General features: G+C 37.4%; 1 protein-coding gene across 1 annotated transcript; it reads left to right on the top strand.

Moving 5' to 3' along the window:
• Nucleotides 1-151354: 151354 nt before the first annotated feature.
• Nucleotides 151355-271141, top strand: LOC114111559 (plastin-2-like). The gene is made up of 2 exons (XM_042241993.1): nt 151355-151575; nt 269153-271141. Exons 1-2 carry the CDS (start codon nt 151355-151357, stop codon nt 270990-270992), a joined length of 2061 nt encoding a protein of 686 aa, XP_042097927.1. The 3' UTR covers nt 270993-271141.
• Nucleotides 271142-288358: the final 17217 nt, after the last annotated feature.

Below are 288358 nucleotides of genomic sequence, written 5' to 3'. Positions count from 1 at the left end.
TGGGCTTCCTTTGTGGCTCAGCTGGTAAGGAATCTGCCTGCAATGAGGGAGACCTGGGTTCGATCCCTGGGTTGGGAAGATCCCCTGGAGGAAGGAAAGGCTATCCACTCCAGTATTCTGGCCTGGAGAATTCCATGGACTGTATACTCCATGGGGTCTCAAAGAGTCAGACACAACTGAGAGACTTTCACTTTAACTCTATCGAAATTGGTTTTACATAAAGCTAATATAGATAAGATTATGGAACACAAATCAATCACTTTGACTCTTTTACTGCGCTTAACTGTCCCAAAGCAACTATCCTAGAGGGAAAATACCTTTACCAGTTTTCTAATCAAATAACAATCAACCAAAGATTTATAATCTAATTAATAATAATAGCAAAGCTACAAATAATGTATTTACTCACCTTAATGAAAGTAAGTTGCTAAGTATTAACTGGTGCTATAATTTTTTCACATTTTCCAACTAAGACACCTTAAAATAGTTTTAGTTTTAAGTAAACATAGTATATTATTAATTTTAAGTGAATATATAACATTTCCAAGTACTTTATTAACAATGTATCAACATTTTAAGTCACTTTACACTCTGTACTAGGTTACATATATAAGAAAATCAGAGTTGTGTAACAGAGAAGAAAGTAGCTTTGCTGCATATTATGAATTTTCTAAAATTCTACTTTTCAAACATTTTTGAAACTTCTTTTGGATCCCACATCTATGTCCAAAAAGTCATATTATGCATTACTCCTCTTCTCTGCAGTTTTTCTTCAATTGGCTCCATTAATTTAGATTTATGCTTAGAATTGGTATTCAGCTGGTATTAGCCTATATGATCACACAGGTATCCATAATGACTGATTATTGCCTGTGTCGCACTGGCTGTTAAATATTTTGAATATCACTGTTCTTCAGCTTGTATAATAAATACACAAAAACTGATTATGTGTTAGGCAGAATAATGTTCCCCAAAGACAACCAAATCCTAATCTCTGGAACCTATTAAATGTGACCTTAAATGGCAAGAGGGATTTTGGTGCATCCATCCTTGGTGCATTCATTCTTGCATTGTAGAAATAAGGAGAGTCCAAAATGTTGGGTTTAATACTTGATTGAACAAGGCGAGATACTGTGAATTATTATCACATTTGGGTAGTGACTTGACCCCAACCAAGGCAAAGAATGTCTCAGTTTGCTTCTCAAATCCAGGGTACGGGAATCATATTAATTGCAATGATGAAATGAAGCATACCACAATTCTGCTATTCTCTAAAACTGTCAAAAAAAAAAGCAACTAGGACCTGCAGAATATATCATCCTCAGCTACTCCAGCTATGGGATGTTGCATTAGCAATAGTTGTTATTCTTATCAGGTTGAGCTAGTTCATGGGGAAAATTGTACAGAAACAGAACTATGCAATGTTTGGGGGGTAAAACTGGGGGGATGAGGTCACACTATTGTATAACTGGACCATGAGAAGCAATAACAGTGGTTTACATTTTTGTTTATGTACAGCAAACTGACATCCCTCAATTTCCCTAAAACTTATTTACAAAATTATGCTGATGTTTAGAGTTGTCAAAGGTTTGTAAGTAGCACATCATATAGATGTAAAAATGAAACTACAGTGAATTCACTAGAGTGATAATGTTTTTTTGTTGTTGTTGGGGTATAGTTGCTTTACAATGTTCTGTTGGTTTCTGCTGCGCAATTAAATGAATCACCTGTAAGCATACATGTAGCTCCTCCCTCTTGAGCCTTCTTTCCACCCTCCTCCCACCCCCACCCCTCTGGGTCATCACAGAGCACCAAGCTGAGCTCCCTATGCTTTATAGCAGCTTCCCACTAGCTATTTGTTTTGCACATGGTAGTGTATATCTCTGAATCCCATTCTTTATTTGTACCCTGATGAAGGGAAACGAGCCTGAGTCGTTTAGCCCAAAATGTCTATTCAACATAGCAAAATGAAATGGGTTTCTTAGAGTTCAGTGAAATGTGACATGTCAAAATATTCTCACTAAAGTAGAGAATAAACTTAGGCATTTTGCTTCTTTGATCAAAGTCAGCAAATGAAGCACAAGGCTGGTGGGACATTCTAAATTATGGCATCAACATAACCCTACCTGAGACTATTGGTTGGCCTACATCTAAAGACTTTGAAGGTGTTGCTATCCTTCTTGGTGTCTGGCCTGGGCACAGGTCTTCCAACAATTGCAAGAAACCCTTCCTTTAGTCCCATAAGCCCTAATAGAACTAGAGGTCCTTCTACTAGTTCAAGAAGTGATTTGTGACCTTTCTGAAATTAACACAGGGTTGTTATAATCTTTTGAACATTTTGAATGTCTGAGTTAAAATGATTATTATTGGTGTGTCATTGTGTATTGGCGTCTGGCAGAGATCATCAATTAAATTTGAAGTAAGAGGGTAGTGGCCTACCACTACAGTTGCCAGAAAGTGATAAGCTGATTATGAGAAGCAATAATTAAAACTCAGTGGTACAAAATGTGGCATTATAAAGAAATTTTATTTCCTTTGTAATGACAAAGGAAAATCACATAAAATATGCACAACCTTTCCACAAACTATCATGAAAAGCAATAATTATAACCCAGTGGAAAAAAGAGTTTAATGTCTCTGATGATGCTGAAAGAAGAAATTTGACAGAGAGCATACCAAAGATAGTTTCAAAATAAATTTCCAATTATTTTACCAATAAAGTTTTATAGGAATCTTATTTTTAAATGTTGGCCTAAATGCAGGTTACCAATCCAAAATTTTGTTTCCCTGCAGTTTTATATGACTATCTATTAAAGTCTTCATTAGAGGTTCAGAGTTTATATAGCATTTGACTGGCTGTGAATAGTATCTGATTCTTTTCAGATGAGAAAACCTACTGAGCCTCTTTGAAATGCTTAGTAAGGAGTGCACGTGACATACATTCCTCTCTCCTCTGTAGACAGACACACGCATCACTGATGCACATACAGAGACACATGCACAGACTCACAGTAAAGCTTAGTGTTTGTTCTTATAAATTCTTAAGATGTAACATATAATACATTTCGTCAACTGAAGGAAAGGTGTTACTTTTCCTTTTTTGAAAAGAGTTATTAGAGAAAAGTATCAGTTCAGTTCAGTTCAGTCGCCCAGTCATGTCCAACTCTTTGTGACCCCATGGACTGCAGCACACCAGGCTTCCCTGTCCACCACCAACTCCTGGAGCTTCCTCAGACTCATGTCCATCAAGTCAGTGATGCCATCCAACCATCTCATCCTGTCGTCCCCTTCTCCTCCCGCCATCAACCTTTCCCAGCATCAGGGTCTTTTCTAGTGAGTCAGTTCTTCGCATCAGGTGGCCAAAGTATTGTAGTGTCAGATTCAGCATTAGTCCTTCCAATGACTATTCAGGACTGATTTCCTTTAGGATGGACTGCTTGGATCTCCTTGCAGTCCAAGGGACTCTCAAGAGACTTCTCCAACACCACAGTTCAAAAGCGTTAGTTCTTTGGCGCTCAGCTTTTTTTATAGTCCAACTCTCACATCCATACCTGACTACTGGAAAAACCAGAGCTTTGACTAGATGGACCTTTCTTGGAAAAGTAATGTGTCAGCTTTTTAATATCTGTCTAGGTTGATCATAGATTTTCTTCCAAGGAGCAAGTGTCTTTTCATTTCATGGCTGCAATTACAAAATGAAGTGATTTGGGACCCCCCAAAAATAAAGTTGCTGTTTCCATTGTTTCACCATCTGTTTGCCATGAAGTGATGGGACTGGATGCCATGATCTTAGTTTTCTGGATGTTGAGTTTTAAGCACTTTTGCACTCTCCTCTTTCACTTTCATCAAGAAGCCCTTTAGTTTTTCTTCACTTTCTGCCATAAGTGTGGTGTCATTGCATATCTGAGGTTATTGATATTTCTCTCGGCAATCTTGTTTCCAGCTTGTGCTTCATACAGCCCTGCATTTTGCATGATGTACTCTCCATATAAGTTAAATGAGGAGGGTGACAATATGCATCCATGATGTACTCCTTTCCCAATCTGGAACCAGTCTGTTTTTCCATGTCCAGTTCTAACTGTTGCTTCTTAACCTGCATACAGATTTCTCAGGAGGCAGGTCATATGATCTGGTATTCCCATCTTTCAGAATTTTCCATGGTTGGTGATCCAGAGTTAAAGGCTTTGGCATAGTCAATGATGCAGATTTGGCCTTGGAGTACAGAATGAAGCAGGGCAAAGGCTAATAGAGTTTTGCCAAGAAAACCCACTGGTCATAGCAAACACCCTCTTCCAACAACACAAGAGACAACTCTGCACATGGACATCACCAGATAGTCAATACCGAAATCAGATTGATTATATTCTTTGCAGCCAAAGATGGAGAGGCTCTATACAGTCAGCAAAACCAAGACTGGCAGCTGACTGTGGCTCAGATAATGAACCCCTTATTGCCAAATTCAGACTTAAATTGAAGAAAGTAGGGAAAACCACTAGACCATTTAGGTATGACCTAAATCAAATCCCTTATGATTATACATTGAAAGTGAGAAATAGATTCAAGGGATTAGATCTGATAGAGTGCCTGAAGAACTATGGACAGCCTCACAATGAACAAAGTTAGCAGAGGTGATGGAATTCCAGTTGAGCTATTTCAAATCCTAAAAGATGATGCTGTGAAAGTGCTGTACTCAATATGCCAGCAAATGTGGAAAGTACAGAAGCGGTCACAGGGCTGGATAAGTCAGTTTTCATTCCAATCCCAAAGAAAGGCAATGCCAAAGAATGTTCAAACTACTGCACAATTGCAGTCATCTCACACGCTAGTAAAGTAATGCTCAAAATTCTTCAAGCCAGGTTTCAACAGTACATGAACCGTGAACTTCCAACATTCAAGCTGGATTTAGAAAAGGCAGCAGAACCAGAGATCAAATTGCCAAAATCCACTGGATCATTGAAAAAGCAAGAGAGTTCCAGAAAAACATCTATTTCTGCTTATTGGCTATGCCAAAGCCTTTGACTGTGTGGATCACAACAAACTGTGGAAAATTCTTCAAGAGATGGGAATACCAGACCACCTGATCTGCCTCTTGAGAGATCTGTATGTAGGTCAGGCAGCAACGTTTAGAAATGGACATGTAGCAAAAGACTGATTCCAAATAGGGAATGGAGTATGTCAAGGCTATATTGTGACCCTGTCTATTTAACTTATATGCAGAGTACATCATGAGAAACACTGGGCTGGATAAATCACAAGCTAGAATCAAGGTTCTTGGGGGAAATATCAATAACCTAGATATGCAGATGACACAACCCTTATGGCAGAAAGGGATGAAGAACTAAAGAGCCTCTTGATGAAAGTGAAAGAGGAGAGTGCAAAAGTTGGCTTAAAGCTCAACATTCAGAAAACTAAGATCGTAGCATCCAGTCCCATCACTTCATCACAAATAGATGGGGAAACAACGGAGACAGTGACCAACTTTATCTTTCTGGGCTCCAAAATCACTTCAGATTGTAACTGCAGCCATGAAATGAAAAGATGCTTTCTCCTTGGAAGAAAAGCTATGATCAACCTAGACAGCATATTAAAAAGCAGACACATTACTTTTCCAAGAAAGGCCCATCTAGTCAAAGCTCTGGTTTTTCCAGTAGTCATGTATAGATGCGAGAGTTGGACTATAAAGAAAGCTGAGCGCCATAGAATTGATGCTTTTGAACTGTGGTATTGGAAAAGACTCTTGAGAGTCCCTTGGACTGCAGATCCAACCAGTCCATCCTAAAGGAAATCAGTCCTTGGACTGATAGTCCAAGGTCATTCCAATAGTCATTGGAAGGACTGATGCTGAATCTGAAACTCCAATACTTTGGCCACCTGATGCGAAGAACTGACTCATTTGAAAAGATTCTGATGCTGGAAAAGATTGAAGGCAGGAGGAGAAGGGGATGACAGAGGATAAGATGGTTGGATGGCATCATCAACTCAATGGACATGAGTTTGAGTAAACTCTGGGAGTTGGTGGTGGACAGGGAGGCCTGGCATGCTACAGTCTATGGGTTGCAAAGAGTAGGACATGATTGAGTGACTGAACTGAACTGAGCTGAGATGTTTTACTGGAACTCTCTTGCTTTTTTGAAGATATAAGAGATGTTGGCATTTTGATCTCTGGTTCCTCTGGTTTTTCCAAATCCAGCTTGAACATCTAGAATTTCAAGGTTCAGGTACTGTTGACACCTGACTTGGAGAATTTTGAGCATTACTTTGTTAGCATGTGAGATGAGTGCAGTTGTGTAGTAGTTTGAAAATTCTTTGGAATTGCCAAAGAGATAAGTATCAGTTAATGATAAATTACTGGATTTTATTGTTCTCTTCTACTATACTCGTTTTAGTCTAAATTCCCTTTTATCTTGTGGAATACAACATGGATCAAATAAAAAAAAAATAGACCCAAAATGTAACTGACATTAAATTATCAGTATCAAAATGTTGACACATGAACATTTTCCCGAAGTGGAATACAAGTGTTCACAGACTGTTTTTCAGTCAACCCCACCACCAAAGTTCAGATTCATTCAGTTGCTTTGCTACTGTTTATTCCCCAGGAGACCACTAGAAAACTTGTTAATTAAAGAAACAAGCTTGATTGGATTTACTTCAGTGAAGGAGGACACTACTTTGACAGAGTCTTAACATTACATCAGAATAGGGTGTCGGGAGAGAATATTTATAGACCCATGGGGTCTGGAATCAAGTGGTTCAAGATGGGTCTTCCAAGACCCAAAACTGATGGAGACTGGCAAATGTGCCTATAATAAGTTACAGTTGATGAACACTGCTGGGTAGGCATCTTGACATGAATCTTGATGAGTCAGCTCTTATTTGATAGGTGAGCTATTGGCTGATGTGATTAAGATTCCTTATCCTCAAAGGAGATCTGTTTGCCCTCATGAATAAACTGTCTGTCTGGCCAAATTGGCTTGTAAAAATTTCTTGAAGCAAAAAATGCTGCTATGTATTGATTTAAAAGTTTTATCTTCTAAGGCAAGAAGTTCCAGAGAACAGGTTGTTCTCATGTTGACAAAGTTGGCCTTGGTTCTCAGTCTTAATTGTTGAACTATGTTGATGCAGGTGGTCCCAATTCTTACTAAAATTTCATCATAGCAAATATCTACAGTCTCCTGTTGTGCAATACCAGTGTCCCAGGACTAAGCAAAGCTTTCCAGCACTGCTAAGAATCTCATTCTGGGCCATTTAATAGGTAAGTACTGATTGAAATCAGAGCAAATTTGTCTTTGGAAGGAGGCAGAGATCAACACACTTGAGAACGTGGTAAGAATTTTTATTCAAGGAAAGAATCAGTGATTCACAGGTGAAGAATTAGCTTCTACATAGGTATTATTTATTAAACTTTGCTCCATGAGATAGTCCATTTATTTCTACTCGTTCATATCTTCTCAGAGAATCCCATTGCCTTTTCTGTAGCTTTCACAGAATCAACAACTGACTCAACTGAGGTTCTCTGAATAATAATTTTCAAAAGAGAATCATAGGCAATATAACTACAATGCCCACATTCTGATACACTATGACTAGATTCTATTAGTTTGATATATTACTTCTTCATGAATCTTCAATTAGTTTTATTCTGAATATAGTAAACTTTGAAAAAAATCTTGATTCTCCATGTATCATAAATTTATGTGACAGGTCGAGAAATTTCCTGTTGAAACAATGAGTCTAAATTTATTGAAGGTAATCCATTTTATTGACATTTTACAGGGAAGTTGAGCAGAAGAAATATTGATACTCATTCTTAACAATCTATAATAGACCATAGCTATTCACTTGAATTAGACAAAATAATAGATCTGAAAATATTATTTGTGATCCTAAAAAAAATTGCAGTGGATGACCTTTACTAAACCATGGCAATTCTACCTTCTAAGTGGTTCTCACTCCTCACTGTGAGATGATAAGAGTATATACATTTATTTCCCCACCCACCTCGAGCTCTGGTTCCTATCAAGTTCTAGAACTAAATCAAGCTATTTCCTACTATATTAGTTTTCTGCTGTTGCAAAACAGATTACCACAAAGACAGTGGCTTAAATCAGCACACTTTTATTATCTCACAGTTTCTGTGGGCCAAGTGTCTGGGCATGACTTGGCAGAGTCCTCTACCCAGGCTGCAGTCAAATATTGGCTGACTAGAGTCTTATTGGACGCTTGACTAGAGAAGAAGCTGCTTTCGAGCTTATTCAGGCTGTTGACAGAATTAATTCTCTTATGGCTGTCTGACTGAGGTCCCTGGCTGCCTACAGGCTGTTGGCTGGAGGACAGCCACAGTTCCCTGCCACATGGCCCCATTCACAGGCAGTTCACAGCATGGCTCTGTGCTTCTTCAAAGCCACCAGGAGAATCTCTGTCTCTGTCTGTCTGTCTCTCATCTGCTGGACAGATTCATATGTAACAAAACACTATCATGGGAGTGACATCCTGTTACCTTTGTCATATTCTGTCAGTCAGAATCAAGTCACAGGTTCTACCTGTACTCGGGAGGCTGATGTATGTGTGTCACTCACCGGGGCTTACCTCAAAGTGTGTCGGCCATATGTCTCATCCCAAAAATCAACACTAAAGACACTGTAGAGATGAAAAGGTCTCATTGATTCAAGGAAAAATAACAATAACAAAAAATGGGAACCCCCTGGGGAGTCATAGGCCCCCTTGAATGGCCTGTGCATTTACCAGATGTGCTGTAGCTTGGGGCAGAGAGCAGCCTGAGACAGCAATACAAGCAAATAATGGAAGGAACATGTTAACTTTCATTTTCACCTCTCTCTTTTACCTTGAGACAACAGCCACCAGCCTTTCAGCAAAGAATTCTGCAGCAACAGAATAGACTGCCAGTGTAGAAAATAAGAATGTAGAACAAAAGTCCTGTAAGGATGAGTTCAAAGCAACAGATGTGGGCTAACCAGACACTTGAGAGAGTTCTTTCTCTGTGACTTCACGCTCCAAACCTAAAGGCCAGTTAATGATAATATAGAGAGACCATCTCCAGCCAGGGCTGCTTTTTCTGCAGAGCGTTAAGTGAAATCCTGGCCAGAGGGGTTATTTTGTTGAGTGGCAGCAATTGGGAATGACATGCGGTGCATCTGGGGTTACCAGATATTCTGCCTCTCTTTTAATTCACCCTGAGGAACTGTCCCAGACCTTGACTTTGACTTTATTCCAATACCAAACAGAATGGCTGACACTACCAGGGAACATACACTCTCAGACCAGTTACATCAGACACTCAAAATACAGTCATCTCAAAAGCAAAGCAACAAACTAAACAGATACTATATGTAACAGAACAGGAGTACCAAAATTTTAAGCCTAGTTAAATAGTTGAGATGATGTAAGTAATAAAAATAATTAATCATGAGCCTTCAGTTAGAACCAAGTAGAAATATTTGATAAAGAATTTACAATATTTAGGGCTCCCCTGGTAGCTCAGCTGGTAAAGAATCTGCCTGCAATGCAGGAGACCCTGGTTCAATTCCTGGGTTGGGAAGATCCTCTGGAGAAGGGATAGGCTACCCACTCCAGTATTCTTGGGCTTCCCTGGTGGCTCAACTGATAAAGAATCTGCCCGCAATGTGGGAGACCTGGGTTCAATCCCTGGGTTAGGAAGATTCCCTAGAGAAAGGAATGGCTACCCACTCCACTATTCTGGCCTGAAGTATTCCATGGACTGTATAGTCCATAGGGTCAAAAAGTTGGACACAACTGAACGACTTTCACTTTACTTCCACTTTTTTACAATAGTTAAAATAAGAGTATAATAGTTGAATAAATAGTAGGATAGACATATCCGAAAAATTTCTTAGTGAGTTGAAAGATGAGGTTGATAACACTTAGATGGCAACCTGAAAGGGAAAATAAATCAAAATATAAAAACTAAAGCTAAGAGTGAAGTAGGATAATATTGTGAGTCTCAAAAGAAAACTAAAAGAAAAAGAGGAAAGTTAATTTTTGAAGGAATAATGTTAAAAAATGTCCCAGAATTAAAAAAAAAAAAAAAGAACAGAGACCAGAACTTTAGATTTATAGTATTTCTTGAAAGCTAAGGGGGGGGGGGGAATCCACACCTAGACACATAATAACATTCACTAACACCAATAACAGACACCAATTTTAAATTATCATAGAGTAAGAAGAAAATAATCTACAAGAGAATAAGGATGAACCATTATATCAGAATTATCAGCAGCAAAATTGAGCACAAAAATGAAAGAATATTATAAATTAAATAAAAATATATTTAGATCAAGAATGTAATATTGAGCCTCATTCTCATTCAAATGTGAGGGCATAATAAAAAATAATTTTCAAAATGATGTCAGAATGTTTGCCAAAAAAGAAAGACACTACACACTTGGAAGCATTATAGGAGAAACAAACCCAGTAATACACTTTAATATGTAAGTGATGTAAGAATGTTATAATCCTTTAGTAGACTTTGTATTCTTAAAAATAAAATCTAATTCCTCAAAGGGATAAAAATGATGTCTATAATATCAACCTAGAAATAAGAATCCAGACATATAACAGAAAATTTCCAGGGCAAGTCTACAAGGGATATATTTAAATACCTGCCTGTTAAATACCTGATTGTTAATGGATAAAAAATTATAGGTTTAAAACTTCAAAATGAAAAGGCTTTCATTTTGATTCAAGTTTTGGGTGTAGAAAGCCACACAAGAGTATTGCCCTTACCCTAAGAACCAGAAACTAAAATGAACTTAAGAAACTTATATGAGCCAAGTTCCAGAGAATGAAAAGCTTTTCTTAGCTGAAAAGAGACTCATGGCTGTTCTCATACCTGGGGGAAAGGAGGAAGAGGTGTGGTGAGGAGAAAACTAAGTGAATTTTAATGTTGGGTGATCAGACAAATTTGAGTATGAAGATTCCTCAGCCATAGAGCAACTCTTTCTCTGAGGTGTTCCCTGATTGCTCAGTGGTAGTGCACTATACACTAATGCAATCTAGAAAATATAAATTGATCAATTTCTAGAAAAACATATACTCAGAGATTGATTGCTTGATCTCTACTGTACAGCTTTGGAAAGTGAAACTGATTGATTTTTTTGTAATCCCAGTGATCTGAATCAGAGAATATAATCAGCGTTTTTAAATACCCCTGCGGATCCTTCCTCTCTGGAAAAAACTACTATCCAAAATTATCCATGGGTCATTTGTTTTATGTCACAATTTTATAAGATGTCCTGATTTTTCCAAGTTTTTAACCTTTATTCGGATGGAGTCCTGTAATTCATTTTCTGTAAGCTTCTTTTAAATTCAATAATATATTCACTGTTTTTAATTCATTAGTGTTTCTCATTCATTTTCACATAGTATTCAAGCCAGTGAATATACAACAGCATGCTTATCCATTCTCCTGGTGTTGATCATCTGGACTGTTGTAGGTTGCCTGCTATTACAAACTATGCTACTATGAACATGTTTACTTTTTCCTTTGTGCAAATGGGCAAACATTTATCTAGGTTACAGATGTAGAAAATTGGAATAGCAGATATTTAAACAGTTTCAAAGGCATGTATACCAATTGGTGAGAGTTTCTGATGAACAATATTTTTGACAATGCAAGATACTGCCAAATTTTTATTAAGGCTTTACAGTCTTGTAAGATTGTATCTTATAGTAGTTTTTTAGAAGGTTTCATTACTTGATTACTAACAGCATTGAACATATTTTCATATACTTACTGGTCATGTTTTCTAGGAAATTTCTGCTAAAACTTTTTGTTACATTTTTCCTAGAGATGCATTGTTTTAATTCTTATTGTTTGGCAGGAATTCATCAAATGTCCTGGATTAAAATGATATTTCTTTATGTGTGTTAGGATTATCTTTTCCCATTTTAGCCTTGTTTTTAAACTTTTCAGACTTATTCTTTTAATTATCATGCTAAAAAACATATAACATTAAATTTACAATCTTAGTCATTTTTAAGCATTTATTTCAGTAGTGTTCAGTTCAGTACAGTCACTCAGTCATGTCCAACTCTTTGTGACTCCATGGACTGCAGCACGCCAGGCCTTCAGCTCAGTCACTCAGTCATGTCTGACTCTTTGTGACCCCATGGACTGCAGCACGCCAGGCCTCCCTGTCCATCACCAACTCCCAGAGTTTACTCAAACTCATGTCCATTGAGTTGATGATGCCATCCAACTATCTCATCCTCTGTTGTCCCCTTCTCCTGCCTTCAATCTTTCCCAGCATCAGGGTCTTTTCAAATGAGTCAGTTCTTCGCATCAGGTGGCCAGAGTATTGGAGTTTCAGCTTCAGCATCAGTCCTTCCAATGACTATTCAGGACTGATTTCCTTTAGGATGGACTGGTAATATTAAGTATATTCAAAATGTTATACAGTAGATTCCTAGAACTTTTTCATCTTTCAAAACTGAAACTTTATACCTACCCATCAAACATTAACTTCCTGTTCCCTCAGCTCTAGGTGACCACCTTTCTACTTTCTTTTTTGTATGATTTAGCTACTTTAGACAATGTGATTAGAATCATGTAATATCTGTCCTTTTGTGACTGGCTTATTTATCTTAGCATAGTATCCTTGGAGTTCATCCGTATTTTAGAATATAACAGAATTTCCTTTTTAAGGCCACATAATATTCCATTATATATATATATATATATTTCAGAGATACATTGACATGATATATACATATCACATTATCCATTCTTCTTTTAATGGGCATTTGTGTTGTTTTCATCTCTTGATTATTGTGAATAATCCTGCATTGAATGTTGTTGTACAAATAATTGAGATACTACTTTGAGTTCTTTTAAATAAATATCAAAAGTAGAATTGCTGGATCACATAGTAATTCTATTATTAATATTTTGAGGACCCCCCATTGTGGTTTTCACAATGGCTGCAGCATTTTACACTCACATCAACAGTATACAAAGATTCCAACTACTCTGCATCCTTGTCAACATTATGTTCTGTTCTTTTGATAGTGGCCATCCTACTGTGTATGAATAGATACCTCATAGTGATTCTGATTGGCATTTCTTTTGTAATTAGTGATGTTGAACATTTTTAATATGTTTTTGACCATTATATATATCTTCTTTGGAGAGCTTTGACATATTTTAAAATCATGTTTTTTTTTTGTTTGTTTGTTTGTTATTATTGTTGAATTGTTTTAGTTTCTTATATATTCTGGATATTTATCACTTATCAGATCTGTGATTAAAGCCAGGATTTTTCTCCCAATATGCAAGTTGCCTTTTTACCCTGTTAATCATTTTCTTCGAATAATAGAAGTTTTTAAGTTTGATTTAGTCCCACTTGTCTGTTTTTGCTTTCGTAGCACCTGCTTTGGTGTCATATCTAAGAAATCATTACCAATCCAGTGTTCTGAAGTTTTTCCTTATATTCTCTCCTAGAAACTTTATATATTTGTCTGTATGCCTATATGACATTGATTTGGGTATTGTAGTTTTGTAATGTATTTTAAAAATTAGGAAGTGTAAGGCCTTCAACTTTAGTTTTCTTTCTCAAGATTTTTTTAACTAATCAGAAAACCTTGGGATTCCACATGAATTTTAGGATTTTTTTATTTCTTTTACTGTTTCTGCAAAAAATATGATTGGCATTTTGATACAGATTACATTGAATCAGTAGCTTGCCTTGGGCAGCTTGAATAATATGGATTTTTAACAATATTATCTTATAACTGATAAATATGGGATATTTGCTCATTTATTCATATGTTCTTTGATTTCATTTAGCAAAGCTTTATAGTTGTCATATAGTTATCATTTCATACAAATCCTCTGCCTCCTTAGTTAAATTTGTTTCTAAGATTATTTTGATTCTCTTTGATGCTATTGTAAATTATAAATGAAACTGTTTATTTTTTTCAGCTTGTTCATTCTTAGTCATGTATAGACATGAGACTAGTTTTTATGTTGATTTTGTTTCCGTAAACTACTGAAAATATTTATTAGTTAAATAGTTTTCTGGTGCAATCTTTCTAGGGCTTTTTAGATATAAGATCATGTCATCTGCAAACAGAGATCAATTTACTTCTTTTCCAAGCTTTGGGTGCTTTTTTCTTTTCTTTTCTAATTGCTCTGACTAGGATTAGATGTAATGAGAGTGGATATCCTTGTCTTTTTCCTAATCTAGAACAAAAGTTTTCACCACTGAATATGATGTTAATTGCAGGCTATTCTTGTATAGCTTTTATTATTTTGATATAGTTTATTTCTGCCCTGCTTTGTTAAGAGGTTTTATGATGAAAAGGTATTGAATTTTGTTGAGTTCTTTTCTGCATCAGTTGAGATGACCATGTTTATTTTGTCCTTGACTTTGTTAATATGGTATATTACATTGGTTGACTCACATATATTGAACTAATCTAGTGTCTCAGATATAGACCCCACTTAACCATAGTGTATGATTCTCTTAATGTGTTTCTGAATTTGGTTTGCTGGATTTTGTTTGTTTGTTTTGAGGATTTTTGAGTCAGTATTAATCAGGGATATTAGTCTGTGTTTTTCCTTTCTTAGTGTGTCTTTGATTTTCATATCAGGGTAATGCTAGTCTTATAGAACAAGTTCAGTTCAATTCTTTGGAAGGGTTTGAGGAGAATTAGTGTTAATTCTTCCTTAAATGTTAGTAGAATTCTCCAGTGAAGCCATGTGACCCTGGGCTTTTCTTTGTTGGATGTTTTGATTACTAGTTCAGTCGTCTTAGTAGTTATAGATTTGTTCAGATTTTTTATTTTTTGTCATTCAGTCTTGGTATATTCTATGTTTCTAGGAATTTGTCCATTTCTTCCAGGTTATCCAAATTTTGGTATTTAAATATTCATTGTATCTTAGTCTCCATTGTATTTCTGTGGTATCTGATGTAATTTCCCCTCTTTCAGTTCTAATTTTACTTATTTGTCTTTTTGTCTTTTTTTCTTTGTTGTTCTGTTTAAGGCTTAGCCAGAATAAGATCAATTGTATTGATATTTAAAAAAAGATCATTCAGTTTTTTTATTATGTTCATAGATTCTATTTTACCTCTACTGTAATATTTATTATTTCCTTCCTTCTGCTAACTTTGGAAACTTTTTCTGCTTTTGCGAGATATAGATTTAGGTTGTTGACTTGGAATTTTTCTTTTATTTTTCTTTTTGGTAAGCATTTTTAGCTATAAACTTCCCTCATCAGTTCAGTCGTTCAGTCATGTCTGACTCTTTGCAACCCCATGGACTGCAGCATGCCAGGCATCCCTGTCCATCATCAATTCCCGGAGCTTACTCAAACTCATGTCCATCAAGTCGGTGATGCCATCCAACCATCTCATCCTCTGTCATCCTCTTCTCCTCATGCCTTCAATCTTTCCCAGCATTAGGGTCTTTTTCAATGAATCAGTTTTTCACATCAGGTTACCAAATTATTGGAGTTTCAGCTTCAACATCAGTCCTTCCAATGAATATTCAGGACAGATTTCCATTAGGATTGACTAGTTTGATCTCCCTGCAGTCCAAGGGATTCTCAAGAGTCTTATCCAACACCACATTCAAAAACATCAATTCTTCAACGCTCAGCTTTATGGTCCAACTTTCACATGCATACATGACTACTGGAAAAAACCATAGCTTTGACTGGACAGATCTTTGTCCGCAAAGTAATATCTCTACTTTTTAATATGCTGTCTAGGTTTGCCACAGCTTTTCTTCCAAGGAGCAAGCATCTTTTAATTTCATGGCTGCAGTCACCATCTGCAGTGATTCTGGAGCCCCCCAAAATGAAGTCTGTCACTGTTTCCACTACTTCCCCATCTATTTGCCATGAAGTGATGGAACTGGATGCCATGAACTTAGTTTTTTGAATGTTGAGTTTTAATCCAACTTTTTCACTCTCCTCTTTCACTTTCATCAAGAGGCTCTTCAGTTCTTCACTTCCTGCCATAAGGGTAGTGTCATCTGCATAGCTGAAATTATTGGTATTTCTCCCAGCAATCTTGATTCCAGCTTGTGCTTCATCCAGCCCAGCATTTCGCATGATGTACTCTGCATATAAGTTAAATAACCAGGGTGACAGTATACAGCCTTGATGTAATCCTTTCCCAATTTGGAACCAGTCTGTTGTTCCTTGTCCAGTTCTAACTGTTGCTTCTTGACCTGCATACAGATTTCTCAGGAGGCAGATAAGGTGGTCTGGTATTCCCATCTCTTGAAGAATTTTCCACAGTTTGTTGTGATCCACACAGTTAAAGGCTTTGGTGTAGTCAATAAAGCAAAAGTAGATGTTTTTCTGGAACTTTCTTGCTTTTTTCATGATGCAGTAGATGTTGGTAATTTGATCTTCCCTCATAGTACTTCCTCATTAAACTTCCCTCATAGTACTGCTTTTGTTGCACCCCATAAGCTTTGTTTTGTTTTCATTTGTCTCAAGACATCTTGGGAATGTTCCATGTGCACATGCTAAGAATGCCTGTTTTGCTGTTGTTAGATGGAATATTCTGTTCATGTTTGTTAGGTTCAGTTGGTTTATGGTGTTTTTCAAACCTCTATTACCTTATTGATTTTCTGTATGGTTGTTCTGTCCATACATAAAACTGGGATATGAAATTCTGTCTGTTTTGTGTTGTTGTCTCTATCTTTTGTATTTCATTGATTTTTATAGTGATAAGTTTTAATTCTCTTCTCATTTGCCTTTGTGTATATAGACATTTTCTTTTTTTGATTAACATTAAAGTTACATAGAACATCTTAAGTTATAACAGTGTTTTAAGAGGACAACATCTTAATTTAAATCACATGTAAAACTCAACTCATTTAAATATCCATACCCCTTTCCCCCAATTTATGTTATTGATGACACAAATTACCTGTTTTATGTCATGTATCCATTAACATGGGTTTCCCACATGGCACAGTGGTTAAATAATCCATCTGCCAATACACAAAATACAAGAGATGCAGGTTCAATCCCTGGGTTGGAAAGATCCCCTGGAGTAGGAAATGACAACCTGCTCCAGTATTCTTCCCTGGAAAATTCTATGGACAGAGGACCCTGGTAGGCTACAGTGTATAGGGTCACAAAGAGTCAAACATGACTAAGTGGCTGAACACACATATGCACACACTTCCATTAACAGATTCATAGTTACTTTTTGCATTTGTTTTCAGTTTTTTTATACTGAATTTTCAAGTGATTTATAAAACTATATTATAATACTACAGGATTCTATAGTTATCTATTTATTTACCTTTACTGGGGAATTTTACATTTTCATGTGTTTTGTGCTACTGGTTGGCCACTTTTCATTTCAGTTTGAAAGTCTCCTTTCATCAGAAAAAAACAAGTTAAAAACACAGTACATTATCATTACACACACATTAAGATGACTGGAATTTTTAAGTCTGATATTAGTAAGTTTTGGTGAAGATATACAGTAACTGGGAGCTTTCTGGGCTCACATGGTAAAGAATCCACCTGTAATGTGGGATAATTGGGTTCAATCCCTGAGTTGGGAAGATCCCTTGGAGTAGGAAATAGTAACCTGCTCCAGTATTCTTTCCTGGAAAATTCCATGGATACAGGAACCTGGTGGGCAATCCATGAGATTGCAAAAAGTATACAGTAACTGGTAGTACTTTGCTGATGTGAATGTAAAATTGTACAACAACTTTAGAAAACAGTTTAACAGTTTCATATAAAGTTAAATATAAATTTAACAATGAGTCAGCAGTCCTACTCCTAAGTATTTACTTAAGAGAAATGAAAACATGTCTACCTAAAGACTTGTAGTTGAATGTTCATGGCAACTTTATTCTTAACAGTCAAAAAATGTATAAAAACACTTTGATACTTTCAATTTGGTGTTTCATCTGGTCCCATCACTTCATGGGAAATAGATGGGAAACAGTAGAAACAGTGTCAGACTTTATTTTGGGGGGCTCCAGAATCACTGCAGATGGTGACTGCAACCATGAAATTAAAAGACGCTTACTCCTTGGAAGAAAAGTTATGACCAACCAAGATAGCATATTGAAAAGCAGAGACATTACTTTGCCAACAAAGGTCCATCTAGTCAAGCTATGGTTTTTCCAGTGGTCATGATGGATGTGAGAGTTGGACTGTAAAGAAAGCTGAGCACTGGAGAATTGATGCTTTTGAACTGTGGTGTTGGAGAAGACTCTCGAGAGTCCCTTGGACTACAAGGAGATCCAACCAGTCCATTCTGAAGGAGATCAACCCTGGGTGTTCTTTGGAAGGAATGATGCTAAAGCTGAAACTCCAGTATTTTGGCCACCTCATGCAAAGAGTTGACTCATTCCAAAAGACCTTGATGCTGGGAGGGATTGGGGGCAGGAGGAAAAGGGGATAACAGAGGATGAGATGGCTATATGGCATCACTGACTCGATGGACGTGAGTCTGAGTGAACTCCGGGAGTTGGTGATGGACAGGGAGGCCTGGCGTGCTGCGATTCATGGGGTTGCAAACAGTTGGACACAACTGAACAACTGAACTGAACTGAACTGAAACTATTGAACAATAAAATGTAACGAACTGTTATGTACAACAAAATGAATAAAAGTTTGGCACATGCTGTTTGATTCCATATATATGAAATTCTAGAAAAGACAAAATTATAGTTTCAGAAAGTGTTTCAGTAGGTACCAGAGACAACTGGTTTGAGGATGGGTTTGACTTCTCATGGTCGCAATAGAACATGTTGGGCTGATGGAGATAGACTATACCATGATTTTGATGGTCATCTCACAACTAGATACATGTCAAAACTCTCATGAAATTTATGAATTGTATTACATGTAAACTGAATCTCCATAGACTTAGTTTCACATTTAATTATAAGAAATGACAAAATTTGAATTTTAAAAAATCTCAAAAAGTTACCTTGAAATTTTAAAAAGGAAGAAAGAAGCATTTACATATATAAATGTCTGGCATACTCTAGATTCATTTACCAAATCCATGCCTTTAAGTAGTGGTTAGTGGAAAATAGCTTACTAGTGTCCTGTGCACTTTAGAAACTTTGAAAGTTAATGAAGAGTTAATTTTTTTAATTAATTTATTTTAATTGGACGCAAATTACTTTACAATATTGTAGTGGTTTTTGCCATACATTGACATGAATCAGCAATGGGTGTACATGTGCTCCCCATCCTGAACCCCCTATTTTTGATAGTACAATTGGAGTGCTTAGATTGAATTTATAACTTTTGTTATGTTAGTATGTTATGTTAGTATGTTTGTATGTTATGCTAGTAACAAGTAGAAACTCATCAATTAAGTGCTAATGTTCAATTTGGTTTAGACAGTTATGCTGTATAGTTATCTAACCAGCAATTCAAAGTTAATATGTACCAAATACAATTCTAACTTCTTGACATACAAATTTGTCAGTATGTATCTTCCTGGTTATGCAGGAGTAATACTTATTTTGAAAGTCCTCCTTAATTTCTCTTTATTCCTTACCTACTGCATAGAATTCATCAACATATTTGTCTAGGTCTACTTTAAAATTTCCTCTGAATTTGGTCACTTCCTATAAGCTGTATTTCAACAATCATAGTTTCAATTCCAATTAGCTCTTGTCTGAACAATTGCAGTAGCTTTTTAACTTGTCTCCTTGCACTTAATTCTTGCCCCTCTATAGGCCACTCTCTAAAAAAATCACCACACTGACTTTTTAAAAACTTAAATCTTAGATGACTCCTGTTCTTTACATATAATCCACTGATGGCTTTCCACAATATTTAAATAATACCCAAGAAGTTTCTCAAGATTCTGATGGCCTTTTTAATTGCAAAATAAATAAAATTCAATGAGTTTGTTTTATGAAAAGATTTTAGATTTTAGAAATACAAACTTGGGCTTAAATTGTTTTATGTGTGTTCTCTTTCTTTAATTCACTTAGTATATGTACTGTACTTACAATAGTACCTGGCATAAATTACATACAAAATGAATATGAATTAAATAAAGGAATGAATTAACAAATGAAAATGTCATTACATATAAGTCTGAATTTTGGTAAGTTTCTCTCTTATTTAGTGAACAACAAATTACTTAACACAATTAATTTAACTTGTCCTAGTATTTATGCCATAGCATAATATAAGATAATTCTATATGTATAGGAGTATAAACACATCATCATCACCATCATCCCAGAGTACTTCTCCATAAGGATTTTATAGACACAGTGAAATAAGAGTAACAGTGTAAGCCAGATGACAGATTCCTGAATTGTATACACGTTATACATAAAATCACAAATGTAGTTTTTCCCATCCTACCTAGTCCTTATTAACAAGCCCTCATATCATTCCTGATTCCAGGCAGTAATCAGACAACAGAATTATAGTGGGACCTAAGGTTTAGGGTAGGGAAATTTTAGGAATCCATTCACATGAAAACATGAAGCTGAGAATGATTCATTATCTAATCTGTTCAGCTAGCAGTTTCCATGTTTACTATGGGAAACTGAGGCCTCCTAAGACCCTTTCAGGTATCTTTGAGGTGAAACTATTTTCATAGTAGTATTAAGATGTTATTTGCCTTTTTACCCTTGTTCTCTCAGGAGTGTACTGTAGAGCTTTCCAAAGGCTACATAAAATGAGCTGTTGCAACAAACTGGACACGGAAGCAGATATGAGAACTCAGCTCTCCTATATTAAACTGGTCATTCAAAAGATTTGCAGTAATGTAAAGAAAAAATTGCCTTTCTTTTTACTAAATTCTTTGTGAAAGTATATGTAATTTGAGAGTTAATATGTAAAGTGCTACTTAGTACCATTTTAAATGAAGTAACAAGTATGTATTTAATTATATTTATTTGATTGCTGTTTGGAATCAGGAATAATATACGGGCTTGTTAATGAGGACTAGGTAGGATGAAAAAACTATTTGTGATTTTATGTATAATTAGTTTTAATTTCTAATATGATAAATATGGATATAACTCATATAAACAAAAGCTCTTTGGGGTCCTCAATAACTTTAGATTTATAAAGCATCCCTGAGACAATGTATTGAATTGGCCAAAAAGTTTACTTGGGCTTTTCTGTCTTAAGCTGAATGAACTTTTGGGCCAACCCAACAGATTGAAAAGTGCTTAGTTAAGAGAACCCTTAAAAATTCTTCATTTTTCCACTGCTTACTCTCCTTCCACCTCTACTTCCATCAGCACAGAGAAATAACACCAGATTTGGTTATTAAGTGAAAATAAGATAAAGAATGAAAAATCTATTAGCATAATGCTCAAGAAAAGTTAGCTGTTGTTGTTAGAAGAATCATGATTTAGAATAAGAAACCATATTTTAAAATCATAGTTAAGATATGTGCCTATATAGTTTGACTAAAAGCAGACCCAAAATGGTATTTAACCATCTACTCTTTTTTTGCATGCTATTAAGTGACTTTTTTTTTACTGTTTTTCATTTCAAGCAATTTTGATCAAGTAGCATGCATGCTCAGTTGTGTCCAACTCTTTGCAACCTGATGGGCTGTAGCCCACCATGCTCCTCTGTCCATGCAATTTTTATGGCAAGAATATTGAAGTGGGTTGCCATTTCCTTCTCCAGGGGATCTTCTGGACCCAGGGATCGAACCTGTGTGTCTTGTGTCCCCTGCATTGGCAGACAGATTCTTTACCACTGCATGACCTGATCTCAAAATGCTTTCTTTCTATTTCAAGTTTTTCTTTAAAATAATTATGCATTGTCTTTTTAGAGCTGGTGATGGACAAGGAAGCCTGGTGTGTTGCAGCCTGTGGGGTTGCAAAGAGTTGGACAAGACTGAGCGATTGAACTGAACTGATCTGTCATTTTGGAGAAGAGAATTGTATTTCAGGCACAAATGTAAATTTGTATGAGAACTATTGGCAAAACTTCTGATGAAATTTATTGGTTAAAAAAAAAATCATTCTGTGATAGGCTGTTTAACAAATCACATCCCCAAACCACATTGCCTGGCAGTGATTATTTGCAGTCATCTGTAAATATGTGACTTGATTTTAGTTTTTGCACCTAGAGGGAAACCAGAGAAAAATGATACTGCAACATGGTCCCATGAAACACTGAAAAATGAGGTAGAGAAATGAGAATGTGGATTGCTTTCTTCTCTAGGTCTTTCAACCTGTCCACCCCAGAATCAAAACTAGACTTTCTGAAAGAATGAAAAATCACAAAATTGCTTAAATCATATATACATGATTTATTGGTGATATAGAATTAATGGACTACCTGCCAGCACACATCACTGAGGTCAAGTCTACTCTAGAATTATTTGATGAACTCTGACTTCATATGAAATGATAAAGTTCAGTAAAGTCCCTCTGTGTTACATGAAAAAGTAAACTTGAACTGATTCAGGGAGTAGTGCAGCAGATACTAATTACCACAAAAATACAAGAGAGAAAAGTGTTTTTAACATCATCTAAAAGAAAATTGGTATTCAAGGTAAGACTAAAGTCCTCTTGATAAGAAAGTGAAGGAAAGTCCATTAATGTATAATAATAGTGGATTGCTATAGTAGTAATAGAAAATATATAGGAATTAAAATTAGATGAATATTGAAACCCAGACAGAATATTTATTGCAGCATTCCAGGTAGGATGAACTTTGGCTGTGTAAAAATACATCACATACCTAGAGAAAGAACATGTTAATAAAAGGAAGTTGGTTTGTACTGAATGTACAGAAAAGCAAAAGTAACATAAGAAATACTGGTAGAACTCATCAAAGTGATAACCAGGGGAGGGGAGTCTTGACCAGTACATTTTAAACATTTATTTATTTGGCTGTGCTGGGTCTTTGTTGCTATGCAGGCTTTTCTCTAGTTGTGGCAAGTGGGGGCTACTCTCTAGTTGCAGTGCACGGGCTTATCATGGCCGTGGCTTCTCTTGTTGCAGAGCACAGGCTCTAGGGCACACAGGCTTCAGCTGCTGTGGTGCACAGGCTTAGGTGCTCAGTAGCAGGGGAGATCTTCCCAGATTAGGGATCAAACTCATGTTTTTTGCATTGGCAGGCAGATTCTTTACACTGAGCCACCAGGGAACCCACACCAGCACATTTTGAGTGGTAGAATCCCAAGGGAAAGCTATCCTTTCTAATTTCATTATATCATTGTTTTAAGATGATGAAATTAACCATTTTCTGAATGGGAGAAAATAATAGCAAATGAAGCAACTGACAAACAACTAATCTCAAAAATATACAAGCAACTTATGCAGCTCAATTCCAGAAAAATAAACGACCCAATCAAAAAATGGGCCAAAGAACTAAATAGACATTTCTCCAAAGAAGACATACGGATGGCTAACAAACACATGAAAAGATGCTCAACATCACTCATTATTAGAGAAATGCAAATCAAAACCACAATGAAGTACCACTTCACACCAGTCAGAATGTCTGAGATCCAAAAATCTGCAAGCAATAAATGCTGGAGAGGGTGTGGAGAAAAGGGAACCCTCCTACACTGTTGGTGGGAATGCAAACTAGTACAGCCACTATGGAGAACAGTGTGGAGATTCCTTAAAAACTGCAAATAGAACTACCTTATGACCCAGCAATCCCACTGCTGGGCATACACACCAAGGAAACCAGAATGGAAAGAGACACATGTACCCCAATGTTCATCGCAGCACTGTTTATAATAGCCAGGACATGGAAACAACCTAGATGTCCATCAGCAGATGAATGGATAAGAAAGCTGTGGTACATATACACAATGGAGTATTACTCAGCCGTTAAAAGGAATTCATTTGAATCAGTTCTGATGAGATGGATGAAACTGGAGCCGATTATACAGAGTGAAGTAAGTCAGAAAGAAAAACACCAATACAGTATACTAACACATATATATGGAATTCAGGAAGATGGCAATGACGACCCTGTATGCAAGACAGGAAAAAAGACACAGATGTGTATAACGGACTTTTGGACTCAGAGGGAGAGGGAGAGGGTGGGATGATTTGGGAGAATGGCATTCTAACATGTATACTATCATGTAAGAATTGATTCGCCAGTCTATGTCTGACGCAGGATGCAGCATGCTTGGGGCTGGTGCATGGGGATGACCCAGAGAGATGTTATGGGGAGGGAGGTGGGAGGGGGGTTCATGTTTGGGAATGCATATAAGAATTAAAGATTTTTAAAAAATAAATAAATAAAGACAAAATAAGCAAACTTAAAAAAATAATAAATAAATAAACTCAAAAAAATAAATAAATAAAAAGAATTTTGAAATCCTTTTTCCTTTAGTTTCTGCAGACCAAGCAAACTTTTGAGAATAGGTGATATTGAGCACAAATCTTTCTACATGGAAGCACATTGCTGGTCATGGGAATACAGTTTATGCCATGAAAATTCAACTCTTTTCCAACTCAGACCACTGTAATAGAAGGAATAACTATTCTTTCTTGTATATACATCCAGACATTTTCTATATCCACATGTGTCAAAGATTATGTTTAAAAATTTCATGACCAGCATTCTGTGACATGGCTCCAACTTATCATGTCTACTCCCTATTGATGTGGTGGTGGTTTAGTCGCTAAGTTGTGTCTGACTCTTTGTGCCCCCATGGACTGTAGCCCACCAAGCTCCTCTGTCCATGGAATTTTCCAGGCAAGAATACTGGGGTTGCCATTTCCTTCTCCAGGTGATTTTCCCCACTCAGGGATCAAACCTGGGTTTCCTCCATTGCAGGCAGATTCTTTACCAACTGAACTACCAGGGCATAAATTATTTTAAGTTTTGTTATAGGCAGGGTTTCTAATTTTAAAATAATAAACTGCCTTCCATATTTAATGGCCTCTCTCTCAAAAAAAAAAAAAAGGTTAATATATGACTGTTCCCTAAAACATGTATCTATTTTCAGTGTGATTACTAAGAGCTGGTGGTTTTTTTTTTTAATTTGAAGAAAAGTCCCAAATCAAGATAAATTTACCAAGATAGTGTCCATATGAAAGTTCAGGATGAATCCTACATACTAGAGAGGGGCTGAGCCTGCAGATGAGGAAGTATATCAAATCTCAGGAACATTGCTGGGATTAACTCAATTGATGTTAAAAATGATGGTTAATCACCGAGACTAACTCACAAATGTTAATGTCGTTAATGATGTAACTGAGTTATATAACTTAATATTTATGTATGACGTGAACACCAAAGGGAATGACAGATCTCCCATTTGGGATTCCAAATGTATCTCTTTGCCTATTGACAACTCTAAATAGGTTTACAGGGACTCTTATGGCTCTAACTTGTCAGGACACAGAATGCCACTGGAGCGAAGACTAAAGGGACCTTAGTAGAATGATGCTAAGATGCTGTTCATATGAATCTAACCAAATAATTTGTGTTATTAAATCTATAACATGTTGCTAAATTTTCTTTTTATATTAATTCTAATCTACATGTAGTAAAAAGGTACATTTTGATTATAGAACTATTTGGGGATAATGTCCCAAATCAGACATCTCTATATAGTCTTACAAGTAGAATTGCAAGCATTTTTCACAAATACTCATATATACTGGTAAAATAGGCTGTCAGTGTTCGGCTGGTTTCAAAATCTCCTAAATTGCTTTGGTGAAATTTCCAGCTTGCACTAAACTCCATGCTTGGAGGGCTAATACTGACCCTGCACCTGTCAGTGAGGCTGCAGATGGTGCACGTAACACACACGATTGCCTTCAAAACAGGAAGGAGGAGGAGATGAAGGAACAGATTGCTCCGTGAAATGAACACACACTTCCAAAAGGCTAATTATTTGTTCCCTAAAACTATTTCCAGCGTGTTGCATCCTTAAACACTGAGGCTCATTTCTGCGCATTGTTAAAAAGCCAAAGAAAATTTACCACAGCAAATGCAATACATAAATATATTGTGATATCATTCATCAAAATGCATACTTTATATTCTTTTGGAATTATTGGAGGTTGTGATAGAGAAATGTAGATTATAGATTAAACTTGCACACTTACATTATGGATAGATGAAATAATATAATAAATATATAATAGATTTCTCTTCTTTTGTAAACTGAAAAATTGGTATTAGTTTCAGTGTACCTCTTCTTGATGACCAAATTACACCAGACTATTGATTTAATTAAATGATATTTTGAAAGGAAATGGCTACCAAAAAAAACTTTGGCACTGATCTTAAAAAAAAAAAGTTAAGAAGCATTATCACAAATGATCTAAGGTAGAACTTGTTCTAAAGTAAATGGAAAATTAGTAATATATACATAACAAATAAATATATTTAATCAATAGTGACTGTATTAAAGTAGGAAATGGCAACCCACTACAGTATTCTTGCCTGGAGTATCCCATGAACTGAAGAACCTGACAGGCTATAGTCCATAGGGTCACAAAGAGTTGGACAAACCTGATGTGACTGAGCACAGCATGAAGTGATTGTATATATAATTATATAGAATATGTATCACTGGTATGTAGTATATTATTATATAATATATATTACATATATTTTTTAATGATTATTTTTTTTCTCATGCCACGTGGCTTCAGGGATTTTATTTAGTTCTGCAATCAGGGGCTGAACTCATGCCCTCAGCAGTGAAAATACAGAGTCCTAACCCCTGGACAGCCAGGACATTTGCTGTGATATATTCTTATTACAAATGAAGATTATAGGGAATTCCATGATGGTCCAGTGATTAGGACTGAAGTCATGTATATATACACATGAGGATAAGAAGTACCATGACAAACTCAAAGATTCCAATTGTATATCACAGACCCCAGAACTTTCCCAAGAATCTGTTTGCTTATCTGCATTCATTTCCTAATCCCATCCCTGATCCTTCAGTGTCTGTTCCTAATCACCCCTCTGGTGGGCTTCTAATTCTCAAGGGATAACCTAGTTGACATGTATACCATTGAGAAAACTGCTCCAATCATTTTGTTCCCAAACTTGAAAACACCTGCATCCACCTTTTCTTACTGCATTGAATCTTCTCATTTCATCTGTAACTTTGACACTCTCCTTCCTTGGTATCTTATTTCACTGATGATCACAATTCGCTGGTCTCTTCAGTCTCTTCACTTGTTTTTCATCCTCGCCACCACACATGCTGAGATTTCTAGCAACTTAAATCTATTTCTTGAACTTTGATCCCATCTAGTCGCCATATAATCCTTCCTCATACAAACTTCCTAAAAGACTTGTCTAATTTTTCTATTTCTACTTAACTCTCAAAATTTTCAACCCATCAGAATCTGGCTTCTACCCTTTCTTTTTATTCTGAAACTAGTAATGTGACCCTTAATGTCACCCCAGACATTCACATTTATAAAACTTGGACTATTTTAAAAATATATACTCTTGTGGTTCAGCTGAATTTGACACTGTTGAGCACACCTTGTTTTGTATTTTATGCACATAATCCATATTTATTATAAAAGAGCAGATAAAATATAAATATTTCAGTATACATTTCTCAATTTTATGTTTTATGAATTATTAATATGTATATATAATAGGTAAGCAAAAATGGGTTTATGATATATATTTAGATATATTTAGAACATAATTTTTACTTAAGAATTTATTGAGAATATAGGTCAATGATAAGTATTATTTTAGAATATAATCATAATGTGGCCATTGTATTTTTCTTAATCTATTAATCAGTTCTTAAGTTGATTTATAGGCTATCCAGTTTCACTACTTTTAGAAATAATGCAACAAATGATATTTCACATGGATCTTTTAAAATTTTAGCCAGTAATCTGTTAGGATGGATACATAACCAGATTTGAAATTTTGAGGCTGAAGTGAAAACACATTTTTTAAAGTTTTTGTTATATATTTTAAATATTCTTCCAAAAAAATTATCACAATTTACAGAAATAGTAGATCCTATTGTAGCTCTTCAAAGTAATGAATGTATATGTTTTATTCAATTTGATTGACAAAGAATATAGCTTATTTAAGTTGGTTTGTCTTTGAATACTAATGAGATACATATTTCTTCATATATATATCATACTTTACTCATTTTGGTGATTTTGAAATTCTTATCAATTGCCTTTGTTCAAATAGACATTTTGTAGGTGAGATTTGATGAATATGTACACTTCTTAAACTACTACAGAGAATTGTCACTTTGTAGAGAGTACAAGCCTACCTCTACTCCCAGAGGCATTAGCTATTCTGACCTTTATAATTATCATTTTTCCTCATCTGTTTTTTTTAACTTTTTTGCTTTTGTTTAATTACAGTTTTACTAAGAATTAATCCACATACTATACAGATCACCTATTTAAGGTGTATAAGTCAGTATTTTTAGTATATTCACAGATCTGTGTAGCCATCATATCACATGGACACAATTTTAGAATATTTTAATAACTTGGAAGTTACCCCTATACCCTTTAGCTCTCAGCCCCTATCACCCTACTATTAAGAACTAGGTTTTCCTATCTGAATGTTTCATAAAAATTGAATTATACATGTGACTTTTTATAACTTGTTTGTTTCACTTAACATAATGTTTCTAAGGTTCATGTCATAGCATGTCTCAGATTTTCATTGCATTTTGTGGTTGAATACTATTCCATTGTATAGATATACTACATTTTTTAAAATCCATTTGTCATTTAATTGATACTGAGTTGCTTCCACCATTTGACATCATTAATGTGCTAAGTCGCTTCAGTTGTGTCCGACTCTTTGTAACCCCATGGACTATAGCCCGCTAGCCTCCTCTGTCCATGGGATTCTCCAGGCAAGAATACTGGAGTGGGTTGCCATTCCCTTCTTCAGAGAATTCTTCCGAACTTAGGGATCAAACCCACGTCTTTTATGTCTCCCGTATTGTCAGGCGGGTTCTTTACCACTAGCACTGCTTGGGAAGCCCTTGTTATTAGTAATACTGTTATAAACATTGTGTACAAGTTTTTGTTTGAACACTTTATTTGGGGTATATATCAAAACTATATAGGAATGGAATTTCTGGGTCATGTGGTAATTCTATTTTTACCTTTCTGAGGAACTACAATAATGTTTTCCACAGAAGCTGTATCATTTTATATTCCCACTAGGAAAGCTTGAGGGTTTCAAGTTCTCCATATCTTCCACCAACACTTGTTATTTTCTGTTTACTATAGCCATCTTCAGGCACTCTATTTATCAGATCTAGACCCTTAAATCCATTTCTCACTTCCACTGTATAATCATAAGGAATTTGATTTAGGTCATACCTGAATGGTCTAGCGGTTTTCCCTGCTTTCTTCAATTTAAGTCTGAATTTGGCAATAAGGAGTTCATGATCTGAGCCACAGTCAGCTCCTGGTCTTGTTTTTGTTGACTGTATAGAGCTTCTCCATCTTTGGCTGCAAAGAATATAATCAATCTGATTTTGGTGTTGACTATCTGGTGATGTCCATGTATAGAGTCTTCTCTTGTGTTGTTGGAAGAGGGTGTTTGCTATGACCAGTGCATTTTCTTGGCTTCCTACTTTTGCATTCCAGTCCCCTATAAAGAAAAGGACATCTTTTTGGGTGTTAGTTCTAAAAGATCTTGTAGGTCTTCATAAAACCGTTCAACTTCAGTTTCTTCAGCGTTACTGGTTGGGGCATAGACTTGGATAACTCTGATATTGAATGGTTTGCCTAGTCAAGGCTATGGTTTTTCCTGTGATCATATACGGATGTGAGAGTTGGACTGTGAAGAAGGCTGAGTGCTGAAGAATTGATGCGTTTGAACTGTGGTATTGGAGAAGACTCTTGAGGGTCCCTTGGACTGCAAGGAGATCCAACCAGTCCATTCTGAAGGAGATCAGCCCTGGGATTTCTTTGGAAGGAATGATGCTAAAGCTGAAGCTCCAGTACTTTGGCCACCTCATGCGAAGAGTTAACTCATTGGAAAAGACTCTGATGCTGGGAGGGATTGGGGGCAGAAGGAGAAGGGCACAACCGAGGATGGGATGGCTGGAGGGCATCATGGACTCGATGGATGTGAGTCTGAGTGAACTCCAGGAGATGGTGATGGACAGGGAGGCCTGGCGTGCTGCGATTCATGGGGTCGCAAAGAGTCGGACACGACTGAGCGACTGGACTGAACTGAACTGAACTGATAGCCATCTTCTCAGGTGGCACTAGTGATAAAAAAATCTGCCTGCCAATGCAGGAGACATAAGAGATGCAGGTTTGATCCCTGTGTAGGGAAGATCCCTGGAGGAGTAAATGGCAACCCACTCCAGTATTCTTGCCTGGGAAATCCAATGGACAGAGGAGCCTGGCAGACTTACAGTCCATGGGGTCACAAAGAATCAGACACCACTGAAGTGACTTAGCACACACACAAAGCCATCTTAGAGGATGTGAAGTGATTTCTCATTGTGATCATATGATAAGCATATGTTTGGGAATTGCCATCATAGAATTGGTATTTAAAACAGAGACAGTGGCTGAGATAATCACTTGGTTAACTGTCGATAGAGAATATAAGAGGGATATGGATTGAACCCAGAGGTAGTTTGAATTAGAGAGGGAGATGAAAGTTATCAGTAAAATAATATAGAGGGAAACATCTGTTATGAAACTGAAATGTATCGCATGTTGAAGACCTAGCCTGCATGCAGTATGACCATATTTCGAGATAGGACTTTACAGGAGATCAATCAGTCCAGTTGCTCAGTCATGTGCAACTCTTTGCAACCCCATGGACTGCAGCATGCCAGGCTTCCCTCTCATTATATGCTAATTGATGATATTAATTATAATTATATAATTAGCATATAAATGAGGTCATAAGGGTAGAGTCCAAATGTGATAGGATTGATGATCTTAAGAAGAGATGAAAGCGATTTCTCTCTCAGCATGCACATAAGTCAGAGAGGCCTCATAGGAAATCAACCCTGACAGCCCCTTGATTGGGACTTTTTGCCTCCAAAACTGCAAAAATAAGTTGTTGTTGGCTTTTTCTAACATATATATTTATCTGCGTATTTCTTTGGCTCTGCTTAGTCTTAGTTGCAGCATGTGGAATCTTTAGTTGTGTCACATGGGATCTAGTTCCCTGACCATGGATCAAACTCAGGCTCCCTGCATTTGGGAGTGCAGAGTCTTAGCCACTAGATGACCAGTGAAGTCCCAAGTTTTTTGTTTTTTAAGCCCCTTCATCTGTGACATTTCTTTATGACGGCCTGAGTGCACTAATGTAGCATCCAGTGATTTAGTGGATTACTGAACCCCAGTGAAGAAAGGAGCAGAGAGTAATTACATCACTTGATATCAGATGTCAAGCAATGTAAGGACTGAGAACTGACCGTTTCATCCAGTAACATGGATCTCATCAATGCCCTTGAGTGGTGGTAGGTTGAATAGTCTGATTAGAGTGGGTTTAAGAGAACATGTGAGGAGAGAAATAGGAGACAGCAACTCTTTCAATGAGTCTCATTTTGCTGTTAAGTCACTTCAGTTGTGTCCAACTCTGTGTGACCCCATAGATGGCAGCCCACCAGGCTCCCCTGACCCTGGGGTTCTCCAGGCAAGAACACTGGAGTGGGCTGCCATTTCCTTCTCCAATGCATGAAAGTGAAAAGTGAAAGTGAAGTCACTCAGTCGTGTCCGACCCTTAGCATGGACTGCAGCCTACCAGGCTCCTCTGTGCATGGGGTTTTCCAGGCAAGAGTACTGGAGTGGGGTGCCATTGCCTTCTCCGGAGTCTCATTGTAGAGGTAACCAAAAAAAAAAAAAAGGTAGAACTTGTAACTAAAGGGAAATTGAATTAAAAGGACTTTATTTAAGATGGTAGCTATAACATGATGCTGTTGGGACAGTGGACATTATGATATCAGGAGGAAGGGGAAATAATGACACAGAAAGTGAAAGTGAAAGTCGCTCAGTCGTGTCCAACTCTTTGCGACCCCATGGACTATACAGTCCATGGAATTCTCCAGGCCAGAATACTGGAGTGGGTAGCCTTTCCCTTCTCCAGGGCATCTTCCCAACCCAGGGATCAAACCCAAGTCTCCCGCATTACAGGTGGGTTCTTTAAAAGGTTAGCCACAATGGAAGCCCCATGACAGAGAAGGAAAATTTATTTGAGTGAAGCCCTTAAGTGGGTAAAAGTAAACAGATTCTAGTGCATAAATTGCCTTTATGTAGGAGTCTTTGAAATTTATCTACATCAACAGGAAGGAAAGCAAAAGATACAGGTATGGAAGCTAGTAGGTGGGTGATCAGGTTGTAGAAGCCTGTGGATATTCTCTGTGTCTATAAACATGAGGCAAAAATCTGACTAGATTTTTCTAAATATGTATAAATTCTCTTTTATTAAAGATCCCAACTTTTTCCCATTGAACATGTCACATGTTTAATGCAAATTTCATTATTTATTCTTAGTCTTGCAGTGATTCCTCTTTACTTACTTGAGTTTATTGGCCCCTCTAGTACTTGATTGTATATTATATCTATATAGAATATTGTAACGTATGTATCAGTGAAAGTATACTCTCACTTTATTTCAAATATTTTATTTTCCATTCTTATATATTTTTAATTTTAAATGAACTTTATGAAGTTCCAAAACATCCCTTGAAGAGTTTTATTTGAATTATACTAAAATCCCAACCTAGGGATTGAATCTGCGTCTCCTGCAATTCCTGTGTTGCAGGCAGATACTTTAACCACTGAGCCATGGAGGAAGCCCAACTAAAAGCAGAGATCATTATAAAAAATTGGTGTTAAAATGTTACTTTTTTCCTATCAAAATATTCTTGGTACTCTTAAGACATTTTTATTCAGTGCACCAGCTCCAAGCATCCAGTATCAACACGTGTATACCTGTGGCTGATTCATGTTGATGTATGGCAAAACCAATACAATACAGTAAAGTAATTAACCTCCAATTAAAATAAATAAATTTATACTTAAAAAAGAATTTTTATTCAATAAAATGCTATTACTTTGTTCATAGATAACTTATGTATTTATTATAATTAGTATGTATAGCTATTGGTAAAATGGTGACTGACTATACAATTATAATTGCTGATTTGTAGAAAAACATTCATGAAATCAATATACACATTATTGAGTAGTTTGATAATTAGATATTAGATCATGATCAGTCTCCTATGAAGCTATCATATAACAAAAATTATGATGATTATACCCCTACATTCCTAATGACCATAATTGTTCTCCCTTGTCAAATTTAACTGTGATTTACTTGCATTTCTGGAAAAGAAAGAGTTAATAAGAGTGAGAATCATTTTTCTCCTTATAAAATGAAAATTACTATAATATATCTACACTAATTAAATTTGAGTAATAACTTGGCAATTTGGATAACTTGGATAATTTTTACCATAATAAAGAAAAAGTAAGTTTGGAATGTCTCTGTTGGACTTAAGCAAATAAATTTTCAGCATATTTTGAGAGAAATATTTTCTCTTCTTTATAGTAATATATCAAATCCTTTAACATAGTTATGATGTTTGAATTACATAAATGATATAGTTAAATAATATTTTCATGAATTAAGATATTATTTAGACAATCTAAACAGGGCTTCCCTGGTAACTCAGTTGGTAAAGAATCTGCCTGCAATACAGGAGACACTGGTTTGATTCCTGAGTTGGGAAGATCCCCTGGAGAAGGGATAGGCTACCCACTCCAGTATTCTTGGGCTTCCTGGTGGCTCAGCTGCTAAAGAATCCATCTGCAATGTGGGAGACTGGGGTTCAGTCCCTGGGCTGGGAAGATCCCCTGGAGAAGGGAATGGCTATGCACTCCAGTATTCTGGCCTGGAGAATTCCATGGACTGTGTAGTCCATGTATAAAAGAGTCAGACACAACTAAGTGGCTTTCACTTTTAGATATCAAAACTGTATTAAGGTAATATTTTGGTATTATTAAGGTAATATTAAGGTATTATTTTAGAAGAGAAATAAGTTTCAAAAGATATAAAAAATATTTGTAATTCAAGAAATGACCTATACTTGATGAAAATGACCTTCAATATATGCTGTTTTTCATGTCTTAGGACTATTAGTACTTTGAGAATTTCTACATTATTATCTCTACATGATATTTGTTCACATTTTACTATTCTGAATTATCTTGTACAGAATTTGTTGTAAGGATTTTATATGCTTTGTAGAACAAAATGGGATGTTTTAGGAATTTTTAAATTCCTGGAGAGTTTATATAGAATAGAGTATTACTAGGTCTTTTAAACAATAAAAACATTCTCATGAGTTTAATATTTACTTCTCATATTTTGATTGCATTGGGTTGAAAATCATGTGATTACATTTTCTTGCCAGTACTTCATTATTTTCTTGAATATGTTATTGTCTTGTTTTCTATCTTAAATTGAAAAGTAACATAAGTTTAGTACCAACTCAGAAATCCAAGAACAGGGCTCATTTTTTGATTTATTTATCTCTTTAGCATTTCAGTTACCCAACAAGGCCACAACAACATGGCATGCATAATCATATAAAGAAAAAAGAACCTAGTATGGAATCTCAATAGCTGTGAGATCGTAAATATGTTAATCTTTCTGAATCTTATCTTCTTCCTTTCAGGCAAGAATGATAGTAAAAGTAGATCATGATATCATTAAAAGCTTCTAATGACATACTGAATACAAGTCTTCTGTATAATGTCTAGAGTTCAGGAAATACTGGGAATGACAGGTACTATTCTTGATTATTAGTTTATAAAATTATGAAGAGTAAGTTGATAAATGAATGAAGCATAAAATAGATGAAATTGCACTGTGTTACATTATTTTGCTATTCTGAAAGAACACTTATATTATGTTTGCAGACCTCATCAAGTAAAAATGATTTTGCTTTCACAAATAAAATAACAATCCAATGATGGTGAGATTATAAAAAAACATTAAATAATTTAAAGCAACATAAATTTAGGGTGCTAGATATGTACTCTGTTCTGTGAGATGAGTATAAAAGATTTGCATGTGTTTTCAAATTGTAAACTGATTGGTACTCTGAAATAGGGCATTCAAAGCCAATGCACTGGGACGATCCAGAGGAATGGGATGGGGAGAGGGGTTCGGGATGGGGGACACATGTACACCCGTGGCTGATTCATGTCAATGTATGGCAAAAACCACCGCAATATTGTAAAGTAATTAGCCTCTAATTAATATAAATTAATTTTTTATACTTTACATGATAGAGTTGACATTTGCAGTGACTAAGTCATAAAAAATACTATACTAAAACTCAGCCCAGAATGTAGACATAAAGTTGTGATTTACTGGCTTTTTCATGTATTCTTACTATAATGATAATCATAGGCTCAATGAATAAAAAATTTGGGATATGAGAGCAAGTGGAAAGTATCTTTGTGTACTACTTTGCCCAATTAGGTACTCATGGTGGAATTCAATTGATTTTTTTAACCTTTAATTAGACACAGTGAGGACTGTTACAGCCTTCTTGAAGGCAGCACATGTGCCTGCCCTTATTTTATTTTTTCCTTTTGAATATCTCATTGAGTTCCTTGTGCATGATAAGTGCTCAGTTGTTCAAAAATACAGGATTAAGTCCCCATAAAATACTTTTTCTCCGTCTTTAAAACCTCAAGTTGGAAAGCCATTACTGAAAATTGATGAAAGACATGACCGCTGAGACTGGACCACATGAGTCTTACAGAGATTGTTTGGATACCATGGCAACCACCGTGAAACTTGTCACCATTTCCCAAGGATGGAGGAAGCAGCCGCTAGGAGCCAAAGAGGACAGGTTTGAGGTGACAGAGCTCTGACAAAGGCCATGACAGGATGGGGCTGCTGCTCTGCTTAGACAGTTGTCTACAAGAGGCACTTGCTCCCTTTGCGAATCACTAAAGACATGTGGGAATAACCAGAGCCACAGAAAGGTTAGCTATTACATTGATACATCAAAGTTTCTTCTTACCTCCCTCATTTCTTTCTTCATCCCTTTCTTCCTTAACTCATTCCCATAGAGAAAAAAGAAACATGCCTACCTCTCCCATCCTCCACTTCCATCTTAATTATTCAATTATTTTTCAAATATCAGAGTCTATATAAATGATATTTATATTGCCCTATAATTAATTAAGTATTCTTCATGGAAGATAGAGGTGGGGGTGGGAGAGATGGTGATTTTATTGAGACAGTCATTACCTCCACTTATGTAATTGAGTATCAACAGTTGTCAAAAATTTGTGTAACAAAGAAAATGAGATTTTAGTATAATGTTGAAAATTATAGTGATTTCAAATTCTGGTTTGAAGGTGTTGGTGTAAAACCAGGATTCCTTCTTATCCTTTGAAATCATCCATAAGATGGCACAGTGGTAAGGAATCCACCTGCGAATGCAGGAGACACAAGAGATGCGAGTTCAATCCCTGGGTTGGGAAGATGCCCTGGAGGAGGAAATGGCAACACACTCCAGTATTCTTTCCTGGGAAATCCAATGGACAGAGGAGACTGGTGGGTTACAGTTCATGGGGTCTCAAAGAGTTGAACATGACTGAGCATGCGCGCATATAAGCAACAAGGGGAACTAGAAATGAAAATGCAAACTCCATTTCTGTTTTTATTTTTAGTGGATCAATAACACAACTAAAGGAAGAATTTAATTTTTCCTCCTTCATTTTGGAGTAAATTGAAACTTTCAAAAACTGAGTTACAGGGTGGTCTTACTTAGGAGTTTCCTGGTAGTAACACACACACACACACACACACACACTCAACTGAGAACATCAAGAGTTCAAAGTAATAAGCCCTAGGAGCGAGACAGTTATTTTCTGCCAATTATATTTCCTCTCACCACTGAATAAGAGTCTAAAAGTCTGTAATTTATAACTCTTATAGATGCACAACCTCAAAGTCCATGTAGATTTTTTAAAAACATTTAGTGCTTCTTCCAAGTTATTCCTAGCTAAGCAATCAAAGCTTCTGAGAAGTAAATCCCATTAGCTGTTTAAAAGTTTAATCTAAATATATCTCTTTATAAAATTACCAAGTTGAATATAGAAAGTCTAACTCTCCTTGGACGAAGTAACATTTGTCAGCTCAGATCTTGATGCTGAGAGCCTAAGAAGCTTTTTGACCAGGTAGGGATACTCAAAGGCAGAGATGACTAAAAGTTAAAAATTGCTATGAGTAAATTTGAATAGAGTACTGAATGATAAATTTCTGAGAATCTAAATTTCACTAGTATGAAATTGGGCACAAAAGCACTCTCTCTCTGAAACTGGGAGTGTTGTGGGCAAGGTATATGGGCAGGACAAAGAAAGTGCTGTTTCTTGTTGTGAGAGAAATAAATCACTCACAAACTTATAGTACACTGGTTCTCAACCCTTGGTATACATTGGAATCACCCAATGAGCTTTTTAAAAATATGGATTCCAAGACAACAGCTTCAGAAACTAACGTATTTGGTCAGGGTCCCTGTCATGGTATTGTTAGATTTTTAAATTTCTCTGAGTGATTCTAGTGTGCAGCTTGTTGTACACTATCATGTTAAAGCAGTCAGTTCAGTTCAGTTCAGTTCAGTCGCTCAGTCATGTCCGACTCTTTGAGACCCCATGAATCGCAGCACGCCAGGCCTCCCTGTCCATCACCATCTCCCGGAGTTCACTCAGACTCATGTCCATCGAGTCCGTGATGCCCTCCAGCCATCCCATCCTCGGTCGTCCCCTTCTCCTTCTGCCCCCAATCCCTCTCAACATCAGAGTCTTTTCCAATCAGTCAACTCTTCACATGAGGTGGCCAAAGGACTGGAGTTTAAGCTTCAGCATCATTCCTTCCAAGGAAATCCCAGGGCTGATCTCCTTCAGAATGGACTGGTTGGATCTCCTTGCAGTCCAAGGGACTCTCAAGAGTCTTCTCCAACACCACAGTTCAAAAGCATCAATTCTTTGGCGCTCAGCCTTCTTCACAGTCCAACTCTCACATCCATACATGACCACAGGAAAAACCATAGCCTAGTCCCCCAAATTTGGTCATATTTGAATCATCTGGAAAGCTTTTAAATATTCTGATGTCCTGGTCTTATCCAAGATTGACTAGATTGGAAAGTCTCAGTATGGGAGTCAAGAGTCAGTACATATATATATATATATATATATATATATATATACACATATTTACAATCTAAAGGTGATTCCAGTTTGAGAACCACTGGTTAGACAAGTAAAGAAATGAGGATGACATTAGAAATGCAACCCACCTGAGCTACACAGCTCTGATAACAGCTACCTGTGTGATGTTGGTCATTAGCTTCTCCATCCACTAAATAAGTCCAGTGATTCTCTTCCAAGATTGCTAGGGGGTGAAAGTAGAATATAGGATACAATAAACTATTGACAATTTAATTCTAATGTGAAGACTTCCATAATACTTTTTTTATAAGAACTATTTTATTTCAACATAATCATAGTCATATTTCACATTTCTCCAGTTGTCTCCTAAGTCTGTCTACAGTAACAAGTCCCCTTTCTCCAATTATTTTCTAAAAAATACATATTTTTATGGTTGGTTGGTTTGTATCAGAAAACAAAGTCTCATGTTACATTTAGTTGACTTTTCAGTCTTCTAAAATCTGGAACAATTCCTCCTTAATTATTTATTTGTTTGTTTAAGAAACCAGCTCATCTGTTCTGCTGAATTTCCCACACTTTTCTTTTTGCTTCCCTATGATATGATTAAACTTAACATTTTCATCCAGCCCCTGCCCTGTAGACTGGTTATTAGATTTAGAGCCATGATAAATATAAAGCATAATTTATAGGTGATGTTGTGCACTTCCTGTTGCATCAAGGCACATATGTCTGCTTATCTCTCTTTTAATACTGATAAAATGGATCAGTCTGTTCAAGTGCTGTAAGTCAAATTCATCTGTCACATAGTTTCCCACTGTGTGCATGTGTGCTAAGTCACTTCAGTCATGTCCAACTTTTTGTGGCCCCCATGGACTGTATCCTGCCAGGCTCCTCTATCCATGGGATTCTCCAGGCAAGAATACTGGAGTCAGTTGCCATGCCCTCCTCCAGGGGTCTTTGCGACCCAGGGATGGAACCTGCGTGTCTCCTCCATTGGCAAGTGGGTAAGTGGGTTCTTTACCACTAGGGCCACCTGGGAAGCCCAGTTTCCATTAGGTCTTTTAAAACTCTATAAAGCTCTTTTAAAAAAGTATAAATTTATTTTATTATTTTTATCTATGCTGGTCTTCCTTGCTGCACTCAAGCTTTCCTCTAGTTGTGGCAAGCAGGGGCTACTCTCTAGCTGTGGTGCATGGGCTTCTCATTGCAGTGGCTTTACTTGTGCTTTTGCAGCGGCAAAGCACAGGCTCTAGGCACCCAGGTTCAGTAGTTGTAGCACGTGGGCTTAGTCGCTCTACAGCATGTAGAATCTTCCCTGTGGTCCAGTGGTTAAGAATCTGCCGGCTAATGCAGGGGACTTTGATTTGATCCATGATCTGGGAAGATTCCACATCCCATTCTAAAGGAGATCAACCCTGGGTTTTCTTTGGAAGGAATGATGCTGGGGCTGAAACTCCAGTACTTTGGCCACCTCATGCGAAGAGTTGACTGATTGGAAAAGACTCTGATGCTGGGAGGGATTGGGGGCAGGAGGAGAAGGGGACGACCGAGGATGAGATGGCTGGATTGCATCACTGACTCGATGGACGTGAGTCTGAGTGAACTCTGGGAGATGGTGATGGAGAGGGAGGCCTGGTGTGCTGCGATTCATGGGGTCTCAAAGAGTTGGACATGACTGAGCGACTGAACTGAACTGAACTGAACTGAATTAGGCTTGTACTTGAATAATTTTAGCAGCCAAGGATGGTGTTTGTTTAGGATCATGTTTCATCAGGATTTGTGTCTTGTAATTCTATCATTCCTTTAGCATTTATTAGCTAAAATTCTTCTATAAAAGACTTTGCCTCATCAACTATTTGTTACCCTGAATTGAGACAAATTCTATTTATTGTCCTTTAATTACCTATTTTCAAATAATTAGTTGATGTCTTGGCACACCCAATGAGTTTCTTTGTTGTTATCTTTATAAATTGCAGGTTATCTATATAATATTTATTAACCGTGCCACATGATTTGTCGTACCATTCTTTTCACTCTTTTTTGGGGGGGTGGGAGTCAAAGTATATTCCAAGCTACAGTGACCATTATTCTAATTTTACCAGGACTGAGGACTTCCTGGGACATGGGACTTTAAATTTTAAAACTAGGACAGTTCTGGTCCATCCTGTGCCAAAGCTTTGTTGAACTGAATGCAATTTGTTTCTTTAACTCTAGTTGCTATATTAAAACAAAAGACTTCAAAAGACTTAAGTTTTTCATTTGATGATTGAATCAACAGAATTTTACAGATCATTAAATGGTGAAGTGAGATCTGAGGCAACTCAGAAGGAAAACCAAAAATAAAAGACAAGAAAGGTGAATATGAAGTTAAAGGATTGCCTCAAACTTGAACAGATGGCAAAAGTCCACCCCTAATTCTGCCCTGTTTTGCTCAATATTGGTATAGGGAATTACTTTTCATTTACCTTCCCACCTATTATATTTCCCACCCATCTCTTTCTCTCTACCATTCTACCTACAGCCGTGCTGTGCTGAGTTGCTTCAGTCATGTCCAACTCTTTGCGACCCTATGGACTATAGCCTGCCAGGCTCCTCTGTCCATGGGATTCTCCTGGCAAGAATACTGGAGTGAGTTGCCATGCCCTCCTCCAGGGGATCTTCCTGGCCCAGGGATCAAACCCATGTCTCCAGCAGCTCCCGCATGGTAAGCAGATTCTTTACCACTGAACCACCAAGTAAACTCATCTATACCGAGCAGAGATTACTATATCCTGTTGTACTCACTCCTAGCCTCTCGGTTGAAGAAAACTGCAGCTTCTGAAATGTTTTCCTTCATTCTACTGCTTTATCAACTCTCACAAAACAGTGATTGAATACTTATAGTGCTCTTTTGTAAAGAGATCATTGTTTCTATCGTTTTTTATTTTCTTTGATGAGTGTTATTTAAACTGGTATGATACTTTAGGATATTATTATTATTCAACACTTAGAATAAGATTCAGAATACAAAATCATTGGTGATTAATATAACAAGATTAGGGGTAATATAGAATATCAGATTGGGCTTTTAGAAACTTTCTGTTTTCAGTTACTTCATAGTACTTTCAAAAGACTGTGGCAGCCATAACTCAATATATCTGTATCTGAAACAAAAAATGACCATAAAACCAGTAGATTTAATAGTCACTGTAAATAAAAACACAAAATATAGTGTTTCTGTAAATGCCAAGGAAAATCTTTAAGGATCAAACAGTAAAGAGATGATGTTATAATTAGCTCCATAATTTCATAAGCCTGCTCTGTATAATCAGATACATAGTACAGAAAATAATTGTGACAACATGGTAAAGATAATTTAAAATCACTTGAATTGATCTTTATAATTAGTGCAAAAGACATTTAAAATATAATGTCCAGCAAAGTTAAGGGTTTAAAATGATAATTTCCTTCTATTTGAAGTACATTAGGTAATTAAAACTTTACTCCTTAGTCAATTAATTTGATATTAAGTCTCTCCCTCTGACCCTTCTCTTATGGCTATCATTCTCCCAATTAGGAAACATGAAAGTTATTTTCCAGAAAAATGATGAGAAGAGTCTCCTGATTCAAGGTTAAAAGTCATTCCCGTCTGGCAGAATTGGGTAAGGAGAGATAGGAAGCTGAACATAGTGGCAGTCAATGGCAATCTATAGAGTGAAGGTCAAATCTCCATTACCTTCCCCCTTTCCAGCTTTGTAAGCCTTTTAAAGTAGGAACTCCAGGCAAGATTATGAAGAATTATATTCTAAGAATACTCACTGACCATGGAGATAAGACTTGTAGCTTCTAAACTTTTGAGGATTCTCCAATTGAAAACTCATCACGCAATCACTACACTGTGAAGTCTATCTGTAAATAAACCTCTTTATGCACACACACAGAGTTCTGTTTTCAACCTCAGATGATTACACATTTGAAAAAAGCCTCTAAGGTTAAAGACTAGCATCTAAAAAACAGCAAAAAAAAAAAGTTAAATTAGTAAAAATAGAAATGATGTACAGACTATAAAATAAGTTCACATTTGTCATAATTAGCAGCCTCATTGTAATATTATAAGTGAAAGTATAAAACATTTTAATAAAATAACAAGAAAGGGATTTTGGAAATTGAATATACGTTAACTGACAGTAGAACTAAATGTGTGTGCTAGTCGCTCAGTCATGTCTGACTCTTTGCAAACCCATGGACTCTAGGCCACCAGACTCCTCTGTCCATGAAATTTTCCAGGTAAGAATACTGGAGTGGATAGCCATTCCCTTCTCCAGGGGATGGTCCCAACCCAGGGATCCAACCCGAGTCTCTTGCAGGCAGATTCTTTACCATCTGAGCCAAACTAAATGCAGAGCTAAAAAATAAAGCTGAGAACATTTCTCCAAAAGTAAAGGGAAAAGAAAAAAAGATGGGAATTAGAAGATAAAATAAATGAATATCTAATTGTGAATGACAATCTAATAGGAGTTTTAGCAGTGGAAGAGGGGAATGGAGGAAAGATAATGTAACAAAATTTTTCAGAATGAACAACATCAGTTTTTATGTGAAAGAGCCCATTTAGTGCCCAAGACAGTGAGAGTAGTAATGAATAGCATCCTTATATCATGTCCATTATGTCAATCGCAATGGCATAAATATAAAGAAGAATATTCCGTCAGTGAGGATAGGCAAGTGCAAGTTATACAAAGTAGCATCTGGATTGATCATTGCTGAATTCCCATATCTACATGGTAACACCTTCCTTCCTTAATCTACTTTTAATTGTAAGCTTGAAGTTTATGTCTTCATATAAGTATCTCTCCTGAAAAAAGCATGCATTTTCATAGAACCCTGATCAAAACATCTTAATCTGTGTAAGAGTCAAACATCTTTTGCAGAGATGAACTTGCCATGGTCTTTCTGGATATAGTTCTAAAATAGGATGTTGACTGTGACATGGAAGCACTTTTAAGGCTTCTGATCCCTTATTCATTTGATCAACCCACTACATCTGACCTAACAAACCTAATCAGCATTTGCTGCTGCTGCTGCTAAGTCACTTCAGTCGTGTCCGACTCTGTGCGACCCCGTAGACAGCAGCCCATGAGGCTCCCCGGTCCCTGGGATTCTCTAGGAAAGAACACTGGAGTGGGTTGCCATTTCCTTCTCCAATGCATGAAAGTGAAAAGTGAAAGTGAAGTTGCTCAGTCGTGTCTGACTCTTAGCGACCCCATGGACTGTGGCCCACCAGGCTCCTCCGTCCATGGGATTTTCCAGGCAAGAGTGCTGGAGTGGGGTGCCATTGCCTTCTCCGAATCAGCATTTAGAGAGACCTATTATTGATAAGTCTTAGTCCCTGGTAGCTCAGACGGTAAAGCGTCTGCCTACAGTGCAGGAGATCCAGGTTTGATCCCTGGGTTGGGAAGATCCTCTGGAGAAGAAAGACTGGTGGGCTACAGTCCATGGGGTCACAAAGAGTTGGACACGACTGAACGACTTACTGTACTGTACTATTATTGAGTTATTGCATCCCTTGAACATTTTAGTTTATGGTTCCCCCAAGCCTCCATCCTCCTTAAAATGGACTTTGTGGATTCTGCAGAAACTATGTATTTTCTTCCATTTTAATCCATGGGTTATCTGTATGTATAATTGGACTGATAAAACTATAAAATTTATCATATTGAGATGGAGTGAAAAAGTCCCAAATCGCTTAGTGTTTAATATTCATTAATTCTTGCTTCTGTATTTTTATGTGTTGAAAATATGATGTTATTGTTCTATTTTTTACTGAGGTTTGTTGATATACAATATTATATGTTTCAGGTATACAAATTGATTCACAATTTTTAAAGGTTATATAGCAATTATGATTATTATAAAATATTAGCTATATTCCTTGTGCTGCACAGTTTATTTTTATAACTTATTAATTTTATACATAGTTTGTGCCTCTTGTTCCCCTACCCCTATCTTGCCCCTTCTTCCTTCCCTCTCCCCTCTCTCCACTGGCAACCACTGCTTTGTTCTTTCTAGATCTGTGAGTCTTTCTTTTTTGCTGTATTCACTAGTTGTATTTTTTAGATTCTACATATAACTTATACAATATTTGTATTTCTCTGACTTATTTCACTATGTGTGATACTGTCCATGTCCATCCACATTGTTGCAAATGGCAAATTTTCATTCTTTTTTATGACTCAGTGTATGTATATGTATATATATATGTATATACACACACACATATATGCATATACCCATTCATCTGTTGATGAAGACTTAGCTTGCTTTTATATCTTGGCAATTGTCAGTAATGCTGCTATGAGCAAATGAACATTTGGGTGCATGTATTTTTTCTAATTAACTTTTTTTTTTTTTAATATAAACCCAGGACTGAAATTGCTGGGTCATATATGGTAGTTCCGTTTTTGGTTTTCTGAGGAACTTCCATACTGGTTCCCACAGCGGTGGTACCAACTTACATCTCTTCCAACAGTGTACAAGTTTCCCTTTCTCTACAACCTCATCAACATTTGTTATTTGTTGTTTTTTTGATGATAGCCATTCTGACAGATGTGAGGTGGTATTTCATTGTGGTTTTGGTTTGCATTTCTCCGATGATTAGCAATGATGAGCATCTTTTCATGTGCCTGTTAACCGTCTGTATGTCTTCTTTGAAAATATATCTTTTCAGGTCTTCTGCCTATTCTTTAATCAAATTGTTTTTGATTTGAGTGTATGGCTATTTATGCATTTTGGATATTAACTCCTTATTGGTCATAGCAGTTGCAAATATCTTCTATTTCAGTAGTTTGTCCTTTCATTTTGTCAATGGTTTCCTTTGCTTTGTGAAATCTTTTAAGTTTAATTGGATCCCATTTGTTTATTTTTGCTTTGATTTCCTTTGCTTTCGGATACAGATCCAAAAAATAGTGACAATTTATGTCAAAGAATGTTCTGTCCATGTTTTCTTCTAGGGGTTTTGTGGCTTCTGGTCTTATGTTTAGGTCTTTAATCCATTATGAATTTATTTTTGCTTATGGTATGAGAAAATGTTCTAATGTCAGTGTTTTATATTTTTTGAAAGTTCTTGAACTCTTATCACTTATGTTAGTGTTTCATATTCATTAATTCCTGCTTTTATATTTTTAAAATGCTGAAAATATGATTTTGCTATTCTATTCTACTAATAAGGTATATTGTCTATACTAGGGATCAGCAAACTCTGTTCAGAGTCTGGGTATGACTATCTCAGGTTTTGCGGACTGTGTGATCTTTGTTACAGCTACTCAGCTCTACCTTTGTATCTCATGAAAGCATCCATAGACAGTATAGAAAAGGATGATGCAGAATGTGTCCCAATAAAACTTTATTTACCAAATTAAAAAAATCAACAGCAGACTGGATTTGGCCTGGGGGCCTTTGACCACTAGTTTGTACTCTCATTACTTAAAGTATGTTCCATGGACCAGTCAAATCATCATTACACAGGAGTTTATTAGAAATGTATATTCCAAATCCGAGCTGGAGAATCACAATCTGCAGCTTCACAAGATCTCCAGGTGAGGTTTGAGAAGGACTGGTCTATACTGTAAATTATTTAGATTCTTTTTTTAATATAAATTTATTTATTTTAATTGGAGGTTAATTACTTTACAATATTAGATTCTTTATGTTTGCTTATGTACATACTCTTAGGTAACAAAAATTCTAAGAATGAAAGTGGCTTTTCTAGTACAAGGATTAAGGAATTATTAACTACCTCCCCAAGTACTTGTGCTAATTCAGTGTGTAAGAATAAATACTAGATAAGACTTTTCAGGGAACTATTCTGTGAGAAGCATTGTTAACACATTTGTGATCTATATAACAAATCTCTAAGGTATGTGTTACTAATCTGATTTACATATGAGGAAATTGAAAAAAAAATAATTTGCTCAAGGTCACAGATCCCAGAAATGATGAAAATGAGAAATATTATACAGATTGTAAATATTGTAACATCTAATTCATATTCTGTTATATCAGTCTATCCATATTGAGCTGTTTTTCTGTTGAAGTACAGTTGAGTTTGTGTTTGTGTGTATATACGCCTGCAACTCCTATTATTTATTTAGGATACAATCTAAGAAGAGAAATGATGTTACTAAATGGTAGTTAATTTAATTAAAGCTCTTCTTTTATAAATTTAGTTTAGTTTTGGTTGTGCTAGGGCTTCATTGCTGTTCACAGGCCTTCTCTAGTTGTGGCATGTGGGGACTACTCTCTCATTGAAGTGCGTGGGCTTCTCGTTGTGGTGGCCTCTCTCACTGCAGAACACGGGCTCTAGAGCCTGGACTCAGTAGCTGAGTGTGGATTTAGCTGCCCTGCGGCATGTGGAATCTTCCCAGACCAGGGATCAAATTCGTGTTCCCTGTACTGGTAGGCAGGTTCTTAACCACTGGACCACCAGGGAAATTCAAATTAAAGCTCTTGATGCATTAAAAATGGTTAAGGCACATTCTGTGTAGTTCCATAACCACTGACAGTAAAGAGAAATACTTCTGTAACTCTATCCACATCACCCCATAGTATTATTTATTCTTAGAATTTTATAATCCACACATTTAAAAAGATAATATATTTAATTTTATAGTCTTATGATTTCTAATAAACTTGAATTGTGTTCTCTTAATAAGCATATATATATTTTTTGAGAAATTGTGATTTTATGCCCTCTTACACATTTTCTACAGATGTTAATAGAATTATTCAATGCTTAACATTTTTTGTTGCAGGCATACAATTTTTCACATTGTTTGCTTTTAAAACAAAATGACAGGTTACATTTAAAATAAAGTTGTTTTTGATTTTTTGTGTATAGAGGTATTAAATTTTTATGCACAAACATTGGCCTCCAGATATAACTGAGTAATTTACATTATACAAACTTTCTGCTCCTCAGTATATACGTGTATAAATACACAATTCAATAAACAAAGCTGATACTTGAAGACTTTGGGACAACAAAGGTTTGAAAAGTTTCTGCTTTCTGTAAGTGGCCCATGGTCAAAACAATGGTGAAAAAATAAATAAATGAATAAAGCATAGCAAATTTTATCCTGGAGTCACCTCAGCTGGTTCCATGTGCCAAGATAGGGTCATAAGCCCAAATGTGAATCATGAGTAATGAAAGAAAAAGAGTCTACAATAATTTGCTTTCTGCAGTAAACCCTAGCGTCTAAAGCCAGACTTGTGGTCCTGAAAACTGTAGCTACCTGTGCCTTTAAAAACAAACACAAACAAACAAAAAACTGGGATTGTGTAAACCAGAAGGGAAAAAAAGATGACTATCAGGAAACACACCAGAGGATCTGCACGGTCTTTTCCTTTTGGGATCAAACATCAAGCACCCCTTTGTCCAACAGTGTGAGAAAGGATAGCAACCAGAAGATTGGAAGTAATACCTTGAATCAAAGTGAAATGTAAGGTGAATTTTTGTTGTCATGAATATGGCAAGTATACTTCATCTGTTATTCTCCAAAGAATTGATGTGCTTAAAATAAAACATTATGAAAAATATATGTAAATGATCATTTATAAAAACGAAGTTTGGGTATTTATAATTTAGAGAGTCTCTGTATCCTGAGTAAAATATAAAAAAATCAATTGACAAACTGTAACATATATAATCCATTGGGTTGCAAAGAGTCGGACACGACTGAGCGACTGAACTGAACTGAATATACCATCAGTGGATTGATAAGTTTCCTTTACAAAGCAAGAACTAACAAATTAACTGTCATCTTATAGATTGGTAAAAATCATTTTAAGAAGTTATAGCAAAAAAAGAACGTATTTAAAAATTACCAAAGAATAATAAAATATTGTAATTAATAGGAATGCAAGACCTTCCCTGGCCGTCTAGTGGTTAGAACTGCCATGGGCCAGAGTTCAATCCCTGGTTGGGGAACTAAGATCCTGCAAGCCATGAGCCATAACTAAAAAAAAAAAAAAAAAGGCAATATATTTTAGGAGAAAGCAATGAAAGATTACTGAAGAATGTACAGGAAGACCTTCAAAATAAAAAGCTATATTTCTTTTCCTGCTGGAAAAATTGAATGAGTCATAAACCCAAATATCATAAAAAGGGCAGATTTTCTCAAAGTATTTCTCCCATTAAGAAAGGAGGGCCAGAAATATGAGATAGAAGAACAAGGAGAAGAGATTTGAAGGGTGATGGGATGTGCACACCATTGCTGGCTTTGAAAACAAAAGGAAGGGACCACAAGACAAGGAAAGTTGCATCTCCAGCAGCTAGGAACAGCCCTCAGCTGCCAGCCAGCCTGGAAACGAGACTTCAGTCCTACAAATGCCAGGAACTGAATTCAGCCAAGAACTCAAAGAAGAGGATTGTCCCCTGGAGCTACAGGGAGGAATGTAGCCCTGCTGTCACCCTAATTTCAGCCCAGTAAGACGCAGGTCAGACTTCTGATCTCCAGACCTGTCAGAACATAAATTTGTGGTACATGAAGCTGTGGTAATTTGTTAAGACAGTATAAGAAACTGAAACTGAAGGCTATAGTGTGATGCTGGCATAGGAAGACAAAGTAATACATGGAGCCAAATAGAATCTGGAAATAGATCCATGTATATAATCATTATTATATGAGAAAAAGTGACATTTTCAATTATGAGAAAAAGCATAGGTGATTTTACAGAGTTTAGACCAGTTGACTATTCTGATAAAAATGTTTGATACTTTTCCCTTCAGAAAAATTAATTCATAAACACAGAGGTTAATAGAAAACATAAATGAATATGTTTATAATCTTATGTTACAAACTGTAGTTTTAAACAGACACAGACAGAAAAAACTTGATGAAAAAAGACTGAGAAATGTGACTTCATTAAAATTAATCATATACATGGAAAGGTTTAGTCACTCAGTCGTGTCCAACTCTATGACCCCATGGACTGTAGCCTACCAGGCTCCAGGTTTTTGTTTGTTTGTGTTTGTCTTTGTCCATGGGATTCCCCAAGACAAGAATACTGGAGTGGATTGCCATTTCCTTCTCCATGGGATCTTCCAGACCCAGAGATTGAACCTGGGTCTCCTACAGACTCTTTACCAACTGAGCCACCAGGGAAGCCCCATTCATACATGAAAAAAGAAAATCTAAACAATTTTGAATAATTCAAGATAAAGAGAGAAAGCACACACATATATATATATATATAAATAATATATTCTATATTATTTAAGTAATTATTGGAAATTAAAAAGGAAAACAGAAGCCAATGAATGGAAATGGAAATACAGGCAAAAAGAGAATGAGAATCAAAGAAAGAGTGATTTGAGTTATAAAAAAAGATATGTGAAACAAGAGTCAATTCTGTTAGTCATCACAAAAGGGCAAATTAAAAGTAACAATAAGGGACTTCCCTGTAGTCCAGTGGTTAGTACTCCAAGGTTTCATTGCAGTGGGCAGGTATGGGTTTGATCTCTGGTTGGGGAACTAAGATCCTTAGTGCTGTGCAGTGTGGCCAAAAAATGAAAGTGACAATGAGGTTATTCTCAACCATTAGATTGGCGATCATTCAGACCTTGGAAAATAAATGTGTTGATAAGGGTTCAATATACAGATTCCAGGGAAAGGGTACTCCTACAATCCTGTTGTGTGTGAACCTAGGTTCAAACAATTTGAAAGGTAATTTGACATATATATTAGAAATAAAATCATGCAGAAATTCTGTTTCTGTACTGGGGGGAAAATGCACCTGAACATGAAGATTCTATACATGGATGTTCATTTCAATATTATTCATAATAAAAACTACTTGCCAGACCATCAAAAATAGTATAGCTCAGTTCACTGGGGTATATCCATTTTACAGAGTGCCATGCAATAATTAGAATAAATGACCAAAATGTATGACACAGACAGAACTTCAAGAAATATTGCTTGGAGACAAACCATGTTGAAAAAGGATGTGATGTATGGAAGATATATACAAAAATGCTATGAACTTCCATGAGTATATAAATAAATGTTTGTGCAACTATATGACTCAAGTTCCAATATGTTAGATGTCAATTTATAATACCAACTCCAGGAAGGAAGAATGGGCATGCAGAAGAGTAAGGAAAATTGTCCATAAAAAATAGTCACAGGGGACTTTAGCCTTCTTTGGGAGATTTAAACTATTTACCAAGAATATATGTTCAAAGACTATGTACATGTGTGTTTGCTAAGTTGTTTCAGTCGTGTCCAACTCTAGCCCACCAGGCTCCTCTGTCCATGGGGATTCTCCAGGCAAGAATACTCAAGTGGGTTGCCATGCCCTCTTCTAGGGGATCTTCCCAATATGTACAATTATAAATTAAACAAAAATACTCCTTTCACTATTACTATATATTTACATATGCTGACAGCATTATTCTGTACCACCTACAGAATGAGACATGTAAAACTTTTTTCTTCCTAGAAATAAGAAAAGTATTTATTCACGTAAGTAACCTAATGATTATGTTTTCCTTTCTTTCACAAGAGTAAACTAACTTTTCATCACATTTTTCTACAAGTTCTAGGAATTTGGAGTCATATTCCTTGCTTAAAATTCAGTATTTGAATTGTCCAGATATCTAAAATTCCACAATATCTGCTATCTGATATTTAACTTTGTCATGACCTTCTTTTAGATAGAGAATGGCTCTTATTTTGAAATTTTTTAACACTTCCCCCGCCCCCACATCCTTTACCATGGGCTATCTCTTAGGGGAGGAGAGTTAAATTTTAAAAAATTATTTTTGAATACTGTAATACATAAATTGACCAACAAATGTATCATTCTGAAATTTGCTAGGAAGTAATCGAATTTGTAGACATGATAAGTAGTGTTCATATAGTTGAAGAGATTGTCGTTTTGAAAATAGAGTGGGTAAGAAAGCATCTGGGCTTTCCTGGTGGCTCAAAGTAAAGAATCCACCTGCATTGCGGGAGACCTAGGTTCGATCCCTGGGTAGGGAAGATCCCCTGGCGGAAGGCATGGCAACCCACTCCAGTATTCTGCCTGGAAAATCCCCATGGACAGAGGAGCTTTGACGGGCTAAGGCTCGCATAGGGTCGCAAAGAGTTGGATACGACTGAGTCACTAAGCACAGCAAAAAGGCATCTGTTTTGAGGAAAACTGAGATTCAGTGAGTTGAAGATATAAGGACGCGGATTTCATCTTTTAATTGTTTTCCCCCCAGACAGAATCAGGCCAACTCTCTCCCTCTTTCACATCTATGTTCTATCCATTGTCACCTCTAACCAGCCTATTTACAGTGCTAAGCTCCCTTTGAACCACCTCTGTATTGCACTCCCTTTATCCTGTTATTATTTCATTTTCTTCTTTCTTCATAAAACTTACCAACTTTAGTATTCTGCATGGTTCAATATAGTTCCACTAACCACATGTGACCATTAAAATATCAATTTTAATGAATTAAGCATAAATAAAATTTCTAAAATATTTACTTACCAACACTAGCCATGTCCTGAGTGCTCAGTAGCCACATGTGGCTACTGTCTACCATATTGTACAATGCAGATATTCCAGGACAGTTTAATAATTGCAGAAAGTTCTATAGCTCAGCATTGTACTATATAATTTATCTATCATTTTTACAGCCGTTCAGTTAGAATGCTGGCTCCATTAAGATATGCCCTGGAAATCGTAGACTTTCAATAATATTTGTTTAATGAATGAAGGAAGGAACATAATGAGAAGTTATGATAAGAATTAAGCAGTCTGGATCTAACACAGTACATACCCAATAGTACTCAGTAGGCACGCAGGAAAACTAGAAGATTTAGAATGAATGATTATAGATACTGAAAAGAAAAACTGTTTCTCTAAGGTCATTGTAATGGAATGAATATTGAAGAGTCTGATTTATGTCTCCCTGAAATAAATGTTTTTATAAACCAGCCAGGTGGGTATCAAGTTTGATTCAGAATTCTTAGCGGTGAGTTTGGAGATAGCTAGGTTTGGAAATCATGGCAGAGATTTGATTTGAGTACCTTGAGGATATGAGCTTTATCAAATGAGTCTACGCCAATGGAAAGCAGAAAAAAGTTGAAAACAGAATGTTGGGAACACACCAAATCTTAATCAAGAAGGCATTTTTCCTTGTTGTTGAAAGCCTTTTGGAATAAAGACCATTCTATTTATTCTATTAACAAAATTGCATTATATAAAAGTGACCACAGTGAAAAATTAAATGGCATTATGTTTCCATCACAGGTATTACATGAGTGTGTCTCTAATTGGCTTTGTCTCTTATTGTTAACAACTTTGTAGAGATATTTATAAGCACCAGTAAGGAAACCTTATTTATTCTTTTTTGTTGTTAATTATTTTGTAGTTAATTATTTTAATGGTACATTTTCATTCTGTTTATTCTTTAGTAATCTTGTTCCTACAGTATATTAAGCATATTTTTCTTTAACAAACTGGCAATACTTCATTTCAAATCTGTGAAAAATATAGGATATTTTGATAAATGAATATAAGATTTACCCCAGCAACAATCTGAGAAGCACTTGTTAGTGTATAATTGTATATGTGTTTGTATATATGTATGTATGTATCTTTATTGAGTTATAATTAGCATATAACATTTGTAAGTTTAAGGTGTACATCCTGTTGATTTGATACATTTGTATATTGCAGTATGATTATCATGTAGCATTTAGCTAACATTTCCATCCTATCCCATAATTATAATTTATGTTATATTGTGAGAACAATTACGATCTAGTCTCTTAGCAATTTTGAAGTTTATATTATAGTATCATTGACCATAATCACTGTGCTGATTATTAAGATCCTCAGGACTTACTTATCTGCTAGTTGCAAGTTTGTATCCTTAAATATTATCCCCCCAATTTTCCCCAGTCCTTGGTAACCATTATTCTGCTCTCTGTTTTTATGAATTCACTTTTTTTTAGATTCTACATAAATGATATCATACAGTATTTGTCTTTCTCTGACATCTCACTTAGCATAATACCCTCAAGGTCTATCCATGTTGTCACAAATGACAGGACTTCTTTCTTTTTTAAGCCTGAATAATATTCCACCATATATATATATCTTCATTACTCTTTCATCCATTGAGGTATGCCTAAATTGTTTCCCTATCTTGGCTGCTATGAATAGTGCTGCAATGAAATGTGAGTGCACATGTTTTTTGATATTCTGTTTTCATTTCCTTTGGATATATACCCAGAAGTGGGATTTCTGAAGCCATGTATTGGATAAGGGATTGATATTCAAAATGTATAAAGACCTCACAAAACTCAATAGAGGAACTGAATAGACATTTTTCCAAAGAAGACATCAAAATGACCAATGGATACATGAAAAGATTCTCAACATCACTAATAATCAGGAAAATGTAAACCAAAACCACAATGAGATGTCACCTCACACCTGTTAGAATGGCCATCATTAAGACAAGAGATTGAACTTGGAGAGTATTATGCTAAGTGAGATAAGTCAAAGCCAAATACTGTATGTTATCACTTGTAAGTGAAATCTAAAAAATAAAATGAACTATTGAATATAATCAAAAAAAGCAAATTCCCTGATAGTCCAGTAGTTAGGACTGCACACTTGAACTGCTGAGGGCCTGGGTTTAATCCCTGGTTGGGGAACTAAGATCCCGTAAACCACGGGCATGGCCAAAAATACAACAGAAGGAAAACATGCTGGATGAATAAAACAAAAAAGAAACAGACTCACAGATGCAGAATACAAACTAGTGGTTATGATCTGGAAGGCAGAAGGAGAAGGGGCAAGATGGGGTAATCTTAAGAGGTACAAACTACTACTAAAATAAGCCACAAGGATATATTATACAGCACAGGGAACATAGCCAGTATTTTATAACAACTATAAGTGGAGTATAATCCTTAAAAATTGTGAGTCACTATGTTGTATTCCTGAAAGTTCTATAATACTGTAAGTCAAGTACACCTCAGTAAAAAAGGAAAAAATGAATGAAAACAAGACAAGGTAAATGTTGGCAAAGACATGGAGAAGAGAGTTCTTGTGCATTGTTGGTGGACATGTAAACTGGTTCAGCAAGTTTGGAAAACAGGATGGAGGATTCTCTAAAAATTAGATATATTATATGATTTTATTAACATTTGAGGGAATTCTCTGGTACTAAAAGTAAGAAAACTTTCATGTGTACACTCTGTATACTCTGAATACCAATGCTTTGTCACACATGCAATTTGCAGATAATTTCTCCTGGAGTGTGGTTTACCAATTAATTTTCTTAATTGTATTTAGATGAACAAACTTTGCAGTTTTGTTGAAAGCTAAAGTATATTTTTAAAATCTATTGTGGGGTTTTGTTTTTCTGTGTCTTCGCTAAGAAAGCTTTGCCTACTCCAAGTTAGTGAAGATAATGCTCCTATGTTTTATGTGTGTGCGTGCTCAATCACTAAGTTGTGTCCAACATTTTGTGACCCCATAGACTGTAGCCCGCCAGGCTCCTCTGACCATGAAATTTTCCAGGTAAGAATACTGGAGTGGGTTGACATTTCCTGCTCCAGAAGATCTTCCCAACCCAGGGACTGAACCCTTATCTCCTGCATCGGCAAGCGATTCTTTACCACTGAGCCACCTGGGAAGCCATTTTATTTATGAAGTTTTATTTAACTTTTTTATAGTTAGGTCTGTGCTCTATCTTATGTTAATTTTTATAGAGATTGTTAGGTAAAGATCAGGGTGTATGTAGTTTCCTTATGGATGTTATTCCAACATTGTTTGTTGGAAAGACTTTCCTTTTTGTATTGATATGTATGTATGTGTGTGCATGCACACACGCACGTGTGTACATATGAGTGCCTTGGTCATATATCATTTATCTATATAAGTGAGCGTCTATTTCCGCACTCTCCATTCTATTGCACTGAAGTATTGTCTTTCATTATGCAATGATTACCCTAAGTTTATACTGGTCAGTAAGTCAGGTAGTAAAAGTCCTCCAGTGTAGTTTTACTTTTGAAAGTTTATATTAATCCTCTATATCTTCATATACATTTTAGATTCAATACATTAACTTACGTAAAATGTCCTGCTTGGATTATTATTCAGATTAAATTTAATCTATATGTCAATTGGGAGAGAATTGACAAATTGACAATATCAAGTCTCTTCAAATCCCATAGACAAGGTATTTCATCATTTATTCTAATCTTCATTATGTTTTCTTCTCAATGTTTTGTTGTTTTTATGGTTAAGATCCTAAACATCTTTTATTACATTCCTTTATCAGGATATTAAGTATTTCCAGGTATTAAAAATGTTGTTTTTCTTTTTTATTGCTAGTGTATAAAAGTACAAATTATATTTGTATATCAATCTTCTATCCCATGACCTTGTTAAAATCACTTATATTTTGAAGTTTTTAAATGAATTCCTTAAGGTTTTTTACATGTCATCTGTGAATAAATTCAATTTTACTTCTTTTCTAGTCTTAATGTTATTTCTTTTTTTATTTTCTTCCAGTAACTAATAACTTCAGTTCAGATTGCATAGAGAGTAGACTGTCTTCTTCTCAATCTTAGGGAAAAAACATTCCATACTTCCTAAATAAGTATCTGTTAGCTGTCGGGTTTTGGTACATTTTGGACTTTTTCTCTTGAGTCCTATTTCTCACATAATGAGCAAAATTTTGTTATATAGTGTATATTGTGGATGAGATACCGTAGAGATTCTGATCACTCTCTCTTATTCTTGTTCTAGCTAAAAGTTAATTTGAATCATTTGAATCCCAAGTCTGTACCTGCCAGCACCTCACCATAACCCTTAACTCCATGATGGGCAGAAGTTGAAACTGCTTAGTTTGTTCAACCTTTCTGCTATTTCATACTTTCCAACTTATGCCACATTCAGGGACTATCCACGAGTATAAGCAAAATTTATCTGCGTATTTGAGAACTGTCCCTTCTTTGGCTCCCTCCTTCCAGACTTGCCCATCACTTTTCAGCTGTTTCAGTACACGAGAAACTCTTCCTATAGCCAGTACCACTCCTTTCCTTCTGGCAGCCTCAGAGAAACTGGGAAGTGCCCTCAGGCAAGTCTTATTATTCAGGAATTTTACTCAAAGCACTTCCCTTTCCTCCAGGTTTTATTTAATTCTGGCCCTTCTCACATGCTAGTAAAGTAATGCTCAAAATTCTCCAAGCCAGACTTCAGCAATACATGAACTGTGAACTCCCTGATGTTCAAGCCGGTTTTAGAAAAGGCAGAGGAACCAGAGATTAAATTGCCAACATCTGCTGGATCATGGAAAAGCAAGAGAGTTCCAGAAAAATATCTATTTCTGCTTTATTGACTACACCAAAGCCTTTGACTGTGTGGATCACAATAAACTGTGGAGAATCCTGAAAGAGATGGGAATACCAGACCACCTAACCTGCCTCTTGAAAAATCTGTATGCAGGTCAGGAAGCAACAGTTAGAGCTGGACATGGAACAACAGACTGGTTCCAAATAGGAAAAGGAGTACGTCAAGGCTGTATATTGTCACCCTGCTTATTTAACTTATATGCAGAGTACATCATGAGAAACGCTGGGCTGGAAGAAACACAAGCTGTAACCAAGATTGCCAGGAGAAATATCAATAACCTCAGATATGCAGATGACACCACCCTTATGGCAGAAACTGAAGAGGAGCTAAAAAGCCTCTTGAAAGTGAAAGAGGAGAGGGAAAAAGTTGGCTTAAAGCTCAACATTCAGAAAATGAAGATCATGGCATCTGGTCCCATCACTTCATGGGAAATAGATGGGGAAAAAGTGGAAACAGTGTCAGACTTTATTTTTGGGGGCTCCAAAATCACTGCAGATGGTGACTGCAGCCATGAAATTAAAAGACGCTTACTCCTTGGAAGAAAAGTTATGACCAACCTAGATAGTATATTCAAAAGCAGAGACATTACTTTGCTGACTAAGGTCCGTCTAGTCAAGGCTATGGTTTTTCCTGTGGTCATGTATGGATGTGAGAGTTGGACTGTGAAGAAGGCTGAGCGCCGAAGAATTGATGCTTTTGAACTGTGGTGTTGGAAAAGACTCTTGAGAGTCCCTTGGACTGCAAGGAGATCCAACCAGTCCATTCTGAAGGAGATCAACCCTGGGATTTCTTTGTAAGGAATGATGCTAAAGCTGAAGCTCCAGTACTTTGGCCACCTCATGCGAAGAGTTAACTCATTGGAAAAGACTCTGATGCTGGGAGAGATTGGGGGCAGGAGGAGAAGGGAACGACTGAGGTTGAGATGGCTGGATGGCATCACAGACTCGATGGACATGAGTCTGAGTGAACTCTGGGAGATGGTGATGGACAGGCAGGCCTGGCGTGCTGCGATTCATGGGGTCGCAAAGAGTTGGACACGACAGAGCGACTGAACTGAACTGAACTGAACTGGCCCTTCTTTAGTGCCTTCAGGTAGTTTTTACACCAGAGTTGATAATGGTTTTCTGCAGGAAAGTGATTCTGAAAAGAAGCTACTCAAACATTATTACCTGAAATGAAACAATAGTGAGTAGTATTTGTTTATTTATTTTAACATTTTATAAAATTTTATGTATTATTTATGGCTGTACTAGGTCTTCGTTGCTGTGCATGGGCTTTCTCTAGTTGCAGGGAACTGGGGCTACTTTCTAGTTGTGATGCATGGGATTCTCATTGCAGGGCTTCTCTTGTTGCAGAGCACGAGTGTAGGGGCACAGGCTTCAAGTTGTGATGCACAAGCTTCGGTAGTTGTGGTGCTTGGGCTTCAGTAGTGGTGGAGCCTGGGCATAGTTGCCCAGTTCCATGTGGAATCTTCCCGGAGCAGGAATCAAACCTGTGACCCCTGCATTGGCAGGTGGATTCTTAAACACTGGGACACCAGGGAAATCCTAATATTTATTTCTATGTAGTTAAATCTATCTTTAAATCTAGCTGAATATATTGTTTATTCATTTATTACATAATATTTTGCCTGTTCAAGTGTTCTGCATTTTCCATTATAATTACCTTGAAGTATTTATATCTCTTATACGAACAACTAGCTCAGAACTTATTTAAAACAGGAACTATTATATGTTTTAGTGTCACTTGTTCCATGCTTAGATGATCACTTTACACATTATATACATGTTCTTTAAATAAATGTTAATTGGTTTGTTTCTAAAATTTGGATGCTTTCTAAGTGACCAATTTCTGATTTTCTTTTAACCTATCAGAACCATATTTTGTAAGAGGTGGGTGCATCAGAAATAAAAGAGACTCATTTTAAGTACATTATTTATTTATTCTTTATTATATGACTTTTACTATAGAATTCATAGAATAATACTTTGTGTTTGATGTCAATAATAAAGGTAATCTATTTCAACCATCTCAGGCTTTTAAAATCCAATCTCCTTTAGAGAAACTATTTCATCTACAAATAAATCATTGTCATCCAAATGTTCTCTCTACATGTGTATTATAATGCAAATACAGAAATTCAAATTGCCAGTTGCCTTCTTGTGGTTTGATAATCATAACATTTTTATTTCCAGGTCAAATGCCATTGACTTCAACTCATGAAATTATGAAATGAATTAATTTAGAATGTGTGCCAGAATGAAAGGGAGGGTGGTAATGGATCAAGCTAAGTGAAGCTATAAAAAGAAAATCATGCCAGAGTGAAAAAGAGTTAAAATATGCTGAATTTCTTTCCATTTTGGGTTTAATATTAGTTCAGCTCATTAGGTAGAGAATGGATTAGGCTAATCCCAACTGTAATTATACATTCTATTGGGCATATAAAGGTAAATGAGAGAGCCTGTCTGTATTGCCATGAAATTCAGGTTTGAGATAATCATCACAACAGAATTAAGCTGTCACTAAATGACATTCATTATGCGGCAAAAGCCTAAAGCAGATGGAACTCACTCATAGTTGGCTTTATACTAGATGTCAAGAAACAAATATATTTAGCCAGGTTCTCAGATTTTAGGAAAATACTTACATGGTAACTGTACTGACACTATTTCATATAATACACTTGAAACCAGTTAGAATTGAAACCAGTATTTTCTTACCCTTGGGGGGAAGCAAGTAGAAATCAAAATGATTATAATACCGTGTTCCTCAACAGTGTACATTGGAGACTAAATTTAGGTTTCTATCCTTGACTTGGTGACTCTTGGAAATGTGTTTGTATTTCTCAAGTTACTCACCATAAAAAGAAATAACTTTTAAGTTTAACATGTACATTAAATTATATATGACAGAATTTAAAAATATTTTAGAGAGCTGGGTCTTCTCTGTGTTTGATTTTTTTAAACCCATCTCAAGTACTATTTCCCAATCACTGTAGCAGTTGAGTCAGGTATTGTGGTGCTGTAATCATAACTCATCTACTTATTTTAGTGATAACTTCCAGTCCATTCCAAACCCCCATTAACATTATCGTATTTCAGGTCCTACCTCCAAGCTGTTTCAACTCAAGATTTCAGGCAAGTATAATTGGGAGTGGAGGGGAAGTCAGAAAGGATTAAATTGAGGGGGCATGTAGAGCACTTATCATAAGATTTTATTGTGGAATCTAAACTGGATAAGGTTGAAAGCAAGGTTATTATAGTTGACTTAGAGGAGTGGGAAGCATGTAAAATATGGTAACATTAATATATTTTGGTTCTCACAAGTTCAAGAAAATGATGCAGTCAGGGTACTGGAAGAAGTAATCTTTAGAGAGTGAGATGTCCGAAGCTCATATTATTGAAGGATGAGCAAGCATATATTAGTAATGACTATGTTAGTGTGTGATTGTGGATTGGTGGCTTAGGAAATACTCATGGAAGGAAGATCCTGAAACTGAGAAGCAAGATTTGTTTAAGAATTATCTTCATTGCTGTTAGAGTCATTGATAATTGTGAAAGATTTTATTGGGAGAGTCACACATATGGTTAATGAGTGAACAGAGTTGTATATGTATGAGTGAATTAATGTGAGTATATGGGTATGTATATATTAGAGGGCTTAGTTCAATTATAGTATTGCTTCAGTTTAGTCTTAGCTAGTATATTTAATAAGTAAAAATTGATAATAAACAGCATAACCACTATCCTGGTGTCAATCAAATACTGTTTTGTAAACAGAAATAGACTCACAGACATAGAAAACAAACTGACAGTTTTGTGTTTTTCCTTAGAGGAAAGAGGGGTTCAGTTCAGTCAATTCAGTCGCTCCGTTGTGTCCGACTCTTTGTGACCCCATGAACCGCAGCACGCCAGGCCTCCCTGTCCATCACCAACTCCCGGAGTCTACTCAAACCCATGTCCATTGACTCAGTGATGCCACCCAACCATCTCATCTTCTGTCATCCACTTCTCCTCCTGCCCTCAATCTTTCCCAGCATCAGGGTCTTTTCCAATGAGTCAGCTCTTCACATCAGGTGGCCAAAGTATTGGAGTTTCAGCTTCCACATCAGTCCTTCCAGCGAACACCCAGGACTGATCTCCTTTAAGATGGACTGATTGGATCTCCTTGCAGTCCAAGGGACTCTCAAGAGTCTTCTCCAACACCACAGTTCAAAAGCATCAATTCTTCGGCACTCAGCCTTCTTTACAGTCCAACTCTCACATCCATACATGACCACAGGAAAAACCATAGCCTTGACTAGATGGACCTCTGTTGACAAAGTGATGTCTCTGCTTTTTATGGGGGAGGGAAAATTAGGATGTTGGGATTAACTTATACACAATGATATATATATCAAATAGATAATCAACAGGGACCTACTGTATAGCACAGGGACGTCTACTCAATATTTTGTAATAACCAATAAGGGAAAAGAACTTGAAAAGGAATATATATAGAGATATGATATATATAGATATAGATATATATCTCACATTGTGGTACATCTGAAACTAACATGATATTGTAAATCTACTATATTTCAATTGCAATTTTTTTTAGAAAAAGAAACAATATATACAGTTTTGTATTATAGTTAACTGAAGACATGTATTGCTTTCTCTCCAAGACAATCACAGTGGCTAATTCTTTATTTGTCCTACAGCTATGGTTTATAAGAAACACATTTATAAGGAGTAATTACACAGAGACAAAGTCAGCTTTGAAGAACAGACATTTGTTTTCATCATATCTTGACATTTAGTGGCAAAGTTGGTGTACACATATGAACAGTGGAATTGTTTTTAAAAAATACCTTTAGCCAAGGTTTAATGACCTTTTTACTCTATACCTGATGCTTTACATGCATTGCATTACTCTCATTATTTTTCCCCTAACTTCAATTTTTCATATTTTCAGTAATTTTCAGTAACTTTACTGAATGATGCGACCATCACCACAAACAAGTTTTAGAACAATTTAATCCTTCAAATAAGATTCCCTCATGCCCATTTATAGTTAATCTTCATTATCATGTCTAGACCCAGGTGACTACTAATCTACTTTCTGTTTCTATAAATCTGCCTCCTCTGGACATGTCATATAAATGGAATCTTACAATATATAGTCTCTTATGTTTGGATTTTTTTGACTTTGCGTACTGTTTTTGAACTTCAGCCACGTTGTTGCATGTATCAAAATTTCATTCCCTTTTCTTGCTGGAAAGTACCTTGTCATATTGATATGCCACTTTTGTTTTGATTCACCAGTTGATGGCCATTTAATCGTTCCCAGTTTGGGGCCATTAGAAATAAAGCTTCTGTGAAAATTATTGTACAAATTTTTGTGTGGAATATGCTTTCATTTACCTTAGACGTATGCCTAGGGATAGCATTGCTGGGTGGTATGGTAACAGAAGTGTTCTTAAGAATAGATTCTGTTTTCAGAAGCAGGAGAGATGCTGATTGCTGTCTACTTAAATAATCCACATTCATCTTGATGTACTGTCCCAGCTATAGGGCTCCTATCTGAAAATTTTAGATATCTGGAAAATTTAAAATCCATACACACATATCATATTTAATGGAAGCTTAATCATTTTTTTTTGTTTTGTTTCTTAAAATATTTATTTATTTAGCCACATGCCAGATCTTAGTTGCAGTGTGTGGGATCTAGTTCCCTGACTAGGGATTGAGCCTGGGCCCCCTGCATTGGATGCATGGAGTGTTAGCCACTGGATCAGCAGGGAAATTCCAGACCTAATTGTTATGTCTTTTTCGGTGAAGAAAAGGAATGTGATCCTGTGAGAGGGAAAAGTTCTGGACTTGAGTGTAGTATATGATCTGTGATAGATTCACTGGGGGAAATAGTCAGTATCAGATGAATATGAGTGAGCTAAATGAGGAGAAACTTAGAAGAGTATTTCAATTAGAGGGAATAGCATGAGAAAAAATCATTATGGCAGCAGGGAGCGTGAAGATTTTTGAGGAATGGAAAGAAGTACATACAATATGGCTGGCCTCTTGTCAGTGAGAAGACAAGTAGAGTGTTGGCCTCAAGGTTTTGCTCCTGTCCCTAAAATCAGTAAGAACCACTGAAGGGGTAGAAATAGGTAGGTGACAAAATCTGATAATCTTGTCTGCATTGGAAAATAGTGATTAGTCAGGATTTGTAGTGAATGTTGGGAGACCACTTACAGTCTACCTGGGTTTTTTCTCTCTTGTTCATTTTTTGGGTGAGAGGGAAGGGAGGTTATTTGACACCTGCCACACTGATGTGAACAGGAAAAGACTCAACAATGACTGATGGTTTGTTACATCCTGTGCCCTGTGCCCGAGGGGGGCAGTGTTAGAAGCTGGGTTCAGTTCAGTTCAGTCACTCAGTCATGTCCAAGTCTTTGCGACCTATGGACTGCAGCATGCCAGGCTTCCCTGTCCATCACCAACTCCTGGAGCTTGCTAAAACTCATGCCCATCAAGTCGACAATGCCATCCAATCATCTCATCCAATGTTGTCCCCTTCTCCTCCTGCCTTCAATCTTTTCCAGCATCAGTATGCCTTCCAATGAGTTAGTTCTTCGCATCAGGTGGCCAAAGTATTGGAGTTTCAGCTTCAGCATCAGTCCTTCCAATGAACATTCAGGACTGATTTCCTTTAGGATGGCCTGGTTTGATCTCTTTGCAGTCCAAGGGACTCTCAAGAGTCTTCTCCAACACCACAGTTCAAAAGCATCAATTCTTCAGCGCTCAACTTTCTTCATAGTTCAACTCTCACATCCATACATGACCATTGGAATAACCATAATTTTGACTAGACAGACCTTTGTTGGCAAAGTAATGTCTCTGCTTTTCAGTATGCTGTCTAGGTTGGTCATAGCTTTTCTTCCAAGGAACAAGCATCTTTTAATTTCATGGCTGCAGTCACCATCTGCAGTGATTTTGGAGCCCCCCAGAAGAAAATCTCTCACTGTTTCCCCAACTATTTGCCATGAAGTGATGGGATCAGATGCCATAATCTTAGTTTTCTGAATGTTGAGTTTTAAGCCAATCTTTTTACTCTCCTCTTTCACTTTCATCAAGAGGCTCTTCAGTTCTTCTTTGCTTTCTTCCATAAAGATGGTGTCATTTGTGTATCTGAGGTTATTGATATATTTCTCCCAGCAATCTTGATTCCAGCTTGTGCTTCATCCAACCCAGCATTTTGCGTGATGTATTCTACATAGCAGTTAAATAGAAACTGGGAGTGTTCCCTAAACATATGGTAATTGGTAAATTATAAAAAATGGTTATGTAGATATAAAATCAATCACAAAGCATAATGGGCTTCCCTGGTAGCTCAGCTGGTAAATAATCCACCTGCAATGCAGGATACCCCAACTCAATTCCTGGGTCGGGAAGTTCTCCTGGAGAAAGGATAGGCTACTCACTCCAGTTTTCTTGGGGTTCCCGATGACTCAGGTAGTAAAGAGTCCATCTGCATTGTGGGAGATCTGGGTTCCATCCCTAGGTCTTAAATATCTCCTGGAGAAGGGAATGGCTACCCACTCCAGTATTCTTGCCTGGGAAATCCCATGGACAGAGGAGCCTGGTGGGCTACAGTCCCTGGAGTCACAAAGAGTTGGACACAACTGAGTGACTAAGAACAGCACAGCACAAAGCATAAATATGAATATGTGCTTCATTGCTCAGTTGTATCTGACTCTTTGTGACCCCATGGACTGTAGCCTGCCAAGTTCCCCTGTCCGTGGAATTTTCCAGGCAAGAATACTGGACTGGGTAGCCATTCCCTTCTCCAGGGGATCTTCCCTACCCAGGGAGTGAACCCAGGTCTCCTGCATTGCAGGCAGATTCTTTACCTTCTAAGCCACCAGGAAAGCCCAACGATGAATATACTGTATATAAACTCTTCTTATAGTTCATAAAAATAAGCTTCATAACAAAGAGAACAAAACTAAATACAAACTGTTGAATATATACAATATTATCCATTGGATAACTGCAATTTTTCTGAACACACAATATTTATATCACTAGTAATAATATTATTAGCTACCAATTATTTAGTGCCAACTGTGTGAGCTACTCTAAGTACTTAATATAGCTTATCCTCAAGATAACATTACTGAGTAATAATTTTTAACCCCTTTTTAGATTAGAATATGAGGGTTCATGAATATGAAATGTCTTGCCCCAAATCTCACAGGTAATGAATAATGGAACAGATTTCCCAGTAATGTTCCATGTGGAACCCTAGAAAAGATGCTTACTAGTCGTGCTATTTTGTCTCCCTCCAAGCTCTTTGTAAAATAAAAGTTAAACGTTTCAAAACCATTTGTCGAACAAATGGAATCTGAGTCATGGGGTTTTTAAGTGGCATTTTGAAAGCCTGCCTTTCATCCCATTTCTGTCTGCCAGGCTCTCCACCTTGGGTGAAGTAATTCATACACAGAAAATATAGTAACCTACCCTGTCATTAATAAGTAAGTAGAACTTTAGCAGTGAGCAATATTTCCCCCTTCCTGCCTATCAGTTTGACAAGACCAACTGTTTAACAGATAATTGGTTATATTTCTAAAATTTATCTTAAGTATATAAAATTGGGAGAAGATGAATAGAATGAAAGGCAAAAGACTTCCAAATGAAAAAGGATAGAAGTGCTCAGGGCAAAGAAATGAACCATTTTGGATCCTGTAATTAAAAAAAAAATTTTTGAATATTTTGTAGACATCCTAAACATTCTCTTTTCTATGTTCAAGTTAAGGTTGTATTTATGATCATATATTCCCCCTTTCTCTAGTTGCTAGTATTCTTCCTAAAATAGAATAGTTCTTGTTGGTACTATATCCTGAAATGATACACACAGAGTTTACTCAGATTTAGTGATGGATTTTAGAAGCTGCACATGGTTAAACTTATTGACTTGTCATCTACTAGTATTCATGGTCATAAACTAGGCAATATTCCCAAAGAGAAAAAAACTACTTTTGGTAGCTCTTGCTTCCTTTTTTTTATTAAAAGAAATTCAAATAGTGCATGAAATAAAATCTAATTTTAAAATTTTGTTAGACTTATGCCAGTGGGCTTTTATGCAAATGGCCAATTGTAGACATAATGACTAAACAAGAGTGAGAAATGCTAAGAGTTCACTTAAGCAATGTCAACTAATGTTCCTTTCAACAATAAATAATGACAGATGGCTACCTTCTTAGTGACAGCTTCTAACTATAATGGTTTGACACTTAGAAAGAGCGTTTCCCTAATGACACAAGAATGCCCTTCACTGAAAATTATTTGTACATCATCCTTTTTATAATATGACTATTAATGTGATGCTAAATTAGTTACTTTCAAAACAAGTGTTTCAATGTAAGCTCACAGTCATAGGCGATCTATAAGGACTGTTGCAATACATGTGTGTTCTGCCTTGCAAAGTTGTCAATGCCTGTGTATGATTTTTCTTTTTTTCTTCTTTTAGTTTTATTGAGATATAATTGGCATATAGCACTGTGTAAGTTTAAGGTATATAGCATAGTGATTTAACTTGTGTATATTATGAAAAGATTACCACAATAAGTTTAGTGAACATCCATCTCATATAGATAGAAAATAACAAGAAATTTTCCTTATGATGAGGACCCTAAGGATTTACTCTCTTAGCAGCTCTTATATGAAACATACAGCAATGTTAATTGTATTTATCATGTTGTATATCATGTCCCTCATATTTATTTATCTTATAGTAGGAGTTTGTACCTTTTGACCAATTTCATCCAATTCCCCCACCCCCTACCACCCTGCCGCTGGAAGCCACAAATCTCATCTCTTTTCCTATGAGTTTGGTTGTTTTGAAGTATAAATTCACCTACAACACTATGTTAGTTCCTGTTACACCCAACATGGTGATTCAATACTTCTATACATTTCAAAATGATTACCACTAAAAATATAGTTAAAATATGTCAGTATACTGAGATATTACATAGTTACTGACTATATTCCCCATGCTGTACATTTCATACCCTTAACTCATTCATTTTGCAACTGGAAGTTTGTATCTCTTAATCCCTCTCGTCTATTTCTTTCAAGCCCCTCAACCTCCAACCCCTCTGGCAACCACCTGATTGTTCTCCGTATCTATACTCTGTTTCTTTTTGGATATATTTGTTCATTTGCTTTATGTTTTAGATTCTGCATGCAAGTGAAAGCATACAGTATTTGTCTTTCTCTGTCTGGCTTATTTCACTACATAACATCCTCTGGGTCCACCCATGTTGTTGCAAATGGGAAGATTTGATTCTTCTTTATGGCTGAGTAAAGTATGCGACCCCATGGACTGTAGCCCGCCAGGCACCTCTGTCCATGGGGTTCTCCAGGCAAGAATACTGGAGTGAGTAGCCATTTCCTCCTCCATGGGATCTTACGGATCTAGGATCACAGCCAGGTCTCCTGCACTGCAGGCAGATTCTTTACCATCTGAGCCTCCAGGGAAGCCCCAAAGTGTATACAATGAGATATACCGAATCTTCTTTGTCATTCATCTATTGATGGGCACTTAGATTCCTTCCATATCTTAGCTATTTTAAATAATGATGAAAATCACTATAGATGGTGACTGCAGCCATGAAATTAAAAGATGCTTGCTCCTCAGAAGAAAAGTTATGACCAAACTAGACAGCATATTAAAAAACAGAGATATTACTTTGCCAACAACGGTCCATCTAGTCAAGACTATGATTTTTCCATTGGTCATGTATGGATGTGAGAGTTGGATTATAAAGAAAGTTGAGCACCGAAGAATTGATCCTTTTGAACTGTGGTGTTGGAGAAGACTCTTGAGAGTCCCTTGGACTGCAAGGAGATCCAACCAGTCCATCCTAAAGGAAATCGGTCCTGAATAGTCATTGGAAGGACTGATTCTGAAGCTGAAACTCCAATACTTTGGCCACCTGATGTGAAGAGCTGACTCATTGGAAAAGACCCTGATGCTGGGAAAGATTGAAGGCAGGAGAAGGGGATGACAGAGGATGACATGGTTAAATGGCATTACCGACTCAATGGACATGAGTTTGAGTAGACTCCGGGAATTGGTGATGGACAGGGAGGCCTGGTGTGCTGCAGTCCATGGGGTCACAAAGAGTTGGACACAGCTGAGCGACTGAACTGAACTGAGCATGAGAGTGCATATATTTTTTGTTTTATTTTAAAATTTATTTATTTATTTGCCTGAGCTGGGTCTTAGTTGCGGCACACAGGATCTTCTGTCTGTGTTGTGGCATGTGGGTTCTTTAGTTGCAGCATACAGAATCTTTTAGCATGCTAAAAGATTGCAGCATGTGAACAAAATCTTAGTTGCAGCATGTGGGATCAGTGACTAAGGATAGAACCCGGGCCCTCTACTTTGGGAGTGCAGAGTCTTAGCCACTGGACCACAAGAGAAGTCTGTATTTTTTATAACTAGTGTTTTTTTTTTTTTTCTTTGTATACTCAGGAGTGAAGCTATTGAATCATATAATAGTTCTATTTTTAATTTTTTGAGGAATCTCCATACTAATTTCCATCGTGGCTGCACCAATTTATATTTCCCACCAACAGTACATTTTCTCCACATTCTCACCAACACTTATTTGTTGTTTTTGATACTGGCCATTCTAACAGGTATGAGGTGATATCTCACTGTGGTTTTATTTACGTTTCCCAGATTAGTGATGTTGAGCATCATTTTATGTGCCCATAGATCATTCTTTACGTCTTCTTTGGAAAAATGTCTATTCAAGTCCCCTTCACATTTGTATACTATTTTTGCTAAATCAATGGCATGTTATGTATTTTAGGAACTCATTGATACAGTGAGATGAAAGAGATGCAATATCTGATAAATTGCAGAAAATTATTAAATATTTTATCTTTAGGGAATTGATGATGCCATGATAAAGAATAGATGAAAATGAATATCATAATTCTAATTAAGGATACATGTCATTACATTCTAATTTAATTCAATGCACTCATGCTTTTGCACTCAAAAATACCAGCCTGCAAACGCAGGATTCCTAGACCCCAGATTTCCCATCTCCTTGTTACAACCCTCCTTGAAAGTGGGTCTCCCTGCCTATACTTCATAATATATCATTTGGTTTTTTTCATTGATTTGTGACCCTCCTCCACTCCCTTTCAAATTTTTGCTTATGCTAAATAGATACTTCCTAAGGCTTGTGACTGAGAAAAACTAATCCATCATCTTTTTGAAAAATGGCTGTGAGAGCTTTCTCTAATATTACAAGAGACCTTGCAGATGAGAAAACAAACAGAACAACAAACCAAAAATCACTGATAAGTCCATGTAAGAAAGACCAATTATTAGAGAATGGTGAGCTAGTATGTTTAAAACTGCATTAAAATGACACCGGGGAGGAATCATATCTCCTCTTAAAATATTTCCTCCATGATGCCTATTAGATGTGTTCATTGAGACAGCATAGAGTTTTGGTGGTACACAGAATGGCCCAAACCTTGCGTGATGATTCCTAAGTTCTTATTGGAAATATGTTTTAAAGTATCATATGTTTATCAGTAAACATGGAATAAATGATTTACACATTCTAGCTAAATTCTTTTGGGAAGTAGAATTCTACAAAATAATATTACCTGAAAACGAAGTTATTTATGTAGTACAACTTAGTAAAAAAATCTTTTGAAATGATATAAGCTTTTTATTTAAATATTGTTGAATTGATTAACATGAGGTTGATATAATGATGGAAGAAAATCACCTGAGGTTTTGTTTTTAGTTCGACACAAACACACATGTACACACAGATATCTACATAGTGCAATTTCCTATCACATATTGTATAAACAGTCCCCTGTAGCAGTGAGTGCAGAAATAGGATCCTTAGCACAAAATAATGAAAACTAATTCAAACAACTGGGTATCAGGATCATTGGATTTCTGCCCAGATGGGTCATTAGAAAGCTGGAGGACATTGCTAATGTCACCTGGATTTTAACTTTTTAGAAATTATTCATTTGTTAAATGTGGGAGTAGGAGGAGAGTAGTGGCTAGATCATCTAAAAATTTTCTTTGGTGCTATTACTCTCTGGCATTTCCAAAGAATTCTTTATTTAGAACCAATTCATAATTCAGAGCACCATCTGGTGTCTTGAAAGGGAATTTCAGGGAAAGTTTTAGTTAACTGTCTTTTGAAAAACAGCCATGTGTCATTAGTTTATGGTGGGGAGGGGGAGAATGTACCAGAATGTATCACATGTTGTCTGAACAAATACTCTTGCAATGATATTAAGAACATCACCATATAAGTATGACTGACATGTTATTTACATATTACCGTTTTCCACATCACAAGTGTAGCCTTTTGATTATTTTACCCAATTTTCTATGCTTTGTTTTAATATTATTATTCTAATGTCCGTTTGGAAGCTGACCTGACTAGTTAATTTGAGAAGTTTTTACTCAAATAAAATATTATTAAATCAATGGTTTAAAATAAAATATTATCTCGATGTAGTTTTTATCTCCAAGCACCCAAATGTAAATTGTGAAAATGTCTGAATAAAAGAGGCCATTGAATGTTGTAAAAAATAAGTCACCTATATTAACCTTTTCTGTCCAATATGTTTGTTCACTGAGTAACCATGCCTGGGGTTCTGGCATGAATTTATTTCCAAAGAACATAGTTCCTCTGAACTCTACATACTGGAAGAAATGAAGTGAATCATTTAAATGAGGATATTTACATGCACATGAATTATCTTCACAATATGGAGCTAATAGGTTCCTAGTGCTTTAAAGAGTAGAATCCTGAGAGAGTTATTGCCATGTTGGGAAAAATCATGGTTAAAGTTATCAAACACCAGCTTACCTTGTGAGGAAATGGACTTCATATAATTTATCTCAGCTTCATGAGTTAAAAGAAATAAACAGAGAATCTGCTGATTTTCTCATTAATGATTAAGTAGCAATCTTTTTAGAGTTAACTCTCCTGGAATTTACTACAACAATAGCAGAAGAAAAACCACCTTGTATATCTTGACAAATTTTAAAAATAGAATTTTAAACAGTAAATAGTGTGGCACTAAAGCATTTTAACCTGTTTGTATTCAACCCAATAATAAAAACTAAATCAGACTAATTAATGATAGTTATAAACCATTTTAAATTCAGAATTAAACTTAGCAAATAATTATTCTGAAACATGCACAAAATGTATTTTAAAGAATATTTGGCCATGATCAATCACCAGGTGTCTATTTGCCTGTAAGGATGAAGCACATTCTAACATTTAACCATCTGTCAGTCAACATTATTTATTGAATAACTGCTGTGTATGGAATAGTTAACCTTAAAACAAATCAATCACAAAAAGTCAAGACTTTAATACTAAATAAAGCAAATGAAAGCACCTACATCAATTTCTGGTCAATTTAATAGGAGATTGCTTCATCATTTTGCATTTCTATTGTATATTTACTCTTGGAATGTATTATTTGCATATTGTCTGAATAGCCTTTAATTAGGAAGTCAAAATATATACAGTAATATATACAGCAAGTATCCTATCAACAACTGCCTTGTAACTCAGATTATCCCACCATCTCCACACATTTATTAGAGGGATTTTCCTGTATCACCTAATGTGTCATTAATTAAAGGATTAACACTGGCCTGCTACCCAATTATCCTTAGATAAGATGCAATGTGATAATGTCTCTGCATCCTATAATGTTACTACTGATATTCTGAATGAGCATTGTTGAAGAGGAAAAAAGATTCCCTGTACCCTTCTAGGTTCTTGTGGCTGATGTAATAATTAAATTAACATGAGATAAATTAACAGGAGAAATAAAACTTTTTAAGAATGTGTATATATGGGAGAGACACAGGAGAACTGGGTAACTTGCTATCACCTTCAGTCAGTTCAGTTAAGTTGCTCAGTTGTGTCTGACTCATTGCGACCCCATGGACTGCAGCACACCAGGCTTCCCTGTCCATCACCAATTCCCAGAGCTTGCAACCATCTCATTCTCTGTTGTCTCCTTCTCCTGCCTTCAATCTTTCCCAGCATCAGGGCCTTTTCTAATGAGTCAGTTCTTCGCATCAGGTGCCAAAGTATTGGAGTTTCAGCTTTAGCATCAGCCCTTCCAATGAATATTCCTGACTGATTTCCTTTCGGATGAACTGGTTGGATCTCCTTGTTCCAAGGGTCTCTCTAGAGTCTTCTCCAACACCACAGTTCAAAAGCATCAGTTCTTCGGCACTCAGCTTTCTTTATGGTCCAACTCTCACATCCATACATGACTACTGGAAAAACCATAGTCTTGACTAGACAGACCTTTGTTGGCAAAGTAATGTCTCTGCTTTTCAATATGCTGTCTAGGTTGGTTATAGCTTTTCTTCCAAGAAGCAAGCGTCTTTTAATGTCATGATTGCAGTCACCATCTGCAGTGATTTTGGAGCCCAAGAAAATAAAATCTGTCACTATTTCCATTGTTTCCCCATCTATTTGCATGAAGTGATGGGACCAAATTCCATGATCTTCCATTTTTGAAGGTTGAGTTTTAAGCCAGCTTTTTCACTCTTCTCTTTCACTTTACCATCATCTTCAGCCCAAGACAAAAGAGGATATTGGGGATGATGGTTTGAGACTCAAAAGGATAGGGAGGCAATTCATAGAGAGATCAAAAAGCAAAAGTTTGTTGAGCAAATGTTTGCTGACCCATATAGAGACAAGCTTCCCTGATGGCTTAGCAGGACAGAATCCACTTGCAATACAGGAGATACAAGTTCAATCCCTGGGTCAGGAAGATCCCCTGGAGGAGGGCACAGCAACTCACCCCAGAAGTCTTGCCTGGAGGATCCCATGGTTAGAGGAACCTGGTGGGGTACAGTCCGCAGGGTTGCAAAGAGTCAGACACAACTGAGCACAAGCACAGACGGATGGAGACAATAGGACACTGAGTAGATTCTGATCTCTAGAATCCCTGTCCAGTCTTTGGCACATTTACACATATCATTTTACAGTGATCCCCGGTGAGCTCTCTTTTCTGGGAACTTGCCCTCTATTATTGGCAAAAGGTCAAAATTACTTTGTGAGTCTTTTGGACCTTGATTGTTTTCAACTCAAAATAATCTGTAGGGTGGAAATTTTTTCTCCCTCATAGCATAATAAAGAGATTTTCATGTGGTTATTTGTTTTTGTTTTGTTTTGATGTGGATATAATGTTTCTCTATTAGGTTTCTAATTGAGTCTACTAAATTCCATGTACATAATCAGACACTTAATATATTTTATATCTTTTATTTATTTTGCTTTTATCTTCAGTTTAAAATGCAACTAGGAAACAATATTAAGATATTACACAATATGAGTTGTTAGAATGAAGATATCTCATCCCCAAGATGAGGATATTTTAGGCTGGACTTTGATAAGTGGACAGTTTGCTATTTTAGTATAACCTGGGATGAGAGGATGAACAAAGAGAAGGAAAGAGGGAAGCAAAGAAGAAAGGAAGGAAAGTAGGAAAGAAGAAAAGGAAAGAAAGAGAAGAGAGGAAGGAGGGAAAGCAGAGATAGAAGGAGCAAGGTATATATGTTCCAGATTTCTAAAAGTGCCTTGGAATAGACTTAACATTAGAAACATTAATTTCTATAAGAAAATAGTTTTCTATAAGAAAATAGTTTTCGTTCAGAGTCTCATTTGGTTAACCTTTAATTAATGAAGATTACATTGCTTTCCTGAGAGAGTATATGAATATATACAAAGTTTTTATAAAAGTATTAAGTCTGAATTATTGTTTCATTTCTGGTTATTATTTCCAGCTTTATTGAGATATAATTGATATATAACAGTGTGTTTGTTGACAGATGAATAAACAAAACGTGTCATATATGCAGAATACAATACGTCTCTGCTTTGAAAATGATGGACATGCTGATACATGCTACAACATGGGTGAACCTTGAAAACATTATGCTAAGTGAAATCAAACAGTCACAAATGGGTAAGTGCTATAAGAATCAGCTTATATTAAGTACCTAGAGTAGTTAATAGAGGCAGAAAGCAGAATGGTGTTTCCAAGGTTTAGGGGAGAGAGGAATGAAGAGTTGTTGTTTAATGGGTACATAGGTTCAGTTTTGTAAGATAAAAAAGATATGGTGATGAATAATGATGATTGTTGCATAAGAATATAAGTGTATTTAATGCCACTCAAAATTATTAAAATGATAAATGTTATATTAATTAGTTGCAATTAAGAAAATACCAAAATTTAAAACTATAATTTCCCATAAATCCATAAATCTATGAAAAGGTATCTTCTCAGATTATATCACCAATTTGTCTTTCATTCTTTCCTCTTTACATATTTAAAAATGCATTTTCTAATGTAAACCAACTTTTTCCTTTCTTGTATTCTCTGATTACTTTATATCCATTTTAATCCCAATACTTTTAGATGATGGCAGGCAACCTCATTAATTTGTGAATAAATATGTATATAGATGAGTTTTTTAAATGATTCTGAAAGGAAAAAAATTACTTAAATTCAATTATCATTGTATTTAAAATAACTAATTATTAACCAATGCTAAAGTCCAAAGTTAACAATTAAAGGTGTACCACATTTTATTGTGCTTCACATTATTGTACAGCAGATGATTTTTTTTTCCTCCAAAAAATTTTTCCTCTCTCTGTATCACGTTTTGATCATTCTCTCCATATTTCAAACTTCTTCATTATCATATTCATTATGGTGATCTGTGACTAATGATCTTTGATGTTGCTGATACAAGTCACTGAAGATTCAGATGATGGTTAGGATTTGTGAGCAATAAAATAATTTTTAATTGAGGTATGTGCATTGTTTTTCTAAACATAGGGCTTTTGCCCACTCACTAGACTATAGTATAGTGTAAACAAAACTTTCATATACACTGGGAAGCCAAAAGATTCTTATGACTCACTCAGCTGCAAGATTTGCTCTATTGTGGTGGTCTGGAATTGAACCTGCAACATCTCTGTGGATTGATTGACTGTATTCCCCTCATAGCTCAGTTGGTAAAGAATCCGCCTGAAATGCAGGAGGCCCCGGTCTGGTTCCTGGGTTGGGAAGATCCTCTAGAGAAGGGATAGGCTACCCATGCAGTAATCTTGGGCTTCCCCTGTGGCTCAGCTGGTAAAGAATCTGCTTGCAATATGGGTTTGATCCCTGGGTTGTGAAGATACCCTGGAGAAAGGAAAGGCTACCCATTCCAGGATTCTGGCCTGGAGAATTCCATGGACTGTATAGTCCATGGGGTCACAAAGAGTCAGACATGACTGAGCAACTTTCACATAAATATAATTATCTTTATTATTGTAGATAAATATTGATTTAATGACCCCATTAAACACCATGATATATTCTATAACTATGTCAGTAATTTACATTGATTCCCCAAAAGGCAAAAGTAGGAGATAAACTTTTTATTAACCTTTAAAATCTTCCCAGATTCAGTTATGTATTTCCCAAGACCCTGACAACTTCCATTTTTAAGCATTTAGTTTCCTCCCTGTGTTCAGACGTAACATTTTCCTCTTCTGTGTGCTTTTCATCAGTGCATGTTTACCTTTTTGAAGGGTTTTAAATCTAAGAATGTAAATTATTATAGCAATTTATGATTCATTCTGTATACTGTCTTTCCTCTAAACTTTTCAAACCTATTACAGCCATTCACTCATTAATATAAACTCCTGAGAAGTGAAGTGGTCAACTGACCCCTTTGATATTAATAGAAAGGGGGAAAGAAAATTTAAATGACTTTGCTTTTAATTAAGTTACTACAGTCAGGGAAGCAGATCCTCATTTTCTCACTATTTTCTTCACAACAATATAGGATAATACAAATATGAAACTCACAAGAAACTACTTCCCTTTTTGCACAAAACCCAATATTTCTGTAGTTTATTTTTACCACAGAAAGAAAAAAAATAAAGATTTATTTGCCTCTTAATATTATCTTACTGAACAATTTATGGAAGGAAATTGGGAGGCAGTATACCTGGTGGTTGAGTGTAGACTTTGGAAGAAACATGCCAGGGTTTGGTTTATAACCATTTTACTTAAAAATTGTGTGATTTGAGATAATTTTCTGAGCCTCAAACTCATCATATATGAAATAGGGATAACAATAATAGGAGATACATCACAGAGTTGGTATGAGAAATGAATGAAATAAGATGTGCTAAGCATGTAGAAAATTCCTTGCTACATTCTCATCAACAACCCCATTTCTTCTGTTTCATCTCTAGAATTAATGAATACATTACTGAGTGTCTACCATAAACCAGTCATTCTAATATGCACTTTCATGTACAGGTTTAATAGACTGTCTTGTTATATGATTTTTTTCCTTCTAATTTATTTTTTTATTGGATTTTTTTTTTACAGAATTTTGTTGTTTTCTGTCAAACCTCAACATGAATCAGCCATGGGTATACATATATCCTCTCCCTTTTGAACCTTCCTTCCATTTCCTTCAATATCCCACCCCTCTAGGTTGATACAGAGCCCCTGTTTGAGTTTCCTGAGACATGCAGCAAATTCCCATTGGCTGTCTATTTTACATATGGTAATATAACTTTCCATGTTACTCTTTCCATACGTCTCACCCTCTCCTCCCCTCTCCCCATGTCCTCTATGTCTGTTTCTCCACTGCTGCCCTGTAAATAAATTCTTCAGTAACATTTTTCTAGATTCCGTATATATGTGTCAGAATACGATATTTATCTTTCTCTTTCTGACTCACTTCACTCTGTATAATCATTTCTAGGTTATTCACCTCGTCAGAACTGACTCAAATGTGTTCCTTTTTATGGCTGAGTAGTATTCCATTGTATATATGTACCGCACTTTTTTATCCATTCAGCTGTCAATGTACATCTAGGTTGCTTCCATGTTCTAGCTATTTTAAATAGTGTTGTAATGAATAATGGGATACATGTGTTTTTTTCAATTTTGATTTCTTCAGGGTGTATGACTAGGCGTGGGTTTGCTGGGTCACATAGTGGTTTTATTCTTAGTTTTTAAGGAATCCCCTGACCATCTTCCAAAGTGACTGTATCAATATACATTCCCACCAACAGTGCAAGAGTGTTCCCTTTTCTCCACACCCACTCCAGCATTTATTGTTTGTAGACTTTTTGATGATGGCCATTCTGACTGGTCTGAGGTGATATCTCATTGTAGTTTTGATTTGCATTTCTCTAATAATGAGTGATGTTGAGCATCTTTTCATGTGTTTGTTAGCTATCTGCATGTCTTCTTTGGAGAAATGTCTGTTTAGGTCTTTTTCCCACTTTTTGACTGGGTTGTTTGTTTTTCTGTCATTGAGTTGTATGACCTCATTGTATATTTTGGAATTAATCCTTTATCAGATGTTTCATTTGCAATTATTTTCTCCCATTCTGAGGGTTGTCTTTTCACCTTGCTTATAGTTTTTTGTTTTGTTTTGTTTTGTTTGCTATGCAGAAACTTTTAAATTTAATCAGGTCCCACTTATTTACTTTTGTTTTTATTTTTGTTACTCTAGGAGGTGGGTCATAGAGGATCTTGATTTGATTTATGTTACTGAGTGTTCTGCATTTGTTTTCCTCTAAGAGTTTTAGTTTCTGGTCTTCCATTTAGATCTTCAATACATTCTGAGTTTATCTTTGTGTATAGTGTCAGGAAGTGTTCTAATTTCAGTTTTACACATAGCTGTCCAGTTTTCCCAGCACCATTTCTTGAAGAGGCTGTCTTTGCCCCATTGTATATTCTTGCCTTCTTTGTCAAAAATAAGGTACCCATAGGTGCATGGCTTTATTTCTGGGCTTTCTATCTTGTTCCATTGGTCTATATTTCTGTTTTTGTGCCAGTACCATACCGTCTTCATAACTGTAGCTTTGTAGTATAATCTGAAGTCAGGAAGGTTGATTCCCCCAGCTCCATTCTTCTTTCTCAAGATTGCCTTGGCTATTCAGGGTCTTTTGTGTTTTCATATCAATTGTAAAATTTTTTGTTCTAGTTCTGTGAAAAATGCCATTGGTAATTTGATAGGGATTGCATTGGATCTGTAGATTGCATTTGGTAGTATAGTCATTTTCACAATGTTGATTCTTCCTACCCAGGAGCATGGAATATCTCTGCATCTGTATATGTCATCTTTGATTTCTTTTGTTAGTATCATAATTTTCTGTTTACAGGTCTTTTGTGTCCTTAGGTAAGTTTATTCCTAGTTATTTAATTCTTTTTGTTACAGTGGGGAATGGGATTGATTCTTTAATTTCTCTCTCTGATTTGTCATTGTTAGTATATAGAAATGCAAGTGACTTCTGTGTGTTGATTTTGTGTCCTGCAACCTTGCTAAATTCGCTGATTAGCTCTAGTAATTTTCTCATACTGTCTTTAGGGTTTTCTATGTACAGTATCATGTCATCTGCAAACAGTGAGAGCTTTACTTCTTCTTTCCCGATCTGCATTCCTTTTATTTCTTTTTCTTCTCTGATTGCTGTAGTTAGGACTTTCAGAATATGTTGAATAATAGTGGTGACAGTGGACACCCTTGTCTTGTTCCTAATCTTAGGGGGAATACTTTCAGTTTTTCACCATTGAGAATAATGTTTGCTGTAGGCTTATCATATATGGCCTTTACTATGTTGAGGTAGGTTCCTTTTATGCCCATTTTTTGAGGAGTTTTAATCATAACTGGGTGCTGAATTTTGTCAAAAGCTTTTTCCTCATCTATTGAGATGATCATATGGTTTTTATCTTTCAATTTGTTAATATGGTGTATCACATTGACTGATTCGTGTGTATGAAGAATCCTTGCATTCCTGGAATAAACCCAACTTGATCATGGTGTATAAGCTTTTTGATGTGTTGCTGAATTCTGTCTGCTAAAATTTTGTTGAGGATTTTTGCATCTATATTCATCAGTGATATTGGCCTGTTGTTTTCTTTTTGTGTGTTGTCTTTGTCTGGTTTTGGTAGCAGGGTGATGGTGGCCTCATAGAATGAGTTTGGAAGTCTTCCTCTGCAATTTTTTGAAAGAGTTTTAGAAGTGTCTTCACTAAATGTTTGATAGAATTCTCCTGTGAAGCCACCTCGTCCTGGGCTTTTGTTTTGCGGGAGACTCTTGATCATAGCTTCAATTTCAGTGCTTGTAATTGGGTTGTTCATAATTTCAATTTCTTCCTGGTTCAGTCTTGAAACATTGAACTTTTCTAAGAATCTGTCCATTTCTTCCAGTTTATCCATTTTATTGCCATATAGTTGTTCATAATAGTCTCTTATAATCCTTTGTATTTCTGCATTGTCTGTTGTAACCTCTCCTATTTCATTTCTAATTTTGTTGATTTGATTCTTCTCTCTTTTTTTCTTAATGATTCTGGCTACAGGCTTGTCAATTTTGTTTATCTTCTCAAAGAAACAGCTTTTGATTTTATTAATTGTTACTATTGTTTTTTTCATTTCTTTTTCATTTATTTCTGCTCAGATCTTTATGTCTTTATGATTTCTTTCCTTCTACTACTTTTTTTTGGTCTTCTTTTTCCAGTTGTTTTAGATGCAAAGTTAGGTTTTCTGTTCAATATTTTTCTTATTTCTTAAGGTAGGATTATATTTCTAGAAAATTCCCTCTTAGAACTGCTTTTGCTGCATCCCATAGGTTTTGAGTTGTCGTGTTTTCATTGTCATTTGTTTCTAAATTTTTTAAAATTTCCTTTTAGTTTCTGCAGTAACCAGTTGGTTATTTAGAAACATGTTGTTTAATCTCCACGTGTTTATGTTTCTTACATTTTTTTTTCTTGTAATTGATATCTAGTCTCATAGTGTTGTGGTCGGAGAAGATGCTTGGTATGATTTCAATTTTCTTAAATTTACTGAGGTTTGATTTGTGATCCAAGATGTGGTCCGTTCTGGAGAATGTTCCATGTACACTTGAGAAGAAGGTGTATTCTTCTGCATTTGGATGGAATGTCCTGACGATATCAGTGAGATCCATCTCATCTAATGTATCACTTAAGACTTGTGTTTCCTTATTAATTTCCTGTTTTGATGATCTGTCCATTGGTGTGAGTGGGGTGTTAAAGTCTCCCACTACTACTGTGTTACTGTCAATTTCTCCTTTTATGTTTGTTAGTGTTTGTTCTATGTATAGAGGTGCTCCTATGTTGGGTGGATAGATATTTAAAATTGTTATCTGTTATATGATTTTTAAAGTGAAATGCCTTGCATCTTAGTGGACCCAATAGAAACAGATCATCTCACATAAGAAAAATGTTTACTAACCAACCTAACATTTCCAACTGACCATAGTTTCTCTGTCAATTAAGATCCCATGTAGTATAATAAGTCCCAGAAATTTCCATTGTGAAATGGAAAGATAACTTCAGTTAAGGCTAACATTTGCCCAAGTTCTCAAACTGGTGGGTGCCCACTTATTAAAAAAAACTATATGGCTCTATTGATTTATCCAAACTGCTGAGGAGGGTAGGTCTCCTCTAAGACTTGCTATTTGACAAGCTTCTTTAAACAAAATAATTTTATAATGTATAAAAATATCAAATTACCATGCTGTAACCTGGAACTAATATAATATTGTGAGTCAGTTATACTTCAATTTTTTTAAAAAATAGAAGCTTCCATTTCTATGTAATTAACTAAATAAACTACTCATGTACTTTTCCTATAAATATACCAAGCAACATGGTGGGTAGAGTTTTTTCTTTTGGATCATTTTCATGGTACTTCCAGCTATGCCAGATCCAGAATATTGAGTTGTTCACTGTAGCTTTCTCCCTGTAAGTTTTCCCAATAAAATTTATACCATATGATATGCTGTGTTCTTTTTATGATAGACATCTAATATTTCCTTTGACACTCTAGTAAATACCAAAAATATCTATGTAGTAATTAAATCAATGAGTGAAGATAGAGAAGAACCTATATGTTGGTGAAATGGTCTCTCTAGTGTATTTGCATATTATTTTTATAGGTGATGTTTTTCAAGCTATTTTGATAATGTTCTTCCTGAGAGTGAAGAGAAGCTGAACACCCATTTTGTTCCTAAATCACTTTATCACAGGTTAGTAAATTGATGGTCATATCATTTTGGATTCCTTTCAGTTGCATACAGTAGAAAGACTTATATTTACAAAGTTATAAACATTGTTTAACCCAACATATGGATTTCGAACCCCAACTTTGGAAAGGTGAGTGACCAAAACAGGCAAAAATATCTGCCCTCATGGAAATTACATCTTAGGATGTAAGAGAGAAAATAAAGAAATAAAATATATAATATGTTAGAGAGTAATAATAAGTATAAAGGGGAAAGGTTACTGAGAATTTAGAGAGGATGAGAAACAAGGGCCCATTGAGAAAGTCACAGTCACATTAAGACTTAAACTGAGATAGGAAACTATGCAGATGTCTGGGGTGAGATTATTTCAGAATGAAATAGCACAAGATCATGACAGGCTTACTCAGGAAATAAAGAAACTGATGATTAGAGCAGAGTGAACAAGTGAAAGAGTAGTAGGAGATATAGTTAAAAGGGGTGATGAGGGAAAGGCTAGACCTTGCTGAATATATAACTGTTGCTGTGATTGAGATGGAAATCTAGAATGTTCTGAGCACAAGAATGATGGGATGAGATGTGTATTTTATGGATTTAGGGGAGCCTTTTATGAAGTTATTATAGCATTCCAGGCAAAAATTTATGGTTGCTTGGACTAGCCTCATATCAGTGGAAGTGGTGAACACAGATGCCCTATTGTACAATAGCAGGGGTATACTAACTTTGCAATCTGTGTGAATGGCTATGCACTGTACTGTTCTGCACTATCAATCAATATTCACAGTGATATAAAAAACTCAGACTCTGTGCATTGGTGCTGAATTGAATCTTGGAGACAGAGTTTGTAGTGAAGGAGAGAAAGAGCAGTTTTATTGCTTTGCCAGGCAAAGTGGGACACAGCAGGTTCATGCCTCTCAAAAACTGTGTCCCCCAACCTGGGAGGACTTGGTGAAGTGTTTTATAACAGTGGTTCAAGGGCTGGGTTGCTGACAAGGATTAGGGTGTGTGCAAGGCCTGCACTTCTTTATTCTGGTCTCAGGTAGTCTCCTGATATACTTCTCTGGTTCCTTTAACCTGGCTTCAGGTGGTCTTCTCTGGAGTGAAGAATAATAACATCTTCCATTTATTACCAGTTTTAGTTCTGCTGAAGAGCTTAATTATACTGTTGTGTGTATCCCTCGAAATGGAATCAGGACCTGACCCAAGGCTATACTAGTTTTTCTTGGCTGCCCCTTCCTTACTTCTGCATCCCTTTCCTTCCCTGATTAACAGCTGTCCAAATCTGCCCTTTGCAACTCAGGGAAGGCATGGAGGCTAGAGTCTATTCTCTATAAACAAGAAATGGATAAGAAACCTGTGGTACATATGCACAATGGAATATTACTCAGCTAATAAAAAGAACACATTTGACTCACTTCTAGTGAGGTGGATGAAACTGGAGCCTATTATACAGAGTGAAGTAGGTCAGAAAGAAAACCACCAATACAGTATATTAACACATATATATGGGATTTAGAAAGATGGTAATGATGGCCCTATATGTGAGACAGCAAAAGAGACACAGATATAAAAAACATATGTTTGGACTCTGTGGAAGAAGGTGAGGGTGGGATGATTTGAGAATAGCATTGAAACATGTATATTACCATATGTGAAATAGATCGCCAGTCCAGGTTTGATGCATGAAACAGGGCACTCAAAGCCAGTGCACTGGGACAACCTTGAGGGATGGAGTGGGGAGGGAGGTGTCGGGGGGGGTTTCAGGATGCGGGACACATGTACACCCGTGGCTGATTCATGTCAAAGTATGCCAAAACCCACTACAATATTGTCAAGTAATTAGCCTCCAATTAAAAGAAATAAATAAATTTAAAAGAAAAGAAATGGGGATACAGAAAGGCTTCTGTGCTCAAGAACCCCACAGGGTCATGCTTGGTTTCAACATGGCATGCATGTCAACATGGTTCCTAGAATTGTATTATGCAATAAAGAGAGAATCTCAGTTTTGAACACTTTATACTTGAGATTTCCAGTAGAGGCACAAGTGAATATTGAATAGTCTGGTGGATATAGAAGCCCAAAAGTCAGAAGAGAGGAACAGGCTCGAGTCATACACTTGGTAGTAATCTGCGTATAGATACGTTTAAGGCTGTGTGACTATATAAGATCATCAGAATAATAAAAGTAAAATGAAAATATAAAAATTGAATTTGGAGGCACTGCAGTACTTGGAGCACATCTAGTAGAGGAGTAGGAGCCAGCAAAGGCAACAAGAAAATCATGGTAGAGAATATTTGAAAAATCATCATCACCTTTGTTCAGTGCTAGTGACTTAACTTTTCATTAGCTTATAAAAGTTCAAAATTGGAAGTGGTGTGGTTTTGTGGTGGCCTAGTAGTTAAGATTCTGAGCTTTCACTGCCATGGCCTGGGTTCAATCCCTGGTTGAGAAACTGAGATCTAAACAAATTACATAACATTGAATTGACTGGCCAATGGGTCACTATCAAAAATGCTGAATGTATGAAAATGTAAGTTTCTAAGTAAAAAAAGCAGAATACATTTTTACTTAAGATATGTATATACTTATATATTCATATGTGTAAAATACATTTTATAAAAATCAGAGCACATAGAAAATTACAAAATAGTATTTTTCAAAGTTGTAGCACTGCCATTATTTTATTTTTTGTCATACCTCTTCCTCTCGTACTTCCTAAAGATATTTTGTGCTATGAGTCAAATATTTTTTAAGGGTCTTATAATTTTTAAATGAATAAAAATTGGGAGCTGATAATTTTCTGACACCCATTGATCATTAGAGATATCCCAAGTTTTGCAAAACCTGGACAGGACATCACCAAACTGGAAAAACAATTGAAAGGAGTAAATAATACAATAGAGGATAGAAATATTACATAATTACACAGTTGGTAGTATAGAATAGTGGTTAAATGTTTACTCTCTGACTCGTGGGTTGGAATCTTTTAAAATTTATATTTAATTGAAGGATAATTGCTTTACAATATTGATTAGATTTCTGCTATACATCCACATGAATCTTTTTTAAAAATCAAGATAATACCATCATATTCATCATTTCAAAGTGTACAATTTAGTGGGTTTTAGTATATTCACAAAGCTGTGCAGTCATTGCTAATTCCTAAACATTTTCATGTCACTCTCCCTTCCTCCCCTGTCCACTGCTGCCCCTAGGCCCTTCAGTTCAGTTCAGCTCAGTTCAGTCGCTCAGTCGTGTCTAACTCTTTGTGACCCCATGAATCGTAGCACGCCAGGCCTCCCTTTCCATCACCAACTCCCGAGACTACTCAAACTCATGTCCATTGAGTTGCCATCCAGCCATCTCATCCTCTGTCGTCCCCTTCTCCTCCTGCCCCCAATCCCTCCCAGCATCAGATTCTTTTCCAATGAGTCAACTCTTCTCATGAGGTGGCCAAAGTATTGGAGTTTCAGCTTTAGCATCAGTCCTTCCAATGAACACCCAGGACTGATCTCCTTCAGGAGTCCAGTTGGACCTGGTTGGACCTCCTTGCAGTCCAAGGGACTCTCAAGAGTCTTCTCTAATACCACAGTTCAAAAGCATCAATTCTTTGACACTCAGCTTTCTTCACAGTCCAACTCTCACATCCATACATGACCACTGGTAAAACCATAGGCTTGACTAGATGGACCTTTGTTGGCAAAGTAATGTCTCTGCTTTTCAATATGCTATCTCGGTTGGTTATAACTTTCCTTCCAAGGACTAAGTGTCTTTTAATTTCATGGCTACAGTCACCATCTGCAGTGATTTTGGAGCCCAAAAAATTAAAGTCTGATACTGTTTCCACTGCTTCCCCATCTATTTGCCATGAAGTGATGGCACCAGATGCCATGATCTTCATTTTCTGAATGTTGAGCTTTAGGCCAACTTTTTCCCTCTCCTCTTTCACTTTCATCAAGAGGCTTTTTTAGTTCCTCTTCACTTTCTGCCATAAGGGTGATGTCATCTGCATATCTGAGGTTATTGATATTTCTCCTGGCAATCTTGATTCCAGCTTGTGCTTCTTCCAGCCCAGCGTTTCTCATGATGTACTCTGCATAGAAGTTAAATAAGCAGGGTGACAGTATACAGCCTTGATGTACTCCTTTTCCTATTTGGAACCAGTCTGTTGTTCCATGTCCAGTTGAGAAGCACTAATCTACTTATGGGTTTGCCTTTTCTGGACATTTCCTAAGGGAATCATATAATTTGTGACCTTTTGTGACTGGCTTCTTTCACTTAGTATAATGTTTTCAAGGATCACTCATGTTGTAGCATGTGCATGCATGCTTAGTCGTCTGACTCTTTGTGACCCCATGAATTGTAGCCCACCAGGTTCCTCTGTCAATGGAATTTTCCTGACAAGAATACTGGAGTGGGTTGCCATTTCCTACTCCAGGGAATCTTCCCAAACTCAGGGATCAAACTTGTGTCTTTTGCATTAGCAGGCAGATTCTTTACTACTAAGCCACCTAGGAAGTCCATTGTAGCATGTATCAGTACTTCATTCCTATTTCTTGCTGAATTATATTCCATTATGTGGATAGACCACATTTGTTTACCCATTCATCAGTTGAGGGACATTTGGGTTGTTTCCCCCATTTGGTTGTTGTGAATAATGCTGCTATGAACATGAACATTAGTGTACTCCAGATATGAGTCAGCATATCTTCTGTTCTTCTAGATCATATGGTAACTCTACATTTAACATTTTGAAGAATTACCAAACTATTTACATTCCTACCAGCAATGTACAAGGGTCCCAGTTTCTCCACATCCCAGCTGACATTTGTTTTTATTTTTTATCATAGCCTATTTATCCTATTGTGTGTGAAGTAATATGATAGTTATTCTAGTGAGTATAAAGTAGTAGCTCAATGTGTTTTTTTTAATTACTTTTTATTTAAGTGTAGTGTTGTGTTAGTTTCAGGTATACAGCAAAGTGAATCATTTATACATATACATGTGTGTGTGCTAAATTGCTTCAGTTGTGTCCAACTCTTTGCAAACCTATGGACTGTAGTCTCCTGCCAGTCTCCTCTGTCCTTTGGATTCTCCAGGCAAGAATACATATCCACTCTTTTTTTAGATTGTATTCCCATAAAGGTCATTACAGAGTATTGAGTAGCATTTCCTATGCTATACAGTAGGTCCTTAGTAGGTATCTATTTTATAAATAGTAGTGTGTATATGTCGATCCCAATCTCCCAATTTATCTCTACCCCACATAAATAGTATTTCGTTTGAGAGATTTTATTCTAAAATTATAAGTAAAGTTAGCATAACAAAGAAAGAATGTTTGAGTCAACCTTTTTATTTCTGCACAAGTAAAATCAAAATGGATTTGGTATTGCATGAGAGCTCTCTAAAGTGGAGGAAGGAGGTCTCTGAGGAAGTGTGACTTATGTATGTCTCAGCCTGGATGCAATCTGATCTTTTGATTACTTGTTGTCCTAAAAAGCATCTGCCAGAAAGTAATACTTCATAGTCCCTTATCCTAAAGCAACTCGAGATTCCTTAAGGACAAATATTTCCTAAATTGAATCAGAGTCCATCAGAATTCTTACCAAGCAAGTTTAGCAACTTGTGGGTTTTTTTGTCTTAAAAGGCCTGGACTTTTTGAAATGGGAGGTGGTGGGGGGAGGGTATGGAAAGGATTTGTACTAGGGAGGACCACAGGAACACTTCGTATTGTTTTGCAGTATGCTGTGAAGATTCATTTTTCAATTAAAAATTTTTTTAAATCAAGATTAAGTCTGAGTTTTGATTAATTCAGGTGTAAAGGAGCAGAAGGATTGGGCCTAAGGATGATTTGGCATAAGGATTATTTTAGGCTGATTATTTTTAAGAAGCAGTAGATAGATGAGAAGCTCTTAAAATCAAATAAAAGTTACCCTTTTGTAAGAGACATTTACGTGTATAAGGGAAGGCTCCATTTGTAAGCCTGTTACCCCCCTGTACTGGAAGCAAGAAGGGATGATTGTATCTCTAGAAATTCGTCTCAATGAAGAACATGTGAACTTACATCTGCATAATAAACTTACCCTTGTCTATTGTGTATTTCCTGGCAACATCCCATTAACAGGCCTCCCCTACTTCTACCCCCATCTTCTTTTGTTTTCAGTTGGACATGACATTTAAGGTGATGGTTTAGGCCAATATCAGGAGTTAGATACTCAGTTTTCCTGGGCATCTCCCAGGTATACATGCTATGAAACTTCTGTTTGTCTTTCTCTTATTAGTCTGCCTTTTATTGTATGGGTGTCTCAGCCCAGAACTTAGAAGGGTAGAAGCAGTAATATTTTTCCTACCCTCACCAGTAAACACAGAGGTACTGTTTAAAAGCAAAACAAACAAACAAAAAAGCAACAACCTTAGGCCCTAAATGGAGTCAGTTTTGCTAGGCCACACCACTAACCTCACTGAAGTTTCCATGTCTCCCAGACATGTAGTCTTAACCACTCAGTCAGAAATTTTCTAATCAACACCAATGAGGTAACATCACAAGGGCCTTCTCCATCCCCCAAAGGAAGATGAGGTCATCTGCCCCATAGACCCCTTTCATCCACCATAGGCTGGCTGAATGATCTGACCTGAAATGACTTCTTTCATTTATGACTTCCTTGTCTCCTTTGTAAAACCCTTGCCCTTTATGAAGCCCACCACTACTCACTAGAGGGTGCTGATCAATTCACGAATCATTCAGTGAAGTCAAATGGAGCTTTAAAATGTAGTCAGTTGATTTTCTTTTAACAGTTTTGAGGAGGTAGTTTCAGTGGCCTTTTTGAGGAATAATAAGGCCTGTGGCTCAAGCAAAGGGAACAGAGGGAAAGTGAGATAAAAGGGGGTTAGAAGGTATTGTAAATGCTTTGTCTTAATATGGGAAGCTATTACCATGTTTGAATGCAGATTTTAATAAGAGCCCCATGGATCCCTATACTGTGTTAAGAATGAGCTGAATATGGTAACACAATCTCCATGATCTCTGTGCTTCAGGATAGCCTCCTTCCCTTTTTTGACTTATGCCAGTTAGTCCAAGATTTAGCCCATGTGTTTTCTTTGCTAAAAGCATTAGCTTTTTTTTTTTAATGGCGTATAGTTGATTTATAATGTTGTGCATGCATTTGCTAATCTCCCATTCAAGGAGAAGAAATAACAAAGGTCCAGCATGTACACATTTAAAGGTGTCGGCTAAAAATATAGTCACAACCTGAAAGAAGTGAGTTATTTTATTTGGTGGTAATGTTTAGGAGTCTCAGAGTCTCCGAGTCCAAGAGACAGCATCTCAGTAGCTCTGAGAAAACTGCTCCAAGGAAGCAGTGGGGGAGTCAGGCTGTATACAAGTTTGCAACAAAGGGAACAGGCAGTCTGATCATCAAAGATCAGGTATCAAGTTAAAGAGTTTAACATTCTGCATATGGGAAGACACAAGCCTCTGGGCTCACTGAGTTCATTCCTTTCATAGGCACCTCAGCTATCTGGGACCAATCCTGTCTCTTTGTTCACCTTGCTTCTTGCATTCCCCCAGCTCCTCAGCAGTCACTGTGGGGGATGGTGGCATCTGCTGGATCAGTGTTTTGGGAGACCTCATTCACATTTGGAGGCCAGAACTCGTTGATGGCTGTGACATTTCTTGTTGATCAACATGGCAGGAGATATTTTCATTTCACAAAGGTCTGTTAAAAGAGACATAACAGAAATCACAGGCCCCACATATAGTCATTTACCTACCATAACAGTGTTATCCAACACAAATTTGTGTGCCTGATGCACAGGGAGGCCAAACAAACAAAACGAAACATCAGAGTTTTGAGCAAGGGAAGTTTTGCAGGCCCAAATAAGGAGAAGCAGGTGGCTCATGGTCAAAACTCCCAAACTCCCCAATGGTTTTGGGAGAGAGGTTTTCATAGGCAAAATTTGGGGCAAGGGCTGCAGGGTGTGTGACTTTGTTCTGATTGGTTGGTGGTGAGGTAAAACCTAGATAGCATATTTAAAAGCAGAGACATTACTTTGTCAACAAAGGTCTGTCTAGTCAAGGCTATGGTTTTTCCAGTAGTCATGTATGAATGTGAGAGTTGGACTGTGAAGAAAGCTGAGTGCCGAAGAATTGATGCTTTTGAACTGTGGTGTTGGAGAAGACTCTTGAGAGTCCCTGGAACTGCAAGGAGATCCAACCAGTCCATTCTGAAGGAGATGAGCCCTGGAATTTCTTTGGAAGGAATGACGCTAAAGCTGAAACTCCAGTACTTTGGCCACCTCATGCGAAGAGTTGACTCATTGGAAAAGACTCTGATGCTTGGGAGGGATTGGGGTCAGGAAGAGAAGGGGACGACAGAGGATGAGATGGCTGGATGGCATCACGGACTCAATGGATGTGAGTCTGAGTGAACTCCGGGAGATGGTGATGGACAGGGAGGCCTGGCGTGCTGTGATTCATGGGGTTGCAAAGAGTCGGACACGACAGAGTGACTGAACTGAACTGAACTGAACTGAACAAGGCGGTGCTCCGGGAAGCTTGTGCTCAGCCTGAAGTTACCATCCTTCACTTGGATGGGTGCCTTAGTTCCTGAAGAAGCACTCAAATATATATATATATTCCTTGAGGAGGAGCTAGGACAGTGCTTTAAAGGCTGCACTGTTGTTTCTCACTGCTTCTCCTTTGTCTCTGCACCCTCTCCCTTCCCTGATTAGCAACCATTTGAATCTGCCCCTTAGTACTCAGGAAGAGAAGGGGGACAGGTAATGGGCTCTGTACTTGGGAAGCCCCCCATAGAGTCCTGCACTTGGGAAGCCCCCCACAGATTCCTGCTGGGTTTCAATAGCAAATCAAGACTTAATTGCAGTTTTGACTTTCTGTAGGTAAGTAATCTTAATCAACCAGTCTAAAAATTTTCTGATCAGCTTCAATAAGCTGATCTGTCACACTGACCCTCTCTATTGCCCTAGTGGAAGAGGCAATCTGTGTGATAAAAACCCTTGCCATCCCCCCATCCCCATCCCCAACAATGTCCTGGCCTACAAATATTTTTTTTCTCTTACTAAGAGATTCCTTGCCCCACTTTTCTTCCTATAAAGACTTTCAATTCTGTATAAACCCCTCAAAATATGCTTCTAGTTGCTAGATGGAATGCTGACTCCTGAATCATCGAATAAAATCAGTTTGTTCCTTAATAGTTCTTTATTCTGGAAGTGCATATATATCAATACTTAGGGGCTTCCCAGGTGGTGCTAGTGGTAAGAATCCACCTGCCAATGCAGGAGACTTAAGAGATGCAGATTTGATCCCCAGGTCGGGAAGATCCCCTGGAGGAGGAAATGGCACCCCACTCCAGTATTCTTGCCTGGAGAATCCCATGGACAGTGGAACCTGGGGGACTTATAGTCCATAGTGTCACAAAGAGTCAGACATAACTGAAGTGACTTAGCACACACATACAAATGTACATCTACAATCTCATGTTAAGCAAAATGAGAGCTAGATACCTTTTAAATGCTATAGTGATTGGATTAGATGAAATAATTTTGGCTACAGAAGCCCTAAACAGTAAAATGGGAAAGACTAGAGATTTCTTCAGGAAAATTGGAGGTATCAGGGGAAGATTTCATGCAAGGATTGGCACAATAAAGGACAGAAATGGTAAGGACCTAACAGAAACAGAAGAGATTAAAAAGAGGTGGCAAGAATACACAGAAGAACTATAGAAAAAAAGATCTTCATGACCTAGATAACCACAAAGGTGTGATCACTCACCTAGAGCCAGATATCCTGGAATAGCTCAGCTATTTCAAATCCTAAAAGATGATGCTGTGAAAGTGCTGCACTCAATATGTCACCAAATTTGGAAATCTCATCAGTGGCCACAGGACTGGAAAGGTCAGTTTTCATTCCAATCCCAAAGAAAGACAATGCCAAGGAATATTCAAACTGCTGTACAGTTGTGCTCATTTCATGTGCTAGCAAGGTAATGCTCAAACTCCTTCAAGCTAGGCTTCAGCACTATGTGAACCAAGAACTTCCAGATGTACAGCTGGGTTTAGAAAAGGCAGAAGAACCAGAACCCAAATTGCCAACATCTCTTAGATTACTAAAAGAGCAAAGGAATTCCAGAAAAACATCTCCTTCTGCTTCATTGACTATACTAAACCCTTTGACTGTGTGGATCACCACAAACAAGGGCAAAATTCTTTGAGATGGGACTACCAGACCACCTTACCTGTCTCCTGAGAAACCTATATGCAGGCAAGAAGAAACAGTTAGAACTGGACATGAAACGACAGACTGGTTCAAAGTTGGGAAAGGAGTACGTCAAGGCTGTATATTGTCACCCTGCTTATTTAACTTATATGCAGAGTACGTCATGAGAAACACTGGGCTGGATGAAGCACAAGCTGGAATCAAGATTGCTGGGAGAAATATCAATAACCTCAGATATGCAGATAACACCACACTTATGGCAGAAAGGGAAGAAGAACTAGAGTCTCTTGATGAATGTGAAAGAGGATAGTAAAAAAGCTGGCTTTAAACTCAACATTCAAAAAATGAAAATCACGGCATCTGGTCCCATCATTTCATGGCAAATAGAAAGCGAAAAAATGGAAACAGTGACAGATTTTCTTTTCTTAGGCTCCAAAATCACTGCAGACAGTGACTGCAGCCATGAAATTAAAAGATGCTTGCTCCTTTTAAAGCCATGACCAACCTAGACAGCATAATAAAAAAAAAAAAGACATCACTTTGCCAACAAAAGTCTGTATACACCTTTGTTGAGCTATTGCTCAGAGCTATTGTTTTCCCAGTAGTCATGTTCAGATGTGAGAATTGGACCATAAAGAAGGTGAGCAATGTAGAATTGATGCTTTCAAACTGTAGTGTTGAAGACTCTTGAGAGTCCCCTGAACAGCAAAGAGATCCAACCAGTCAATCTTAAAGGAAATCAGTCCTGAATATTCACTGGAAAGACTGGTGCTGAAGCTCCAATACTTCTGCAATACTTCAGTTAATTACTTCACAGCTGATGCGAAGAGCCAACTCATTGGAAAAGACCCTGATACTGGGGAAAGATTGAGGGCAGGAGGAAAAGTTGGCAACAGAGGACAAGATAGTTGGATGACCAGGGAAGCCTGGATGGCATCACTGATTCAATAAACATGAGTTTGAGCAAGCTCCGGGAGATGGTAAAGGACAGGGAAGCCTGTCATGCTGCTGTGCACGGGGTCACGAAGAGTCAGACATGGAGACCGAACAACAACAACAAGAAAAATAAAGCCCTGAAGGAAGTCATTCAAGGAAATTTTCTCAAATATGAAAGAAGAACGGTTGATCTGTTCCATTACCTTTGAACATGGTCTTCAGTGTTTGCACATTAAGTGTCGAACTAATTCCTAACGTTCAACACATCATCCACTTTTAAGCAATTTCCATCATCCACCTCATCACTGAAACATATTCAAAGAATAAACTTTCTCTAACCCCTCTATCCCACAACCACCCCTCTTGCCTGTTTTTATCTCATTCATGGATGTGTTTAGCAATTGTGCTGTATTCTCTGAAAGTTCTTTGGAAGATAGGCTAAATGTTTGGAATAGTTTTTCTACTGAAAGTTACTTTCTTACCACTTTGGGCTTTAAACTTTCAAAATAATCAGCAAATAAACAGCAATTTGGTTTTTTCCCTCTAAAATGATTTAACAGGCTATTGTGAACATTCACAGCAAATTCCTCTAAGACTTAATTCCAAGACTTCTTTCCAAAATAAATGGCTGCTAGAAGAACTGATCCACTCAAGTGTTTTAAGGATTTTTTATTTCTGCCCTTTAACAGATTTAGAAACTTTAATTTTCTTCTAGGCTAACACAGTCCTACCAATGATTTATTAGTAAAAAAGAATTGATTACTTCACATAAAGTTGAAAAAATAATTTCTAAAGGAAAATTCAAGTCCTAAAATATGTAACCTATAAAGCAAATAAGGAACAAAAATTACATGAGGAAAAAAGAAAAGTCAACAGAAACTGTCTTCATCTACCAATGAACTGGGTGAATCCCCGAGTCTTTAAAATAAGAGAAAGGAAAATTAAATATCATCAGCCTTTTATTTTAATATGCATATCTTAATTCACTTAAATTTAAATTTAAACTAAATTTAAACTGCCAGTTCAATGCTGTCATTTAGGAGCTGTTTGCTTTCTTTTGGTTTGAATTTTTGGATTTACTTTTTTTTTTCTTTTTAATATCTAGAAAGCAGATTTTCCCTGCCTCTCTGCCTTTGTTGTTATTCAATCTTTCAGTTGTGTACAATTCTTTGGGACTTCATGGACTATAGCCCACCAGGCTCCTCTGTCCGTGGGATTTGCCAGGCAAGAATACTGCAGTAGGCTTCAATGTTCTTCTCCCAGGGATCTTACGGATACAGGGATCAACTCTGCATCTCCTGCTTAGCAGGAGGATTCTTTACCACTCAGCCAGGCCTGGTTATCTTGCTAAGATAGAAAAAAAAAAAAAAAAAAAAAAAAACAGCCTGTGATTCTGATGGTGTGATAGTGTCAGGGAGGAAGAAATTTTCCTCTGTATTTCTAGGTTTTTTTTGGTTGCCCTAAGAGTTAAATTGACATGAGAGAGATTAACAGGAAAAAATCAAACAAAATTTTAATAACATTGTAACACATGAGAGAGATCCAAGAAAACTGATTAACTCATCAAAATGATGGAAGCCCTCACCTCAAATATTATCTTTAGCTAAAAACTAAAGATTAAGTTGGGGCTAGTGGATTGGAATTTCAAAAGGGAGGAAGGCATTTCACATGGAGATGGAATTTAAATGTTCAGTAAACAAATGTTTGCTGGCAGAGACAATGGGACACTGGGAGAAGTTTTAACAGTCTTCGCTAAATTCCTCCCCGTCTACCACACCTACTTCATATTATTCTGTCCTTGGCTGTCATGACAGCCCCCTTCCTGGAACCGGTCCTCTATCTGCATTCATTTAGGCAGCTAGCCGAGCCTTAAAGATTTGGGGGAAGTCTTTGGGGCCTTGGTTGTTTTCAGCTCAAAATAACCCACATGCTAAAGAGACGCATTTTAAGGTGGCAAATTTTTCTCCCCTACAATAAAATACCTGAAGTTTATTTTTATGGTCGCTGCTTCAAGAAGAGAAAAGTTTGTCTACTGAAAGTAGGGTCCTAATATTAGTAACATGGATATCAGCTAGGGTGATTTACAAACACCAACACCTGAGCCTCACCTATCAAGTCAGAGTCTCTGAGGGTGGGGCTCTCTAGAGTAATTGATTTAAAAACCTCTTCTTTCTTTGAAAAGCCTGGAACTAGCAGATGTCAGTCCTTTAAGAAAAAACCTGTAACATCTGAATGCTTCTCCACCAAACAGGAAACCAAAGGAAGTGTGCTGAGATGCCAGGGATTTTACTGGAAGGTAGATGGGCAAATTCACTGGAGTGCCTTAAAACAGGTAGAGGAAAGAAAGCCACTTTCGAGCGACTCCATGATTCTTCTCCAAGGTAAGCTCTTGTGATCTGCTGTGGTCTTACTAGTTTTCTGTGTGCAGTGGTATTCTGACAGTAATGTTTTATTTCTGGTAATGGACCATCTGTGTCTTCCTGATATTTTAAATGGTACACTGATGCCAAAGTTGTTACAATTACTAATGCAAGGTTGAGGTAAATGGATTTTAGCAATCTTTAATTGCTTAAGAGAAAAGTTTTTGTTTTTTGTTTTTTTCTTACAGAAAGACATTATGTAAGGTTGTGTTGCCAACACACCACACTGGCATACCTAAATGCTAAAGGATGCTATTAAGTGTTTTATGTATTTATGAAAAACCAGTGGTGGTGGTGGTGGTAACTAAAATATATTTTTATAGCATTTATTATTTTGCATAAAATGTTCTTTTACATTATCTCATTTTGTCCTTACAAGTATAAGCTGTTAACTTTGAGGGGAATATAAAGACCCTGTGAATGTCTCATTCATTTTCCCAACTTAAAAAAAAAAAAAAAAAGACTTAAAAAAGAGAAAGAAAAAAAAAATTTCCCTTACATTGTAGCTAGAAAATTGCAACTTAGAACTTGAACCTATATATTCAGTCTGTGTTTAGACTTATGCTGGAGCAGTGAGCAGCCGAGAGGAGGTACCCCACGTCCAAGGTCAGGAGCGAAGGCTGTGAGGAGATACTCCACGTCCAAGTAAGAGTCTTACTGTCAACCCAGTAAGACAGTAGGTGCTGAGAGAGGGCATGAGAGGGCATCAGAGGGCAGAAAGACTGAAACCACATTCATAGAAAACTAGCCAAACTGATCACATGGACCACAGTCTTGTCTAACTCAATGAAACTAAGCCATGCTGTGTGGGGCCACCCAAGAGGGGAGGGTCATGGTGGAGAGGTCTGACAGAATATGGTCTGCTGGAGAAGGGAAGAGCAAACCACTTCAATATGCTTGCCTTGAGAACCCCATGAACAGTATGAAAAGGCAAAATGACAGGATACTGAAAGAGGAACTCCCCAGGTCGGTAGGTGCCCAATATGCTACTGGAGATCGGTGGAGAAATAACTCCAGAAAGAATGAAGGGACAGAGCCAAAGCAAAAACAACACCCAGTCGTGGATGTGACTGGTGATAGAAGCAAGGTCCGATGCTGTAAAGAGCAATACAGCATAGGAACCTGGATTGTTAGGTCCATGAATCAAGGCAAATTGGAAGTGGTCAAACAGGAGATGGCAAGAGGGAATGTCAACATTCTAGGAATCAGAGAACTAAAATGGACTATAATGGGTGAATTTAACTCAGATGACCATTATATCTACTACTCATGGACGGAGGAGCCTGGTGGGCTACAGTCTATGGGGTCGCTAAGAGTCGGACATGACTGAGTGACTTCACTTTCACTTTTTACTCTCATGCATTGGAGAAGGAAATGGCAACCCACTCCAGTGTTCTTGCCTTGAGAATCCCAGGGGCGGGGAGCCTGATGGGCTGCCATCTATGGGGTCGCACAGAGTCGGACACGACTGAAGTGACTTAGCAGCAGCAGCAGCAGCAGTGGGCAAATGGAGTAGGCATCATACTCAACAAAAGAGTACAAAATGCAGTACTTGGATGCAATCTCAAAATGACAGAATGGTCTCTGTTTCCAAGGCAAACCATTCAATATCATGGTAATCCAAGTCTATGCCCGACCAGTAATGCTGAAGAAGCTGAAGTTGAATGGTTCTGTGAAGACCTAAAAGACCTTTTAGAACACCCAAAAATGATGTCCTTTTCATTATAGGGAACTGGAATGCAAAAGTAAGAAGTCAAGAAACACCTGGAGTAACAGGCAAATTTGGCCTTGGAGTACAGAATGAAGCAGGGCAAAGGCTAATAGAGTTCCACCAAGAGAATGCACTAGCCATAGCAAACACCCTCTTCCGATAACATAAGAGAAGACTCTACACATGGACATCACCAGATGACCAACACTGAAATCAGATTGATTATATTCTTTGCAGCCAAAGATGGAGAAGTTCTATACAGTCAGCAAAAACAAACCCAGGAGCTGACTATGGTTCAGATCATGAACACCTTATTGCCAAATTCAGACTTAAATTGAAGAAAGTAGGGAAAACCACTAGACCATCCAAGTATGACCCAAATCAAATCTCTTACAATTATACAGTGGAAGTGAGAAATAGATTTAAGGGTCTAGATCTGATAGACAGAGTGCCTGATGAACTATGGATGGAGATTCATGACACTGTACAGGAGACAGGGAGCAAAACCATCCCCAAGAAAAACAAATGCAAAAAAAGCAAAATGGCTGTCTGAGGAGGCCTTACAAATAGCTGTGAAAGGAAGAGAAGCCAAAAGCAAAGGACAAAAGGAAAGATATAAGCATCTGAATGCAGAGTTCCAAAGAGTAGCAAGGAGAGATAAGAAAGCCTTTCTCAGTGATTAGTGCAAAGAAAAAGAGGAAAACAACAGCATGGGAAAGACTAGAGATCTCTTCAAGGAAATTAGAGAAACCAAGGGAACATTTCTTGCAAAGATGGGCTCAATAAAGGACAGAAATGGAAGGGACCTAACAGAAGCAGAAGAGATTAAGAAGAGCTGGCAAGAATACACAGAAGATCCGGGAGAAGGAAATGGCAACCCACTCCAGTATTCTTGCCTGGATAATCCCATGGACAGAGGAGCCTGGTAGGCTACAGTCCATGGGGTAACACAGAGTCAGACACGACTGAGTGACTTCACTTAAAAAAAAAAAAAAAAGAATACACAGAAGAACTGCACAAAAAAAGATCTTCACAACCCAGATAATCATGATGGTATGATCACTCACCTAGGGCCAGACATCCTGGAATGCAAAGTCAAGTGGGCCTTAGGAAGCATCACTACAAAGCTAGTGGAGGTGATGGAATTCCAGTTGAGCTACTTCAAATCCTAAAAGATGATGCAGTGAAAGTGCTGCACTTAGCAAATTTGGAAAACTCAGCAGTGGCCACAGGACTGGAAAAGGTCAGTTTCTATTCCAGTTCCAAAGAAAGGCAATGCCAAAGAATGCTTAAACTACTGCACAGTTGCACTCATCTCACATGCTAGTAAAGTAATGCTCAAAATTCTCCAAGCCAGGCTTAAACAGTATGTGAACTGTGAACTTCCAGATGTTCAAGCTGGTTTAGAAAAGGCAGAGGAACCAGAGATCAAACTGCCAACATCCGCTGCATCATCAAAAAGACAACAGAGTTCCAGAAAAACATCTACTTCTGCTTCAGTGACTATGCCAAAGCCTTTGACTGTGTGGATCACAATAAACTGTGGATAATTCTGAAAGAGATGGGAATACTAGAGCACCTGAGTTGCCTCTTGAGAAATCTGTATACAGGTCAGGAATCGACAGTTATAACTGGATATGAAACAGCAGACTGGCTCCAAATAGGGAAAGGAGTACATCAAGGCTGTATATTGTCACCTTGCTTATTTAACTTATATGCAGAGTACATCATGAGAAATGCTGGGCTGGATGAAGCACAAGCTGGAAACAAGATTGCCGGGAGAAATATCAATAACCTCAGATATGCAGATGACACCACCCTTATGGCAGAAAGGGAAGAAGAACTAAAGAGTCTCTTGATGAAAGTGAAAGAGGAGAGTAGAAAAATTGGCTGAAAACTCAACATTCAGAAAACTAAGATCATGGCATCTGGCCCCATCACTTCATGGGAAATAGATGGGGAAACAGTGGAAACAGTGACAGACTTTATTTTGGGGGCCTCCAGAATCACTGCAGATCATGACTGCAGCCATGAAATTAAAAGACACTTACTCTTTTAAGAAGAAAAGTTATGGAAGAAAAGTTATGACTAACCTAGACAACATATTAAAAAGCAGACACGTTACTTTGCCAACAAAGATCCATCTAGTTTAAGCTATGGTTTTTCCAGTAGTCATGTATGGATGTGAGAGTTGAACTATAAAGAAAGTTGAATGCCAAAGAATTGCTGCTTTCGAACTGTGGTGTTGGAGAAGACTCTTGAGAGTCCCTTGGACAGGAAGGAGACCAACCAGTCCATCCTAAAGGAAATCAGTCCTGAATAGTCATTGGAAGGACTGAGGCTGAAGCTGAAACTCCAATCCTTTGCCCACCTGATGCGAAGAACTGACACTTTGGAAAAGACCCTAATGCTGGGAAAGATTGAAGGTGAAGGAGAAGGGGACAACAGAGGATGAGATGGTTGGATGGCATCACCGATTCAATGGACATGAGTTTGAGTAAACTCCGGCAATTGGTGGTAGACAGGAAGGCCTGGGGTGCTGCAGTTCGTGGGGTCTCAAAGAGTCGAACATGACTGAGCAACTGAACTGAACTGAACTGAGATTTTTTTCTGTTGACCTGGGAAGTATGGAGAAAGCATTTCTTCTGGATGTTAAAGTAAATGATTAGCTCTGCTGCTGCTACTACTGCTACTAAGTCACTTTAGTTGTATCCGACTCTGTGTGACCCCATAGACGGCAGCCCACTAGGCTCCTCTGTCCCTGGGATTCTCCAGGCAAGAATACTGGAGGGGGTTGCCGTTTCCTTCTCCAATGATTGGCTCTAGGGAACGTATTTGTGTGGTTGTTTTGTTCTGAGCTGAAGTAGATGCTTTGTTTTTCATGTGGCGTTATTTTTACTTGGAAGAACTCCAGACAGAAAGTAATGGTTATTCAGAGTTGGGCTTTTGCAAGATTGTTTCTCAAAATAATTAGAAGTGAGGCTGCCACTTCACGGGAAATGATTGACAATATTTGTTGCCAAAGAAAAAATTAGAAATTTCATTTGAAAATTAGAATTTTGGAAGCCCTGTAAATGCTTCCATAAGCTTGAAAGCTTCTTAGTGCTTAATATCACCAGTATAATCATTAGAAAAGTCCTTAAGCTGATTTTTATATAACATAAAGAAGTGTCAGTGAACCAAAATTCTGCAATGACCAATGTTTGATGTTACAAAATTACAGGCATGAAAAAGATAGATTAAAAAGTGCAATATATAGCAATGGATTTTAATGTTAGCAGGGTACAAAAAGTCCTTTGATAGAGTTTGACTCTGCATTGTAACTTTTATGAAACTACGACTTGGGAAGTTTGGATGTAGTATTAAATAAGAGTATCCAAAATTACCTTAAAAGTCTACTAAAATAGCCCTCCCCTTTCCAAGTACTTCTCTATAATAGGCCATGTTTTGTTCATATATGTATATCTACCAACGTAACATCACAGCCAATTTAAAGTAGAATGTATGAGAACCTGCCTGTCATCTAACAGGCTAAACATTTAAAAAATTAGCAAAATTGTGAAACAGTCCTACTCTTCTGTGTAAATGTTTTATATTTTGGCAAATATATTTCTTTCTTTAAAAAGAATTTTAAATTTGTTTTAATCTTGAATAGGCTAAATATTAATAAATAACACCAACCCCAACCCCCAGGACTTCCCTGGTGGCTTAGAAGGTAAAGAATCTGGCTACAATGCAGGAGACCTGGCTTCAGTCCCTGGGTCGGCAAGATCGTCTGAAGAAAGGAATGGCAACCCACTCCAATATTCTTGCCTAGAGAATTCCATGAACAGATTAGACTAGTGGGCTACAGTCCATGGGGTTGCAAAGAATTGGACACGACTGAGCAGCTAACACTTTCACCTTCACCCCCACCCCTAACAAACAAAAATGTTCTTTGATGGTCTTCAATAATTTTTAAGAGTATAAAGAGGTTCTGAGATCAAAATGTTTGAGAACAGGTCTAGTATACCAAACAGTAGCAGTGAGAAATAATATATTTGTTTAGTTCTTCATATCTAAAATGTTTCCTTTTCAAGAAATTATTACCTTTGGTTTTCAGATAATTTTCAGATAAATTTTAAGATAATTTGTTGCTTACAGATATGTATAATGTTGCTCAGATAATTTGTTTAAAGTAGAAGTATGAATTGTGGGGTTTGTCATACCTCCTGTGCACTAAGGGTTAATTCTAGCAGGCCTGAAACTGACCTGTGTTGTCTTGCTAAAAGACTTGTGCCCAACCTGACCAATGGTCAGAACATGAAATAATAGTGTTGCTCTTGTCACCATGGATTCAAGAGGTAATACCAACTTTTGAGCATTATTTACTGATTATGTAGAGACTGGTTTAATACATAGTTCTGGCACAAGTTGGTTACATAGCAAGAATATGCCTAAGTGAACAGAATTGTGTAAGAGGCCTAAGCTGAGACTCAATTTGGGCTCCCTGATCATGTCTTGGAATAGGCATTTCAGAGCGAGGATAATTGGTACTTGAACCTGACATCTTCAGATCCTGGCTTTGATGCCTTTTCTGTGTCATACCCCTTCCTCAAAATAAACTGTTGGTTCATAAGCCATGCTGTTTCAGTCCAGTGAGCTGTGTTTACCAATCACATCCTTTCTGATTGCCACAATTAGTGCATGAGCCAATCCAGTTTATTATACTAAGAACAATAACCATGTGTTACTTCTTTAGAATTCATAAATACATCTACTAAGAAATTATTTTTTTAAATACTAGCTATTAGTTAACATTTCTAGACACTGCATGTTGAAGTAGGTACTCTAAAATATATCAAACCATTTATTAACATAAAATCATCTGGTAAATGACCCTAGAGAGCTCCATCTTAATATTGTATCCATTAGCAGAGTTATAACATCAAGTCTAGTACTTATCTTACTAAAAAGCCTAGAGAGAAGGATCTCCAGGATAAGTTGAGATGCTTAGCAATGTTATTAAGTAGACACTTGCCAAAATGATTTCCCTCCACACTTAGAGTGCTGGCTTTTCATTCTCAGAATTCTTGCTGCCCGGGGATACTTGGGCCATACAGATATCATATCTGTACAGCTAAGTAGATAAGAGTTTTCATTTTATTATCATTCCTGTCTTTGACTCATAACCCTTCTCTCTTCTCTGAGACTTGTCTTTGGGTGGAATTTAGTTAAATAGACACACTTACTAGCAAGTGGCTGGGACCAGGAAGATACGGCTTCAGCATCCATCATGGATGGCAGGTTTTGCTGGCAAGTAGGAGGAGGGAGAGAAAACACCCAAGGTGTGCACATCACCACGCCTGCTGTGTTATAGTACATGAGTGTGAGCCCCTAGAGTCACAGGTCAGGTGTACAGCAGGAAGTAGGTGGGGGATGATATAATAGGATGAAAGCCCTCAGGTCCAACTACTGGATGACCTTCCTCTCTGTTTAAATGCAGTCCTGGAGACTGCGATGCCTCTGGGTGATGCCTCTTTTCCTTAAACACCTAGGTAAATTGTATTTTGTCAACCAAGCAATGCAGAAGGTGGCAAATAAGAAAGAGTTTATATGGAGTCTTAGGAATTTTAATTCAGGAGACACTGATTTGAGTAGCAACTCAAATATGCTCTGAGGAAAATAGAAAATGATGGGCATTTATAAAGACAGCAAAGAAAGGTATTCCAGAGAAGTAATTTAGGTTATCTTTGCAGATCTATTGTATAGTAAATGTTGGCAAGCATTCAGTCTTTTGCCAGCAGCACCTTGTTTGCTATGCTATGGTCTCTAGGGAGTAAATACAAGTTCCAGATTATCTCAGGATGGCTACGTCAAAAGTTTATGTTGCACTGGGGGTGAGGGAGGGCGGTGGCGGCTTGCATATGTTTCACTTCCTTAATGGTCTCCTGGCTCCATTTTTAGATCCTTTTGACAGAAGTGACTCCATTTTTTTGTTCGTGGTCCACACTATAAAGTCACATATCAATTCTTCTTTGAAATTTTCCTAGATACCAAAAGAAAGAAGTTTTCCCTTCTATAAACTTTGTGTTGAAGCCACTATTACAGAATTAGTGGTGTTAAAGTAATCTGTTTCTCTCTGGCTGCCCTGGTACATTGCCATCCTGTAGGAATAGAGCTGAACTTTGTTTGTATACCTTATCAGCTTCAATGTGATGAATATATTATTACATGTGGATTAGATGGAAAAGTAGATGGTTGAAAACTATCTTTTTCACAAATACTATGAAATGGGGTTGAAGAAAATGGGAAAAAACCCAGTTTATTCAACACCATTTCTTAATGACCATGCAAGCCTACATATCAAGATGTTAGAGACAAATTAGGCCCATGGTGGCTTCTATACTAAAAATGAATCTCTCCATTCACGGGTTAAATAGAGTGCAAACACCAATGACATATGGTTTGTGATTAAAAAGGTTTGATAATATATACACCCCTTTTATGCATCAAGCATGTTTGACCTTTAGGTTTAAATGCTTCAGTATACTATTTATATCTTTTAAAGTTATTAACAAGAAAATACCAGGCATTCTCAGTAGTAAAAATAGCTTCCTCAGCTAAAATAACCTGAATTAAAATAAAAGAGCTATAAATATGCATGCTTTACAATATAAACCCAAATGTCCCCTATGGTATAATTAGCCAATCCGTAGCATTTAGAGAAGACTTTTTCATCTGTGGATCTAAAAGTGATTCACATGTTATTAATTCCACAAACATGCCTCTAAGGTAGGAAAGTTATATATTAGGAAACTAAGATTTTTGTGTTTATTTGCTAAAGGATCTAATGCCAGAATGCCTCAGAGATGGGTTTTAAGGTCAAATTATATATATATGTATGTATATATATGTATATATATTTATGTATATTAATCTTCTTCTTAGGTCACTAGTTAGTGTTACATAACAACATGTCTTAATAAGCAGCCAAGTGTCGGTGGTACAGTGCTAGGCACTGAACACTTTGAATGAACACTGGCCACATCACAAACTGAAATCTAAGGCAGAAAATCTAGATGAACAAAACCAAAATGAAGTAAGACTTGTGGTAAAAGGTCCTTTGGCAGTGGAATAATTATGAAAATATCAAGTAAAAATCTAAGTAGTGTCTCATAATAACTTATATGGCATGTATATAGTTATAAATAATGGAATTATATATAAAGTATTATAGACAGAGGAGAATAAGAGTAGGGGTAGAATGGAACAAGGGAAGCAGGAGCAGAGGAGAGGGAGAGGTGTTTTGGATTATGAATATATTCCAAGCATTGCTGTTGTTTAGTCACTAAATCATGTCTGACTCTTTTGTGACCCCATGGAGTGTAGCCCACCAGGCTCCTCTGTCCATGGGATTTCCCAGGCAAGAATACTAGAGTGGGTTACCATTTCCTTCTCCAGAGGATCTTCCTAACACAGGGATCAAACCTGAGTCTCCTGCATTGGCAGACGGGTTCTTTACTACTGAGCCACCCAGGGAAGTAAGCCGTTATTATTTTTTTCACACATTATTTTGATTTAAATCAAGAATAACATGGAAAAATGTGTGGTCATGAGCACAGACTCAAGGGAGAACTGGAAGAAGTAAGATGGGCATGTAAAAATGAATGTATCAATTCAGTCTCTATACATACACAAACACACACCCTTCACAAAGTTAAGTATGATTGATTATCTTTTGAGGAAAACTCACATTGAGTTCCTGTATGACCACTGTTATAGTCCAAAACTGAAATGGAATTTTCCATGTACCAGGAGATTAACAGCTCTTGAAAATTAAGTAATCACAACATTGCTAATCAACTATACCCCAACATAAAATTTTAAAAATAAAAATTAAAAAAACCCATCACAACCCCATAAATCTCTTTAGGTCTTGATTGCCAGTGCTTGATTGCCATGAACAAAATGAGTTCATGCTCTCACAAAATACTTCCATATGTTCTATACACTTTTTAGAAACAATTCTTCGATGCTCTGAATAGTCTGGAAAGCTTTTTAAAGAGAATTTCACCATCAAAAGTTTCTCTTGATGACATACTCCTCTGGCTAAACTCTACCTTTACACTGAAACTTCTGAAGAGATAGGCCTCCAGGGACTTTATCCACTCGAGTCCTGTCCTATCCACATGGCGTTTGGAAAATGCAGCTTATAATAAAGTAATAACTTACTCCTAGAAATAACCCCAGAGCCTCAGGAGATGGCTTCATAAATCTCCTCCAGCACACAGCACACCAAAGCAGTTCACCCTTTGATCCTACCTAGTAAGTGAAAATCTCTCTAAGGAAAATTCAACCTAACAGAAGGAAAGCCCAACCTAGGGATTTCTAGGAAGCCATTTGGCAAAATTGTTTTAGAAGAGTAGCTATGTGCTAGGGACTGACTGCCTTCAAAGGACTCTGAAGTCTTTAAAGGCACTGCCCTTCAAAGATCCTTGCATCATGATTGATGTAATTGTTGCTTTGCCAAATACTCATCCTCACAGTTTTGTACATGGAAAAAAAATGTTTATAATCTGAAAAACAAGTCTGTTTCTGAATATGCTACCTGATAGGCAATTTATTGTTTTTAATTAATTGTGTAATTAAATTACACAGTGACATTTCTATTTAAATCACATGAGTGCACATTTGTGTCTATGTCTTACCTGGTACATTTGTTTTCTAAGGTGATAAGGTGCTTAGTTACTCAGTTGTGTCTGACTCTTTGTGATCCCATGAACTGTAGCCCACCAGGCTTCTCTGTCCATGGGATTTCCCAGGCAAACATACTGGAGTGGATTGCCATTTCCTTTTCCAGGGGATGTTCCCCACCCAGAAATCAAACCCTTTTCTCCTGCATTGCAGGCAGATTCTTCACCAGGGAAGCTGCCTGCAACTCTCTAGTTTGGTGTAAAAAATTGTTACATACTTGGTGATTTAAAATGAAACCCCTTTATTAGCTCATACTCCTGTAAGTCGGAAGTCTGAACACATTGGGGCCAGGTTCTCTACTTAAGGTATCGCAAGGCTGAAATCAAGGTGTGAGCCTGTTACTTTCTGGACCTTGGGCTTCTCATTTAGGTGGTAGAATTTAGGCTTAAACATTAAATCTGGGGATATTGGTCTTGGCAGTGATTCTTTTGGATCAGACATTAAAAGCACAAGCAACCAAAACAAAATTAAACAAGTTAGACTGTGTCAAACAAAAAAGTTTCTTCACAACGTAGGAAACATTCAACAATACGCAAAGGCAACCTGTGGAATGGGAGGAAATACTTGAAAATCATATATCCAATAAAGGGTTAATGTCAACAGTATATAAGGACTTCTTATAATTTAATGACAAACAGTAAATACACTGCTTTTAAAAATGGGGAATAGACCTGAATAGACATTTTCTGAAGAAACCTACAAATGGCCAACAGGCACATGAAAAGATGTTCAACATCATTGATCATCAGGGAGATGTGAATCAAAAACAATGAGCTATCACCTCATACCTGTTAGGTTGGCTATTATCAGAAAACAAGAGGTGACAAATGCTGGTGAGTATGTAGAGAAAAGGGAAGCTGGTACACTGTAGAAACACTTGATAACATCTGTTATTAAAAGCACTACAGAGGTTCCTCAAAAAATTAAAAATAGTTATTGTAGTAACCAGCAATCTCAATTCTGGGTATATCTGAAGGAAGTGAAATCACTGTCTTGAAGAGTTATCTGCACCCACATGTTCATTCATAGCAGCACTGTTTACAGTAGCCAAAACATGGAACCAGCCTGTGTCCATTGATGGAGAAATGGCTAAAGAAAATGTAACATACAAAGAAACACATACACAGAGATATTATACATGCACATGCAATACACACACACACACACACACACACACACACACACTTCCCTGGTGACTCAGTGGTAAAATACCCACCTGCCAATGCAGGTGACATGGGTTTGACCCCTGGATTGTGAAGATCCCCTGGAGGAGGAAATGGCAACCCACTCCAGTATTCTTGACTGGGAAATCCCATGGACAGAGAAGCCAGATGGACTACAGTCCATGGGGTCACAAAAGAGTCAGACATAACTGCGTGACTAAACAACAACAAATGTGTACATATTATGCAAGTATACACATATGTGTGCACATTTGGGGTATATGCATAGGCATGTGTATGTGTATATATACATACATACATACATATATGCATACATACACTCAGTGGAATGTTATACAGTCCTTAAAAAATAGTGAAAAAGAAATCATGCTACTGGCAACAACCTGGGTGGACCTTGAGGGTCTTAAGCTGAGTGCTAAGCGAAATAAGCTAGACAGAGACGGACAAATAGAATTTGTCATAGTAACCTATGGTGTCACTTACATCACTTACGTGTGAGAAACGTAGAATGGTGGTTACCGAGTTGGGCCAAGGACAGAGAGCAGATTAAGGGAATGTTGGCCAGGGTGCAAATTTTCAGTTATAAGTTCTGGGAATCTAATATTACAGCATGGTGAGTATAGTTAATAATACTGTACTGTATACTTGCATTTAATATGCTAAGAGAGTAGCTCTTAATCGTTTGCACCAAAAACATAAAAAAATCAAAACAAAACTGTGAGGTGATGAATGTTATGACTATGATAATTATTTTACAGTGTATACATACATCAGATCATCACATAGGTTTGATCCCTGTTCAGTGAGCTAATATCCTGCATGCCATGTGGCATGGCCAAAAAACAGAAAACAAATTATGAGTGTTACTGTTTCATTAAACATCTTTCTCCATTCATTTGCCTTAACGAAGATCAGGTGATTAAATTTAACCCGGAAATAAAGAATGTGTTTTGGATTTTGTTTCACTGTACTGAATCTCTATCTTTTGTTTACACAGTATACATAAAAGTCACAATAGTGTGTCTACAATGTTGCCTCAAGATATATGTGAATATTAATATGAGTAATGCTAACTCGGGCTTCCCTTGTGGCTCAGCTGGTAAAGAATCCACCTGTAGTGAGGGAGACCTGGGTTCAATCCCTGGATTGGGAAGATCTCCTGAAGAAGGGAAAGGGTACCCACTCCAATAGCCATGGACTGTATAATCCACGGGGTTGCAAGGAGTTGGACACGACAGTGACTTTCACTTCACTTTCGATGCTAACTCAGCCTATACTAAATGTTCTGCTTCAGGCAAAGATATTTTCTCTTCACTTTTAAAATTGAACAAAAATAAATTATTAAGTGTAATTTCTCAAATTATGCAAAATGTTAATTATCACTTTAAAAATATCATGTCAGTGTCATTGCAAGTTTAAGATTCTACATAATTGTTCTCTCTCAATGCAGAAAGGAGAAAATGATTTGTTAAGGTACTGTTGAACAAGTGAAAATTTGTTGCCCTTGCCAATTTAAATCTATTTGAATGGCCTGTATGGGACTTGTATTACTGCAGCCCAGATGAAGTTCTGAACATCAGTAGAGTATATTCTTTTAAATTTAACTTCCTTTTATTTTTACCTAAATGGCATGATTTAAGAAATCCTGATAAAGTAGAAAAGACTCCTGAAGGTGAATATATTCTGACTTTAATTTAAAATGCTATTAATAACCATCATCTATTGCATGGTGATGTATGCTAAGAAATGTGCATTATTTCATTTAACCTCAACACTCTAAGGCAGTGTATCTGAAAGATTAAAAAACTGTAGTTGCTATGTCATCATCATACCTAATTTCTTTTAACTTTTATTTTTTAAAGTAATTAAATATCCTGTGTTTGAACTTCCCCAATTTCTATATATAATTTGTTTGAATCAGAATCAGAACACTAACCACAAATGGCAATTGATTGATATGCTTTTACATCTATTTACTCTATAAACCCACTTCTTTTTCCTTTCAAATATTATATTAAAAAGTAATTTTTTTGGCGGACACTTCTACAAGATGTACTTGGCTGATTGTGTCCACATAGTGTTGTTAATTATGTTCTTTTATCTTCCCTGTGGCAAGGCAACTAATAGATTGATACAAGTTGGATCAGCTTCAGGTTTGACTTTTTTGCAAGACTGCTTTATAGGCGATGAGGAGCCTGGCCTTTCTGGGTTCACTTGCTTTGAGACAGCCTTTCATTGTGATGCATATATTGACTTTAATGATTTTGCTATACTGTATCCTATTACTGCAATAAATTTTGGATTTATAAGTAGTGCCCTTTTCAGTCATGTAGGTCATCTTTAGACCATTTCAGTTCAGTTCAGTAGCTCAGTCGTGTCCGACTCTTTGCGACCCCATGAATCGCAGCACACCAGGCCTCCCTGTCCATTACCAACTCCCGGAGTTCACTCAGACTCACGTCCATCGAGTCCATGATGCCATCTAGCAATCTCATCCTCTGTCGTCCCCTTCTCCTGCCCCCAAATCCCTTCCAGCATCAGGGTCTTTTCCAGTGAGTCAACTCTTCGCATGAGATGGCCAAAGTATTGGAGTTTCAGCTTTAGCATCAGTCCTTCCAATGAACACCCAGGACTGATCTCCTTTAGGATGGACTGGTTGGACCTCCTTGCAGTCCACAGGACTCTCAAGAGTCTTCTCCAACACCACAGTTCAAAAGCATCAATTCTTCCACGCTCAGCTTTCTTCACAGTCTAACTCTCACATCCACACATGACCACTGGAAAAACTGTAGCCTTGACTAGACAGACCTTTGTTGGCAAAGGAATGTCTCTGCTTTTCAATATGCTATCTAGGTTGGTCATAACTTTTCTTCCAAGGAGTAAATGTCTTTTAATTTCATGGCTGCAGTCACCATCTACAGTGATTTTGGAGCCCAAAAAAATAAAGTCTGACACTGTTTCCCGTCTATTTCCCATGAAGTGATGGGACCAGATGCCATGATCTTCATTTTCTGAATGTTGAGCTTTAAGCCAACTTTTTCACTCTCCTCTTTTACTTTCATCAAGAGGCTTTTTCATTCCTCTTCACTTTCTGCCATAAGGGTGGTATCATCTGCATATCTGAGGTTATTGATATTTCTCCTGACAATCTTGATTCCAGCTTGTGTTCTTCCAGCCCAGCGTTTCTCCTGATGTCCTCTGCATATAAGTTAAATAAGCAGGGTGACAATATACAGCCTTGACATACTCCTTTTCCTATTTGGGACCAGTCTGTTGTTCCATGTCCAGTTCTAACTATTGCTTCCTGACATGCATATAGGTTTCTTAAGAGGTAGGTCAGGTGGTCTGATATTCCCATCTCTTTCAGAATTTTCCAGTTTATTGTGATCCACAGAGTCAAAGGCTTTGGCATAGTCAATAAAGCAGAAATAGATATTTTTCTGGAACTCTCTTGCTTTTTCGATGATCCAGCATGTAAGTCTTCTTTAGACCATTTAACTCTGTTTAATTGCCACCGTTAGTATAAGATCTATACAGATAATCTGCCTTTCATCAACATTTTGTTACACTCAGCAGTAGTCTGTAAAAGAAACATGAAAAATGTTTGAGTCTTTTCCTTTATTTCACAATAATCACTCAGTTACTTAATAGTCCTCCAGAGGGGATGGATGTATTTTATTTTCTTAAATGCCACTATAATTTGTTTTTTTAATGTAAGCACACTCAATGTTCCAATCCACCGCAGTCATTTTATTGTTGCTTAAATGGTGACAACTTTGGCTAGTGGGAGACAACTCAAGTTGGCTCCTGAAACACTCTGCTATGCCTTCAATAATTTTTGAAATCTCCCTTGCTTAACAGTATGACAAGGTGATCCAGGTTACTCATATATTTCCTACACCAGATCTGGAATCAGCCATTTGTTTAGAGACTCCCTTTCCTGTTAAGAAGAAATCGTATTTGGAGATCACAGTCTGGGCGCTAGTAGTACAAATTGCTACTAGGTTAGTCCTAGTTCCGAAACCTTTTCAGTGAAGAGACCTATGAAATACATTAATTTTTTTTTTTAACTTTTCTTATACCATGCAGCAAATGGGATCTTATTTCCCTGCCTGGGGATCGAAACTGCACTGCCTACAGTGAAAGTATGGAGTCATAATTACTGGACCCCCAGGGAAGTCCCTGAAATACATTTTTTTCCATGAATTTTACACCATGCCTTTCAATTCAAGTTCATAACCCTAAGAAGGCTTGTAATTACTCTCAGAAATGTTATTTTTTCCCTCCCACATCAAGCAAAAAAAAAAACAAAAACAAAAACTCAGTTACCAGTTGTACCAACATAATTTTTTCTTTTTTTAACCACACAGTACATATACAACTATGTTTGAATTACAGTATCAACATTGCAAAAACCTATTGACTATTGAAAATATTTTGAGGTTATTTTTTTAAGTTTCTTTTGTCCTCAGAGTGCATGCCACCAGTGATATACAGTCAAATTATTGTACTTACTATTTTATTTTATTGTTTTTACTAATTTCTAATCTTTGGGGGAAGATTTTTTGTCTTTTTAAAAAAATTTAATTTATTTAGATTTTTAAAAAATTTACTTTAATGATATATGGGGACTTCCCTGTAGCTCATATGGTAAAGAATCTGCCTGCAATGCAGGAGACCTAGGTTCAATCCCCCTTGGTCAGGGGGATCGCCTGGAGAAGGAAATGACAACCCACTCCAGTATTCTTGCCTGGAAAATTCCATGGACAGATGAGCCTGGTGGGCTCACAAAGAATCAGACATGACTGAGTAACTAACACGCACAGTGATATATATCTCATTCTGGTTTTTGTTTCTTGCTTTGCCTTCTTTACAAGTTGTTGTATTTTAGGTTCCAACTATGTATTTATGACATAATTTATTGCTTCTATTTGCTGAGTACTTGTTGGTATGCAATGGCTAGTTTTTAATCTATCTGCTCTTGCAGGTAGAGACAGTCAGATTACCACATGATCTCCAACTTCCGTCAATTCTCAGATTCCCAAAATAATACAATAGGTCATCATGGCTGTTTACCTTAGCCTGGAATTGCTGCATTTTAGAGTATCAATACATTTAATTGTACTAGGTAAGATGGCACCATTGTCTGCTCACATCAGTAATAAATGAAGTAGCCTAAAGCCTGTATCTACTAATATTTGGAATTATTCAACTTTCTGATGATTTTTTTCAGTCGCTGAAATGTTGCTTTGTAATTGTACTGTATTTTAAGATAATAAGCCAAAGGATGTGCAGAGTTGCAGGCAGTGGATTGCATTTTCCTCAACGCCCCCCTACTCCAACCCCAAAAGACACTAGAAGAAAAACCATCTTATCTGGGGCTCATACAAGAGATTACAGAAATATGTATTTAACAAGTGGAAGTTTTCTTGGGCCTTCTTGTACAGTTTTAGGAGAGGAAGTCAAAGAAAAGATTAGACATCCAGTTAATAAAATAGATGGAAGCTCAGCATATCCAAATTTAGCTGTAGATAATACATTTATACTCACAGGTCGACAAAGCTAACAAAGGGACTACTAGTATTTGGAGCACTTTTGATGTCCTAAGTATTTTGCTAGTTGTGTTAATACAGGGGATCTCTTTTAAGCCTCACAACAGTGCTCTAAGGCAAAATTGTTTTTAACCTTACAACTATTGACATTTTGGGCAAATAATTTTTAATTTTTGGTGGGGAGGTGAGCTGTGCATTGTAGGATGTTTAGCACCACACTGTTCTACCCACTAGATGCCAGTCGCAACCCTTCCAGTTATGACAACCCAAAATGTCTCTACAGACATTCCCAAGTGTTGCTTTGAGGGTGGGATTGCCTCCAGTTGAGAGCCACTGGTTTAAGGTATTGATCACCATTTGTATGTGTCTGGTAAAGACAATGAAGATCACAAAGCTTGAATAACTTGGTCAGAAAGCAAGAAAAAATTTTGGAGGTTGGATTTGGACCCACATATTCTTTGCTTAAAAGCCCTTGATATTTTCTTTAATACCACCAATAACAAAATTTTGTTTTATATTTATATAGTTCAATTATTTTCAAACCATTTTCTCTGCTCCTATGCACAGGAAAGACATAATACTGCAAGAAAACCACCATGTTAGATAATTAGGTCAGTCTTTCCTGTCCACGTTCCCATCCAATTCTCAGAGAGGTACCCTGGTGTGTGCATGGTTTTCACTGATTATACATATCAGTTCACCAAACGTTTCCCATCTTTTAAGGTAGCGGGGTCAAGTGGTTTTCTATAAAGCGAGAAAGAGTATCTAATGATAGTCAAAGAGTATCTAATGATAGTTGAGATGATGACAGAGATGTGTTAACCAGATCTTCAGAATCTTGGAACTCTATTCTTCCACCTATATCATACCAGCTAGGTAGAAAAAATTCAAGACTTGGAGTAGCAGGTCAGAGGGACTTACTGTTAATTGGTATGGAGTTTTGATTTTGTGACATTAGACCTTCTGGACATAGTGGTGATGCTTTGCTTAAGCATAGTGTGACTGTGCTTAATATTACTTAACTGTATACTCAAAAATGTTAACATTTTGTGTTATGTGAATTTTACAAAAAGTAAAACCAAAACTCCTAAGCATCATACTTGGTATTAGGAATATACAAGAGAGAAAAGTTTTCATTTATCAAGCCATTAGTTAGCTTTATTTTTACTATAGCCCTAAAGTACCTGAAGTCATAGATAAGGCAAAAAGTTTACATAATCTGGGAGATCTACCAAAATGTTAGTTTAACAAAACAATGTAAAGCAAGTTGTTGTAATGTAGGCCTGTTGCTTTATATTTAGTATGTCTGCCCTAATTCCTTTTTAGTTGTAAGGCACAATTACTAGTGCTTATTGCCAGGACTGTGTTATTTATGGGCTGAACTCCCATCAAGAGGGTCTTCTTTCTCTGTCAGCAATGGCTTAATGAAATCGCCTTTCACCTTTCAAGACAGGCCTTTAAATTCTCTCTGTACAAATGGAAATGCTGTAGGTCATTTTCTTCTAATTGCTTGTGGACAAGGATTGACAAGCCACCACACAATTTTGCTTGATTGGCAGGTACTTCTCAGTAGTCCAAGCCTGAACCAGCAATTTCAGCACAAGATTTAGATCTTGTCAGAGCCTGGTGGTGAAAATTAGCCTTCTTCTAAGCTCTCTGAAAGAATTATTTTGAAAAGAAAGAGCAGTATATCACAGTTCTTTAACACAAAATAGGGAGTTTTATTTGATCATCCTATGAAATAATTTTGATAAGTTGCTATGTATTTGCCATTTGGTGGCTCTTTCATAACCCTCAAGTGAGAAACATGCAGGAAAAATATTTCTTGAGTTCAGATTATTTTTATGTTAAATTTTATTTTATTTTTTAAAAAATATTTATTTATTTATTTTTTTACTTTACAATATTGTATCGGTTTTGCCATACATCAACATGAATCCGCCACGGGTGTACACGTGTTCCTCATCCTGAACCCCCTCCCTCCTCCCTCCCCATACCATCCCTCTGGGTCATCCCAGTGCACCAGCCCCAAGCATCCTGTATCCTGCATCAAACCTAGACTGGCGATTCATTTCTTATATGATATTATACATGTTTCAATGCCATTCTCCCAAATCATTCCACCCTCGTCCTCTCCCACAGAGTCCAAAAGACTGTTCTATACATCTGTGTCTCTTTTGCTGTCTCGCATACAGGGTTATCGTTACCATCTTTCTAAATTCCATATATATGCATTAGTATACTGTTTTTCTTTCTGGCTTACTTCACTCTGTATAATCGGCTCTAGTGTCATCCACCTCATCAGAACTGATTCAAATGTATTCTTTCTAATGGCTGAGTAATACTCCATTTTTATTTTATTTTTGTATACATGGCATATGGGATCTCAGCTCCCTGATGGAGAATGGAACACATGCCCCCTGCAGTGGAAGTGTGGAGACTTAACCACTGGACCACCAGGGAAGTCCCCCAGATTATTTTTAAATTATGTGTTTTTTTAAGTATTAAGATTAAAATGATTGATTAAAAATTAAGATTTTTAAAAATTTAGTGTATATTAGATTGTGGTATGCTGTAGGAAATTAAGGGTAATGTATATGCATGAGTAACACTTTTTCTCTGAAAGAAATGCTCCTCTTCATCTTGGTGCTATTTCTCAGTATTTACCCATTATTGCACAATACCACAAGTATTGAACTTACTGCCTTATATGCCTTCACTTTGGATCAAATCTTTTAAGGCACATTTTGAAAATAATATGATTACATATTTGTCTTACTTAGAAGGAGGTCAAAATTTTTGAACTGTTATGAAAATAACGAAAGTCAAATCTTCGAGATAAAGAACAGATAGAAATACTCAAGTCTTCAGTAGTCCTCAAAATTTTTGGTCTCAGAAAAGCTATTTAAATTCTTAAAACATTAAGGAAGCTCCTCAGAAGCTAGTGTTGATGTGGATCGAACCTATTGATATTTATCATATTAGAAATTAAAACTGAAAAGAATGTAAAACATTATTTAAACCCATTACATGTAGATATAATTTTATTTTAAAATGTATCTTCATGGTAAAAAAGTAGTGCTAAATATGGCAATGTTTTACATGTCTGAAAATCTCTTAAATATCTAGAACTGTTTTATTAGGGGACAAAATGGCACCCACTGGCTTTGAGTGAGAGCACGAAAATGATACCCCACAGTCTCCCTCGCCAGAGAGAATCCCAGGAGGCCTCTGCCCTTCTGGTGAATCCTTAAGGTGAGGATCTGTACAGCTCTTTGGGTCTCATGGAGGTGATCCTCACTTTTTTGAAAGCCACATGCTCTGGGTGCAGGTCTCAAAATTGGGGTTGCCCAATGTAGGGTATGAACACTTTACTCCTCAGATGTGCAAAGCTCCAAGTTCATGAATCCCCTCCCTTATCATGGATTGTTGCCAAGGGTGGAAGAGGGGGAAGTTATGGTAAAACTGGTTCTCTGCCTTTCTTACTTGCTCAATATGGCTTTTTTTCTCCTTTGCCTGATGTGAATGAAGTAGCTGCTCAACTAGTTTGCAGGTATTTTTTCAGAGAAAACTGTTCCATAGATTTGGTGTATTTGGGGAAGGAGATGAGTTCAGGCGCTTCCTGTGCAGCCATCTTGAACCACATGGCTCAACAGAAGGCACTTGATTTCTCATATACATTTAATGAACCACTGGACAACTTGATTGTAATGCTTGAAAGAGAATGAGACTGAAAAAACCAAATGACATTATTATTATGAAAATAGTTTTGCTTGCAGAGCCCTGGGACAGTTTCAGGGAAGACTGGAGGTCCCTGGACCACACTTTTAGAATCCATGCCTTAGACTGAAATTTAAATTGCATAGAGGGTGAATGTCTTATTTTTCTATTTGGAACTAAAATTTTCCCTTTGTTTGAGGCTACTGTGAGAAATGTTAGCTTTTGAGACTAATTTTAATATTTTTTACTTTAATGGTTGTATTTCACCTTCTATAGAAAGCCATCTCATATTTGGGACAAACTTTCCACTAAGAGTATTGTGCGGATGACATTCATAGCATGGCAGAAGACTTTTTAATAAGATTCTGAAGGCTGCTGAACCACAAAATAAATCCAATTCCATCAAAGATCAAAAAAGAAAAGCAGCACTGTTTATACTATATTTTTTAGAAGTACTCTTTTCATCTGCTCATCTGTGAGGAACAGCCCCAAAGATGACCTTGAGGGCAAGGTGAAATAAAACCAAAACTTATTTGTATGTGGATGGAATCGACATCCATTTGTTTAGATTTTATATGGGGAGCAGTCATACTATTGGTAATTTTTTTCATAGAATATTGTTTTCTTGTTACAGTCTCTTATTCTGGTATTCCTGGAACTATCAGAAATAATGACAATTACTCTCACTATAGATTCCTATAAATTAATATAAAAGTAATTTTAGTATTTGATCTACACAGTTTACTTTTACCCTAACTAGCAAAATCCCTGACCTTGTGCTTACCTCACCTAGATTATGGCAGCCATATTTATGGTTTGGCTTTATATTTTTATATCTTCTCTTAAATCCCTGCTAAAGTTTGTATCACAGTCACCTAAGGATCTTTTTTCAAAATTTAAAACTCAGATAAACTTCTTCCATGTTCCTGATGTAGACAACTTGTTGATCTATTTTGCATCTACCTTTTCTGCAATTCATAAGACATGTAAAGAATTATAGGCCACCTCAGTGGTGTGCTGGCATGCCTTGTATCTGAAATCCCCTGCTCAGGAACTGCTGAATACTTACCACCATCTCTAGGGGCAAGGGTTATAATTTATTGAAAAAATTTTAATTGAGGTATAGTTGATTTACAACACTTAGTTTCAGGTATACAGCAAAGGAATTCAGTTATATACTTTTCATATTTCCCATTATGGTTTATTTTCAGATTGAATATAGTTCTCTGTGCTACACAGTAAGTCCTTGATGTTTGTCTGCTTTATATATAGTCACATGTATCTGTTAACACCATACTCCCAATTTATTCCTCTCGCCTTTTTCCCCATTTGGTAACATAATTTTGCATTCTATCTCTGTGGGTCTATTTCTGTTTTGTAAATAAGTTCACCTGTATTATTTTTCAGATTCCACATGTAAGTGATATATGATATTTGTCTTTCTCTGATTTACTCAGTATGATATTTTCTGGGTCTATCTATGTTGCTGCAAATGGCAATATTTCATTCTTTTTTCTGGCCAAGATGAATGGATAGAAATGTGTGACACACACGTATGTACACGCACATGTATTTCACATAATAGTGAAATATTACTCAGCCATAGAAAAGAATGAAAGGGTTTTCATCAGACTAGATAGAACTTCTCATTCCCTGAGAAAACAATTTCTTTCCAACTAATTCCATCCTTTGCTATGGTGCTTAGTCACTCAGTCGTGTCCAACTCTGTGACCCCATGGACTGTAGCCTACCAGGCTCCTCTTTCCATGGGGATTCTCCAGGCAAGAATACTGGAGTGGGTTGTCATTTCCTCCTCCAGCCTTAGCTATGGGAATACCTGCAATTCTAGGGTATATTTGTTATTTGCTCTAGTGTAAAGTTATGTTTTGGAGAAGGCACTGGCGACCCACTCCAGTACTCTTGCCTGGAAAATCCCATGGACAGAGGAGCCTGGTAGGCTGCAGTCCATGGGGTCACAAGACTGAGCGACTTCCCTTTCACTTTTCACTTTCATGCATTGGAGAAGGAAATGGCAACCCACTCCAGTGTTCTTGCCTGGAGAATCCCAGGGACGGGAGAGCCTGCTGGGCTGCCATCTATGGGGTCACACAGAGTCGGACACGACTGAAGCGACTTAGCAGCAGCAGCAGCAGCCGACTTATGTTGGTAATCTTTAAGGAATCTGAAAACCCTTTTCTAGGCATTTGCAAGAGAAGATGTTTTTAATGTAGTTGATATGAGAATCCCCTCTAGGGGATCCCCATGTTTAATAAGAGGATTCTTCAATTTCCCAAAACCTGTAATTGGAGGAGGTGATAGAGGGGGGTGAGTTGGAATGCAGTGCTGCTAGTGGAATCATAAGACCCTTCTCATTATTCTCCCTGTAGGGGGGAAATAATCTGAACACTGTATTGGTTACAAAGAATTTTAGTTGACAGGTTTTTTTTTTTTAATATGGGAGATTGAAATCAATTTATGATAGATTCTATCTGTTAATAGTTGAAGCAAGTACATGAAATACATGCCCAGTCAGAGTTTGGAATAATGAGGTGCTAGGAGAGACCTGAGATCCTTTTGTTTGCAAAAACAAAGCTTTAAGAATGTGGTTCAAAGTCCTTGAGACAGTTCCATGATGATCCCTGTATACATACAAAGTTGAATTGTGTGATTATGAACAGCCTCGCCCTGGCAAGTACAAAGTGTGGTGTGACCTCCTGGCTTAGGTATTAAAAGAATCAGGTACTAGATACAAAAGTGAAACCTGTAAGGCCACTGTTGGTTTTCTGAGATGTCATGGCAATGCATACATTGAAATGTGTGCAGAAATCATTTCTTTTGTTAGACGAATGAATATTACCTTTAATCTTGTTCCTTCAATTGTTTCTTTTTCCTTTTTTTGCTTATTTGAGCTGGTAGGTAAATAATAATTATGCACATTGAGAATTCCCTGGTAGTCCAGTGGTTAGGACTCTGCGCTTCCACTGAAGGGGGCACAGGTTCAATTCCTGGTTGAGAATTAATATCCTGCATGCCACATGGCATGGCCAATATATATATATATATATATATATATATATATATATACATTATCTCTTCTGTTTGTTTTATCTCTTCCCTTCATACCCTGTATTTCAGTATTATCATTTCTACTTTATGGATAAAATTGAGACCTGTGAAATGCTGATTTCACTTGGCTAATAAGTGATTGCCTTGGTATATTCACCTTGCTGTTGTTCAGTCGTTAAGTCATGTCCGACTCCCGCAACCCCATGGACTGCGGTGTACCAGGCTTCCTTGTCCTTCACTATCTCCTGGAGTTTGCTCAAACTATGTCCATTGAGATGATGATGCCATCCAACCATCTCATCCTCTGTTGCCCCCTTCTCCTTTTGCCTTCAGACTTTCAAGGCATCAGGGTCTTTCCAATAAGTTGACTCTTCGCATCAGGTGGCCTAAGTATTGGAGCTTCAGTTTCAGAATCAGTTCTTCCAATGAATATTCAGGGTTGATTTCCTTTAGGTTTGGTCTCCTTGCTGTCCAAGGGACTCTCAAGAGTCTTCTCCAGAACCACAGTTTGAAAGCACCTTCACCTTGAATCCTCTCAACCCCAACTCCAATAGAATCCAGCCGCTTTTATCTATTTATAGATAATTAGATACCTGAAAACATTTAGCAATATAAATTCAGTTCAGTTAAGTCGCTCAGTCATGTCCGACTCTTTGCAACCTCATGAATCCCAGCACGCCAGGCCTCCTTGTCCATCACCATCTCCCGGAGTTCAATCAGACTCATGCCCATCGAGTCCGTGATGCCATCCAGCCATCTCATCCTCTGTTGTCCCCTTCTCCTCCTGCCCCCAATCCCTCCCAGCATCAGAGTCTTTTCCAATGACTCAACTCTTTGCATGAGGTGGCCAAAGTACTGGAGTTTCAGCTTTAGCATCATTCCTTCCAAAGAATCCTGAAAGATGATGCTGTGAATGTGCTGCACTCAATATGCCAGGAAATTTGGAAAACTCAGCAGTGGCCATAGTACTGGAAAAGGTCAGTTTTCATTCCAATCCCAAAGAAAGGCAATGCCAAAGAATGCTCAAACTACCACACCATTGCACTCATCTCACATGCTAGTAAAGTAATGCTCAAAGTTCTCCAAGCAAGGCTTCAGCAATACATGAACCATGAACTTCCAGATGTTCAAGCTGGTTTTAGAAAAGGCAGAGGAACCAGAGATCAAATTGCCAACATCCGCTGGATCATGGAAAAAGCAAGAGAGTTCCAGAAAAACATCTATTTATGCTTTATTGACTATGCCCAAGCCTTTGACTGTGTGGATCAAAATAAACTATGGAAAATTCTGAAAGAGATGGGAATACCAGACCACCTGATCTGCCTCTTGAGAAACCTATATGCAGGTCAGGAAGCAACAGTTAGAACTGGACATGGAACAACAGACTGATTCCAAATAGGAAAAGGAGTACGTCAAGGCTGTATATTGTCACCCTGCTTATTTAACTTATATGCAGAGTACATCAGGAGAAACACTGGGCTGGAAGAAGCATAAGCTGGAATCAAGATTGCTGGGAGAAATATCAATAACTTCAGATATGCAGATGACACCACCCTTATGGCAGAAAGTGAAGAGGAATGAAAAAGCCTCTTGATGAAAGTAAAAGAGGAGAGTGAAAAAGTCGGTTTAAAGCTCAACATTCAGAAAATGAAGATCATGGCATCTGGTCCCATCACTTCATGGGAAATAGATGGGGAAACAGTGGAAACAGTGTCAGACTTTATTTCTGAGGCTCCAAAATCACTGTAGATGGTGACTGCAGCCATGAAATTAAAAGACACTTACTCCTTGGAAGAAAAGTTATGACCAACCTAGATAACATATTGAAAAGCAGAGACATTACTTTGCCAACAAAGGTCCACCTAGTCAAGGCTATGGTTTTTCCAATGGTCATGTATGGATGTGAGAATTGGACTGTGAAGAAAGCCGAGCACCGAAGAATCGATGCTTTTGAACTGTGGTGTTGGATAAGACTCTTGAGAGTCCCTTGGACTGCAAGGAGATCCAACCAGTCCATTCTGAAGGAGATGAGCCCTGGGATTTCTTTGGAAGGAATGATGGTAAAGCAATATAAATTATATAAGGTCAATTTATTGATCATTGAAACTTGGGAGGATCAAAAGTGCGCCTTTGGTTTTCAGCTCTTTGACCAAATCGCCCTTGTTTTTTTGTTTTTGTTTTTGTTTTGTTTTGTTTTGTTTAACAAAATAGAAATACAAAAAGGGTAGCTGAACATTTCAGTTTGAGTTCACTTGGATGTTTTGTGATATTTTAAATATTTTCATGATTTTGGTAAAGCCATGGTTCATGAGGATTGTCTTCAGCTCATTTTCCTTTTTTAGCATGAGTCAGTGTTAATTTTACACATGTAGACACCCTATTGTTCTAGGAAAAATATCTCAGGAGAATAATTACCTTGCCCTGTTGATGAATTGTTTAGCCTAAATAACAGTGCCATCTACTGAAAAGGACGAGTGAGTCACAGAAAAGTTTTCAGAGGGCTCATTTTGCCTGGAGATACAAGGACTGAAAATGAAAAACAAAACAAAAGCAGTAGAGGAGGTGAGGTCAAACAAAGACTAAACCTAGAGGGAGACAGAACTTCAGGGTACAATAAACTCCCCTCATTGATGAGGAACTTTACAAGCCTTGATGTGATATAAATTAAAACAGAACAACACTTTAGTCATGTTAAGAATTTCAAGACACTATGATTGAAGTCATAATTATAATACAAGTGAAATTCTGCAGTTAATCGAAGGGGGTGTGATAAATGGTACAAACAGGTCAACGAGAATAAGTTCTTCCTGTTCTTAAGCCTCCTCATAAATATTCTGATGAAAGTTTGGTGATAGATGATATTAAGACATCAAGATTAAGAAAGAAACATTAATTGCTGCTTCTCAACAATACTTGAATTTTACTGATGTGTTCTGCAGTTTGTTAAAGGCAAATCAAACAGGCAAATTCACTTTCAAAGGACTGTCTTTAAAATAAACTTCTTAAATGTTATGTTATTACTTCCCATAATATTTGTAATTGCTAGTTGTCTCTTTTCTAACCCTACCTCAGAGAAAGTTCAGCAATTACTTACTGGTGTTCTGAGAATGAATGGATGCTATGATTATAATGAAAGGTTTGTCCTAGAATGCTTTTGAATCAAAGTAGTATGTGGCCCTTTTATTACCATTAAAAAGAGAGAATCTAGATTGTAGGCCTATTGAATATATTTTGATGATGTTAAATGGATCATTGCATTTTTCCTTATTTTAATGTATTTCCCTACTGAAGTTTTATGTTTCCCTTTTATGATATTATACAATGCCAAATGTCTAAAGAGAAACTGAAAATTTAGAACCTCCTGAACTATACATTCCTTCGATGCACATCTTTTAATTTTTTTAGTTTTTTTCAATTTGTTTCTCTCATATATAGCATATTATTGAATTTAGCATTGTTAGCTAGTGTGAAAACATTTGTTTTTGAGTAGATGAATTCAACCCATTTATATTTCTTGCTATGTTTCTCTGTCTCTATCTGCCATATCTTTTTGAAATTAAGGAAGTTTTGACTTTTCTATAATTAGTTTTTTATATACTTAGTCTCCTTGGTGTCCTTTTCATTTAGCTATACTTCATTGGTTCCCAGCTATGAAATTAGTTTTAGCTAGTTAATACCTTCTTTTCCATCTCTTCCCTTCTCTCTTAGCATCACATTTGAATCAGTCATTTTTCTTTTATTTAATGCTTTACACAATCAAAAAGTTTATTTTACTTTTTGTGTTCTCTCCCATCTCTTTCCATTTTAGGTGAGATGATCTGTATTTTCAGCAGGTATTGGCCATTGCATATTACATTATTAGCCTTATAACCAACCAGTGGTCTTATGTACAGGTAATACTCAATTCTCACTGTCACTTTTGAAGTCACTCTGTCTCCAGTCCTTTGGGATGCCTAAAGATAATTCTCTGGAACTTTACTAGCTGAAGTCTCATGGCAAAAATATTTGCTGAGTTCTTACATGTTCAAAAGGTTGCCTCTGGCCCTGGCCTTAACATTTAAATATTTATTGACTGGGTACAAAATTCTTAGCTAAGATTTTCTTTACTAAAGTTTAATAACTAGTCATTTCCATTGTATTCTGATATTAAGTATATACTTTGGTAAAATCTGATAAGAGTTTATCTTTCCCTTATATGTGACTAAATTTTTGCCTGATTATTTCTCTTTTTCCTTATAATCTAATACTTACACTAAAATTTAAGAGAAGAAAATTGAAAATTGAATGAAGATTTAGGGGCACCTCATATTCATTGCAGCACTTTTCTCCATAGACACAGAAAAGATCTAAGTATCCATGGACCAGTGACTGTATAAAGAAAATGTGGTGTATATATACAATGAAGCAACCACAGAGATGGACCTTGAGGACATTATGCTAAGAGAAATCAGGGAAAGATAAATATTATATGATCTCACTTACATGTAGAATCTAAAGAAAGCTAAAGTCATGGCAACAGATGATAGAATGGTGGATGTCAGGGAATGGGGAGAGGGGAATGAGGAGATGTTGATCCAAGGGTATAAACTTTGTGTTATAGGACAAATAATTTGGGGGTATCTAATGTATAGCATGGTGACTATAGTTGAATGTTGCTCAAATGTTGCTAAGAGTAGATCCAAAACGTTCTCAGCATTAAAAAAAAAAAAAAAGGTGATGATACATGGGTGATCACATCATCACCTTGTATACCTTAAACTTACAGTGTCAGTTTTATGTTAGCAGAGCTGAAAAAATAGTTTTTAAGTAACATGTAAGTTACTTTTTAAAAATCTAGTTTGTGGGCAGGCATTTCTTCTGTACCTTGACTGTCTATACATTAGTTTTTTGTTGTTGTTTTTTTTTTTCCATATCTTAATTTTGTATTGAGTTTTAACCAGGATCCATTTTTTGTTTGGTATTTTGAAATCAAATTCCTTTTCCTCTTCTTTAACAGAACAATTTAGGCCAGGACAGCTTTCCTTACACCATCATTCTTGTGTTTGTTCTTTTACTGTTTTCATGAATTAACAATAAATCTTGCTTCATATATTGTGGGATCTGGCTCCTCTGTTCCTCTCCTTAAATTTTATTTGAAAAACTTCTCTTTTCTTTTCTCCCATTGGTCCTGTCCTCCTTAACTTGGATTATACTACCAGTAATTTCTTCTTAGTGATGGGCTTTATTCTGGTAGAAAATTTGTTTAAGCAGTCAATGGGGCTCACAACACAGTAACCCCTTCATTTCTTATCTCAGTCTTTTTATACTCAGTCATAAATTTAAAGATATTGAAGTATGAAAAGATGTATATCATTTATAATCTTGTTTCCTTTCTGTATATCTAATCTTTTATTACTATATCAGTAATGTGAAAGAGTTCTAAATCCCACCTTATCAACAGCTCTTCTAAGATACTTCATATTCAATGTAGGCATCTGTGTTTGAAATTTGTAATTTTTAAAAGGTCTTAGAAATATTTGCATTGAGTAGCTGTATGGCCCTTGTTTCAATCATGTGTTGAGGATCAAAAATTTTGATAATTGTTATTGTATGCTTGAGAGTGAATGTGTGATGAAGTTAGATTAAAGAGTAAGATAAAATTACCTTAAGTACACTTTAATGTTATCTCCTAAGGAATCCTTCCCAAAATTGCCACCCAAAATCTTAAGTCATAAAATGGATGTTTAAAGGCAAAAGTAAATAAATCGGTAGTGAGTATGAAGGGACCAGATGAATAGTGTGTAGTTCAGAGGGTAGTTCTGGATGACTTTATATTTGAACTGAAACTTCTCCTATCCCCAGTGTTCTTGGGAAGGAAATAAGAGCAATGTTTTAGTAGTTTATAACAAATAATATTCATTGATTACAATCAATTGTTACTGTCATTTTTGTCTTTATTGTTTTTTGGTTGTTTTTTTATGTATTTATTCACAGGTATTTCTAAATGGGCTTAGGAGATTCATATGCTTCATTTCCGGAACATTTCTGCAGAAATTCAAGTAAGGAAATTGCCTTATTACTTAAAATTTTTTTTTAATATAACTTATTTTGTGAAGAGTCTGTTCACAAAAGAGACTTTTGAGTTGTAAGAGTTCTTAATGCACTCTGGATACAAGGCCTGTTTGAGATGTGTGTTTCAAATGTTACTTTTTTGTTTAGTGCATTTATTGTCTGTCTATATTTGTCTTAATCAAGACAGTTGAGATCTTTTTGTTTTATTTTTAAGAAGCTTTATTGTTTTAGCTTTTACCTCTATGTCTATATTTTGTTTTAAATTCATTTTTCCATGTGAGTAGAAATTGAGGCTTGTATTTTCCTTGAAGGATATTCAGTTGTTGCTTTGTCATTTGTTGAAGATTGTTTTCCTGGTTGAATTCTGTTGACACTTCTGTCAAAATCAGTTAATCTATATATGCGTATATTTCTGGACTTGATGTTATATTGATCAAAGTATATTACCTCAGATAAGGACACACTGCCTTGACTGCTGAAACTACAGTAACTCTTGAAATCAAATCATGTAAGTCCGACAACTTTGTTCTTTTCAAAATTGTTTTGTCTATGTTAGCTCCTTTGTGTTTCCATATTTCTTTTCTTTCTTTCTTTTTTTTTTTTTTTACTTTATTTTACTTTACAGTACTGTATTGGTTTTGCCATACATCAACATGAATCTGCCACGGGTGAACATGAGTTCCCAATCCTGAACCGCCCTCCCACCTCCCTGCCCCACTGAGATATTAATTAGGATTATGCTGCGTGTATAGATCAATTCAGAGAAAGAAGAAATCTTAGCAATACTGAGTATTCAAATATGTAAACTTGGCAGAGATTACATTTATTTTGCTTTTCTTTATTTTGGCAGTAGAGAGGAGTTGTATATATTTTGTTAAATATATTTACATTTTATGCCCTTTTAAATAGATTGGTTATTTCATTTCCCAAGTTTTTCTTCCATATGGAAGTGGATGCTTCTATATAAATTTTGAATCCTACATATTCAGTTCAGTTCAGTTCAGTCGCTCAGTTGTGTCCGACTCTTTGCAGCCCCATGAATTGCAGCACGCTAGGCCTCCCTGTCCATCACCAACTCCCAGAGTTCACCCAAACACACATACATCGAGTCAGTGATGCCATCCAGCCATCTCATCCTCTGTTTTCCCCTTTTCCTCCTGCCCCCAATCCCTCCCAGCATCAGAGTCTTTTCCAATGAGTCACCTCTTCACATGAGGTGGGTAAAATCTACATTTTAATTCTCATAGGATTATTTAGACTTCTTAGGCTATTTTATGGAGATAAGGTTGTTGGTGACATTTTTGCTTATTATTTGACAAATGGTATGGCCTTTATTTCATTTGCTTGTCCTATTACACTTACTGTAACTTCCAGAACAATTTTTAATGAAACTGGTGACAGCAGATGTTCTTGTTCTTTTCCCAAGTTTAGTAAAAAGGTGTTCAGTGTAGCATGATTAAATAAGAGGTTTGTTGTAAATATTTCATATGTGCCCTTTTTCAGATTGAGATAATTTTAAAAAATTTAAAGAATCATGTTTCCTCTTCTAGGAGTGGGAAAAAAAAAAGTAGCTATTTGTAAGTTGGAAGGGGACCCTTTATGATGTGTAAGAATGGAAAGGCTACCCACTCCAGTATTCTGGCCTGGAGAAATCAGTCCATGGGGTCACAAAGAGTTGGACAAGACTGAGTGACTTTCATGGACTTCCCTTGTGGCTCAGCTGGTAAAAAAATCCACCTGCAATGTGGGAGATCTGGGCTCGATCCCTGGGTTGGGAAGATCCCCTGGAGAAGGGAAAGGCTACCCACTCCAATATACTGGCCTGGAGAATTCCATGGACTGTATAGTCCATGGGGTCGCAAGGAGTCAGACACGACTGAATGACTTTCACTCACTTGCTCACTCAGAAAATCTAACAGATGAAAAATCTAGCTACAGCACCATTAATGGCTAGGTCTAAGATATGTATTTTTCAGTACACCTGTTTAATAAAGAAATACTAATAAGACCTTCTGTACTTCACAGTAGGTATTCCCTAAACAAACCCATTATGTAGCCACATTTGTTGTTCAGTCACTCAGTCATGTCTGACTCTGCATGGACTGCAGCATACCAAGATTCCCCGTCCTTCACCATCTTCCAGAGCTTGCTCAAACTCATGTCCATTGAGTCAGTGATGCCATCCAACCATCTCATCCTCCTGTCGTCCCCTTTTCCTGCCTTCAATCTTTCCCAGCATCAGGATCTTTTCCAATGAGTCAGCTCTTCGCATCAGGTGGCCAAAGTATTGGAGCTTCAGCTTCAGTATCAGTCCTTCCAATGAACATTCAGGACTAATTTCCTTTAGAATTGACTGGTTTGATCTCCTTGCAGTCCAGGGGACTCTCAAGAGTCTTCTGCAATACCACAGTTTAAAAGCATCAATTCTTTGGTTCTAAGCTTTCTTTATGGTCCAGCTCTCACATGCATACATGACTACTGGAAAAACCATAGCTTTGACTAGATGGACCTTTGTAGGCAAAGTAATGTCTCTGCTTTTTAATATGCTGTCTAGGTTTGTCATAGCTTTTCTTCCAAGGAGCAAGAGTATTTTATTTTCATGGCTGCAGTCACCATCTGCAGTGATTTTGGAGTCCAAGTAAATAAATTCTGTCACTGTTTCCGTTGCTTCCCCATCTATTTGCCATGAAGTGATGGGGCCAGATGCCATGATCTTAGTTTTTTGAATTTTGAGTTTTAAGCCAGCTTTTTCACTCTCTTCTTACACCTTCATCACTTTCTGCTATAAGGGTGGTGTCATCTGCATATCTGAGGTTGTTTATATTTCTCCCAGCAATCTGGATTCCAACTTGTGCTTCATCCAGCCCAGTGTTTCTCATGATGTACTCTGCATATAAGTTAAATGATCAGGGTGACAGTATACAGCCTTGATGTACTCCTTTCCTAATTTGGAATCAGTCGTTTGTTCCATGCCCAGTTCTAACCTCTATCCAGTTTTCGCAGGAGGTGGGTAAGGTGGTCTGGTATTCCCATCTCTTTAAGAATTTTCCACAGTTTGTTGTGATCCACACAGTCAAAGCTTTCACATAGTCAATGAAACAGAAGTAGATGTTCTTCTGGAATTATCTTGTTTTTTCTATGATCCAACAGACATTGGCAATTTGATGTCTGATTCCTCTGCCTTTTGTAAATCCAGCTTATACATCTGGAAGTTCTCAGTTCCTGTACTGTTGAAGCCTAACTTGGAGAATTTTGAACATTACTTTGCTAGTATGTAAAATGAGTGAAATTGTGTGGCCACATAGATACAAGCAAATAAATACACATTTTTTTTCTCCTGAAGGTGATATTTTTAAAAAGCAATTATAAGTATTCTGTACTTGTGATGATGATAAATCCTTACAAAATATGAATTAAATAAAGAAAACTTAAGTAAAAATATTTCTCCACCGAAATCTTATCCTGCAAATAGATTAATGCAATATCTTTTAAAAATTAGCTTCAAAATTATAATTGTAGCTTATTTAATATTATCCACTTGCTTTCTTCATACCCAAGGCTAGTAAGATCCATATTATGATACATTGTGAATATTTAGTAGTCACTGTTATTTAACTAACATTAATTACTGTAAATTTGTGAATATTTAAGTAGATAAACTAGCCTCATGAGGTAAAATATATTTTCTACATGTCTTCATATGTTTCAAAATTAAGAACTCTAGACAATTTATAAGTAAAATCATAATAGGGCCCCTCGGTGGGTAAATAGTAGTCAAACTCTGCATTGTTTACTACATATATCTTCAAATAAGAAGTTTGGAAAGTCACATTTAATACATAGGAGACAAGGCTAATGTGACAGCCCTAGGAGAAAGAAAAATTAAATTCATCCTATCAACAAAATCAAGCACAACCCTTTATTCAGCTTTTATCCGGAGCTACTGTTGCAAATAGGCATCTCATAGCAGCCAATAATTTATACTTGGATAAATGAAGGTAATATATTGAGAGAAAAATTGCTTTCAGTTTTCCAAACCACATTCAATTCTTCTTTTAGACAGATGCTGAGCTCAAGTGGGAACCAAACTTATAGAAGAAACATATCCTAAGAGCAAAATCAAACCCCAAGACTGTCGTAAAATCAAAATCAAATGAGTGGTTATCTAAGGTACCTCTAGAAGGTAAAATAATCAAAGAAGAGCAAATTTTAAACAGTTTAATGAGAAGAAATTTAAGCGAACCGAAGGGCTGGAAAATGATTATTAGTAGAAATGTATTCTAAACATAGTTAAGCATGTCTAATTTCGCTTATCCCAATTTGGACAATCCCAGGTACCTCAACTAGGCTCTAATTAGAAAAAAAAAAAAACACATATATATTTTGACTTTATTTTTAGTATAATTATTCATTTAATCCCTTTATTTAACAAATGTCTGTTGAGTGTTGATTACATTCTTGGTGCTTTATTTAGTGCCACTGAAATCATCAGGGGAACAACATGGCCGAGCTTATGCCTATCACACCAGTTTCCATAATACCAAGGCCTAAGTGTTGGCCTCAGAACAGCTTGTAATTGCACTGAGGCCTGGCAGTGTGTGCCTGGACATCTTTTCCTTTGGTTTATTTGCATGATTAGCAAGGCCAGTTGGCTGAAGTTGAGGAAGAGAAGGGAGAGGAGTAGAATATAATATCAGGGGAGTCTCAGAGGACTGGAGCCTATAGAACCTTGTAGATGAGGGTAAGCTCTTTGTTTTTATTCTAAGAGAAATGACAGGACTGGGAAGAACTGGTTTAGCAAGTGGGGGAGATTGGGAATTCAATTTTTAACCTAACAGGTTTGACATGTCTATTAGACATTCACATCCAGATGTCAAGTGGGCAGTTAAATAACTGACATTCTGAGGATATATGAATTGCAAAGTGAGTGTGAGTCTGTTTGAGATGACCTAGCACAGAGACAGAAGTAATCAAAAGACTCAACACTAAGACACTCCATCACTAGAGGATGGGAAGCTAAGAAAGCATTGGTAAAAGAGAGGAAAAGTAGGCAGAGGGTAGGAGGAGAACCCAGAGTGAGAGGGGTCCTTGAAGTGGGGGAAAAAATGAGAAAAAAACAGTGTTAAATGCTGCCAGTAATCTACTGATTAAAGAATTGAGAATTGGCTGATAAAGTTGTTACTACTGAGGTTCTTTGTGACCTTGTCAAAAATAAGTTATTGTTATAGCATCCCCCAATCCTCTGTGGCATGAAAGCAAGAAAGAATTAGAGGAAACGAAGTATAAACAGTGAGTATAGATAATTTTGGGAGGATTTATATTGTAAAGAAAGCAGAAAAATTAAGCCACTAGTTATGTGATATTATAGCACATTCTGCTGCAATTAGAATTATCTCATAGGTTAGAAAGGAATAGTATGGAGTTAAGAGAACTGCAGGAAAAAAAAATGATTTTATTTTTTTGCATTTGGGGAAGTATTGCCTTAACCAGGACCACAGCAAATTCATTCATACCAGTGAGAGAAGTCGAATTATATGGGTATCAGTTTGAAAATAAAGGTTGCCAGGAATCATGAAAGACGTAGTTTTTAGAATAGAAGTGAACCAGCAACTATGTGTTAAATATGAGGGAAGGGGCCATGGTACATAAATGCCTGCATCAAGGAGGGAATAATAGTGAGTGATATATCAATGGTATTTACCTTTAGATTTGAAATTTCCAGAGATAGAGAGTAATAGTACAGTTGCCTGAAAGTGGCAATAAGAAACAGGAAAGACACTGACCTTACTTTGAGGCTACATGGAACATAGTGTCCTCAGAGGAGTGGGTGCTCCCAGAAGAACATTCAGGAAAGATGGGATTTTCCAGAGAACAGAGTGAAAAGATGTTGAGTGTTGGAGAGGGGCAATGATGATGTAAACTTAGAGAATGCCCAGAATATATGGGATGAGTTCCTGGTGATGGGTAATAAGTGAGAGATCTTGGGTTTCTTCTTACTGATTCTTCGTTAAGTATATTGAGAGTGTCTAGTGATGACCTTCCTGGTAGTTTTGGTGATGAAGTTTATTTTCTGAAAAGGTGGTAGTTTTCCACACCCACTTCTTCTCCTGAGACAGGTGTGTTCCAAATCAGGCTGTGGTGGGGTTGTGGGGAGTGAGGAGGCAGGGTGTGTTTCAGTTACATTTAGTTGCACTTGTCTCTGAAGAGACTTGAAACTGAAGTCTCAGTTTTCCTTTGATGTAAAAAATAGTGTTATTACTGGCATTAAATGATTTTTTTTCCCAATAAAGTGTTTAATACATAATCTGACATATGGCAGACATTAATTAGCTAGTGACTTTTAGATATATTACTTAGGTATCATTACAATTGCTACAGTGATTTTAAGGACTTGATATTTAGGGAGCTTTTTAGATTATTAAAATTACGGATATGACTAAAATAGCATGTTCTAGAAAAGCAAATGGATGCAGTTTCTGATGATGTATGCAGCATTAAAAAATTTATTTATGGACTTATCTGCTTGTCAGAGTGCCTTTTTTAAGCTGTTCAAAAAGCATGTCTTTGATGTAACTGTAATAGGACTTATAACTAATTATAATTTTGCATACCACTGTAGTTAACTCGTGAATTAACAAGGTGTTGAGTCAAGAAGTCCTATGATGTCTGTTAAGTATTTCTGGCAACAGCATAGTCTTTAAACACCAGTACTTGGTCATTTAGTTTACTTCTGCATATTTGATTACATTGACTTTATGGGTTTGCCTGACCAACAGGCTATTAAAGACATTAATTTTTCTATCTTACTAATTCTGATCCAAGAAATACAACTTCTCAAAGGTGAGAAACTTAAATATAGTCTGTTTATTCAGAAACCTTTTAAGTATGCAATGATATGCTCTCAACATGTACTTTAGATATCTCTTTCTCTCTAAGTCTTTTGGTCTGCCCATTTGTTTGGCACTAAGTATTTGAAATAAGTTGAAAGTGTTCATTGCTTAGTGGTGTCCAACTCTTTTGTGGCCCCATGGACTGTAGCCCGCCATGCTCCTCTATCCATGGAATTCTCCAGGCAAGAGTACTGGAGTGGGCAGCCATTCCCTTCTCCAGGGGATCTTCCCAACCCAGGGATCAAACCTAGGTCTCCTAAATTGCAGGCAGATTCTTTACCAAGTGACCCACCAGGGAAGCCCCTGACAAACAGTGACCTAAACTGAGTATAAATAGAAATGATTGGATTGTCCTGCTTTCTTGAAATAATAACTTTTATAAATGCATAACACACTTTGCAAATCTTTTTGTGTTTCTTTCTGGAACAATTTATCATATTTGTCATATTTCTAGCTATGGTTGCTTAGTTGTGGAATCCTTAGAACTTAGGGACTTAGGATCCAAATGATCTTAATTTTTTTCACAAAAGAAAAATATCACATGGATGCTCTTTATGAATAGTATAAACCTAGACATGAAATGAACCATGTAGTCAAGGTGAATAATTATTATTGGCCTGAAAATATATTATGATTTCTTATGGTTACACTCTGTACACTTGGGTATCTACCAAGCATTTTGACCCACACTGTCTCTACAGTCATCCACTACAGTCATCCACTGAGAAGTGTGCTATTACTCTGATATTATAGATCATAAAACTAAAGCTTGATGAATTCAAGTGATAGTGCTTAAAGTTTCACAGAGAGCTCAAGAATGAGGTTCTACACACATACACATGGTTTTGCCTGTGCTGCTTCTCTAGTCCTGTGTCTTTCCCTCATACTCTACATGAGACCATTTTCTATATAATATGGTATTATATGGCTTTGATTTTTTAATTAGGCAGCACATTGTTGTTAAAATAATATTAAAACCTGAAATTGACAATCTGGTCAATGCCTTCAACCTTATCCTCTAAACACCCATTTGTCTTAGGCCTGGAAAAAGAGAGACAGAAAGGCCACATGCCATATATCTAAGTATTTCAAAGATGGCCAGTCAAGCCATATAGTATATAAAATAAATTTTATGCTTTTATTTTATTCCAAAATGAAACTGTATTCATCAAAAATCAGAAGACACAGTATAATTCGTAAGTGAATATAAAAATTTTAAATCAAAATCATTGAAAACTCAGATTTAACTTAATTTTAAAAATGTATTATTGACTCTATAAAATATTTTGTACAGTATCGGCTCTTTGCACTTCTAGTATTTAGTGTCTGTCCACTTGACAATGTAAACCATGATGTGTCTATATCTACACATGCGAATGCAAACTTAAATAATTTAAATTTTGTAATATTGCCAAATATTCCTCAGCTGTCACGTGCAACTTTGGAGAATTCCATGCTAATTCCTATGTACCTCTGGAACCATATGTTGGAACATTTAGAGGGGCAAAAGATGAGTATTTTGAAGAAGTCCTGGGAGATTCTGTTCCAACAGGAGGACCTTGTTTGTATTCATGCTGAGGGAAAGAATTTAACAAGTTAAGTAATTTGTCTTTTCCTTAAATGCTCCTGTCACTCAAAATCCTCCCCCAATTCTGAAACAGTATTCATCTTTCACACGGGCAGTGATCCAACTCTTAAACCTTTATGGCATTTGAATGCAGTAATCCCTGGTGGCACAGCAATAAAGAATCCGCCTGCAATGAAGGATATCTGGGTTTGATCTCTGGGTCAGGACAATTCCTTGGAGAATGAAATGACAACCCACTCCAGTATTTTTGCTGGGAGAATCCCATGGACAGAGGAGCCTGGTGGGCTACAGTCCTTGGGGTTGCAGAGAGTCAGACATGGCTGAGTGACTAAACAACAACCAACAACCTTTTTACAATTTTACTTGATTTTTTAAAAGAACACCTGGGGAAGAGTTTCCCTGGAATCTGAACAGAATTTGATAAGAGCAAATATTCAGGGTGTAGAAGTTATTCTGTGAGCATCAGACCCCACAGAATACAGCCACCCAGGGTGATATAACCACTTTATTTTTAAATGTCTGTGACATGTGGGACCTAACTGGAGTCCCACATCCTCTTGCCCAGATCTCTGGGTGCTACTGTACTACTATAAACCTTCCCATAAAAGCATACTGGTACCTTTGTGTTTCCTTAAATGTTCTGATTTTAGGTTCCTCTGCTTATGAAATTCTATTTGTAATCTTCTAGCTTTAAAAGATTTCTTTTTTCCAAGGTCAGATACAAATACCAGCTTTTATATTTATTTTATTTTTTATGTTGTCTCTAGATATTTAAAGTTTTATTATTTTATATTGGAGTATAGTTAATTGACAATATTGTGTTAGTTTCAAGTGTACAGCAAACTGAATTAGTTATACATAGACTTATATCTCAGAGAAGGCAATGGCACCCTACTCCAGTACTCTTGCCTGGAAAATACTATGGACGGCGGAGCCTGGTAGGCCGCTAAGTGTCGGATACGACTCAGCGACTTCACTTTCACTTTTCACTTTCATGCACTGAAGAAGGAAATAGCAACCCACTCCAGTGTTCTTGCCTGGAGAATCCCAGGGATGGGGGAGCCTGGTGGGCTGCTGTCTATGGGGTCACACAGAGTCGGACACGACTGAAGTGACAGCAGCAGCAGCAGCCTTGTATCTGTTTCGAGTTCTTTTCCCCATTTAGGTTATTACAGAGTATTGAGCAGAATTTCCTGTGCTATACAGCAGGCCCTTGTTGGTTATCTATTTTAAATATAACAGTGTGTACATATCCATCCCAAACTCCCAATCTATCCCTCTCTTCCACCCTTCCTGCTGGTAACCGTAAATTCCTTCTCTAAGTCTGTGAGGCTGTTTCTTAACACCAGTTTTTGATCTTCACCAGAAGTTACTGTTCTTTCTGAATTCTTGGGCCATTTATGCTCTACTTTGGCTCAAGTTTGCCATAGGTCCTGGAGGAGTCCCAAGCAGCAGGATTTTAAGCCATCTTCAGTGAGAAGAGCTGTGCTTTTTGTTGTTGTTGTTTTTTGTTTTGTTTTATTTATATTTTGTCCCTTACAGTTGGGACATCCATTTAAGTTATTTAAAGAAAAGTAAAAGAAGTCACAAATCCCTGGAGGTTATACCTTTTATTATAGTAACGAACTCATGCATATTACCCATTCCATCATGCGCTACACTGCCACACCTATTGGGGAGAGAACAATGACATTTCATCACTTCTTTGCTCTAATACCTATGTGTTTCTTATTGAATAATATCATTATCTCTCCAGCCAGCACTCTTGGTCTTATATTCACAGTCAGATAATTTCTATTTGATCTCAATGACTGGTAAAGATTGTAAAAAGGTAGAGAAGAACAGAGTTGAGTTCGGTCTGAGCCAACGAATCATCCAAGTCGCATGCTGTGCTTTGATGTCTCTTCAAAGAGGGTCTGGATACCTGAAGAGAATGACTAGGAAGGTTAATGGTGAGAAATCAGAGAGGACATTTTACAAACGTGTTCTGACAAGGCAGTTTCCGGTTACCATTAAAAGGTCAAAGCAGAGTACCAACTTGAACTTGATTTCTGGCCAGCAGCCCAAGTTGCAGTTCCTCTCAACTACACACTGATGGAACTCTGTAGTTGGAAGAAACAAAACCAAATCTCAAACAGAAATATGAAAACTCACTACACTGAAACTAGTATCACTTGTCAAGCTCTGGGCAAAATGGTAACTTTTAAGAAATCAATGCTTTTTTTCCCCCTCTTAGTGTATTGATTTTAAATCTCAGTTAATGCAATAAGTTATTCTTCTAATTGTAACAATATATACCTTATTCTAAGTTTTTCTTAGCTACATTTTCTTCCCAAGCAGCCTGAAGCAACCCTTGTAATTGGGCTTGCCAGGTAAAATGCAAGAGGTCCAGTTAAATTTCAGCTTCAGATAAATAATGCATACTTTTATAACATAAGTCTCAGATATTTCATGGGATATAGCTATACAACAATATGCATTGTTTATCCAAAATTTAAATTTTAGACTTTTTCCTTTTCTTTCTCTTCATACCTTTGTTAGTGAGGTTAATGTTTATTTTCTAGTTTTAGATGGGGAGCTAGAATAGTTTCTTTTCCCTCTAGTCTAGAGATTTGAAACAATGACTCTGTATTTGAACCACAAGAACAATTTCAGAAAAATGTGCATGGCCAAGAACCACCTAGGGATGAGATCCAGATATATTTTTAAAAGCTCCTAAGGTTGCAGTCATGCACAGCTATTACACCGAGAAACACTCACCGAATTTAATGGCATCCTCCTCCCCACTTATGACCTGATAGAAAAGAAACACAATGTTCCTAACTAAAGATGGGACTAAAGGTTAGTATTTCTAAGTGCCATGTGGGAACTGACCCAAATTGACAGCAGAAAGCCATTAGCCCCACCATAGAGCTGCCGAGCAGACAACGCACAAATTGCAGAACAATTATACCAAGGAAATTCTCTCACTGTTAAGAAAGTTCTAGAACCCACAACATATTTCCCAACCTGGGAGTCTAGCAAAGGGACTGAGAATCCCCAGGGAATTTGACTTCAGAGGCCAGTGGGATTTGATTACAGAACTTCCACAGGATTGGGGAAACTGAAGACTCTTAGAGGGCACAAATAAAACCTTGTGCACACTAGGAGCCAGGAGAAAGGAGCAGTGTCCCCACAAGAGACTGAGCCAGACTTGTCCATGAGTGTCCAGGAGTCTCTGGTGGAGGCGCGGGTCAACAGTGGCCTGCTGCAGTGTCAGGGGAACTGAATACAACAGTGCCTGCACAAGTCCTTCTAAAGGAGGTCACCATTACCATCATTACCCCTACCATAGTTTGGCCTCAGGCTAAACAACAGGGAGGAAACACAGCCCCACCCATCAACAGAAAATTGGCTTAAAGATTTACTGAGAGGAGAAAATGTTGTCAAGAGCAAACACCCTCTTCCAACAACACAAGAGAAGACTGTACACATAGACATCACCAGATGGTCAATACTGAAATCAGATCGATTATATTCTTTGCAGCCAAAGATGGAGAAGCTCTATACAGTCAGCAAAACCAAGACTGGGAGCTGACTGTGGCTTAGATCATGAACTCCTTATGGTAAGATTCAGACTTAAATTGAAGAAGGTAGGGAAAAACACTAGACCATTCAGTGTCTAAATCAAATCCCTTACAATTATACAGTATAAGTGAGATATATATTCAAGGGATTAGATCTGATAGAGTGCCTGAAGAACTATGGATGGAAATTCCTGATGTTGTAGAGGAGGCAGTGATCAAGACCATCCTGAAGGAATAGAAATGCAAAAAGGCAAAAATGCAAAAAGACAAATAGCTGAGAAATGAAGAGAAGCTAATGGCAACCCACTCCAGTACTTTTACCTGGAAAATCCCATGGACAGAGCAGCCTGGTAGGCTGCAGTCCATGGGGTTGCGAAGAGTCAGACACGACTGAGCAACTTCACTTTCACTTTTCACTTTCATGCATTGGAGAAGGAAACGGCAACCCACTCCAGTATTCTTGCCTGGAGAATCCCAGGGATGGGGAAGCCTTGTGGGCTGCCGTCTATGTGGTCACACAGAGTCAGATACAAGTGAAGTGACTTAACAGCAGCAACAGAGGAGAAGCTAAAGGCAAAGGAGAAAAAGAAAGATCCATCTGAGTGCAGATTTCCAAAGAATAGCAAGGAGAGATAAGAAAGCCATCAGTGATCAATGCAAAGAAATAGAGGAAAACAATACAATGGGAAAGACTAGAGATTTCTTCAAGAAAATTAGAGATACCAAGGGAACATTTCATGCAAAGATGGGTTCAATAAAGGACAGAAATGGTATGGACCTAATAGAAGCAGAAGATATTAAGAAGAGGTGGCAAGGATACACAGATGAACTGTGCAAAAAAGACCTTCATGACCCAGATAATCATGACAGTGTGATCACTCATCTAGAGCCAGACATCCTGGCGTGTGAAGTCAAGTGGGCCTTAGGAAGCATCACTATGAACAAAGCTAGTGGGAGTGAAGGAATTCCAGCAAATCTGGAAAACTCAGCAGTGGCCACAGGACTAGAAAAGGTCAGTTTTCATCCCAATCCCCAAAAAAGGCAATGCCAAAGAATGTTCAAACTACCACCCAATTGCACTCATCTCACACACTATCAATGTAATGCTCAAAACTCTCCAAGCCAGGCTTCAACAGTATGTACACTGTGAACATCCAGATGTTCAAGTTGGATTTAGAAAAGGCAGAGGAACCAGAGTACAAATTGCCAACATCCATTGGGTCATAGAAAAAGCAAGAGAGTTCCAGAAAAAAAAACATCTATTTCTGCTTTATTGACTATGCTAAAGCCTTTGACTGTGTGTATCACAACAAACTGTGTAAAATTCTTCAAGAGATGTGACTACCAGCCCGTCTTACCTGCCTCCCAAGAAATCTGTATGCAGGTCAAGAAGCAACATAACAGAGGATGAGATGGTTGAATGGCATCACTGACTCAATGGTTATGAATTTGAGCAAACTCTTGGAGTTGGTGATGGACTGGGCAGCCTGGCGTGCTGAACTCCATGGGGTTGCAAATAATGGAACACGACTGAGTGACTGAACTGAACTGATTGTGTAGAGGAGCAAAGTTGGCCATCCTAAAATGTCTCCTTGGGGAACTAAAAACAGTCAAGGCCCCAAAGTCCCAAGCAATCTTTCTTTTTACCTTTAGCTGCCTAAAGACTTTATAGAAAGAGCCTATAATCAGAATAGAGCTATCAGGAGAGATATCTTCAAAGACTTGAGCTAGATGTGGTGGACCAGCAAACATTTGTTTCCTGAACATTTGCTTTTCCATTTCCTTGTGAAGTGACTTCCCCCAGATTTTAGGTCTGAAATCACTCCCCCCAACATCCTCTTCTGTCTTTAGATTGGTATTTAGGGTGAGGGTTTCAGCCAATTGGTGTGTTACTCAGTTCTCCTGCGTCTTTCCCATGTTATTAAAATTTTGTTTGATTTTTTTTCTCCTTATTGATCTATCTTACATTAGTTTGGTTCCTAGACCAGACAGAATAATCGAGAAGGGTAGAAGGATATTTCTTTCTCTGGATCACAGAGATGTCTTGTCAGAATACAAATTGTTCCTTTCTAGTTTGTCTAAAACAGGATCTCAGGAGATAACAACAGCACAGGACATTTGCTTGTCTGTCCTGCCCTCTTACTAAGGCTGAATGGGGTGGGGATGGGGGAAGGGTGCAAGCAGGACTTAAGCATTGTTAGTTACATAGAATCTTGCCAGTGGGCTTCTCCAGTTCACAAAGGAAGGCAGGATATTTAGAGACTGGCTTTCCCCAGGCAAAAATAATTTACCATTTCTCTTAGTACTATTAACGAAAAGCACTGTTTCATTTCAAGCATAATGTTGGTGTATAAATGAAAATGTATTATAATCAAGTAACAGTAGTCCATTTTAATATATGTAAACCAAAGACTTGAGTTGAATCAGTAAATGATCTGGTGACTCTAAAAGCAAAGCCTTCCTACTAAGTTATATTTGTTCCAAGTATCCTGGAAGGTTATTGTATGAATTTTGTTTAGAAAAGCTGCCAGACACCATCTGGGACCTTTTTAGAGATGCAGAATCTTGGGAATTCCCTAGCAATCCAGTGGTTAGCACTCTGAGCTTCTACCATGGAGGGTCTGGGTTCTATCCCTGATCTGGGAACTAAGATTCTGTAAGCAACATCATGTGGCAAATAATAATAATAATAATAAATAGAAATGCAAAATGTTCAAGTCCCAGCTAGGAATAAAAATCTGCATTTTAACAGTATCGTTATGACCAACCTAGATAGTATATTCAAAAGCAGAGACATTACTTTGCCAACTAAGGTCCTTCTAGTCAAGGCTATGGTTTTTCCAGTGGTCATGTATGGATGTGAGAGTTGGACTGTGAAGAAGGCTGAATGCCAAAGAATTGATGCTTTTGAACTGTGGTGTTGGAGAAGACTCTTGAGAGTCCCTTGGACTGCAAGGAAATCCAACCAGTCCATTCTCAAGGAGATCAACCCTGGGATTTCTTTGGAAGGAATGATGCTAAAGCTGAAACTCCAGTACTTTGGCCACCTCATGCGAAGAGTTGACTCATTGGAAAAGACTCTGATGCTGGGATGGATTGGGGGCAGGAGGAGAAGGGGATGACCGAGGATGAGATGGCTGGATGGCATCACGGACTTGATGGACGTGAGTCTGAGTGAACTCCGTGAGATGGTGATGGAGAGGGAGGCCTGGCGTGCTGCGATTCATGGGGTCGCAAAGAGTCGGACATGACTGAGCGACTGAACTGAACTGAACTGAGGTGAATTTGTATGTGAATTAAAGTCTGAAACACATTGATCTAGAACCCTGTGTGGGTCATGGCCCAGAGACCTCTACCATGGCAGTATTAAAGTGCAATATAGTAGGGAAATAATATGTACTTAAATAATTGGTGATTAACTAGTAACTTCTTATATTTTAAAGGGTCTTTAAAATGCTAGGAGGCATTTTATCTATAATTAATAAATTTGCTTAAACTTACTTAGGTCAGGGTCAACATTGCCATTGACCAGTTCAGTATTCATACTTTTAAAATATATATTCTTTTCCCATGGTTGCATCATGAAATGTTGGGAAGCTACTCTTACATTCTTGATTAAAGCTCCAGACTGGCTATATGTAAAATGGTTGATGCCAATTCAACCAATCCCAAGGTTTGGGACATTATAAATTAATGCAAACTTTTGGAGGCTTATTTTTCCATATGGCACCAAAAGGCTTAAATTGGATGTGTGTGGCCAAAGCAAGTTCATTATTTATACTAAACTTTATACTAATGAAAAACATAGGGTGTTTTCTCTCCCAGATGCTATAACCATTAGGTTATAGAATAGGGAATATCATTTAAAGACTGTCACTTCAGAGTCCATAATCAGTTAATATCATTGAGAGTTATGATGGTTTTACAGAAACAGAAGGAAAATTAAAAGTGTACATAATGAACTGGGAAGAGCTTTAACTGGTAAATTACAAAGGCAAAATATCAAGCATATGAAAAATATTAGTACTCAAATACCAACTAAAGGAAGAGTTCAGTTCAGTTCAGTTCAGTTGCTCAGTCGTGTCCAACTCTTTGCGACCCCATGAACCACAGCACACCAGGCCTCCCTGTCCATCACCAGCTCCTGGAGTCCACCCAAACCCATGAGTGGCAAATTAGTTATATATACCGTCTAGGTTTGTCATAGCTTTTCTTCAAAGGAGCAAGTGTCTTTTAATTGCTCTAATTTATGTTAAAAACAATATTTTATGTTATCTTCTAGGAGTTTGATCTTTCAGATCTTACATTTAGGTCTTTAATCCATTTTGAGTTAAATAGATACCTATAACTCTGTTTATTAAATGATTTCTTTTCAGACAGATTGCACTAGGAAAAGGATACAACAAATATATTTGAAAGCTTATATGTGCATATATGAAAGAAATATTCTTGGGTTTCCCTTGTGTCTCAGCTGGTAAAGAATCCGCCTGCAATGTGGGAGAGCTAGGTTTAATCCCTGGGTTGGGAAGATCCCCTGGAGAAGGGACTAGCTACCCACTCCAGTATTCTGGCCTGGAGAACTCCATGGACTGTGTAGTCCATGGCATCACAAAGAATTAGACATAACTGAGCAACTTTCACTTTCACAGTACACTATGGGCCTCCCAGGTGGCCTAGTGGTAAGGAATCCGCCTGCCAGTGCAGGAGACATGGATTCGATCCCTGGGTTGGGAAGATCCCCTGGAGGAGGGCATGGCAACCCACTCTGGTATTCTTGCCTGGGAAAACTCATGGGCAGTGGAACCTGGTGGGCTATAGCCCATGGGGCCACAAAGAGTCTGACATGACTGAGTCATTGAGCATGCATGCACACATACAGTACACTAGTTATATATTGCATCTTCCATGGCAGCTAAGTGTGGCTCTGTGATTTAGCTCTGGATAACTGAATATATATTAGAATGGTATAAAAAATTCTGGGATGTTTCTTTACAGGAAGAATGAATGCTTTTGTAGAGGAGGAATCCTTCATTTTTTCTTAATAGTTAGCCATAAGGCACCTGTGATGGTGTTAGAGCAGCCATCTGATAACCACAAGGAAGTCACATAAAAGAATGGTAGCACATCACTACACACTGTACACATCACTTCTGTACCTGCTATGAAATCTTCAGAATAACTGTCTAGGCTATCATTTAAAAGAAAAATAAGCTTCTATCTTATTTAACCTGTGGTTCTTTGGATCCTTCAACATCCACAGTGATGCCTGTGTTTACCTGATAGAGTGACCTTTTGGATCACCTGCACCTTTTTTGTTGTTGTTGAAGGGACAGAGGAAGCAGCATTTGACAACTCTAACTAAAAACTCTGTTCAGTCTCTGGCAATTTATATGTCCTCTTCCACAGTAGCTTGAGCTTGACCTCCTATTAGAAGTTACTGCTGTTATTTTTACCTCTTCTTAAGTCAACTGCTTCTCCTCTAGAAATGGGATTGGACAAATCCTGTCTGAACAGAGTAACAGAGCAAACAGCATTTTGTAATTTGCTGATAAAGCCTTTCTTCCAGCTTACAAAATAAGTCTCAGGAGTAGTGGGTAAAAACAGCTCTAGTTCAAGAGAGTGCTTTTTACAAGGCTTTCTAAACACCAGCATTATTACTGTATGTAGTACCTACCTTGATATTAATTGACAGAAATGATTGAAAAAAAAGATAGCTAAGACTCATGAATAAGTGAAATAATACTGAATTGACTTTTGTAATATATGGAGATGTTAAGTTATAATAATTTAACACTTAGATAATCTGTTGGAAACTATACTTCAGTCTATTAAATATTGGTCTTCAAAACTAATTGAAACTTTAGTTGCTCTGAAAATATGAACATATCTTTATGCCATTTGAACTATATATATTTAATGATGGTTGATTTCATATTCTTATTTTCATGGTCTTCCTTCATTCATTTATTATATGTGATATTAGTCTGAAAATAAGGTCAACGTGAAATACTTTGTGTCATGAAATGAAATAATGAAGGTAGTGTCTGTTACATTAATGTTGAAATCTGAATTAAACATATTCATTTGATTGAGGAAGCATTCATCATATTCCCAGTACCTGAAAATGGAGAACTTTTAACCATCCATACCTTTATTATACACTATAGTCCTTCAGAATATAAGATAGAACTAAGATGAGTGTGTTATTTTAGTTATCTGTTTCTAGAATGAACTTGCTAAAGTAAGGAGAAAGACATTTCAATGATAAAATAATAAATATTTTTGAAAGGCATTCATTTTCAGCTCTGAGTCTTAGCTGTACATTTCTAAGTATAAATGTGACACCTATTAATCTTTCTTTGCAATAATGTAAGAATGAAAAATAAATACTAATGTTATTGGACATGGGTTAGCAAACACATATGGTTAATTGATTAGCTGCAAAATAAATTCTTATTTGTTTTACTGTATCCCTTACAAAAAATTAACAGGCAATTCATACTCTATATTGTTTTGTTCCCAAGGAGCCTTTTTAAGGTTGCTTTTAGGTAACAGTCACAGACTCACAGCTGTTAGACAGTCTGTGGATCCCCAGGGACATGCTTATTGGCACATCCAGAAGTTTTGTTTGCTTTATATACATTTGAGAAAATTCTCCTGTATTTTCCACCAACCCTCCTCTCGTAAAAAAGATGGGAAGAAGATATATATATTATTATATATATTATATACATATTATATATATATATATATATCTCATACACACACACACACACACACACACACACACACACACACACATATATATATATATGCCTATTTGAGACAAAGTGAATTTTTATTTAATAGTGTAGCTATTCTGCCAAAGATTTGAGAAGGAGATATAAGCTTTGACCCTTGCTTATATACTTAGCTGGAATCCTTCAAATGAACCCAGGACTCGAGCATTGTACTCTCCAGGCCTATTGGCTGCAACAGTTTTGGATGAAAATGTGAAAATGATAGCCAACATGGTCTAATAGAATTAAGTTTAATCAGTTCAGAGATTCTCTACAAAACTCACAGCTTTATTTGGAAAACAAATTGTTGACTTGCGAGAGACGGCACATAAGAAAACTCAATGGCCTTTACTGATTCTGTGTTCAAGTGAGAAGTAATGAGGTTTTATAATGATTTTAAAGTTTACAATACATATTATAGAGTATTTCATATTTCTTATAGAATAATTAGCCTGTAGCACTATATATATGTTTATTTGTCATATGCACACATATGTGCCCATATATGTATATTATATATGTCAAATTTCGCATATCCAGAATATATAAAGAGCTCCTATAAATCAGTAACAAAAGATTAGCAATGCAATTTAAAAATGGACAAAATTCTTATAACAGAAACAATGCAGATGATACACAAATGCCTAATGAATACATGAAAAAGTGTTCAACATCATTAAGCCATCAGGGAACTAAAAATTAAAACTACAATGAAATACTACCACTCACCCTCTAGAATGGCTAAAATCAAAAAGATCCACAGCACCAAATATTGATGAGGATGTAGAACAAATGAATTCTCATGCATTGCTGATGGGAGTATAAAATGTAAAATGGAAAGATTTGTTTATAAACTGGCAATTTCATATGTAAAATTAAAAATAACTTCTTCCCTTTGACCCAGCCATTCATTTCCTAAGTATTTACATAAGATAGATGAAACTTTATCTTCATAGCAAGTTTATTCATAATGGGCCCAAACTAGAATGACTAAGCAAATGGATATAATAAATTGTAGTTTATTTGTGCAATAGAAAACAGCTTGGTAATACCAAAAATGAATTACTGGTACAAGCAACAGTGTAGAAGAACCTCAAAAACACCCCATTAAGTGAAAGGATTCAGAGCAGATACTGCATGACTGTTTATATTAAGATCAAAAAGAAACAAAACTCATCTGGAGCAAAAAGAAATCAGAACAATGGTTGCCTGTGAAGACGAGGATTGACTGCAGGGGATATGGGAACTTTGGGGGCATGATGGAGATGTGCCAAATTTGGTTTGGGTTCATGGTAGCTATATCTGTTAAAACTCACTTAAGTGTCCACTTAAGATTTGTCTACTTCACTGCATGTAGAATTTACCTAAGCAGTGATACTTTTAAAATTGTTGTTGTTGTTCAGTAGCTAAGTCATGTCCAACTCTTTGCAACCACATGGACTATAGCACTCCAGGCCGTCATGTTCCTCACTACCTCCTGGAGTTTACCCAAGTTCATTACATTGAATGGGTGATGCTATCCGACCATCTCATCCTCTGGTGCCCTCTTTTCCTTTTGCCTTCAATCTCAAAACCCAAAACTAGACATTTCAAACAACTGTAGTTGAATATGGAAAGGTTGGGCTTTGCTTTCTCTTATCATTGCACTTCAGCCATTTCATCTGATCCTGGGACTGTCACATTGTCTCTACTGAACCACAACCACAGTCCTCTTAAAAACCACCTCTGCAGCCAGAGGTGTTTCACTGAATAAAGACATTTAAGATTATAGCATACCCAACCTATCCAGGCTTCCCTGGTAGTTCAGTCAGTAAAGAACCTGCTTGCCATTGCAGAAGACAGGTTCGATCCCTGGGTTTGGAAGATCCCCTGGAGAAGGAAATGGCAACCCACTCCAGTACTCTTACTTGGGAAATCCCATGGACAGAGCAGCCTGGCAAGCTACTGTCCGTGGAGTCGCAAGAGTCGGACACGACTGAATGAATACACTAACAAGAGGACAAAAGGGAAAAATTCATACAAAGTCCAACCATTAGCTTATCATTGTAGTCTATTTGGAACAATTATTTAAAGTATACACATACAAGTACAGTTAAATGATTATGGAATCTCATGCTCTTTTTTTTTTTTTTTAATTTTTCACCACTCTATGTGGCCTATGTGGTATGTGGGGTCTTGGTTCCCTGACAAGGAATCAAGTGGGCAGCCCCTGCATTCGGAGTGCAGAATCTCGGCCACTGGTCCACCAGGAAAGTCCCATATTCTTAAATTACTAAATATGTATCTAAAGAATCTTTTTTTTTTATTTTTTATTTTTTAAATTTTAAAATCTTTAATTCTTACATGCATTCCCAAACATGAACCCCCCTCCCACCTCCCCTCCCCATAACATCTTTCTGGGTCATCCCCATGCACCAGCCCCAAGCATGCTGGTTACCAATGATGATGCCAGCTGAGACACTCCAGGCAAGAATTAAAATCTGATACCTTGGATAGGTATTCATACCTAAATGATATATGAGGTTCTTTCAGGAAGCTCCATGAAGAATATGAAGAGTCTGATGGTCATGTCTCTTGCAGGCATTCAGAGGCAACAGTAGCTAGATGAGCCTTGGTATACAGGGAGACCATGTTGTTGAGACCAGGCTATCCTCCATCTGTGCCATCACAACCATTCCACTTATGTGCCCATCATAGCAGTTCTGGGGTGGCCAGCATTGAATGTTGGCTAATATCAATTGGCCATGTTTTGTCTGTCTGGTTGTTTAATGTCTCTTAGTGGAGGATGCTTTCCTCCACTAAGAGGGTGTTAACATAATAAAAAGATACTCCCATTTAGTTCTCCCTCTCATGTCTATCCACATGCCTTTATGCCAGACCTTCTTGTCTCTAATCTCAATCTTTCTCCTTCCAGACCCTGAGCTGTTGACCAGGCCATTTACCACTATTCATGAATATATACAGACTATAACTTGTGGTCATTTCTTATTTTAGCTAAAGTGACTGGCTCAGTGAACTGCTCTCAATTCTATCCACTGGGTAGATTTTCCCTTCTCAGTCTTTCCTTTTTTTTTTTAAATTGAAGCATAGTTTATTTACAATGTTGTATTAGATTCAGGTATACAGTAAAGTAATTCAGTCATACATATATATGTTCTTTTTCAGATTCTTTTCTATCATAGGTTTTATGAAATATTGACTATAATCTCCTGTGCTATGCAGTAGATCCTTGTTGTTATCTATTTTATATATAGTAGTGTGTACCTGTTAATCCCAAGATCCTAGTTTATTCCTCTCCTTTGATAACTACAAGTTTTTTTCTTTGCCTCCTCCCTCTTTAAAGTCATTCATGAGAGTGCCTGTAAGATAGTCATTATTCCTTTTCAAAACTGTCCCATATTCTGTCCTGACATCAGCAGAGCAAGCCCAGGTTTTCTTCTCTCAGTTCATCATTCAAGGCCTTTTTATACAGAGTAAATGCGAGCTGCGAAAAGACCAGTGTGGCAGTGGTAGGGAGTTACATCTGAATCTGACCTTATTTTCTGAGGATAAATAAGAAAAGTAGGCTACACTCAGGGTGAGTTGACTCATAAAGGAACTTACAGTTGCAGACAGTCTGCTCACCACAGCCATTGCTGATCAGCAACTCCTTTCATAAATCTAGGCAAATATCATTTTTATTTTTTGAGACTGAATTCATAATCAGTTTGCCAAGTTACACATGCTAATGTAATTTTATAGCAATCAGAATTTAGGTATTGATTGAAATTTTTGTAGATAATATTGAATCTTTCTCAAAAGGGTAGTGACATGTCTCCATTTTATCAAAACTACTTTTGTCTTTCAATAGTTTTAAATTTTTCTTCATTTTCCTGTATGCATTTCTCATTAGGTTTATTCCTCTCTTATTATTTGTGTTTATTCATAAAACATTTTTATTGGGTATTGATTTAAAACAAAGGGTTATTTTTATTTTATCAGAGGAAAAGTTCATAAATGCTATTCTTACATGATTTTGTTTATCTTGGATTTTTGTTATGATTTGCAAATAAAATATTCAAAAATTGCATAATTATTGCATAAATAAAATAAATCCTACCTGATCATAGTGCTTCTTCAGTTCACGGTCACTCAGTCATGTCTGACTCTGCAAACCCATGGACTGCAGCATGCCAGGCTTCCCTGTCCATCACTAACTCCCAGAGCTTGCTCAAACTCACGTCCATCAAGTTGGTGAAGCCATCCAACCATCTCATCCTCTGTCATCTCCTCCTGCTTTCAGTCTTTCCCAGTAGCAGGGTCTCTTCCAATGAGACAGTTCTTCCCATAAGGTGGCCTAAGCATTGGAGCTTCCACTTCAGCATCAGTCCTTCCAGTGAATATTCAGGACTGATTTCCTTTAGGACAGACTGGTTTGATCTGCTTGCAGCCCAAGGGACTCTCAAGAGTCTTCTCCAACACCACAGTTCAAAAGCATCATTTCTTTGGTGCTCAGCTTTCTTTATGGTCCAACTCTCACATCCATACATGACTACTGGAAAAACCATAGCTTTGACTAGATGGACTTTTTTGGCAAAGGTCTGTATGGTGCTTCTTGCTTACATGTAAAACATATATATATATGTATATATTTCTTTTATAAAAAAATAAATATGAGCTTCTATAACACTTTTATGTGGAAGTTGCCACATCTTTTTTCTCTTCTAATACTGTATATCTATGTCTTCTGTCTTGTGGATTTAGTTTTGCTACAGTGCTTCTTGAGCTTTTCCAAAGCCTGTTCCTAACACTCAGTGAATTCAGCTTCCTAGGTTTCTGCAAGAAGGATGAAGTTTTTCTTTAGACTCATGTTTCATTGATAAATCCATATACATTGTGTAACATTTTATGCTATATACACATTTCTTTTGCTATTAAAATAAGTACAGTTGTTTTCTTTTTCTTTGTTTCCTCTGAATAGTCAAGGGATAATTGATAGTTTTTCATGCCCTAAAGGCTTTTGTCATCCTAGAAAATTATTAGTCATACTTGTTGAGAATGCTCAGTCTAATCCAGAAGTCATCCAGCTAAGGCAAACAGGCTAAATCCTGTCTGTTACTTGTTTTGTAAGTAATTTATTGAAATATAGCCATACTCATTCATATTCTTTTTGACCTGTGTGCATGGTACAATGGCAGCTTAGAGTAACTACCTAGTATGGCCTGCAGAGCTTAAAATACTTATTCTATGATCCTTTACATAATAGGTTTGCCAATCATGGATCTATATATTTATTAAGGAAAGTTCCTGTATATTTCAAAAATGTGATGTTCCTCTACTTTTTAAAGATTTCATATTAAATTTCTCTCCCAGTTTTCTTGGTTTTATTTGATCATTGTTTGTCTAACTCTTGGATTTAATTTTCTTTTACTTTTTATTATGATTTATGCATAATCATGGAACATTTATATTCTAATTTCTTCCAAAATATTTCTGGAAGTGCATTTTTCCCTCATATTTTGATTTTTTTTTATTTAAAAAAAATTTGCTTTTGATTTCCAGTTTCACTAAGCTATGCTCCAACAATGATACCTATATAATAAAATCCATGGTTTGCAAATGGGTTTTACTTATGGCCTATGATGTCATTTTCAGAATATTCTAAGAATATTTGACAAGATTTTGAAGTGCCTGGAAGGGAAACATTTAAAAGTACATCTCTTCAGTTACTCTATTTGACTAGCTGCCAAAACCTGTAAGATACTTCTTAAGCATTTCTCAGGCTACATCTGGATCTTGTGAAATGGACTGAAGCTTTGTCAGACTTAGTAATAAAAAATTTATTCAATTAGGAGTATGGAAAGAAAATGATAAAAAAAAGTTTTGTAGATAAAATAGGACAAGTCCCTGTGTTGCCACATCCATTTTAAGGCAGGTGCACCACAATGGCATGCCTGGGGACACTTGCCTGTTGTTCAGAGTTTTAGAATCAGAAACCTGCCTTTCACTGTGCCATTAGGGCTCCAGGCTGCCAAGATAATATACTTCTCTGATTACAATATCCTTGCACTGATAGAAAACTTGGATCCTAGTAATGAATCTTTGAACCTGTCTTCTAGTCTTAAAAACATTTGTGTTGACCCTCTGATTCTTCCCTAATTGAATTAAATACATGACAGTGAATTCAGAAGCAGCAGATAATTTAAATCTATGACATGAATTAAAGACTAGACTGGGGAAACATATTTTATCTATTGGGTTGGCCAAAATGTTTGTTCAGGTAGTCCTGTCTTACAGAAAACCCAAGTGAACTTTTTGGCCAACCCAGTATTTCTTCTTATAGCAAAATAAAAAGGCTATTCACCTCCTGAACATAAATTGTTATATTCATTATAAGAACTTGGATAATCAGCTAAGGATAATCATTTACCTTTTATAAACAGTGGAAAACTAAGATTTTATCTATATAAAGTATTCTGAAAAAAAGAAAAACCAAGGACTGTAACTTCTTGAAACAGTAAAATAGAGTTTACACATTAGAGGTTATAAAATAAGTATGTAATATCCAAGAACCGCAGTACTTTGACTTCATGAATCTATCTTTTAGAAAGAAATATAATGAATATTATGTAGAATTGATGTCACAAAGATGAACATTTATAGAAATGAATTAAGAGTTGCTTTTAGTTAAGCAAAACTGCAACCACATGTGCTGGAAATAAATTTCATTGTTAATGTGCCCAATACTCAATTATTTTTTCATGTTTTAACAGAATTTGTAAGAATGGCTTTCATTTCAGTAAGGTTTCAATACCCTTTCTTCAGGGGGATAAAGTGTTTAATCACCATTTACTTTTACTTAAACTCAGTGCATAAAAATGCTGTATAATCTGGAGAGGCAATTAAAAGGGAAAATATGTCCAAAAAATTGGTACAAACTGGCAGTATTGCCAGTGCAAGACAGGTGCAATGCAAAATATTTTTATTATTTTTACAAAATGGAGAGTAGGATTCAAATTAAGAACCAGTCTATGGGAAACTGCCAGAAGTCAACATTTGAAGAAATAATTAGTTTGTAAGGATGTCTAGCATCTCCTTAACCTCTTGCGGTGATGCACCAGCTCCTCCTGGAAAATATCAGCAGTAAGTCACAGGGCCTTTCCAAGTTTATTAATTTAACTTTTAAAATGCCCTTTGTAAAAAAGAAAAAGCATGACATATTTTTCAAATGTAATGTTTCACTATTTATTCTTTTTAAGCACAGCAGCCTTTTCAAGATATGTTTTATTATATAATTTAAAAACATGATTGGCCAAAACTGGTCCTTCTACTTTCATTTTGTCCCTTGAGCAGTGTGACTCTGCCCAGCCCACATGCAGTTGAAAACATTTTACTCCCCATGAACTTAAGTACAAATAGCCTATGTTGACTGGAAAATCTACCAGTAATATAACTACAGGCTCAGGATTAGCAGCTCTATAGATAAGGACTGCCCTGATCATAAACCTGACCAAATTTGTACAAAACCATAGAATTAACCTTAAATCCTGGAGCTTGCTTCTCTTCTTTACCAATGAGTGTCCTTCATGGCATTTTTTTCCCCCCAGAATAGGGCATTTTTATCTGCATTAAAAACCTTTTCTGGTAGATCTCCTTTTTCCTCACAGATGTCTTTATGGCATCTGGGACCTAATGCACTCCAGTATTCCTGCCTGGAAAATCCCATGGACAGAGGAGCCTGGCAGCTGTCCATGAGGGCTCAAAGAGACAGACACAACTAAGTGACTTAGTACAGCACATATGGGCATTAAAAACCTGTTCAGGTGGATATCCTTTTTCCTCAGTGATGTCCTTTGGGAACTCTTGGTGGGCAAAAACTGCCTCTCCTGCCATATTGATATTTTTAAAGCCAAACTTCTTTCTCAGGTTATCAGACCATCCTTTGCTGGCATTAAACCCTACAGCCTTAGATCCTTTACCTTCATTTTGCTTTAGGTTGTCATATAATGACTTTGTTTTTCTCGAATCCTGTTAGAGTCTGTAGGGTAGGCTTTGCTGATAGCAATGCTGTACCACATAAAGCTGCATTTTCCCATATGAGATAAAAAGGTATTTCTTGCAAAAAGTGCAAGGCATAAATACAGCTTCAGTTTCATGAATTTTCTTTTTCTTTTCTTTTTTTAACAATGATCCTTATGCTGAACCCATTCATCAAGAGATGGCGGCAACTGCAGCTGTGGATTTCAATCTACATATCAAGCAATTCAGCTTTTTCTTGCAATGTCATGACTTCCCTCTGTTTCTTGGTAATGCTTCCATCAGCACTAGTGGCACTTTGTATGGGTCCCGTGGTGTTCCTCAGGGTTTATGGCCTCATACTAAACGCGATGAGAAATACCTGAGAACCCCAGAAGATCACTGTCTACAGAGATACACAGTGTAGGAGGGATGAACACACATCATCACACGACATGATTAGAGTCGCAGGTCATTTTAAGCAGATACTCGGGACACTTGAACTCAGTGTAATAGCAATAGGAGGTGGCTAGGGAATTATTACAGTAGGACAGTATGTATTAGGCAGTTAGGATGTAATGCTGCGTCTTAATGTTCACATTTCTTTCAACTGTGAATGGTGCTCTACATGGACTGTAAGTGCATGTATGTCTAAGTTTTGATGAATTTTAATTTTTAATCATTCTCATATATTTTATGGTAGTAAATGATAAGATAGACTAGTATCTGTATATATTTTATGCATTACCTAACCTGAGGTATTTCTAGACTACATGGTTCATCTGTGAATTTTTTCAAGTTGTCACCAATCTCCAAAACATTTTCCAATATTTATTGGAAAAAAATTCCATGTATAAAGGGACCCAGGCAGTTCAAACTTGGGTTGCTCCAAAGTCAGAAGTATTTTCAACAAATCACAGATTTTAATGATATGGATTAGTAAGTGTGTATAAACACCGAAAAAAAGATTAAACTTCAGTTGATTAATATATCCCATAGGATAAATCAAACTGGTCTAAGTGACAATAAATTCCTAATCATCTCAAATACCAAAAGTAATTTTTGTTTTGATTATTTTGCCTTTTATAACCATATATTTACAACATGGAATAATAAACTCTTTTTAAAAACATTTTATTTTGTATTAGGGTATAATCCATTAACAATGTTGTGATAGTTTCAGGTGAACAGCAAAGGGACTCAACCATACATAAACATGTATCCATTCTCCCCGAGACTTTCCTCCCATCTAGGCTGCCACATAACACTGAGCAGAGTTCCATGTGCTATACCTTAGGTCCTTGTTGGTTACCCGTTTCAAATATAGCAGTGTGTACATGCCCATCCGAAACTCCCTAACTATCCCTTCCCTCCATCCTCCGCATCCCCTGGCCCGCCCACAACCATAAGTTTGTTCTCTAAGTCTGTGAGTCTCTTTCTGTTTTATAAGTAAGTTCATTTATATCATTTCTTTTTAGGTTCCATATATAAAGAATGTCATACCATATTCAGCTTCAGCGTCAGTCCTTCCAATGAATATTCAGGGTTCATTTCCTTTAGGATTGACTGGTTTGATCTCCTTGCAGTCCAGGGGACTCTCAAGAATCTTCTCCAGCAACACAGTTCGAAAGCATCAGTTCTTCAGTGTTAGCCTTCTTTATAGAGTTGGGGAAAAAACAAAAAACAAAACAGAAACAGATTCACAGGCTTAGAGAATGAACTTATGGTTACCAGGTGGGAAGAAAAGTGGGGAGGGATACACTGGGAATTTCAGATTGACATGTACACACTGCTATATTTAAAAACAGATGACCAGCAAGGACCTACTATATACCACGGGGAACTCTGCTCATTGTTCTGTAATAGCTTAAATGAGAAAAACATTTGAAAAACAATAGATGCACGTATATGTACAGCAATCACTTTGCTGTACACCTGAAACTAACACAACATTGTTAATCAACTGTACTCTAACATAAAATAAAAAATTTTAAACTGTGAGTGAAGTGAAATATTTATAGCATTGAGAGAAAAAACCCACCAACCTATAGTTCTGTAGCATACCGAATAATCCTTTAAGATAGAAGGAGCTATAATGACTTCTTCAGACAAACAGAAATTGAGGGAATCTTTTCCAGTAGACCTGCCTTTCAAGAAAGGTTTTAAATGTTTTTCAGAAAGAAGAAAAATCATATAAGGAAGCAATTCAGATCTATATTTTAAAAAGGAAGAGCATTAGAGAATAAGTGAAGATGAAACAAAAAGTCTCATGTAGAAGAAAAATGAAGAGCCAAAGCAACCACAATGAATCACTGAAAAGCAGGAAGGAAATGTTTAGAATGTTATTATATTAATATATGCACACTTTCTCTCTTTGTATCTTTGTTACTGTTGCAGTTAGAGAAAATATGACCTTAAAATCTACTGTCTATTTAGAATCACTCATAGAATCATGTCTAAGATTAATTTTTTGTGCAGAAAGAGCTTTCCAGTGGTAGTTTCCCATTGCTCTTTTAACAAATTAGTGCAAGTTGAGCAGCTTAAAATAACATGATTTCCTTCTAGTTCTGTAGGTCAGAAGTCCAAGAGGGGTTAGTCACTGGGCTATAGTGAAGGCGTCAGCAGGCCCATGTTTCTTCTAGAGGATTGAGAGGGGAATGTTTCCTTACCTTTTCTAGTTCCTAGAGGCTGCTTAGATTCACTGGTTCATGGCTCCTTCACCACTTTCAAAGCCATCTTTGTAGCCATTTTTATCCTTTCCTGACCTCTCCTCCCATCATCACATCTTTCTGTGCCTTGCTCCCTTTGTCTCTCTGAAAAGGACCCTTGTGATTATACTGGGCCAACCTAGATAATCCAAGATAATCTTGTCTCAAAAGCCTTAATCACATCTGCAGAGTCTCTTTTGCAGGCACAGAGTCCAGCAACTTGGATGTGAGTGTCTTTTTTGGGGGGATGTAGTGGGGGTGGGATGGGCTTCCAGGGGGAGCATTATCTATCCTACTATATCTCTGTACCCCTTTTACTCTCTCATGGTACCCAAATAGCATCCCTCATAGCCATCATCACTTTCTTTCACATTAGACTCAATGAGGGTTGAGGACTTTGGAGGTTAGTTCAGCCTTTTATTATTCCACTGTGTGCTGCAGTGGCTGGCATGCAGTAAACACTCTGAAATCCATCGTGAATGGACAGCCTTTTAAAATATATCCAGATCCCAGATGTCTCCATTCCCAGCCAGAGGCACCATCTAAAACATTATAATGCTGCCTTTTTGATTAGTATTATTATTTTATTACATGTATTATTCTGAAAGTAGTTCCCATAGATTGATTTTATACCTAAATTAGATAAAATGCTTTCTTGGTCAGCACCACTGAGAAGGTGCTGTGTGCTCACATGTAATCCACATCAAGTAGTCTCAGGTTCAGATTGTAGTTAGACTGGATCATGACCCATGCCAGAGAATTTAGTCACTTAGTCCTCCTTTTATTTCTCATAATTTACCAAAGAAAGAGAAAACATACCATGTTAAATTCCAATTTTGTTTTGGAAAACAGTTTGAAACTGATGGAAAAAAATGAATAAAATATCTTTCTTATATATATTTAATTATTTAGATAGTATTACAGTAAGCAAATTAATATATCTGAAGCTATTTCAAGTTTTAAGAAAATAATGCTCCTGTTATATATCTGTAGTAAAGCAATTTTTATCTGAAAGGTTAGTCTAAGAAGATTGAAATTCCTTTAACACAGGAAAGAAAAAAATCACATGCTCCATACACAGGTTACCATGGTTTCAGTTTAGCAAAAAAGAAAAAAAAATTGGAAGGTCACCAATAAGTTCTGAGCATATTCTTTTTTACAGAAAGAAGTCATCCCAATGCAGTGTAAAATCCTAACAAGATTTGGAACAATACAGGCACTTTGAAAATTACAAAACCATTAGTCAATGCATATTAAAGTGACTTATTACCCTCTAGTGCCACAGCCTTTTAGCTGCTGATGGAGATCCAGTTAAGAAATAAGATTATGAGTCTTTTCTTGAAATTTTCACACACTATTTTTTCAGAAAAAATTAGATAAGAAATTATTGTTCATATTACTTCTCAACTGGTAGCAATTATAGAGGTTGATATTCAAGCTGAGAAATGTTTCCCGTCCCTTGTACCAAAACCTTGTACAGTCAGTTTCAGTTAAATGATGCAGAAGACTCCTTGATTGCAAAGAAGGAAACCCGGATTTGAATTCAATTAAAGAATAAAAGAGAATTTATTAAAAGAACAATATCTCCCTAGATTATGTTCTAGTAGCTTCATGATGAATCTCCAATATGAAAATCCCAAGGAAGGTTTTAAATGCCCCTATGTGGGTTCCTACTTAGATCACATGCCTCCTTACTCTATGAATGGTTCTTTACCAGGTAGGGAATATCCTATGATTGACCTAAATTCACTCAGTTACCTATTGCTCACCTCTCTCTCTGATAGTGACCAAGGTGGCCTTTCTTTGCAAATAAAAAGCAGGGTATAGTAGGTAGAATAATGGCCCCTCAAAGATGTTTATAATCTAATCCCACAAACCTGTGAATATATTTGTATATATGGTGAAGAGGCATTAGGCTGGTAGGTGGAATTTATCAGGTCACCTTAAAATAGGGAGATTAGTCAAAGCTATGGATGGTTTTTCCAGTAGTCATATATGGATGTGAGAGTTGGACTATAAAAAAAGCTGAGTGCCGAAGAATTGATGCTTTTGAACTGTGGTGTTGGAGAAAACTCTTGAGAGTCCCTTGGACAGCAAGGAGATCCAACCAGTCCATCCTAAAGGAAATCAGTCCTGAATATTCATTGGAAGGACTGATGCTGAAGCTGAAACTCCAGTGCTTTGGCTATCTGATGCAAAGAACTGACTCATTGGAAAAGACCCTGATGCTGGGAAAGATTGAAGGTGGGAGGAGAATGGGATGACAGAGGATAAAATGGTGGATGGCATTACCAACGTGATGGACATGAGTTTGAGTAGGCTCCAGGAGTTGGTGATGGACAGGGAAGTCTGGCATGCTGCAGTCCATGGGGTCACAAAGAGTCGGACATGACTGAGCAATTGAACTGAACTGATCTAGGTGTGCCCAGTGTAATCACAAGGATCCTTGAAAGTGAAAGAGGGAGACTGAAGAGAGCCAGAGAAAGAGAAGTGACAATGGAAAAAGGGCCAGGGAGGTACTTTGCTGCTGGCTTTGAAGATGGAGGAAAGGAGTCATGAACCAAGAATAAGGGTGGCCTCCAGAAGATAGAGGGCTTCCCTGGTAGCTTGGCTGATACAGAATCCACCTGCAATGCGGGAGAGCGGGGTTCAACCCCTGGGTCAGGAAGATCCCCTGGAGGAGTGCATGGCAACCCACTCCAGTATTCTTGCCTGGAGAATCCCCATGGCCAGAGGAGTCTGGTGAGGCTACAGTCCATGGGGTCACAGAGAGTCAGACACAACTGAGCAACTAAGCACACTAGAAGGTAGAAATGGGAGGGAAATGGATTATCTTCTAGAGAGCTCTGCTGATAGGGAGGTATACTTACTAGATCAAGAACAAATTTTAAAATGACAATAAAAGTTAAAATGTTAAAATTTATCTTCGTTATAAATCAATGTACAAAGTTTCTGTTCTTCTAATTTCTCTCCTGCTTCCTTGATTCTCCACAATAAGCAGCCTGAGGGGTTTGGTTGGACTTTATTTACTCTAGTGGGAAAAAAGGGAACCTTGCATTCATGGAGTATATGCGAATGGGAATGATCTGTCCTCCTGGCGCAAGGGGGAGTAGGGATTCAGTTTCAGTTATTGTCCTGTGGATCAGATACACAACTTCTGATATCTTCTAGTTTGTGGACTGGTGATCATGTTTAATAAAGAGACCCAGATCTGACATTCAGAATCTAAGACAACAATCATTTGTTCTCAACCTGTCACTTGGTCTACCTTTGTCTCCATTTGTCCTCTTAGCACCTCTGAGTCTTCTTGCTAGGGCACTTATTATGTGCCCAGGCCATAGGAAAGCTTCAGGCTCATCTCTCTAGCCATCTCTCTTGACCACTGCTGTGTTGTTGGTCGAAGACTGCTGCATTTGGTCCAGAGAAAGGCTTGTCAGATATGCCAAGGCTTTTAGAGTCCCCCAAGTTTTACCCAGGGAACAAATATGGCTTACCTCCCTGATAGTCTCAAGACCTCCATACTTACCTTGGTACTTATAAAGTGCTCCCTTCCCTGGGTCCAGCCCATTTGTGAGTGGATTGAAGGCAACTTTTCCCACTGCCCTTCCCATTTCTCACAAACCACTATGGAAGAAGAGCAGACTTACCACTTGTTTTATATTATAAATTGCCCTAGATTGTATCTTTCTTCTTCTCCTTAGAAACTAAAATTCACTGCTCTGAAAAAGATGAGATTTCTCTATAATCTAGTCTTCCATCTCTCAATATGTTAATGGAGCTTCAAAGACTATGAAAATCCTCATCTTTCTTGATAAAACTTTTTATCTTGATAAAAGCTTTTAAGATTCTTATCACGCTTTTAACTGGAAAGTGAATTTTGAATTCCAAAAGCTGACTATTGATCCTTGTTTCTCTTTGTAATTCTGTTCCAACAATTCTAATCTTTTCCAAGTCAAATGAATGTCTCTGACTGAAGAGAGGGGTGTTGTAAGCATAGAAACGTAAAAGATAAGGGAAAATGTATGTAGTTAGTGAAAATGTTATGTCTAATACATGTCAATAGATTTATTTGTCATAATATTTTAAATGTTTTGAAAATACATTCATATGTAACACTTGTGGTTTAAGGAAACTCAGAGTATTAAAGTCCATTAGTACTTTAGGCACAGGTCAAGATTGCTCACTACCCCAAAGGTTTGGCAACACTAAGGTCATATATTCTTCACCTTCAAGTCCCGTGAATCCCTCAGTGAACATACCTCATTGGTATGCTCCTCCTATGAGACTGAAAGCTAAGAGAACCTTTACCTCGTTGCCACATGGATATTTTTGTGTGGTGGGTTAGTGGAGTCAGAAAGTAGCTGCAACTCAAAGGGACAGTCACTCAACAATCACCAAGGAAAAACAATGGAGAAAAAAAGTGAAAGGAGTTCCAAGTGGCAAGTGTTTTCTGCTAAGCAACATTGATAAAATATAGATAAAATATAAAATCTTGAACACTGCAAAACCCCCCTAAAATAGTAGAACAGTGTGAACTATTTTGATCAAATGATTACCAGTTAAATATAAATGGCCATGAAAAGTACTGAGTCTTACCTAATACCATCTTAGATTATTCCAGTGAAATAGTAACGACCACCACAAACATTGACTGGATGCTTATCCTGGGCTTCGTGCTTTTCCAAGTGCTAAGTATTTTCATTTCTAATATTCAAAACACCTTGTGAAATAGTTTTTATTATCTCAGTTTTACAGATTAGCAAATTGAAACACAATGAGGTTAGATAGCTTTTCTTTCTTTTCTGCTTTTTAATTTCTTATTTATTTATTTGGCTGTGTAGGGTCTTAGTTGTGGGAACTCTTAGTTGCAGCATGTGGGTTCTAGTTCCTTGACCTGAGATTGAACACGGGCCCCTTGCATTGGGAGCAGGGAGTCTTTGCCACTGGACCACCAGGGAAATCCTCTTTAGGTAGCTTTTCTATGGGCACACAGATAATTGGCATGAAGCTTGAATTTTGATTTCTGTATTAATACTTGACTTCCTGCTCTAAATCTGTTACCTGTGATATTTCTCCAGAGACACTCATCTGCTTGATGTAGCGTTATAGACTTCAGACTTCGCCCAGGTATGACCAGATGGTTGTGCATGCAGCACGACTGTAATATCTCTGGGTGGACTTCTTAATTATTATCTAAAAAATCCTTAATTCTTCCTCATTTAGACATGCATAATCTACTGTTACTCAAAGTTGATCAGTGATTATCACTGAGAGTATGACAGTCTTAAATCCTAGTGTTGGGCTTTAATGAACAGGGACAGCCTCAAGGACTCAATCCAAAACTCAAGGAGACTTCCCTGGCAGTCCACTGGTTAGGACTTTACCTTCCAATGCAGGGGGTGCCAGTTCGATCCCTGGTCAAGGAGCTAAGATCCCATCTGCCTCATGACCAAAAAAACACAATATAAAGCAGAAGCAATAGTGTAACAAATTCTATAAGGACTTTAGAAATGATCCACATCAAAAAACAAACAAACAAAAAAAAAAACAAAAAAAATCTTTGAAACAAAACCAAACCTTAAACTAAGGCATGGTATGGCAAGAGGTTTCTCTGTCTGCAGCCTTAGTCATTCAAGAGAACTATTGTTTCCCATTTAGATACTAACCGGTAAACAATTCAGAATACCTACCATCTGCACTGCTACTGAAGAAAGTGCCCAAGCTCCCGCCAGTCTCTCTTTTGCCCAAATAACTGTAGTTTTGTGGAGGACAAGGTTCTGCCACCATTCAAGGTCCTACCTCGATTCTTCAGAGCTTGGAAGACAAGTGCCCTGGCTGAGGAAACTAGTCCAGATTCCTCATGGAGACAGTTTTGTGAATAAATGTATCCACTATTTATGACTTTGCTTTTCATTGGATGAGTAGTTCTGAATACCATAATGAATGGAATTAATAAATTAACAGTAAGAAAAATTTAAGAAACTACAGAAGAGCAAAAACATCAAAACAAAAGCCTACTTTGTGTCATAATCAGTCTGTAATTAAAAAACAGCTATGTAAGTTTTACATATATATTTTACTTTGGGCATTCAGTTAATAACAAACAAATTTAACAATATTGAGAGAAACGTGACATAACAGAGCTGATACAATTTTATTGAGGTTTTGTTTAGGAATTTAGAGTTATAAACTAGATTAGAAATAAAGTTAAAACCTAAATGCTAAAGTCTTGTTATAAACTATTAGGAAATTTTGATAAAATAATCAATACTTGAAATATAATTGTAAATCTCTGAGATACAAAATAAAATATAAATCATATAAATATAAAATAAAATATAATTGCAAATCATTCATCTTATCAGTTCAAGTTTTGTTTGTGAATTTAAGAGGTAAAACATAGGAGTAGTCTATGATAAACAGCAATATCTATTGCGAGTTTAGTGTCTGCTGACTGTCACACATTATAATTATCTTCTCAATCCTACCAAGAATCCTAAGATGGTAAGATACATGCAGTTTTACAGAAATCATAGCAGAAGCCTAGAGATAAAGTCTCTTCCTCCAGATTAAAGTGAAATCTTTGACAGAGCCGAGTTTCACACTCAGACCCCTCTGACGCATTACCATCAGTACTACTGGTAAAGCAACATTTTAGATATAGATGAGGGAGAAGAATCATTGATTGGTTCTATACACAAAGCACATTCTTACAAGACAAGAGGACTGAAGGTTTATTTTAATCAGGTAAAGGATTGTCTCAGATGGCATAGCCTATGAGAAGAAATCAAAGCCAACAAAAAAAACAGAGGTGGGGGATGTAGAAAAAGCAAAGTCCTGAGCTGGTGCAAGGGTAATTATTACATCACACCTGCGACCAGTCACCTTTAACCTGAGAAAAAATATTAGAATGAAAGAATGTCCTTCCTTGGGCCTCCTTCCAGAATATAAAACTCACAGTTTGTAACTGCATTTTTGTTGCTGTTGTTGCCATTGCTGTTGTGATTGTTACTATTTTCGGAGAGGATTGCAACAAGGGAATAAGAAAGATGGGCAAACCTTATCACATTGCTTTTTGGGGTTTGTTTTGTCTGCATCCACAATCTATTGAGTTAAAAGGGTGCTTTTTAAAAAACAGTGCTTGTTGTTGAATATTTAATTCAGTTTAATCCTGGTTGAGGGCACAAGAGTAATTTCAAAAGAGATTTTCAGTCAAAGGGGTAAAGCTCAGTAGTAGACCATTTGACTGTAAAAGACATTGGAAGATGGTGGGCACAAAAGGGCAGCCCCTGATTTGCAGTACTGGAAGGGGACCATCGTCCAGCTGAGCGCATGTGATTCAGTGTAACCCATGGCTCTTCTTTCAAGATACACACACACACACACACACACACACACACACACTGACATATGTGCACACATGAATTTTTTTTCTCATCAACGCTAAAAATTCTAGGTACAGCCAAACATAATATGGCAGAAAGAAGGCAGCTCCATGACCACATGCTATAGAGTCAGATAACCTCTGTTTGAATGGTGTCTCTCCCCCATTACCAGCCTGATTACTCCAAGTAGTTTCCCACATTATAAAATAGTTATAATTCCTCCCTCCTGTAATATTTTTTACCTTTTTTAAAAATGTGGATCATTTTATAAAGTCTGTTGAATTTGAATTTGTTGACATATATATATATATATATATGTGTGTGTGTGTGTATATATATATATATATATATATATATATATATATATATCTTCAGTCATGTCCGACTCTTTGAGACCCTATGGATTATAGCCCACCAGGCTCCTCTGTCCATGGGATTTCCTAGGCAAGAATACTGGAATGGGTTGCCACTTCCTACCCCAGGGGATCTTCCTGACACAGGGATCAAACCTGCCTCTCTCCTGTCTCCTGCATTGGCAATGTAATTGTTTTGAGGGGTAAATGAGATAACGTGTAAAAATATTTAGTAAAATAACTGAAAATCACTTAGCAACCAAAGATATATAATATAATAACAAAGTTATTTTTATTCTTGGTTCTGAAGGAAGCTCTGGTTTTTCTTTTCTTTTCTTTTTTGTCATTTTGTTTTGCTATGGCTACCTCTGTTTCTCTCTCCATGAATGAGTCAGACTCAAGTTCAGATTACTCCGTTACTCAGAAGAATCACTACAGTTTATGGACATAAATTAGACTATGTTTTTCCAATTGGAATTTTTCATTAAAGATGAAAAATGGTGGGTAGGTTCCCTGTCTCAGTCTCCCTTTCAGATGGCAGAAAGGAACAGTGGTAACATTTCAGACATCAAGAAAAAGCAAGGATAAAACTTGGCCACTGAAAATGTCCTCCTTTGAAATTTGTTCTTCATTACATCCCTCTTTTTTGGAATTCTTTCAGTTCTCTGTTGTTCTTTGTTTCTTGTCTCTTCCCATCCTCTGTTGGCTCATCTTCCCTCTGCCCACTCCTGTACATAAAATGTCTCCAATTATGTTTCTCACAAAGAAAAGTCTCCCTGATCAGGTATGTGTAAGAGAGGCTGCTCTAGACAAACTTATATAAATGTTTCGTGCCTCAGTCTGGCTTTCTGTGATTATAAAAGATGGCAGTAAGTTTAAAGTTACTGACAGATGAAGTGCAGGACTGCAGTCACTCTTTTTTGTCACTGAAGTGCAGAACCACGCCCTTTAGAAATCCATGCAGCTGTGCCTAAGCCAGACTTGCTCTGGTGAAAAAAACCCTAACAAGAACATGTCCCTGCACAGAAAGTCAATTTATCTGCTCCCAGAATTTAACTTAGCAAGGACTTAACCCACAGAAAGGGATGAGATTTTTCCTAGCAATGTTTATGGGTATAACACTATCAAGTAAGCAATTGCTACCACAAAGTTTTTCATCCATTGGATTTGTTTACTGAAGAAGGAAAAAAAAATGAAAGCTAGAACCAAATATCCAATTCCTAAAATTAAAAGAAGATAGTCATAATGAAGCAAAAAATAAAATACATTTAGTTTTGCACAGAGTACTGTAACATGTAAAATAAAATTTATTTTTGCAGAAATGGCTAATATCTGTTATATAAAGAAAGCCCTTATCACTCACCTTCTAATTTGTAGATGACAATATCAGTAAGAATATTTAGAATACCATTTCATACGAGTTTCAGATATTAGAACATCTTGAGATATCTACTGTGTGTTAGTTGCTCAGTTGTGTCCGACTCTTTGTGACCCCATGGACTGTACAGCCCGCCAGGCTCTTCTGTCCATGGGATTTTCCAGGCAAGGATACTGGAGTGGGTTGCCATTTCCTTCTTCAGGGGATCTTTCCAACCCAGTCAGATGCTTTACCATCTGAGCTATGAGGGAAGCCCGTCTACCACAGTGAGATATCTACTACAGTGATGAAATGGTAATAAAATCAGTTCTCCTCCACGTCCTTTGGCATCTATTTCTATCCACCTTTTTTTTTTCATATTCCTACATGATCTTTAATGTCCAAACTGAGTCACTATAATTTAAGACAGTGTCATTCTCCCCACTCTTTTCTCTGTCTCCTTGAGACCTAGCACAAAATAACCTTGGAGAACCAGCAAAGTTAAAAGTGAAATGTATAGATGTTGACAGAGATTAATCAATGTGGGCTCTAAGACGTAGATGGCTGTCTTGCTTAAAGTCATTTTTTCACTTCTGAAGTGTGAGACACTTCCATTCACTGTTCTAATCAGTAGTCTTTGTAACTGATGTAACCACGGGCACTTGAGTGGGTAAAAATGAGCTGGTCCATTTGTCATTTATGTGGAGAAGGGGACGACAGAGGATGAGATGGTTGGATGGCATCACTGACTCAATGGACAGGAGTTTGGGTAAACTCCAGGAGTTGTTGATGGACAGGGAGGTCTGGGGTGCTGCAGTCCATGGGGTCACAAAGAGTCGGACACGACTGAGGGACTGAACTGAACTGATATTTACATATTCATTTCCTAATATCCTTAAATGCCACAACCAACAAGAGAGGTTCTTATGGTACCTAATGAAAGGAAACGTGAAAGAAGCTTGAGAAAAATAAGAGTTGCAGTAAAATCTGCTTCTTTCTTTTATACTTTGATTCACTCAGTTGTAAGAATGATTCTGCCAGATGAAGGTTTATACTTTCAGATATGTAGAATGATAGGAGAAAGTTCTCTTGGTTTAAGGAGGCTATTAGTTGAGGTAGTAGGAGAAAAAAGCCTACAGGCTTGATTTGGGAATCAGGGCATGGGTACACTGTTTGTGGATTTTTTTTTTCTCATAGCTAAGAAACATTCTGCTTTCTCTGATGCTGTTCACTAGATATTCTCTCTCTCTCTCTTTTTTTTTTTTTTTAAGAAAAATAACCCAATCTCTTAAAGTGCAATGAAGTTATTTTTGTCCTTCTACTAATTTTTTCAATCTCTAATTTTTTCAATAAGATGTATTCAAAAGAAACAAGAAGATGTATAGTTTATTACCAATATTCCTATGATTTTATATTTATCCTAATTGGATACCCCTGCTGTTGCTAAGTCGCTTCAGTCGTGTCCGACTCTGTGCAACCCCATAGACAGCAGCCCATGAGGCTCCCCGGTCCCTGGGATTCTCCAGGCAAGAACACTGGAGTGAGTTGCCATTTCCCTCTCCAATGCATGAAAGTGAAAAGTGAAGTCGCTCAGTCGTGTCCGACTCTTAGCGACCCCATGGACTGCAGCCCACCAGGCTCCTCCGCCCATGGGATCTTCCAGGCAAGAGTACTGCAGTGGGGTGCCATCGCCTTCTCCTATACAACATTTAAAGTATTTGCTACTTTAAAAAAATCATTAACATATGAAGCTGATAGACTTGATAGGTCTCTGTGAAACTAACACATTCTATCCTTATTGTATTATGCATTTGTATATTTATTCCTTTATTCGTAATTGTGTATTGCATCCCTAGGCAAAAATGTCATGAGATTATAGACAGAATCTCTGTGGGAAGAAAGATAGATAAACCCAAACATATCCATATAAGTGAGTGTACAGGTGAGGAGGGGTCATGGAAGAGTAGGGCCTAACTTTTGAGAGAAAGTAAAAGACTGTGAAAATAGATTCTGAGTGAGATGACACAGAGCAAGACATGGAGAACCAGAGGGAGTTAGAAGTAGATTAGTATGGCAGAGGGAATAAAATTGAGTGTACAAAGATATCTTTGACAAGGCATCCTCCCTTTCCATTTCTTATTTTTAAATATAATTATGACTTTAACTCTAATGTCAAACCTCAATCCATTTTCCCAAAAGCTAATGGAATATTTTTTCAAAAATCAAATCTGATATTACTACCGTGGTTACAAGTTTGCACTAGTTTCCTATAGACATTAGAAGAAAAAGCAGTCTTCATAAGTCCTATTCTGATTTGACCCATGTTCTATTAACCCCTTTTGTAGACAGCTTTTATAAACTTGAAATTTCATTTAGTAACATTAGTTTATATTGACAGACTTATAAGAAATACTTATTTAAACCCAATAGCTATGTTTATTGTTAAAGTGTTAAATACAAATATTTCTATGAATTGAATAGCTGTATTTACAAGAGGAATGTTGGCAATATTGTATACTGCATTATATGGGATTTTTTCTATAAGGCCTCTTGAAAGAAATAGCTCTCTGGTCTTAGAAATAGCTGTGTTTCTTTAGAGGAACTGTTTGACTTCATCCTGTTACATGTATTCTGGATCATGTAACTAGTAGTTTGCCTCTTTGACTGGTCTAATGGAATGCTTAGAACCCAGAATACATTATCTTCATTAGGAAATGTTTAGGATATTAAGGCATTAAAAAAAAAAAAAGAGGAAACTAATCTTACTATTTGCCTTTATCTTACTTTCCTTTGTAATTTATCTTAACCCTATTTTTTCCCTCATGTCTTTCATCTATTTTCCCATATAGGTATAGTGTAAGAGTCTGAAATTCATATTGAATTATCTCAAACAAGATATTACTTGAAAGGAGGGAAAGGGGAGGGAAAAGGAGGGAAGGGAGATAGAGAAGAGCATACAGTTCTCTCAACTGTAACTTTTACTCTTTAAAAGTTATAAAGGGAAACAGAAAAAACTAGTCCTGCATACTCAGGTTATACATGTATATACTAGCCTTCTCCTCTTGGTTTCTGAAATGTATCTTTGACAAGCATTGAGACATCTGGACTTGGCAGATTAGCTAAAAGAGTGCTTTCATCTTTTGAGAATTTCTTTGGGGGGCCATGAATCTCCTATTCTCATTCTGGGTGATTCTGTAGTTTCCCAGCTGACCCCCAAAGCCAGGGGAGGTCACACAATCTAGTCCTAGCCGTTTAGGACATCCCATTCTCGCAAGTAAAATGACTGATTTGGGAATAAAATCACAACTCAAAGTTAGCCAGTCAGAGCCCTCTGTGAGCTTTGCCACAGAACTTGTATGCAGACCAGAAGAATGAGGAAAACCTCAAAGAGCTTCAGTTCTTGTCTTTCCGTTTGCAGAAGCCTTAGAATTAGGCCACTTCTGTTAGGATGGAGAGCTGAAAGCAGTAATAGAAACTTAAACTAATGCAATTACACTTTCTAGATACCTAAGCCAATGATTATCTTTATTTTTTTTATTTTTATTTTTATTTTTTTTAGTACTTGTATCATTTGATTTAGATCTTTGTCATTTGCAGATTCGAGTGTCATTGATTCAAGCAGAGGAAAAAGGTCTTAGAATCTAGTAACAATACTACTACCCAAGGTTTCTCCTCTCCGTGAACACACTATCTTTCATATTCTTTCTGCCTCCTGTATGCTGGGAAAGTCCTCCAATCTCACTCTACCTTTATCTTATTATATAATTAGGTCCTCAAAGTAGCCATTTTGTTTAATATGACACAGTGGTTCTCCTGTCTGCAGTTTCCCTCCTCAGGTGTACTATGTGAATTACTGCAAGGAGTTTAATTATTAAATCAGGCTCACCCAAATAATATATCTTACCCAGCACCGATTCTACTAACAATTCAAAGGATACAGGTAAGCCGAGAAGTTGGGGGTATAGTGGTTAGCATAGCTGCCTTCCAAAGGATACAGGTAAGCATCAGGAAGAGATGGAAGTTGTCAGGTGTCCATTTTCTAATGAGCTGTTATAAATTTTGCTTTTGGATTAACATGAAATTTTGAGAGTTTTTGACTCCTGCATTTTATATACTGTTAATTTCACAAAGAGGATAGTACTCACTTTACCCTTCTCTCCAGCTAACCATGCTTGTTGTTTATTTAGAATAAAAAAACCCCCTAGATCTTAAGTATGTTTATAAGACAAGCTGGTCATAACCCATCTCCTCTTGTTCTAGGTGGGAAGAGAACAGATAATAGGTCTGTGACTAGCTCTGAGTGCCTAAGCCCCAAATGTAAAGCCTAGATGATATATGGGATTGATAATAATGTTACATAAGTATTACCAACTTTTTACTATACACTATGCCATAAATAGAGACTCACTTACAGCTAAAGGATGCTCCCTAGGCTTTACAGAACTCACAGTATAGTAGGAACGATGTGTAAGTAAATAATACAGTGTATTTGTGACTAGAGCTAAAATTGGTACCACATGATTAACAAAGATGAAGGATACACAGATCAGACTGAGAAATCCATTGCACAGTTTTGAAGAGAAGGTACTTGACACTGAGTCCTTAAAGATAATAATAACTTGGCTAAGAAAAGAGGATAGTCATACCAGATTCAGAAAATAGTAAGGATACAAGAAACGTTGTCTGATAAATCAAGTGATTTGTGCTATAAATAGTTTGTTACAAGGAATGAAGAAAGTTTGTCAGAGTATGTTAAAAAAGCAAGTATGGCTTGGATCTAGGGTTTTTATTTTCATTTTGGAATCTAGGGGTTTACAATGAAAAAAATGTAAGGTCACAGGGATATATTATACCTATATTTCCATTACTCTTCTCTTATTTTCTATTCAACTATTCACTACACTTTCAGCAGCTATTAATACTTTTTGAGAGGCAGGCACTGTCATAGAGGCTGATTTTACAAGGATGAGTGTATAAGACAAAATCTTTAATTTTATAGGTAAGTGGATAAGGAGAAGCAGATGAAAAGTAACAAATACTCATTATTATAAAATATGACATTTGTGCCAAGCTCATATAGGGATCTCTGAGGATCAAAAGACCAGGTGGGACCTACCAGGAGAGTTGGTCAGTGAAGGCCTTTCTGTGGAAGTCACATTGAAAAGGACACATGAAAGAAGAGAGAAAACCAGCCTGGTGACTCTGTATGATGAGCAGAGAGAACTCCATGAACTTCTAATGAACCAAATAATTTGGTGTACTTAAGGAGCATATGGAAGCTAACAGTAGAGTTAGGAACAAGTACAGGATGTTTTATAGTAATTCATGTGAAAAACAATAATGAGGATATTGATAAAGTTAGCATTTCTTGAGCATGTACTTAGAATCACATATAATTGCTAATATATACCTGTCTGACCTACCATATAGGTATACATTAGTATACACTTATATGCTATACACACACACACACTCAAATATATAGCATATATTTGATTTAGGTCAAATCCCTTAAGATTATGCATGGAACTGACAAATAAATTAAAGGGATTTGATCTGATTGACAAGAGTGCCTGAAGAACTATGGATGGGGGTTTGTGACATTGTAGAGGAGGCAGGGATCAAGACCATCCTCAAGAAAAAAGAAATGCAAAAGGGCAAAAGGGTTGTCTGAGGAGGCCTTACAAATAGCTGATAAATGAAGACACGCTAAAGGCAAAGGAGAAAAGGAAAGATATATCCATCTGAATGCAGAATTCCACAGAAGATCAAGGAGAGATAAGAAAGCCTTCCTCAGTAATCAATGCAAAGAAATAGAGGAAAACAATAGAATGGGAAAGACTAGAGATCTCTTCAAGAAAATTAGAGATACCAAGGGAATATTTCATGCAAAGATGTTCGTTCATAATAAAGGACAGAAAAAGTATGGACCTAACAGAAGCTGAAGACATTAAGGAGAGGTCACAAGAATATACAGAAAAAAACTACACAAAAATGATCTTCATGACCCAGATAACCATGATGGTGTGATCACTCACCTAGAGCCAGACATCCTGGAGTGTGAAGTCAAGTGGGCCTTACGAAGCATCACTGCAAACAAACCTAGTGGAGGTGATGGAATTCCAGCTGAGCTATTTCAAATCCTAAAAGATGGTGCTATGAAAGTGCTGCACTCAATATGCTAGCAAATTTGGAAAACTCAGCAGTGGCCACAAGCCTAGAAAAGGTCAGTTTTTATTCCAGTCCCAAAGAAAGGCAATGCCAAAGAATGTTCATAATACCACACAATTGCACACATCTCACACACTAGCAAAGTAATGCTCAAAATTCTCTAAGCCAGGTTTCAACAGGATGTGAACCGTGAACTTCTAGATGTTCAAGCTGGATTTCGAAAAGGCAGAGGAACCAGAGATCAAGTTGCCAACATTCATTGATCATTGAAAAAGCAAGAGAGTTCAAGTAAAACATGTATTTCTGCTTTATTGACTATGCCAAAGCCTTTGACTGTGTGGATCACAATAAACTGTGGAAAATTCTGAAAGAGATGGGAGTACAAGACCGCATGACCTGCCTCCTGAGAAATCTGTATGCAGGTTAAGAAACAACAGTTAGAACCGGACATGGAACAACAGACTGTGTTCCAAATCGGGAAAGGAGTATGTCAAGGCTGTATATTGTCACCCTGCTTATTTAACTTATATGCAGAGTACCTCATATGAAATGCCAGGCTGGATGAAGCACAAGCTGGAATCAAGATTGCTGGGAGAAATATCAATAACCTCAGATACGCAGATGACACCATCTTTATGACAGAAAGCAAAGAACTGAAGAGCCTCTTCATGAAAGTGAAAGAGGAGAGTGAAAATGTTGGCTTAAAACTCAACATTCAAAAAATGAAGATCATGGCATCCCATCCCATCACTTCATGGCAAATGATGGGGAAACAATGGAAAGAGTGAGAAACTTTATTTTCTTGGGCTCCCAAATCACTGCAGATGGTGACTACAGCCAGGAAATTAAGATGCTTGCTCCTTGGAAGAAAAATTATGACCAAACTAGGCAGTATATTAAAATGTAGACATTACTTTGCCAACAAAGGTCTGTCTAGTCAAAGCTATCATTTTTCCAGTAGTCATGTATGGATGTGAGAGTTGGAATGTAAGGAAAGCTGGCCACCGAAGAACTGATGCTTTTGAACTATGGTGATGGAGAAGACTCTTGAGAGTGCCTTAGGCTGCAAGGCAATCCAACCAGTACATCCTAAAGGAAATCAGTCCTGAATATTCATTGGAAGGAATGGTCTTGAAGCTGAAACTCCAATACTTTGGCCACCTGATGTGAAGAACTGACTCACAGGAAAAGACCCTGATGCTGGGAAAGATCAAAGGTGGGAGGAGAAGGGGACGACAGAGGATTAGATAGTTGGATAGCATCACTGACTCGATGGACAATCAGTTTGAGCAAGCTCCAGGAGTTGGTATAGGACACGGAAGCCTGGCATTTTGCAGCCCATGGGCTTGCAAAGAGTCGGACTTGGCTGAGTGATTGAAGTGAACTGACCACCTCTTACCACTGCAAAACTGAAAGCGACAGCAAGCAGATGACTATATGACTGAAGCGACAACAGCACATTTCAGTAAGTTCCTTGGTGGTCTAAAGTAAAATAGTGGAAGTAAGATTATGAGGATGGAGCAAATGGAAAAACTCATCAAAGACCTTTCTATGGAAATGTGTAGGGCATGAGAAAAATAAGGTATCTAGAGTGAGTCAAAACCTTTGACTTGAGTTATTAGGTAGAGAGTGACAGTATTAAGTGAAATTAGGACAAATGGAAGAAGAGAGAAAAGCTCAAATTGGGGGATGTTCAGCTGTAGTGTCTGTGGATTTTGTAACCTAATGGTTAGATGGGTAGGTAGAAGAGAGTCTGAGAAAATTTAGGAGATAGTTTTGAATTAGGAATTAGCATAAAGTTTTGGTGGTTGAGGTTTGGAATTTATTTTGGTTACTCATGATAAATATATCAAAAGAAGAGAACCAGGACAGGAAAACTGCTGATTCTTAAGTGCCATATTAAGGATGAGAATCCACTAAAAATCAGTGTCCCTACTGGATAATTTTGATTAAGTAAACTGGAACAGGATAAAATAGCATTGCACAAAAGAAAGGAGGAAAGTATTGTTGAATGGTGGTTTGGTTTTCTTGTAATTCTAGAAAATGTTGGAATGTCTGTAGTAAAGAAAATCAATTAAAATAATTCACATGCATCTAATACAATCACTTAATTGTACCTTTCATGTTCTTTGGTCCTGCTCCCCTAACAGTGAGATGGAAAGTTTATTTCAACCAGGGACGTGAATGCAGGGGCCAAATATGGCTGTCAAAGGGACTTCTCACATTATGGTTGAGATAAACCAAGGAAGAGCACCAAAGCTAAAAGTTTAGGGCTAAGCAGTTGTCAGGTTTCGTAAGAAAAGGGTATCCACATAAAATACAATAAATAAGAAAATCTGTACAATGTGAATTTGAAAAATTCCTTAAACTTTTGTATAATGGACATTATATTGACTTATTTTTCCTTCTTTTTTAAATTTTTTTAAAACTTTTTAATTTTTTTTTAATTTTTCCTTCTTAATGGATAAAGTAGAACAAACAGATGAGTTAGTTTTCAACTATAAATTACCCATTAACTTATGAGGGCATATGTCTTATTAAATCATATTTAATATTCTTTTGATTAAATGGGACTATCATGTTTACAAATGATATAAGAAGTTGACTTAAAATAGGTATACTTTCTAAGGAAATTAACTGAACTTGATGAAAGACAAAAGAAACAATAAAATGCTTTTGTTTTCATCTATACTTAGGATATAATAAAATTTTAAGCACACAAGTATTATTGTATATTGAGAGTGCCATTGGACTAGATCCCAGAGAGTGATATTTAAGGCTTATTATTACTGATGAGTAACACTATAATTTTTTCCAGTTAGCTGGAGAGCATTATGAAACAGTTAACTGTGTGGCTAAGTTTAGACTACAAAGAACATTTCTGACCAGTCTAACATACATTTAAAAGCACTAAATATAACTTAAAATAGATCTCTTTGGTACCTAGATAGAAAAGAAACTATTTGCTGAATTCCAACAAAACTCCCTTACAGTTCAAAGAGACAATTAAGACCTTCCTCTTGTATCAAGGACTACAATTGGCCATTATATTAAATACTCAGGACTCTGTTTTAAAAAGCAATTTCTTGAAAAAGTGTATTTCGTCCACAGGTCTACACTAAATGGCCATTTTCATTTTTCACTTATAATAGTTCTCCCTCAAGCTAATAAGCTACGTGGGGTGCTTTACTGAGATATCTAAGTATAATTTTGAGTATAATTCACAGAAAATAAAAATTTGGCTTACTTTAATATTAGGGTTCTTTATTGTGGAATATACATTTGCCACTGAATAATTAGGTGATGGTATAACTAATATCAATACCTCAGGAGGCATAAAAATAATTTGTACTTTAGACAAATTCATTTTTATTAATATTGGGTGTTATACATTGTATCATCATTCAGCTAATAGTGATTACCCACCCTGTCTCTACATCACGAAATGAGTAGACTCCCTGCCCATTGATTTTTGGCATGGGGAATTGACTTGATTGGAACAATGTAAATGTGGTAGAAGAAACTATGAATTCCCAGTCAAGAAACTTCAGAAGTTTCTGCTTAGCCATCTGGGAGATTAACTACAAGCATGAGAAAAAATTTTCCCTAGTAGCCATTGCCCCTTTATCCTGGGTTCATAATGAGACCCATAGAAAAAACCCTCCACTCCACTTGGAGGCTGAAGCAGAGTTCTTGAAATGAACCACAGATGACCTGCAGCTTGAAATGGAATGGCATACACTAATGCTTAGGTAGAAAAAGGAGAAAGTTTTGTGGTAAGCCACTGACTTTGGGGGTATTTTATTATGGAGCATTATCAAAATATCTGGCCCCAAAAATTTCATAATTGTTCCTTAGAATTCAGAATGTTTTAAATAAAATCTTACCATTGATTCGGTAATAAAAATACATGTTAATATTTGTAACTTTTAAAGGAAATTTTCAAAAAACTATTTTACCCAATTTGCGTGAATAGTGTAACATAATTGCTAGATAATAAGCAAAAAACAGAACATTTGTTTGTATGTCTTATTTCTCAGTGACAGCTCTGCCAAAGTGTTAGATTCTCCTATTTGGATAAATATTTTGCCAACTATGTAAAAAAGCAAGATGCATTTTCACTAGTATAAAGTATTCTACTTCTTTAAAAGATAGCACTGAAATGAAATTAAAACACTTTTCCTTTGAATACTTTTCAGCTCCATGTTGTCACCTTTTGAGATGGTTTATGAGATGATGCTTTGAAACTGCTGCACTCAATATGTCAGGAAATTTGGAAAACTCAGCAGTGGCCACAGGACTGGAAAAAGGCCAGTTTTCATTCCAATCCCAAAGAAGGGCAATGCCAAAGAATGTTCAAACTACTGCACAAATGTAATCATCTTACATGCTAGCAAAGTAATGCTCAAAATTCTCCAAGCCAGGCTTTAAGAGTATGTGAACTGAGAACTTTCAGATGTTCAAGCTGGTTTTAGAAAAAGGCAGAGGAACCAGAGATCAAATTACCAACATCCACTGGATCATGGAAAAAGCAAGAGAGTTCCAGAAAAACATCTATTTCTGCTATATTGACTATGCCAAAGCCTTTGACTGTGTGGATCACAATAAATTGGAAAATTCTGAAAGAGATGGGAATACCAGACCACCTCACCTGCCTCCTGAGAAATCTGTATGCAGGTCAAGAAGCAACAGTTAGAACCAGACATGGAACAACAGACTGGTTCTAAATTGGGAAAGGAGTACGTCAAGGCTGTATATTGCCACCCTGCTTATTTAACTTCTATGCAGAGTACATCATGCGAAATACCAGGCTGGATGAAGCACAAGCTGGAATCAAGATTGCTGGGAGAAATACCAATAATCTCAGATATGCAGATGACACCACCCTTATGGCAGAAAGTGAAGAGGAACTGAAGACCCTCTTGATAAAAGTGAAAGAAGAGAGTGATGAAGCTGGCTTGAAACTCAACATTCAAAAAACAAAGATCATGGCATCTAGTCCCATCACTTCATGGCAAATAATAGATGGGGAAACAATGGAAGGAGTGAGAAATTTTATTTTCTTGGGCTCCAAAATCACTGCAGATGGTGACTGCAGCCATGAAATTAAAAGACACTTGCTCCTTGGAAGAAAAATTATGACCAACCTAGACAGCATATTAAAAAGCTGAGACATTGCTTTGCCAAAAAAGGTCCATCTAGTAAAGCTATGGTTTTTCCAGTAGTCATGTATGGATGTGCGAGTTGGACTGTAAAGAAAGCTGAGCACCAATAATTGATGCTTTTTGAACTGTGGTGTTGGAGAAGACTCTTCATAGTGCCTTAGACTGCAAGGAGATCAAACCAGTCAGTCCTAAAGGAAATTGGTCCTGAACATTCATTGGAAGGACTGATGCTGAAGCTGAAACTCCAATACTTTAGCCACCTGATGCAAAGAACTGACTCCTTGGAAATGACCATGCTGCTGGGAAAGACTGAAGACAGGAGGAGAAGAGAACGACAGAGGATGAGATGGTTGGATGGCCTCACCGACTTGATGGATGTGAGTTTGAGCAAGCTCTGGGAGTTGGTGTTGGACAGGGAAGCCTGGCGTACTGCAGTCCATGGGGTTGCAAAGAGTCAGACACAAGTTGGTAACTGAAGTGAACTGAACTGATGGGCTTCACAGGTGGCTCAGTGGTCAAGAACCCACCTGCCAATTTAGGAGACGTGTGTTCCATCCCTGGTTCAGGAGAAGGGAATGGCTACCCATTCCAGTATTCTTGCCTGGAGAATTACATGGACAGAGGAGCCTGGTGAGCTACAGTCCTTGGGATCACAAAGAACTGGAAATGACTTAACAACTCAACAACACAAATTTGTTTCTTACTGCTGCCATAGGAAATTCCCACTCGTGTATTTGCTTCAAGCAGCACAGATTTACTACCTCACCGTTGGGTAGTTCATAAATCTTAAAATATGTCTCATTGGGCTAAAGTTAAGGTGTCAACAGGGCTACATTCAATTCTGGAGTTTCTAGGAGAAAATCCATGGCCTGCCCTTACCAGCCTCTGGAGGTCATCCACATTCCCTGATTCAAGCATGGCCTTCCTCTTCCTCTACTATTACAGACAGAAACATTTGGCAAAGTATATCTCACATTGTCATCCTTCTGGTTCTCACTATACTGCCTTCCTCTGCCACTTAAAAGGATCCATGTGATTATATCAAGCTCACTAAAATAATCTAGGATAATCCCCCATCTCAAAGTCACCTGAAAAGCAATCTTCCATTTTCAAATTTAGTTCCCCCTTACCCTGTCACCTAATGTACTCACAAGTTCTGCAGATTAGGATGTGGACCTTGTTGGGGATTAATTATTCTGTATACAATAGATGATAGTGAAATTTGATAATGCTCATAATGACATTAGGTATGGACTTCCCTGGTGGCTCAGATGGTAAAGTATCTGTCCACAACACGGAAGACCTGGGTTCAATCCCTGGTTTAGGAAGATCCCCTGGAGAAGGAAATGGCAACCCACTCCAGTATCTTTGCCTGGAAAATCCTATGGATGGAGGAGCCTGGGAGGCTACAGTCCATTGGGTTGCGAAGAGTTGGACACAACTGAGCAACTTCACTTTTTCACTTTATAATGATGTTAGATCAAAACATTGTTTTATATACACACACACTCTGCAGTGTAACACATTGATTCACATCACATTATCTATTTCAATAGACTTCTCAGTTTTTCCTCATTTCTTTTAAAGCTGCATACATTTTGGGCAGGATATCCAAGCTTTATAAACTCTAATTTTCTCATCTGTATAATTGGGGATAATGGATAATCTACGTTGACTGTGAGGATAATCTACGTCATTGACTGTGATTATAATGGATAATCTACATCATTGATTTATATGTTGTTGTGAGGATTAAATGCAATAAAATGAGTAAAGGCCATTAGCAAGTGTGTAATGTACATTAATTAATAAATAGTATCTATTATGTGTATTGCTAACTGCTAACAAGTCACTTCAGTCATGTCCGACTCTGTGCGATCCCATAGACGGCAGCCCACCAGGATCCCCCGTCCCTGGGATTCTCCAGGCAAGAACACTGGAGTGGGTACTATGTGTATTATTAAGCTAAAATATTTGTGCCTTGTATATGGGTATAGATTAGGTATTATGTCTGCTTATAACAACTAGGTTGTTCTTGGATACAGCAGGGCAATTTCAAATTATGCATCTGGCTGTATATGAAGAACATACAAGCCAAAAAAAATGAAGCTTGTATGATATAAACAATATTTTTGCACTGAATGTACATTAATCTGAATCATTAAAGCCAATTGCACACTCATTTAATACTACCTGTGTTACTTTCCAATTACATTCATCTGTAGCTAATAATCTCAAAACAGGTATCTAACAGTAAAGTCTCGATAAGTTGAAATCAATTTTTATTGATTTGGATACAAATACAAATAAGGTTTGGGAATTCTAATATTGCTTGATAAAACCTCATTCTTTACAGATGAACAGCTTGAAATTCAATTCCAAATTAAACTATAATTACATCTCTGGCATTATTAAGGTATCAGTATTAGTTAATGACAATTTCCTTGAGATAAGATCTGCCCATTTATTTTCCTAATCTGTGCACTGCTCAGAGGCCTGCAGTACCCACAGAAGCCCTGGTAAAATCTTCTCTTTACAGCAGCATAGATTTGGAGAGTGAAGTGATTCTAGAGGGTGTAATTCTTTTTTGCTTTCTTTCCTTGTAAATAAAGGTTATGTAGGATAAATCCTCTGGCATTACCATTGCAGGATTCTATGCTGAGTGTTTTACAAACTCTTATTCATGAGAAATTACTTTCAGGCAACCTGTACTTAGAGTTGAAGAGAATAAAGTGGGATTATATTTTGTTATTCTAAACGTTTACAAAATAAACTCTGAAAACATTTTTAAGTACCATTGAGGAGTGCAGGGTGTCTGAAGAAGGATAATAAGAAAAGCTTCTGGTCAATGATTCTATTAATTTGAATTTTATAACTTCAAATAATTAGCGCTTCATTAAAATCTTTTTTCTGTATATGGTTAATAAGCAACTCAAATAAAAAACTGAACATCAGTGTTAGCATGGAATCTTTCACTGAACTATTAGGTTGGTACAAATGTAATTGTGGTTTTGGACTGTAAATTTTGAATTATTATAACTAGGCTCAAACACATTCTTATTTTTCAAAATAGCCACTACAATCAATATATTTTTGCCAGTGAGAGATAAGTTGGTTTATTTATTTAATCTGTGCTTCAGGATTCAACGAACTCTTGGAAAACATTTTCTACCTCCTGCTAGTTGTGGAAGCATTTTCCCTGCAAAAAGTTGTAGAGATAATTGAAGAAGTGGTAGTCAGTTGTCAAGAGGTCTCGTGAATATGGAGGATGAGGCAAAACTTCATAGCCCAATTTGTTCAACTTATGTAGTGTTGGTTGTGTGACATGTGGTCGGTGTTGTGGAGAAGAACTGGACCCTTTCTGTTGATCAATACTGGCTGCAGGCATTGCAGTTTTCCATGCATCTCATCGATTTGGTGAGCATACTTGTCAGACATAATGGTTTCATGGGATTCAGAAAGTGGTAGTGGATCAGACGGGCAGCAGACCACCAAACAGTGACTGATCTGTTTTCTTTTCACCCAGGTTTGGCTTTGGGAAGTGCTTTGGAGCTTCCACTTCTTGGTCCAACTACTTAGCTGGTCATCACTGGTTGTCATATACAATCCACTTTTTGTCATACATCACAGTCAGATTGAGAAATGGTTCATTGTTTTTGCATAGAATAAGAGAACACGACACTTCAGAATGATTGTGAGGTTGGGGCAAGGACAGAGGACTTAAGCCTTTTTGGCTTCCCCCCAAATGCTTCTACACCCCAGTCAGCAGTATTGCTTTCTTCTAATAGCAACAGCTAAATAAGTGCAGTTGGCAGTTGAGATATCAGTGCTAGCCTCCTGTTGCCCTTTCTAAGATGTCAAGGTCACAGGCCCAGAAGGCCCCTTCTCTTAATTCAGAGACACCAGCAGCAATGGACTAGTGTCTTATTGTCAGGAACCAGAGTATCATTTCCAGGAGATCCCTCTTGTTTGTTTCTAGGTTTTAATTATTTCAATCTCTTACATTTGTGCTTTTAGCACTAGGGCAGTGGCCACATCCTTCCATCACTAACTTTGGAAGTTGCCTTGTTCTTTTATAAAACTTTTATTTCTTTCTTTATTTATTTAATTAAAGTGTAGTTGGTTTACTGCAGCATGCCAGGCTTCCCTTGTTGTTGTTCAGTTGCTCAGTCCTGTCTGACTCTTTGCTACCTTATGGACTGCAGCAGGCCAAGCTTCCCTGTCCTTCACCAACTCCTGGAGCTTGCTCAAACTCATGTCCATCAAGTCGGTGATGCCATCCAACCATCTCATCCTCTGTCATCCCTTCCTCCTCCTGCCTTCAATCTTTCCCAGCATCAGGGTCTTTTCTAATGAGTCAGCTCTTTGCATCAGGTGGCCAAACTATTGGAGCTTCAGCTTCAGCATCAGTCCTTTCAATGAATATTAAGGGTTGATTTTCTTTAGATTGACTGCTTTGGTCTATTTGTTGTCCAAATGACTCTCAAGAGTCTTCTCCAGCTCCACAGTTCAAAAGTGTCAGTGCTTCAGTGCTCAGCCTTCTTTATGGTCCAACTCTCACATCTGTATGTGACTACTGCAAAAACCATAGCTTTGACTATGGTTTGTCAGCAGGCATTTGTCAGCAAAGTGATGTCTCTGCTTTTTAATATAGTATCTAGGTTTGTCATAGCTTTTCTTTCAAGAAGCAAACATCTTTTAATTTCACAGCTGCAGTCACTGTCCACAGTGGTTTTGGAGCCCAAGAAAATAAAGTCTGTCTCTGTTTCCATTGTTTCCCCATCTATTTTCTGTCAAGTCATGGGAACAGATGCCATGATGTTAGTTTCTTGAATGTTGAGTTTCAAACCAGCTTTTTCACTTTGCTCTTTCACCTTTATCAAAAGCCTCTTTAGTTCCTCTTTGCTTTCTTCCATTAGGGTGGTATCATCTTCATATCTGACTGCAGTCTTGATTCCAGCTTGAGTCATCCAGCCCAGCATTTTGCAAGATGTACTCTGCATATGAGTTAAATAAGCAGGGTGATACATGTAATCACATATAATTTGTTAAACTATGTGTGCTCTTTGATAAGATAAAGAATTTAACAATAGCAATTATACAGGTCAAATTAATTTATTTTATTAACATATAATGAGTTTTACTTACTTATGGGCAAAAGCTGTAGGTCTTCTCTACAGGTTTTAAAAATATCCAAGAGAAAAAACTATTTAACCACTAAGGTGCTTTTATCTGCACGAAGACAAGCGAATTTACAAATGTTCAAACAAAACAATATATCACTGACTGGATCAGTATTTGATGTAAAATATTTGTATAATAAAGGTTCAAGTGTATGAACAGGTAATGACCTGCTTTATTCACAGTCTTTGTTAATGATGCAGAATACTCAGGTTTGGATCACTGTTCCTGATTCATTTCTGTATGCAATGGGAATGTGGAAATAGTGTTTGTTTATTGAGCGCCTTGCTGCCAAATAATTCTTATTCTCAGTACAGTAAGATTCACTGAATTTTTTAAATGTACATTTATAAAGACATAAAATACATTCATTAGGATTAAGACTTAATAATTTATTCAGCTTTCAGAGAACATGGACTAAGTGCCTTAGTAGACATTCTCAAATAAAAGGATGAAAGGAAAGGTAAATCTCAGTCCTGCCTACCAACAATTCATGATATATAGTTGAACAGCAAACAAGTAACTATGTATGTAAAACAATTCCATTACCCTCACTGGACATGTGACGGAATACTCAGCTATTTAATAATTTGTCAAAAGTTTTTGAAGTGAGAGCATTGTGATTTGATCCTCAATTTACATTACTCTAAAGCACAATTGCACTCATCTCACATGCTAGTAAAGTAATGCTCAAAATTCTCCAAGCCAGGCCTCAGCAATACGTGAACCGTAAACTTCCACATGTTCATGCTGGTTTTAGAAGAGGCAGAGAAACCAGAGATCAAATTGCCAACATCTGCTGGATCATTAAAAAAGCAAGAGAGTTCCAGAAAAATATCTATTTATGCTTTATTGACTATGCCAAAGCCTTTGACTGTGTGGATCACAATAAACTGTGGAAAATTCTGAAAGAGATGGGAATACCAGACCACCTGACCTGCCGCTTTAGAAACCTATATGTGGGTCAGGAAGCAACAGTTAGAACAGGACAAGGAACAACAGGCTGGTTCCAAATAGGAAAAGGAGTACGTCAAGGCTGTATACTGTCACCCTGCTTATTTAACTTATATGCAGAGTACATCATGAGAAACGCTGGACTGGAAGAAACACAAGCTGGAATCAAGATTGCTGGGAGAAATATCAATAACCTCAGATATACAGATGACACCACCCTTATGGCAGAAAGTGAAGAGGAACTAAAAAGCCTGTTGATGAAAGTGAAAGAGGAGAGTGAAAAAGTTGGCTTAAAGCTCAACGTTCAGAAAACGAAGATCATGGCATCTGGTCCCATCACTTCATGGGAAATAGATGGGGAAACAGTGGAAACAGTGTCAGACTTTATTGTTTTGGGCTCCAAAATCACTGCAGATGGTGACTGCAGCCATGAAATTAAAACATGCTTACTCCTTGGAAGGAAAGTTATGACCAACCTAGATAGCATATTCAAAAGCAGAGACATTACTTTGCCAACAAAGGTCCGTCTAATCAAGGCTATGGTTTTTCCAGTGGTCCTGTATGGATATGAGAGTTGGACTGTGAAGAAAGCTGAGCACCGAAGAATTGATGCGTTTGAACTGTGGTGTTGGAGAGGACTCTTGAGAGTCCCTTGGACTGCAAGGAGATCCAACCAGTCCATTCTAAAGGAGATCAGCCCTGGGTGTTCTTTGGAAGGAATGATGCTAAAGCTGAATCTTCAGTACTTTGGCCACCTCAGGCAAAGAGTTGACTCATTGGAAAAGACTCTGATGCTGGGAGGGATTGGGGGCAGGAGGAGAAGGGGACGACAGAGGATGAGATGGCTGGATGGCATCACCGACTCAATGGACGTGAATCTGAGTGAACTCCGGGAGTTGGTGATGGACAGGGAGGCCTCGCGCGCTGCAATTCATGGGGTTGCAAAGAGTCAAACACGACTGAGTGACTGAACTGAACTGAAAGCTTCCTTTTAGAAACCTATATCACTAGATTACCTATATCACTCTCAGAAATATTTGTTTCAAAAACTTAGCAGTTGCTAGCAGAAGTTGTTCTTCTGAGATTAACTCTCTATATGTTAGTGTTTAGCATTTTCAACAAGGTTAATACAGTTAAGTGCATAGATTACAGGTTTGATTATCTCTGAAATCCAATGTGATTTGCCTATTCCTATGGGGAAGAGCACCAGTAATTTCAATAGCTTGAGCATAAGGAAAATCCCATGCCCTTCATATATAAATACCCATTAGATAAAATTTCTATTTTGTAGCTGTTCTAAACAACTGAGAGTAGCTTAGAAATCTAGAATATGTAATTTGATATTATATAATTCAACTACAAATCTTATTAAAACAGTCTAGTGACATTAAGTGACTGGTGAAAGATCAGAGTTTCTGTGAGGGCAGTTTTTGGATGAAATACATAGGCATTAACACCCAGTCCCCAAAAGGAACATTGAAGAATCACCATCAGGACTCTGTTTTCAATAAGTTACATTGCTGGATTTTGTTTCCTAATGATTTTATGAAATCTTTATAAAAATTACTGGTAGAAGACCATATTCTTTTATTTTTATTTTTATTTTTTTAATTTTAAAATCTTTAATTCTTACATGCTTTCCCAAACATGAACCCCCCTCCCACCTCCCCTCCCCATAACATCTTTCTGGGTCATCCCCATGCACCAGCCCCAAGCATGCTGCATCCTGCGTCAGACATAGACTGGCAATTCATTTCACAAGATAGTATACATGTTAGAATGTCATTCTCCCAAATCATCCCACCCTCTCCCTCTCCCTCTTAGTCCAAAAGTCCGTTATACACATCTGTGTCTCTTTCCCTGTCCTGCATACAGGGTTGTCATTGCCATCTTCCTAAATTCCATATATATGTGTTAGTATACTGTATTGGTGTTTTTCTTTCTGGCTTACTTCACTCTGTATAATCGGCTCCAGTTTCATCCATCTCATCAGAACTGATTCAAATGAATTCTTTTTAACGGCTGAGTAATACTCCATTGTGTACATGTACCACAGCTTTCTTATCCATTCATCTGCTGATGGACATCTAGGTTGTTTCCATTCCTGGCTATTATAAACAGTGCTGTGATGAACATTGGGGTACATGTGTCTCTTTACCATATTCTTTTAGAAAATATGTATGTTAGTCAGTGAGAAAATTAATAGGTATTCTAGAAAAGTAAGACAAGTAAAAGTGTATTATTTTAAAACTCTAATAATGAATACTATGCAAAATCCAGGAATAATTAATTAGCTATACTAGTACCCAAGAATAAATCATAAAATTGAACATATTAAAAATGTGACACAATCAATAAGCAATGCTAAATAATAATCTTATTATTATTAAAACACACAAATAATAATAGTTATTCAGGGATCCATATGTTAGGATATTTATCAGATTTTACTGAGTACCTTTGGTGGTGCTATATGGAAGGAAGCAAGTGAGAGTAGAAATTAGGGTAAATGGACAATGTCAAGTCATACCAAAAAAAAGAAATAAATCAAGAGTGTAGCCTCATACAGCCTGCTAATCTGATAAACAGAATTAACAGAATTTACTGCAGCTGAAGTTCAAACAGAAATTTTTTTATAGTTACATTTATCAAAACCAAGAAACCCAACATTGGGACCTTACAGCAATCAAATTACAAAGTCTAAACTTATATTTGGTAGATTTGCCACTAGTCTCCTTTCTCTGTTCCAGGATCCAGCCCAGGATTCCACATTGCATTTCTTATGACTATTCAGGCTCCTATGGTCTGTGGCAGTTTCTCAGTGTTTGTTTTTCATGACCTACCTTGATAGTATTGACCTTTTCTAAAAAGGTCAGTTTTCATTCCAGTCCCAAAGAAGGGCAATGCCAAAGAACATTCAAACTATTGCACGATTGCCCTCATCTCACACACTAGCAAAGTAATGCTCAAAATTCTCCAAGCCAGGCTTTAACAGTATGTGAACCATGAATTTCCAGATGTTCAAGCTGGATTTCGAAAAGGCAGAGGAACCAGTGATCAAGTTGCCAACATCCATTGGATCATAGAAAAAGCAAGAGAATTTTAAAAACAAATCTGCTTCTGCTTTATAGATTATGCCAAAGTCCTTGACTGTGTAGATCACAATAAATTGTGGAAAATTCTTCAAGAGATGGGAATACCAGACCACTTTACCTGCCTCCTGAGAAATCTGTGTGCAGGTCAAGAAGCAACAGTTAGAACTGGACATGGAACAACACACTGGTTCCAAATTAGGAAAGGAGTACGTCAAGGCTGTATATTGTCACCCTGCTTATTTAACTTCTATGAAGAGTATATCATGCGAAATGCCAGCCTGGATGAAGCACAACCCGGAATCAAGATTGCCGGGAGAAATATCAATAACTTCAGATATGCAGATGACACCATCCTTATGGCAGAAAGTGAAAGTGAAAGAGGAGACTGAAAAAGTTTAAAACTCAACATTCAAAAAACAAGGATCATGGCATCCAGTCCCATCGCATCATGACAAATAGATGAGTAAACAATGGAAACTGAGAAACTTTATTTTGGGGGGCTCCAAAATCACTGCAGATGGTGACTACAGCCATGAAATTAAAAGATGCTTACTCCTTTTTTTTTTTTTTTTAGTTTTTATTTTTAAATTTTAAAATCTTTAATTCTTACATGCATTCCCAAACATGACCCCCCCCTCCCACCTCCCTCCCCATAACATCTTTCTGGGTCATCCCCATGCACCAGCCCCAAGCATGCTGCATCCTGCGTCAGACATAGACTGGCGATTTGATTCACATGATAGTATACATGTTAGAATGTCATTCTCCCAAATCATCCCACCTCTCCTCTCCCTCTGAGTCCAAAAGTCCATTATACACATCTGTGTCTCTTTCCCTGTCTTGCATACAGGGTCGTCATTGCCATATTCCTAAATTCCATATATATGTGTTAGTATACTGTATTGGTGTTTTTCTTTCTGGCTTACTTCACTCTGTATAATCGGCTCCAGTTTCATCCATCTCATCAGAACTGATTCAAATGAATTCTTTTTAACGGCTGAGTAATACTCCATTGTGTATATGTACCACAGCTTTCTTATCCATTCATCTGCTGATGGACATCTAGGTTGTTTCCATGTCCTGGCTATTATAAACAGTGCTGCGATGAACATTGGGGTACATGTGTCTCTTTCAATTCTGGTTTCTCGGTGTGTATGCCCAGAAGTGGGATTGCTGGGTCATAAGGTAGTTCTATTTGCAATTTTTAAGGAATCTCCACACTGTTTTCCATAGTGGCTGTACTAGTTTGCATTCCCACCAACAGTGTAGGAGGGTTCCTTTCTCCACACCCTCGCCAGCATTTATTGCTTGCAGATTTTTGGATCGCAGCCATTCTGACTGGTGTGAAGTGGTACCTCATTGTGGTTTTGATTTGCATTTCTCTAATAATGAGTGATGTTGAGCATCTTTTCATGTGTTTGTTAGCCATCCGTATGTCTTCTTTGGAGAAATGTCTATTTAGTTCTTTGGCCCATTTTTTGATTGGGTCGTTTATTTTTCTGGAGTTGAGCTGCATAAGTTGCTTGTATATTTTTGAGATTAGTTGTTTGTCAGTTGCTTCATTTGCTATTATTTTCTCCCATTCAGAAGGCTGTCTTTTCACCTTGCTTATATTTTCCTTTGTTGTGCAGAAGCTTTTAATTTTAATTAGATCCCATTTGTTTATTTTTGCTTTTATTTCCAGAATTCTGGGAGGTGGATCATAGAGGATCCTGCTGTGATTTATGTCTGAGAGTGTTTTGCCTATGTTCTCCTCTAGGAGTTTTATAGTTTCTGATCTTACATTTAGATCTTTAATCCATTTTGAGTTTATTTTTGTGTGCGGTGTTAGGAAGTGATCTAGTTTCATTCTTTTACAAGTGGTTGACCAGTTTTCCCAGCACCACTTGTTAAAGAGATTGTCTTTACTCCATTGTATATTCTTGCCTCCTTTGTCAAAGATAAGGTGTCCATATGTGTGTGGATTTATCTCTGGGCTTTCTATTTAGATGCTTACTCCTTGAAGAAAAGCTGTGACAAACCTAGATATCCCACTGCAGATTTCAAGCATACAATGTATTTTTAATTATAAACATCACACTGTACATGATTGGAACTTAATCACCTTGAAACTGAAAGTTTGTATCCATTGACGGACATTATGCTATAAAAAACTTCAAATTTTATAGGACCCAGATAATTTAACATCCTGTAAATGTGAAACAGTTACTAAATCTTCAGTGAAAATATCTGGTTCTATTCTGAAGATTTATTTTCAACATTTTTGTGATTTGATTAATTATATCACTATTAATTATGTCACTTATGTTTTAAGTTTTACTTTTCCTTGCTGGCCTCATTCATTTCATAGGGCCAATAAATGAAATATATATTATTAAACATTTTTGCTTTCTATCACACAAATGATGGTAACACTGATAAAACTGGTAAAGCTGATAAAACATGCTTTATAATGGAAAACCTAGCAGTTTATAGGGACTCTGGATCACATGTTGGCTATTAGATAAATTAGTAATTTAAGTTTTGATAGGCTAACTTTTGCATAAATATGTAAGATCCTGATGATACTATGTAAACCAAAATTAAAATATTCTTTAATATTTAGATATTTTGGTTGAGTGTTGACAGTACAGTTGACTTCACATTCCAGGTAGCTGTGACAAACCCTATTTACTTCATATTCATTCAAGTAGTGGTTGAATTATTAAAGCATTAGCATGCTTTTGTATATGTCTAACAGAATATCCAACTAATAGTGACTAAATTAGTTATTAATACGGTACAATATTGGTGAGAGCTAATGGAGTACTTGGAATGGTCATCAGTCTGGCATGCTCTGACTTATTGTGTTTATGTGAAAAGTAGTGATGTTAGATTAGACAAATCCGTACTTTCAAACATGCTTCAAGATCATCTAATTCCAATTGAATTCATTATGTTCCTGACTATCATTGGAGTGAATTAAGGTAAACCAGGAGGCAAGTTCTGTTTTAGAATTGTCCTATAGAATATGATTCTGATTTGGGTGGAGAAGCAGGAAATTAACTGATGGGAGAGGAGCTACTATCTCTGATGTAACAACACTGAGAGAGAAACAAAAACTTTGCTCCCAAGGCCGCAATGGATGAGGACAGCAGAAACATGAGAAGGTTGATTTCCACTCTTAGGGTTTTGAAATGTGTCTGGGCACATCCTTGTTTTTCATATGAGGAGCTACAACAGTTTTCAATACCTTATATGAATAGGACCACCAATCAGTCAAAAACGAGGCCATCACACCTAAGTCCTTAGCCCAGAGTGATCAGGATGACATAGAGTCTATCAACACAAAGGAATATCTAGATCATGAATATCTTCTAAATTTAAACCAAGGATCACAGAAATGTGACTTCAGTCTTTTACTGTTACTACATTTTTCCCTTTCTCTTATGTCCACAGCTCAGTTCAATTCAGTTCAGTCGCTCAGTCATGTCCAGCTCTTTGCAACCCCATGAATTGCAGCACGCCAGGCCTCCCTGTCCATCACCAACTCCCAGAGTTCACTCAGACTCACGTCCATTGAGTCGGTGATGCCATCCAGCCATCTCATCCTCTGTCGTCCCCTTCTCCTCCTGCCCCCAATCCCTCCCAGCATCAGTCTTTTTCAATGAGTCAACTCTTTGCATTGGAGTTTCAGCTTCAGCATCATTCCTTCCAAAGAACACCCAGGGCTGATCTCCTTTAGAATGGACTGGTTGGATCTCCTTGCAGTCCAAGGGACTCTCAAGAATCTTCTCCAACACCATGGTTCAAAAGCATCAATTCTTCGGTGCTCAGCTTTCTTCACAGTCCAACTCTCACATCCATCATGACCACTGGAAAAACCATAGCCTTGACTAGACAGACCTTAGTTGCAAAGTAATGTCTCTGCTTTTCAATATGCTATCTAGGTTGGTCATAACTTTCCTTCCAAGGAGTAAGCGTGTTTTAATTTCATGGCTGCAGTCACCATCTGCAGTGATTTTGGAGCCCAAAAAAATTAAGTCTGACACTGTTTCCACTGTTTCCCCATCTATTTCCCATGAAGTGATGGGACCAGATGCTATGATCTTTGTTTTCTGAATGTTGAGCTTTAAGCCAACTTTTTCACTCTCCTCTTTCACTTTCATCAAGAGGCTTTTAATTCCTCTTCACTTTCTACATAATACTTATTTTCTTTTCATGGTGGTGGTTTAGTGGCTAAGTCGTGTTCAACTCTTGTGACCCCATAGACTGTAGCCCACCAGAGCCCACCTCTGTCCATGGGGATTCTCCAGGCAAGAATACTGGAGGGGACTGTCATTTCCTTCTCCAGGGGTATCTTCCCAACCCAGGAATCAAACCCAGGTCTCTTGCATTGCAGGCAGATTCTTTACCAACTGAACTACCTGTTGATAAAATGTGGCTTAATCGATTGATATAAACAAAGGAGAACTGAAAAACAATCTATGTAACTTAGGCCAAGATAGAAGTCATTCTGAAAATTATGTATAAAAACTCATTTGAAATAGTTTCCATTTCCATAAACATTAATGAGAGGAAGACTGATATGCTCAAGACTTGATTTCCTGTCATTGGGAGCAGGTTTGTTCTAATTCATTCATTCATTCATTCTCTATCTATCTGGTGTGTGTGCACAGATACACATATACCAGAGAAATGTAATTACCAATTAATAAACAGCATTTATTATTTGAATGTTATTTAGACATTAAAAAATTATTATATATAAGTTTAAAAAGTATTAGTTTATCATTTATTGATTTTAATAATTGACTAGTGGATCTATTTGTGATTTACAAGTTAACATTTTTCAAGTTGGGACAGAAATATACAAGAACTTTATCAGGTCATGATTATTAAATGGGAAGATAAAGTTACAAACAGAAACATGTTTTGTAAAGTTTCTTACTGTCCTTTCTAATTATGGGCATAAAGTTAATCTGGTCTTTCAGTCCTGGTACCAGGACATAATCAAATTTCCTTATTTAAAATTCAGAGAATTGTAATTAATCTTAATCATTCTGTTTACAGGATGGCAGTTAGAAAGTGCTTTAAAATTACAGGTTTTAACAAATGAAATACACTTTAGATTCTGAGGGAACATGTTTTTATACACCCATGTTATGTTACTTGGTAGATTAAACTTGTAGGTCCTGAACCACCTGCTGTGATGATGGATTTAACACTTCATAATGAGTGCTAAGTAATATTTACTGTGTATCCTCATTTGCATTAAGTTGCTTTATGTTAGAGAAAGAAGAACCTTATGTTGAGTTTATTAGAGTAGTATTACATTTAAGACCTCCAGACTTTTCCCCATCTGTCAACTGAAATAACTTTTACTTGTGAAAGCAGACCAAAATAAATGTACTTCAGTTAAGCTACTTGTTTCATAGCCATGGAATTTATTTTACATTTTCTGTCTCAGTGGGAGTTGGAGACTATGCAGAGGTAACGAAGTCTTTATTAAACTACTTGACTCCATTCAAGAAAAAGTAAATATGTTTAATGAAAAATATTTTTGTAAATTAAGGACAAATAATGCAAGAAAAATGGAAAATTTGCTGAAGCACGTAATAAATCTTATATAGCATCTATTTTTTTTTGCTTTTTATGTAAATAACATTTCTGAAGAAAATGAGAGTCAAGGTTAATGTTTCTCCTCTGAACTCATTTCAGCACTCATTTGTTTACTCATTTAATTCAGTTCTAGTTATTGAACATTGTAGAGTCTTTTTATCAAGAGTGCTGACAAGTAGGTAAGTCAAGGGTAACCTTCATTATTAAGACGCATACGTTCAGTTCAATTATCACATTAACTACTTTTTATCCCAAATGAATATGTGTGAATCCTTGGTTACTGCAATTAGTTCCTGCAAAAGGTCAAGTGTGGCCAGATAATGGTCATCAAAAATGTTTCTCTCTTAATGCCCCAAGTCTTTATCATTAATATTTAATGGAAAATATCTTTCCTGCAATAGCCACAAAAAATGTATCAGACCTACTTTATATTTGTTGTTTGACCGTCTTCAGCTTCATACCTTTATCTCTATTAACCTAGACCATTCATACTCAATGTATACATATTATTTTTAAAGTATCAAAACTAACTTGCTGCAGACAAGTTTGTGAACCTAAGAATATGTTTTTCGGTGACTTATTTCCCCATTTATTATTTTTTTCTAGATTTCTCTCAACTCTGAAGGTCACATTTTTTCTATTTTACCACTAACAAAACCTACTCTAATAAAATATCTGTCTACCAAATTATTTTATAAATAAGGTCATAATTTCTGTAGATTAAGCTGTACTTTAAACAAGGAGAAGAATTAGTGGTTCCTGATTCTGTTAATGAAATTTCAGGACTGGGGGGCTGGTCAGTGAGATCTTTTAAAGAATGGAAGAGCTGCTTAAACCATGTGGATAGTTTCTTACCTATTCTGTGGAAGGACTATGTTTTAAATGAGAAAAATAGCATAGTTACAGAGTATGACATCACAGCGTTTATATCTGTCCTTTATTTGTAAAATATTTAAAGAAAATTTTAATCTCATTTGTAAAGGCAACATCTACAGAACCATCATAAAGAAGAGTTAAATATATTAAACTGCATGAGCTGTCAAGTCAAAATTCAGTCATTTTGCTCAAATTGCATGAAATTGGATCAATCAACTCTTCATTATATATGGCCTTCATATTTATAGATTTTACCAATAATTGTGCTATTGTTAAAATACTTAAGCTTAGAATATAAAAATTCCCTGTTTTACCAGTGTTTAAGTGAAGGATATAGAGAAATTAGTCTATAGAGAATAGCTATGAAAATTTGTTAAATGATTGAGGAATTTGTCAGTAAATGATTTTTAAATATGTTTATTTTAAGAAAGATAATTAGGATAATTTACATCACAATACGGAGAAGGCAATGGCAACCTACTCCAGTACTCTTGCCTGGAAAATCCCATGGATGGAGGAGCCTGGTAGGCTGCAGTCCATGGGGTCGCTAGGAGTCCGACGCAACTGAGCGACTTCACTTTCACTTTTCACTGCCTTGGAGAAGGAAATGGCAATTCACTCCAGTGTTCTTGCCTGGAGAATCCCAGGGACAGGGGAGCCTGGTGGGCTGCTGTCTATAGGATCGCACAGAGTCAGACATGACTGAAGAGACTTAGCTGCAGCAGCAGATCACAATAAGGTTTTTATAAATCTGAACTGTGGGAAAGCTTTCCTCTAATAATACTTGTACTATTCAGGTCTTATTCTTAAAAGAATTTAAAGCTGATTTAACTTTGATGTTACATGAAATACTTTCTTCTCAAAATCAGCTTAGCATTAGTACTCACTGTAATTGTTGAACAATTCATGTCAGGATACAGAAATACCTATTTCTATGCATATTAATACAACAACATTACAGCTAAACATGACCTCAATGCATTCAGTGTTGGACTTGGACTAGCCCTGTTCGGATTGTTAACTCTGCCTGCTTCTGCTATGCTATATTTTCTTAAAAATTCCCAAGCATCTTTCAGAAGTGATTAACAGTCACCAAAAAAGAAGTTTTTTGTTTTTTTTTTTAAAGAAAAAAGCTAGGGAATCAGATTAAAAAAATTTCATAGTTCAACATTATACCATGCATTTTTGCTCTCCATAGAAGTAGAAGAATCAGAAATTATGCCCCATTCATGATATTCTATAAACATTTAGGAACTTCATTTCTTGTAAACATATCTGTACTTTGCTCAAAACTGTCCAAATAGAGTGGGGGAGGGATATATGTGGTTTTAGTTAGTAATATTATCTAATAATTTGCATTAGTATTTAAATTGTTGTGCAGTCGCTAAGTCATCTCTGACTCTTTGCTACCCCGTGGACTGTAGCACGCCAGGCTTCTCTGTCCTTCACCATCTCTTGGAGCTTGCTTAAACTCATGTCCATCGAGTTGGTGATGCCATCCAACCATCTGGTCCTCTGTTGTCCCCTTCTCCTCCTGCCTTACAATCTTTCCCAGCATCAGGGTCTTTTCTAATGAGTCAGCTCTTCACATCAGGTGGCCAAAGTATTGGACCTTCAGCTTCAGCATCAGCCTTTCCAATGAATATTCAGGACTGATCTCCTTTAGGATTGACTGGTTTGATCTCCTTTCAGTCCAAGGGATTCTCAAGTGTCTTCTCTAACACCACAGTTCAAAAGCATCAGTTCTTTAGTGCTCAGCCTTCTTTAGGGTCCAACTCTCACATCCATACATGACTACTGGAAAAACCATAGCTTTTACTAGACACACCTTTGTCAGGAAAGGAATGTCTCTGCTTTTGAATATGCTGTCTAGGGTAGTCATGGCTTGTCTTCATATGGCATCATAAGCCTACTACCATATCAAAATATTCATTGTATTGTATATAATGATAAGATATAGGCCATTTCATGGAATTATAAAAAATAATAAAATGAATAATCATTCTCCTTTCTATACCATGATTTATGATTAATAAGATATCTTCTTCTGATACTTCCTGTTTCATTTTTCTATTTTATGTAATAAGAAGGAGAAAATAAGTTAGGGGATGGTAACAAGTTGAGCTATGGTCAAAATCTTAAATAGGATTTAGAAAATTGAAAAAATTTACTGTATATTTATCTTGAGCAGTAAGAGCAGTTTGCTTCACCATCACTATTGTAAGGAGTACAAAACTTAGCCAATGAATTTAAATCATGGCAAAGACCTGAAGGAGGCTGGATCCATTATCACATTTTTCTAATTTAAATGTTTTTCATGAGAATTCTAAATGAGGAGAGGTGGTCAATATGATGAATTAGAAGGAAATTCCAGCACTCACCTCCTCCCACCAACAAAATTACAATTATTTACAGAGCAGAGTCTATGAAAATGACCTGAACACTGGCAGTAAAGCTTTTCTGCAACTAAACACAAGACATGTAGGATGGTGGAGGCACAGTATAGTCAGGATTCACACCCCAGGGATTGTGACCTATGAATGGGAGTAATATCATAACCTTAAAGGTCATCCCCAAGGGGTCTGAGCTCCACACTGGGCTCCCCAGCCTGAGGATCCTGCACTAGGAAGAGAAGCCCTCAGAGTATCTGACTTTGAAAATTACATACAATTGTGCACAGCAATGAAACAGAGGAATATGTTCCAAATGAATGAATCAGCTATAACCTCGCACAAAGAGCTAAATGAAGTAGAGATAAGCAATCTGTCTGATAAAGAACTTAACATAATGATCATAAAGATGTTGAAAAAAATTGGGAGAAGATTGTATGAACAAGATGGTAAGTTAGAAGTTTTTAACAGAGTTAGAAAATAAAAAAAGATACAAACAGAGATGAAGAATACAATATCTAAAAATAAACTAGAAGGAATGTACAGAAGACAGAAACAGCAGATCGATGATCTAGAAGACAAAGTAGTGGAAATTAGCTAAAGTGAACAGGGCAGGGGGTGGAAACAAACTAAAAAGGGAGATACCTCAGCAATCAGAAAAGAAAAAAAAAATCCAGATTTGAATGGAAGAAGTAAAACTGTCTATTGTCTGCAGATGACATAATACTATAAAAAGGAAATCCTAAAGATGCTACCCTTGTGCACTGTTGGTGGGGTTATAAATTGTTATAGCCACTATGGAAACCAGTATGGAGTTCCCTTAAAAAAAATACAAAATGAAACTACCATATGAATCAGTGATTCCACTTTGGGTATTTATCTTAAGAAAATAAAAACACTAATTTGAAAATATATATACCCTAAAATTTAATTTAGCATTTATTTAGGGTATCCAAGATAGGGGAGTAACCTAAGTGTCTATCAACAAAGGAATGGGTAGAGTATGTGTGTATATATTTGCAATGGAATGTTAGTCATAAAAAATCTTGCCATTTGCAACAACATGGGTGAATCTACAGGGTTTTATGTTAACTAGTATAAGTCAGAAAAAGACAAATGCTATATTATCATATGTGGCATTAAAAAAAACAACAAACAAAATGAAAACAGATTCATAGAGAATGAATGGGCTGTTTTCAGAGAGTAAGGGGATGAGGGCACAACAGATCAGGGAATTAAGAGGTATAAACCTCCAGATGTAATATAAGCCATGTGTATGTAATGTACAGGGTTCCCTGGTGGCTCAGACAGTAAAGAATCTGTCTGCTATGCAAGAGACCTGAGTTTGATCCCTGGCTTGGAAAGATCCCCTGGAGAAGGAAATAGCTACTCACTCCAGTATTCTTGCCTGGGAAATCCCATGGACAGAGGAGCATTGTGGGCTACTGTCCATGGGGTCTCACAGAGTCAGACATGACCGAACAACTAAACACTTCTCTATGTTATGTAATGCATAGCATAAAGAATATTGTCAACAATATTTTAATAACTTTGAGGATAGACATTTGTAAATGTCAAATCACTATGTAGTACACCTGAAACTAACATAATACTGTATGTTATCTATATCTCCAAAAAAAGAAACTGGCAACCCATTCTGAAAGCTCTTCAGTGGAGAGCTATTCCTACAAGGCAGAATCCAAGTTCCTTTGTATGGGTACATGGACGTTCATTTTCTGCCTTTGCCTGTTTTTCCAGTCTCCTCTTCTGAGCCTCCCAACCTAACCTATTACAAAACAATCTAGATGACAGTGTGTATGTGTCTGTGTGTTGATTGCTGGATTGAGCATCTATACTGAAGTCCTCCCAGTTTCAGTGGTACTCAACACAGACAAACTGAATATCATGGAGCATTATTTTGCTCATTTTAATCATTTTGGGAAGCTCTGTTAAAAAAGTTTAACTGTAGGCCATATAGCTATAACAGGAAGTATTGCTTTTCCTTATTCTTTGTTACATGAGGTGTGTTTTTTTTTTTTTTCATCTGACCTGCCTGTATTTTGAAAGAGTTCCCAGTTATCCAAATAAACCAACAGAGTTTAGGTTGAGTGTGTTGTAGGCTTAATGGTGATTAATTAACGGTCCTCAGAAGAAGGCTTTGACTTGACACAATCAATGGTAGATAGGCTACTTCCAAATGAAAATGGTTTTGCTCCCCAAAACAAAAGCATGTTAAAGACTACTATGAATCTGTATCCAATGTGATGTGTGTTTCTTCTCTTCCCTTTTGGTTTGTAAAGCTTAAAGGAGTATTCTAATATGACACCTTTGTCCTGGACTAGTGTTTTACAGCAGCAGCAGGTACTTATTATACTGTAGTGGACAGTACACTTATCACCTACCCAAAGGCTAAATGGTGGGAAAGAGATTGAAAGCATTTGAATAATATGGTAAAGAAATCTGTCAAAAATATAATTAATAATAATGCAAAAACAAATATGTAACATTTACTTCAGATTTCTTGTAATGCTGTATATTTGTATAAAAATAATACTCTATTAAATCAACATAGCACTTTTAAGGAAGAGTTCTAAATAAGGTTCTGTGGACTGGTTGCAGGATAGAGTTCTAGTAGATTGTGAACAAACGGTGCTCATGAGCAAAATCTTATGTGTATGATAATATGGGAAGTTTTCTTGGAATAATGACCATAGTTTTCATCACATTCTCAAAAGGTTCTGTGACGGTATCTCTCAAAATAGCATCATCTTTGCATTACATTTCTCAAAGCAACGCACCTTGATTGTTTCTTTTCTTTTAGAAAATAAAAGCTCCTCCATCCATGGGATTTTCCAGGCAAGAGTACTGGAGTGGGTTTACATTGCCTTCTCCAAAACACCAATACCGTATACTAATGCATATATATGAAATTTAGAAAGATGGCAACGATAACCCTATATGTGAGACAGTGAAAGAGACACAGATGTATAGAATAGTCTTTTGGACTCTGTGGGAGAGGGAGAGGGTGGGATGATTTGAGAGAATAGCATTGAAACATATATTATCATATGTGAAACAGATCGCCAGTCCAAGTTCAATGCATGAGACAGGGTACTCAGGGCTGGTGCACTGGGATGACCCAGAAGGATGGGATGGGGAGAAAGGTGGGAGGGGGGTTCAGGATGGGGAACACATGTGCACCCATGGCTGATTCATATCAATGTATGGCAAAACCACTATACTATTATAAGGTAATTAGCCTCCAATTAAAATAAATAATTTTTAAAAGAAAATAACAGTGTAGAGAGAAACAAAATTATCATTGTTCTTATTTATTCATAGGAGAATGAGATGCATGAATGTTAAGGAACTGGCCCAATCTTATAGGCAATAATTTTAGAAATCAAGCTGAGGTCCCAGGAAATTTGATGGCTAGTTCAGTGATCTTTCTTATAAGATGAAGGATGATGTAGTTAATTTTAAGCACATTGGATATACTTCTTTAAAAGTAAAACCATAGATTCAAATTTATTTTGTCTGAAAAATAGATGCAAAATATTTCTGCTTAGATGCTGTCTCTTGATTTGTCCAATAGATCTTGGCCTAATACTACAGCCCATATCCCTGTAGTGTTATATTTTGGATTCTGGCAGGAGAGAATAGTGCTTTATGAATAGTGTGAATATTGAAGTCTGTGGAGAGTCAGAGGATGAGGGGAACTTATTTGCAAAGCAGAAGTCCTGAAAGAGCAATATTTCAGGTCTTTGCCCTCAACGATAAAAGAAGGCGATTTGATAAGCAAAGTCAAAAGGACTGTCCTTCTTTACACATGAAAGGCAGTACAATACTGATGTATCCAAATAAAAGATTACAGAAATAAAAATGAGTTTTAGTTTTTGTCTTTTTTCCCTGTTTTGATTTGGCTTGACTTTTTGACCCCTCAACTGAACATTCAGGCAGCACTAATAAAATAGGGAGTAACTTTTGCCACCAATGAAAAGTAATATATCTTTTGGATGTCCCAAAGTTAGGGGAAATATAGAGGATTTTAAGACTGAAATAATTTTTGGTTAGTAGTAAGGTAACATTGACCACATGCAAATATAAGAAATGAGATTTGCATAATGGATTGAAATAGGTGACCAACTGAAAGATCTTACTGTCTTTCTAATTCTATCAGGCCAAGGCAATATTGATAATACTACTACTCAAACCTCCTGTATAAAAGTTTAAACATGTTTTGATACATCATTCTTGATATGAAAAAGAAACTCCTTTATTGGAGTGAGCTTTTAACTTCTTCAATTCACAAAATATGCATTCTCTATCAAGATTCAACTAAAGAAACACAACTAATAGGAGATACATATTAAGGGATTTATTGCAAGCAATTGGCTTATGCGGTTATGGTGCTTACTAGTTCAGTCTCAAATCTGTTGGACAGGCCACCTGGGAAAGGGCACCTGGACATTTTTTTTTCCTTAAATCTTGGCTCTTCTCATAAGGTATTTTGACAAATTGAATTAGGACTACCTAGATATCAAGCATAATCTCCTTTACTTAATATCAGCTTATGATTGATATTAATTATTGCTACAAAATAACTGCAGACATACTTATAAGTGTTTGATTGACTACCTACCCACTGTATCCTAGTCAAGTTGACACATAAAACTGGCCATCACAATGTATTACTTTTTCACTTGGCACTCAGTGTATTAAGTATTGCCTAGACTAAGTTAATATTATTCATTCCCATGACTGTACTAGTCCAAAATTGTTCCAAACCCCAGATGTCAGCACAATTTTCCCCTAAAGTGAGAATAAATATATTTAGGTTTGCAGACCATATGGTTTCCATCATAACAAAAGTACATAAATGAATGAGTGTGTTCCAATAAGACTTTACTTACAGAAATATGTGATCTTCCCTTGGGCTATAGTTGACTTAACTTCTGCTGTAAATCTGCATTTAAATTCTTAATATCACCACAGATTATGGAGCACTTGTGAGCAAGATGCTGTCTTGAAGCCTGCACCACTTGGAAGTAGCATAAACATCTTAACATCTAGTTGGAAGAATGGATATGCAAATAGTGGAATAAGGTCAAGGTTCTGATGAAGTTCTACTTACAGTGTTCTGGGAAGACAGATAAGACTGTCTTTAAATGTATCTGTGGGGTTTAGGTAGTATTTCCCCAAATAGTTGACCTCTGATTTGTCCCCTCAGGAGGTCTCTAAATAGAAGGGGTAAGGTAGGAGCAAAGAGAGAGAGAGAGAGAGGAGAAAAGGACAGACTCACAGAAACATTTTTGGAGGCAGAAAACTAAACAAGTTTGATGGGCAGTGAATAATCCAGTATCACCAAAGGATGTGTGGAAAAAGACTGGATTTTATAGTAGGAATCTGGGCAATTATCCTATAGGAAATGAGGAGACCATAAATTAAAGTTGAGGAGAGTATATATTTGATTACAAAACTCCATGGAGTCTCATAACAAACAAGCAATAACTGGGGCTTTCCTGGTGGCTCAGTGGTAAAGAATCCGCCTGCCAATGCAGTTTGAACCCTGGTCTGGGAAGACCCCACATGCCATGGAACAACTGAGCCCATGTGCTACAACTACTGAGCTTGTGCTCCAGAGCCCGGGAGCCACACCTGCTGAGCCCACATGCCATAACTACTGAGCCTATGCGCCCTAGAGCCCATGTTCTGCACCAAGAGGAGCCACTGCAATGAGAATCCCATGTACCTCCACTAGAGAGTAGCCTTCACTCCCTGCAGCAAGAGAAAAGTCCAAAGACCCAGCAGAGCCAAAAATGAATAATTAAAATTAAAATAAAAAAAGAAGAAACCAAGTTATCTGCTAGATACTGTTGGTGACCTGCCTGGTACTAATTCTCCCTTTTCCTTGTGTACTCCAATTATTTTTTAAAGATGAATCTCTTCCCATGCAGACCGTGCACTATGAGGGGAACAGTTCTGTGTAGTTTGAGGAGTAATCTTTACTGTTCTAAGAATAATCTCATCTGCCTTATTATGGGTATAAAACAAAGAGGCTTTATTCTATTAGAAAGGAAGATGAAGAGATATATAACTGTATCTGTATCCTAGTCAAGTTGACATATAAAACTGGCCATTACAATGTGTGTGTGTGTGTGTGTGTGTGTGTGTGTGTATATATAGTTCACAAAACTTCCCATTTGCAGATCATTTCGCTGACAACTAAAGCCTAACTTATTAAATATTTTCTTAGTATAAGAACTACATGAGTTCTGTGTACTAGATACAATATTGGGAAGTAGATTTAAACAGTTTTTTAAAATTTTTAACAGATTTAAACAGTTTAAAATATCTGTGGAAATTAAATAACCCAATTAAACTAAGACAAGGCTTAAATAAGAGTATAAAATAGAAGTTGTACTATATCCCTATTTGGCAGTTTAATGTTTCTACTATAATGCTAAAATGTAAATTTTATTTTAAAACCTAGACTCGCATGTGAAGCAGTCCAGTGGGGACATATTTATAGAGAAAAGTTGTTTTCATTTTGTAGACATACACCATGGTTCTGTTCTATTCTTTTTACTACATGGAATGAATGTCTATATCCAGGAAAAAAATATGTTGCTTGAAATGATATGTAGAAAATGATTTATTTAGTGTATACTTTGAAAAGTGTATGTGAAATGCTAAAGAGGTGCATAGCTGTGAAGTGGCTTAGCCCCTTCTCGAGAAATTATATGTCTTGTAAATTTAGTGTACCTGCTGATGTCTGTTTGAAATTTATATTTAGTTTTTTGAAGACCAAGAAAATTAAAAAAAAAATTGCTTTTGCTCTCCTAACATTAGTAATTTTCTCTAATTATAAGAAGAGTTCTCTATGTGTGTGTCAAACAGCCCTTGATTTTTTTCATTTCATCTAGTTACATGTTTTAACTTGCACTGTGCTTCCAAGCATCTCTGGATTTAAATCATTAGCATCTCCACCAACATAGCAGTCAAGGGAACCACAAGAGTGTTTGCCTGTTGATAATCATAAGTGGGGGAGGGGGGAGGGGAGAGGGGGGAGGGGAGCACCCACCCTACCCCATCATTTGTTGTTCTCATTTCCAGTGAGAATCCTCTCAGTCAAAGTTGGCTTAATGTTCAGTCATAGAATCTGCACTGTTACAAAGGAAAACACACAAAGGCAAGTTCAGGATGAATTACTCTGAGTCTGGATATGTTCTCTCCTGACTGACTCCTTTGAAAATTGCAGAAGTGGTTTATGCATTATGTTTTCATTCAGCAGATGCACATTCCATTACTATTCCAAAATCCAGAAAACCTGAATGTTTCCTCATCTCAGAAGTAGCTAGTATTTTTCAGAGCTCTCAAGAGGTGTCATGAGAAAGCTTCCATAGCTTACTAAAGCAGAGCTGAAAGTCATAAGATTAGGTAGTTGGGAATTGAGTGGGACATCCCACCAACAGTGATGGCACAATTTAGCCTCTGTTCACAATGAGGGCTTCATCAGCTTACCTTCTTCCCTGGCTTCTCCACTGTGGGTACCTGGGCCTGAATTTCCTCTCTATTCCAAGATTTACAAGAACATTCACTCTGGGCATTGCTGATGGACCAACATTTTTGTTTTAGTTTTTTAATAGATAAGTAACTTTCTTTTTTCCCCAATATTTATTTATTGATTTGGCTGTATCTTAATTGTGGCATGCATGATCCTTGTTGAGGCATGTGGAATCTTTAGTTGCAACAGGTAGGATCTAGTTCACTGACCCCAGGTATCAAACCCATGTCTCCTGCATTGGCAGGCAGATTCTTTACCTCTGAGCCACCTGGGAGGCCCAGCTTATCATAGACCAAGAGATAAGCTTCTTAGGATATGCTGAGTCCAGTCCAGATCAGATTATCCCTGCAGATACCTGAACTGAACTCATGTTTCTATTTGTTTGACCCTTAAGGTTTGTGATTGTTTATTATATCATTGTAGCAGGGGAGACAATATGGATCATGCCCAGAAGACTTCATGCATGCTGAATTCTCCACGTGGCAACTAGTCTTTATGGGGGCTCTGTATGAATTTTTAAATGTGTAGACATGCCTAGATGAATATCACTCAGGAACCTTTACTCTTGCCTGATCACCCATCCCTGAAAAGATGACCTGCATATTGTGGTCATTCATATTCTAAACCCACACTGCCCTCTTTAACCACAATTAATATGACTGTGTCAACTCTGAGACAGATTGTGGGAGGCTTCTGTATTCAACAGCTGCTGGCAGACAAAGTTTGTAGGGAATATCCAGAGCAAGGTCTGGATAGAACGTAGCTGTGTCTCCATGTGTATATTTTAATCAGTAACCATGTGTGTGGTTTCTGGAGGGTGTGCAGATGAGAGTAGGCTCCAGAATTCTGGTGGGACACCATGAATCTCTATGTTTTCATTCTCATTTAATTTAAAGTCTGTGATTCTGAATTGTGTCCTGGAAATGTGGAAGCTGTATGCAATATACAAATTGAGAGACTGGTAGGTTGCAGGCTACCTATGAATACTATTATTTCATAATTGGTATGGTATTTCTCAGAACGTCATTAAAGTTTTTCATTATTGTGACCAGATGTATTGATCTTCTGTTGTGTACCCTGGGTGTACAAAGAGAACTAAGGCGCCCTCTCAGTTCCCAAGGGTATCAAAGCCTAGTCAAAAGACAAATGCAGAAAGTATTTTTATGCAGTATTAGAAGTGGTCTTTTTCATCAGTGATTAAAGTACTATGGAGAAACATAATGAAAGTTATTTGGCACAAGAGTACAGGCAGAGTTCATGGAAGGCTTCACAGAATAGAATTTCATAAATGAGTAGGTTAAGTAGAAGTTCTAAGAACTTAAGTTCTTAAAAGACAGGAGAAAGGAAATAAAACTTCCTAGAGAAAGGCCGCAGCAAGAATACTTGAACTGTAGAGAGAGATGATGTCACTAGATTGATGATAGGTTAACTCAATGGTGTCTTGAGTCAGGCTTAAAAAATGAGGAAAGAACAGAAAGATATGGGAAAATTGAGGATTATGGGAGACAGAAAAAAACTTTATCCTATAAGCCATAGATAAATATATATGAAACACAAAAGTATAAAGATCAGATTTGCATGTTAGAAGTGGAATTGTGGAGGATGGGCCTGGAGGGTGGGAGCAATGCTTAAATATATGCTGTTCATATGGTTGCCAGCAGCCACATCTGCATACTGAGTACTTGAAATGCCTCAGTCAGAATTGAGGTTTATGTGCAGAGCAGTGTAAAATATACACTGGATGCGAATGAAACAATTTAAATAGAAGATGTAAAATATCCTTCTAATCATTGATGCTGATTATATTTTGAAAATGATAATATTTTTGTATATTGAGTTAAAATATACTATCAAATGTAATTTCATTGGTTTTGTTTTTAATTTGTTTAATGTGGCTACCAGAATTTTTTAAAATTATGAATGTGGTTTGCAATATATTTCTTTTGGACATCCATGCTCGAGATGATACCTGATTGATGATCTCAGTTGTGACTAAAGTGTAAAGACAGGAAAACAATTTGACAGCTGTTGAAGGAGGGAAACTGGCAAGAACCTTGTGGGACTGGAAAAACTGAAGAAGTCTAGAATTGCTTTGAGAGTTCAGACTTGACTGTCAGGGACAGTGTTGAGTTCAATAAGTAGGATACAGAACCCAAGAAGAATAAGAGTGAAAATGTGAGTTTGGTAGTCAATGTATCGAGTGTACTCTTCTGGTTTTAATGGGTAAAGGTAGAAAATAAATAACAAGTTAAATATTTCTGGCATTCAGAACCAAAACTATACCTCAAAATACACTTAATGGGGAGTGGGTAGGAGGGTGGCTGAAGAGGGAGAGGATGTGTGTGTGTGTGTGTGCTTGTCTATATATATAATATATATAAATGTATATATATTATAACTATATGTGTAATTATGTATATATATAATTATGAGTGATTGCATAATTATGACTGATTCACATTGTTCTGTAGCAGAGACCAACACAAGATTGCAAAGCAATTATCCTCCAACTTAAAAAATACAAAAGTGGACTTATGAGTTATTGGCCTATGCAAGAGAAAAGAAATCATAATCATCAATGATATTGCTTCAGAAAACAAGGATGGAGAAAAAGAAATAAATCATGGGGTTTGGGAAAACCAAGGAGAGCCAGCCCTCTGTATCTGCAGATTCAACCAAGCATGGATTGAAAATCTTTGGGGGAAAAAAAATCCAGAAACTTCCAAAAATGTGCCAACATCTATTTACATAGTATTTAAATGGTATTAAGTATTATAAGTAATCTAGAGATGATTTGAATGATGCCTTATATAAAATAGCATAGATTATGTGCAATACTATGCCATTTTACATAAGGGACTTGACCATATTCAGATTTTGGTATCCAGGGGTGTCCTGGAATCAATCCCCCCATAGGATGAAGCAGAGAAAGCCATTAAAAAAATGAAGTTGGAGCGATGGGGGAAGACTTCAAAGACTGTGGTCTAGGAAACTTGTGGAAGAACACATCAAGCATAAGGGAAGCTGAGCTTTGTTTTTTGTCAAAGGAGAAGTCATATAATAGTAAGACATGGTCTTTGGATTCAAAAAGTAACCCTCAATTCTTGACCTTATTCTGGTTCTGAGAATTTTTGTCAGCATCCAAAATATTTTGTTAATTCCGTGTTAGTAATAGCTTCAACAGTTTTGTCAACTTCAGTCAATATGTGTTCCTCTAAGTTGTTGTAATTGTTGCTTGAATTTTAAAATGCAAAATAATGATCATCTATTTTAATAACTTGATTTGGGGGGCACAGAGTGTAAGAATTCAACATTATTTTATTCCTTTGGCTCACCAAAGAGTTTGGATAGTTCTTTGATTTACAGAAATAGTCTATAACCTCTGATGTCTGTTTCTGTCCAAATGTGAGGGGTTTAAAATATTGAAGTATATTGATTTACAATAATTGTATTAGTTTCCTATATATATATATTCTTTTTCATATTCTGTTCCATAAAGGTTATTACAGTATATTGAATATAGTCCCCTGTGTTATACAGTAGACCTTTGTTGTCTATTGATGGTGTGCATACTAATAAGAACAAGTTGCAAAAAGCATTGGCAGAAAATGAAATAGTTTGTCCAAATGCACAATGACAAGGAAAAGAGCCATGGAGGACAGAAACCACTTTATTATGATTAGAAGATTCTTTGGATGTAATCAGCTCTCCTCCCAGGCACTCTCCTTAAAACTGAAGGGTGGGCTACTTATTTTTTCAAGTCCCTGACAGGTTCCTCAATGTCATTTCCCTGTCATTATTATGCTGTCTTCTCAGACCACATCCTACTCCTTGTGAACACCTACTTAGCACCTCAACATCCTCTCACATCAGGATTTTGACCTTAGATCACAACTTCCTTCTCACTCCCTAGGTTTGTGATCAGTCTGGGAAAGTTGGAGATCATGTGCTTATCCATCCAGCACATGGGACTCTCAGCTATCGACTAATATCAAGAATCTTTCTTATGAACCCTACTATTAGGTTTCTTTTAATTTCAAGAATAGAGCTTCCCTGGTTGCTCAGTGGTAAAGTATCTGCCTGCAAGGCAGGAGATATGAGTTCGATCCCTGGGTTGTGAAGATCCCCTGTAGAAGGAAATACCAACCCACTCCAGTATTGTTGCCTGGGAAATCCCATGGACAGAGGAACTGGTCAGGCTACATACATTCCATGGGGTTGCTAAAGGGTCCAACACAGCTTAGTGACTAAAACAATTTCAAGTATAGTAATTCCCCTAACTGAAAGAATCTTATTCCTCAAAGTATAGAAGAGATGTCAGTCTATTTTCCTTCATTGCCCTCAGCTTCTACTCAGGAAATTTATTTAAATTAGAATGGCTTCAATTTTGGCATCAAGTCATATGACCCTACCCTTTCCAATTATAGTTCTTTTGAATGGGGAGAAATTAACTCAAAGCCAGGCAATCTATTGCCAACCAGTAGGTAATCAGAACCTCTGATTAAGGAATAGTCATTGTAGCTGGGAGACATTGAGCACCAAACAGAAAGATCTGGTAAAGTAAGATCCAGAGTCAGTGTATAACAAGCCAGAAAATTTGCACTTATCAAAATTATGAAGGAACAAACATTAAAAGGTTTCCAGATATGAGCAGTCTTCAGAGAAGACAGTAGAACAGATGTAATAAAGAAACATGGATGAAAAACTATGGTCAGAAAGTCAGAGAGAAATTGAGAGATTGCATTTTGATGATTTTCTATTCCCCATGAGGCTCAGTTATAGTTCCTGCAGTTTTCTGTTCAGTGCGATTCGCCTATATATTTATAATGATCTCTTTGTTTACTTGAACTTGCTTGACTGTACTTCTGCCTTTTCCTCAAAATGATCTCTAACCAATATAGATACTTCCTCTGTTTGTTTCTACCACTGCATTCAGACTTGTAAAATATACATGTAAGTGATCAAGAGCTTTCTCCATTCCCATTTATGCTAGCGAGAAAAGCAATCAAAATCAGTTGTGGAATTTCAGCCTTACAACTCCTGAAAAAAATTATTTTCTTGTTCACTCCTAAAACTAAGGACCAATATTTGTCATTTTGATCATTTAGACAGTAAAACTGTCATTGTGTAAAATATTAAATCTTTTTCAAGTCATGCTATGACTTAGTGTTTTGCAAGGATGTCTGACTTATGAGCCCTAAATTATACTAATAATACAGTTTTCATATGTATAATATAAAAATTTCATGAGTATAAACATTTTCTCATTTTGTTTCAAAACAGGAAATAATATTTGACATTGTAGAAAAGGGATGGGCATACATACTGTAGACCGAATCTAGCCTGTCACCTTTTTAAAATAAAGTTTTTATTGTACCTACACCCCTACCCATTCTATATATTGTCTGCGGCTGCTTTCATTCTACAATGACAGGATCAAGTAATTGCAATGAAGACCATATAGCTTGTAAAACCTGAAATATTTCCTATTTAGTTCTTCACAGAAAAAAGAAAAAGTTACTTACCCCTGCTTGTAGAAATACAAGATACATTATTTACCAACTTAACAGCATAAACACTAGTAGAAAACATAAGTGACTTAAGTGGGGCTTAAATTTCTATATATTTACTGGATTATGAACTTAAAAAATGTTCTACCTTCTTCTAGGGAATAACTGGAATAATTTTTTTTTTCTACACAGAATCATGATAAGCAGGGAAGGATTGTTTGGTGATTTTAAATATAAAGCATCTTTAATAAAATGATGAGACACATTGTATTTTATTATCTGCAATGAACAAAGTTAAAACAAAGAATTCAGTTCAAAGAAATGAAATTCATTAGGAAAATTAAGAAATAAGAAAGATGGGATTGTATTTAAAAGTATAGGATGACTTCAAAGAAGCTAAGTAGGCAAAATTATAAAATTACAATGATCTAAAATTCTAATGGAGGTATCCATTGGGTGGAAAGTAGGCTAGGCTATTATAAAGTAGAACAAAGATATTTCACAATTAAAACTAAGGTCAACTTGCTTAAAAATACAAAGTTATGAGACTGAAGAGACAAACTAAAATCTGAGCTTTATATTTCTCATATCATAAATAGCATCAGAAACTATCTGTTGAAGAAAGCATGTGTTAACATGATATTGATAAATAAAGCACACTGTCATGAGCTATTACAATGTTATACTGCTTGTTTTCTTTCCCTCCATATGCTCTCCTCCAACATAGAGATTATATGTTTGCTGTTTTGTTTTCACATCCCTCTCCTCAATCAAAACTGCTAGTGATTTCCCACTGAACCGTGGCATTTTAGAGCTAAAATCATTAACTGCTATCAAGTCCACTAACACACAAGGGCAATGAGAAACATAAGGTGAAACAGTTTTCCTATGTGACATATCTGAACAAAAAGTGGATGTTCAGATTGAACCCCAAGGCCTCTGATAACTAGATCAGTGTCTGTCTACTATATTGAGCTTTTCTTGTATATGGTTTTCTTTGATCTTTATGTTTACTGGTTTGTTACTTGAAAATCATTCTCTTGATACACTGCTTTTCTGGTTTGCTGCTTCACATTTGGCTATAAAATTCATGTCCAGTCTCAGTTTTTCTGCATTTCTTGCATGATACTAAAGTGCTGGAGAGCTTTGCACAATGCTCATTAAATAGAAAGCACTGGTAAAGTTAACTGTATTTAAAGGCAAATAGGAAGCTCCTTTCTTCTTCTGTGAAGCATGATTTTCCTTCCTCTTAATTGCTTTAGAACATGTGTCCTGATGTATTCATTTGGCTTTTGATACCTTCTCCCCTGTGTTGTCTTTTATTTTTTCCTGTACTTGTAACTGTGGTGTAATCCAAATATATTGTGAGTCCTTAAAGGCAAAAATGATTTGTAACACTCTGAACATAATAATTGCTCAATAATGTTTATTAAACACAATAGAAATTAAAAGTCTTGTTCTCCATTGTGGCTGTACCAATTTACATTCCCACCAATGCTGTAGGAGGGTTCCCTTTTCTCCACATCCTCTCCAGCATTTATTATTTATAGGCCTTTTACTGATGACCATTCTGACTGGTGTGAGGTGCTATTCATTGTAGTTTTCATTTGCATTTCTCTGTTAGTGATGTTGAGTATATTTTCACGTGTCTGTTGGTCATCTGTATGTTTTCTTTGGAGAAGTATCTATTTAGGTCCTCTGCTCATTTTTTGGATTGCATTGTTTGTTTTTCTGATGTCAAGATACATGGATTGTTTGTCTATTTTGGAAATTAATTGCTTGTTGGTGGCATTATTTGCCAGAGAAGGCAATGGCAACCCACTCCAGTACTCTTGCCTGGAAAATCCCATGGACAGAGGAGCCTGGTAGGCTGCAGTCCTTGGGGTCACGAAGAGTCAGACACGACTGAACAACTTCCCTTTCACTTTTCACTTTCATGCATTGGAGAAGGAAATGGCAACACACTCCAGTGTTCTTACCTGGAGAATCCCAGGGACAGGGGAGCCTGGTGGGCTGCTGTCTATGGGGTCGCATAGAGTCGGACATGACTGAAGCGACGTAGCAGCAGCAGCAGCAGCAGCAGCAGCAGCATTGCTTGCAAACATTTTGTCTCACTTTGTGGGTTATATTTTCATTTTGTTTATGGTTTCCTTTTCTGTGCATAAACTTTTAACTTTAATAAGGTCCCATTTGTTTATTTTTGTGTTTATTTACATTACTCTAGGAGACAGACCACCAGGGAAGCAACCAGGAGACAGATCCAAATAATTATTGCCGTGATTTATGTCAAAGAGTGTTCTGCCTATATTTTCCTCTAAGAGTTTTATAGGATCTGGTAATACATTTAAGTCTTTAATCCATTTTGGGTTTATTTTTGTATGTGGTGTTAGAGAATGTTCTAATTTCATTCTTGTACATGTAGCTGTCCAGTTTTCCCAGCACCACTTATTGAAAACACTGTCATTTCTCCCTTGTATATTTTTGCCTCCTTTGTGGTAGATTAATTGACTGTGAGTATGTGGGTTTGTTTTGGGGCTTTATGTTGTATTCCATTGATCTATGTGTGTGTTTTTCTGCCACTACTATACTGTTTTGATGACTGTAGCTTTGTAGTATAGTCTTAAGTCAGGGTGCCTGATTACTCTAGCTCCATTCTCCTTTCTCAAGATTGTTGCGGCTCTTCAGGGTCTTTTGTGTCTCCATACAAATTAAAAAAAAAAAATTGTTCTAGTTTTGTGAAAAATGCCTTTGGTAATTTGGTAGAGATTGCATTGAATCTGTAGATTGCCTTGAGTATTTCAGTCATTTTAACAGTTTTCTTTTTTATATGTGAAATCTAAAATAAAAGAAACCAGAGGAAAAAACCTACCAGAAAAACAAAACAAAACAAAACACCATACATACAGAGAAAAATCGGTTGTTGTCAGAGGTAGAGGGGTGAGGATCAGAAGGGATGGGGTAGGGTTGATGGGAATCATTCAGATTCCCTATGTGGTTGCTACTGCAGCAGATCCCCACTGCATCACCCTAGCCATCACCATGGTGAAGTTGAACAAAATTTAACTCTTCTACAAAGAAAAAGAAATTATATGCATCCATCAGAATTAACAAAGTCTAATTTTACTAATATGTAAAGATTTCCAAGAAATAATGATTTTAAAAAACACCTAGTCAAGGAAGAATATAAATAATATAACCTCAGTTTTGTACAATATACAGCTTTTAGGAGAAAAATAAGATTTTAAGAAAAGGAAGAATATTTGTCTTTGGACAGCAAGGGTTAATTGGAAATCTTAGTGAGTGAAGAAAGGAAACAAATCAAGCATTCACAAACGAAAGCATATCTTTACTAAGTTTATGCAAGACAATAAGAAAAAAAAATCAGCACCTATGTTGAGATGGATATAAAGAAAAGACTGCTTTGTCTAAGCTGTAGAGGAAATGCCTGGGATAGAGATGTCTATTAATCTCACGAGAGAGGAATTTAGAAAAAGAGAGGGGTCAAAATATATAATCAACTTCTCTAAGTTTAACCTTACATCTGGGCTATGACTGTGTTCTGTAATTTTGGATACTGTCTGAGATCATAATCAGCATTGTAACAAGTAGCTAGTTCATTCCAATAAGCACCATCAATGGCAGATAATGGGATTATTTTATAACATTGGCTGTATGAAAAAGAAATGACTTCCTTGCATTTATGTAATAGCCATCCAGTAAATTCAGATAGTTTTCTTTTTTTCTTACATAGCAAAAATGGCTACTTGGTTGTTTAGTGACTTTTCAAACTTTGTAAAGATAAAATTTTTTATTAAAATATAAAATACTTTGAAAACTTAGATATGTAGTAACATAATACAGTATCGGTCAGTGTCTTGGCCCTGGATCAGCACATTAGTATCATCTGGGAATACTATAGAAAAGAAAACTGAGTTTACCTGAGACCTACTGAATCAGAAACTCTGGGGTGGATCCCAGAAATTTGTGTTTCAATTGGCTTTCTAGAGGATTCCTTTGAAATGCCACAGTTTCAATAGTGTGGCTTTAATCCAGAGTCCAAATAATGGCAAAGGACAGGAAAAGGAAGAAGTGAAGACATGGATCTAGCTTGTCTTTCTGAATTATCTGAGATTTTATAATTCAGATATAGTCTTGACATCCCTTAGATTTTACTCAAATTTGAGAAATGCCAGTTTTCCCCCTGATTGAGCTGAGTGCTTACAGAGCTAATTCCATGTGAAAAAAGACTGATATCTTTTGTTATCACTGCTTCTATGCACAATAGGGACTTTCAAGTCCCTTTTTTTCTTTCCTTTGTTGAAATGAATTTTGGGGAGTTTTCAAGTCATATGTTACCGAGTGCAGCAATTTGTTTCCAAAATTGGACTGGTTCATTGTCATTTTCAACCAACCACAAAGACTCTATCTATTGAAACACAAATGACCAAATAACATGAGAAACATATTCAATCTCCTTTTTAATAAGATAAATTCAAATTATGAGCACAGTGGGAGTATATGTTTTTGGTCTATTCTATTTTCATGGATTATTTTTTAAATGATGCAGCCATTACTTACATATATACACATAAGCAAACAAACACTCAAAATGGCTTGGTGTTAGAAAGCAAATTGACAGATTGACAGTTTTTTTCTTTCTTTCCAATTTTTGACTAATGTGTATTCTGTGTCCACAATGTGCCAGATATTATGGTAGAAACTTAACATGTATTATCTTATTTAATTCTCAAAACAAGTTTGTGAGGCCCTCCTTTAAAACAGACAGCTTTCACATTCAGTTCAGTTCAGTCGCTCAGTCGTGTCCGACTCTTTGCGACCCCATGAATCGCAGCACACCAGGCCTCCCTGTCCATTACCATCTCCCGGAGTTCACTCAGACTCACGTCCATCGAGTTAGTGATGCCATCCAGCCATCTCATCCTCTGTCATCCCCTTCTCCTCCTGCCCCCAATCCCTCCCAGCATCAGAGTCTTTTCCAATGAGTCAACTCTTCGCATGAGGTGGAGTTTTAGCTTTAGCATCATTCCCTCCAAAGAAATCCCAGGGCTGATCTCCTTCAGAATGGACTAGTTGGATCTCCTCATATTAGCTGTCAATTAATGAGCACTGGACTCTAAAACTTTTTTCTAGACTAATATACAAAGTCATTTCACACAATGTGTCTACCTCTACCAGCTAAATTGCCTCAACATCAGAAGCTGATTCTAGGGTGGACACACTAGATTTGAATACCGCATGAGGTGAGCCTGAAATATCCCTCATTCAATCCATTGTTATTAATGAATCCACTTCCATGAGTATGCTGTCTACCTGCAAATGCTAAACATCAGTCAGTGCAAGAGCAGGGATTTTTCTTTGAATGAAATATGGATACAGTCACTTTGGAAGACAGTTCAGTGGTTTCTTATAACACTCATAATAGTCTTAACCTATAATCTAGCAAGCCAGTTCCTAGGTAATTACCTAACTAATTTGAAAAATTAGGTCCACATAAACACCTGCACTTGAATGTTTATAGTAGCTTTATTCATAATCACCAAAAAGTTGAGGCAACCAGGATATCCTTGAAAAAGAGAATGGATAAGTGAAATGTGGGACATGCATATAGTAGAATAATACTTAGTGATAAAATGGCAAAGCTAGCAGTGCAGATGAATCATAAAGACACAGATGAATCATAAAGGCATGTTGCTGCCGCTGCAGCTAGGTCACTTCAGTCGTGTCCAACTCTGTGTGACCCCATAGACGGCAGCCCACCAGGCTCCCCTGTCCCTGGGATTCTCCAGGCAAGAACACTGGAGTGGGTTGCCATTTCCTTCTCCAATGCATGAAAGTGAAAAGTGAAAGGGAAGTCATTCAGTCGTGTCTGACTCTTCATGACCCCATGGACTGCAGCCTACCAGGCTCCTCTGTCCATGGGATTTTCCAGGCAAGAGTACTGGAGTGGGTTGCCATTGCCTTCTCCAAAGGCATGTTACTAAGTAGAAAAAAAAAAAGTTTGAAAAAGCTGGATATTTTATGATTCTATTTATATTATACTCTGGAAAGTGCAAATGTGAGGCCAGGGGAAACCCAGAAAAAGCAATGCATGCTGTGAACAAAGAATCTGTATTACTAATAAATGAGATAATCCCTTTGACAAAGAATAGGAGTATAATGTGCTGACCTAATGAACAGCTTTGGAGATTAGTGGAGACTCTTACGATGCAAGGCAAAAGGAACTGTACATGAGAACTTGATTCTAGTTGATAAGGTTGTTTCCCATGGGGTAAGGATTAAGAATTCTGAAACTGCTACACTTGTCCTGTAGAACTGAACAATTAAGTTAATGGATGGTAGACTATGGCACCCTTATTTTTCACTGTCAGAGATAGAGGTGACATAGGCAGGATGGAAAGGCTAGAATAACCCATTTGATACTGGATTGGAGTTGGAGACTTTAATATGAACTCATGTTTAATTTATTAGAGATTCAAATGGATACATATAGAAATATTCATAGATATGGATATATACATGTTTTAGTACACACACACACACACACACACACACACACACACACATTTTCTTGCTTTGACAACTGAGAGGGCCTGGAAATAACGAGTCTTCTGGAGCAATGAGTACATTCAATGCCCAAATTTTGATTTCTATTACCATCCCCCAAGAAAGGGAACCAGGGATCCTTAGAGAAATGGCTGATTCTAGGAATGGAGCAGGAACATTAATAGATGAGCCTGGAGTATCTTGTTTTGCCAGAAAATAAGGAAATGCTAAAGAAGAAAAAACCTACAATAGTGGAGTGATTTCAACATAATATGGGAGTCAACTGGGAATGCAAACTAGTGCAACCACTATGGAAAACAGTGTGGAGATTCCTTAAAAAATTGCAAATAGAACTGCCATATGACTCAGCAATCCCACTGCTGGGCATACACACCGAGGAAACCAGAATTGAAAGAGACACATGTACCCCAATGTTCATCACAGCACTGTTTATAATAGCCAGGACATGGAAACAACCTAGACGTCCATCAGCAGATGAATGGATAAGAAAGCGGTGGTACATATACACAATGGAGTATTACTCAGCCATTAAAAAGAATACATTTGAATCAGTTCTGTTGAGATGGATGAAACTGGAGCCGATTATACAGAGTGAAGTAAGCCAGAAAGAAAAACACCAATACAGTATACTAACACATATATATGGAATTTAGAAAGATGGCAATGATGACCCTGTATGCAAGACAGCAAAAAAGACACAGATGTGTATAGCAGACTTTGGGACTCAGAGGGAGAGGGAGAGGGTGGGATGATTTGGGAGAATGGCATTGAAACATGTATGCTATCATGTAAGAATCGAATCACCAGTCTGTCTGATGCAGGATACAGCATGCTTGGGGCTGGTACATGGGGATGACCCAGAGGGATGTTGTGGGAGGGGGGTTCATGTTGGGATCGCATGTACACCCGTGGTGGATTCAGGTGAATGTATATCGAAACCAATACAGTATTGTAAAGTAAAATAAAGTAAAAATAAAAATAAATAAATAAAAAAGAAAGAACTCCAAAGCAGAAACAGTTTGGACAACAAAATAAGCAATGTAGCATTACAGTGTGACTCAATATTTTTTAAAAATCTGTGAGACCATACTAAAATAAATCAATTAATGGGAGACAATAGACAAATATGCCATGAAGAAAAATTCCAAATAATTTATTTATAGATTTTTTTCCCCTGTAAAGGAGGTGACACATAGCTCCTAACTCCTTAAGTATGGGCTCTATATAGTGACTTCCTTCCAAAAAAGTACAGTATGCATGGGGGAAAATGAGTGACTCTGTAGTAGGGATACTTGGTAAACACTATCTCAGCCACATCATCAAGGTTAACATCAGCAATGATAAGACTTGATAATAGCATAACCTCTTGATATGATGTGATTAGAATGGTAACCTCCTCCTCCCCAAACCTGTAACTCCAGTCTAATTGTGAGAAACACATAGAACAAAATGAAAATGAGGGATATTCTGCAAAATAGCTGATCAGTACTCGTTGAAATTGCCAAGGTAATCAAAAACAATGTCTTAGAATCTGACACTTGGTGAAACAGCCTAAGGAAACCTAAGGACTTAATGTACTGTCATAACTGGAATGTGATCCTGGAATATAAAAAAGATATCCAGCAAAAACTAAGGAAATTTGCACAGAATATGGATTTTAGTTGATAACAATGAAGTTAATAGGGGAAACTAGGTGTGGAGTGTATAAGAATTCTCTGTATTAATTTTGCAACTTTTCTAAAAATCTAAAATTATTCTAAACTTAAAATTTTCATTAAAAAATGTAATGTGATTGTATACATGTTTCAATGCCATTCTCCCCAATTCATCCCACCCTCTCCCTCTCCCACAGAGTCCAAAAGTCTGTTCTATACATCTGTGTCTCTTTTGCTGTCTTGCATACAGGGTTATCATTACCATCTTTATAAATTCCATATATATGTATTAGTATACTGTATTGGTGTTTTTCTTTCTGGCTTACTTCACTCTGTATAATCGGCTCCAGTTTCATCCACCTCATTAGAACGGATTCAAATGTATCCTTGATGATATGGGGAGAGAGGTGGGAGGGGGGTTCAGGATTGGGAACTCATGTACACCCATGGCAGATTCATGTCAATGTATGGCAAAACCAATACAGTATTGTAAAGTAAAATAAACATAAAAAAGAAAGAAAGAAGGAAAATTTTAAAAAATAAATAAAAAAATGTAATGTGACTCGTGTGGTTAGACTGGATAAAATATGTTGAGAATTGTGTGATATTCTTGTGTAGTTGTGGTTCAGTCACTAAGTAGTGTCCAACTCTTTGCGACACCATGGACTGCAACGTGCCAGGCTTCCCTGTCCTTCTCCCAGAGCTTGCTCAAATTCATGTCCATCGAGTCGGTGATGCTATCCAACCATCTCATCCTCTGCTGCCCCCTTCTCCTCTGCCCTCAGTTTTTGCCAGCTTCAGGGTGTTTTCCAATGAGTCAGTTCTTTGCATCAGGTGGCCAAAGTATTGTGACTTCAGCTTCAGCATCAGTCCTTCCAGTGAATATTCAGGGTTGATTTCCTTTAAGATTGACTGGTTTGATCTCCTTGCTGTCCAAGGAACTTTCAAGCATAACTTCTCCAACACCACAGTTCAAAAGCATCAATTCTTCACCACTCAGCCTTCTTTATGGTCCAGCTCTCACATCTGTACATGACTACTGGAAAAACCATAGCTTTGACTGTACAGACCTTTGTAAGAAAAGTGATGTCTCTGCTTTTTAATATGTTGTCTATGTTTGTCATAGCTTTTCTTCCAAGGAACAAGCATCTTTTAATTTCATGGCTGCAGTCACTACCTGCAGTGCTTTTGGAGCCCAAGAAACTAAACTCTGTCACCGTTTCTACTTTTCCCTCATTCTTATGTGGAGTGGTCTACTTTGGGGAAGTTTTATTATTTGAATCAAGGTGATGATCATAGTTATGGTACAAGTTTAGCAAGTATGACTGGTATGTATTAATATGTTTTATGATTAAAATATAAATTTAAATAACTCAGTAGCTGATGAGAAAGTGGAAAATCCTTTTCCCCATGCCCTGCTATAGTACCTCTCCGAATTCATGCAGTTGACACTTTCCAGTTATTTGGAAATATGTTTCTTTTATTCAGTCTTTTTAACAAATACTACCATTTTCTTGATCCTCATAATTAAATGGTCTCCCTATACAGCCCTCTTCAAAGTCTGTATACAATGACGATCACAATTTATCTTCCCTGTTAACTCAAAATATTGATTGTAATCAAAGACTTTTTAAAAATTTCATAGATAAGTCATCTTTCATTTCAAATTTCATCTCATTTTCATTTCAAGCTCATTATCATGAACTTTACCTTGCCTTTATATTTTCTTTTTGGAGCAAAATTTCCATCTAGATTTTGTTGGGAATTATCTCCCAAATTTCCTGCTAGGTCATTGACTCAACCAATATTTATGGAGTACCTTTCCCTGATAGCTCAGTTGGTAAAGAATCCACCTGCAATGCAGGTGACCCCAGTTTGATTTGTGGGTCTGGAAGATACCCTGGAGAAGGGATAGGCTACCCAGTCCAGTATACTTGGGCTTCCCTTGTCACTCAGCTGGTAAAGAATCCACTTGCAATGTGTGAGACCTGGGTTCGATCCCTGGGTTGGGAAAATCACCTGGAGAAGGGAAAGGCTACCCATTGCAGTATTCTGGCCTAGGGAATTTCATGGACAGTATACCCATGGGGTCCCAACGAGTCGGACACGACTGAGCGACTTTCACTTTCACTTTTTCTGTATGTCAGATATTAGCTTAGGCTTTGAGATATAGTGGTATACAAAATATACAAAATCCCTCCTAGCATAGAGTTTGAATTCTGATGAGTGTGAATAAGAAAGATGGAAAGTGTAGGAAAGTTAGTAAATTATATGACATCAGATGATAAATTCTAGGAAGAAAAACAAAAGAGAACAAGATGATAAAAATGAATGAAGACTGTGTGTTCTTTTTTGAATATACGATATAAGAACATGTCTCCTGATTAAGTAGGGAATATCAATAAGGTAGTGAGCTAGGTGGCTGTATAGGGAGGTAGTTATCAAAATGCATCAACCAGCAACATCAGCATGACTGGGCAACTTGCTGGGAATGCAAATCAGTGCATCCCATGTTAGACCTAATGAATCAGAAACCCTGGGTGTGGGATCCCACAGCATGTATTTTAACAAGCCCTTATGTGCTGCTAATGCAGCTAAAGTTTGAGGCCCCCCCTCCCCGCACCCTAAGTTGTAGGGGCTATCATTTCATGTGAAAATAATAGCAGGTGCAAAGGCATGGAGAAAAAGAGTTATTTTGCTTGAAGAACAGCAAAGAGGTCAAAGATGGCTGCCACAGAGTGAGTAAAGAGATCAGTAAAAACTAGGAGGTGAAAGTAGAGATTAGTGTGGGGATTAGGGAAGCAGAGTGTATTGTGACTTGTAGATGCTGTGACGTTAGTTCTTGTTCTGAGTTGGGCAGCCTGTGCAGTATACTGAGCAGAGACGTAACTTGACTGAACTGACTTTTTTTAGAACATCTGTCTCTAATGTGTGGATGGTAGAGTGTGGCAGTTATGGCAGAGTGGAGGCCAGTAAGGGGCAAGGTAACTACATTAATCCAGCTCTTATTTTGTTGAGATGGGTGTCCCAACTTTACAGCCTTGCTGTGAGGATTGAAAGACTTATGACTATTACTTACTTCCCAAATGATCTTTTGTTTTAAAATTAAGTCTATCAGAGTTAGGGTAATTCCTTTGAGGTAAAGGAAGAACCAGTCAATGTTTGCCTACTCGTATTCTTCAAATTATCTCAATGAAGGCACTTTAGAAAGTTACAAAGTACAGAATATTCCGACTGTATAGTAATCTTCCTCTGAATTGTCTTTGTTAGTTCAGCTGTGTAAGTCTTCTGTAAATTATTGTGTTTGACCATTGTGTCACATATGGCTAGTGGTGGATGGTGTCTGATTCCTTTCTTCTGAGGTCCATGTGGAAATGATCCTTCCACATCTCCTTGAAGATGGATAACTATATTCCTGCTGAAGTTCTGCTTCATGAGAGTGAGCCAAGGTGGTTTTTGTCAATGTGAGGCACTTTCCCCTCCTTTAGCTTGGTTTCTTGAGTAAAAGCATGAAATGTATAAAGTAATCACTTAACAAATACTTATTGACAATAATGTGTCAGTAGGGGCAGAATTTAAATTTCAACCCAGGAACATGTAACTGTAAGCCCAGAACAGTTCTCTCAATGATATGGCCTTTCCCTTACTAGCAAAGACAAGTGGAATTATATCTCCATTGTAGACTCAAGATTATAGGGCATTGTCTTGCTTCTGCAGTGAATGAGCCCTGCTGCCTTAATATGCAGTCCTACTTTTGTGCCTCCTTTCTTACAGATTGAAAGGAAAGGACTAGATGATATTTAGAAGGGCTGTGGACTTGATGTCTGGGCTGTGGGGTTGAATAGAGCTGGACTCATGTCAGTATTCCTGTCTTTTCCCAGAAGTAGTTGACTTCTGTCCTATGCAAAATAGGGGTTCTTGCTCTCTGGTATGCTCTCTCTATCTCTCTCATTCACTCTCTTTTTTCTCTCTCAGATTTGTTGTATAACTTTTAAAAAACTATCTTTTTTTAAATTGAAGTATAGTTGATTTACAGTGTTCTGCTAATTTTTACTGTACAGCTCCATTATACACGTGTATACATTCTTTTTTTTTTTTTTAATTCTTTTCCATTATGGTTTAGGGCTTCCTAGGTGGCACTAGTGGTAAAGAACTCACCTGCCAATGCAGAAGACATAAGAGATGGCATAGTCAATCCTGGGTCAGAAAGACCCCCTGGAGAAGGAAATGGCAACCCACTGCAGTATTCTTGCCTGGAGAATCCCATGGACAGAGGAGCCTGGCAGACTGCAGTCCATAGGGTCGCAAAGAGTTGGACCCTGTGGAAGTGACTTAGCACTCACACATGCATCCATTCTTTTTTTTTTTTTTAATATTCTTTTCCATTATGGTTTATCTCAGGAGTTTGGATATAATTCTCTTTGCTATACAGTGAAAGTGAAAGTCACTCAATCATGTCCGACTCTTTGTGACCCCATGGACTATAAAGTCCATGGAATTCTCCAGGCCAGAATACTAGATTGGGTAGCCGTTCCCTTCTCTATAGGACCTTCCCAACCCAGGGATCGAACCCAGGTCTCCCACACTGCAGATGGATTCTTTACCAGCTGAGCCACCTTGCTATACAGTAGGACCTTGTTTATCCATTCTAAATGTAATAGTTTGCATCTATTGCAATAATAACTTCAAACTCCCAGTTTATCCCTCCCCATTGTTGTATAATATTAAATGTAGAAAGGTGGCTAGTCCAAGCTCACATCCTTTCACACATTTATTATTTACTACCTAATTTGTGGTAGCACCATTCTAGACAGATGGGATAAAGTAGTGAATAAGACATACAAATATGCCTGTCTTCATGGAACATAAAAATATGAGGACAATCAGTACAAATTTCTTTCTTTTTCTCCAGATATTGTTCCTTTCACTTCTGAAAATATGCTATACTATCTCTCTTATTCTTTCTAAAACCCTTTCCAAACCTCTTCTTTTATTTTATTAGTGTGGAGTTCTGTACATGGCCAATTGTTTCACTGACGTTTAAAGGTAAAATGAAACTATCTGTCTTTATCACTGTATGGTCTGTCAGTACTTTATGTATGGAAAATGGAAGATCTATCTTAAGACTGCATTTTGTAACTATGCAGCTAAAAAAACTGAGAGCAACATAATAAAATCTTTCCTTGAAATGTGACTATTTAAAAATACTTTCCCCACATCGGCTGTAACTAGTTCTGTATCTTTATCATCATCTTTACTGAACCATTTGAAATGAAATTATAGATACAATGACATTACATCAGAAATAGTTCATGCTGTGTCTCTTAAGAATATGGATTTCTCCTTCATAACTAAACTCGTACCCCTCCAAGGTGTTTAACAATGATAGAGTACTTTTAATCAACACAGAGTTCATAATCACATTTCCCCAAACTTCCCTAAATGCTTTTTCAGATTTTTGTTTCTGGAATAGGATCCAATCGAGGGTAATTTAGTACATTTGATTGTCATATGTCTGTAAATTCTTTTTAATCTAGAAAGTTCCCATCAACCCCTTTTTCTTTTTTGACAGTGATATTTTGAAGAGATCAGGTCAATTGTCTTATAGAATGCCCCACATTTTGATTGATCCAAATGTTTCCTCATGATTAAATGCATGATAAAAATTTTTGATAAGAATTCTCTAAATGTGCACTTCTTATTAATAGAGCCTCAGAAAATACATCTTGTCGGTTTGTGCCACAATGGGTATCCTAGTTTGAAGACTGAATTAAGATAGTGTTTTCTCATTCTCCCTGTTGCAGGGGTATTTTTATCCATTGTAAATAATATGGCAAAACCAATACAGTATTATAAAGTAAAATAAACTAAAAATAAAAAGTTAACAAAAAAGCTACTGTGGCTTTATGCTATGAGACCATATTACCATTCTCCTCCAACATTTCACATAATCGTTTTAGAATCTATGCATGATTCTCACCTTAATCAGTAGTCATATTACTGGTTGAAAAGGTCATTGGCAGTTTTTTTTTTATTGTATTGTTATGTACAAATAGATTAGCTAGCATTTTTGTACACCAAAGAGCTTTCCCTTATGTCCCTTTTGTTTTTGAATATCACTATAGACTTGGTGTTTCTTATATTGAATATAATATGAGCTATCATCATTAATATGTAGTTTTTTGATTTGCAAATCCCAGTTAGACCAGTGGAAGTCATGTTGAGGCAACTCTTCTTGTTCCCTTTGGTATGACATAATGGAGTGTTTAGACATTGTATATAAAGGTTTAGTTCTTGAAACACAGTGACAAAACATTGGCTGTCCTTTGATATTTCCTCTAATAAGTTAGAAATGATCATTCTAAGCCTATTTCTCCATTTTTTGTAACAGAATGAGTAAAAAAAAAATTTTTAATGAATCACTTCATGAGTGATGAGTTACTCCCAAGAAACTGCACATAAAACACCTGTGTCACAGCTGTTCTCATCTGCATTCATGTCATCTCTGATCATTCTGAAGGTGGGGGGGAAACCCTGCCATTTTTTAATGAGGGTTAATTATGGAGGAAAATTTTTACAGAGTTCTCAGGAAGCTTACTACTGTTCTTGAGTAGTACTGGTGATGGGTAATTATTTATCACTGTACATAGTTGCTGATAAAGCAATTTTTGGTAAAGTCTTGACAGTTTGTTATGACTGATATCAGGTATATTATTTTTTAATTGGCCTTCTCTTCTTTAGCTGAGAAACAGGCCATGCCATCTATCAGGCAGGAAGCTGGTTTTATTTTATTTTTTCCTTTTTAATCTTTTTTTTTTTTTTTTTTGGTTTTGCCATACATTGACATGAATCCACCGCGGGTGTACATGCGTTCCCAAACATGAACCCCCTCCCACCTCCCTCCCCATAACATCTCTCTGGGTCATCACTGTTCACCAGTCCCAAGCATGCTGTATCCTGCGTCGGACATAGACTGGCGATTCGATTCTTACATGATAGTATACATGTTACAATGCCATTCTCCCAAATCATCCCACCCTCTCCCTCTCCCTCTGAGTCCAAAAGTCCGTTATACACAGCTGGTTTTAAAATTGCTCCTGCATACCTGTAGTTCATGTGTAATACTTGGTTTTCTGTGCTTCCTGAAGTTTGATATTTTATCACTTCTGTTTAGAGAGTAAATGCTCATCATTTTGAGTGTTTACTGGTATTTCATGTAATTATTTGCAATGAATGTTTACCCTTTGGGCACAACTACATGAAATTGTTTTGCCCTCTGAGAATGACTGTCACAAGGCAATAAATGACCTTCACAGTTCTAGCACCCTATGTGGCACTTATAGATATTCATTTTGTATTTTTATAAGGAAATAGATGAAGAATTTAAGAAAGAAAGAAAGGCACAGCAGAGTGTGATGGTGTCTAACAAAGATGCAGCTTATGCTCTCGGCTCAACTTCTTGTCCTGGAGCCAGGCCTCAATACCCCCATCTCTTTCTTGCAAAACCTGGCCCTAGCATCACTACAATAGACAACCCAGAGGCAGGGTAGGAGATGTGGTGAAATCAGACAAGAACCTCAGCCAAAAGAAAAAGAAAAGCATCAGAAGACAGGCTAAGTGAGAAATAATTCATCATTATGAGTGCCTAACTAAGAGGGACATAATCCAATTAAATGCATCAATTCAGAGTTGGTGGGAGGGGAGGGGATTGACTGTGGTGAAACAGTCCTTATGAAATACTGAAACTCTGAAGCCAAAAAAGATACCAGTCAGGAACAGTTCTGCACTAACTCAGTTTCTCTTTGGCTGAAGATGCATCTCTACTGACTCCTGAGTTCAGTCTAGGAATCCAGAAAGCCAAAAATTTATAGTCATTCTCCTGAACAGAAGCATTTGGATTATTAATATGAGTTCTTCTGAAATAATGAGTAAATCCTTTATGTAAAGAATATTTTTAAAACACCTTTTGAGAATTAATTAGTCTCCTTTCTCACTCTAACAAGACCTTCCTTGTTCTGGAAGTATCCCAGATGTCCTTGTAGAGAAGGAGAGGGGAAAACTATGCTTCACAGAAATACTTGCTGTTCTCCATCTAGGGAGCTGCCTTGTTTCTGTTAAAGAAATTGGCAGCTCATATCAAGTGTGTTTCTTCCTGACCTAAATCCTGTGAGTGGTTTTCTGAATAAAGGTTCATTTTAATTTCAGAGCAATATTTGTTTATAGCAACTGCATGTGAAGTGAAATGTTATTTGCTCAGTCACATCCAACTCTTTGCAACCACATGGACTGCAGCCCGCCAGACTCCTCTGTCCATGGGATTTCCCAGGCAAGAATACTGTAGTGGGTAGCCATTCCTTCCTCCGGGGGATCCTTCCAACCCAGGGATCAAAGCTAGGTCTCCTGCATTACAGGCAGATTCTTTACTGTCTGAGCCACCAGGGAAGCCCCAGCAATCTTAGCTCCTAAATTACATCATGGTATTTGTCACTACCTGCCTTTATTTCTGTTTTTTTTTTTTTTAATTGAGATATACTTTCTTTACAATGTTGTGCTAGTTTCTACTGTACAATGAAGTGAATCAGCTATATGTATATATATCAATTACACTGAAACACTGCATGTTCATCTGGACATTTAATTATCATCTATTAGAATATAAACTCCGTGAGGGCAAGAACTCTGTTGTATTTACAACTATGTTGTATTACAACTATATCACCAACACCAGAAAAAGTAACGTGGCTCAGAGTAGATGCTTAGTAAACATTTATGTTAAATGAACCCTAGTACTTACATGATTACATGGGCTTAGGAGCTTATAGATTTGGGGCTATTCTTTATTCCACCCATTCATCTGAAGCAGAAAACACTGTTTTCCTCAGGCCAAAAATGAAGCTTTATTTGAGACACCCTCGTAAGAATGGAGGATGCACTGGGCAGAAAGTGAGCTCTTTGCTCTGGTAATTGAAGTCTCTACCTTTATTCTGAGCCTTTGCTCTATCCTCTCAACCTCAGCCTTTTTAATATTGTACATGAACTGAAATATACCCATCTTGACTTCTCATCTCCATTATTCTCCATTATTATTTTTGCTCTTTTGTATGTATGTGGGACAAGAGGGCAGTGGATCTTCTCTCTGTAGCACTCAGAATTTCCTTAGAGTAATAGGTGACTTGCTCCTTGAGAAACGCCAGTCATTTCTATAGGCTAATTGAAGAAGGCATTTTCATTTTTTTCTGCTATCTATCCTGCTGAGAGGTGTGTATAGAATTGAATGTATTTCTTTTACTGTAGTCCTTAACCTGTTCATTATTGGGTGTCTGCCATAGTCCTGCTCTTCCTCCCTAGCAGTCAATTCAGCCCAGCAATCTGGTCATATTAGTTAGCAGTAGGTATGGCCCCTGGATGTGAGCTACAGAGAAAGAGATGTCAGTGTAACAAGAGGGAAAACCCCCTCCAGTATGAAACCCCCTCCAGAAGTTCAGTACTCAGAGAGGCTATGGAAACACTTCTAGACTCTGAACCTTTAATTTTACCCTATAGATTCATCAAGAAAGAGCTCTTCTGATGTCCAGCTCTGCCTCACTTAGACTGACACCTAGCTAGGCATTTGCTCAACTTGAGTGTCATGACTGACCACATTTGCCTTTGTGAATTCAATTTCCTATCTTAAGATTTCTAAAGAAACAGGTCTAAAATTCTCACTGCATCAGGAGCATTAGGGGCTTTGATAAAAGAGAACATTAAGGGGAAAGAAAGTGAGTACAAGATTGAATCACAAAAGCTAGGGCAAACAAAAAATCAAGGGCTCAAAAAAAGAGTACTAAGTAGGTAAAGGAAATCTTAAAAATGTCTTGGCAGATATTAACACCGAAATCATTTTTCTGAGCATCCAAAACTTTTCATTATCTAACATCAAATTATTTTTCATGATGATTTCATAACATTGTACTCTGCTCAGATGGACTTTGGATCTTACTGAATATGCATATTTATGCTTGTGTGGTTTATTTATAGATGTAAAAACTAAAGTTTATTAAGTTAAAGTGTTTTAATACCAATATAATAGTAATTAACACAAAATCTTCAGTGACATAAATTAAAATGTTTGACTTAACAGACCTATTTCTAGAAAATATTCATCATAATTTCTTTATGGTTTTCTCTTTCACTTTGCTTTATGGTGAACAAAATAAGAATGATTAGGATACTGGTGGTTATTTCTCTATCATTTGTCTTCCAAATTTAACAACAGCAAAAGATAATCAACCCCATTGTTCTTGGCAGAAGTCAATCCAGAAAAGATAGTCTGAGACCCAGGTGGCATGAGCCCCTCTGTTTTAGTTTCAACTTGGAAACCAAGCTTTTTCATACTGTTCATGGGGTTCTCAAGGCAAGAATACTAAAGTAGTTTGCCATTCCTTTGTCCATTCAGGTATGACCTAAATCAAATCCCTTATGACTAGACAGTGGAACTGAAAAATTCAAGGGACTATATCTGATAGAGTACCTGAAGAACTGTGGACAGAGGTTCTTAACATTGTATGGGATGCCATGATCAAAACTATCCCCAAGAAAAAGAAATGCAAAAGGCAAAATGGTTGTCTGAGGAGGCCTTACGAATAGCTGAGCAGAGAAGCAAAAAGGCAAAGGAGAAAAGGAAAGATATATTCATCTGAATGCAGAGTTCCAAAGAACAGCAAGGAGAGATAAGAAAGCCTTCCTCAGTGATCAGTGCAAAGAAATAGAGGAAAACAGTAGAATGGGAAAGACTAAAGATCTCTTCAGGAAAATTAGAGATACCAAGGGAACATTTCATGCAAAGATGGGCTCAATAAAGTACAGAAATGGTATGGACCAAACAGAAGCAGAAGATATTAAGAAGTGGTGGCAAGAATACACAGAAGAACTATACAAAAAAGATCTTTATGACTCAGATAACCATGATGGTGTAATTACTCACCTAAAGCCAGACATTCTGGAGTGTGACGTCAACTGGGCCTTAGGACGTATCACTATGAACAAAGCTAGTGGAGCTGATGAAATTCCAGTTGAGCCATTTCAAATCCTAAAAGATGATGCTGTGAAAGTGCTACACTCAATATGCTGGGAAATTTAGAAAATTCATCAGTGGCCACAGGACTGGAAAAGGCTAGTTTCATTCCAATCACAAAGAAAGGCAATGCCAAAGAATGTTCAAACTATCGGACAATTGGACTCAACTCACATGCTAGCAAAGTGATGCTCAAAATTCTCCAAGCTAGGCTTCAACAATACGTGAACCGAGAGATCACAGATGTTCAAGCTGGATTTAGAAAAGGCAGAGGAACAAAGATCAAATTGCCAACATCCGTTGGATCATAGAAAAAGCAAAAAAGTTCCAGAAAAAACATCTGCTTCTGCTTCATTGACTTCACTAAAGTCTTTGATTGTGTGGATCATGACAAACTGTGGAAAATATGGGAATACCAGACCACCTGACGTACCTCCTTAGAAATCTGTATGCAGGTCAAGAAGAAACAGTTAGAACCAGACATGGAATAATGGACTGGCTCCAAATTGGGAAAGGGGTACATCAAGGCTGTATCTTGTCACCCTGCTTATTTAGCTTATATGCGGAGTAAATCATGCAAAATGCAAGGCTGGGTGAAGCACAAGCTGGAATCAAGATTGTTGGGAAAGATATCAATAACCTCAGATATGCAGATGACACCACCCTTATGGCAGAAAGCAAAGAGGAACTAAAGAGCCTCTTATTGAAAGTGAAAGAGGAAAGTGATGAAGCTGGCTTAAGACTCAACATTAAAAAAATGAAGATCATGGCATCTGGTCCCATCACTTCATGGCAAATAGATGGAGACACAGTGGAAACTGTGACAGATTTTATTTTCTTGGGCTCCAAAATCACTGCAGATGGTGACGGAAGCCATGAAATTAAAAGATGCTTGATACTTGGAAGAAAAGCTATGACCAAGCTAGATAGCATATTAAAAAGCAGAGACATTACTTTGCCAACAAAGGTCCATCTAGTCAAAGCTATGGTTTTTCCAGTAGTCATGTATGGATGTGAGAGTTTGACTGTAAAGAAAGTGGACTGCCAAAGAACTGATGCTTTTGAACTGTGGTGTTGGAGAAGACTCTTGAGAGTCCCGTGGACTGCAAAGAAATCCAACCAGTCAATCCTAAAGGAAATCAGGCCTGAATATTCATTGGAAGCACTGATGCTGAAGCTCCAATACTTTGGCCACCTGATGTGAAGGACTGACTCCTTGGAAAAGACCCTGATGCTGGGAAAGATTGAAGGTGAGAGGAGAAGGGTACAACAGAGGATGAGATGGTTGGATGGCATCACTGACTCGATGGACATGAGTTTGAGCAAGCTCAAGGTGTTGGTGATGGAAAGAGAAGCCTGGCATGCTGCAGTCCATGGGGCTGCAAAAAGTCTGAAACAACTAAGCAACTTAACTGTAGTAGCAACCAAGCTAACCCATCAACCTATATGATTCTTTGATCTTTGCTCGATTTTGTCAGTCAACTAGCTGTTAAAAATCAGAATAAACTGTGCCCAGGTGTGTGCCACATTTTAAGAGAATACAAGTCTTTGATATAGCCCAGAGAAAAGATATCCCAAGCAAAAGGAAGTTGACAGCATTCCAGATAATGATGATAACAACAGCAATAGCAATAGTAAAGAATAAAATTAAAGGAGCAAAGGAAGAACATGTTTTCCTGAGTTATGAAGCTCTCATGGAGTCCATTTCTATCCTCTCTTGAAGAGGACCCTCTTTGAATTCCATGCGAATATTTTTGCAACTGAACCTTCTTTCCTATTGTGATGTGCCAAGCATAATTAGGAAAAGGAAAGACCACAGAACGATTTTAAAATAAGGAATACACATTAGAGCTTACCCTTTTAAGCACTTTAAGCACAAATGGCAGGGCATAAATTAGTAATAATTATGACAAGATTAAAAAATGAACTTAAATAAAGATAGGCATGCCACCCAAATGGAATTTCATCAGAGAAAAATGCAGTTGTAAGTAAATGAATCAACATTTACCATATGTAATCTAAAGCAATCTTGTATTCTGTTTTTTTTTCCATCTAGTGTTAGATTTATGCTTTTGTTTCCTATTGACAAAGATTGACTAAATATTACCCCAATGTAAGTTTTCTGTAGCAATAATTATAAATGTTTCACTGTAATATGTGAAGCCAACATCTCATTTGGAAAGCTGATCACCTAGGCTGTACACTAATAAATTAGCAGCAACAGATGAAAAACCAGCCCCTTTCACACAAATAGAAATATCTTTTTTGATCCATTAGAATTCATATGTCACAAAGTCATGGTCTGTGGTTTAATTTCCACAATACACTAATATTTTTTTCTAAATTAATTACTTGTAAACTCTGTTACAAATCATTCTGGGTCATGCAGTATATCACTTCCACAGCAAAACTGCTGTGAGTCTATAATTAAGATAAAATGCTCTTACACTCACTGTACAGTAGTTAATCATATGTGAAGTGGAAAAAGGGCTACGCACACCCACACATACATGCACACATGAGTTCAAGTAAAACTGGGGAAATGCAAACAAAATCAGTGTGTTGTTTCACTCTCAATTTCCTGGCTGTGATATCGTGCCGTCATTTTGCAGCATATTTCTATACGGGGAAACTGGGTGGAGGATACCCAGACTCTTTCTATATGGCTTCCTACAACTGCATGTGGCCCTACAATTATCTCAAAAAAAAATCCTTAATATACAAGAAAATGTTTACTGTATATTTGACAAAGAAGAGAGACACCTTTGGAGAGTGGAAGCTGAAAAGAATTAAGATAGGAAGATGCTAAATCAGGGCTGCACTCAAGAGCCAAGAGGGCTCTAGATACTCAAAGTAGACAGTTTAGAAGATTCTGTAACATTTTATTTTACTCTGGCTTGAAGTTAACCTGGCTTGGGTCAACAGCTTACATCCTTATACTTTCAGGCACATTCCTATGGGTTTCTTGTACTTGGTTTTGTTTTTGCTTTTCTTAGTTAAACTGAAATAAGGTCAGTTCTGGTATAAGCTTATACCAAACTCTCTAATGGCAGTGACAGGAGGGAAAAGGTAGCAATGTACATAATTGGGGAAAGTGAAAAAATAACACATTGACCCTATATTTTTTCATCTTGTTTGCATTTTTGAAATTTGTAATTGTTCAGATAAAAGTTACCAATTTTTAAAGATTCATTTTCTCTAAATTCACCTATGATTTTAGTCTAAGAAGATGATTATATTATAGAAATAATGCAACAAATGACTTCAAAGCTTAAATGGCAGTAGAGAAGAAAACATGAGATGTGTCGAGATTTGCATTTAAAAGAACCATAAAGGCAACAAGCCTTATTTTATACCAAAATGTGAAATAAAACTGAAGTAATTGAAACACGGTAGAATTAGTGGAGGGAGAAGCAAAAGATGATAAAGCAGAAAAGAGAATTCAAAAAAAGGCTAATGTATAGAAAAGAATTACATTTATGATAAAGATGCATTTCAAGCAAATAGGGAAATGTTATATTAAAATACATTAAGTGATGTTTGAAAAAAAAACATTTAATTGTACCTTTAAAGTTAAGCATGCATTCATCTTACACGCTGGCAAAGTGATGCTCAAAATTCTCCAAGCCAGGCTTCAACAATACGTGAACGGTGAAATTCCAGACGTTCAAGCTGGTTTTAGAAAAGGCAGAGGAATCAGAGATCAAATTGCCAACATCCACTGGATCATCGAAAAAGCAAGAGAGTTCCAGAAAAACATCTATTTCTGCTTTATTGACTATGCCAAAGCCTTTGACTGTGTGGATCACAATAAACTGTGGAAAATTCTGAAAGAGATGGGAATACCAGCCCACCTGACCTGCCTCTTGAGAATTCTGTATGCAGGTCAGGAAGCAACAGTTAGAACTGGACATGGAGCAACAGACTGGTTCCAAATAGGAAAAGGAGTACATCAAGGCTATATATGAGCGACTGAACTGAACTGAAGGCTGTATATTGTCACCCTGCTATGCAAAATACATCATGAGAAACGCTGGGCTGGAGGAAGCACAAGCTGGAATCAAGATTGCCAGGAGAAATATCAATAACCTCAGATATGCAGATGGCACCACCCTTACGGCAGAAAGTGAAGAAGAACTAAAGAGCCTCTTGATGAAAGTGAAAGAGGAGAGTGAAAAAGTTGGCTTAAAACTCAACATTCAGAAAACTAAGATCATAGCATCTGGTCCCATAGCATCTTCATGGCAAATAAATGGGGAAACAGTGGCAGACTTTATTTTGGGGGGCTCCAAAAACACTGCAGATGATGACTGCAGCCATGAAATAGAAAGACACTTACTCCTTGGAAGAAAAGTTATGAACAACCTAGATAGCATATTAAAAAGCAGAGACATTACTTTGCCAACAAAGGGCATTCTAGTCAAGGCTATGGTTTTTCCAGTAGTCAGGTATGGATGTTTAGTCATATTTGGACTATAAAAAAGCTGAGCACCAAAGAATTGATGCTTTTGATCTGTGGTGTTGGAGAAGACTCTTGATAGTCCCTTGGACTGCAAGGAGATCCAACCAGCCCATCCTAAAAGAAATCAGTCCTGAATGTTCAATGGAAGGACTGATGTTGAAGCTGAAGCTCCAATACTTTGGATGCAAAAAGTTGACTCATTAGAATGACCCCGATGCTGGGAAAGATTGAAGGTGAGAGAAGGGGACGACAGAGGATGAGATGGTTGGATGGTATCAGTGGCATCAATGGACATGAGTTTGAGTAAACTCCAGGAGTTGGTGATGGACAGGGAGGCCTGGTGTGCTGCAGTCCATGGGGTCGCAGAGTCAGACACGACTGAGTGACTGAACTGAACTGAACTAAAATCAAATAATCCAGGAATTATAGACACTATGATTTTTTTCTATTTTTCTTTTTAAATAGTTTAACATTTTTATACAAATTTTAAAGGTTGGTTTCCATATACAGTTAGTACAAAATATTGACTATATTCCCTGTGTTGTATAATACACCCTGGAGCCTATCTTATACCCAGTAGTTTGTTCCTGTCACTCCCCCACCACTACATTGCCTATCCCCCTCTCCCTACTGGCAATCACTAGTTTGTTCTCTGTATCTGTAAGTCTGCTTCTTTTTTCTTATATTCAGTAGTTTGTTGTAATTTTCAGATTCTACATGTGATATCATACTTATTTATTTTTCTCTAACATATTTCACTTAGCATAATGCCCTCCAAGTCCATCCGTGTTGCTGCAAATGACAAAGTTTTCTTCTTTTGTTATGGCCCAGTAGTATTCATGTGTGTGTGTCTGTGTGTATGTGTGATCATAGCTTCTTTATCCATTCACCTGTTAAGAGACTTGTATTTCCCTGTCTTGGCAGTTGTATATAATGCTGTAGTGAACATTAGGGGTGCATGTATCTTTTCAAATTAGTTTTTTTTTTTTCGGATATGCTGGGTATATATCTAATTTACTTTTTGGAGAAACCTCCATACCATGTTCCATGATGGCTGCACCAGTTTACATTCCCATCACTGCTTTATAAGTGTTGCATTTTCTCCACATTTTCACCAATATTTTGTTAATTGTAGACTTTTTGATAAGAACCATTCTGACAGGCATAAGATAGTATCTCGTGGTTTTCATTTGCATTTCCCTGATGATTAGTGATATTGAGCATCTTTTCACATGCATTTATTTTTTGTTGTTGTTGTTGGAAAAATGTTGATTTACTTTTGCCAAAGAAAATATGTGTACATTGTACAAACAGTTGGCCTCCTTCAGAAAATCACAACCAAATAGCAAAGAAATAGAGAGAAAGATAGATGTCATGGAGCTAAACAGATTTAACTTCATGAAAATAATGTAAATAAATACACAAAAGGGATAAAATTAGTGAAATTAAATGGTAAGAAAATGACTGGAAGAAAATTACTCATAAAATGTAGAAGAGAAAAGTGGTCGCAATTGATAGAAGCCTCAACATATCTTTAAAACAGTAAGAAAACTAAAACTAAAAATAAAAAATAAAAAGTAAGAAAACTGCAATACATTTGTGCAAAAAGGTTAATATAAAGCAAATTGCAAAATGACAAATACAAGTATCCAGTAAATGTAATCACTAGTGCCCACCCTCACTAGAAATCAGTAAAATACAAGTTAATACAAAAACAAGATTTGTTTGACCCTCAGATAACTGTAGATTCAAAAGCTTGATCATTTTAGATGCGATAAAGAAATAGTTGTGTCTGACTCTTGGTGAGTCCATGGACTGTAGCCTGCCAGGCTCCTCTGACCATGGAATTCTCCTCCAGGGGATGGGTTGCCATTTCCTCCTCCAGGGGATTTGTCCCAACCTAGGGATCGATCCCTGATCTCCTGCATTGCAGGCAGATTCTTGATCATCTGAGCTACCAGGGAAGCAAAGAAAGAGAGACTCTAGCTATCTCATATCACATTGATTGAAGTGAACACTGTTGAAACAATTGGCAGGATTTGCTAAGATTTGAATTACCAATGGATGGACCCTGTGATCATATATTTAGTAAGCTATCATATAGAGATATTTATGGGAAAATATAAGAATATTCATTACCTTATAATTGACATTGGTTTCAAATTTGAAATGAAGTAAATATGCATCACTCTGGAAGCTTCTAGATTCATTTTGATTTGATAAGATTATGTAGTTGATATGCAGCTATTATAAAGAATTAGGTAAATGCAGAAAAAATTACATTCACAGAGAAAGATATCTTGAAGCAAATTCTTGAAGAATTTATTCCCATTTATATTTAACATCTACATGCATGGAGAAAAATTCTACTCTCTATTCTGCTCTATTTCTATGAGGTTGGCTATTTTTAGATTCTTCAAATAAGTGAGCACATACAATATTTGTCTTTCTTGTTAACCTCTTGTTTCTAAATACCTTTGACCTTATACTTCAGAACTATTTTGTAAAATTAAGTACTGCCACTCAAGTTTCTTTCTAAGTTATGCTGTCCAAGTGGCAATATTAAAAGAATTTCAAAGGAAATAATTTATGTGAATTGCAAATAGTGACATTTGAGAATGAAATTGCTATGTCACATTTTAGGTGTTTCCAGTGAAATGTAAATGATGTATTGTCTTGATGTTCACTATGACCTGCTTAAATGTAAGCAAATATTTATTTCTTGATAGCTGGAAATGTTATCTCATTCTTTCCTAAATGTGACTAGCATTTCCATTCCATCTCTCCTACAAAATTTATCTTAATGAGATATACCTTCTGTTTATAATTCCTTTATTATACTGCCATATTCTATTGACTAATATATATATTTTAATTTTATTGAATTAATTTCTAAGTATTATATTTTTAATTTGCTATGATAAAAAGCTCTAATAAAAATTTTGGTCAATTGGAGTTGTCATCATGATATTAGTACACAGTTGATCATAAGAATATAAACGTGACAGAATTTTGTAAAATAATTATTAGATATGAAAAATAATGTACTGTAACTTTTATCCATTAATGAGATGGATGGAGATTTTCTTTTCTTTTTCATAAATTATGTAATCCTGAATGGCTCTTACTACCACAATGAGTCAGAGTTGAACATAGAGTTTATCCTCAATTTAAAAATTTGTAATAAAGAGTGACAGAAGTTGTTCTGTCACAACTTGTGAATATCTTGTGAACACACCTTGTGAACACATCTTGTGAACAAGTTGACAAAACTTGTTCAGAAGAAGTAAAGAAATATAATTTTTTGACAACAGGAATCTATTGTATAGCCCAAGGAACTATATTCAATATCCTATAATAACCTATTATGGAAAAGAATCTGAAAAAAATTAACTGAATCACTTTGCTGTACATTAAAACTAACACAACATTGTATGTAAATTAATTATAATTCAATTTAAAAAACAAGTAAAAATATTTTGCCTTCCTAAAAAATAAGGAGAAATAGAAGTTTTGTTTTAGCAATTCAATTCTTTGAACTCCTAAGATACATGCCAAAATAAGCAAATGATCTACCATCAAAGAGTATTTTAATAATCTGTTAGCTGACACCCTGATTAGACTCCCCTTCAGTTCCTTGGATACCACCAAAGGGAAAACCACTTGCCTCTCAAAGTGATTTGCTATGTAGTAAATTTCACTTTCCCAAACCATTATGTTTCTATTATAGCAAATTGTCCCTTTGTTTAGTATCCTGGAGGTTTTTACTGCCTGGGACAATGTTTAGGGGTAGAGTGCCAGTTTTCTATCTTTTCCAAGGGCCAGTGGAAGTTGTGAAAGGGGAGGAGGAAAAGAAGAACCAGCATCTCCATCACATGTGTGCCTTTCTTTGATTCATTTTCAGAAAGACTGTGCAAGTAGAAAACTTAGAAATCAGTGCCTTTGTATAATTCATGCTTTCTATTGTGGGGCAGTGTTCGCCTGAGCCAAAGGTACACATAATCTAGATGGGTCACCTTGGACTTAAATCAGAAAGGCATTTACTGTTTATTTGACCAGATGTCCAGAAGTTGGCAGTCCTCGGTTGATTCTGTGATTCCACGGTGTCTTCTGCTACCCACGCTCTTGTCCTTCACTGATAGACATTTGATGACTGCAGTAGCTCCAAGCATCACAGTCTCAAGTGACACTATCAAAAACAAAACGAAGAAGGAAAGATTAGACATTTTCAGGAATAAACCACATTCCTGGAGGCCAAAAGTAGATTTTCTGTTTACTAGATAAAGGACTCATGGTCATACTTCGATCAGTCAAAGGCAGTGGAGACAGAAGTGCCCTAAACATAACAGACCAGTTGTCATCCAGGCCCTGATGAACCAGAGCTATATACGTTGGCACTCTCCAAAAGAAATCAGAATTTTTTAACAAAGAATTGAGCTATTGTAGCAGATGTTGCCAGTATGGTGCACACGTACCCTGGGATGATTTTATCATTTCTGTGCCCTTTACCCTTTGTCTGGTCTAACACATGCTTTCACTCCCAACTATCATCACCTGTATCTCTTTGTTTTGAGGGTTGTTCTCTTGATAACCCATTCCAGTATTGTTGCCTGGAAAATCCCATGGACAGAGCAGCCTGGCAGGCTATAGCCCATGGGGTCTCAAAGAATCTCATAAGACTTAGCAAGTAAATCCCCGCCACCAACACCTCAAGCTACCAAACCTGCTTAGCTTGGTGCAGGGAGAGCTGGAACTGCCTGGAAATTTACCATCCCTCTTCCCCTTCCCTGCCAGGAGGTATTTAACCCACTGGTATGGTGCTGGAGCTCCCTTACTGTCAATTATCATCAGCTCTGTGGTTCAGACTCTTCTGTAGGATTTAGTCAGTTACCTCCCATGGGGCTTTGCTTGCTACTGTGGCCCTGTTTTTTGCTCTCTCCCCAATCCAGTGCTTCTTTCCCCCTCCCCTAGCTAATTTCCCAGAAATTCTTTCTAGCAAATCATTTTTGCATTAGTCGTTGCCTTTGGGTCTGCTTCTGGAATACCCAGCTGAGTGGAGGAGTGTTGGCTCTTGGCCAGCTATGGAACTTTCTTGCCAATCCCAGAGCAGAGGATTTTGTGATAGAGAAGCCTGGGGAGAAGGCATGTGAATAGTTTGCTATTTGTAAGTTGGAGGCTGTCGGTGATTCTTACGGCAGCAAACAAATTTGCCAGCTTATTTCCATAACATGTATAACTTGTAAACAGACTCACTCCCCAAAGATGCCTCAGTATAAAATAGATAATTGTTAAAATAAATTCCAAACCTATAGTGCTTTGGTTTATGAAATATAGCTTGATATAATTTTATCACACAAATCCCTTGCATAAATGAGAGAATTAAAAATTGAGGCATCTATGAATGTAGAATTTAATATATTTAGACTATAAAAACACATTAGAATTACTTTATAGTTCCCCAGTAGGATGTAGAGTAGCAGAATTATCTCTCCATGTTATACAAACCATGTTCCCAAAACAGTAAGATTAATTCCCCAACTACATGCAGAAATCTGTTTTATTATTTCAAATCTATCATGTTACTTGATAACACCTCATATGAGGAATCTCTGTGTACATTTCAATATTCAATAGAAATGCTCATATTTTAAATATATTAAAGATAACTTTTTAAGTCATTTTGAGCTAGAGAGTCAATTAATAGGGGATAGATAGCTAAATAGATAAACATATCTTACTAGAATAAAGGGTTGCTGAAAATCCCGGCGGAGGGAAACTTAATTTTTTAAATCATGTATGTTGACTGTGCCAGTAGGGAAAATTGAATGGAATGATTACAAATAATAAAATTATCTCTATAAGTCCATTTGTCTACTCTATGCAATGTGCTGTGATATATAGCTTTTTAACCCTGATGCTGGGAAAGACTGGAGACAAAAGGAGATGAGGGCAACAGAGGATGAAATGATTAGATAGCATCACTGACTCAATGGACATGAATTTGAGCAAACTCCAAGAGATGGTGAAGGACAGGGAAGCTTGGCATTCTGCAGTCCACACAGTCACAAAGAACTGGACATGACTTAGCAACTGAACAACAGCAGCACTGGCTCCTTATGAATTCATTGTAATTATTCCCATTTTTGCATATAGGTAAAATGAGCTTCAACAAGATTAAAGGTAATTTTTCCAAAGGTGTACAGCAAACCAACAATAAAGCTGGAATTTAGACACAAGTCTATGTGAACTTTAAGTCTGTGGTACTACACCATTGTGTCTGCTCCATTTTATCAGATAAGAAATTATTCTTTTTGAGGAGAGTCATCCTGAATTGTTCTGATGCTAATTTGGTGTGCATTTCTAGTCTCCCTTAACTGCCCCAAAGATTTTAGCTAAAGGGCCTGTTCCCAAAATACAGATCTCTGCAAAGAATCTGCTTGAGGAGTAGATGAAGGAAACCTACCTTCTCTTGGTCTCTGCCTGGCCCAGGAAACATTGTTTACCAAACATTTGCTTTTCCATCTCCATATGAATTGCCTTCCTCCTCTTTGGAACCCTGAACTATTACCCCCAGTATCTTCTTTGGTCTATAACTGAAGTTGGTGTCTAAGTGAGGGTTTCACCCATTTTGATGAGTTACTCCATTCTCCTGGATGTCTCCCAGCTAGATATGTCCAGTTCAGTTCAGTTCAGTCACTCAGTCGTGTCCAACTCTTTGTGACCCAATGAATCGCAGCACACCAGGCCTCCCTGTCCATCACCATCTCCCGGAGTTCACTCAGACTCACGACCATCGAGTCCGTGATGCCATCCAGCCATCTCATCCTCTGTTGTCCCCTTCTCCTCCTGCCCCCAATCCCTCCCAGCATCAGAGTTTTCTCCAATGAGTCAACAATTCGCATGAGGTGGCCAAAGTACCGGAGCTTCAGCTTTAGCATCATTCCTTCCAAAGAAATCCCAGGGCTGATCTCCTTCAGAATGGACTGGCTGGAACTCCTTGTAGTCCAAAGGACTCTCAAGAGTCTTCTCCAATGCCACAGTTCAAAGCATCAATTCTTCGGCGCTCAGCCTTCTTCACAGTCCAACTCTCACATCCATACATGACCACTGGAAAAACCATAGCCTTGACTAGACGGACATTAGTCAGCAAAGAATGTCTCTTCTTTTGAATATACTATCTAGATTGGTCATAACTTTTCTTCCAAGGAGTAAGCATCTTTTAATTTCATGGCCACAGTCACCATCTGCAGTAACTTTGGAGCACAAAAAAAGAAAGTCTGACACTGTTTCCATGTTTCCCCATCTATTTCCCATGAAGTGATGGGACCAGATGCCATGATCTTCGTATTCTGAATGTTGAGCTTTAAGCCAACTTTTTCACTCTCCTCTCTCACTTTCATCAAGAGGCTTTTTAGCTCCTCTTCACTTTTTTGCCATAAGGGTGGTGTCATCTGCATATCTGAGGTTATTGATATTTCTCCCCACAATCTTGACTCCAGCTTGTGTTTATTCCAGTCCAGCATTTCTCATGATGTACTCTGCATAGAAGTTAAATAAGCAGGGTGACAATATACAGCCTTGACATACTCCTTTTCCTATTTGGAACCAGTCTGTTGTTCCATGTCCAGTTCTAATTGTTGCTTCCTGACCTGCATACAGATCTCTCAAGACGCAGGTTATGTGGTCTGGTATTCCCATCTCTTTCAGAATTTTCCACAGTTTCTTGTGATCCACACAGTCAAAGGCTTTGGCATAGTCAATAAAGCAGAAATAGATGTTTTTCTGGAACTCTCTTGCTTTTTCCATGATCCAGCGGATGTTGGCAATTTGATCTCTGGTTCCTCTGTTTTTTCTAAAACCAGCCTGAACATCAGGGAGTTCACAGTTCACGTATTGATGAAGTCTGGCTTGGAGAATTTTGAGCATTACTTTACTAGCATGTGAGATGAGTGCAATTGTGCGGTAGTTTGAGCATTCTTTGGCATTGCCTTTCTTTGGGATTGAAATGAAAACTGACCTTTTCCAGTCCTGTGCCCACTGCTGAGTTTTCTAAATTTGCTGGCATATTGACTGCAGCACTTTCACAGCATCATCTTTCAGGATTTGAAACAGCTCAACTGGAATTCCATTACCTCCACTAGCTTTGTTCATAGTGATACTTTCTAAGTCCCACTTGACTTCACATTCCAAGATGTCTGGCTCTAGATGAGTGATCACATCATCATGATTATCTGGGTCATGAAGATCTTTCTTGTACAGTTCTTCCGTGTATTCTTGCCAACTCTTCTTAATATCTTCTACTTCTGTTAGGTCCATACCATTTCTGTCCTTTATCGAGCCCATCTTTGCATGAAATGTTCCCTTGGTATCTCTAATTTTCTTGAAGAGATCTCTAGTCTTTCCCATTCTGTTGTTTTCCTCTATTTCTTTGTATTGATCGCTGAAGAAGGCTTTCTTATCTCTTCTTGCTATTCTTTGGAACTCTGCATTCAGATGCTTATATCTTTCCTTTTCTCCTTTGCTTTTCGCCTCTCTTCTCTTCACAACTATTTGTAAGGCCTCCCCAGACAGCCATTTTGCTTTTTTGCATTTCTTTTCCATGGGGATGGTCTTGATCCCTGTCTCCTGTACAATGTCACGAACCTCTGTCCATAGTTCATCAGGCACTCTATCTATCAGATCGAGGCCCTTAAATCTACTTCTCACTTCCACTGTATAATCATAAGGGATTTGATTTAGGTCATATCTGCATGGTCTAGCGGTTTTCCCTACTTTCTTCAATTTGAGTCTGAATTTGCTAATAAGGAGTTCATGATCTGAGCCACAGTCAGCTGCTGGTCTTGTTTTTGTTGACTGTATAGAGCTGCTCCATCTTTGGCTGCAAAGAATATAATCAATCTGATTCCGGTGTTGACCATCTGGTGATGTCCATGTGTAGAGTCTTCTCTTGTGTTGTTGGAAGAGGGTGTTTGCTATGACCAGTGCATTCTCTTGGCAAAACTCTATTAGTCTCTGCCCTGCTTCATTCTGCATTCCAAGGCCAAATTTGCCTGTTACTCCAGGTGTTTCTTGGCTTCCTACTATTGCATTCCAGTCCCCTATAATGAAAAGGACATCCTTTTTGGGTGTTAGTTCTAAAAGGTCTTGTAGGTCTTCATAAAACCGTTCAACTTCAGTTTCTTCAGCATTACTGGTTGGGGCATAGACTTGGATAACTGTGATATTAAATGGTTTGCCTTGGAGACGAACAGAGATCATTCTGTCATTTTTGAGATTGCATCCAAGTACTGCATTTTGGACTCTTTTGTTGACCATGATGGCTACTCCATTTCTTCTGAGGGATTCCTGCCCAAAGTAGTAGATACAATGGTCATCTGAGTTAAATTCACCCATTCCAGTCCATTTTAGTTCACTGATTCCTAGAATGTCGATGTTCACCCTTGCCATCTGTTGTTTGACCACTTCCAATTTGCCTTGATTCATGGACCTGACATTCCATGTTCCTATGCAATATTGCTCTTTACAGCATCGCATCTTACTTCTATCACCAGTCACACCCACAACTGGGTATTGTTTTTGCTTTGGCTCCATCCCTTCATTCTTTCTGGAGTTATTTCTCCACTGATCTCCAGTAGCATATTGGGTACCTAATGACCTGGGGAGTTCCTCTTTCAGTATCCTATCATTTTGCCTTTTCATACTGTTCATAGGGTTCTCAAGGCAAGAATACTGAAGTGGCTTGCCATTCCCTTCTCCAGTGGACCATATTTTATCAGACCTCTCCACCATGACCTGCCCATCTTGGGTTGCCCCACAGGCATGGCTTGGTTTCATTGAGTTAGACAAGGCTGTGGTTCTAGTGTGATTAGATTGACTAGTTTTCTGTGACTATGGTCTCAGTGTGTCTGCCCTCTGATGCCCTCTTGCAACACCTACCATCTTACTTGGGTTTCTCTTACCTTAGGCATGGGGTATCTCTTCACGGCTGATCCAGCAAAGCATAGCCGCTGCTCCTTACCTTGGACGAGGGGTATCTCCTTACCACCGCCGTTCCTGACCTGCAATGTGGGACAGCTCCTCTAGGCCCTCCTGTGCCTGCGCAGCGCTAGACATGTTATTAATCTTTTATTTGATTTTCTCCTGTTAATCTGTCTCATGTCAATTGAATTCTTCAACCAGGCAGAAGAATCTAGAAGAGTAGAGGAAAACTTCTTCCTCTTCACCCATGATAATATTGAGTTTTCCAATCCATGGCTATAGTCAACATTTTTAGTAGGAAAAGAGTTGAGTATGTTCAGTACGGCAAGAGAAGATTGGCATTAGATGTATACACAGTCCATCTGTTCTACCAATATTCAGACATATATTATACAAATATTTCAGTGAGATGTTTGATAGAAGGAGAGGTTTTACTATGATCACTTCTATTTCTCTCAGATAAATTAGTAACATGGTCATCACCTGAGAGAATCAGAGTGATATTTCATGAGGGATAAGACATCCTTTAACATAAGATAAGGGATAAGATAAGATAAGAACATACATCAACAGGCTACAGTACTGACTATCATCATTTTGTTGAAAGTGCTAGTCACTCAGTCTTGTCCAATGCTTTGTGACCCCATAGACTGTAGCCTGCCAGGCTCTTCTGTCCATGGGATTTCTCAGACCAGAAAACTGGAGTGGGTTGCCATTTCCCCCTCCAGGGGCTCTTTTCAACTCAGGGTTCAAACCTGTAATTTTGCTGACCTCACATTTATTAGATTCTTTTTGGGTGACCCCTATTTCCCAGTGTGGTCAAGACCTGTCTGATTTTAGCGCTGAAGGTTGCCCATCCCAGGAAACCCCTCAGTCCTGGGCAAACCGGGACAGTTGGTCAATCTATTTAGCCCTCTCTCTGTTTCCTTATGACTTCAATTTTGTCTGTTGCATGTAAAGTATGTAGAAGCTTGTTTGTAGATATTATGTAGGAGAAAGCACTTGAAATACCCACCTCGGTCATCACCTAGGTAATCTTAGGCAATTTAGTTAATTTTCAGTACAGTTCAGTCACTCAGTCATTTCTGACTCTTTAGACCCCATGGGCTGCTATATGCCAGGCTTCCTTGTCCATCACCAACTCCCAGAGCTTGCTCAAACTCATGTCTATCAAATCAGTGATGCCATCCAAACATCTTATCCTCTGTCATCCCCTTCTCCTTCTGCCTTCAGTCTTTCCCAGCATCAAGGTCTTTTCTAATGAGTCAACTCTTCACGTGAGGTTGCCAAAGTATTGGAGTTTCAACTTTAGCATCCGTCCTTCCAATGAATATTAAGGACTGATTTCCTTTAGGGTGGACTGGTTGGATCTCCTTGCAGTCCAAGGGACTCTCAAGACTCTTCTCCAACACCACAGTTCAAAAGCATCAATTCTTTGGCACTCAGCTTTCTTTATAGTCCAACTCTCACATCCATACATGACTACTGGAAAAACCATAGCCTTGACTAGACAGACCTTTGTTGGCAAAGTAATGTCTCTGCTTTTTAATATGCCATCTAAGTTGGTCATAGCTTTTCTTCCAAAGAGCAAGCGTCTTTTAATTTCATCGCTGCAGTCAGCATCTGCAGTGATTTTGGAGTCCAAAAAAATAAAGTCTGTCACTGTTTCCATTGTTTCCCCATCTATTTGGCATGAAGTGATGGGACCAGATGCCATGATCATTGTTTTCTGAATGTTGAGTTTTAAGCCAACTTTTCCACTGTCCTCTTTCACTTTCATCAAGAGGCTCTTTAGTTCTTCACTTTCTGCCATAAGGGTGGTGTCATCTGCATATCTGAGGTTATTGATATTTCTCCCAACAATCTTGACTCCAGCTTGTGCTTCGTCCAGCCTAGCATTTCGCATGATGTACTCTGCATATAAATTTAAAAAGCACCGTAACAATATACAGCCTTAACGTACTCCTTTCCTAATTTGGAACCAGTCTGTTGTTTCACATCCAGTTTTAACTGTTGCTTCTTGACCTGCATACAGATTTCTCAGGAAACAGGTAGATGGTCTGGTATTCTCATCTCTTGAAGAATTTTCCAGAGTTTATTGTGATCCACACAGTCAAAGGCTTTGGCATAATCAATAAAGCAGAAGTAGATGTTTTTCTGGAACTCTCTTGCTTTCTCAATGATGGAACAGATGCTGGAAGTTTGATATCCAGTTCCTCTGCCTTTTCTAAATCCAGCTTGAACATCTGGAAGTTCACATTAGGGTTAACCTTAAAGTTAACCTTAGGGTCTCCGTTTCCTCATCTGTGTAATGAAGATAACAGTTTTACTTCCTCGCAGGGTTGAGGAGGGAATTAAATGAGCTGATGGTTGCTCAGAAGAGTTCTTGGTTCTCTGTCAGTTAACTATTGTCAAAATTGCTTTGAATTCATTGATAGAGAGTGGAATTGTGTGAAGATGGTATTGCTTTCAATAACACAGCATGCAAATGATTATTAACAGAAACTGTGACATTTTAGCTTTAGTTTAAATCTATTATTTCTGATCTCTGGTTCTATTCAATTCAGTTAATTTAGAAGGAGAAGGGGAAATTTTGATTCAATGCTTGATAAGTCTGTCTCAGAGAGTGCATATGGCACTGCTTGTTCTTGTGTTCCTGGTGAGTGGAAGTTATACATTAAAAAAAAGAGAGAGAGATTCAGTCATAATCATAGTAACTCATCAACTGTGGATTAAATAGTAATAGTAATTTTCAACAAAGTAATATAATTATTTTGGGTAGGAGTTATCAGTAGCATTTGAATATTTTTAACACATCTTTCAAAGGAAATAATAAAACAGATTTAAGAAAAAAAATTATAAGTCCCTACTATTTTAGAGAAGAATAGTGAATATAAATTTTACCATGTTACTGATAGCCTTTAAATAGAATCATAATTAAAATCTGCCTTCTGGAAGAAATATTTCACTATATTCACAATGCTAGCCTAGTGATTTATATGTATTCAACTTGCTCATAGAATATGACCTGAAAGCCAGAAAATAAAAAGGGACTATTTCTGCTACTTAAGTGGATTCCGGGGGGAAAAGAGCAAAGAATAAGAAAGATTAGAGAACAGTAAACGTGAATATAGCATCAAATATTGGAAAGCAAATTCATATGAGCGATTTTTAGAGTCAGAAACATGATAGCATTTTAGCATAAGCCATTAAGTCTATTCTCCCATGCCATGGATTTGGAGTTGCCTAAAAGAATAAAATGGTTAATTGTTTGCATCTTTACCTAGTTTGAAACCAGAAATTCCAGGAAATAGCAGAAACACTTTGGATATGCTAAGTGTCTTTCATATTGAGGAGAGAATGCCCACTCAACTTGTGAGAGGGATAAAAGTGTAAGGTGTAAAATTCATATTTTGTCAGTTCAGTTCAGTTGCTCAGTCGTGTCTGAGTCTTTGCAACTCCAGGGACTGCAGCACGCCAGGCCTCCCTGTCCATCACAGCTCCTGGAGTTGACTCAAATTCATGTCCATTGAGTCGGTGATACCATCCAACCATCTCATTCTCTGTCGTCCCCTTCTCCTCTTGCCTTCAAACTTTCCCAGCATCAGGGCCTTTTGCAATGAGTCAGCACTTTGCATCAGGGGCCCAAAGTATCGGAGTTTCAGCTTCAACATTAGTCCTTCCAATGAACATTCAGGGCTGATTGCCTTTAGGGCTGGTTGGATCTCCTTGCAGTCCAAGGGACTCTCAAGAATCTTCTCCAACACTACAATTCAAAAGCATCATTTCTTTGGTGCTCAGCTTTCTTTATAGTCCATAGCCTTGACTAGACAGACCTTTGTTGGCAAAGTAATGTCTCTGCTTTTTAATATGCTGTCTAGGTTGGTCATAATTTTTCTTCCAAGGAGTAAGTATCTTTCATTTCATGGCTGCAGTCACCATCTGCAGTGATTTTGGAGCCCCCAAAAATAAAGTCTGACACTGTTTCCATGTTTCTCCATTTGCCATGAACTGATGGGATCAGATGTCATGATCTTTGTTTTCTGAATATTGAGCTTTAAGCCAACTTTTCACCCTCCTCTTCCACTTTCCAAGAGGCTCTTTAGTTCTTCTTCACTTTCTGCCATAAAGCTGGTGCCATCTGCATATTCAAGGTTATTGATATTTCTCCCAACAATCTTGACTCCAGCTTGTGCTTCCTCTAGCCCAGCGTTTCTCATGATGTACTCTGTATATAAGTGAAATAAGCAGGGTGACAATATACAGCCTTGATGTACTCCTTTCCCGATTCAGAACCAGTCCGTTGTTCCATGTCTAGTTCTAACTGTTGCTTCCTGATCTGCATACAGATTTCTCAAGAGGCAGGTCAGGTGCGCTGGTATTCCCATCTCTTGAATTTTCCACAGTTTATTGTGATCCACACAATCAAAGGCTTTGGCATAGTCAATAAAGCAGAAATAAATGTTTTTCTGGAACTCTCTTGCTTTTTCCATGATCCAGCAGATGTTGGCAATTTGATCTCAGGTTCCTCTGCCTTTTCTAAAACCAGCTTGAACATCTGGAAGATCACAGTTCACGTATTGCTGAAGCCTCGCTTGAAGAATTCTGAGCATCACTTTACTAGTGTGAGTTGAGTGCAATTGTGAGGTAGTCTAAGCATTCTTTGACATTGCCTTTCTTTGGGATTGGAATGAAAACTGACCTTTTCTTGTCCTGTGGCCACTGCTGAGTTTTCTAAATTTGCTGGCATATTGAGTGCTGTACATTCACAGCATCATTTTTCAGGATTTGAAATAGCTCAACTGGAATCCCATCACCTCCACTAGCTTTGTTTGTAGTGATGCTTCCTAAGGCCCACTTGACTTCACACTCTAGGATGTCTGTCTCTAGGTGAGTGATCACACTGTCGTGATTATCTGGGTCATGAAGGTCTTTTCTGCACAGTTCATCTGTGTATCCTTGCCACCTTGTCTTAATATTTTCTGCTTCCATACCATTTCTGTCCTTTATCGAGCCCATCTTTGCATGAAATGTTCCCTTGGAATATCTAAGTTTCTTGAAGAAATCTCTAGTCTTTCCCATTCTATTTTTTTTCCTTCTATTTCTTTGCACTGATCACTGAGGAAGGCTTTCTTATCTCTTCTTGCTATTCTTTGGAATTCTGCATTCAAATGGGTATATCTTTCCTTTTCTCCTTTGCTTTTTTCTTCTCTTCTTTTCATAGCTATTGCTAAGGCCTCCTCAAACAGCCATTCTGCTTCTTTTGCATTTCTTTTTCTTGGGGATGTTCTTTATCCCTGTCTTCTGTCTTCTGTACAACGTCATGAACCTTCATCTGTAATTCATCAGGCACTCTATCAGATCTAGTCCCTTAAATCTATTTCTCACTTCCACTGTATAATCATAAGGGATTTGATTTAGGCCATACCTGAATGGTCTAGTGGTTTTCCCTACTTTCTTCAATTTAATTCTGAATTTGGTAATAAGGAGTTCATGATCTGAGCCACAGTCAGCTTCTGGTCTTGTTTTTGCTGACTGTATAGAGCTTCTCCGTCTTTGGCTGCAAAGAATATAATCAATCTGATTTTGGTGTTGACCATCTGGTGATGTCCATGTGTAGAGTCTTTTCTTGTGTTATTGGAAGAGGGTGTTTGCTATGACCAGTGCGTTCTCTTAGCAGAACTCTATTAGCCTTTGCCCTGCTTCATTCTGCATTCCAAGGCCAAATTTGCCTGTTACTCCAGGTGTTTCTTGACTTCCTACTTTTGCATTCCAGTCCCCTATAATGAAAAGGACATCTTTTGAGGGTATTAATTCTAGAAAGTCTTCATAGAACCTTTCAACTTCAGCTTCTTCAGCGTTACTGGTCGGGGCATAGACTTGGATTACTGTGATATTGAATGGTTTTCCTTGGAAACAAACAGAGATCATTCTGTCATTTTTAAGACTGCATCCAAGTACTGCATTTCAGACTCTTTTGTTGACTATGATGGCTACTCCATTTCTTCTGAGGGATTCTTGCCCACAGTAGTGGATATAATGGTCATCTGAGTTAAATTCACCCATTCCAGTCCATTTTAGTTTGCTGATTCCTAAAATGTCTACATTCACTCTTGCCATCTCCTGTTTGATCAATTCCAATTTGCTTTGATTCATGGATGTAACATTCTAGGTTCCTATACAATATTGCTCTTTACAGCATCGGACCTTGCTTCCATCACCAGTCACATCCACAATTGGGTGTTGTTTTTGCTTTGGCTCTGTTTCTTCATTCTTTCTTTCATATTTCATAATTCATATCCTTCATTCTTTCATATTTCATGGGTTTATATAAACCTGGTTTAAAACCATGATTCAAAGAATAAGAATGTGAGTATGTAAGTGTGAGGAAATGTGTTTGTCAAGAGCAGGATTATTGCTACCACCTTCATGGGATATGTGGTGACGTGAGCTGATGTGTGGCCATGAATATTGAGCAGTGTTTGCCTTAATTCTCAGGACCTTGGAGTGACCGTGGCATTTGTCACCTTACATAGTTTCAGTAGATTAGCTGCAATGATCAGCTAACTTTCTCCCAATAGGTTTGGCATCATGGTTACCAAGGTACAGACTTCTGTTTTCTTATTTTGATTTCCCTGCCACAAATTCTGCCTTGTCTTTCTTGAGTCCCTTAGGAATATTAGTATTTGCTTTTTCCATTCTTTTTGTTTTCAGTACATTAATAGGATATATGGTGTTGTAACTATAGAATCCTTATATACAGATAATTAAAGTTCTTGCTCTTGAATCTTCTCTTCATGAATAAGATGTTTACCTTATTGTCTGAAATATTCGTATGTATTATTTTGATCTATTTGATGAATATATATATATATATATATATATATATTTAAGTGTTAGTCACTCATTCGTGTCCATTTCTTACAACCCTATGGACTGTAAGCCACCAGAATTCTCTGTTCATGAAATCCTCCAGGCAAGAATACTAAAATGCATTACCATTCCCTTCTCCATGGGATCCTCCCAACCCAGGGATGAAACCCTGGTCTCTCACATTGCAGGCAGATTCTTTAATGGTCTGAGCCACCAGGGAAGCCCTTTTATAATAGCAAAATTACTTCCTAGGTCACTACCTATATAACTTATTTGCTGACATCAATAAATTATAATGTTTTTCTGACAGTGGAATAAATAGGCATCTTAGAAAACTAACAAAGTTTTATATATATGTGTGTGTGTATATATATATATATATATGTATGTGTGTGTGTGTATTCACAATATGTATGCATATTTGCATATATACATAGAGAGAGAGAAAATGGAGTAATTAAAGAGAAATCATTTCATTTCTCTTATCTTTTTCTTCATCACATCTTTCCCTTTATATTTCCCACAAAATTGGAATCATACCACGTGTACTGGTTCATAACATGGGGTTTTGCACACTTTATATATTACAGAAGTTTTCCCTATATTATTACGTTAGTAGTTTCATAGTAATAATAAAAGCTACAATATACTAAAGGCTGGGAGCTTCTGAGATGGCTCAGTGGTAAAGATACTGCCTGCCAGTGCAGGAGACATAAGAGATGTGGGTTCAATCCCTGGGTCAGCAAGATCCCCTGGAGGAGGGCATCCAACCCACTCCAGTATTCTTGCCTGGAGAATCCCATGGACAGAAGAGCCTGGTGGGCTACAGTCCATAGGGTCACAAAGAGTTGGACATGACTGAAGTGACTTAGCATGCACGCACTGAAGGCCAGGTTCTCGTCTAAGTAATTTTCAGGTATACCTCAATAATGTGCATAGTAACAATTTGATGTAGGTGATATTTTTATTTTAGATATTATTATCTTTATTTTAGATATAAAAAAGCTGAATCTTTAAAAGAATAAGTGACTTGCTCCTGACTACATTGATAATAAGTACTAGAACACTGGTTCAGATACTGGTATTATGATTTCCAAAACATGCATTTTTTAAAATATCATTATTTTATAAACTCATGATAATATTCAGTTGAGTGAATAACAAATAATTTGTTCTACCAGTCTTTTCTTTTCAACGTTTAGTGGTGCTCTAAAATAGCCAATTTTAAATTTGACTTGTATTGAGCATTCTTTTATAAGGACTCATATTCATAATTCTCATTATTCCTATAAGACAAATTCCTAGAAATCTAACTGCTAGGTTAAGGCTCTGAATAGTTTTAACACTTCTGATACATAGTGCTGAATTGCACTAAAGGAAAATTTTTAAAAAAATATTAAATACTATTCCACTGGCACTGTTTCATTTTAAAGATTTCTTGGCAAATGTCCTTTTCATCATTTTAAGGTCATTTATATTTATACAGGTGATCATTCATAATTTTTATTATCCCCAATCTGGGGTGGTATGTTTAGATCAAGATCTAGGTATATATTTCCCCAGGATTTGCAAACAAATGATATCCTGATATTTACATTATATTTCTTTCATCAGTATTAAAATTTCTTGACTATAGTTCTTTTTAAAATTTCTTATTCATATGCTTTGCCTTTGTAAAAAAATATATATATCCATCTCTTCTTTTTTTTTTTTTTATGTTTTTTTTTAATTTGTAAAATTTTAAAATCTTTAATTCTTACATGCATTCCCAAACATGAACCCCCCTCCCACCTCCCTCCCCATAACATCTTTCTGGGTCATCCCCATGCACCAGCCCCAAGCATGCTGCATCCTGCGTCAGACATAGACTGGCGATTCAATTCACATGATAGTATATATGTTAGAATGTCATTCTCCCAAATCATCCCACCCTCTCCCTCTCCCTCTGAGTCCAAAAGTCCGTTATACACATCTGTGTCTCTTTCCCTGTCTTGCATACAGGGTCGTCATTGCCATCTTCCTAAATTCCATATATATGTGTTAGTATACTGTATTGGTGTTTTTCTTTCTGGCTTACTTCACTCTGTATAATCGGCTCCAGTTTCATCCATCTCATCAGAACTGATTCAAATGAATTCTTTTTAACGGCTGAGTAATACTCCATTGTGTATATGTACCACAGCTTGCTTATCCATTCATCTGCTGATGGACATCTAGGTTGTTTCCATGTCCTGGCTATTATAAACAGTGCTGCAATGAACATTGGGGTACATGTGTCTCTTTCAATTCTGGTTTCCTCGGTGTGTATGCCCAGAAGTGGGATTGCTGGGTCATAAGGTAGATCTATTTGCAATTTTTAAGGAATCCCACACTGTTTTCCATAGTGGCTGTACTAGTTTGCATTCCCACCAACAGTGTAGGAGGGTTCCCTTTTCTCCACACCCTCGCCAGCATTTATTGCTTGCAGATTTTTGGATCGCAGCCATTCTGACTGGTGTGAAGTGGTACCTCATTGTGGTTTTGATTTGCATTTCTCTAATAATGAGTGATGTTGAGCATCTTTTCATGTGTTTGTTAGCCATCCGTATGTCTTCTTTGGAGAAATGTCTATTTAGTTCTTTGGCCCATTTTTTGATTGGGTCGTTTATTTTTCTGGAGTTGAGCTGCAGAAGTTGCTTGTATATTTTTGAGATTAGTTGTTTGTCAGTTGCTTCATTTGCTATTATTTTCTCCCATTCAGAAGGCTGTCTTTTCACCTTGCTTATATTTTCCTTTGTTGTGCAGAAGCTTTTAATTTTAATTAGATCCCATTTGTTTATTTTTGCTTTTATTTCCAGCATTCTGGGAGGTGGATCATAGAGGATCCTGCTGTGATTTATGTCTGAGAGTGTTTTGCCTATGTTCTCCTCTAGGAGTTTTATAGTTTCTGATCTTACATTTAGATCTTTAATCCATTTTGAGTTTATTTTTGTGTGCGGTGTTAGAAAGTGATCTAGTTTCATTCTTTTACAAGTGGTTGACCAGTTTTCCCAGCACCACTTGTTAAAGAGATTGTCTTTACTCCATTGTATATTCTTGCCTCCTTTGTCAAAGATAAGGTGTCCATATGTGTGTGGATTTATCTCTGGGCTTTCTATTTTGTTCCATTGATCTATATGTCTGTCTTTGTGCCAGTACCATACTGTCTTGATGACTGTGGCTTTGTAGTAGAGCCTGAAGTCAGGCAAGTTGATTCCTCCCGTTCCATTCTTCTTTCTCAAGATTGCTTTGGCTATTCGAGGTTTTTTGTATTTCCATACAAATCTTGAAATGATTTGTTCTAGTTCTGTGAAAAATGTGGCTGGTAGCTTGATAGGGATTGCATTGAATTTGTAAATTGCTTTGGGTAGTATACTCATTTTCACTATATTGATTCTTCCAATCCATGAACATGGTATATTTCTCCATCTATTAGTGTCCTCTTTGATTTCTTTCATCAGTGTTTTATAGTTTTCTATATATAGGTCTTTAGTTTCTTTAGGTAGATATATTCCTAAGTATTTTATTCTTTTCGTTGCAATGGTGAATGGAATTGTTTCCTTAATTTCTTTTTCTACTTTCTCATTATTCGTGTATAGGAATGCAAGGGATTTCTGTGTGTTGATTTTATATCCTGCAACTTTACTATATTCATTGATGATCTCTAGTAATTTTCTGGTGGAGTCTTTAGGGTTTTCCATGTAGAGGATCATGTCATCTGCAAACAGTGAGAGTTTTACTTCTTCTTTTCCGATTTGGATTCCTTTTATTTCTTTTTCTGCTCTGATTGCTGTGGCCAAAACTTCCAGAACTATGTTGAATAGTAGCGGTGAAAGTGGACACCCTTGTCTTGTTCCTGACTTTAGGGAAATGCTTTCAATTTTTCACCATTGAGGATAATGTTTGCTGTGGGTTTGTCATAGATAGCTTTTATTATGTTGAGGTATGTTCCTTCTATTCCTGCTTTCTGGAGAGTTTTTATCATAAATGGATGTTGAATTTTGTCAAAGGCCTTCTCTGCATCTATTGAGATAATCATATGGTTTTTATTTTTCAATTTGTTAATGTGGTGAATTACATTGATTGATTTGCGGATATTGAAGAATCCTTGCATCCCTGGGATAAAGCCCACTTGGTCATGGTGTATGATCTTTTTAATGTGTTGTTGGATTCTGATTGCTAGAATTTTGTTGAGGATTTTTGCATCTATGTTCATCAGAGATATTGGCCTGTAGTTTTCTTTTTTGTGACATCTTTGTCAGGTTTTGGTATTAGGGTGATGGTGGCCTCATAGAATGAGTTTGGAAGTTTACCTTCCTTTGCAATTTCTGGAAGAGTTTGAGTAGGATAGGTGTTAGCTCTTCTCGAAATTTTTGGTAGAATTCAGCTGTGAAGCCATCTGGACCTGGGCTTTTGTTTGCTGGAAGATTTCTGATTACAGTATCAATTTCCGTGCTTGTGATGGGTCTGTTAAGATTTTCGATTTCTTCCTGGTTCAGTTTTGGAAAATTGTACTTTTCTAAGAATTTGTCCATTTCTTCCACGTTGTCCATTTTATTGGCATACAACTGCTGATAGTAGTCTCTTATGATCCTTTGTATTTCTGTGTTGTCTGTTGTGATCTCTCCATTTTCATTTCTAATTTTATTGATTTGATTTTTCTCTTTGCTTCTTGATGAGTCTGGCTAATGGTTTGTCAATTTTATTTATCCTTTCAAAGAACCAGCTTTTGGCTTTGTTGATTTTTGCTATGGTCTCTTTTGTTTCTTTTGCATTTATTTCTGCCCTAATTTTTAAGATTTCTTTCCTTCTACTCACTCTGGGGTTCTCCAACTCTTCCTTTTCTAGTTGCTTTAGTTGTAGAGTTAGGTTATTTATTTGACTTTTTCTTGTTTCTTGAGGTATGCCTGTATTGCTATGGACTTTCCTCTTAGCACTGCTTTTATAGTGTCCCACAGGTTTTGGGTTGTTGTGTTTTCATTTTCATTAGTTTCTATGCATATTTTGATTTCTTTTTGATTTCTTCTGTGATTTGTTGGTTATTCAGAAGTGTGTTGTTCAACCTCCATATGTTGGAATTTTTAATAGTTTTTCTCCTGTAATTGAGATCTAATCTTAATGCATTATGGTCAGAAAAGATGCTTGGAATGATTTCGATTTTTTGAATTTATCAAGTTTAGATTTATGGCCCAGGATGTGATCTATCCTGGAGAAGGTTCCATGAGCACTTGAAAAAAGGTGAAATTCGTTGTTTTGGGGTGAAATGTCCTATAGATATCAATTAGGTCTAACTGATCCAATGTATCATTTAAAGTTTGCGTTTCTTTGTTAATTTTCTGTTTAGTTGATCTGTCCATAGGTGTGAGTGGGGTATTAAAGTCTCCCACTATTATTGTGTTATTGTTGATTTCCCTTTCATACTTGTTAGCATTTGTCTTACATATTGTGGTGCTCCTATATTGGGTGCATATATATTTATAATTGTTATATCTTCTTCTTGGATTGTTCCTTTGATCATTATGTAGTGGCCTTCTTTGTCTCTTTTCACAGCCTTTGTTTTAAAGTCTATTTTATCAGATATGAGTATTGCCACTCCTGCTTTCTTTTGGTCTCTATTCGCGTGGTATATCTTTTTCCAGCCCTTCACTTTCAGTCTGTATGTGTCCCTTGTTTTGAGGTGGGTCTCTTGTAAGCAGCATATAGAGGGGTCTTGTTTTGTATCCATTCGGCCAGTCTTTGTCTTTTGGTTGGGGCGTTCAACCCATTTACGTTTAAGGTAATTATTGATAAGTATGATCCCGTTGCCATTTACTTTATTGTTTTGGGTTCGGGTTTATACACCCTTTCGTGTTTCCTGTCTAGAGGATATCCTTTAGAATTTGTTGGAGAGCTGGTTTGGTGGTGCTGAATTCTCTCAGCTTTTGCTTGTCTGTAAAGCTTTTGATTTCTCCTTCGTATTTGAATGAGATCCTTGCTGGGTACAGTAATCTGGGCTGTAGGTTATTGTCTTTCATCACTTTAAGTATGTCTTGCCATTCCCTCCTGGCCTGGAGAGTTTCTATTGACAGATCAGCTGTTATCCTTATGGGAATCCCCTTGTGTGTTATTTGTTGTTTTTCCTTGCTGCTTTTAATATTTGTTCTTTGTGTTTGATCTTTGTTAATTTGATTAATATGTGTCTTGGGGTGTTTCGCCTTGGGTTTATCCTATTTGGGACTCTCTGTGTTTCTTGGACTTGGGTGATTATTTCCTTCCCCATTTTAGGGAAGTTTTCAACTATTATCTCCTCAAGGATTTTCTCATGATCTTTCTTTCTGTCTTCTTCTTCTGGGACTCCTATAATTCGAATGTTGGAGCGTTTCATATTGTCCTGGAGGTCTCTGAGATTGTCCTCGTTTCTTTTAATTCGTTTTTCTTGTTTCCTCTCTGATTCATTTATTTCTACCATTCTATCTTCTATTTCACTAATCCTATCTTCTGCCTCTGTTATTCTGCTATTTGTTGCCTCCAGAGTGTTTCTGATCTCATTTATTGTGTTATTCATTATATTTTGACTCTTTTTTATTTCTTCTAGGTCCTTGTTAAACCTTTCTTGCATCTTCTCAATCCTTGTCTCTAGGCTATTTATCAGTGTTTCCATTTTGATTTCAAGATTTTGGATCATTTTCACTATCAATATTCGGAATTCCTTCTCCGGTAGATTCCCTACTTCTTCCTCTTTTGTTTGATTTGGTGGGCAACTCTCCTGTTCCTTTACCTGCTGAGTATTCCTCTGTCTCTTCATCTTGGTTATATTGCTGCGTTTGGCGTGGCCTTTTTATATTCTGATAATTTGTGGAGTTCTCTTTATTATGGAGCTTCCTCACTTTGGGTGGGGTTCTATCAGTGGTTTGTCAAGGTTTCCTGGTTAGGGAGGCTTGTGTTGGAGTTTTGGTGGGTGGAGCTGGGTTTCTTCTCTCTGGAGTGCAGTGGAGTGACCCGTAATGGGTTATGAGACATCAAAGGTATTGGGATAATTTTGAGCTGCCTGTATATTGAGGCTCAGGGGAGTGTTCCTATGTTGCTGGAGAATTTGCGTGGTATGTCTTGTTTTGGAACTTGTTGGCCCTTGGGTGGAGCTTGGTTTCAGTGTAGGTATGAAGGCTTTTGATGAGCTCCTATTGCTTAATGTTCCCTGAATTCAAGAGTTCTCTAATGTTTTCAGGCTTTGGGTTTAAGCTTCCTGCTTCTGGTTTTCAGTTTTATTTTCACAGTAGCCTCTAGACTTCTCCATCTATACAGCACCGATGATAAAACATCTAGGTTAAAGATGAAAAGTTTCTCCACCTTGAGGGACACTCAGAGAGGTTCACTGAGTTACAAGGAGAAGAGAAGATGGAGGGGTAATTAGAGGTAACTGGAATGAGATGCGGTGAGATCAAGAGAGGAGAGAGCAAGCTAGCCAGTAGTCACTTCCTTATGTGCGCTCTATAGTCTGGACCGCTCAGAGGTATTTACAGAGTTATACGGGAAGAGGAGAGGGAGGAAGTAGACAGAGGTGACCAGGAGGATAAGAGAGAGGAATGAGTAGGAGAGAGACAAATCCTGCCAGTAACCAGTTCCTTAGGTGTTCTCTACCGTCTGGAACACACAGAGATTCACAGAGTTGGATAGAGAAGAGATGGGGGAGAAAAGAGACAGAGGCCACCTGGTGGAGAAAAAGGAGAGGCCAGAGGAGGAGAGAGTGGACAAGCCAGTAATCTTGCTCTCAGGTAAACTTGGGTAGTGAAGTTTGGGTTTTTAAATGTACAAAATTGACAACAAAGATTAAAAATCTGGAGTAGAGGTTGGATTTTCAAAGATACAATATTAAAGAAAAGCAGAAGGAAAAAGGAAGAAAGAAAAAAAAGAATTATTAAAAAACAAACAAACAAACAAAAAAACAAAACAAAACACCAACAACCATCCAAAGAGTATATATGGTGTTTGCCTTAAAAAAAAAAAAAGTCTTTTTTTTTTTTTTTAAATAGTAATACTAGGTTATAGAAATAAAAATTAGAGGAGAAATAGAAGATTTAACAATTAAAAAAAAGCTCGGAAAAAAAAGAAAAAAATGCAAAAGGCAAAAAAAAAAAAAGAATGATTTTAAAAATATTAAAAAATTAAAAATATATCTGGCTCTTCTCAGATGTTATGGGCCGTGTGGGCTCACTTCCAAGGTGGTTCCCTCTGTTTAACTTCTTCTGTTTGCTGGTTTTTAGGCTCATTAGTTCAGTCGCGCTGTGGGGAGGGGGGATGCTGCAAACAAATAGCACTGTTGTGTGTACACAGTATCTCTGCCCCGCTTGACCTGTCCTTCCTCGCGGCGCACAAACCGCTCCGGCTCTACGATGCTCAGCCGGGAACCGTCTGGGGCCGGCCCTAGGCTGCGTGCACTTCCCCGGTCCAAGCCGCTCAGGTTCGGCCCTCAGGCAGCCCTCAGAGGCACAAATGCGGCTGGGACTTCGCTTTGTGCCCTTCCCAGGTCCGAGTAGCTCAGGAGTTTGGCGAGCGCAATTGCCGCGGCTTGTCACCTTTTCCGCCGCTGCCGCTCAGCTCTCTGGGTGGACCACTGGCGCACCCCGTGAGGCAGACTGTGACTGTCCAGCACCCCAGAAGTCTTAGCAAAGGAGCCTGCTTGCAGTTAGGTAAGTAAAGTCTCTCCGGGTCTGCAATTGCCCCTTTCCAGTCCTTACGGCTCTGGCTGCCTGTCCCCGGCGGGGAATGGTCTGCAGCCGGCTTTTTCCATTCCGTCCTTTGTTCTGTGCTGGATCCTGGCGGTGTCTTATGTTCGAGCTTTTCGCGTGGTAGCTATCCCACAGTCTGGTTTGCTAGCCCAAGTTAGATCGTTCTGGTGGAGCGTGGGGCGTTCGTGCCCGATTCTTACAAAGCTCTGCAGCCCGCGCCTCCCGCGCGTCCCTGCCCTGCCCCCACTTCCCAATGGCGGATGCAGGCGTCTGTGCTGCTTTTCCGCTGGGGGAGTTACTGGTGGGCTTGTAATCTCTTGGTTTTAATTATTTATCTATTTTTCCTTCCTGTTATGTTGCCCTCTGTGTTTCCAAGGCTCGCCACAGACTCGGCAGGGAGAGTGTTTCCTGGTGTTTGGAAACCTCTCTTCTTAAAATTCCCTTCCCGGGACGGGCTTCCCTTCCCGGGACGGAGCTCCCTCCCCACCTCCTTTGTCTCCTTTTTCGTCTTTTATATTTTTTCCTACCTGATTTTGAAGACAATGGTCTGCTTTTCTGGTTGCCTGATGTCCTCTGCCAGCCTACCGAAGTTGTTTTGTGGAGTTTGCTCGGCGTTGAAATGTTCTTTTGAGGAATTTGTGAGGGAGAACGTGATCTTCCCGTCCTATTCCTCCGCCATCTTTCCCTCCCTCTCCATCTCTTCTTAACTGATTTTAAAAATAAACTTTTATTGAACTATAACTAGTTGATGTTGAGGATCATTCTCTTCTTTTACATCCTTATGAAATGAACGGGGCAAATGACCTTCCAGCATGCTCCCTTGCAGCTGATCATTGACATATGCATAAATTCTGATCAGCAGTGTTTAGTGAGAATATTAGATTCTTTCCCTTGGTGACTCAGTTCTGTGATGTGACTTTCACATCCATTCTGTGAACTACAGTTTAGTAGTCAACTGTTGCTCAAAATTTCAATTGTCTACCGTTTTTCTTTCTCATGGGTTTGTGAAGTGGCTGTGACAGCTCTATGTCAGGCAGCAGATCAGGCTGAGTTCTGCTTCATAGGGCTATCATTCTGAGATCTAGGCTAAAAGCAGCAGCAGTGCCCAAGGCCTTGCCCTTCTCATGATGAGCAACAGCAGAACAAGAGTCAGTGGAAATAAAAGATTATTCTTAAAACATCTACTCAGAACTGCGATAGTTGCACAGTGGTTGGGATGGAGACCTGGACTGTACCTGGTCTACACTTCAATGGTGGACACTTCAATGTCACATGACAGAGAGCTTGGGTGTACAATCCAATAACATGGAGCAGAGGTGGCAACAAGAATCCAGTCTACTGCACTCATTTATGTTCTGTTTCTATAATCAAGGAGACTGTGACAGTGAATTTCCTATAAAAAAAATTCCTCTCACTTTATCTTGAGTGGCTTCTGTTCTCTGCAGATAAATCCTGAGTGACATTTTCCAGAACATTTCTGTTTTTAACTCATGCAGTTTATCTACTGGAAGGTCAAAAAGAAGAAAGACTGTTCATCTGACATTTCTGCCACTAAACATGTTCTTGACCTGTACTCTGTGAAGCAGCTTGCTCTTTCTGTCTATGGACTTTGAGTAGCATAGCCACCCTACCAGGGGTAGAACTTGTGATTTCATCTTAATTCAATTAAAAATGGCTAGATACTGAAATACAGTGGGATTGGGGGTGATCTTATGGATCCCATGGTAATTAGAACCTTTGAATGTCCAGGTAAAGGATTAAACCAGTAGAGTGATGAAAACTAAAGTCAAAGTGCTGTTCCAAATATGAGCAGCTATTTAAATACAATGAATGTGGCAGATGGGAATATCATTGAACTCAATAGTAGATCTAACGGGATATGATTAACTGATAGATGTTGGCTCTCTGAGAGTGAGACTGTTGAAGACAATTTATAGGTAGATATGCATGTGGGCATTATATGTATACCCCTTCTGTGTAGGAAGGAATTGAATTTTTTCAGAATTATTGGTTTTGATTAGTTCTGCAAAAATCCTCATGCTGGAAGGGGGCATTTGAGAAGAGGTAGGAAAAGGTGAGTGAAAGGGAGAACAAATGAAAGTCACAGGGTAGAATTAGATTCAATTCAATTCAGATGGCTATGTATGACAGAAATAAAATTCAAGTTATTTTTTTCCCACATTCAATTTAGGGAGAATTATTTTTTCCTCTGAAAGTTCTGATTTTTCTTGTCTCAACTTCACCTCTTTGTTACATAGTATTACATTTTCCCCTTGTACTCACTGTTTACCCACTTCAAGGGAATTCAATATGATTTCTAATCAAAATTATATAAGCCTCTACTAGGCAGAACTTGAAGCAAAATATATAATACCTTTAGAAATAAACCTCTACTTCTGCTCTCAGACACATGTATTATATTCCTAGAAGCATGGAGGGAGGTGGGAATAAGATTCTATTCAGTTAACCAAATAGTCATTGTCAGTATCAGATACATTCTTCCTGTAGCTGACTCCATACCAACAATTACTCACATGAAATATATCCATAAACAATAATAACCCCATTTTAGAAAACTCAACTCTATGTGCTCAATTGGGAGACATCAGTATGTCTTTGGAAACCATAGGAAACTTTATTGCTTCAGATTATTTGGAGGTTTGACTTGTACTACTCACCAGGAAAGCTGGAAGCTATGAACTGTGTTAAATATGTAAAAAGAAGAAAGAAGAGACAGGATATTTCTTGGAAGTACTCTACACTAGGAGGATCAGAGGACAAACAAAAAAAAAAATGTTACTAGAGTCATGAAGAAATAGTCTAGGGTCATTAAATCCAGGATCTAAGGAATGGAGTAGCAGAATCTAGAGATACTAGGCTCAGGAAATAATGGCCAATGAGCTAGAACTCATGTACATTGTCATGTAGCAAAGGTAAAAATAGAAACTCTGGATGGGTAGAATCTAGAAACTAGATATGAGTAACAATACTGACAGACAAGCTGTAAGAAATACACTTGACTTTGTAGTTAGTTAAGACAAAAGATTAAGCTTCATGCATTTCAAGTGGAAATTAGTCTTATTAACATTAGACTTTCTTTCTAGACTCAGATCTGGTCCCAGAGAATAAATTATCCCTAGCCTATGGTTGAAACAGACAGACTAGAGACAGGGCTGCACCCTCATCTTCTCTAGTTTGGATTTATAACTTCTGTGTCTATGTTCCCTGATCTCTAATTCAAATACCGCTATGGGCAGGGTTTTAATTAACCTTTGAATAGCTTTTCATTCAGAATTTGACTTTTTCATAATACTTGAAAATATAGGTCCAGATTAGGACTTTACATTTCATAATGTTTAGAAAAGCTGTTTAGAAAGTGCTTTTGCACTAAAATATTGCATTACTACACCTTTTCTCCAATGACGCTCTATGCTCACCTTCACACTCAAAATATTTGTCCCCATTCATATGTATATAATACACATTAAGTCCCTTCATGTCTGGCTTCCCAAGTGGCCCTAGTAGTAAAGAACCTGCCTGCCAATGCAGGAGGCCTAAGAGACACAGGTTTGATCCCTGTGTTGGGAAGATCCCCTGGAGGGGAGCATGGCACCCCACTCCAGTATTCTTGCCTGGAGAATCCCAGGGACAGAGGAGTCTGGTGGGCTTCAGTCCATAGGGTCGGAAAGAGTCAGACACAACTGAAGCAACTTAGCACACATGCCCTTAATGTCTATTCATTTAATGGCTTAATATTTGCCTTCTGTTTTCATGCATTTTATTTTTGTGGTCTTAGGCTATGTACTAATTTAATTTTTCATCTTCTGAATGTTAACAAGTCAATAAAGAACCCACAAACTTGCATCAAGACCATCCCCTATACCATTGTATGTTTCCATCAGCAGGAGTTAATTAGAGGTCTGGAAGTCTGCATGCTCATGGCACTAATCCCCCGCTTCTTATTTACCTTAACAAATCAGAGATTTTTCCTCCTAGGGAAAGTCAGCAATGATCTCTCTGCATACTTTGTTTCTTTCTTGGAAGTCCCCATAGCAACCACTGGTCATTCTGGTAATAGGAATCTGTTCTGTTGTGACCCTACATCACACTCTGAATTAATCAGGGTCCTACCGTGAAATAGAATGCCACTCAGATGGCTCACCTGAAGAGATGTTATGAAAGAGCAATTTACAGAAAGCAGAGTTAAAGCAACCAACAAGAAGTTGATGTACCCAGAGACAAACAACAAAAAGAAATTACCGTAAATATAATGGGAGAAGAGTGTTTAAGGTGCGTAGTGAAAGCTAAAGCATTGGAGGAGGAAAAGAGGCAATAATGATGAAGTGGGGCAAACATAGTGTGAATAATGACTTACAACAGGGAGAGAGGGGCAAGGAAAAAGTGGTATTCCCATCCTCTTTCCTCCTACCATACAATCTTCTCTAAGAGAGTTGGCAGATGTTTAAGTTAAGTCGCTCAGTCGTGTCCGACTCTTTGCAACCCCATGGACTGTAGCCCACCAGGCTCCTCCGTCCAAGGGATTCTCCAGGCAAGAATACTGGAATGGGTTGCCATTTCCTTCTCCAGGGGATCTTTCTGACCCAGGGATTGAACCCAGGTCTCCTGTATTACAGGCAGACGCTTTAACCTGTGAGCCACTAGGGAGTTTGGTTCTGTCTAAAACATCCATGAGATATTTGGTGCACAAGACTTGTTGTTTATAAGATACCTGATTCATGCCAAACTGTCCTTGATTGTTAGAGAACCATTTGGTCCTATCCAAAACATCCATGAAACATTTGGTCCACACCAAAAGGTCCTTGATATTTGGTCTCGTCCAGAACAATTTGTCATGGACCAAATATGCTCATGGACATTTTGGAAAACACCAAATGTCAGGGATCTTTTGGTACAAATCAAATATCTATTGGTACTTTTGGACAGGTCCAACTGGCTTGCAAGACCTACGATCACCACCTTTTATCCAAAATCAAATGTTGACCAGTGAAGGGGACGGAGTCCATAGGAGTCACATTCCTGGGGTATGCAACAGATAAAAGAAGAGTGAAGAATGAATTGGGGGGGTGGTAAAATTTGCTCCTCCCCACCTACTGAAATTATTTCATCTTACCCAGTATACCCCAGATCAGTTATCAGCAGAATCCCCTATTTTCTCAAACTTTAATCAAAGTTTCCTTCTTCTTGCTCAAACTGTAACTAGGAATTCTTCCTCAAAATACTGCTTCCCCTGGAATAGTCATAAATGATAGCTGTTTTCTTCCTATACTCTTATACTCCTCTTATCTACAGGTAGGGTTACTCTTCATTGCTGCTTCCATACCATTCTTCTGTCTTCTTTAAAATATCCTGTATTTGAATCTCTTGTCATTAGAGTGTAATACTCCTCATTGCAGCCATCCACAGTCCCTTAAGTTCATATGTCTCATTTTACTAATATGTTATTTTGCTCCTGGTTCATTGACATTTTCAGGTATACTACTCATGTTATACAGCTGATAGCTGATTCCGGTATCCATTTTAACTATTGGCCTTGATTTTTATTTTATCCAATAATTTTTTCTTTCATCATACCTTAACCATAAACTAATGGCCATAGATTTTGTTACTGCCAGTAAATATAGCCTCCTCAGAATCCCAGTTCAAGCCCCCCCCCCCCCATCCTTCAATTACCACCTGCCATATCTTTCAATTTACTCCCTCAAGTCAGCCACCGCTACCTTCATCTGGTTGATTCAATAATATCTTTTATGTCTCTCATGTCTCTCCTGTCTTTACTTTGTTTTTTAATTCAACCTAAATTTCATGCTCAATCATTATTATTCCTCTATTGCATAGATCCTCAAATCTCTTGCTCTTTTCTCACTAAGTCATACCTTCTTGTACATCCTACAGCTCCCCATTTCTGCCTAGTCCTTGATGGCACATGCATGGGTAAATACAGCTACAGCAAAGCACATTCTATGGTATTTGTTGTTATTGTTGTTTAGTTGTTCAGTCGTGTCCAGCTGTTTGTGACCCCATGGACTGTAGCCTGCCAGGCTCCTCTGTCCATGGGATTTCCCAGGCAAGAATACTGGAGTGGGTTGCCATTTCCTCCTCCAGGGGATATTCCTGACCCAGGGACTGAACGCAGGTCTCTTGCATTTACAGATGGGTTCTCTACCACTGAGCCACCTGAAGAATCCTCCATGGTATTTAGACCCACTTAACTTCATTGCCACTCACTTTATGGGATCCTAATGCTATTTAGCAACCATACTACATGTACCTGTCCATTCTGTCTTAGGGAACTAGTTTGTAATTTGTTCTTTCTTGTCACATTGCCAATGTCTCCTTTTCTTTGATCACTCACCTGATGATGCTACATTCCATTTCACAGAAAATAAATAAATAAATAAAGCAATCAGAAGAAAATACAGGTTTTCACCACTATGTCTATGCTCTAGACTCTCTGGAGGGACTGTTGATATACCTAGATAAGACCAAATTCTCCATTAATGAACCCTATCCCTTTTCCTCTGAGTCAAGCACTTTGCCCCAGCAAGACTCAATTTCTCTCCTGAATTAATAATCTTCCCATCTATTGGATCATTTCCACCTGCATAAAACATCTCTCATGTTTGGCATCAGCTACAACCACAATTCCATGAATTGCTTCTTGTGACATTTTCTTCACCACCCCCCCACTTTGGTTGCACCATGTGGCATAGTTCCCCCACCAGGGATCAAACCTGCTATGAAAGCATGGAGTCTTAACCACTGAACCCCCATGGAAATCCCTGATGACTTTCACCTTGGTTATTTTATCTTTTATGATTTATAGTAATGAATTTGTACATTGTTATACTATTTCATATACTTTGGAAATATTATACAAAATATAATATATAATAATATAATATATAATAATTCTACACTGATACTGAACTTTCTGCTGTCATTTGCCATACAACTAAGGAAATTTAGGATAGTCAAATTTGTATGATATCCTTTTAAAATTAATTCTTTCCTGCTAAGGAAGCCATTTCTAGCTCAAGATCCTAAGCATTGTCTTTCTCTTTTAAAACTTAAATAGTTTGCTTTATTTCTCTTTATGTTAAACTCTTTACTACTACTACTACTACTACTAAATCACTTCAGTCATGTCCGACTCTGTGCGACCCCATAGACGGCAGCCCACCAGGCTCCACCTTCCATGGGCTTTTCCAGGTGAGAGTACTGGAGTGGGTTGCCATTGCCTTCTCCCATTAAACTCTTTAATGCAGCTCAAATTTTATTTTCATCAGTTATGTAAGTCACAGCTCTGCCTTTGTTTTTTTTTTCTTTCTTTTCTGCAAATGTATATCAAATTGACTCACCTTTGAAGCAAACTTCTATTTTTTTCCCCTCCTGGTTTCAAATTGCATCACTATCACACACTTAACTTTCACATAAATATGTTTCTGGTCTTACCTCTTAGTTCTGTTTCAGTGATCTGTTTTCTACATTCTCCTGTTAATATTATGCATTTATTTTTCTAACTGTCAGACTCAGTTATCCTAGTTCCTTGAGATATGATGAGAAGATGAAATATACAAAGTGGATTCTTTCCAGAAGTTTTATAATTAACATTTCTATAGTTCAAGGGCTTCCCTTGTGACTCAGATAGTAAAAGAATCTGCCTGCAATGCAAGAGACCTGACTTTGATCCCTGGGTTGGGTGATCCCCTGGAGAAGGAAATGGCAATGCACTCCAGTATTCTTGCCTGAAGAATCCCATGGACCGAAAAACCTGGCGGGCTACAGACCATGGGGTCACAAAGAGTTGGACATGACTGAGTAACTAACACTGCTACTGCTGCTGCTGCTAAGTCACTTCAATTGTGTCTGACTCTGTGCGACCCCATAGACAGAAGCCCACCAGATTTCCCCGTCCCTGGGATTCTCCAGGCAAGAACACTGGAATGGGTTGCCACTTCCTTCCCCAGTGCATGAAAGTGAAAAGTGAAAGGATAGTCACTCAGTCTTGTCTGACTCTTCGCAACCCCATGGACTGCAGCCTACCAGGCTCCTCTATCTGTGGGATTTTCCAGGCAAGAGTGCTGGAGTGGGGTGCCATTGCCTTCTCTGGTAACTAACATTATAGTTCACTATAGTTATATAGTTATAGTTCACTATAGTTCAAGTAGCACAAAGAAAGACCATCTGGTGACTCTTATCTAATCAAGTGTTTATCCATATACTTTTCAAGAAAGCAGCCATTAGAAATACAACATTTGCTACTCTGAGTGTTCAATCTCCTCAGTGACTGCTCAGAATGACAAGCATAGAGCATCTGTAACTTCATTAGCTCCCCGCTTATTTTCCAATTGTTACCAAGTAGCAAAGCCAACAGAAAATCAATTGCTTCCGTTTCCTATCCCACAGGGAGAGACAGTTTGAGAAACAGTCACCAGTGGTCGATTGCAGTCAGCATTTTATGGCAACATACTATTTCCAAACTGACTTGAGTGTAAATTACTCAGAAAATTCAAGTGAGGTAGATTTGGGAGAGGATGCCTTAACAATCTAGTATGCTTTGTTCCACTTTTAGCAAACTAGATATTATTGTATACATAAATGAGTGATTTCAATATGAAGGTAAAACAGCATTTTAACATTAGAAATCAATCTCTTGTCATTAAAATGTATGATCATAGTTAATGTTTGTTCATATATTAATTTCTAAAGGTAGAAATGCTCATTAAATCCTTTAAAGTGATATATCTTTTTTTTTCTTTCTTTTTTTTTTTTTTTTTGAGGTGGGCTGCTTCCCAGTATCTCAGCTAGTAAAGAATCTGCCTGTGATGCAGGAGACTCCACTACTATTCCTGGGTAGGAAAGTTCTCCTGGAGAAAGGATAGACTACTCACTCCAGTATTCTTGGGCTTCCTTGGTTGCTCAGACAGTAAAGAATCTGCTTACATTGTGGGAGACCTGGGTTCAATCCCTAGGTTAGGAAGATCTCCTGGCAGAGGGCATGGCAACCCACTCTAGTATTCTTGCCTGGAGAATCCCATGGACAGAGGATCCTGGCTGGTTATAGTCCATGGGGGTCACAAAGAATCAGACCTGACTGAGTGACTAAGCACAGCATATCCATTTTTTTTTTTCAAATAGATACTCCTTTGTTTCTAAAGCTGAGGACTAATCCTGAAGCACATTGCTCACTTTCTCACAAACATGATCATTCCTTCTTCTTATAACTTCTATCACACTTAAAAAGCTCTGTATTTTTCCTAAGAATATCTCACATATAAAATATTAACTTTTAAAATACACTAATAATGCCTCATATGTGTACAGAACTTTAAGATTTACAATGTGCTTTTCAATATTGGGTTTCCCAAAAAGTTCACTTGGGTTTTTCTGTAATATAGTGCTTTTATTTTTATACATGAGAAGAAAGCTTTTAATCACAGTTGCTAATATTGTGGCTCTTAGGAAGAACTCAGGTTTGGGGGAAAGTTGGGAAGTAGAAGATCTAATGGGTGCATTCCATGATTATAATTTATTGTCTGATTTTTGTGTGTGAATAAATTCCTCACATCCTGCCCAGTTCCCTTTTCCTTGTATCTACCCTTAGGAGGGCCACTGGGAAGCGCTGAGTAGAAATGATTATACTTGAGATCATTTATTTAGAAATAGAACTTCCAGATCTACCCTGTTTCTACTGATGTTACCCCTTCTCATTTCCTGCCATCATGGGGCAATGTGCCAGGAGCCAGCGTGAGGAATTCTGCCCGTGGCAAAGGTCATGAGGAAGGAGGCTTTGGCATACGTAAAGGCAGGATCGAGCCTCAGGAAACCCCTTGTTCCTGAGCATCTACCCCCAAAACCAGAGTCTGCCTACTTTACTGCTTTATGCTCTCGCCTACACCTCTGACTTTGCGGGGGGCTGTCCCCCACAAAGGAGAAGGAGTTAACCTACAGCTCCAGGTAATAAAAGTTCCTGGGTGTGACAAGGGTGTCTCAGGTCAAACCTCTCTGCTGGCAGACTAGCTTGTGTGACAGGATTATGCTACTACTTACATGATTGTTTACAACCTCTCAACCATAAACAGCACAGAGAGTTTGGAGTATTTTGAAAGTCTTAGTTAGCATTGGGTTTTTCTAAAGATAAAAACCATGTTGGTGAAGGGTTTTTCATTTATTGGGCCAATGTTTGCTGCTAAATCCCCTGCCCTTATGCATGTTAATGAATATATAACTAGCATATAAAAGAAATAAGTATTAACCTTTAAGATCAATCATGTTAACCTTAGGCTAAGTAAATTCCTTTCTTAATTGTAACCCACTATACCCTCACCCTATAGGAATGCAACTTTATCTGGTACCTTTGGAGGGTGGTGCCTGGTTTAAGAAAAAATCACCCCTGGAAAATAAGTTTTTTGGTTGACTGACCATTATCAGGAAGAAAGGATCATAAAATGTTAGCAGGCCCCCTGGCCAGAAGATGATGTAAAACCCCTAAGACCTTTTTGTATACGTTTATATGAAGCACCTGATTTTGATAAAGGTCAGGACTGCTGACCCCTGCATGACTTTAAAATTTCCATTTGTCTCTGTGTAAAAAAAGGTATATAAGCAAACCTGAAAATAAAGAAGACGGATCAGTTTCTGGAAAGACTGAATCCCCCGTGTCATTCTTTCTTGTTCTCCGTTTTTCTGGCTGAATTCCCATCTGGAACGTGGGTGCTTGCCAAGCCTGCTAATTTTGCCCTGGCTTTTAAGATCCATGTGAGAGGGAGCCCAAGGAGGGGCTCCCTCCGCTATTCAAGTGGGCACCGGTGGCCTACGTAGGTGGTGCAAGCTTCTTGTCTCGAAGCTTTATTGGTATCCCACGTAAACCAAGTTATTCAGCCTCTTTTTCTCCACTAATATTTTCCTACTACACTATTTCTTTCTAATCTCCCTCCATATCTTTAATTAAGCAATTAATTCCTAGGACGCTGACTCCATCCCCGCTTCAAATTACCCTGGATCCACCAGGGCTGGACCCCGGCAGCAAAGTATCCCTCATTTCTCCTGATCTTTGAGTTTTCTTTTAAGCCTAGTTCTAAAACCTCTATTTTGGCATCAACTGAGTCTTCAACACAATGAATAGAAATCCAAAAACAAATGAAATGGAGATTTTTGTGTTAATCTAATTAAAAAGGAAAAACCTAAAATTTTTATTATTATAGTACCAAGCATAAATTTAATATCACATTTATTATTTTAGTAATTCTGACATTAAAATACTAGGTGTAAAGGCATGGTGTTAGTTGGATATTTTTCCTAGGCTTCTTACTTATCTACCTCTCTGTGGTTTTCCTCATAGTTCTTAAATTCTCTCTTACCTTACTTTTGAATAGAACACACTTTCTTATTTAAATAAAAACTTGATAATTATCTTTAGTTATATCACTATCTGCATGGTAATATGAAGGGAAAATGATATAAAATTAGGTAATGGTTAATATCAAATATTAGTACAGTGGTTTATCAAGAAATAGTAGATGTTTCATGAGTAGATGTTTTATGAGGAAGAAAAAGAAAGGAATGCATAAGGTCTATAAACCTCATAAACTGTGAGAAAGGTCAAAAACCATATACACATCATTTCATATATGTTAAGATGTCTGTTTTTCAAAAAATGAAAATCTAACATGTGTTGCTGAGGATGTGGAAAAATTGGAACCCTTGGCCATTGCTAATGGAAATATAACATGGTGCAGCCACTAAGGAAAACAGTATGGAAGTTGCTCAAAAAGTGAAACATGGAATTACCATATGATCCAGGAACTTGCACTTCTAGGTATACCCAAAAGAATTGAAATCAGGAACTCCAACAGATATTTATACACCAATGTTCATAGCATTATACACAATAGCCAGAAGGTGAAAACCACCCAAATGATGTCTGTCAACATGTGAAAGGATAAACAAAAATGTAGTGTGTGTATATACATATATGTATGTGTGCATGTGAGTATATGCATACATGTATATAGACACACATATATATGCAATATAATATTATTCATCCTAAACGGGATAAAATTTTGATGTATGCTGCAAAATGGATGAAAATTAAAAACATTATGCTAGTGAAATATGCTAGACACAAAAGAGAAAATCTTGTATGATTCTACTTATGTGAGGGATCTAGGATAGGCAAACTCATAGAGACAGAAGACGGTTGCCAGGGGCTGCTAGGAAGAGGGAGTGAGAATTGTTGTTTAATGGGTATGAAGTTTCTGTCTGGAGCATAGTTTGCAGATAAGCATAATCCCCCATAACTAGCACTTGTGAGATTAAATGTTAGGCACAGAGAGAAGCCCTCTGACCACAGAGTTACGCATTCAGAGCAGCTTCCTCTCTCTACCTGTTACCCCAATAAAAATCCTATAGAAAAATGGCCAAGGAGCATCTTTGTGATTAGAATCTGGGACCCCTCCTGCTGCACCTCCATTGTGCCCCAGCCCTAGTCATAGATCCTAGACTCCAGAAATCAGGTCTGTTAAGGCAAATAGATGGGGAAACAGTGGAAACAGTGGCTGACTTTATTTTAGGGGGCTCCAAAATCACTGCAGATGGTGACTGCAGCCATGAAATTAAAAGACGCTTACTCCTTGGAAGAAAAGGTATGACCAACCTAGACAGCATATTAAAAAACAGAGACATTACTTTGCCAACACAGGTCCACCTAGTCAAGGCTATGGTTTTTCCAGTAGTCATGTATGGATGTGAGAGTTGGGCTATAAAGAAAGCTGAGCACTGAAGAACTGATGCTTTTGAACTGTGGTGTTGGAGAAGACTCTTGAGAGTCCCTTGGACTGCAAGGAGATCCAACCAGTCCATCTTAAAGGAGATCAGTCCTGAATATTCATTGGAAGGATTGATGTTGAAGCTGAAACTCCAATACTTTGGCCACCTGATGCGAAGAGCTGGCTCATTAGAAAAGACCCTTATGCTGGGAAAGATTGAAGGTAGGAGGAGAAAGGGACGACAGAGGATGAGATGGTTGCATGGCAATCACCAACTCAATGGACATTAGTTTGGGTGGCCTGCGAGAGCTGGTGATGGATAGGGAGGCCTGGCATGCTGTGGTTCATGGGGTCTCAAAGAGTCGGACACGACTGAGTGACTGAACTGAACTGAACAGAACTGAAAGATGGAGACCATTTGGTAAACTGGATACTAGGATATCTTATTGACAGGTAGCCTCCGCTGTACATAGAAGAAGCTAGTTCTTAGATCAAGTAAATGTCAGGGAAAACGTTTTTAAAAGATTTTTTAATGCTGGGCCTGACTTCCACCAATTCATTTTCCCTTCCACCACAATATTTCCAGTTGCAGAGGTGTGGTTGTGTTTGTAAAGCATCTTGTCTGAAAAGACACCACCTACTTTTTGCCCAGGGAAGTTTGTGATAATAACTAGTCCAGCATATTTGTCTCATTTTTTGCAGTTCTTTATAGGCTATCATCAAACTAACTGGTATGCCTGACAAGGTTTTAATAACCTAAAATACATTCCATGGACTCTGCAATTTTTTTTGTATCTACAAGAAAAGGTACAGAGAGTTCTTAGATAATCTTCTTGAAGTCTTAGAGCAAGGATTTTAATTCACTGGGAATAAGAGGAAAAAACCTTTATGCAGATACCTAAACACTGCAAACCTACTTGATATAAATATTAACCTTTAAAAGGAGAGAGAAAATATTCTATACCTGAGAAAGTCCCAACTGTATGATTATTAATACATAATTCAATGGAGCATAAAACCAATTTGGGAACAAAATGGGCGAGGATATAAATGCCTTAATGGACAAAGTGGAAATGCTTAAGAAATAGATAACAGCTTACTGGATGTTCATCTATCCTCTATTCCAAGGAGCAGTCCATAGCCTGGTGTCATATAATATGGCAGAAATTTAATAGCTCATTTTAAAACACTTCATTCTCCTGATTGTAATATAATATTTTATCATTATTGCATTTTCCCTCCTTAAATTAACATTTTAATTTTTAAGGATAGCACACATATGCATGTAGATTATTTATGATCTGTCTATTCCATTAAGATAAAAAAAATCCTTTAATAAGAATGTAAACTGCAGGGGGAAAGGACATTTTAAAAAAACTAAAAATAACAAAAAGAAATTCTCATTAAAAAAAATGATGCCGGGAGGGAGGGAAAGATGGCGGAGGAATAGGACGGGAAGATCACGTTCTCCCTCACAAATTCCTCAAAAGAACATTTCAACGCCGAGCAAACTCCGCAAAACAACTTCTGTAGGCTGGCAGAGGACATCAGGCAACCAGAAAAGCAGACCATTGTCTTCAAAATCAGATACCGATGGCAACGGGTACATCAGCTGCAATGAACTGAATGACCTGTTCAAGGCTGCCTGCTTGCCTCTGCCTGGGTACAGGGTGAGAGAAATTACAGAGAACCTGATGGCCACAGGTGACCTGGACCAGGATGGGAAGATCAGCTTTGATGAGTTTATCAAGGTTTTTCTTGGCCTGAAAAGCACAGAGGTTGCCAAGACCTTTAGAAAAGCTATCAATAAGAAGGAAGGGATTTGTGCGATCGGGGGCACTTCCGAGCAGTCTAGTGTTGGCACCCAACACTCGTACTCAGAGGAAGAGAAGTATGCCTTTGTCAACTGGATAAACAAAGCCCTGGAAAATGACCCTGATTGCCGGCACGTCATCCCTATGGATCCTAACACCAATGATCTCTTCAGTGCTGTTGGAGATGGCATCGTGCTTTGTAAGATGATCAATCTGTCAGTGCCGGACACAATTGATGAGAGGACAATCAACAAAAAGAAACTCACCCCTTTCACCATTCAGGAAAATTTGAACCTGGCTCTAAACTCTGCCTCAGCCATTGGGTGCCACGTGGTTAATATCGGCGCTGAGGACTTAAAGGAGGGGAAGCCTTACTTGGTCCTGGGACTGTTGTGGCAGGTCATCAAGATTGGGTTATTTGCCGACATCGAGCTCAGCAGAAACGAAGCACTCGCTGCTCTTCTGAGAGAAGGGGAGAGCCTGGAAGACCTGATGAAGCTCTCTCCCGAGGAGCTTCTGCTGAGATGGGCTAACTACCACCTGGAAAATGCAGGCTGCAACAAAATCAACAACTTCAGCAGCGACATCAAGGACTCGAAAGCTTATTACCACCTGCTTGAACAGGTGGCTCCAAAAGGAGATGAAGAAGGTATTCCTGCTGTTGTTATTGACATGTCAGGACTGAGGGAGAAGGACGACATCCAGAGGGCAGAATGCATGCTACAGCAGGCGGAGAGGCTGGGCTGCCGCCAGTTTGTCACGGCCACAGACGTTGTCCGAGGGAACCCCAAGCTGAACTTGGCTTTTATTGCCAACCTCTTTAACAAATACCCTGCCCTGCACAAGCCTGAGAACCAGGACATCGACTGGGGGGCTCTGGAAGGTGAGACAAGAGAAGAGCGGACGTTTAGGAACTGGATGAACTCCTTGGGTGTAAACCCGCGAGTCAATCATCTGTACAGTGACTTATCAGATGCCCTGGTCATCTTCCAGCTCTATGAAAAGATTAAAGTCCCTGTTGATTGGAACAGAGTGAACAAACCACCATACCCCAAACTGGGGGGGAACATGAAGAAGCTTGAGAATTGTAACTATGCAGTGGAACTGGGGAAGAATCAGGCAAAGTTCTCCCTGGTTGGCATTGGTGGACAAGATCTCAACGAAGGAAACCGCACCCTAACGTTGGCCTTGGTCTGGCAATTAATGAGAAGGTACACATTGAATATTCTTGAAGAAATTGGAGGCGGGCAGAAGGTCAATGATGACACTATTGTCAACTGGGTGAATGAAACATTGAAGGAAGCGGAGAAGAATTCATCCATCTCTAGTTTCAAGGACCCGAAGATCAGCACAAGTCTGCCGGTCCTTGACCTCATCGATGCCATTCAGCCAGGTTCCATTAACTATGACCTTCTGAAGACGGAGAACCTGAATGAAGAAGAGAAACTCAACAATGCGAAGTACGCCATCTCTATGGCCCGAAAAATTGGAGCGAGAGTGTACGCGCTTCCAGAAGACCTGGTGGAAGTGAACCCCAAGATGGTCATGACCGTGTTCGCTTGCCTCATGGGGAAAGGAATGAAGAGGGTGTAAGGCCCAGCGGGCGGGGAAGGGTCTACGTGGGTGTCTGGCTGCTCACGCCCGGCGCTCCCAGGAAACACGGGAGGAGGCAGCCATTCCAAAGTTTCAACTCGATGACATTATACACGGTTCCAAAAAAAAATGTGCATCTGTTCAGCCAAGTAGCCTTCATGTATTTAACAAAAAGTGCTTTATTCTTTGCAAAAGAAAAAAAAAATGATGCCACAAAAATAATTACTGCTTTAATGCCCTCGTCATCTTATTGAGTAGCTGCTATTGTATATATTCTATTGGAAACCTTGAAATTATCATTTATCTTTCCCCAATTTTAATGTTAATCTTTGCTCTGGAATCATTTCCCTTCCTGAAGCTGTATGAGTTTTGCTTTTCATTTTAGAATGAGGGAGTATAAGTGTATACTATTTATCCTGCCTTATTTGAATATCCCAAAGGAATTTAAATTATACATTAGCATCTTAGCAAGTGTTGCAAATGAGGACCCTCTCTTAAAAGGAACTATATTTCTCATCTAATGTACATTTTTAATTACTACTAACTTGCTTCCTTAAAAGATAAAACTTCTTCCATGATCGTGCTGTTTGCTGAAGCAGTGCAACCCATTCTTTATTTGTCAAGTCCACGTTAGCTCAATAAGTTGAAGGATACTAAAATTTGTGATTTCAGTATCCTGATATTAATTTATTTCATACATATATGTGATGCTTATTTTCTTTAACATAAAGGAGCCAAATCATCTCAATAACCAAAATAATTTTAGAGCTATTAAATTGATTTAATTTAAAAAGGTTAAAAGTTTTTACTTGTTCATAATTTTTAATATAGATACCTTGGTTTTACTACAGCTTTACAGACTATATATACACACAACTACACATCATAATTTTATGATATAATATTACATGGTGTGATGCTTTCTATATATTTATGATAATTTTAAAAAACAGAAATGAGATTTGAGAGGAAAGTTTTAAGTAGCAGGCTACATATTTCATGGAATTTCCAAGATGTCCTTGGAATTCAGTACAGATATTCTTTAACACTACTATTGCCTTTAACAGTATAAATGAGGGTAATGAACTTGAAATGCAGTGCAGACTAATGGGATTTGGTCTGCCTTCCTAAAAAACTGTGTAGTATACTGCACACCAGAATAGGTGATGGCATCCTACTCTAGTACTCTTGCCTGGAAAATCTCATGGACGAGGAGCCTGGTGGGCTACAGTCCATGGGGTCACAAAGAGTCGGACATGACTGAACAACTTCACTTTCACTTTTCACTTTCATGCATTGTAGATGGAAATGGCAACCCACTCCAGTGTTCTTGCCTGGAGAATCCCAGGGATGGGGGAGCCTGGTGGGCTGCTGTCTATAAGGTCACACAGAGTCAGACACAACTGAAGCGACTTAGTAGCAGCAGCAGCAGGAGCAGCAGCATACTGCACACAGTTGAAGAAGAATTGATGCTTTTGAACTGTGGTGTTGGAGAAGACTCTTGAGAGTCCCTTGGACTGCTAGGAGATCCAACCAATCCATCCCAAAGGAAATCAGTCCTGAATAGTCATTGGAAGGACTGATGATGAAGCTCCAATATTTCGGCCACCTGATGCAAAGAACTGACTCATCAGAAAAGACCATGATGCTGGGAAAAATTGAAGGCAGGAGGAGAAGGAGATGACAGAAGATGAGATGATTGGATGGCATCACCCACTCAATGGACATGAGTTTGAGCAAGTTCAGGGAGTTGGTGATGGACAGGGCAGCCTGGCATACTGCAGTCTATGGGATCGTGAAGAGTGGGACATGACTGAGTGGCTGGACTGAATTGACACTTACTGCCACATGCTAGCATTTGTGAATGGAAGAGAAGGGCATTCATGTGTACTTAGGATGATGCCTGAGTCAAAAATTTAATCATTCTTCAGTTCAGTTCCTATAGAATGGACTGGTTGAATCTCCTTGCAGTCCAAGGGACTCTCAAGAGTCTTCTCCAACACCACAGGTCAAAAGCATAAATTCTTTGGCACTCAGCTTTCTTCATAGTCCAACTCTCACATCCATAAATGACCACTGGAAAAACCATAGCCTTGACTAGATGGGCCTTTGTTGGCAAAGTAATATCTATGCTTTTGAATATGCTATCTAGGTTGGTCATAACTTTCCTTCCAAGGAGTAAGCGTCTTTTAATTTAATGGCTGCAGTCACCATCTGCAGTGATTTTCGAGCCAAAAATAAAATAAACTAAAATAAAATAAAGTCTGACGCTGTTTCCACTGTTTCCCCATCTATTTCCCATGAAGTGATGGGACCAGATGCCGTGATCTTCATTTTCTGAACGTTGAGCTTTAAGCCACCTTTTCCCCCTCCTCTTTCACTTTCATCAAGAGGCTTTTTAGTTCCTCTTCACTTTCTGCCATAAGGGTGGTGTCATCTGCATATCTGAGGTTATTGAAATTTCTCCTGGCAATCTTGATTCCAGCTTGTGCTTCTTCCAGCCCAGCATTTCTCATGAATATATACTCTGCATGTAAGTTAAATAAGCAGGGTGACAATATACAGCCTTGACGTACTTCTTTCCTGATTTGGAACATAGTCTGCTGTTCCATGTCTGGTTCTAACTGTTGCTTCTTAACCTGTATACAGATTTCTTAGGAGGCAGGTAAGGTGGTCTTGTATTCCTATCTGTTTAAGAATTTTCCCCAGTTTGTTGTGATCCACACAGTGAAAGGCTTTGGCATAGTCAATAAAGCAGAAATATATATTTTTCTGGAACTCTCTTTCTTTTTCAATGATCCAATGGATGTTGGCAACTTGATCTCTGGTTCCTCTGCCTTTTCTAAAACCAGCTTGAACATCTGGAAGTTCAGGGTTCATGTACTGCTGAAGCCTGGCTTGGAGAATTTTAAGCATTACTTTACTAGCATGTGAGATGAGTGCAATTGTGTGGTAGTTTGAGCATTCTTTGGCATTGCCTTTCTTTGGGATTGGAATGAAAACTGACCTTTTCCAGTCCTGTGCCCACTGCTGAGTTTTCCAAATTTGCTGGCATATTGAATGCAGCACTTTCACAGCATCATCTTTCAGGATTTGAAACAGCTCCACTGGAATTCCATTACCTCCACTGGCTTTGTTCGTAGTGATGCTTTCTAAGGCCCAGTTGACTTCATATTCCAGGATGTCTGGCTCTAGGTGAGTGATCACACCATTGTGATTATAGATCTACTTATTTCTGTGCATATCTAAAATATGTTGGCTTATTGATCACCTTTTTGGAGACAATACAATGAGAGAGGGAAAAAGCATACAAAATGAACCTAAAGCGAGGAGAGAGATTACAGAGAAAAATTAACATGCCGCTTAGATCATGCTCCTTTCCAGCCTCTTGAGCTCTTGCCTGAGTCCTTGCATAAGTCCTAGTAATCAAGAGAACAAATAAAAAGCTAAAGTTGAATTAACATACAGAGCAGATGTGTCATTGTAGCAGTTTTTTATTCTCCTGAAGAAATGGAGTGATGTCTTCTAAAGCGTGGTATTGGCATGTTTGTGGTTTTGCCAATGACAAGAGATAATAGTCTCATCTCAGACATAATCACTGTCAGTATCAGGCATTAGCCAACTTGATGGAATCATTAGCAGGCACCAACCACTGAAACACTGCTTTTGGCAGGCATAAACAACAGTAGTGACTTCTAGGGGAAATGACAGTGTTGTTTCTATTAGCCTCAACCGAAAGAGGAAACCTCAGGATAGAAAATTAAAGCGCCATTGGACACGACTGAGTGACTGAACTGAACTGAGTCAGATAATCACTGCTGCCACCTTTTAGTTGAAGAGACACATGAGTCACTCCCTAGGTACTTCAGGAACCATTTTGAAACACTTATCAATATTAGGATTTCCAGAAATGAATGGGCATAGAGGCTGATAAACACTGATTCATACCTGTTATTTTGAGCATTTTTGTCTTTTTGTGGCTTTGTAATCTCAAAAATGCAGTTTACACATATAAATGCTTTAAATACACCCAATACATGCATTTTTGAAAAGTTTGCTAAAACCTGTTATATACTGAATATGTTATTTTCATTCTTTCAAAAGTGCAGCACATATTTTTTTCAATTTATGTTTTCCAGGCATATAAACTCATTTTAATATGAAAAAATCCTTTATTTTTTCATTTCCTTTCATTTTGTTTATCATATGACCTCATAAATATGTCTTGCTTACATACTGTGTTTCAGATACATACCACATCTACCAAAGATGTTTCGATCTTTTTGTATAAATATACTTAAATAGTTTCAAACTTGTAGAAACACTGAAAGAACAAATACTGTTTATATTCCCCAACCTATGAGAGAGTGGGTGGTAACCTGGTGCACTAATTCTTCCAAAGGTTTATTTTCTATTCCTACATAAATGATATAGGGAAATGTCCTTGTTTAAAGCATTTAAGTCAGAAAAATAATGTTATTAAATGGCTACTATTTAATTTGAAGTTCCATTCATATTATAATTGTCCCAGTGATGTTCTTTATGACAAAATGATCCAATTTAGAATCAGATATTACATTAGCAAGGAGATCCAACCAGTCCATTCTGAAGGGGATCAGCCCTGGGATTTCTTTGGAGGGAATGATGCTGAAGCTGAAACTCCAGTACTTTGGCCACCTCATGTGAAGAGTTGACTCATTGGAAAAGACTGATGCTGGAAGGGATTGGGGGCAGGAGGAGAAGGGGACGACAGATGATGAGATGGCTGGATGGCATCACCGACTTGATGGACCTGAGTCTGAGTGAACTCCAGGAGTTGGTGATGGACAGGGAGGCCTGGCGTGCTGCAATTCATGGGGTCGCAAAGAGTCGGACATGACTGAGTGACTGAACTAACTAAGTAATTACATTAGCTTATTATATTTCCAGAGTTTCCATCACTCTGAAAAAATTCTTTCATCTTTGACTTTCATGACCTTGATAGAATTTTATAGTTACTTTATAGAATTTTCAATTTGGGTTTGTCTGACATTTCCTTACAATTATATTCAAATTATCAAGTGTTATTCTTAATTCTTCCTATTGAACAGTATTGCTTTGGCTCATTTTGGAGAAGGAAATGGCAACCCACTCCAGTGTTCTTGCCTTGAGAATCCCAGGGACGGGGGAGCCTGGTGGGCTGCCGTCTATGGGGTTGCACAGAGTTGGACACGACTGAAGCAATTTAGCAGCAGCAGCAGCTTTGGCTCATTGCTGATGATGCTCACTTTGTTCTCTTGAGTATAAAATGTCAACTTCCAGGCTCTGTAAAGTTATGCTTTCCTCTCTTTAGTTCATAATTATCTCACAGAGAAGCTAACTTTGAAAATATGTAAACAGCTTGTTTGGCTCAAACTTTTTACTTATTCACTTATATCAGTATGCAGTCAGGTTTTCTGTTTTATTAAATGGACAGTAATCCGCTATGATTAGTATTTACCCCAGTCTCAGACTTGGTCAGTAGGTGCCTTTTTGACATGTCCCCATCTTTCTCTGAGTACTTCCTTTTTTCCTGACATAAGAGGATATTCAGGTACATACTGTATTTTTTCTACTCTAGCCCTAGAATCATACATCTTTGAAAGCTTTGGTTTCCTCTCCTGGAGATTGGTATATAGAAGCAAAGACATGCGTGCCAATAGCTCCATGCTAATATGTGGGTTGCTGCTCCAAGGCATATATCATACACATATACATTCCAAGGTGTGTGTGTGTGTGTGTGTGTGCATATAAAATCATAGGACCGCTTTTTAGTTTTCTCCCTTTCCATATTTAAAAATTCTTTCTGAATCAGTTTGCTGTACACCACAAACTAACACAATGTTTTAAATCAACTATACTCCAATAAAAAAATTTTTAATGGATTAGTCTAACAAATCTTCTACACATTCATCTTAGTCTCAGAGACTGCTTAATGATGAACCTCACCTGAAACACAGTGACACAAGGTGTGGTGCTCCTTCTATTTTGTGACTCTAACATCCTGGTGTCCTCTGCTTCCAGCCTTATAGACAGAGAGAAGCACTGTGGCTGATATACCATGGTGGTTTATGACTGGAAATCATGACTACTTGTTCCTGGAAGTTGCGTGTTTGACTTTTTTCCATATCCCAGTGGCCAAAACTCCATAATAGGACCCCATTACCATCAAAAGGAAGGTTGAAAATGTACTTTTCCTTTGTGCCACAGAAAAAGAAATAGAATTAGGGATATTTTCTACCACAAAGAATATCTGGGAAAATATAACTAGCCAACATTGTTCTTAATGATAAAATAGTGGAAGTATTTATTAATACTTTCATTTAGAAATTTTTTTAAAAAAGATACAGATATCCACAAAAACTGCTTTAACCTAAAACTTTAAGTGGGGCCTAGATAGAGTTGGGCTTCCCTGTTGGCTCAGATGATAAAGAATTTGTCTGCAATGCAGGAGACCTGTGTTCAATCCCCTGGAGAAGGGAATGGTGACCCATTCCAGTATTCTTGCCTGAAGAATCTCATGGACAGGGGAGCCTGGTGGGCTACAGTCCATGTGGTCGCAAAGAGTTGGAGATGTCTGAGCAACTAACACTTTCATTAAGTGTGATAACACAGGTAAAATGAAATAAGAATTTGTAGTTTAGAAATGAAAGAATACCATTTATCAATTGTAGCACAAGACCCTCATACAACACCTCAAAAATCACAGCATATATTTTTTGAATTAAATAAGAGAATATAACTGACTAGATACATGATTAAAATCAATGTCATGTGTGACCAACAGTTCAAAAATATGATTTTAAAAGGTACTACTGCATTCTCAAATGTAAGTTACCTAGTCTATCCAAAGTCTATCAAAAGATGGCTCAATTTGGGGAGGTTGTTTTTTTTTTTTTTTTTTCAAAAACAAAAAAGAAAACCAGTAAATGACCCTCCTTTGTGCTTTCCAGGAGAAATAAGCCTCTAAGAGAATATGATTTTAAGGGATCATGATACCATATACATTCCATTCTTTGTTTCATTAGCTACCAATAGGGGCTCTCTCAGCATGAAATCAGACATTATATAGAAAAAAGCCCAAGTGCTTTTAGCAATGTAAGCAGTACAGAAAGCAAGCCAGTGAGAATTGAGAAATATATGTGCATATGAGTGCCTGATCAGTAAAGAGAAAGACCGGGCCTTCTGCCGCTTTTGTGTGTGTATGTCAATTGCTCAATCGTGTCTGACTGTTTGCAACCCCTTGGACTGCAGCCGGCCTGGGACCTCCGTCCATGGAGTTCTATAGCCAGGAATATTGGAATGCATAGCCATTCCCTTGTCCCGGTGATCTTCCTGACCCAGAGATTGAACTTGGGTTTCCCACATTGTAGGCAGATTCTTTATCATCTGGGTCACCATTTGTGTTCAATTGTTTTTCTGGTAATTTTTTTTTTCTAAACTTTTCATTTTGTATTGGCATGTAGCTGATTAATAATCTTGCAATTGTTTCAGGTGAACAGTAGAGGGACTCAGCGATGCATATACATGTATCCATTCTCCCCCAAACTCTCCTCCTATCCAGGCTGCCTCATAGCATTGAGCTGAGTTCCATGTGCTATACAGTAGGTCCTTGTTGGTTATCCATTTTAAATATAGCAATGTGTACATGCCCATTGTTGAAGAAGATAATTTAAGGCAGTTATTTGGCTAACTTTTTAGGAATGATTCTCCTATGATGATGCAAAAGATAAAATGGCTCATTTTTAAGTTGATTGTTTTGATAGTGTAGAGTCCCAGGGATAGTTATAACTTACGGCAGAAATCACCAGGGAGTCAGTAATTTAAAAAAAATTACTTGATTTTTTTTCCTCTTCTCTGCCATGTTAGCACCCTCGATTTCCTGTTCTTAGATACTTAATATGGAATTATTTGAAGCATTTAACTTCAACCTTCCCTCCTTGAGTCTTCAATTGAAGTTATTTTACTCGTAGAAAACCTATCCATTATAAAAAAGAGATTATATTTTAAATGAGAACTGTAATGTAGAGGGAGAAATGGATGGATTATATTAGGAAAGGAAGACTGATTGAGGTTTAAATTAAAAATGAAATATAAATGACATAAAAGTTGTGCAGTTTCTAGATCTTATACTTTATATTTGAAGAGCACTTTTAGTATTCTGACTACTTTTGTAATTGCTGAAAATGATATGTACATTTAGGGCTTAATAAGGCAGGCAGCCTTTTTAAATGTTATTTTTCTGAAACTCAGTTAACATCCATTTTATCCATCTTCCATTGCTTTAGATGACTATGCTTCCAGGATATTTATTTTGGGGTTGTAAGAGAAAACATTTGCCACCCCAAATGTGTTGCTGTCATGGGAATTATTTCAAGCTGAAAACAATCAAGGCTCAAGCTGAAAACAATCAAAGACTCAGAAAGGATCTTCAACCTTTGCTCTAACAGTTTAAAGAATGTAGATAGAGGACCTGTTCCAGGAAGGGAGTTATTGGCATGGATAGCTATGGTATAGTAGGTATATGCAATGTAATATAATGTAATACAGTGTAAGCAGGTGTGTAGACAGAAAAGTACCTGGACAAGTCTGTTAGGGACTTTCCTGGTAGTCCAGTGGCTAAGACTCCATCTTCCCAATGCAGGGGGCCATGACCCCTGAGCTGGGAACTGTATCTCACTTGGTGCAACTAAGAGTTCGCATGTCACAACTAACACCTGCTGCGATCAAATTTTAAAATATAATTTCTTTGAAAAATCTGTCTGTTAAAATTCCTCTCTGTGTCCCATTGTCTCTGATGGGGCCAGCGAACATTTGCCTTTTGGTCCCCAGTCAAATTGCCTTCCTCTCCTTTCAAGTCTCAAATCACTACCTGCTTTGCCACTCATATCCTTTTTGTCTCTAGCTGAAGATGGTAAGGTGAAGGCTTCTGCCATCTTGGTAAGTTACTCAGGTTACCTTGGTCTCTCCCATGTATGTGCATGCGTGCTCAGTCCCTCAGTCATGTCCAACTCTTTGCAACCCTATGGACTCTAGCCCGCCAGGCTCCTCTGTCCATGGGATTTCCCAGGCAAGAATACTGGAGTGGGTTGCCATTTCCTTCTCTAGAGGATCTTCCTAACCCAGGGACTGAACCCACATCTCTTGCACCTCCTGCATTGGCAGGTGGATTCTTTATCATTGATCCACCTGGGAAGCTCCCTCCTATGTATACATATTAGTAAACTTTTGTGTGATTTTTCTCCAGTCAATTTAATTCTTAGGCCAGTCAAAAGAACCTAGAAGAATAGAGGAAAACTTTTTCCCTGACACTGTAAATCTAACTACTAGGACTTACAAAGATTTTGAGGATTGTTCATAAAAGATGGAACCAACCAAAGAAATTGAGATGGAGTGGACAGATGGGTTCAAGAAAAACTTAATACTGCTTTAATATTGAGGTCATAGAAGTATCCATTAAGTTTTGTCAACTTGACCTTTAAAAGGGCAATTTTGAGAGTGATTCTATAACCAAGAATGGAAATATAGGCACACCTCATTTTATTGCAGTTCTCTTTATTGCTGTTTTTGTGCTTTTTTTTTTTTTTGCAGATTAAAACTTTGTGGCAGCCCTGCACTGAGCAATTGTATCAGCACCCTTTTTCTGGCATTGTTTTCTTACTTCGTGTTTCTGTGTCATATTTTGGTAATTCTCACAATGTTTCAAACTCTCCACCAGCATAAAGATTATGACTTGATGAAGGCTCAGATGGTGGTTAGCATTTTTTAGGAGTAAAATATTTTTAATAAAGTATATACATGTGGTTTTAGACATACCATTGAATACTTATAGACTGCAGTATAGTGTGAACATTGTTTTATATGTACTGGGAAACCAAAAAATTGCATAACTTCTTTTATAGTGATATTGGCTTTATTGTGATGGTCTTGAACCAAACTCACAATATCTCCAAGGTGTACCTGTAATGGCACTAAATTGCAGACTGTCAGGTAGTAATCTAATGAAGAAATCCCTTTGAGTTCTGGAGTAGTTAGATGTGATGCCTTATTTCCAACTCACCACTCCTTTGGATTTGAAAAATGAATAGAAGAAATTAGAGTATGTGAGAAAATAACGTGAGTCAAAGGGAAAGAATTAGGTCCTGCTAATAGTTTATACATTCTCAGAACTTGAGCAGATGAAAAGCCAGTCTAATTCCTCTTTCTTCCCATTCAAGCACTATTCCATACTGCAACTCTGCATTCATGGACAGAACATTGACTTCATCTTCTTAAGCAAATGTAGCTGGGAGAACTCCTTTGAAGTTCACGTTAGTCCTTCCAAAATTCAAGGAAATGCAGTTTTTTAAAAGCCAGCAATCTATATTAGAATGTATATATACTTAACAACAACAACAAAAAAATCACAGAATGCCACTGTGTAGCTAATGGCTTCATCTGCAATTACAGAATGGCAATTGCATTGTGTGACTATTTAAAAAGCAAGGCATTCTGCTGACGTGTGCAAAAAAACACATATCGTTTCAGGGTAGAATGTTGACAGTGGATTCAAACTTGATAGATTTAGACTCATGTTTCCAGGTGACTGTCCAACCCAATCCTGTATAACTCCTAAATATTTGTTTGAACATGACCACATGCAGTGGTTTCTAGAGTTACCATCTACCTCTTCCCAGCCCCACCCCCACTGCCTCTTGTACCTAAATACCAGCTCCACAGCATTTCACATTCATAGCAAGAGCCCCCAGCACCTTTCCAGTTTTATATCCTGTCACCACACACTTTATACTTAACAATCTTTGGAGTCCCTAATCTGTATCACATGTAATAAAGTACAGCTTTCTTTTTTGTAACATGTGCCACAGAGCCTCACTCTCATAAAATGCTCCATGAAGATAAAATAAAATTTTTTTTAAGTTATATACTTTTTAAAAGAGAAATGTCACTTATTACATTTCCCTCTATAAATTCACACTGCATACTAGCAAATAAAATTTCCAGAAAGCTGAAATTAATATCACCCTAGACTTTCACACTGTGAGTACTTTTAAGGAGTACTTAAATCTCAGAAATACTAATTTAGCAGTGCTCCCCACCCTCAGAAAAAAAATAGAAAGCAGTTATCTCATACATCAATATTTTAATTGTCAGATACCACTGAAAACAAGCCATTTCAAGATTACCTAAGAATTATCAGGAGTTATTTTGTGGTGATCACAAATTACATCAAAAGGATAGTTAATTTTTTAATTTCCTATGATAGGCAAACAGACATTCATGACTTAACATTTCCATTAAGAATACCAAATACACAATCAAAAAGGCACTCTCAAATAACTTAGACTGAAGTAGTATGCGTTCTAGAACACTGTGTTAGGGGATACAGAAAAGGGACCAAGGTAATGGGAGGACATTGATGTTGGAGTGGGCTTTGAAGTGTCTTAAGAAAAGTATTTCATTAAATGTGAGTAGCATAAAGAAATATTTTAAAATCCTATTGAGTTGGCCAAAAGTTCATTGGCCGAACAAACATTTTGGCCAACTTAATATTTATATTATGAGATTTAAATATAGGTAGCTGAATTAATCAGAGATTATAAAGAGATATTTGACCTTTTCCTCTATATCACCCTCAGATTTTATATTTAAATTGGCTGAAATAGTTGCATATGAATTATGCATGTGCATGTATGTCTCATTGGAGTGATGGGAAATTAGCTTATATTTGTGCTTATATACCATATCTCAGTCTATACTACCTTTGAGAAGTTTCCTCTGAACTCCTTTCTTTCCTTTTCCTTGTCTCTCTGCCAGGATTTCAGAGTTACCTATCTGTTTAAATACAATTCCATGACGTTTATCTCTGTCTTTTCTCCCTATCCAGATATTTAGTTTTCATATGTATTAGGACTTATCTCCTGAGGACAAGCACATATTTCACTGGATGATTCATTTCAAAGGATTGTTACAGTGCCAGGCATACAGCTCAGTGAATGTTTGTTAAATTAATTAACAATATTACTTTTCAAATTAACTAATTGATTATCCCCAGATTTCACTTTCTTCTTTTATTTCAAATCACATTGAATACATACATGATTTATTCAGTCAGTTCACATACTAAAGACTTTGAAAGTCCTAAGATGAAAGAAAGTACAAAACAGCCTTGTAGATGAAAATAATCATTTTATCCTACAAACTTTCACTAGTTCTTTTCATACATCCCCGTTTCAGAGAAATAATATCAGTGAGATTTTTTTGATATCAGTAAAACTCTGAGCCTGTGAAAAATATAAAATTTTTTTTTCATTTCTATGATAATCTTTTTGTCACAAACTTTGAGTATATATCATTTCAGATTGTTAAGAATTATGCTGTACCATTGCTAAAAACATGCAAATTTATTGTTCTCTATCATATTAGTACATTTTAGAATAATTACTAAAAACTGGCTGAGGTTACATATTAAAAACTCATAACTCCTTCACTTTGTCAGTTTATACCTTATAAACATTATGATTAAGATCTGAGCATGTGAAAAGAACTATAGTAACTGTACTAACTAATAATTTATGTAATTTATGACCTTGATTCAAGCATTGAATTTAGTGACTATAAAAGGGAAAATAAAGCTTCAGAGAAGTATTGTAAATGGTCTGTTCAACTTCTGTATAAATCAACCAGGTATAAAGCATTATAAATATTTAAATTTTTATAATGTAACTAACTTTATTATCTAAAAACATGGTCATAAAATTAAATACTTTTCCTGAATTCAAATAAGAAATCTAGGAAGAAATTTACAATTCTTTGGGTAAATTGGGAAAGCAAATAACAAAGCAATTTCCATAAATTTCACCATTAAGATACCATATTTTTCATTTACATGCTCAATTTTACAAAGCTATAATTCTATTGCTAAAACACAACTTTACTGGATTTTAATGTCTTTATTGACTAATATTTTCTATAACCTTAGGAACTTCACCTCAAATCATCACATTTCTGCTCATCAATAACATTATAGTCATCTAATATTTTAAGTATTTCTTCACCAATAGCTGATTTATACTTTAACCTAAATTGTGAGATTCTCTTGAAAACAATAGCTGAAAATAATTAGTATTCATAACCCTTAGCTAAGAGTCAGAAATATAAAGACACTGAGGTTTCCATTAGAATTTAATTAAATTTAGCGAGTTACAGCTTGGTGCTTTTGTGACATACGAAAAAAGAGTTCACAAATCTCATCTTAATTATTTCCTGTCTGTCATCCATGTTGATTCATTCCTTTGTTACAGAACCACATTTCCAAGTATCAGTCATTAAGTTCTGACATAAACATATTAAAATTTGTATTATATTATGACATTTCCCCTTGCTATTAGTGCAAAAGAATTAGGGGCTGGAAGGGGTCAATTCTTTATCCCCCACTTTTCTCAAGTTGTATTATTTTATTCTTTTGTAAAGTTACCTTTCTGTATATTATACAGCCCACATTTAATACATTGCCTTGTCACCTGGTCTATGTTCTTCCAAATACAAAACAAAAAAATACTGTGTTTTACCAACAGAGTGTAGTATCAACTTCCTTACACACATTCAGTTGACATCTGTGACATTGTGAAGAAAGAAAAAAAAGTGTTCTGCAATTACATGTTAATAAGTCCTTAGTGTTTCTTTTCTGTTTATGTAAAGTAGGCTTTAAATTACAGTTATCTAGCCAGAGGCTGGGTCTTCAGTGTTTAGCAGTGCAGCAGCTCCCCCTATAGAAATCTTGCAATTATATTTTGACCTGCTAATCCAGAGAAGATTAAGCTTATTTTTTTCCATAAGTGCCTTAATTGTTGATCATTTTCTTCAGTTATTCATTATTTTTTAGCAGTGTGTATCTTTAAAGTTATTTTCCTTTTAAAGTGGATGGAGGGAAAGAATAGAAAGAGGAGAGAGAATGAAAATAGTGTGAGTGGACTGATGCCAAAAGCACCCATCAAATACATTCCGTTTTGCTTGTTTCTGTCTACATTTCTCTTGTTAGTCAGAATTATACATAAGGGTCACCCAGACAATGGGAAGCTACAATTTCATGGTCAGTCTAAGAGACTATAAAAATAGTAATACTAGATACAGATGAGTACAAATCTCTTGTGTCTGGATTTAGATATCAGAGTATTTTGATATATGTGATTTCTATGTTTTAGACAAATTAGAAGATGGAGCTGTGAATTAGAGAAAAGTTTAATACAAATAACCACTTCTATGAATGCAGTCTAACATCTGTAGCTTACACACATAAGATGAAAAATTTGAGGTTATTGCTAAATAATAATTGAACCAAATTAATCGTGCAATTAGCATGTGCTTCTTATTTGACATTTTGGCAGTGAAATGTCAATGGCGTTTCTTCCCTCACATGAGTTAGTCATACTGAAATCTTGCATGGTAATTTTACTCTCTGGGTAAGTATTGTAGAAGACTGGCTGAGTTCAGTACGGCATAGTCAAATTATCATTAATTTCCATTGACTGGGGTTGTAATGAACGCGAATTGTTGCGTAATTGCTAGCTGACACAAGTTGGTGTGCCCAAAGCAAAAGGAGGCCAAATAATACCAAAACATTGGACTTTGGAGCAGAGAAACGCTTATGGCAAAGCCATGCAAGGAGATGAGTGGCTTATGCCCACCCCAGGCCCCCAACCTCCAACTCCCCAAAGTTTTAGAAAAGCATTCTTAAAGGCCTGGTGTGGGCTATGTGCTCATGATCATCAGGGAGTTAATTTCTTCCATTTGCTTACAGTTTTTAGCATCTGGAAAACTGTGCACCTGGGAAGCCCATAGAGGGAACTGTGCTGTGTGCTTAGTCTGTCAGTTGTGTCCGACTCTTTGTGACCCCATGGACTGTAGCCTGTCAGGCTCCTCTCTCCATGGGATTCTCCAGGCAAGAATACTGGAGTGGGTTGCCATTCACTTCTCCAGGGGCTCTCCCCAACCCAGGGGTTAAACCCAGGTCTCCCACATTGCAGGCAGATTCTTTACCATCTGAGCCAAGGGAAGCCCCAAATATCCCTGAATAAATGATATTTTCCCTTAATATGTCTGTATCACAATCACTGCCCTTTAATGGCAAACTCTGTGGTGGAAATTTGATATGGAGGCACTGCATAATGTCTGTTGCTGCTGCTGCTAAGTAGCTTCAGTTGTGTCCAACTCTGTGCGACTCCATAGACGGCAGCCCACCAGGCTCCCCTGTCCCTAGGATTTTCCAGGCAAGGACACTGGAGTGGGTTGCCATTTCCTTCTCCAATGCATGAAAGTGAAAAGTCAAAGTGAAGTCGCTCAGTCATGTCCGATTCTCCACAACCCCATGGACTGCAGCCTACCAGGCTCCTCCATCCATGGGATTTTCCAGGCAAGAGTACTGGAGTGGGGTGCCATTGCCTTCTCCAACATAATGTCTGTTCAGTTCAGTTCAGTTCAGTCGCTCAGTCGTGTCCGACTCTTTGCAACCCCGTGAATCGCAGCACGCCAGGCCTCCCTGTCCATCACCAACTCCTGGAGTTTACCCAAACTCATGTCCATCGAGCCAGTGATGCCATCCAGCCATCTCATCCTCTGTTGTCCCGTTCTCCTCCTGCCCCCAATCCCTCCCAGCATCAGAGTCTTTTCCAATGAGTCAACTCTTCACATGAGGTGGCCAAAGTATAGGAGTTTCAGCTTCAGCATCATTCCTTCCAATGAACACCCAGGACTGATATCATTTAGAATAGACTGGTTGGATCTCCTTGCAGTCCAAGGGACTCTCAAGAGTCTTCTCCAACACCACAGATCAAAAGCATCAATTCTTTGGCGCTCAGCTTTCTTCACAGTCCAACTCTTGCATCCATACATGATCACTGGAAAAACCATAGCCTTGACTAGATGGACCTTTGTTGGCAAAGTAATGTCTCTGCTTTTGACAATGCTGTCTAGGTTGGTCATAACTTTTCTTCCAAGGAGTAAGCATCTTTTAATTTCATGGCTGCAATCACCATCTGCAGTGATTTTGGAGCCCCCAAAAATAAAGTCTGACACTGTTTCCACTGTCTCCCCATCTATTTCCCATGAAGTGATGGGACCAGATGCCGTGATCTTCGTTTTCTGAATGTTGAGCTTTAAGCCAACTTTTTCACTCTCCTCTTTCACTTTCATCAAGAGGCTTTGTAGTTCCTCTTCACTTTCTGCCATAAGGGTGGTGTCATCTGCATATCTGAGGTTATTGATATTTCTCCCAGCAATCTTGATTCCAGCTTGTGCTTCTTCCAGCTCAGCATTTCTCATGATGTACTCTGCATATAAGTTAAATAAGCAGGGTGACAATATACAGCCTTGACGTACTCCTTTTCCTATTTGGAACCAGTCTATAGTTCCATATCCACTTCTAACTGTTGCTTCCTGACCTGCATATAGGTTTCTCAAGAGGCAGATTAGGTGTCTGGTATTCCCATCTCTTTCAGAATTTTCCACAGTTTATTGTGATCCACACATTGCTGCTGCTGCTGCTAAGTCACTTCAGTCATGTCCAACTCTGTGCAACCCCATAGATGGCAGCCTATCAGGCTCCCCCATCCCTGAGATTCTCCAGGCAAGAACACATTAGTGCATTGCCATTTCCTTTTCCAATGCATGAAAGTGAAAAGTGAAAGTGAAGTCACTCAGTCATGTCCATCTCTTAGCGACCCCATGGACTGCAGCCTACCAGGCTCCTCCAGCCATGGGATTTTCCAGGGAAGAGTACTGGAGTGGGGTGCCATTGCCTTCTCTGATTCACACATTAGGTAAGGTTATATGCTTCAGTAAGCTTTTCTGCGAAGGTGACACTAGGGGCAGCAGAGAATGGCCATGTTCCATCTGCAACAACATAACATTACACATAGGAACCCACCACCAGATGGGAATATTTTTGCAGTCTCATGTCTAGTCATAAAGACTTTATATTCTCTTCAATAATAGATCCATAGGGTTTTTCATTTTTATTTTATTTTTTATTTTTGGAGTAAAGTTGCTTTATACTGCTGTGTCAGTCATAGATGTTAATTTAAAATAAATTATTCACAGTTAAATGATTTGATTCCCCCCCCCCCGAAGATTTCATGTAGCATCAACATTCACAGTAGAGGCATTATACTTAGTTTTGGCCTTTGTGGTCACTTGGCAGATCTCTGTGTTGTGTCTATGGAGCTCCAATTTCAGAAGCATGGGTAAAACAATACTTCTTGTATGAAACTCACATCTGTCCAGTGATAAAGGGACTCATAAATTAGGGTGAAGTCTGTGTTGGATTTTAGAATGCCTTTCTGAAGTCCGCTATA

This window comes from Ovis aries, chromosome X (genome assembly GCF_016772045.2).
Source record: "Ovis aries strain OAR_USU_Benz2616 breed Rambouillet chromosome X, ARS-UI_Ramb_v3.0, whole genome shotgun sequence".
NCBI classification, from domain to species: domain Eukaryota; kingdom Metazoa; phylum Chordata; class Mammalia; order Artiodactyla; family Bovidae; genus Ovis; species Ovis aries.
Note: the sequence above shows the minus strand (reverse complement) of the source record. Positions and strands in the feature narration are given on the sequence as shown.

Bases quoted from the DNA above. Each gene is read 5' to 3' on its own strand.
- LOC114111559 (XM_042241993.1), top strand. From the start codon at position 151,355: ATGGCGGCAACTGCAGCTGTGGATTTCAATCTACATATCAAGCAATTC. The intron at 151,576-269,152 runs GTAGGAGGGATG...CCAGAAAAGCAG, and splicing joins TGTCTACAGAGATACACAGT to ACCATTGTCTTCAAAATCAG.